The sequence below is a fragment of the Schistocerca americana genome, chromosome 2 (assembly GCF_021461395.2).
Source record: "Schistocerca americana isolate TAMUIC-IGC-003095 chromosome 2, iqSchAmer2.1, whole genome shotgun sequence".
Lineage (NCBI taxonomy): Eukaryota > Metazoa > Arthropoda > Insecta > Orthoptera > Acrididae > Schistocerca > Schistocerca americana.
The window spans coordinates 217,652,532-217,919,153 of NC_060120.1; the positions used below are offsets into that span (position 1 = coordinate 217,652,532).

At 41.7% G+C, this 266,622-nt stretch overlaps 1 protein-coding gene across 1 annotated transcript; it reads left to right on the forward strand.

The window, feature by feature from the left end:
* Nucleotides 1–7,722: 7,722 nt before the first annotated feature.
* On the forward strand, nucleotides 7,723–233,823 carry LOC124595615 (protein 5NUC-like). Its single transcript, XM_047134434.1, has 9 exons — nucleotides 7,723–8,121; nucleotides 177,722–177,925; nucleotides 206,018–206,219; nucleotides 215,413–215,610; nucleotides 220,357–220,520; nucleotides 229,420–229,516; nucleotides 232,054–232,215; nucleotides 233,248–233,448; nucleotides 233,587–233,823. Exons 1-9 carry the CDS (start codon nucleotides 7,747–7,749, stop codon nucleotides 233,766–233,768), a joined length of 1,785 nt encoding a protein of 594 aa, XP_046990390.1. The 5' UTR covers nucleotides 7,723–7,746; the 3' UTR covers nucleotides 233,769–233,823.
* The last annotated feature ends 32,799 nt before the right edge of the window (nucleotides 233,824–266,622 follow it).

Below are 266,622 nucleotides of genomic sequence, written 5' to 3' on the forward strand. Positions count from 1 at the left end.
AAGGGTTCCTACTGATTGGAAAAAAGCAAAGGTCATTCCCGTCTTCAAGAAGGGTCGTCGAACAGACTCACAAAACTATAGGTCTATATCTCTGTCTTCGATCTGTAGTAGAATTTAGGAAAATGTTTTGTTCTCGTGGATTATGACATTTATGGAGACCGAAAATCTCTGTAGGAACCAACATAGGTGCCGAAAACAACGATCGTGTGATACCCAGCTCGATCTGTTCGTCCACGGAACCCAGAATGCAGTAGATACAGGTGCCCAGGCAGATGTGTTCCTTGACTTCTGGAAGGCATTCCGTACAGTTCCGCACCGCCACCTAATGAGCGACGTACGAACGTATGGAGTATCAGAGCAGCTGTGCAGCTGCAGTGACGAGTTTCTAGCAAACAGAAGACAGCATGTCATTCTGAACGGAGAGAAGTCTTCAGGCGTAAAAGTAACTAGGGGTAGGAGGGTAGGAGGAGAGGGGGGGGGGGTGGGAGGGTGACCGAGGCGAGTGTTACAGAATCACTACTTTTCACAGTGTACACTCCTGGAAATTGAAATAAGAACACCGTGAATTCATTGTCCCAGGAAGGGGAAACTTTATTGACACATTCCTGGGGTCAGATACATCACATGATCACACTGACAGAACCACAGGCACATAGACACAGGCAACAGAGCATGCACAATGTCGGCACTAGTACAGTGTATATCCACCTTTCGCAGCAATGCAGGCTGCTATTCTCCCATGGAGACGATCGTAGAGATGCTGGATGTAGTCCTGTGGAACGGCTTGCCATGCCATTTCCACCTGGCGCCTCAGTTGGACCAGCGTTCGTGCTGGACGTGCAGACCCCGTGAGACGACGCTTCATCCAGTCCCAAACATGCTCAATGGGGGACAGATCCGGAGATCTTGCTGGCCAGGGTAGTTGACTTACACCTTCTAGAGCACGTTGGGTGGCACGGGATACATGCGGACGTGCATTGTCCTGTTGGAACAGCAAGTTCCCTTGCCGGTCTAGGAATGGTAGAACGATGGGTTCGATGACGGTTTGGATGTACCGTGCACTATTCAGTGTCCCCTCGACGATCACCAGTGGTGTACGGCCAGTGTAGGAGATCGCTCCCCACACCATGATGCCGGGTGTTGGCCCTGTGTGCCTCGGTCGTATGCAGTCCTGATTGTGGCGCTCACCTGCACGGCGCCAAACACGCATACGACCATCATTGGCACCAAGGCAGATGCGACTCTCATCGCTGAAGACGACACGTCTCCATTCGTCCCTCCATTCACGCCTGTCGCGACACCACTGGAGGCGGGCTGCACGATGTTGGGGCGTGAGCGGAAGACGGCCTAACGGTGTGCGGGACCGTAGCCCAGCTTCATGGAGACGGTTGCGAATGGTCCTCGCCGATACCCCAGGAGCAACAGTGTCCCTAATTTGCTGGGAAGTGGCGGTGCGGTCCCCTACGGCACTGCGTAGGATCCTACGGTCTTGTCGTGCATCCGTGCGTCGCTGCGGTCCGGTCCCAGGTCGACGGGCACGTGCACCTTCCGCCGACCACTGGCGACAACATCGATGTACTGTGGAGACCTCACGCCCCACGTGTTGAGCAATTCGGCGGTACGTCCACCCGGCCTCCCGCATGCCCACTATACGCCCTCGCTCAAAGTCCGTCAACTGCACATACGGTTCACGTCCATGCTGTCGCGGCATGCTACCAGTGTTAAAGACTGCGATGGAGCTCCGTATGCCACGGCAAACTGGCTGACACTGACGGCGGCGGTGCACAAATGCTGCGCAGCTAGCGCCATTCGACGGCCAACACCGCGGTTCCTGGTGTGTCCGCTGTGCCGTGCGTGTGATCATTGCTTGTACAGCCCTCTCGCAGTGTCCGGAGCAAGTATGGTGGGTCTGACACACCGGTGTCAATGTGTTCTTTTTTCCATTTCCAGGAGTGTATATAAACGAGCTAGTAGATTACGTCGGAAGTTGGATAAAGCTTTTCACGGATGACGCTGCTGTATACAGAGAAGCCGCAACGCTAGAAACGTGTAGCGTAAGGCACGAAAACCTGCACAGGATAGGCGATTGGAGCATGGAGCGGCCATTTACTCAAACAAATTAATATATTGCGAATACACAGACCAACAGGTCAAATGGCTCTGAGCACTATGGGACTCAACATCTGAGGTCGTCAGTCCCCTAGAGCTTAGAACTACTTAAACATGACCAACCTAAGGACATCACACACATCCATGCCCGAGGCAGGATTCGAACCTGCGACCGTAACGGTCGCGCGTTTCCAGACTGAGGCGCCTAGAGCCGCTTAGCCACACCGGCCGGCTAATACACAGACAGAGAGAAACTTTATCGTATGATAACAAAATTGCTGAACGATCACTGGAAGCAGTTAGTCCCATTCGGGAGGACGATGGTTCAAACCCACGTCCGTCCATCCAGATTTAAGTTTTCCTTGACTGCTCTAAATCGCTCCAGGCAAATACTGGGATGGTTTCTTTGAAATGGCACGGCCGATTTCCTCCCCCAACCTCGACACGATCCGAGTTTGTAATCCGTGTCTGGTGAACTCGATGTCGACTGGATGTTAAATTCAATATTCCTTCCCTCTTCCTTCCTTCAGGAGACACTTCCATAAAGTATCTAGGATTATGCATAAGGAGCGATTTGGTGTGGAATGATCTCATAAAATTAATCGCGAGTAAGGGACATGCCAGGCAGATTCATTAGAAGAATGCTCAGGAAGTGTAATCTATCAACAAAAGAAGCAGCTTGCATAACATTTGTTCGACCTACATTTGAATATTGCTCGTCGGTATGGGATCCGTACCAAATAAGACTGACAGATGAAATATAGAAGATGAAAAGAAAAAGCAGCACGTTTCGTTACATGTTCATTTAGTAGGAGCAAAAGCGACGTGGATATGCCCATCCAACTCCAGTGGCAGACACTGCAAGAGAGGCATTCAGCATCACATTATGGTCCCCTGTTTTTAAGTCCCGAGAGCGTACATCCCTACAAGACTCAATTAATATATTGGGTAGGAACCACAATGTGCATGCTAATGTGAGACACAGAATTAAAGACTACATGGTATGGTAAGTGTTGAGTGTAACAAATATCAAAAGCTGTAGTTTGGCTCTGAGCACTATGAGACTTAACATCTGAGGACATCAGTCCCCTAGAACTTAGAACTACTTAAACCTAACCAACCTAGGACATCACACACATCCATGCCCGAGGCAGGATTCGAACCTGCGACCGTAGCCGTCGCGCGGTGCCAGACTGAAGCACCTGGAACCGCTCGGCCGCAGCGGCCGACCACTGTAGTTTCTCTAACAGTCTATTTATTATAAGAATATGTGCATATTGCCCTCCCATGACTTTTGTGACGTCAGTGTATTTACTTTCAAGGTCAACTGCTAATCATTGAACCAATAGTGATCCTCTGCAGATCTTGCGTTTGGTGTGCGGACATTTACCACGCCGGACATTTGTACCATTTTACCTGCTCTGAAGGGTTGGGCCCCTTGTCTCCCCCTCCTCCTCATCGCTTACTGAGCCTTTCCGCTGGTTTACTTAACATAGAACCAGAATCTCTTTGGATTTTCCGCCACATTTCTAGAAAGAGTTTCGTTGTGGAAACTATCAAATGCATCTCGCATTGAAATACGCACCAAATTTCGAGCCTCAGTAAAACTTCGCCGACCTTGGAGATTTTGCGTTCGTCTAAATTATACTTGCCTTTTTCGGTGCTCCTGCAGCAGCTACGTTACAAGCATAGCATTCTGTATTACTTCATTTCCTTATTTCTAACATTTTAAAATTGTATGTCAAATTTAGATGACTTGTCAATCATAGATGACATTATCTCTATTTAGTGAACGTATTTTCAGTCATGTTTTGAACATTGTCCCGCTACACTTTATTAACTAATGTTCCGCCGCAAGGGATATCGCATTTTAGAGAGTAAATTAATATGGAGTGTGTCGTTCTTCTTTCCAAACATTCACATACCCATTTCATCTTTCCTTATTGTCTTTTGGGAATGCAGTTGTAGTAATTAAAGTAGGCACAAATGCAGTGATCAAAAAGAAATGATTAGCGTACATTCGCATTCTCTTCACATCGTTCCTTTCTTGTTGCTCCCATGGCGATGGACTGTTTCTATCGCAATCAGTAACCGTGAAAGGAAGCTACCGTAGAGACAGAGGGATCTATTTTTATACTTGGCAGAACTAATTACAGGGTGTTAGAAAAAGGTGCGGCCAAACTTTCAGGAAACATTCCTCACACACATAGAAAGAAAATATGTTATGTGGACATGTGTCCATTTTCCATGTTAGAGCTCATTTTATTACTTCTCTTCAAATCACATTAATCATGGAATGGAAACACACAGCAACAGAACGTACCAGTGAGACTTCAAACACTTTGTTACAGGAAATGTTCAAAATGTTCTCCGTTAGCGAGGATACATGCATCCACCCTCCGTCGTATGGAATCCCTGATGCGCTGATGCAGCCCTGGAGAATGGCGTATTGAATCACAGCCGTCCACAATACGAGCACGAAGAGTCTCTACATTTGGTACCGGGGTTGCGTAGACAAGAGCTTTCAAATGCCCCCGTAAATGAAAGTCAAGAGGGTTGAGGTCAGGAGAGCGTGGAGGCCATGGAATTGGTCCGCCTCTGCCAATCCATCGATCACCGAGTCTGTTGTTGAGAAGCACACGAACACTTTGACTGAAACGTGCAGGAGCTCCATCGTGCATGAACCACATGTTGTGTCGTACTTGTAAAGGCACATGTTCTAGCAGCACAGGTAGAGTATCCCGTATGAAATCATGATAATGTGCTCCACTGAGCGTAGGTGGAAGAACATGGGGCCCAATCAAGACATCACCAACAATGCCTGCCCAAACGTTCACAGAAAATCTGTGTTAATGACGTGATTGCACAATTGCGTGCGGATTCTCGTCAGCCCACACATATTGATTGTGAAAATTTACAATTTGATCACGTTGGAATGAAACCTCACCCGTAAAGAGACTGTTTGCACTGAAATGAGGATTGACACATTGTTGGATGAACCATTCGCAGAAGTGTACCCGTGGAGGCCAATCAGCTGCTGATAGTGCCTGCACACGCTGTGCATGGTACGGAAACAACTGGTTCTCCCGTAGCACTCTCCATAAAGTGACGTGGTCAACGTTAACTTGTACAGCATCAACTTCTCTGACGCTGACATTAGGGTTATCGTCAACTGCACGAAGAATTGCCTCGTCCATTGCAGGTGTCCTCGTTGTTCTAGGTCTTCCCCAGTCGCGAGTCATAGGCTGGAATGTTCCGTGCTCCCTAAGACGCCGATCAATTGCTTCGAACGTCTTCCTGTCGGGACACCTTCGTTCTGGAAATCTGGCTCGATACAAACGTACCGCGCCACGGCTATTGCCCCGTGCTAATCCATACATCAAATGGGCATCTGCCAACTCCGCATTTGTAAACATTGCACTGACTGCAAAACCACGTTCGTGATGAACACTAACCTGTTGATGCTACGTACTGATGTGCTTGATGCTAGTACTGTAGAGCAATGAGTCGCATGTCAACACAAGTACCGAAGTCAACATTACCTTCCCTCAATTGGGCCAACTGGCGGCGAATCGAGGAAGTACAGTACATACTGACGAAACTAAAATGAGATCTAACATGGAAATTAAGCGTTTCCGGACACATGTTCACATAACATCTTTTCTTTATTTGTGTGTGAGGAATGTTTCCTGAAAGTTTGGCCGTTCCTTTTTATAACACCCTGTATATACTGACATAATCGTCGATATTCTTTCGTTTCCCAAAAGTTATAAATATTTCTATTTCGGAAAAGAAGCTCTGTATTTGGCCAAGATGTCGAAGGAGAAGGTCCCTTAGGCATTGGTTGTATCGAGTAAGATGTGGAGACGGCGGTTTGAAAGCGGACAGAAGAAGGGCGTCCCTTACCTGAGGGGTCGCTACCTGGAGAAGGGGCAAGTGTGGCGAATGTCCGGCGTGGCAAATGTCCGGCATTCTTTGCGTTTTGCTACAAAACTATAGACCTATATCTCTGACGTCGATCTGTTGTAGAATTTTAGAACATGTTTTTTGCTCACGTATCATGTCGTTTTTGGAAACCCAGAATCTACTCTGTAGGAATCAACATGGATTCCGGAAACAGCGATCCTGTGAGACCCAACTCGCTTTATTTGTTCATGAGACCCAGAAAATATTAGATACAGGCTCCCAGGTAGAAGCTATTTTCCTTGACTTCCGGAAGGCGTTCGATACAGTTCCGCACTGTCGCCTGATAAACAAAGTAAGAGCCTACGGAATATCAGACCAGCTGTGTGGCTGGATTGAAGAGTTTTTAGCAAACATAACACAGCATGTTGTTATCAATGGAGAGACGCCTACAGACGTTAAAGTAACCTCTGGCGTGCCACAGGGGAGTGTTATGGGACCATTGTTTTTCACAATATATATAAATGACCAAGTAGATAGTGTCGGAAGTTCCATGCGGCTTTTCGCGGATGATGCTGTAGTATACAGAGAAGTTGCAGCATTAGAAAATTGTAGCGAAACGCAGGAAGATCTGCAGCGGATAGGCACTTGGTGCAGGGAGTGGCAACTGACCCTTAACATAGACAAATGTAACGTATTGCGAATACATAGGAAGAAGGATCCTTTATTGTATGATTATATGATAGCGGAACAAACACTGGTAGCAGTTACTTCTGTATAATATATGAGAGTATGCGTGCGGAACGATTTGAAGTGGAATGATCATATAAAATTAATTGTTGGTAAGGCGGGTACCAGGTTGAGATTCATTGGGAGAGTCCTTAGAAAATGTAGTCCATCAACAAAGGAGGTGGCTTACAAAACACTCGTTCGACCTATACTTGAGTATTGCTCATCAGTGTGGGATCCATACCAGATCGGGTTGACGGAGGAGATAGAGAAGATCCAAAGAAGAGCGGCGCGTTTCGTCACAGGGTTATTTGGTAACCGTGATAGCGTTATGGAGATGTTTAGCAAACTCAAGTGGCAGACTCTGCAAGAGAGGCGCTCTGCATCGCGGTGTAGCTTGCTCGCCAGGTTTCGAGAGGGTGCGTTTCTGGATGAGGTATCGAATATATTGCTTCCCCCTACTTATACCTCCGGAGGAGATCACGAATGTAAAATTAGAGAGATTCGAGCGCGCACGGAGGCTTTCAGACAGTCGTTCTTCCCGCGAACCATACGCGACTGGAACAGGAAAGGGAGGTAATGACAGTGGCACGTAAAGTGCCCTCCGCCACACACCGTTGGGTGGCTTGCGGAGTATAAATGTAGATGTAGATGTTGACAGGTGTTTCACTGTTCCTGCAGACAGCCGTGTCCGTCGAGGATGGCCTCACATAGCTGCCTACATAATTCATTGTACTGAAAACGTAAGAGAAACACCGAAATGACACCTGTCGATTGCGCACGGCCTTGACGTAAACCTAGCGGAAAAGAGATACGGAAGGTTCAGCTGCGAATTGTGACCGGTGCGCCCACGTCTGCAGCCGGGCGCTCGCGCTCTGCCAGTGCGGTAGGTCAGAGCAGCGGTGGGGGCAGAAATGAATGGCGCATGCGCAGTGGCGGCCGCGAGTTGCCTTGCGGGCGGCCTAGCGGAACGGGTGGGTCAGCCAGCCGGCAGTACCAGGAGCCATGCGTTCGCCGACAGCCGCCGTGGCCGCCGTCGCTCTGTGGCTGTGTCTGGCGGCTGCTGCTGCCGCCCCGGCCGGCGGCGGGGGCGACGTGTCGCTGACGCTGCTGCACACCAACGACATGCACGCGCGCTTCGAGCAGACGAGCCGGTCGAACGGCAAGTGCCGGCGCGGCGACGAGCGCCACTGCTACGGTGGGTTCGCGCGCGTCGCCCACGTGGTCCGCGGAGCGCGTCGCCGCGCCGCCGAGGACGCGACCGCGCCGCACGTGCTCTTCTTGGTAGCCGGCGACACCTACCAGGGCACCGTCTGGTTCACCGTGCACAAGTGGCGCATCGTCGCCGCCATGCTCAACCTGCTGCATCCCAATGCCTCTGTGAGTAAACGCTACACCGCCACCTCTCACACTTAAAAAAACAAAGAGATGCCAAGTATTGCAAACGATTCTCGGAGGCGGAAGACTGTTGTGATCAGGCAGAAATCAAAAATGTAGACCCACAGGGTTCAATTTTCGTTCCACTTCTAATGATTTAAATGGCACCATCTTAGGACACCTGTCACTCCGCTATAAACTGAAAGTTATCATTCCTCCGTCTACATACGCAGGGTTTTCGGGTATTCCCGTTACAAACTTCTAGGACTTGTGGAGGGGAGTGACTCCACAACGCTTTGAATAGTGATGAATGCTTGCGTTAGATGTTGTTGTTGTTGTTGTGGTCTTCAGTCCTGAGACTGGTTTGATGCAGCTCTCCACGCTACTGTATCCTGTGCAAGCCTCTTTATCTCCCAGTACCTACCGCAACCTACATCCTTCTGAACCTGCTTAGTGTATTCATCTCTTGGTCTCCCTCAACGATTTTTACCCTCCACACTGTCCTCCAGTACCAAATTGGTGATCCCTTGATGCCTCAGAACATGTCCTACCAACCGATCCCTTCTTCTAGTCAAGTTGTGCCAAAGACTTCTCTTACCGAGCGAGGTGGCGCAGTGGTAGCACACTGGACTCGTATTCGGGAGGACGACGGTTCAATCCCGCGTCCGGCCATCCTGATTTAGGTTTTCCGTGATTTCCCTAAATCGCTCCAGGCCAATGCTGGGATGGTTCCTTTCAAAGGGCACGGCCGATTTCCTTCCCCATCCTTCCCTAATCCGATGAGACCGATGACCTCGCTGTTTGGTCTCTTCCCCCAAAACAACCAACCAACCAAAGACTTCTCTTCTCCCCAGTCCTATTCAATGCTTCTTCATTAGTTATGTGATCTACCCATCTTATCTTCAGCATTCTTCTGTAGCACCACATTTCAAAAGCTTCTATTCTCTTCTTATCCAAACTATTTATCGCCCATGTTTCACTTCCATACATGGCTACACTCCATACAAATACTTTCAGAAATGACTTCCTGACATTTAAATCTATACTCGATGTTAACAAACTCCTCTTCTTCAGGAACGCTTTCCTAGCCATTGCCAGTCTACAAAATGGCTCTGAGCACTATGGGACTTAACATCTGAGGTCATCAGTCCCCTAGAACTTAGAACTACTTAAACCTAACTAACCTAAGGACATCACACACATCCATGCCCGAGGCAGGATTCGAACCTGCGACCGTAGCGGTCACGCGGTTCCAGACTGAAGCGCCTAGAACCGCTCGGCCACCAACGGCCGGCGCCAGTCTACATTTTATATCCTCTCTACTTCCACCATCATCAGTTATTTTGCTCCCCAAATAGCAAAACTCCTTTACTACTTTAAGTGTCTCATTTCCTAATCTAATTCCCTCAGCATCACCTGACTTAATTCGACTCCATTCCATTATCCTCGTTTTGCTTTTGTTGATGTTCATCTTACATCCTCCTTTCAAGACACTATCCATTCCGTTCAACTGCTCTTCCAAGTCCTTTGCCGTCTCTGACAGAATTACAATTCTTATTCAATTTATTTCTTCTCCATGGATTTTAATACCTACTCCGAATTTTTCTTCTATTTCCTTCACTGCTTGCTCAATATACAGATTGAATAACATTGGGGAGAGGCTACAGCCCTGTCTCACTCCCTCCCCAACCACTGCGTCCCTTTCATGCCCCTCGATTCTTATAACTGCCATCTGGTTTCTGTACATATTGTAAATAGCCTTTCGCTCTCAGTACTTTGCCCCTGCCACATTCAGAATTTGAAAGAGAGTATTCCAGTCAACATTATCAAAAGCTTTCTCTAGGTCTACAAATGCTAGAAACGTAGGTTTGCCCTTCCTTAATCTAGCTTCTAAGATGAGGCGTAGGGTCAGTATCGCCTCACGTGTTCCAACATTTCTACGGAATCCAAACTGATCTTCCCCGAGGTCGGCTTCTACTAGTTTTCCCATTCTTCTATAAAGAATTCGCGTTAGTATTTTGCAGCTGTGACTTATTAAACTGATAGTTCGGTAATTTTCAATCTGTCAACACCTCCTTTATTTGGGATTGGAAATATTATATTCTTCTTGAAGTCTGAGGGTATTTCGCCTGTTTCATACATCTTGCTCACCAGATGGTAGAGTTTTGTCAGGGCTGGCTCTCCCAAGGCCGTCAGTAGTTCCAATGGGCGTGTGCAATACACGGTTGTATGATCATATCAGTCCTTCACTCCCAGCTAGGTTGGATACGCCCACATAAGGTACGCGATCTCCACACGATGTGCTTACTTCATCGATTTCTTAGTCACTGGTGCCCCCAATACTTATCTTCTCACATTAAACACCTATCATCATTCCACAACCGCAATACCGGATCGGATACGTCTAGCATCTTGGCTGTACCTTTGCATAACACAAAATCTTTCTGCGTGTCCTTCTCCATCTCAGCCACACGACTATGGAACGCCCTCCCCTGTGATCTGCGTCTTATCCAGAACCACTCAACATTCAAGAGGGAACTCAAAACTTACATATTAGGGACGGTATAGCCACCACTGTTGTACCCCTCTCATCTCTTTCTTTCTCCTCTCCATCATAGTTTCAAATTTTATCATTCTATTTCTCTTCCTCTAACCTAGCTACCTCTTCTATATCTCTTTCACCCCATTCTATCGTCTTATGTCTCTGCTCGATGTGAATAACTCACAAGCTGCAAGAACATAATGAGAAAATTCCCAACTAGCAATAGGACTAAGATTCATAAAAGAAAAATATGTTTACTTTCATATATATAGTCATTACTATCATTATTATTATCCTTGATTGTTATAATTATTTTTTGATAGTCTTAATTATCCTTGTATTACTGTTATAATCTCTATTTTTTTCTTTAACATTAATACTGTATAACCTGGTATGTCCATAATGTTCTGTACAAAACGAAATTCGTTCAATCCGAGTATGCCTGGTTAGGTGTAAGAGAGGGTCTGAAGGCCCTAATCTTGCCTGGTAAAATAAATGCATAAATAAATAAATAAAAATATGTCGAGAAACGCCACCCAAGACACAACAGAGTCAAAACTATAGGTGATGGCGCCTGTAAATGTGTAAATATACAGGGCTTTTTCGTGATGATGCTACAAACTTTCGATGACGGAGAAGATTAAGGTGTCAATTTGAAGTAAGAGTCCCTGTACCGAAAACGAACGACTCGAAAGTTGTAATCTAGAGCCGCTCTGGTACCTCTGACAGTGGAATACATGTACCAGCACTGTTGTTGCTAAGATTGTAGGGTATGGAACTTAAAGAGCAAAATGTCTAGTGAACATAGGTTCCAAACTGCATACCTTAAGAAAGTTGAGCACTTGTTCAATAGTGGAGATGCGTCTCACACCAGCGAAGAACAAGTGCTCATAGCTCTTAAGGCATTGCATTTTAGAACCCGTGTTTGCTAGACATTTTTTTATTGTTTTCCTACTCTACGATCTTACCAATAGCAGTACCAGTACATGTATTCCACCGTCAGAGATATCAGAACGATTTCCGATTACAACTTTCGAATTGTTCGTTTGCGGTAGAGGGACCCTTACCTCAAGTTGATACATTGCCCTTCTCCATCATTCTTGAAAGTTTCTAACTCCATCACGAAATCATCCGGTATGTACATACATTTACAGGCCCCGGCGCCCATGTGGCGTCGTTGGATGACGTTTGCGGACTAGTGTTCCTATTCAAAATATTATGTACTCACTCTTCTCTACAATCCCTAGAAGTTTGTAATGGGAATTTCCGAGCACCCTGTATATCCGCCAGCCACTTTACTGTGCGTAGCGGAGGGTAATTCGTACCAATATTAGCGATTCCCTGTCCTGTTCCATGCGCTTACTTACGAGGAAGAAAGATCTGTCTAGATGTGCATCACTGCTCTTCAATTCACATCCAAAGCAGTTCGCAAGGGGTTCGCAGAACTACTTTCAGACTATACCTCGACAGATCCGCTCTCGAAAAGCGCTTGGAACACATTAATACCTAAATCTTTCCGTGCGAGTTCTAATTACTCTTATTTTATTATGATGGTCTGTTCTGCCTAAGTAGATGGGAGTTAACTAAATATTTCCGCATTCGAAGAAAAAAAGATGGTGTCTGAAATTTTGTGAAAAGATCTCGCCACAACGAAAAACGCCGTTCTTTTAATGATTGATACCCCAATTCCCATATCATACCCGTTTCTGTTTCTCGATAGTAGAAACCAGACATGTTCGAGTATTACTCGCACTCTGAGCAATCGGTAAATTATTAGATTTTATTACATTTTAATTAAATGTGTAGGTTATAGTAATAATAATATAGTAATAATAAGTTTGTGTGAAACAATGGTCTGGTTCAAGTCTTTCTTTTGGACTCTAGTTCGCGACTTGCGTGCCCGTAACATACCTCAATTATCCAACTGAGCAAAGGCTATCTACAGCTTAATGTGGAATCCGAACCACGCGTTGGTTCTAGCGACTTCGCACATAGATGAGAGGTGAACACTAGATTAAAACGAAGACCAGTCGGTGATGTGACCGAAACTCGATCCCGCGACCTCTCTGTTTCTAGGCACGCGCTTTACCGCTAGACTACCAGGCCCGGCATATCTACAGATATCTCATCTACAGGTACTGCTGAGTGAGTTAGCGCCGCGCGGAGTGGCCGTTCGGTTTGAAGCGCCATGTCATGGTTTGCGCGGCCCCTCCCGCCAGAGGTTCGAGTCCTCTCTCGGGCATCGGCGTGTGTGTTGTTCTTAGCATAAGTTAGTTTAAGTAGTGTGTAAATCTAGGGACCGATGACCTCCGCAGTATGGTCCCTTAGGAATTCACACACATTTGAACATTTGAGTGAGTTTGCGAGTGTCAAAATATGTGACATATATGGCCATATCATTCGAGTGCATTACTTAGAAGCTTAAATTTTTCACACCGCCAAGGGAACGTAGACCTTAGTATGTGGCGTAAATTTCAGCTTGATACCTCTACTTGTTCCTGAGAAATAGGTGTGTTAACAATCAGACAAAGTGATTCTGTAATTGTTTCGTTTTTACCGACTGAGGTTCGGAACCCTAAAAATACAATATTTCGATGACCCTCGTCAGTCCTATCTGCTAAGAATCTCACACCCCACAGAATTTCTCTCGCAGAGGACGGACAAGCGTAGTGAAGGCAGTCTCTTTAGTGCGTTTGTGGCATCTTCTAAAAAATGGTTCAAATGGCTCTGAGCACTATGGGACTCAACTGCTGTGGTCATAAGTCCCCTAGAACTTAGAACTACTTAAACCTAACTAACGTAAGGACATCACACACATCCATGCCCGAGGCAGGATTCGAACCTGCGACCATAGCGGTCGTGCTGGCATCTTCTGTCCTGCCAATAAAATGCAGTCTTTGGTTCACCTTACCCATAAAACTGTCTATGTGATCGATTCAATTTAAGTTGTTCATAATTGTAACCCCTAGGTATTAAGTTTAGATTTGTGTTATTTATGGTATGACCGAAATTTAACAAATTCCTTTTAGTATTCATGTGTAAGACCTCACACTTTTTATTGCTCAGGATCAACTGCCACTTTCGCACCATACAGTTGTAGTCTCTAAGTCATTTTCTAATTCCTATCGATCTTATAATGATTGCACTGTACGGTAACTGTCAGCATCACCGGCAAACAATCTAAAAGGGCTGTTCAGATTGTCTCTTGAGTCGTTTGTCTTGATTAATAAAAAGCACTCCATCTTCAGGCCACAAGTGGCCCATCGGGACCATCCGACCGCCGTGTCATCCTCAGCTGAGGATGCGGATAGGAGGGGCGTGGGGACAGCACACCGCTCTCCCGGTCGTTACGATGGTTTTCTTTGACCAGTCTTGATTAAGAGAAGAGGGCTTATAACGCTTCCGTGGGAAACACCACATATCACTTCTGTTCCTCTCCATGACGCCCCATCAATTACTACGAACTGTGACAGGATAACACGAATCCAGTCGCACAGCTGAAACGATGCTCCTTAGGCACGGAATTTGACTAGAGGAAAATGAGAAATATAGATTCGATTTGAGATCTCCTGACAACATCACTCATCACTTCCCTCTCCTGAACGCCACGCCCGATGTGCGATAGTGGGACCACGATAGCCACACAGACGTCTTCGAATATAGCCCTTCTAAACTTACCCAACATATTTTCGCGAGAACTACGTCGTCATTCTTTCAAGGATTCCCATTTATGTTCCCCAAGCATGTCTGTTACACCATCATAAGGGCTACAGCGGAGGGACAGAAATATGCAAACACCAAAGGCAAAACACCTTATCATGCCTAATACAGTGTATGAAAACGGCTGGAATTCAAAACAACTTCTAGTTGTCTCAGAATGGATAAATACGAGTCCTGTAGGGTTTTAGAGGAAATCTTAAACCATTCTTTCTGCAAAATAGTGGCAAGTTCACGTGACGATGATGGAGGTGGATTAACGATCACGCGCCGTTCTCTCCAAAGTAGACATCGAAGCAATTGAGAGTCGGGCTGCCCGATTTGTTACTGATAGGTTCGAACAACACATAAGTGTTACGGACAAGCTTTGGGAACGCAGACGGGAATCCCTAGAGAGCAGGAGAAGTTCTTTTCGCGGAACACTACCGAGAAAATTTAGAGAATCGGCATCTGAAGCTGACTGCAGAACTATTCTACTGCCCAATTATTTATTTGTAATTTCTGCTATCAGTCACTTTTATTTGTTTTATGTTTAATCTATTATAATACAACGCGTTTCGAACATGTTCATCATCAGGCGTTTATACATAAAGAGAAATGTTGCTTAAAAATAAATTGTCTTAAACTAAATTAACCTAGAACAAAATTTTCTAGGTTCATTTAGTTTAAGACAATTTATTTTTAAGTACCATTTCTCTGTATGTATGTGTGCATAAACGCCTGATGATGTACAGTAGATGTTCGAAACGCGTTGTATTATGTTAGATTAAACAAAAAACAAATAAAAGTGACTGGTAGCAGAAATTAGAAATAAATAATTATCCCACACAGTCACGGTTCACAAACGTAGCCATTATGACCGAAAATAAATATTCTACTGCTGCCGACACACATTTAGCGTAATGCCTACGAGAAATTAGGGCTCAAATGGAGGAATATAGAAAGTCGTTATTCCCCCGCTCTATTTGCGAGTGGAATAGGAAAAGAAATGACTAGTATTGGTACGGGGTACCGTCCGCCACGCACCGACTGTTGGACTGCGGTGCATCCACGTAGATGTAGACCACAAAGGCTCATTAATATTGAGATCTGATGACTGAGGTGGCCAGGGAAGATGCGACAATTCATTCTCGTGGTCACAAAACCAGTCCTGGACGATTCAACCTGTGTGAACAGGGGCCCTGTCGTTTTGGAATACAGCTTCACCATTGGATGCGATCAACCGAAAATAGTCACACACTCCTTGGCGGTAATACAACCTTGCACAGTAACAATGTGGCCAAAATCATCACCCAGACCCCTGAAATGTTTGACCCTTAGGACGTACACTGGCCCAGATCTTGAAAACTTTGTGAAACAAGTCTCATCCGACCAAATGACTACTTTCGATTGCTCCATGTCCAGGTTTTGCGGTTTTGGCCCCACGTTTTCCTGTTACGAGCGTTTGCATCACTGTTGAGTGGTTTTGGAATTTCAGCTCGCCCTGCTTACAGAACTCCCTCCATGTTTTTTACTTCTTTATTTATTTTTTTGAGCTGTCAGGGTTCTAGAGTGCGACGTCCAGTTCTGCAGTGCTTTTGCAGCTGTCGTCTTCATATTTTTCGTTACTATATTCTCCAATGAACGTCCGTCACGTTTACTCAACATACACACTCCGTGTTGTGACTCAGCGGAAGACTTCTTTCCGCTTTTGTGTGTGCGGTATAACTCTTCGATCGTTGCCTCTTGAAATACCAAACACTTTGGCTAACTTGCTAACGGAAGCACCCGTCCTACAAGCGCCAACAATCTGTCCTCTACTCGAATTCACTGCTTAAGACTTAACGCACTCGCGACTACACAGAACAATGTTCTGAATACGACAGACGCTTATAGCTTATTGAGGACACTGCACAGGTGCCGTTAGCGGTCAAATACAACTGCGCAACCTGCGGCCTTGGCTTGCATCTGTATTTATGAGTTATGATTTTCATGTTTTTGTCCCACCGCTGTATCTTGTCCTATTACAATCATAGCTACGCGCCTTGAATTCATTCTTTGGACAGTCTACCAGAATTGGTCGCACTAGACTCTTGTTCGAATCTTCGTTTACAGATGTTCCGTACTTCCCCAATCAAAGCGATGAAGTCACGTTCCCTTCTATACGTGATCGGCCTATTTCATATCGCTTCTTAGCACGACATGTACAATGTGAGATGCTCAAGAAGTTCATCGCTAATCTTGGAATCATATACTATCAGATTCATCGTCACAAGTATTATCTTGCAGTTATCAACGTTAGAGCTGTCATACGTTACGCGAAGCGCAAAGTTTCTCCAAATCCTTCTTCTTTTTCTTACGATCAGCCAATGACGCTACTTGCCACTAGACATCAGTATCGACAGCGGACATTCTTTTAGTAGTGGGCATTTTTCGTACCGATATTCCATTTTTAGCAGTCCTCAAGACAAAAAAATAGAGGTATGAGAACCTGCATTACCTCGTTGTCTTGCATTTAAGAGAGGCCCCGCGTTTGTCAATGTAGTATACCTGTGTAAAAAGGGGCAGCAAACAAGGTATTACTGAGACAAAACATGAATATAAAAATACCTCTCACAACTTCAGTTTCTTTTGCCTAGAAGGCATGGATTCTACTAAGCGCCTGAAGATGTGAATGACCCACTTAACGTACATCAAGCAGAGTCGGCTCTTTTAACGAATGAAATAAATCCTACAGTTGGTCCCTTTAAAAGGACAACAACACAAGAAATTTTTCAAATGATTTGTGATTCTCTGCCAATGGACCCTCCCTGTTCTCTATGTAGTTGCCTCCAAAAAATAGATACGTATAATTTGCGATTACGTAAAGTACGTACATCCACATGTTCATTACGCAAACCAGGATAAAGTGAAGGGTGGAACGCACTTTGTACCAATATTTCTGCCGTTTTCCACTCACGTATGGACCTAGAGGGACACGATTGTCTCTATGCATCGTCACACACACACACTAATCTCTCTTATCTTACCCTCATAACCCCTAAGCGAGAATTACAATGGACGACGAAGAATAGTTGCACAATCTTCCTTGAATACAGTTTCCCTAAATTTGGTTATCACGGTTCGCCGGCCGCTGTGGCCGAGCAGTTCTAGGCGCTTCAACCCGGAGCCGGGCTGCTACTACGGTCGCAGGTTCGAATCCTGCCTCGGGCATGGATGTATGTAATGTCCTTAGGTTAGTTAGGTTCAAGTAGTTCTGAGTCTAGGGGACTGATGACCTCACAAGTCCCATAGTGCTTAGAGCCATTTGAACCATTTTTTGATCAGAGTTCCACGGAAAGAGTCACCTTTCTTGCAAAGATACCCGTTTATATCCTCCGAGCAACTATATGACACTTTCGTACTGTTCACATGTTTCGAACCTAGCAACTGGTCTCTGAATTCGTGCACGCTGATATGCCAACCTGATGGAGGCTTCGTACAGTGGAACATTACTAGAATTGGTTGCACTAGTGTCTCGCATTTTGGTTTCTTTACAATTGCGCACGTTTACCCAGAACGCTCCCAACAAATTCAAGTCTTCCATTTGTCACCCATATTGCTGACTTAACGGTTTGAGCCAGTTTATATAGCTTCGCAGCATAAATCACATAAAACTAATCGCAGAAAAGGCAAATGCCTCACTGGGAGTCACGGAAAGACTACTCAGGAAGTGTAGTCCACGCACGTAGGAGGTCCCTGACAAAACGCTCGTTCGACCGTGATATGGAATATTGATCGGTATTCTGGGACGTATACCAATTAGTATTGATAGAGGCAACAAAGAAATCCGTACAACAGTAGCACGTTTCGTCACAGGTTCCTTTACTAATAGAGAGAGCGTCATCCAACTCCACTGACAGACACTGTAAGAGAAACATTATGCATTACGATGTGCTTTACCGCTAAAATTCCGGCAGAGTACTTGGTGATTATAATTAAAGTGCAGCTACTCGTGGAGGTTCAGTTTGGGCTGTAATTAACGTCTGGCAGTGAAACTTGGCAGATACGCTAATGCGGAACCGATATAAGCTGGAAAAAAATTAGTTCCAAATTTGGCCACCAGGGGCACGTCTGGCGCTGCATGCTGTTTCAATGACAGTATGACATCCCCGCTGACATTTGACAAAAAATAATGTGAGTGAACAGTATGGCAATCGAGAAGAAAGGGCGTGCGCTGTTAATGAAACTGTTATGCGAACGCCGACAATTATACAGCGTTGCATTGAGAGAGTAGGTCTGAAGAGTAGTCCGATGTCAGTCAATGGTTTAGAGAAGATGATGAAACGCGGGTGAGCTTGGAGTGGCTCCTGGAAGAGGAAGGCGTCCTATCCCACTCGAAGTTACTGACGAGGTTTCTGTTACTGTAACTGACCACGCAGCACGTGTCCCGGGTAATGCTAGTGCTCGTGCAGTGTCACGAGAATTGTCCATCCCGTGGCCATCAGTATGGGAAGTTTTATGGTCTACTTTACAGCGGTACCCATACAAGATCCAGACGGTGGAGCTACTGAATCATCTCCTCGGTGTTCGTCGCAAATCGGAGTCGACGACGTATGGCCGGGCATTTTTATACTACGGGGTGCAGTAAATACACAGTACTGCCGAATTGGGGATACTGTTAAAGAGCGTGTTGTGCACGAAGAGCCACTGCACTCGCCATGTGTAACTGTGTGGTGCGGATTCACAATAACCTTTATTCTCTGTACCGTGACGTCTGCACGTTATCGAGACCATCTTGTACAGCATGTGAATCCTGCTCAGAAAAAGCACAACTCTGTAGGAACCACTGATTTCATGCAAGATGGGGAATCACTTCATGTCGCTCAGCCAGTGACACATTTCATTAATGACACTTTACACAAACTTGTTATATCCAGACGTTTCCCAGATGTACGGCCTGCAAGGTCACTGATCTGAATCCAGATGACTATTGGCTCTGGGGATATCAAAATAACGCGTTTACTAGGGACACGTTCGGTCTCTACCTGTGATGAAGGGCGGTGTACAGGATCACGTTGCTCAGATTCCACCGGAACTGCTGCGAGCAGCTGTTGATCACGTCTTACTTCAGATGTTGGCATCTCGTCGGTGTCCCTGGTCCGCGTGTTGAACAAACTGTGTAAGCGGTGGTTAGCAATAAAATCAGCATTATGCCATACTCACTTCTTTGACCTTTCCTGTCCATCGCCCGTTCCCAGTCCTTTATGCATGGACACATGTCTTGTTCCGGCATAACGACAAACGCCGGCACGAAGATCAAGAATGATACAGCAGAGAGGGCTGTGAGACGGCGTCAGCCAATAGCACGCTGACTAGGACGTCACCAAGACAGGGGCGGCATCTACAAGAAAAGAATAAAAGCGACGCGCCGGCTAGTTACGGCTGGAAAGTAGAAGATGCGCAACAGTAGTAGACCCGGAAAGTAGGAGACACGCACTAGAAGACCCGCAGTGATATTAACGATAGCAGTGGCTTATGAACTTGCGTGATTAGCTTGCATGGAAATTGTATCTAGCAAAGGACGCCTATTATTTGCATGTCGCCAATTGCTTCCGACCCATAATTTAGAAACGAAAGTTAAGTGTTGTCAGTTCAATGACGGCAATGAACTCCATTAATATGTTTTGGTTGATGTTGTGTAGTTATCCGAGAAAACAGCTTCCTAGGCACCCTATAAGAGATGAGTGGGCAGGATTCCACTTGTCTATATGTCTTTGCCGCATTCGCAGCACCAGATTTACACCTGGTGGCCAAAATTGTAACTACTTTTTTTCCAGCGTAAATCGATTCGGCATTAACGCATCAGAATATCTACCAAGTTTCGCTGTCATGCGATAGTTACAGCCCACACTGGACTTCTGTGGTAGCTGAACTTAAATATTTCTAGAAGAGGCTACCTACAGTGCATCCTCCAACGTATACCTCTTGTAGAGACCATGAAGATACAATTGAAGAGTCTAGAGACATGCCAGCTGTCGTTTTTTCACCACCGCACTCGCAACTGGCACAGGAAAGGGAGAAAGTACTTACCTTATCTTCCGAGAATGTGCAAGCTACCTTCTATCAAACCTCTGCAGCTTTAATAGACTTGTCATTGTAAAAAAAATAGGCCTTCCGCTGTAAAAGCAAACTCCGTCCTGGGGTGCAACGAGCAAATGTTCAATCGTCTGAGAAAATTTTATATGCCACCTTGGCGTCAGCGTCATCAGGCTTTTGAGTGGGAGATCCAGGCCATAACACCTGAACAAATTATACTGGGTGTTTCAGTAATAAGTACAGAATTCTTGTTGGATGATAGGTTGGATACAGGTAATGATTTTAAGTATACGAACGTGGGGTCTCCGACTCATACTTAGTGCGCTAGCCAAGAGCAAAGCGCATATGCTTTGCCTGGACGAAACACCACTGTACACACTGTACACTGCGATTACGGCAGTAAATACTCGCCATTGACTTGATGGCGTAACTCAAGCGGTCGAACTACGGAACTGTGGACATTAGGTAATGCAATTACAATGAAATGAATACCCTTAGCTGCATACAGGCGTTGACGTAAGTCAACGGGGACAGTTGAAAATGTGTGTCCCGATCGGGACTCGAGGCCGGGATCTCCTGCTTACATGACAGACGCTCTACCCATCTGAACCACCGAGGACACAGAGGATAGTGCGACTGCAGGGACTTACCTCTGGCACGCCTCCCGTGAGACCCACATTCGCAGCTTATTGTCCTGCACTATATTCATAGTGTCCCTGCCCATTATACTCATTACTCGCGGCTTTACTGCCGATTCCCGTAAGAGTTCGGCACTGTTTGTGCATCCGCACAGAAGAAGAAGATGGTCAAATGGCCGGTGAGTCTTAACTACATACACTCCTGGAAATGGAAAAAAGAACACATTGACACCGGTGTGTCAGACCCACCATACTTGCTCCGGACACTGCGAGAGGGCTGTACAAGCAATGATCACACACACGGCACAGCGGACACACCAGGAACCGCGGTGTTGGCCGTCGAATGGCGCTAGCTGCGCAGCATTTGTGCACCGCCGCCGTCAGTGTCAGCTAGTTTGCCGTGGTATACGCAGCTCCATCGCAGTCTTTAACACTGGTAGCATGCCGCGACAGCGAGGACGTGAACCGTATGTGCAGTTGACAGACTTTGAGCGAGGGCGTATAGTGGGCATGCGGGAGGCCAGGTGGACGTACCGCCGAACTGCTCAACACGTGGGGCGTGAGGTCTCCACAGTACATCGATGTTGTCGCCAGTGGTCGGCGGAAGGTGCACGCGCCCGTCGACCTGGGACCGGACCGCAGCGACGCACGGATGCACGCCAAGACCGTAGGATCCTACGCAGTGCCGTAGGGGACCGCACCGCCACTTCCCAGCAAATTAGGGACACTGTTGCTCCTGGGGTATCGGCGAGGACCATTCGCAACCGTCTCCATGAAGCTGGGCTACGGTCCTGCACACCGTTAGGCCGTCTTCCGCTCACGCCCCAACATCGTGCAGCCCGCCTCCAGTGGTGTCGCGACAGGCGTGAATGGAGGGACGAATGGAGACGTGTCGTCTTCAGCGATGAGAGTCGCTTCTGCCTTGGTGCCAATGATGGTCGTATGCGTGTTTGGCGCCGTGCAGGTGAGAGCCACAATCAGGACTGCGTACGACCGAGGCACACAGGGCCAACACCCGGCATCATGGCGTGGGGAGCGATCTCCTACACTGGCCGTACACCACTGGTGATTGTCGAGGGGACACTGAATAGTGCACGGTACATCCAAACCGTCATCGAACCCATCGTTCTACCATTCCTAGACCGGCAAGGGAACTTGCTGTTCCAACAGGACAATGCACGTCCGCATGTATCCCGTGCCACCCAACGTGCTCTAGAAGGTGTAAGTCAACTACCCTGGCCAGCAAGATCTCCGGATCTGTCCCCCATTGAGCATGTTTGGGACTGGATGAAGCGTCGTCTCACGCGGTCTGCACGTCCAGCACGAACGCTGGTCCAACTGAGGCGCCAGGTGGAAATGGCATGGCAAGCCGTTCCACAGGACTACATCCAGCATCTCTACGATCGTCTCCATGGGAGAATAGCAGCCTGCATTGCTGCGAAAGGTGGATATACACTGTACTAGTGCCGACATTGTGCATGCTCTGTTGCCTGTGTCTATGTGCCTGTGGTTCTGTCAGTGTGATCATGTGATGTATCTGACCCCAGGAATGTGTCAATAAAGTTTCCCCTTCCTGGGACAATGAATTCACGGTGTTCTTATTTCAATTTCCAGGAGTGTATATATGTATATGAAGATGGTACCTGTTCTGTCGTACATACTGGTTTCTGTAACAGACATAAAAGGGGGCGTGGAGTATACATGACTGTAACTTTAAAATTTGGCATATATAGGACATTTTTCATTTGAAACCCTATAATGTATATATCAATGTAATCAGGAAAGACTAGTCTATAGAATTTAATAAAGTCATGAAAAATTTCGATTTTTACACCATTTATAAGTACCCTGTATCCTTAAACCGAAATTGTCCGAAAAAAATGTTGCATTACATACCCAACGCCCCTCGTAAATTAACCATTCTAGAATTTGTTAATGTAGCTCATATTAACCTCAAACATTATCCGAGAGTTTCACTTGACATATAGTCGCGTATGCGAGAAGGGGGCGTGGATGTAAAACGATGTTTTCTGGAAGCGATTAGAGGCTAGTATCAGATCTTGTCAATAACTTTCGGCGTCAAACTAGTCAAGATCTGCTGGTGTCCGGGAATGCAGGCCCATATTAACCAACTGCCGAGCGAACACTGAGAAGGCAACTGCATGCAGTGCACATTTGGAGTCGGGTATATCATAGAAAACATTGCTCATAGCGGACATAAAGCTGCAACAACTTCAGTGAGGAAAAAACGATGCATAAACTGGGAAGAAGCTGACTGGAGCTATGAAGTGCTATCCGATGAGTCATGATTGTGCCGTTATTGAAATGATGCGAGATGTCGAACGTACCTGCAACCTAATGAGGCCTTTAGCACGCAGCGTGCAGATGGTACAGACCAGGCCGGAATGGTTCTGTAATGTTTAGGCAACGTTTTTGGTACCATGACTTGGGCCCACTCATTCAGATTACTGTGAACATGGACCACTTCCTCTGTGACCCTTCTTCTGCATCTTCACAGCGAGTATGCTGCTAACACTCCCGTCCTCCAAGATGACTACAATTGTGTTCAGTGGGCTGCACACATACGTTCTCGATGAGGCGGAGAACACTATCGAGCCTCGACGGGGCAACTGTACCACCTGATCTCAATTCGGAAGAAATATTTCTGGGACTGTTGGAAAAGCAGATAAAAAGAAGCAACCAGCATCACCTCAATTGAAGTTCGACGGAATCTAATTAGTAACGAGTGTCTTCCGTTGTATATGGCGTACCTGAACAAACATTGGAATATATTAATCGACAGACTGAGCGTATTATCAAAGCTACAACTGGTGGTGTGGTATCGTCAAGCGACTGGGGTGCCACACTAAAGTCGGCAGTGCGAATCAATACCACAGGCATTTACGAGGCCTCACTGCAATCCACAACAACCAATGGGAGACACTCCAGAAGACTACGTCCTCCCTCTGAGCATAGCAGTGCCTCACACTGAGGCCAATATAGAGGCAATCTGGGAGGAGAGGCAAGCTGGGAACAGCTCTACCCCAGATCATGAGCTCGTCTGAAGGAGTCAACATCATAGCCTAGGACCAATTAGATGTTGAGGTTACTGAAGAATTTTCTGTGGTATCACATATCGATACCACCCTAACGGCATATCAGTGCTGGTAACGGAATTGCAGGTTTCCTTCTGACGCCAGTAGCAGTTGCGCCAGATCTGGCGGATCCAATGGTGCGCGTCCGCTGAGCCACCCCTGCAGCAGCTCTGTACTATGAGCTCAAAAAAATGGCTCTGAGCACTATGGGACTCAACTGCTGTGGTCATCAGTCCCCAAGAACTTAGAACTACGTAAACCTAACTAACCTAAGGACATCACACACATCCATGCCCGAGGCAGGATTCGAACCTGCGACCGTAGCACTATGAGCTCCCTCTGCCGCCACAATATAGGACGGCCGGCACTTGGCGTGGAGCCACGTCACTACAAAAGGCTGCGCAAATGCCGCCTAGTCGCTGCACCAACATCATCGTTCGTGCTTCACTACAGAGAGACTTTTTGTTATTGACATTGAGAGCTGGACTCTATTTCTTGTTGCTTTATCTGTAACGAGTCTTAGTTCACTTGGAGAAATACAAGTCAAGTAAATCTTCTGTTTGCTGTGTTACTTGTTGACTAATCATTCCTGCTCCTGTCCAGCTTCCTACGACAACAGTTGTTGCACTACTCTATAGACCACCTTTCCTTACTGTTGTGTAGGACGTCGTACTTTACTTTAATTAATGTTGTACATTATAGCTCAAGAGAATACGGTTCCTATGTGCCACCTCACCGAGCAACCAAAGAAACGGCAGTTATTGCCATACGAAAGTAGTGTTCCGCGAAAAGAACGTTGTCGTCCTTCCAAGGATTTCAACTTCAGTTCACGAAACATCTCCTTAATAAGCACATTCTGATCGAACCTCTCGGTAGCAACTCTAGCAGCGCGCCTCTGAATTGCGTCGATGTCTACCTTTAATCCTACCTGGTGTCCATCCCTAAAGCTGGAACAGATCTCGAGCACGGATAGTACTAGTGTTCTGTCCCCTCGTTTGCAGATGAATCACACTTTCCTACAATTCTCCCAATAAACCGGAGTCGACCATTCGCCTTCCATACCACTATTCTCACATGCCCGTTCCATTTCATATCGCTTTGTGTCGTTATGTCACGATACTTGTATTTAATCGACGTGACTGTCCCAAGCAGCACACTGCTAATACTGTATTCGAACATTGTTTTTCATACTCATCTCCATAATTTACATTTTTCTACATTTAGAGCAAGCTATCACCAATCATATGAACTGTACGTTCGGTTAAAGTCAACTTGTATTCTCCTACAGTCATTCAACGACACCTTTCCATGCACCACAGTATCATCAGCAAATAGTTGCAAATTACTGCTCACCCAGGTCGTCAGATCGGTTACGTTTATAGAGAATGAGAAAGGACTATCACACTCCCTTGGGGCACGCTTGTCTCTGATGTCATGTCCTCACATAGTGATTAACTTTTTGTTCGGAGTTCTTATGTAGAAGAAGTTTAGGCTTCTATATAACTCTGGATAGTACTGCATGGCAAAGCACTTGGATCTGTATCTAATCTGGGAGAGGCAATCAGATGCTGTTTATGCGTCATTGCACGTATTCTGATGTCTGCGTATTGTGTTCTTGATGACTAACTGAAGGTGAGAAGAGGAGGGAGAACGGAGAGGAGACGACTCAAGAATTCGCAGTTCAAAAACATCACATACAGTCTGACATTTCTATCAGATCAGCAATAGTCAGTCCAGTGAATAGGTTCTTCCTCGTTCACAATCTGTAGCTCAGCGTTTTCCACTCAACGGGCGAAAGGCGAATATGTTTCCCCACTGCCTCAAGACACCTACTGCCCCACAAGCTTGGAAAAAAAAAAACCACTTGGGTCCTCGCAGCGAATGTAAATCTGAACAGACGCAATCGTGACTAAATTAACAGTTCGATGAAGGCTGTTCTATCTGGGTCATGGACAAAACCCTTACGACATCGTCAGCTGCTAGAAGCTGTAATTTAGATCACCACTTTCAGCTGCAAACGTTATAACAATTCCTATACAAGGACGGGATTTTGGTGAAATATGAAACGTACTTGCCGTAACTACTATGTGTGTAAGTGTGTCACCAATACACATTGAATGTACAGGTAGGAAGGAAAGAAGATAAAGGTTTAACGTCGAAGCACCATCAAGGTCATTATGTAGATACGTCGACCAGAGGGGTTTTGTGCAATAAACATGTGACGCTTACTGACTCCGGATTCGTAACGTTCATAACATTCAACTTCTTTTGGCGAGGAAAGCACTCTTTGGCTGTGCTAGTACGCTTTTTATATCCTTCTTGCTTCATCTATCACGAATTATTTTGCTTCCAAAGTAGCAGAATTACTTGGCTTCAGCTACTCCTTGATCACCAATTGCTATGCTAAGTATATCGCCAATTTCATTTTTGATTCCTTATTACTTTATATCGATAGCATGTGCTCACTAGACTATTGTCCTGAAAATTTCCAACATCTAGCACCATTTTACGTGATCGACAACTTTTTCTAGATCACAAACCCTAAAACTGTGTCTTGATTTTTCTTACGTCTTGCTGCCACGATCGAGCGCAGCGTGAAACTGGTCTCTGGAGCCTTGAGCTGTCCTAAGGCCAGTCCGCCTGCTTAGCTGAGTGGGAACGTGCAGTAGGGCCCGGGTTCTATTCTCGGCCGGGTTGGAGATTTTCTCCGCTCGTGGACTGAGTGTTGTGCTGTAATCATCATCGCTGACGCGCAAAGCGCCCATTGTGGTGTCACCTGAAATAAGACTTGCAAGCGGCGGCCGCACTTTCTCTTGAGGCCTACCGGCCATCAATGCCACACGATCATTTAATTTCCTGAAGCCAAACTGATCGCAGAGTCAAAGTCTCCTTTTCTATGTTGTGTATTATTCGTGTTAACAACTCGATTGCATGAGCTGTTACGCTGTCTGTGCGACAGTTTTCGCACTTGCCTGCTCTTGTTATCTTTAGGATTCTGTGGATGAAATTTTTCCGATATTCTCGTAGACTCGTAGGTTGTACAAACCAGCTTGAATAGACGTCTGGTTGACACTTCACTCAGTGATTTTAGAAATTCTATGTTTATCTATGCCTTCAGCGTCATTTGATCGTATGTCTTCCAAAGCTCTGTTAAATCCTGAGTCTAATACTGGATCTCCCATGTCTTCCATATCGACTCCCATTTCCACTTTTATCACATCGTCAGACATTTCATCCATTTCAATGTACGAACTCTTCCCACTTATCTGCTCTCTTCTGTGGATTTAACAGTGGAATTTTCTTGCATTCTTGATGTTACGCCATTGCTTTTAATTTCACTGAAGATATTTCGCCTTTGCTACCCTGCAGTTCACATTTATTTCATTATTCACTTACATTGCTGTATTCCTGTCCTTCCGTGAACGTTTTTTTACTTCTCAGTTTCTTTGGTCAGTTGAAGTATTTCTCCTGATGCTTAGGGTTTCTTTGCAGATAACTTCCTTGTAGCTAATTTCTCTGTCCAATTCTGTGACAGCATTTTTCAGATATGTCCACTGCTCATCTGAACTGCCTGTTGTGAATTTCCTGATGCCTTCCGGACGATTCTCTTAAACTTCAACCTAATGTTCGCTACTGAATTGTGATCTGTATCTATATCTCCTCTGGGTACATCTTACACCCATCGCTATGTCACCTATCAACTCTAGACGAATCCTACAGACGTTACAACATTTACTGCTGCTGTCGTTATTACTCTGTATTCGTCTGACCTGACTTTCACTTTACTGTCCTTCCCCTCCTCCTGTCTACTATAACTAGACTGATTCTATGATTTTTCCTTTCGTGATTTTGTAGCTAGCTCCCCTACCATATTCACACTTCTGATGTCCCACTCTCCAACTCGTAGAATGGGTTGTTTAGGGGAAGGAGACCAGACAGCGAGGTCATCGGTCTCATCGAATTAGGGAAGGATGGGGAAGGAAGTCGGCTGTGCCCTTTTCAAAGGGACCATCCTGGCATTTGCCTGGAGAGATATAGGGAAATCACGAAAAACCTAAATCAGGATGGGCGGACGCGGGATTGAACCGTCGTCCTCCCGAATGCGAGTCCAGTGTCTAACCACTGCGCCACCTCGCTCGGTCAACTCGTAGAGTGTTACCCTTTTCTTGGTTATTCCATTTTTTTCTCGTGGTCACCGCCCTTGGCAGTCTGCTCTAGAGAGCCGAATGAGGGATTAATCTGGAATCTTTTCCCAGTGGAGAGGTATGATACTTTTTCAATTACAGGCCAGATGCGCATTATGTGTCTTTAATGGAGTGGTTTCCATTACCTTCTGCATCCTAATGTCGTTGATAATTGCTGATTTTTCGCCCTTTTGGGGCAAGAGGGTGCCCCAAACCTATGTCTGATCTTCGACCCTTTTCGATAAGATCATTGCCAGAAGGAGGATGTCTTCTTATGCCCCTACCTTCGGCCGGCATTGCTGATAATCTATATTAAAAGTTTAAACAGTGGAACGGTCGACACTGAGGCCCAGGACGTTTTGATTATTAGTAAGAGGCACTACCCCTGGACCATGGTGTCAGGAGCCTTGAAGACAACAATTATAGACTATTATACGAGATGATTTTTTCCACAATGTGAAAACTCTAGAGACTGATCGAGGAGAGGAAACGGAAATGCCAGCCGAAGTGGCCGTGCGGTTAACGGCGCTGCAGTCTGGAACCGCAAGACCGCTACGGTCGCAGGTTCGAATCCTGCCTCGGGCATGGATGTTTGTGATGTCCTTAGGTTAGTTAGGTTTAACTAGTTCTCAGTTCTAGGGGACTAATGACCTCAGCAGTTGAGTCCCATAGTGCTCAGAGCCATTTGAACCATTTTTGAAACGGAAATGCATGGTTTCCATATTAGAGACCATTTTTTGAATCGTACGTTGTTACAGAGATTGGGGTCCAATACGCGCTGTGTCATGCAGCCACAGTTAGAGTATGTGCTGATAATGATTTCCATGTGCCTCAACGCGCCGTAGCATCTTCCGTCTAACACATCCACGTCGGCCAGACTGTATCGGAACAGTGCCAAAAGCAGCATGAATACGCTGCTCCTGTTTCTCTACATCTGGAAGGGATCTGCATACACGATACTTTTGAGATGCCGCCATAACCAGAAATCGCGCGGGTTGAGATCCAATGAACGAACAGGCCACGCAACTGCACCCTCTCGTCCGATCCACTGACCAGAGAAGACGCGAATGGGATGCGTCCAGACGTTAGCAGCGATGGTGGCTGGAAGACCATTATCTAGCAGCCGTTCCGGCTGCACCGATGTGACGATTCGCTGTCACCATACCATGGGGGTCCTGCACACTATCTCACAGATGACTGTTAAGGAAGCTGAAGATACCACTCTGCGTAGAGGTGGCCCCATCTGTGAGTAGGATGGATGAAGCAAATCCCGGAATCGTGGTTGCCTGGTGAAGAAACAGTGACATAACTGCTCCCGATGTGGAAAGTCTGATGCGGGTAAGCCCCGCACACGATGTAAGTGATACGGGTAGTAACAATTGTTCTGGAGAATGTTCCACACGGTCGTCTGAGTTACCCTGCACTGGAGGGCAAACTGCCTAGTACAGACACGACGCCGGCCGAAGTGGCCGTGCGGTTAAAGGCGCTGCAGTCTGGAACCGCAAGACCGCTACGGCCGCAGGTTCGAATCCTGCCTCGGGCATGGATGTTTGTGGTGTCCTTAGGTTAGTTAGGTTTAACTAGTTCTCAGTTGTAGGGGACTGATGACCTCAGCAGTTGAGTCCCATAGTGCTCAGAGCCATTTTTGAACAGACACGACGGTCGCCTTACACAGTGTTAATCATATTTTCCTCCATGTCTGGTGTCCCAACAGTTCAGGTACGTTCTTCATGATTTCCTGCTTCCTGAAACGACCCTGCCTCAAAAGGCCAAACCCTGTTGCAGACATTGAAAGCAGCGATTGTTGTCGGCGGGGACAGGTCTCCTGATACAACCTTGCTGCCCGTCGTCCATTGCCATTTGCGCTTCCGTAAGTGAACACCATGTTGGCAAGCTCGAATAATACGGAACCATTGTGTACAACTCTGTATCACATCCACTACAGTGTGAATCAGCAAGAGAAATGAATAGGACACGATATTACCAACTACTATGGCGGGAGAGGGCACTAGGGCATGACGTACGAGGAACAGTACCACCTCCTAGGAGGAAACCATACATACTGTAATTGTGGCTGCATAATACAGTGCGTATTACACCGCAGTGTCTATAACAATGTGTGGTTGAATAAATGGTCTCTAGCATGGAAACCATGCATTTCCGGACGTACGTTCGTTAGACCTTTTTTGTTCTGTAACCTCTCATCGATCAATCCCTAAAGTTTGTACATGGTGGGAAAAATCACCCTTTATATGTATGGTGTAAAAAGTATTCCATATTTTATGATGTGTCATGATGTGTCATTGTGGAGCAAAACAAGACAAAACATCTATTAAACATGGGCTTTAAAATGTGTGACTTACGAGCTATAAGCACTTTTATCTTCGCTACTGTGAAACACGTCTCTTCTACTGTACAAGTGTTCGTAACTCAAAAGGCCAAACCCTGTTGCAGACATTGAAAGCATTTTAGAGCCCATGCTTATTAAACTTTTTTTGCTTCGAATGATCATTCCTGTCATATCGTTGAATAATGAACGTAAACGCAGTGTTAACAAACGAATCGTAACCATAGTAACATTGTGTTGACAGGATAAATACATTTTCAAAAGATAGGTCGGTCGGCCGATATATCGAATCGTGTGTGAGGCCCTTAAAATGTCAGCGAGGTATTCAGTGAACGCATTGATTGACAGCAGCAGACGTCGCGTATTTGCTGGCTGGGCGGCATAACGTTGCTAAGCGACGGCAGTGTCAACGATGATTGTTGATGGCGCAGACACGCCAGCGAGCACTCGTCGAGAAAGTTGTTGTTCTCTATTACCACGCGACCGCCGTGGCGATCGGCTGCAGAGCGTAGCTGGGAAACAACTTTAGATGTGGCAGGAAAGTAATTTGCCTTAATGTCGCAAAACGTTCGACGCATACGATAATTGTGAGATATTTTTGGATTCTGATGATGATGATGATAATGATTATAATAATTAAGGTAAAACTTAGTCAGTCATCGGTTTATGAAACCTCGAGCTCTTGAAGAGCTGCCTGGTTACAATGAAGACGCTTTTCACAATCTGCACAACATCATTGAGATGTGTATACAGGTTGACAATTATTGAACTATATGAAATAAAATCGTCATCACTTCTGTACGGTTTGCGTTAGGACGTTCAAACTGCACGGTCGGCCGCGGGGCATGATGGGAATTGGTATGCGCATGCACGGTGTAGTTTCTCGACGAAGCCCACTTTCTTTTGGATGAGTTAGTCAATAAGCAAAATTGGCGCATTTGCAGGACTGACAATCCGCATTTCGCAATCGGGAGGTCTCTTCGCCCTCAACGGGTGACTGTGTGGCGTGCAATGTTCAGTCACGGAATAATGGGTGCGATATTCCTTGGTGGCACAGTGACTACTACTGAACGGTACGTGAAGGTTTTGGAAGACAATTTCATCCCCATTATCCAAAGTGACCCTGACTTTCACAAGATATACTTCGTGCAAAACGGAGCTCGACGCCATCGAAGCAGGAGAGTGTTGTTGCCTTGGAGGATCACGTTGAGGACCGCATTCTGGTTCTGGGGTACTCAGAGGCCACTGGCATGGGCATCGATTTTAGCCACCATTTTCTCTGGATCTGAGCACATGCGACTCCTTGTAGTGGAGCTATATTAAAGACAAGATGTACAGCAACAACCCCAAAACTATTGCTGAGCTGAAAACAGCCATTCACGAGGTCATAGACAGCATCCATGTTCCTACACTTGAGCGGGTCTTGCAGAACTTCGTCTGCGCCTCATCTTCGCCAATGATGGTAGGCGTATCGAACATATCATGACCTAAATCGAATATCCGTAGTGACGTTTACATGTGTGTACGCTTTAGTTTGTAACTAATTTACTTTTTCTCATGTAGTTCAATAACTGTCACCCCGTGCATATGTTTCAGAGTTAGGGCTGTTGAGAAAATATCGATGTAACAATATTTCCCCCAGGAAATATCAATACATATCGGCGATGCTTTCTTCCGATGCCTTATGTCGATATGTCGGCATAAAAATTGCAGTACCTAGACCCTATATTTTTATGTTTTATTCTTTTCGCAATTTTCGGTAAATATTTGAAATCTTAGTTGAACGTAAGTTTACTTTTACTGTGTGAAGGAGTCTTAATACTTTTGAGCTTTCATCACAACCAATGTTTCTCTTTGACTGTGTGAAGCAAGTACAGGTGGCACAAAAGAAAAAGTCCGTTAGCACAGGGGGGAGCGTGGGGGGGCGGGGGGGGGGGGGGGGGGAGAGAGCGCGTTAATGGAATAACAATATTTCCAATGTGAAGAAATAGCACACCAGGGGCGTTAAAAAACTATTTGTAACGCAACTAATGTGCTATTTCTTCACGTCGGCGTTCTTCAAAAACAGTTGATGAAAATGATGAACAAAAATCTAAATGACAAGATTGGTCTTTTTGGCGGTTACAGACGTGTGAGGGGATGCGCTGACGTAATCGGCGATCGGGGCTACCGACAGAAACTGCAACGTTTAGCTTCATGACTCAATATTTCTACATCCACGTGAAAAAAGTTTTATTTCGACATACAGCCAGTGGTAAATTAAGAAAATAAGGTAGGAGAGGTTAACTGGAATGAAATACTAAATGACAGTGCACCACGTACACAGTTGTTAATTAACAACACAACAATCGACTATAAAGTATTTTAATACAAGCTTTTCATCTGCACAAAGTCCCATTATTAACTTAAAATTTTCAAATTAATTGTTTTTTTTTTTTTTCAATTCTTGCTCTAACGGGGATCGGCAGGCTGCTAACTTGATGATGTACAGAATATCAAATAATTAATCAGTACTTAAATATACAACTCTTAAACCGGCATTACATTTATAATGCGTAGCCGACATTTTTATAGATCCATATGGCGATAATTCACCGTGAGATGTATCGATACTCTGGTCGATATTTCGATGGACTATACAACACAGTCTTTTCATATATCGATATATTGGATTCCCGATATTTTCAAAAATAGCAATACGGATACTGTGCGACGCAGTTTGGCACACGCGGCAGCCGGTACCTGACTCGGCAGAAAGGATCTCGCACGGCGGAGGATAACCCGGCGGTCCATTGTTCTGCTTCTGCTGTCGTTCCGACTCTGACAAAGCGAAAGCCTGACCCGCGGGCGTCAGCTGCTACCTGGATTATGGGCAAGGTCACAGCGCGTGAACGTCAACCAAGGCCCACTCAATGAAGTCTGTACGTAAAAGGCGGCGCTAGAGTTACTCAACATTTAATTAACTTATGTAACTTACGTTAGTTTTTAATTATGTGAACAGGGTCAACGTTGTAACGGGACATCCTCCTCTACAATTACTTTTCCTCAACAGCAGTAGTCGATACCACTGTTAGTTTTCGAATTTTGAACAGGTCAGTATTATCTCAGCTGTTTTTCTGGAAAATTTCATATAATTTTATACACAATATGTTACATTTCAAGCTAAAATTTATGAAAAGAAAATACTTTATGTTCGGTGCTACAATCGACAAGTATAGTCTGAATGTACAGTTAAAATCACTTTTTTTAGAAACATTTGAAATTACGAATTATTTGGCACACTTAAAATTTTTATTATTAATTACGCTATCTAGTACTGTTTACTATGTTTAGTTATGGATTCACTTATGAAATAGTAATCGAAATTAATAGAAATTCGTTAGTCAAGAAAAGTTGAAAACCCTTTGGAATAGGGTTATTACCGCGGAGTGAAGTAGTAGTAAGCGTGCCTCTGATGTGATCGGACGTATTTTTGTATTTTGGGCGAACAATGTAATTTCAGTTTTGTTAATGTGAAAATTCAAAAGGCTGTATGATATAGTAAAATGAGACAAATATATCAACGTAACAACAAAAATTCTGCAACGACAATCTTCAAATTTATTTAGATCAATTCAACCATGCGTACCTACAATGTGAGGATTTCACCTTCAAGAATCAGAACCTAGACAAAAAGAACCGGAGCCAACTCTTTACGAAGACGTAAGTAAACTAGGAAGTTTGTTGTAATCTACTCCCCTCTCAAATTTTTCGTAAAAGACTTTGCTTATTGTGGACAATAAATGGAATTAGGAAGGAAGGGGGAGATTACGAAGCCAACCAACAAATTACAGTATACATCATTTCTTTTTATGCTGAAACCGTCCCACTTCTTCCTTAATACACCGTTGAAGTCTATCTGAAGCACTCTGACTCTGCAAACAACCGAAGACGGCTGTTCAGATTGTCTCCCAAATCGTTTATATAGATAAGGAACAGCAAAGGGCCTATAACACTACCTTGGGGAACGCCAGAAATCACTTCTGTTTTACTCGATGACTTTCCGTCAGTTACTACGAACTGAGACCTCTCTGACAGGACATCACAAATCCAGTCACATAACTGAGACGATATTCTATAAGCATGCAATTTCACCACAAGCTTGTGTGGTACAGTGTCAAAAGCCTTCCGGAAATCCAGAAATACGGAATCTATCTGAAATCCGTCGTGAATAGCACTCAGCACTTCATGTGAATAAAGAGCTAGTTGTGTTTCACAGGAACGAAGTTTTCTAAACCCATGTTGACAGTGTGTCAATAGATAGTTTTCTTCGAGGTAATAGTTTTCGATAGTGAAATTTCTTGGGCGGTTTCATTGACGCCCTTCATGCCATCCGCCGCGGATTTTTTGTGCCGATTCTGAGCGGTGGTGAGTCTGGAATGTTTGCCTTGGCCGTTCATCAGAAAACCGCGTGATTTCAACGCTCGGTGTCGCTATTCTGACCACTATCGCAGAGGCGTCAAAAGAGGGCGTGAAAAGTGGGAAAGGGGGAGGGGGGCGGAGGTGTCACAACTTTTCGATGGTGTAACATGTCCGCGGTGCCATTGGACAGCATTTTGGTGAAATATGTCCAAATATATGATCATTAACCCCCCTTACGCACCGCATTAACTTCTGAGCTAAGGTCATTTTTTGGCAAGTGTTAACGCCTTGCTGTTTGAAACGTCGTCTTGCCTGAGGATGACGTCACAGGGCGCCAAGCTTACATACCACTACAGAGGAAAGTTATACGCACCTTCGAGAAAAATTTCAAACTTAAGCGTCGCAATTGGCGAGAATACAGGGTTTCGAAAAAGTGATCTTTTAATTCTGTTGCGCAGTGTATTTTGTGTGATGAGTGTCAGCTTGCTCTAAAAGTAGAAAAATTTAAGTTAATGCTAATGAGTAGAAAAAACAATTCTACAGTGTTCGAGCATTGTATCTGTGGTGTGCTGGTTGATAGTCACATCTATCAGATATGTGGACATAACATTGAAAAGTGATTTGACATGCGACGAGCAATGGTAGTAGGGAAGGCGAATGATCGACTCCGGTTTATTGGGAGAGTTTAAAGAAAGCGTTGCTCGGGTGTAAAGAACACCGCGTATAGAACACTTGTGAGTACTTCTCCAATGTTTGGGATTCCGACCAGATCGGATTGAAGAAAAACATCGAAGCAATTCAGAGGGGTACTGCTGCATTGTTACCGGTAGGTTCAGTCAACACGCGAGTGTTACGAAGATGGTTCGGGAACTCAAATGTGAATCACTGGAGAGAAGGCGACGTTCTTTTCGCGAAACACTGTTGAGAATATTTAGACAATCGGCATTTGCAGGTGACTGCAGGACGTCTGTACTGCTGCCAACGTACGTTTCGCATGAGGACCGCAAAGGTGAGACAAGAGAAATTAAGGCTGATACGGAGGCATGTCGACAGTTGTTTCTCCCTCGCTCCATTTGCGAGTGGAATAGGAAAGGAAATGACGAGGTCTAGCGCTATTTTTAATTCCAAGCCCAAAGAAAGCAGGTGCTGAGGGATGTGAAAATTACCGGACAGTTTAATAAGTCACGGATGCAAAATACTAACGCGAATTCTTTACAGACGTATGGAAAAACTGGTAGAAACCGACCTCGGGGAAGATCAGTTTGGATTCCGTAGAAATATTGGAACACGTCAGGCAATACTGACCCTACGACTTATCTTAGAAGAAAGATTAAGAAAAGGCAAACCTACGTTTCTAGCATTTGTAGACTTAGAGAAAGCTTTTGACAATGTTGACTCGAATACTCTCTTTCAAATTCTAAAGGTGGCAGGGGTAAAATACAGGGAGCGAAAGGCTATTTACAATTTGTACAGAAACCAGTTGGCAGTTATAAGAGTCGAGGGGCATGAAAGGAAAGCAGTGGTTGGGAAGGAAGTGAGACAGGGTTGTAGCCTCTCCCCGATGTTATTCAATCTGTATATTGAGCAAGCAGTAAAGGAAACAAGAGAAAAATTCGGAGAAGGTATTAAAATCCATGGAGAAGAAATAAAAACTTTGAGGTTCGCCGATGACATGCAGTTATATCAGAGACAGCAAAGGACTTGGAACAGCAGTTGAAAGGAATGGACAGTGGTGTCTTGAAAGGACGATATAAGATGAACATCAACAAAAGCAAAACGAGTATAATGGAATGTAGTCGAATTAAGTCTGGTGATGCTGAGGGAATCAGATTAGGAAATGAGACACTTAAAGTAGTAAAGGAGTTTTGCTATTTGGGGAGCAAAATAACTGATGATGGTCAAAGTACAGAAGATATAAAATGTAGACTGGCAATGGCAAGGAAAGCGTTTCTGAATAAGAGAAATTTGTTAACATCGAGTATTGATTGAAGTGTCAGGAAGTCGTTTCTGAAAGTATTTGTATGGAGTGTAGCCATGTATGGAAGTAAAACATGGACGATAAATAGCTTGGACAAGAAGAGAATAGAAGCTTTCGAAATGTGGTGCTACAGAAGAATGCTGAAGGTTATATGGGTAGATCACATAACTAATGAGGAATTATTGAATAGAATTGGGGAGAAGAGGAGGTTGTGGCACAACTTGACAAAAAGAAGGGACCGGTTAGTAGGACATGTTCTGAGGCATCAAGGGATCACAAATTTAGCATTGGAGGGCAGCGTAGAGGGTAAAAATCGTAGAGGGAGACCAAGAGATGAATACACTAAGCAAATTCAGAAGGATGTAGGTTGCAGTAAGTACTGGGAGATGAAGAAGCTTGCACAGGATAGGGTAGCGTGGAGAGCTGCATCAAACCATCTCAGGACTGAAAACCACAACAACACAGCGCTATGCAATGCAGCCTTCAGTGAAAGTCGATTTGTCCTTAAGCAGAACTGAGGAATTGCTATTGTCCAGTCGCTGTTGCCATTGTTCTGCTGCACCTCATTTGTCACTTTTGGGTGTATCTTACGTGTGCGTCAAGTTAGAGATTAGGTGTCAGTACGATGGCATTTGTTTGGAACAGGAAAAGCGAAAAGCGGGAAAAAAAACAATAGCAAGGTGGTTTATGCAAACTTTCCCCATACGACAGGATCACTGGGGACAGGCCACAATTTGGGCAAGGGAAGACAAATGTAGTTAACTGTATCCTTTACGGAGAAACTACGTTACCATCTGCCTTTGCTGGTTTACGGAAACTGCAGAAGTTTGAATTTGGATCGGCGGGTGGAGTATTTGAATGTGAGTGCAGTGGTATTGTGACGCTCGCTACGGCTGAGCCCTGGAACTACGCGATACGTCAAATGTAACGTGTCACAACGAGGAAGCATAGGAATGCGTCTTCTGGATAATCGTGTCTGATGAAAATCTTACCAAGAAAGGAAAGGAGGAAATTTCTGTAGCAATCACCAGGCAGTATTACGCCGAAAAAAAATCATTATAAAAGGTTTATCGATCTTAGTTATACTGTCAACTGAAGAATCATGCTACATTACAAGTAAATAAAAGGCGTACTAAATGTTATCATATGTAACGAATACAAGACACACGTATAGTACAATTACTCAGTGTCTTCGAGTCCATAGTAGTTTGCAGGGTCACCAGTCAGTTTTAGATTCTAAGTGCAGCATCTAAGAGTCACAAAGCTATATAGAATAGTAAATACAGGATTTGAAAGGGGTGGAAGGATACTCATTATGAAGAAATTAGGAATCGGCTCCCCCCGTCAGTGGTCCGAGTCCTCCCTTGTGTGTGTTGTCCTTAGCGTAAGTTAATTTAAATTGGATTAAGTAGTGTGTAAGTCGAGGGGCCGATGATCTCAGCAGTTTCGTCCCATAGGAGCTTACCAACTGCCTACCTTGACAGCTCCCTGTAGTACCATGAAACTTACTCCCTGAATGTCTTAACAGATGCCGTATCATTCTGTCTCTTGTCAATGCTTTCCTCGTATTCATTTCCTCGCAAATTCTGCGAAGAACCTCCCCATTCCTTATCAGTCCACCTAATTTTCAACATTCTTCCGTATCATCACATCTCAAATGCTTCAATTCTCTTCTGTTCCGGTTTTCCCACAGTCCTTGTTTCACTATTTTTAAATGTTGTGCTTCATATGTACACCCGCATAAAATTCTCCATCAAATAAAGACCTATGTTTCATACTAGGAGACTTCTCTTGGCCAGAAATAGAGTTTTTGCCAGTGCTAGTCTGCTTTTTAGGTCCTTCTTACTTCGTCCGTCATGGATTTTTTGCCGCCTACGTCGCAGAATCCCTTAATTTCGGCTACCTGGTGATCATCAGTACTGATCGGCCGGGTATCGAACCCAGGCCGGTCATGTAGTCAATGAACTTACTACAACAGAGTCATGTGGCCCTCTGACAAAACTGATGTTAATTACTAAATTAAAGATGCTCGGAAAATTTTAAGTCGATTTTCTCGAGAATTTTTGATAGTTACTTCCAATTTCTTTTGGTGATTGATTTGTGAGTTTCGAACTTCATGAACTATAGCTATAAAAAATTTCTAAAATTCAATTTCCACGAAGTGTGCTTATGAGAGGAAGCTCATACGGTGGAAAGTGCGCATGCCCCCTGGAGGGATACAAAGACAGCGACGGGTAGAAGGACACGTTTAGAAAAGTTCAGTTATGAGTTTAAAGGCACCAGGTATCGTTACGTCACTTTGATCAAAAATAACTGCACTTTTACGCAGCTGAGACAAAACTGCAGGCAAAGTAACGGGTAGAAATGCATAGAAGAAAGCGAAAACCGGTTCGTCCTTGGCAAAATGAATGGATGCTCCGAAATGACCGCCACCATTGACTACGTGGAAAGGCAAGTGCATGAACGTTATCTGCTGCCATCACCTCCATGATGTGTGACGTAAGAAGCTTGAGTCCCGGGTGTTTACAGTCGCATTTTGGTGCCTCCAAGGATAGCACTTAATGCTAGAACAATGCAAAATACAGCTAGCGCGTGGAACTGTCTTCCAGCGATAAGAAATATCGCAGTGCGTTGAGGCGGATTCATGGCGTTTAAAGCACTGCACCTTGCTTACTTCTCTCTCCTCGAATTGTAATTCGTTTTCCTTGCGACATTTGAGACCCTTCTTAGCTAAGAATGGTATCATAAAGCGGAACACTTTGTTACGTCAGTAAAATTTTTACAAAGGTGGATCGAATCTCTAAAATAAAAAAAAAACAAAAAGTAACCCTTTCATTAAAAAAAAAACATGGATTGGAAAAATTCAGAGTAGACTAGTTTCTTAATTTTTAAATCAATTTTATCAGAAATCAATCGCGCAAATGTAGCTCAAGGAAAAGGTTCTTTGTATCGAGACGTATCGGTTCTCCAGATTAATCTAAAAGCTTACCACTATCTGCATCTTCCACTTTATCGTAGACTGTTTCCGTTGATGGGGGGAGTTCTTTGAGAAGTATTGATTAGTCAGCGATGAGTGTTGCCAAAATCTAATAATTCACACGCCTTGAACCATTTGTTGGTGTTTCTAAATATTTTATTAGCTGCATTCCGAGAAATACTGATAGCATTACTGATTTTTATTGACGCACTTGGATCGTTTGCAAAAACTAAGAAACATACGCCGTCTGATAATAATAGTGCAAGATCGATTATGAATAACAGAAACAAAAGAGTGCGCAAAACAAAACCCTGTGGATCGCCATGCCATACATTGGCAATCTGGCAAGCGTTTTAAATCTGCTACCAATGTCTTCCCTCTGGGGGCTACGGTATTTTCTATACCACAAGGGGCGTTTAATAAACAATGCAACACAATTTTTTTTTCTGAAAGCAGCTTGGTTTTATTTAGAGTTCCAATACACAATTTTATTCCCCACTCTTTTGGCTACAAAATCCTGTTTTTCAACATTATCTCCGTTCGATGCGATGGTCTTAAGCCACCTTACTGCGAGGATCTGTGTGCCCTCATGATGCCACTGCACTGGTCGATGACGACGCGCCCGCAGTTCGTGGTCGTGCGGTAGCGTTCTCGCTTCCCACGCCCGGGTTCCAGGGTTCGATTCCCGGCGGGGTCAGGGATTTTCTCTGCCTCGTGATGGCTGGGTGTTGTGTGATGTCTTTAGGTTAGTTAGGTTTAAGTAGTTCTAAGTTCTAGGGGACTGATGACCATAGATGTTAAGTCCCATAGTGCTCAGAGCCATTTGAACCATTTGATGTCGAAGCCGACGTCTTGCAGCGCCAATAACCTCCCCATCATCCGCGTACTGCTTTCCGCGGGGTGCACCCTTCATTAGGCCAAACAGGTGGAAGTCGGAAGGTGCGAGATCCGCGCTGTAGGCTGGAGATCGTATAGGTTTGCGCGACTTTGTTGCCATGATGACAGAGCCTCGCCCAACGACTCACCGTGCTTTTCTTCACTGCCAGGGTCCGTAGAAATATTCCACGATGTCCCACAATAAATTCCGCATTTTGCAACCAAATTTGGCCGAGAAAAAAATTGTTTCATTACTTATTGAACTCCCCTCGTACATAACCTTCTAGACATATTAACAGTACACTTTGAATGTCGCTTTGAACGAAGCCATTTGCATTTTATGGAAAGTGCCGTATTAATCAGTTTGAGCATGTTCGTGACCTGTATTATTTACCATTTATGTACCCAGAGTACTCAAGTTCTTTTGCCGGTACTTCTTAATTTTCTTTCTTAATTTTTTTTCTGTAGCGTATGATAGTATGGGTCGCTCTACGAATGAAAAAAAAACAGAAAATTATTCATCATATTAAGAAAGACTGACGACCAAGAAAATGAGGGTCTCATATCAGCGAAAGCAGTGACCCAGCCTGGAATTAGCTAGGGTATGAAGAGAAACTAGGACAATATTTGATATCGAAGAGAGGTTGTGGCTTGTAACTAAACATTAGTAATTATCTCGCAAAGGATTCATGTTTACTGCAACGTCTTAACGTCTATTATCGTGCATTTCAGTAGTGTCAGTTTTCGCTGTTAGTCATGAACACATCCTGTGTACCGGGCGCCTCTCCTCAGAGTCGTCAGGTTCATCTTCTTTTTTCGCGTTTCGACAAATATTTGCAGTTTTGTTTTTGTAATGTGTAAACGAAGTCCCACGAAAAAACTGTAATGACATGTGTCGCGCAGCGTCCAGTGTATCGGAAAATGTGGGTTTGTTTCCCATTATAAACATTTTCAAGCTGAATTTTATGTACTCGTGTAATAGAGGCGGCCCCACAATGTTCCATTGCTATACGCTATTTAATGTCTAATAGTAGCGACAGCAAAACACAGAGAATAACCTGTACTCTAGCAGCGACTGAACAGCTCTGCTGCATGCCGCAGCAGACACAGAGCGGAGCTGTGGTTCTTCTTTAGCATTTGCAGGAACTGTACTTAACATTTTATTTTCAGTCATGTCCCTGTTAGGGTACTATTAGCTTTCAGGTCCACAGTTTACGGTATTCGTATGATTTCCTTTTGTACTCAAAGTACATTCCTGCCAAAACTATGCGTCACTCCTCATTGTTTCTGTTCAGCCATTCGACCGTACGTAATCGCACTGCTACATGATAAAAGTTAATTACTCCCCTCCTTACTGTGGGAACTTGCGGCAGCGTCCTCTACCTCCATTTTCTAGAGAAAATACTGCGAGTCGAGGGTCCCCCGTAAAGCCGAGCACGACACTTGACTGCTATATGCGACTTGTATCACACAGTCCGTATCCGCGGATCTCATTGTTTCTTTGTAATTACGTCAACCGCCTTCAGCCCCGTTGTGGCCGGTTTAAAGCCTGCCGGGAAAATTTCAGCTGCGTTACGAGTCGCATCTCAATCTCGAGGGAGGATTATCTGGAACTTTTTTACCTTTATTCTTTCTTTAAATACGCTACTGTTTATAAAAACTGAAACACTGAGAAGTAATGGTCTGCAACAAGCCACGGTAAGAGGACGTGTAGAACACCGAAAACATAATAAGTGATACAAGTGGCAGAGAGGTGACGAGCACATGGGTCCAACAGCGTCCTCCTCTGTGTGACTGGACAGGTCAGTGATATTGCTCAGTCGGTTGAACTGATTGCCCTGCGGAGGACAATATTTATTCATGTGGAATTACGAACCGTGCAATGAATTAAGACTTTTATTATTCTTGAACGACGTATGTAAAAATGTAGATATAAAACATTTATCATTCAACGTAATTGCATTTGAAAACAATATCGATTATTATGTATATTATCCTTTGTTGTATGTTAAAAATATTAATAACTGTGAAACAGTCGAATGACTTTATGTAATTACTTACTCTGGTCTTGATCTTGGATGAAGATAGAAGTGACAGGCATTGTAAGTGTACCTGCGTTCCATTTTGATTGAATTTACGTATTTATTTGCTCTTAAAACCTTTATTTACGTATCTTTAGCATCCCTACATGTTAGGAGACTTACAACTAATTTTTTCAGAATGTGAGAACGCGCAATACAGCGCTAGCTTATGATTGATTGTTGTCTGCCATCTGCAAAGCCGCAGCGTCTTATTTGAATATTGCCAATATTAAACGGCACAGAGCAGCGGCAATAGCTTATAAAGTTTGCATTTTAACTATATTATTTAACTTCAGTGTCATTTTAATTTATTTGAAAAGATTAATATTAGTTTTCGTTAAATTCTTGTGGTTGCCGCGTAACGGCTATCTTTTTTCTCAGCTACGTAAATTCACAGAAATTAACTTACTCCGAAATGATCAGTGATAAATATGCCACACAATAGTATTTCTCTACGCGAACCCAGTACATTAAAGCAGTATTAATTTCAATGAAATTGCAATGCAAAGAGAACCTTAGAAGTTTATTTACGTACGAGCTAGTATGGTGCTTCACACCGCCCTTTAGGTGTTTCATATCGCAGGCATTAATCCTTCACATAATATTTCCATAAAAAAAGGCTATGTAATTTGCCCGTGATAAGTTGTGCTGTCACTTTAGCAAGTGTGGCGTCATTTGATGTTTAACTGCACGTATGTGTGCCATCGCTATTGCTTCGTTACTCTTACACAGTATATAAGTACACAGCAACATAACTGAACAGCATAACTCACATACAGTTAACTACAAAAAAAAGGATAAGTCAAAGACAAACTAGTAGCAATATTATGTTGGCAACACTACAAAACACTATATACGCTTACAAGTATAAAAATAAACAGTAAACAGTGGTACGCGAAAAAATTTGCTGTATAAAACGTAAGAAATGCATAGTTCTGCACAGCAACTAAAAATTAGACTGCAATATCAGTGTCTGATTGAGAAACACACCAAAGATGTGCTAAAAGACGGCATTATCCAATGTAGGCGAGAAACTAAGCAGAAATCACCGTAAGTAAAAACCCACGCACTGTTAATGAAATGTTTTTAGATCATAAAAACAAATCTAATTGTAAATATGTTTAATTACAGAAACACATGATGCTTCACCTCAATAAAACGAAACGCGTCTGGTGAAAGAAAGCACGCATTTTCTTATAGTTGTAACGACAGAACAAAAATACCGTCAGAAACAGTAAAGCAACTACGGACAATATGGCCACGCAAACGAAGAATTAAATGTAGTGGAGTTAGACTTTTGCAGAGTTCATGTGAGTTCGCACTTCCAACTACAAGAACTATGACAGACATGTGTTACCATACTTATTGTTTACTCTTTTATGGCTATAAATACATTTCACATTTTCAGCGTTAAAAAACTGAATGCAAATAAGCAACTAATATCGTACAGTAATTATGATGGAGTTTTTTTTTTTTTTATTTGCGTTTCTGCGTAACTGCCACTCTTACAATGTAAGGGCACAAACTTGGAGAATTGTATTGCAAACTCAAGGTTTCCACTGTATCCGGTCCTGCGTCGTTAACGTGAAGACGAGCGCAGTAGCAGCTCGGCGTGACGTCTCGGCGTCGGTGACGACTATCGGGAGGCACGCCGTTGTCTCTAGCTGGTGTCCGCTCCATCAATCACGCCGTCCGAGCCGGACGGCCGCGTTTAACGCCGTGCACAGTGGGCACCGCCCGTGGCCCTGATGGCCCAGATCCGCTCACAACGAGCAGGCGCGAGCAGTCGCGTCGCGCACGTGAGGCGTTCCGAGCTGCGGAATACTGCACGGAATCTGTGCGCTGTGTGTACAGCGGTGGGGAAGTCTCACCCAGTGGTACACAGGGTTACCATTCTTCAACTATATGAAACAAAATTTTCATAACTTCTGAACAGGACGTTCAAACTGCACGGTTAGTCGCGGGGCGTGATGGGAATTGGTACGGTTTGGTTTAGCGACAAAGCTCACTTTAATTTGGTTGGGTTCGTCAATAAGCAAAATTGTCGCATTTGGGGGACTGAGAATCCGCATTTCGCGGCCGAGAAGTCTCTTCACCCTCAACAGGTGACTGTGTGGTGTACAGTGTCCAGTCACGGAATAATCGGTGCTATATTCCTTGATGGCACATGACTACAGAACGGTTCGTGAAGGTTTTGGAAGATGATTTCGGCCGCGCGGGATTAGCCGAGCGGTTTGAGGCGCTGCAGTCATGGACTGTGCGGCTGGTCCCTCGGGCATGGGTGTGCGTTGCGGCTGGTCCCGGCAGAGGTTCGAGTCCTCCCTCGGGCATAAGCTTAGGGACTGATGACCTTAGCAGTTAAGCCCCATAAGATTTCACACACATTTGAACATTTTGAAGAAGATTTCATCCCTATTATCCAAAGAGACCCTGATTTCTACAAGATGTGGTTCATGCAAGACGGAGCTCGACCCCATCGAATAAGGAGAGCGTTTGATGTCCTGCGGGAGCTACTTGGTGACCCTATTCTGGTTCTGGGGAACCCAGAGGCCACTGGAATGGGACTCGATTGGCCGCCATATCTCCGGATCTGAAAACAAGCGACTCCTTTTTGTGGGGCTATATTAAAGACAAGGTGTACAGCAATAAGCGCAAAACCATTGCTGAGCTAAAACAGCCAATCATCAGGTCACCGACAGCGACGATGTTCCGACACTTCAGCGGGTCATGCAGAATTTCGCTATTCGTCTGCGCCATATCATCGTCAATGATGCAGGCATATCGAACATGTCATAACCTAATTCCGAATTTCTGTAGTGACGTTTACGTGTTGAATAAAGTGTATGCGCGCCGTAGTTCGTAACTAATTTACTATTTTTTCACATAGTTCAATAATTGCCACCCCGTAAGTAGGATAACCTGTTATCAGCGGAAGTGGAGAAGAACTGCACGACATATTAGTAGCACAAATGAGATTAGCGGTAAGCTTAAACTAAAATTCGGGACCAAAAATTACACGAATTTAAGGAATTCTGCTACCTCGAAAGCAAAGTAACGTATGTCGGACGAAGCAAGAGGGATATAAAAAGCTAACAAGTGTAGGTAAGGAGGGCATTCCTGACTGAGAGAAGTTACTAGCGTGAAACATAGGTCTTAAGCTGAGGGAGGAACCTCTGAAAATGTGCGTTTGGAGCACAGCATTGTCTGGAAGTGAATCACTTACGGTTGGGAAAATCGTAACAGAAGATAAGTGAAGCATTTGAGATGTTGTGCCATGGAAGGATGTTCAAAAGTAGGTGGACTGTTAAAAGAACAAATACGAAGTTTCTCCGCAGAATCGGCAAAGAAAGGAACATTTGGAGAACTCAGACAAGAACAAGAGGCAGGACGATAGAACATATGCTAAGCTCGGTGCTATTCGAGACGAGTAGGCTATGTCCCGGCACCGGGTTTCATGTGTCCGGTCTCAACGAACACATACATGACACCACACACCCTACACTTCTAACTTACAGTACGCTTAAACAACACCGAATGCTCACTTTTCGCGAACGGAAGGTGCCTACCGGTGCGAAGGATAGAATATACTTTTCAAAGTCAGGCGTCTGAAACTGCTGTTGGAGGCTTCCTAGCCATTCATGCAATTCGGCTTTACGTTAGGTCTGATGATCGTGGTGGCCATGAAGTTGGACAGCCTCTACCATTCCATTTGTCCGGAAACATTTCCTCCAGGAAGTGGCATACGGATAACCCTCACTGTTGTGGCGCACTATTTTGTTGAAACACTATCCACGACTGAAATTCATGTAGCTGAGGCGTAACGTAAAATTACAGCACAGCAGGTAAACTTTCAGTAATGATAGGCTCAGTGAAAAAGAAGGGTCTAGTAAACTCGTTGTACATTAAGCCACACGACACATTCACTTTCGGGATCTCCTGCATCTGTTGTATGTGGATTCTGTGACCCCAGATGCGAACATTATGCCTGTTTACTTTCCCGGAAATGTGAAAAGCAGCTTCATCGGAGAAACAATGCGCATTGAGATATAGGTTTGTTTACGAAATAACTTTTCTGCCACCATTCACGATTTTCCTTTTATTTATATTTTGCACGACGCGTTTTGGGAATTGATTCTGATTTTCAAGTGCGTTTACTGTATGCTGCGCCATTTATTCGTGATGATTTGTGAGGTTTTACTTTGCTGTGTTGTCTTTATTGTAACGTATGAAAACACTAACAGTTTTAATCAATGTTCGATCTTCATATAGATAGCGCCGAAATTTGGAAAGAACTTCTGTTTACAGTTTTCTTGTGGCCCACTTATACAGAAGCTCACACATGTTAAACATCTCACACAATTTTCTGTGCATAACACATACTAAAATTAGTAATAGTATAGAAACAAAAAGTTACGAAGAGATTTTTACACTTAGTCAACAGAGATGATGCTAAATGTCATCAGCAGAATATTCTCTTTTGACTACATGTAAAAACATCTTTTTAACTGTTTTTTACGTTCAAATATGTGTGAATTTCGAAGGGACCAAACTGTTGAGGTCATTGGTTCCTAGACTTACACACTACTTAAACGAATTTAAACTAATCATACTAAGAACACCACACACACCCATGTCCGAGGGAGGACTCGAACCTCCGGAGGGAGCAACCGCGCAATCCGTGACATGGCGCCTCAAACCGCGCGGCTACTCCGCGCGGTTTTTTATGTACGTTTGATAATTTTAATATGTACTGTGCACAGAGTATTGTGCGCGATGTTTAATATGTGTGAGTTTCTACGCAAGAAGGCCACAATTAGACTGTAAGGAGACATTCTTTCCAAATTTCGTTACTAAATCTGTAAAAAGATCGATCGTTGGTTAAAAACTGCTCGTGTTCTGATACATTACAGAAAAGACGTCAACCAGTGCGGTAAGTCACATATGGAGATCATTACGAATACATGCTATGGCACACAAAAAACCGGACTTGAAAATGGGAATTATTTCCCGAAACACGTTGTGAAAAATTTAAATAAAAGTAAAATCGTGACAGGTAGCAGAAAAGTTATTTCATAAGCAAATGTATTGTTTTTACAGTCACAGGCTTTCAACAATTACTCCTTATGGATCAAATCAATGATTTATTAAGTTAGTCACTATGTAACAAAGCTGCGACATAATTTATTACTCGACAATTTTTTATGCGAGCTTGGTACTTTTACTCTAAGTAGGAAGTTGTTTGATTTCTCGAAAGAAGGGAGCGAGGCTTGATGCACGGCAGTTAGTCGCCCGGTTTGCAGAAGGCATTCACCGTATCTCAAACGCAGGTAACGGCGACCAGTTTCGTGGAAATGCTCTTGTTTCCCGAGCTGTTATTGTGGTCTGTTCCGGGCTCTAATCGGCTTGCCACAGGCGTTGTGCCGCTGGACTTCACAGCATTCCTCTGTGTGTGACTTCTGCCTTTCTGTCTGCACATCAAAACGTGCCGCCTACCGCTACTATCCTGGCGTGAGAAACTTTCCTTCCGAGAATTACAGACTGTCCAATCAAAGGATAGCCCCCGCCACCAGACTTGCGGACATTGTTAACCAGTGGGGATTATTGGAAACCAGTAAGAAGACTTAACTTCGTCCGAACAGGCCTCGTAGGGCCCAACAGTACCGACCGACCGCCGTGTCATCCTCTGCCAGTAGGAGTCATTGGATGAGGATATGGAGGCGCATGTGGTCAGCACACCGCTCTCCTGGCCGTCGTCAGTTTTCGTGACTTCTCAATCAAGTATGAATGGTAATTGAGCTAACAAGAGCTGAGTGCACCCCGCTTGCCAACAGCATTCGGCAGAGCCAGACGGTGACCCATCCAAGTTCTAGCCAAGCCCAAGAGCGCTTAACTTCGGTAATCTGACGGAAGCGTCTTGGAAGCCAGTACCAAGCAAATGAATGGTAATATATTTATCCCTCCGGCTTCAGTGAGAAGTTTTCGTTGCTTTCCCCTGTTCTTGCACAGGCGAAGGCATATTATTGTTCGTCAGACTGGAGGCAGCATTCATTTTCCACCTCCAAGTTGAGCTGGGGAATTGGCCAGTTGTGTTGGAGAGATCTTTGATGCCGGAGCGTTCACCGGCCGGCTCACGTCTCGTCCAGTCTGGGCCCACTTGCTATTCATGGGAGTTGTAAGTTTCGCTCAGGCTGTAGCGTAACCCGCCTTCTGAGCAGCTCGTATTAAATCAGATCTTTTGTGCATCTCGTGCCAACTTGTCATATTTAATACTTGTTTCGTCTATCTTCAGTTTACGAGCTGCCCAGATGGGGAAGTCTTATTCGCTTTCCTTCCTGTAATGTTACACAAGTCCCACAGAAGCCAGTGTCATTTTACTTCAGTTCATTGTATTTTTGTAATAACACGGTTCTTTACTATTATTGTCAGTTATTAACTTGATTAGAAGGAATAAAACATTCTAATCTCAACCATGATTTAAATTTTTTGTGATCGTTAAAATTCCTACAACTTCCCTGTGATTAGGCACCCCTTAAATAAGAAACATAACCGAGTGTATTTCTGGGATATTGCTTCACTGCGACGAGTTTCCGTTGTGTGCAGTGACCAAGCACTAGATTCAATAAAAAAAGAGAGGTGTAGATGTGGTAAAGAGTGCCTAAGCTCACATGTTTTGTAGGAGGTTTGAATTGTGCACGAGTCATTGAAATTAATTTAGACTTCGATCAAGTCTGTTGTTTGCTCTGTTATTCATACGAACTGTGTCGTGCGATTCGGAAACGAAAATTTGCGTACTTTACGTTTGATTTCTGCACACACATAATAGTAAGTAATCCTCTGCTTGTGTTTGAATGGTGATAGTCTCGTATAGCATGCGTCACTTCGTAATAAATGCAGAAAGTTCATTCCGCTGACACACATGCACAAAACAGTTGATTTTCAGTTGTCTACCTCGATTCGTCTTCTAGCATGTTCCTAGCCAGTTCACCACTTTTGGGTCTATCATTTTTCTGCGAACCTTGCGGGACTTGCACTTTGCATACACGGTAATGCAGCAGTTTGTGTAAAATCTTCACCTCAGTGCTCTGGAAACACGACGCGTAGAAATGCTGCACGCACGGTACCAACAGCGTTGTCGCTAACTCCAGCTCTACCGCTTCTTGCCTTGGGACCAACACTGACTGTCTTAACTCGCTTCATCCTTAAACTCTTCCAGCCATCTGTGTTGCGGGCCCACCTTGATGCAAAACACTTTCGTTTCTTATTTACTTATTCCCAAACTAATTTCAGCGACAATATCGCCCTCATTAGTGGGTTCTTTAATTCTTATTTGCTTTACGTCACGACCCGGTTTTTACGTTTGTTGCCGCTGTTCCCGGCATACTATCTGTGTTTTAGTTGCCATTCTTTCGACATGCAACGTGTGATCTGCAAGTTCACTGCGCGGCTTGAAGCTGCTTTTAAACACAGAAAACATAACTTTTGCACTTTGTTAGAAATCCAACTGGATTAAAAACAATTTGCCCAATTTATGTTTCTCTGTGTTCAAAAGCCAATTACAAACAAGTTGCACAATTTATGTTTCTGTGTGTTCAAAAGCAACGAACTTGCTGACACATGCTGCATGCCGAAAAAACGGCAACAAAAACATAGAATGTATGCCAGCAACAGCGGCAAGAAACGTAAAAACCATATTGTGACAAAGCAAATAAGAATTAAACAACCTACCGATGATGGCGATATTGTCGCTGAAACTAGTTTGGGAAAGTGTTTTACATCAAGGCGGAACGACAATCCCATATTGGTGTTATTGACATTCTCTTTACACTGAGGTGACAAAAAGTCACAGGACAGCGGTACGCATACACATAAATGGCGGTATTATCGTGTACACAAGGCAAAAGAGGGCAGTGCATTGGCGCAGTTGTCATTTTTACCTAAGTGATTCGTGTGAAAAGGTTTTCAACGTGATTGTGGCCGCAGGACGAGAATTAACAGCCTTAGAACGCAGAATGGCAGCTGGAGCGAGACGCATGGGACATTCCATTTCAGAAATCGTTAAGGAATTCGATATTCCAAGATCCACAGTGTCAAGAAGGTGCCGAGTATGACAAATATCAGGCATTACCTCTAACCACGGCCAACGCAGTTGCCGGCGGCCTTCACTAAATGACCGAGAGCATCGGCGTTTGCGTAGAATTGTCAGTGCTAAAAGACAAGCAACACTGGGTGAAATAGCTGCAGAAACGAGTGTGGGACGTGCTACGAACGTATCCATTAGGACAGTGCAGCGACTTTGGCGTTAAAGGGTTTTGGCAGCAGACGACCGACGCGAGTGCCTTTATTAACAACTTGACGTTGCCTGCAGGGCTTGAGTTTGATGACTGTATCCCACATACTTAAAAGGCATCCTGACTTCCCTGTTCACCACTCACTTTCAGATGTTATCTGTAGCAGTGCGTGTATTTCGACGAATTCCTGCTTTCTGTTGTTCTGTTTACGACAGCGTTCTTCCCGGTATCTGCCGAGAACGGGACGCACCGTCCCCCTCCCTCCTGCAACATACTGCTTGTTCGTTGCCTCTACACAGCCTGGAGATGCAATCTGTAATGAGACTTTCGGCGCCCAGAGTGGTTCTGCAAAGCACAACCAGTCTGACCGCGCGGGGAGGACCATCGCCCGTGAGCTTGAGGGCCGAATTCGGGCCGAGGCCGGTTTCCCTCGCCGGCTATGACCTACCTCATCCGCACACGCACAGCTATGGGTCCATAGAGACTTCTTGTTTAGACGCATGTGCAGTTCGATACGAAAATTTGATCTACGTTAGTTAATTACTGGCACTGATGCAAATTTCAGTTTTCGGTGAGGATTAATTTTTCCCATTTCATTTGTTTTTTTAATTCAAGTTTTACATCAGTTATGGGACGGCTTCGGGGAACCGGTCGCGTAACAGTAGCAATAGCAAAGAAAATCTTTACAGGAAAAATAATATTACCTGTGAGCCGATGGGTAAACAGCTAAGCAAAACATCGTTTGAATGTTTCCAGTGGAGTGTTGCTTCATATGAACGTTGCGAAAGCACGAAGAGTAGCACTTGGAAGCACCAGGATGAATCCTTCCGCAATTGTTCAGTGTCTAGTTGATGAACCTAGGTTTCCTCGACAACTGCAGCAGCTGCAGACGAAATTCCTACATTTTGTTACAGAAGAAGACGCAAATTGTCAGTGACTACTCTTGCTGGACACTATTCCTGCCCTTAATTAACCTTTGCGGTAGCCAATGCCCAATTCCTGCTACAAAAAGTAGAATGTAGTGCACTTACTGCATACCATTTATGCTGTCAGTCAGTTCTTCCATCAGCGCAGTCTGCATCATCACAAACACGAAGCTAATTCTTGGCTTTTTTTTTTTAGGGGCAGCGTAGCGAGGGGAGGGGGGGGGGGGAGGTGACAAGGGGAGGGGAGCCGTGTATCGCCATAACGTTTGAACCATACAATACGGCGTCTGACTTGGAGGTACCTTGTCAATGTTAACAATTCTCCTTTCCCCGTTCCGCTGCAGTAAGGGAAGAATACTTACACTCGGGTCAGAATTAACTAAAAAGGAAAGAAGATTACAACTGAACGTTCTGCCGATGCCAAGATCGTTAGATAAGGACCATCCTGCACAAGGATAGAGCAGGATATCGGCCGCTGCCTTTTTAAAAGAACAGTTCCTTCATTTGTACGTAGTGGTTATCTGAAAACCGTGGGAAACATAAATTTAAAGTGATGAACGAGGAGAAACGCCACGTTTTCCGAAGCAAGAGCTTCCGGCTGAACAGAATTCTAGATTTGGAATTAGAGCATGGGAATTACAAAACAGAAAGAATATGAAATATTAAACTTGCGGCGCACCTACAACAGCTCCCACACGAGATATGCATGTGTCCCTCGCACAGCGTGGAAAAACGTCGATCATTATCTAGGCTTGAACGAGGACAGCGTAGTTATCGTCATCCAATGTAGTACATAGCACTCGGGACAATAAGAAAGAAGTCGGCTTCTTGCCTTTCATCGGTAACGAAGAACTTCTCGGTAAAATGGCGTAATTAATGATTCCAAAAAGGTTTTACTGTGAATGGAAATAGTAGGTAATTAAGTACGTGTACGTGCTCGAACTTAATAGTTATTCCTGCTATAGAAGCACATAGGACGTGATCGTCTTCCTCATGTGTGTGACCTTTCCAACACCTACAATCAATCAATTCGTTGCACCTCTGATGCAGATGTCCTTGAGATCAAGAACATTATCTGTTACAGATACAGGGTACGTCACATAATGCGCTACTGTCCGTAAACATCTTCTGGTTATGCTTAAGTACTTCAAGTACTTAAGTATTTCAAGACAGGGAAAGAGAGAGAAGAAGAAGTGAGAACAATATCAAAAGAATGTCAGACGTGTACTACAGAGTTCTATGAGCCAAATATGTTGGGTAAAAAAAGTGATAAGGGGAATCGAAATCTGTACTCTGATATGGGAAACGAGATTCTTGAAGTTTTCCTGGCGAATTCCATAAGGTTTCGGGATTGCAACCGAATGGCGTCGATGTGCTGCCAAGATACTGAAACGTATATCCAGGTGAGTGTTTTATGCTGTAGGACACTCGCACCACGAAAAATTTCCCGAGTGTCCTCCAATGTCAGAAGAAGCAAAAATCGAAAGAAACACACCTACTTAACAACAAACACAGAAAGAAAAAAATCACACACCTAGCGGTCGTTCTTTTTCCAGTTGAAACTACCAGCATTTGGCTTGTGACATGTTGCAGTCTCAAAAAATAAAAGAACGGTCACAGCAGGGTGTTTCAGAAATATTTGGTAATTAAAGACCATTAAGTACAGAGCATCTAATGATAATGACACAACTGTGAAACGTGCTTAACTCATACAAATAGCTGAGTTTTGCAAAGGGGAACCTCCGTCGGCGTACTTTCATCCAATAAACGCGGAACGGGGATAAGGAGCTAATTAGTGAAACAGTGAAGGGTTGTGTGGACACTGATATCTCGATAAAGAAGATTCAGATTATTCTACACGTTCACTGAAACATTATACTGTGGGAAAATCGCTGTTCTAGATAAAAACATTGGTATACCTCTTCAGTATGTAACAGTACCATATCTGGAGTGAACGTAAGATACCTGTAGCAAAAAAGAAAAGGAAGCAACGCCCTCCCCTATCCTGTCTGTTGCCACATTATGAACATAAAACGATGGAAGAACACGCAACTTAGCACGCCCAGTAAATCTCGTATGAAACGAAACATTGTATAAGAGACCATCTGCAACCGATTAACCATTTGTACACATAAGCTCGGACAGTGACGTAAGTGATGATGGTGATGATGTGTGACGTACGCGTCGCGAAGCACTTGCTTGGATTCACACACCATACTCTTAGAGTCTGTCTTGAAGTAGAGCCTTCGAAATTCTTTAGTAAGAAACTTGTTAGTATGAACGGCCAGTCCGTCACTTTTTGGTTCCGAAATACCTATTTACGCTGGAAAAAAGTAGTTCCGATCTTTGCCATCAGGTGCAAATCTGGCGCGGCAAATGCAAGAAAGACTTACCGAAATGTTTCCATATGTAATGGATTAGGAAGAGGACGTGGCCAGAAAAGGTCAAAAAGCGTGAAAGGCATAATGTTCATTTTATTATTAACCACCACTTACACAATTTGTTCAATATGAGCGCCGTCGTCATCGATGAGATGCTGTACTGCGTCAGATTTGCACCTAGTGGCCAAAATTGGAACTATTTTTTCCCTGTGTAAACAAATTAGCATATTTACCAAGTTTCGTTGCCATACGGATAATTGCAGCCCAGACTGGACCTCGGTGAGTAACTGCACTTTAATTATAACCACACGGCTCTAACTGGCATTAATCGAACATCTGTACATGTCGTTCAAAAGTTTTAATGACATTAGCTTTACTTCGGTACTGAAGCGTATCAATGGTAACAGGTGAAAATCTGTTCCGGACCGGAACTCGAAGCCGGATTTCCTGTTTTACTTGAGCGGTCACGTTAACCGCCTCGGCCATTCGAACACGCTTGCCTTCCGACCCAAATTTACAGCCTGTTACTCACTACTGACTTCGAGACACATATCCATGAACCCGTAACTCGCAGACACTGATTCCGAAAAGGCTTCGGGCATGATGTGCATCCGAACTGAGAAAAAGAGTGGTTGGTCTTCATCACCTTACTAATGTACGTATGTGTGTGTGTGTGTGTATGTGTGTGTGTGTGTGTGTGTGTGTGTTTGTGTGTTTTACCAATCAACTTTCTCGAGACTAAAAAGCTTGTGTCCACAAATCAGCATGGTTTTAGAAAGCATCGCTCGTGCGAATCTCAGTTTGCCCTTTTCTCACGTGATATACTGAGACCTATGGGTGAAGGTAAACAGGCAGACTCCATAACTCTACATTTCCGGAAAGCATTTGACACGATGGCTCACTACATCGTGTAAACGAAGGTACGAGCAAACGGAATAAGTTCACAGATATGTGAGTAGTGGCTCGAAGACTTCTTAAGTAATAGAATCTAGTATGCTGTCCTCGACAGCGAGTATTCATCAGAGACATGGTTATCGTCAGGAGTGCCCCAAGGAAGTGTGACAGTACCGCTGAAGTTCTGTATATACATACGTGATTAGGTGGAGAGGGTGGGCAGCAATCTGCTGCTGTCTGCTGATGATGCTGTGGTCTAAGGTAAGGTGTTGAAGTTGAGTGACTGCAGATACAAGACGATTTAGACAAAATTTCTAGTTGGAATGGCAGCTAGCTCTAAACGTGGAAAAAAGTAAGTTAATGTGGATGAATAGGAAGAACGAACTTGCAGTGCTCGGATACAGTATTACTAGTGTCCTGCTTGACACGGTCAAGGCGTTTAAATATCTGGGCGTAACGTTGCAAAGCGATATGAAACGGAGCGAGCACTTGAGAAAAGTGACACAGAAGACCAATGGTCGACTTCGGTTTATTGGGATAATTTTAGAAAAGAATGGTTCACCTGAAAAGGAGACCGCATTAGGACGCTGCTGGTGCAATCTATTCGTGAGTACTGCTCGGACTGAAGGAAGACATCGAAGCAATTCAGAGGCTAGTTGCTAGATTTGATACCGGTAGGTTCGAAAACCGTGTAAATGTTACGGAGATGCTTCGGGATCTCAAATGGGAATACCTGGAAGGAAGGCGCCGTTCTTTCCGAGAAACGCTATTGAGAAAATTTAGAGAAACGGCATTTGAAGCTAACTGCGAAACGATTCTACTGCCGCCAACATACATTATTCATAAGGACCACGAAGATAAGATACGAGAAATTAGGGCTCATAGGGAGGCCTATAGATAATCGTTTTACCCTCGCTCTGTTTGCGAGTGGAACAGGAAAGGAAATGACTAGTAGTGATACAGGGTACCCTCCGCCACGGACCATACGGTGGCTTGCAAAGTATCTATGTAGAAGTAGATGTAGAAGGTGCACTTTTTGCAGAGTAATTTTTTTAATTTATTCTTGATATTTTGGATATACTGAAAAATCTTGAATACAAAACGATAGTACTACATAGAATGAAAAAAGAAGGTGATAATTACTCTGCTCCAATTTGTGGCACCAGATAATTCAGATACCGCACTGTGTAACATCATTAAGTGATTACAACTGATGTAACTAATGAAGTTCTAAAGGTCAGTAAAAACCATGGAACCGATACATTTCTGCCGAATGATAGTAGAAACCAACCTGTAACCAACATTTGGGTGTGTTTATACTTCTGCTGTATAAAGTTTCTTGTCTAATGATTTAATTCCGCCCTGCATCATGTAGCACCTCAAAAGTGCCGAAAGCTTTCTCTTAAAAACGTTGAAATTAAATCAACTGATAATACTGTCAGTGAAACGAGAAAAATTAAAGGGATTTAGGGATTTACTTGAAAGTAGGGTATCTTAATTAGTTTACATGCAATTTATACCAGGGCTATTCGGAAAGTAAGGAACGATAGGTCGCGGAGTGGAAACCTCAGTGAAAATCAAAACTGTTAGCTACAACTTCCAGCTATTTATCTCCATACTCGCCGATCCGATTTAGACGTTTGTCGTAGCGTTGTACCAACTTTCCAATACCCTCCTTATAGAAGGCAGCTACCAGTGCTTTCCGCCAATTCTCTACGTTGGCATACAGCTCATTGTTTGTGCCAAAATGTTGTCTTCATAGCCAGCGGTTTATGTGAGTAGAGATGAAACTCAAGAGAGAAAATTACGGAAAGCGTTGTGGGTAATTAAACAGTTCCAATTGAAAACGATGCAGGAGCATTTTCATTGCCCCTGCAGAATGCGGCTGAGATTTGTCTTGAAGAAGAAAACGCACGACAGTTATGTAATGTTGGCTACATAGATTCAGGCGAAATCTGTCACCAGGCCGTCGTACTTGGCGGGAGACACTATTGTTCTATATATCTTTATGTGCTCAGAACTAAAAAGAACGACGTAACGCGATCGACGGGGATACTAGAGACACTGCCCAACACACCTGTGCAAAACTTCATCGGATTTTCACTCTGGTTTCCATTTCGCGACCGATCGTTCCTTACTTTTCGAATAACCCTCGTACTTTATAGCCAGATTCCCCCATTCAATCTTGTTGGATTCAGCAAGGAGAATTGTCAATAACATCCTCATTAGTTGTACGCAAGGCTTCGATTCCACGTTGCTGGTCGTTGATAAATTAATTAATATTGGCAAGATGGCGGCTAATTAGAAGCAACCGTCAGCAGTTCACACTCGGACGCTTAGTTGCGACTTCCCTCCTCCAACTGACAGTCGGTGCCAACTGGAGGGCAACTGATAGGGTCCTTCGTGAGTCTCCTGTTTTCTTGGAACAGAGGTGACAAAACTGAGAGTCCAGCTCGTCTCGGTGTCACTCAGTGCATTCGCTTCGTGTCGTGTAGGTCGTGATGAAGACAAGTCATCATGGGCTGTTAATGCAGTAACCGCTAGTTGAGGACGTCCACCTTGGTTTGTTTGTTGATACATATTGGTGCACAGGTGTAGCAAGTGTTGGTTAGCACTGTAAATCATGCATTCTTCCGCACCCTCACCCACTAATTTGGGAACGTTCGTGTAAAAATTCATGTCACGAATTTATTAGTTGATTCTCCGTCGCTCAAGTCACCACAACTTATGGGGTTGTGCCGTCCGCATTCTGTATTTCGCCGCCAAGCTAGGTAAGGCACTGCGAACGGGAATTCCGTCTCTAGGCTAGCTCTCATCCTTGTCTGGTTACCCTTCTTATCCCAACAACTTCAAGAACTTAGAGCATTTGTGAAAGTAGAACCCTGTGCATCCAAGTCTTTCCTATGATCAATAATAGTAATAATAATAATGTGGTGCGACGACGGCCTCCCACCGGGTAGACCGTTCGCCGGGTGCAAGTCTTTCGATTTGACGGCTCTTCGGCGACTTGCGCGTCGATGGGGATGAAATGATGATGATAAGGACAACACAACACCCAGTCCCTCAGTGGAGAAAATCCCCGGCCCAGCCGGGAATCGAACCCGGGCCCTTAGGAATGACAGTCTGTAGCGCTGACCACTTTTTTTTTTTAATCTCATTCTTCTTCTATGTTGCTCTCTGTATTTGTTCGTGGCGGACGTCCAATGACAGCCGTTCAGTTTCTTTGTTGATCCGTTCACTCAGTTTTTTATTACAGAGGGTAACTAACCCTCTGACCGGACACGCTGAGCTACCGTGCCGGCTACCACTCAGCTACCGGGGGCGAACCATCAAATAATAGTGATCATAGGACTACATTACTTCTAGGAGAGACATACCATAATTTACATTTGTAAATACAATTTTTCTTGCAGTTTATTAGCATGAATTAGTACAATGCAGTAAATGTTTTGCACAGTAAACGGTACTGTACGTGGAGGCATTGGCTTTTTGTATTTTCATACCTTTGTTACTGTAGAATCTATCAGTATTACCTCCATATGTCTGTCTACTTATTCCACTAGTATGTAAAACCTGCTACTTTCATGGGTTGGATAAAGATGTGGAAACACCAAAAACATAGTAAATTACCATACCTAACGGGGAAGGAAACCCTTTAGTATTCGAAACAGTTTCCAGTCATCTCGGACCGGACAAATACATACCTTTTAGGGTTTACGAGGCAACCTTATACCTCTCTTCCTGCAAACTAGTGGCAAGTTCACGTAATGATGACGGAAATTGATAAAAATCACGCTCACTTCTTTTCAAAATAGACCACAAAGGCTCAATAATATTTACGTCAAGTGAATGTGGCGACCAGCGGAGATGCCACAATTCATCCTCGTGCTCATAAAACGAGTCCTGGACGATGCAAGCTGTGTGAGCAGGGACCCTGTCGTCCTGGAATATAGCCTCACCATTGGGTAACAAACATCGTGCCATGAGATGGGCCTGATCAGCCAAAAGGGTCACATAAACATCTGCGGTACTTCATTCTTGCAGAGTAATTATGTGGCCATGGAATACCACGATATGGCTGCCCGTGTCATCACCGAGCCCCCGGTATGTTCCATTCTTGAAATGTAAACTCGGCCATAAGTTGGAAATGGAGTGGTACAAGACTAATCCGACTAAAAGACTTTCTTCCGTTGCTCCCAAGTCCCCGTTTTCCTGCTATGGGCATTTTCATCACTGATGGCTGGTTTTAGATTTCCATCTCTTCCGGCATTCCCTGCTTAGGGGCTACGTTCGTGTTGTTCCCTTGCTGAACGGTTTTGCGAGTGCGAGATTCAGTTCTGCACCGATTTTTCAGCTGTCGTCCTCTTCTTTTTCGCGTCAGTGTTGTTTCAATGACCGTCCGTCACTTTCACTACTGGTCATTAAAATTGCTACCCCAAGAAGAAACGCAGATGATAAACGGGTATTCATTGGACAAATATATTATACTAGAACTGACTTGGATTACATTTTCACGCAATTTGGGTGCAGAGATCCTGAGAAATCAGTACCCAGAACAACCACCTCTGGCCGTAATAACGACCTTGATACGCCTGGACATTCGAGTCAAACAGAGCTTTGATGGCGTGTACAGGTACAGCTGCCCATGCAGCTTCAACACGATACCACAGTTCATCAAGAGTAGTGACTGGCGTATTGTGACGAGCCAGTTGCTCGTCCACCATTGACCAGACGTTTTCAGTTGGTGAGAGATCTGGAGAATGTGCTGGCTAAGGCAGCAGTAGAACATTTTCTGTATCCAGAAAGTCCTGTACAGGACCTGCAACATGCGGTCGTGCATTATCCTGCTGAAATGTAGGGTTTCGCAGGGATCGAATGAACGGTAGAGTCACGGGTCGTAACACATCAGAAATGTAACGTAAACTGTTCAAAGTGCCGTCAGTGCGAACAAGAGATGACCGAGACGTGTAACCAATGGCACCCCATAGCATCACGCAGGGTGGTACGCCAGTATGTCGATGACGAATACACGCTTCCAATGTGCGTTCACCTCGATGCCGCCAAACACGGATGCGACCATCTTGATGCTGTAAACAGAACCTGGATTCATCCGAAAAAATGACGTTTTGCCATTCGTGCTCCCAGGTTCGTCGTTGAGTGCACCATCGCAGGCGCTCCTGTCTGTGATGCACCGTCAAGGGTAACCGCAGCCATGGTCTCGGAGCTGATAGTCCATGCTGCTGCAAACGTCGTCGAACTGTTCGTGCAGATGGCTGTTGTCTTGCAAACGTCCCCATCTGTTGACTCAGGGATCGAGACGTGGCTGCACGATCCGTTACAGCCATGCGGATAAGATGCCTGACATCTCGACTGTTAGTGATACGAGACCGTTGGGATCCAGCACGGCGATCCGTATTACCCTCCTGACCCCAGCGATTCCATATTCTGCTAACAGTCTTTGGGTCTTGACCAAAGAGAGCAACAATGTCGCGATACGATAAACCATAATTGAGATAGGATACAATCCGACCTTTATCAAAGTCGGAAACGTGATGGTACGCATTTCTCCTCCTTACACGAGGCATCACAACAACGTTTCACCAGGCAACGCCGGTCAACTGCTGTTTGTGTATGAGAAATCGATTGGAAACTTTCCTCATGTCAGCATGTTGTAGGTGTCGCCACCGGCGCCAAATTTATGTGAATGCTCTGAAAAGCTAATCATTTGCATATCACAGCATCTTCTTCCTGTCGGTTTAATTTCGCTTCTGTAGCACATCTTCGTGGTGTAGCAATTTTAATACCCAGTAGGTGTACATTGTGACTTTTCCTGTATGCGGTATAAATCTTCTATATGGTGCCTCTTCAAGCACCGAACAATTCGGCTACCTTGGTTACGGAAGCAACCACCAAAGGAGCATCAACAATTGGCACCAGTTGGAATTCACTTAGCTCCTCCATAATGCACTCACAACCGCACAGAACTCTGTTCTGTCCACGACTGGCGCTTGCAGCGTATTGTGGACAACGCGGTAAAACACAGCAGCGTAGCCTGTGACGTTGGCCACCATCTGCATTTATGTTCAAGCATGCATTTCTCTCGGGGTTCATATATTTTTAAATAATTCCTCATGACGTGAAGATTCCAGTTGCTGTTGGAGGGTTCTAGACGGCATCGAGCTCCGAAGATGTAGGGGGCAATGGGGTTTGGTGGTGGGGTGGCGATGGGGGGGGGGGGGGGGGGGGAGTATTGTGCCAGACTGCGATGGTGAAAACGGCCACACGCTGATATTCAATAGCGCCCGGCCCTGGCAGTTGGGGAGGTAAGGCCATTGACCACCACGCCATACATTCGTATTCACGGAGGACATCGTTTTTACGTTCAGTCTGATGTGAAGTTGAACACTGCGAAACCCCTAATGGTATTCCATTACAAATCCGTAAATAAACTACGTCGGTTTATTGATCACTGACGCGTGAGACACGGTTTTGAAGGGAGTCTTGTTTGATTCTGACATCAAAATTCGAGTACTGCTACTTGTTTCAAAGTTTCAGACTCGCTGTTGTCTGAGAGGCGTTCAATAAGTAATGCAACACTTTTTTTCTGGAAGCAGGTTGGTTTTATTGAGGATACAATACGCCATATTACTCCGCAATCTTCTGGCTACAAACACTATTTTTTACCATAATCTCCGTTCAGTGCGACAGCCTTACACCACCTTTCTGGAAGGCCTGTGTGTCTACTGGTCGACGCCAGAGCCAAAGTCATGCTGCATAAATAACCTCCCCATTATCCACATACTGCTTCACACAGAGTGCATCCTTCGTTGTGCCAAACAGGTGGAAATCGAAAGGTGCGAGATCTGGGCTGTAGGATGGATGAGGAAGAACAGTTAAATGAAGTTTTGTGAGCTGTTCTCGGGTGCGCAGGCTTTTTTGACTAGTTGCATTGTCATGGAGGAGGAGAAGTTCGTTTACATGTTTGTGGCGACGAACACGCTGAAGTAATATCCTGAGGGTAGCACAATATACTTCAGAGTTGTTGCGCCACGAGGGAAGACATCAATCAGAATAAACCCTTCAGAGTCTCAAAGACCCCAGTCATGACTCTATCGGCTGACAGTGCGGCTTTGGACCTCTTCTTCGGAGAAGAGGTAGTGTGATTCCAGTTTTGGTATCGGTTCGAAGTGATGAACCCATGGTTCAGCGCGTGTGACGATGTCTGAAAAAAAAGTTGCCATGATCAGCCTCGTAATGCTCAAGCAATGCCGCACAGATGGTCGTTCGGTGCTTCTCTTCTGTTACACAGTGAGGAACGCAGCGGACACACACGTGAGGAACCCAGCGGACACACACCTTTGAAAAATCCAGCTGGTGAACGGGTGTATCACCACTGCCAATTGAGACGTCCAGTTTAGAAGCGAGGTGTTTGATTCTGATCCGCCGATCACCTCAAATGAGTGTGTTCGCGCGTTCCAACATGGCTGTGCTCACAACTGTGTGTGGTCGGCCGGCACGCAGGAGATCAGCGATGACGCCGTATGCCTCGCTCTAGGACTCTCCGTGCTTCACTGTCACGTCTCCCTACACATTCTGCTAGCGCCTATGAATATCTGCGATGCTCTAATTTTCCGCCAAAAGAAACTCAATAACAGCGCTCTGCTTGGAACGCACCTTCGCTACAGAGCCACCTATCGGAATTTCGTGAAACAAAAGGGGCTGAAGCGGGAATATTCCACGATGTCCCACTACAAATTACGCATTTTTTTCAACCGAAATTGGTCGAAAAGAATGTGATCCATGACTTATTGATCATCTCTTGTACACGTCTGGGAAAACCACTTCTTATTTACGCTACTGGCCATTAAAATTGCTACACCACCAAGATGACGTGCTACAGACGCGAAATTTAACCGACAGAAAGAAGATGCTGTGATATGCAAATGATTACCTTTTCAGAGCATTCACACAAGGTTGGCGCCGGTGGTGACGCCTACAACGTGCTGACATGAGGAAAGTTTCCAAACGATTTCTCATACACAGACAGCAATTGAGCGGCGTCGCCTGCTGGAACGTTGTTGTGGTGCCTCGTGTAAGGAGGAGGAATGCGTACCATCACGTTTCCGACTTTGATAAAGGTCGGATTGTAGCCTATCGCGATTGCGGTTTATCGTATCGTGACAATGCTGCTCCCGTTGGTCGAGGTCCAATGACGGTTAGCAGAATATGGAATCAAAAACATGTTCAAATGTGTGTGAAATCTTATGGGACTTAACTGCTAAGGTCATCAGTCCCTAAGCTTACACACTACTTACCCTAAATTAATCTAAGGACAAACACACGCACCCATGCCCGAGAGAGGACTCGAACCTCCGCCGGGATCAGCCGCACAGAATATGAAATCGGTGGGTTCAGGAGGGTAATACGGAACGCCGTGCTGGATCCCAACGGCCTCGTATCACTACCAGTCGAGATGACAGGCATCTTATCCGCATGACTGTAACGGATCGTTCAGCCACGTCTCGATCCCTGAGTCAACAGATGGGGACGTTTGCAAGACAACAACCATCTGCACGAACAGTTCGACGACGTTCGCAGCAGCATGGACTATCAGCTCGGAGACCATGGCTGCGGTTACCCTTGACGCTGCATCACAGACAAGAGCGCCTGCGATGGTGCACTCAACGACGAACCTGGTTGCACGAATGCAAAAACGTCATTTTTTTCGGATGAATCCATGTTCTGTTTACAGCATCATGATGGGCGCATCCGTGTTTGGCGACATCGCGCTGAACGCACATTGGAAGCGTGTATTCGTGATCACCATACCGGCGTATCACCCGGCGTGATGGTATCGGGTGCCATTGGTTACACGTCTCGGTCACCTCTCGTTCTCATTGACGGCACTTTGGACAGTGGACGTTACATTTCAGATGTGTTACGACCCGTGGCTCTACCGTTCATTCGATCCCTGCGAAACCCTACATTTCAGCAGGATAATGCACGACCGCGTGTTGCAGGTCCTGTACGGGCCTTTCTGGATACAGAAAATGTTCGACTGCTGCCCTGGTCAGCACATTCTCCAGATCTCTCATCAACAGAAATGTCTGGTCAATGGTGACCGAGCAACTGGCTCGCCACAATACGCCAGTCACTACTCTTGATGAACTGTGATATCGTGTTGAAGCTGCATGGGCAGCTGTACCTGTACACGCCATCCAAGCTGTGTTTGACTCAATGCCCAGGCGTATCAAGGCCGTTATTACGGCCAGAGGTGGTTGTTCTCGGTACTGATTTCTCAGAATCTATGCACCCAAATTGCGTCAAAATGTAATCACATGTCAGTTCTAGTATAATATATCTGTCCAATGAATTCCCGTTTATCATCTGCATTTCTTCTTGGTGTAGCAATTTTAATGGCCGGTAGTGTATTTTAAAACTCGATTAGGTCGTAACCGAACGCACGTCGTCCTATTACGAGGGTGATCCGCGAAATTGTTTTTATATGCAGACTTTTTAGTCGATTAGTCCCAGGAGCAAAGTACTGCGATACGCCCACCTAACACAAAATCACCATCTTGCGCTACCATCATATATCGAGTGACGTACTGTCTTACCAGAGCAAGGAGGCTACAACTGTGCCGTTAGCAGTCGTCACACAAAGCTCGCGCGTGCGCCGTGCCATCAGAGCTGACAACGGCCTGGAAACAAGGTCGCGCGTGTCATTTTTTCGTCGTCTGCAGTTGTGAGACAGTCGTGAATGAATGTTCGACGTGGACCCTCCGTGACGTAAACAGCGTCTGGAGGTTCGCGCTATAGACTGATCATGTGTCTTTCAGCGGAGCGAGGGCAGACTATACGTGTATCAGGCAACGCACACATCACACTGAAGTGTTCTCCGATTGATAATGTTGGCAATATGAAGATAACGTTTTTGTTTCCCCATATACGTTGGGCACACTATGGCGTAATTAACATGACATTGTTTAACTGAGGTAGCAGGTATATTTCGAAAAATTGTATTTATTGTCATTGACTTCCAACAGTTTACCAACCTCGGCAATCCAAGGTGGGCGTACAACTGTTGGACGATTTACTTTTGTAACAAGAAACCGGTTGATGATGGTTCAAAAGAGCCTAAAATGGTACACTTTTCTATCTCTATCCAATACGACCTTAACATTACTAATAAAAACATATATTCATTACCATTTTCTGAAAATTTGTAGGGCGGTGATGTCGATTCAGGTATTCCATTAGAAAAAGGTTTGGCAGTTTCTTCCACCTTTCCGAAACACAGTTTTTGCACGATTATGGTGATAATAACAGTAACAATAATATGTTATACGATGATCATCAACTAGAATAATGGAATGTAGTCGACTTAAATCAGGTCATGCTGACTGAATTATACAGTATTAGGAAACTCTCTTCGCCTTGGGGTGGGAAACTGCCCTTAAAGGCAGAAGAATCAGCAGTGATCAACGGCATGAGGAATGGAAACCACTGCATTAAAGATCCATCATGTGTATCTACAGCTCATGTGGCCTGTAAATGAAAAAAGTATTATGATGATCTCTCCAATGGCAAAAGATTCCGGAATAGTTCCCGATTCGGATCTCTGGGAGAGGACTGCCATGAGAGAAAGTCTGAATAACCAACGAAAAGACAACGTTCTACGGGTCAGGGCGTGGAATGAGTTTGAACGTGGTAACGAGTTCAGAAACCTGAAAAGGGAGACGCTAAGACTCCCTCTAGATATAGTGGGGCTCAGTGTAGTGAAATAGAAAGAAGAGAAGGGTAAGTAGCATTCGTTATGAATAGGAAGGTAGGGCAGAGTGTGTGTTACTGTGAACAGTTCAGTGATAGAGTTGTTCTCATCAGAATCGGCAGCAAACCAACATCGACAACGATACTTCGGGTATATATGCCGGCGTCGCAAGCAGAAGATGAAGAGACAGAGAAATAATATGAGAAAGACGAACGGGTAATTCAGTACGTAAAGAGAGATGAAAATCTAATAAAATGGCTCTGAGCACTATGGGACTTAACATCTGAGGTCATCAGTCCCCTAGAACTTACAACTACTTAAACCTAACTAACCGAAGGACATCACACACATCCACGCCCGAGGCAGGATTCGAACCTGCGACAGTAGCAGTCGCGTGGTTCCGGACTGAAGCGCCTAGAATCGCTCTGCCACCGCGGCCGGCGAAAATCTAATAGTCATGGGTGACTGGAATGTGGTTGTAGAAGAAGGAGTAAAAGAAAGGGTTACGGGAAAACATGGGCTTGGTGGTAGGAATGAGAGAGGAGAAAGACGAGTTCTGCAATAAATTTCAGCTCGTGGTAGCTAATGCTCTGTTCAAGAATCACAAGAGGAGGAGGTATACTTGGAAATGGCCGGGAAATACGGGAAGATTTCAGTTAGATTACATCGTGGATCGGGAAAAGCCTCCCAGATTTGGATGGAACCGTGGAAATGAAATACCCGGGGCAGGCCAAAACTAGCAACATGGTTGGTGTCTGTAATCGAGAGAAACTGCCAGCCTGAGTGTCTGTATTCTACGTTAGGGGTGGCCTTGAAAATCAGAGAGCCAATCCGTTCTGAAGCAGGCGTGGCGGTTATGCTTCTCACCTTTTAGTCATGGTGTGTGACAGAAAGGTAAAATATTCCACAGTTAAACTAGCCTCACATTCGTATATCCGTGTGGAAGCTTCTTTGGTATCCCAAACTCCTAAGTCTACAAAACAAGAAAACCAAATTTTTCAGTATTCATATATAATTGTTGTTCACTAGTGAGAGACTAAAAATTGACAGAAGTAGAAGAGGAATTGGAAAAAAATAAATGGAGTATTGTTGGCTTAAGTGATGTACGTCGCAAAGGTGAAAACCGCCCGCTCCAGTTAGTGACGACCTCTCAGTCGATATTTTATAGCTGATGGGTGACGAATCTATGAAGCATTTACATACAATATTTTCAAATTATTTACAGTGTAAAATTACAGAGATTGGAATAAAGCCTGATACATAAGAAAGGTAGTACTAAAGATATAAAGAACTATCGCCCAATCAGCCTCCTGTCCATACTGCACAAAGATTTTACTATAATTCTGACCACCAGATTGAGCACTACACTTGACCTGGCCCAACCCATCGAGCAATCTGGGTTTCGTGCAGAGTTTAGTACAACTGATCATATCCTCACTCTACGCAGAACTATTAGTAGAACAAATTAGTACCCTCTACCTCCTTGTTTTGCCTTCGTAGATTTTGAAAAGCCATTCGATTCGATCAGTCACCCAGCTGTTTTTGCGGTTCTAACAGATCAAGGAATAGAACCACAGCGTTTGTGAACGTAGTTGAAGCAACCAATGAATTCCCCATCGAAAAGGACGTAAAACAAGGCAACTCAGTATCTCCAAAACTATTTTCAGCAGTCCTCGAAAAAGCAACGTGTAAATTAGATTGGAAAATAAAGGGAATCCAAATTCCGGGAAAGACATTAAATCGCCTGAGGTTCACTGATGATATTGTGCTACTCGCAAATAGTATTGAAGAACTCTACGTACTGGTCAGTGAACTTGCGTCAGTCTGCTCTGAAATTGGCCTAAAAATAAACTATGATAAAACCAAGATTATGATGAATGACTGGACACCGGAAGGAAATATACCTGTTGGAAGTATGCAACTTTCAAGGGTCACAGAATATGTCTGTGTGGGTCGACTGCTAAATATGAATGGAGATTTAAAATCAGAAATATTTCGAAGTATTAGGCATATGGAAGATACTCCTAAGTTATGAAGTCCAAGATGTCAAACGAGATAAAGGAAACAGTTTGTGACTCTTGTGTACTGCCAGTAATAACTTACGACTGTGGGGCATGAACATTAAGTGAGTTAATTTTCAGGAAACTAATGGTAACCCAAAGAGGAATGGAAAGATCGATCCTGGGCTCCACAATGAAAGACAGAAAGAAAGCGCTTGATATCAGGCACCCAACAAAGCGACGTAATGGAAAGGGTGAGTATCTTAAAAAGGCAGTGAGCTGGTCATGTCACTCGATGAAAAGATGGTGGGTGGTCAAAACAAATACTGGGTTTTTTGGTAAAAATGACCAAGGGCAAAACCACCGGACAGATGGGACAGAGACTTAAAAAAAAAAGACAGGCAGGCATGGAAGAACCTGTTGAGACTCTGTCTTGCACACCGACTCAAATAGATCACATCACCAAATGATCGAATTGGCTAATGATGATGATGATAATGATGATGATGGCATCATGGTCAAGCAGGTAGTTCAAACTCAGGTGCTGGATTTTAAAGCTTAACCAGGAGCAGATATAGACTCAGATCACAGTTGAGTAGTAATGAAGAGTAGGCTGAAGTTTAAGAGGCTAGCCGGAAAGAACCAATACACAAAGGAGTGGGATACAGTGGTACTGTGGAATGAACAAATGGGTTCAAATGTCTCTGAGCACTATGGGACTTAACATCTGAGGTCATCAGTCCCCTAGAACTTAGAACTACTTAAACCTAACTAACCTAAGGACATCACACACATCCATGCCCGAGGCACGATTCGAACCTGCTTCCGTAGCGGTCGCGCGGTTCTAGACTTTAGCGCCTAGAACCGCTCGGCCACACTGGCCGGCATGGAATGAAGAGATATGTTTGCAGCTCTCTAAGGCGATAGATATTGCGATAAGGAATAGCTCAGTAGGCAGTTCAGCTGAAGAGAAATCGACATCTCTAAAACAAGCATTCACAGAAGTTGGTACAAAGAAGGTAACTGAGAAGGAATCATGGGTAACAGAAGAAATACTTCAGTTGATTGCTGAAATGAGGAAATACAAAAATGTTCCGGGAAACTCAGGAATACAGCAAAACAGATCGCTTAGGAATGAAATAAATAGGAAGTACAATGAAGATAAGGCTAAATGGTTACATGAAAAATATGAAGAAATCGGGAAAAAATGATTCTTGGAAGGACTAACTCAGCATGTAGAAAAGTCAGAACAATCTTCTGTGAAATTAAAAGCAAGGGTGGTAACATTAAGAGTGTAACGGGAATTCCACTGTTAAATGCAGAGTAGAGAGCGGATAGGTGGAAAGAGTACAGTGAAGACCTCTATGAGGAGAAGACTTGTCTGACGTGATAGAAGAAGAAACAGGAGTCGATACGAATGAGATAGGGGATACAGTACTAGAATCAGTATTTAAAAGAGCTTAAGATCGAATAAGATAGAAGAATAGATAACATTTCTAAAACCATTGAGAGAAGTAGGAGCAAAACTACTATTCACGTTGGTGTGTAAAATGTATGAGTCTGGCTATATAACATCTGACTTTAAGTACGACAATTATCGCACAGTCAGCTTAACATCTCGTGCATCCAAGTTGCTGACAAGAATAATATACAGAAGAATGGAAAGGAAAATTGAGGATCTGTAGATGACGGTCAGTTTGGATTTAGGAAAAGTAAAGGCACCAAAGAGGCAGTTATGACGTTGTGGTTGATAATGGAAGTAAGACTAAAGCAAAATGAAGACACGGTCATAGGGTCTGTCGATCTGGAAAAAGCGTTCGATATTATCAAATGGTGCAAGATGTCCGAAAATAGGGAGCTCTAGGGAGACACGGGTAATGTACAACATGTACAATAGCCACAAGGAAATAATAAGAATGAAAGATCGAAGTGTTCGAACTACAAAGGTGTAAGACAGATATGTAGTCTTTCGCCCCTACTATTCGATCCATACATCGAAGATGAACAGGCTAACGGGTACAGAATGTGGATTGAGAACAAATCTAAGAAAGATGAAAGTATTGAGAAGTGGCAGAAACGAGAACAGCGAGATACTTAACAGCAAGATAGATGGTGATAAAGCACATGAAGTTAAGGAATTCTGGTACCTAGGCAGCAAAGTAACCTATGACGGACGGAGCATGGAGCACATCAAAAACTTAGGGGCAAAAAGGGCATTCCTGGCCAAGAGAAATCTACTAGTATGAAACATGTGTTTTAATTTGGGAAAGAAATTTCTGAGAATGTATGTCTGGAGCACAGAATTGTATAGTACAGAAACATGGACTGTGGGGAAACAGGAATAGAGACTCGAAGAATTTGAGATGTGGTGCTACAGACGAATGTAGAAAATTGGGTGGACGGTTAACGTAAGCGATGTGGAGGTTCTGTGGAGAATCAGAGAGGTAGGGAATATATGGAAAACACAACAAGAAGGGACAGGATGATGAGATATCTGTTACGACATCAGGTACTAGAGGGAGCAGTAGCGATTAAAAGCGTAGAAGACAGAGATTAGAACACATCCAGCAAATAATTGAGGACGCAGCTTGCAAGTGCTACTCTGAGATGAAAAATATGGCACAGGAGAGGAATTCAGGCCGGCCGCATTAAACCAGTCAGAAGACTGATGACTCAAAGGAAATGAGACACTAAAAGTAATAGATGAGATTTCCTATTTGCGCAGCAAAAATAACGGACGACGAACGAAGTAGAGAGGACTGAAAATACAGACTGGCAATAGCAACAAAAGAATTTCTGAAAGAGAGGAATTTGCTAACGTGTAAAATCAGTTTAAGTGTTAAGATGCTTTTTTGAAGGTATTTGTCTGGAGTGCAGCCTTGTACGGAAATGAAACGTGGACGATAAGTAGTTCAGAAAAGAAGAGAATATAACGTGTTGAAGTGTGGTACTCCAGAAGTAAACTGAGGATTAAAAGGCTAGCTCCAGTAACAAATGAGGCGGTACTGAATCACAGTGGGGAAAAAAGAAAAATATGGCACTTCATAACTACACGAAACGATCAGTTGATAGAAAACTTTCTGAGGCATCAGTGATTTGTAAGTTAGGCGTTGTGGAGAAACTGAGAAGGGAGACCAAGAGACGAATCAGGTTCAAATGGATTGATTTGTAAGTTAGGCGTTGTGGAGAAACTGAGGAGGGAGACCAAGAGACGAATCAGTTTCAAATGGATGTCGGTTGCGGTGGTCATGCAGAGATGAAGAGGCTTGCACAGGATAAATTAGTATGGAGAGCTGCATCAGTCCAGTCTTCGGACTGAAGGCCGCAACAAGAACGAGATTACGTCCACATAGCATGGACAGTCATGACGCAGTGTCCAGATTTGAAAGTTTTAGCCTTATAGAACGTAAAAAGGGCTAGATTCCACATACAGGCTCAATACGTGCTAAAAGGCCTTCCCAGAACTAGTAAGGGCTAAAGTGGACTTTTGCAGCAAAATCTGACTTTTAAGTCGATTTTCTAAATTAATACTAAGGAAAATGAATAATATAAAACTTGCACATTTTAAGAAAAGACAAAACAAATAAATTTATGCACTGCACTGAAATCAAGTATATGTACGACGAAATATCGCGTATCTTGATAACTCGATAATGTGTCAGCAAGCTGCTGCACCGGTGACGCTTGTGTGTTGCAGTTTGGAAGGTACAAGAAATATAGCTCGCAATGAAAACAGGTGTGTCCACACGCCGCTGCCGTGGGACAAACCCAGCCAGCCTTTACTTAAATGCCGTCCGACAATAGACTGCGGTAAATAAATAAATGTCGCGTGATTAGGGCCTCCCGCTGGGTACACCGTTCGCCGGGTGCAAGTCTTTGGATTTGACGCAACTTCGGCGACTTGCGCGTCGATTGGAATGAAATGATGATGATTAGGACAACACAACACCCTGTCCGTGAGCAGAAAAAGCTCCGACCCAACCGGGAATCGAACCCGGACCCGTAGGATTGACGTTGTGTCGCGCTGACCACTCAGTTACCGAGGGCGGACTATAGACTGAGATGACTAAAAAGGGGAGGCCACGACATTTGGAACGCGGATTTACTGTAAACTTCGTACACTCATAGTACTCCGTGAGGACAACAAAATGCGTAAGCAGTAGCGCGCACTTTTCAAGCGTTACTGAGAAAATCGCAAAATAATTTCGGTCGTCGAATATATATCTGTGCGTGGCCTTAACCATGAAGCAACTGCAGCCCACTGGTGACGGCACGGTAGCCCAGCCTGATGCCGGCACGGTAGCTCACCGTGTTCGGTCAGACGGTTAGCTGCCCTCTGTAATAGAAAACTGAGTCAACGGATAAACACTGAACTTGAGCTGGTGTCCTGGGACATCCGAAAGGAATAAAAAAAAAGCGTGTTCGGTCAGAGCGTTAGGTTCCCTTTCCGATAAAGAAACTGAACGAACGGATGAACGATCAAACTGAGAGGGTGTCATCGGGCGTCCGCCCTGACCAAATCCAGCGAACAATATAGAACAAATTAAAAAAAAAAAAAAAGTGGTTGGCGTTCAAGCCGCTGGATCGCTTGATCGAGTTCCGTTTGTCAGTTTTTTTTATTTTCAACACAGTCATTTTCTTTACTATTTATATTACAATTGATGTAATGGGAAAAATGCGTGTAATCGGATGAACTTTTATGAAATTTACCATGTTATTTGGCAGTCTACTAATTTTTATCATCACAAATAATATATTCATAACTACCGACTAGTAAACGACCAAACACGTAAAGTGATGCTGAAAATGTATGCTTGTCCGTGTCTTCAAAACTGTTCGTATTCAATCGAAAGAGAACGAGAAATTGCTTCTCGGAAGGCGCTATTAAAATACACTCGATACTGCATAACCAATTATTAGCGCCGAAGTTGAAGGAAATACTGCGTTATGCATGGTTTACTTGCAAACTATCGTCTGAAAGAGAGGTTTTTGAACATGTTAACAAGGTTCGTTTTTCACAGAAAACGTCATATGATCTTGCGTAGCCCTTATTCAATGGAGCTGGTGCCGTTTAACTTTATGTTTTCCATGTTTTTACGAAAAATACCATCCTGCGTCTTGTACTCGTAATGTCTTAAGCGACGATTAATTGTACATCTTTCGAAAGCCGTCTGTGCTGGTCAACACTTGGAGGTAACAAGACGTTTCGGGCTCCTTCCAGGTATAAGGGATTTCTCAAATCACGGACAAGCATACATTTTCAGTATGACTTTATGCATTTGGTCGCTTACTAGTCGATAGTTACGAATATTACATTATTTGTGATAATAAAAATTAGTAGACTGCCAAATAACATTGTAAATTTAATAAAATTTCATCCGATTACACGTATTTTCCCCATTATATCAATTGTAATATAAATAATAAAGAAAATGACTGTGTTGAAAAAAAAAGCGATGAACGGAACTCGATCCAGCGGCTTGAACGTCAAACGCTTTTTTTTTTTTAATTGTTCTATATTGTTCGTTGAATTTGTTCAGGGCGGACGTCCGAAGACACCCGTTCAGTTTGTTTGATGATCCGTTCGCTCAGTTCTTTTATTATAAAAGATAGATAACGCTCCAAGCGAACACGCTTTTTTTCTTATTTTGTTCTGTATTTTTCTTTGAATTTGATCGGAGCGGACGTCCGATGACAGCCGTTCAGTTTCTTTGTTGATCCGTTCACTCAGTAGCTAACCCTCTGACCGAGCACGCTGATGAGGATGAAATGATGATGAAAGACACACAACACCCAGTCATCTCGAGGCAGAGAAAATCCCTGGCCCTGCCGGGAATCGAACCCGGGACCCTGCGCGCGGGAAGCTAGAGCGCCACCGCAAGACCACGAGCCGCGGACTATATGAGCTACCGCGCCGGCACCACTCGGCTGCAGCCGCTTCATGGTTACAACGGCCACGCACAGATATATATTCGACGACCGAAATTATCTTGCGATTTCTAAGTAACGCTTGAGAAGTACGCGCTACTACTTACACATTTTGTTGTCCTCATGGAGTACTACGTTTGTATGAAGTTTGCAGTAAATCCGCGTTCCAAACGTCATGGCCTCCCCTTGTAAGAGTCATGGGATAGCGATATGCAAATATACGGATGGTGGTAGTATAACGTAAACAAAGCACACGGCAGTGAATTGGCGGAGCTGTCATTTGTACTCAGGGGGATCATGTGAAAAGGTTTCCGATGTGATCATGGCCGCATGACGCAGTTAGCAGACTTTTAACGCGGAATGGTAGTTGGAGCAAGAGTCAAAGGACATTCTGTCTCAGAAATCGTTAGAGAATTCAGTGCTCTGCGATTTACAGTGTCAAGAGTGTGACAAGAATACCACATTTCGGATATTACCTCTCACCGCGGAAACCGCAGTAGCCGAGGGCCTTCACTTAACGACCGAGAGCAGCGGCGTTTGCGTAGAGTTGGCAGTGATAACAGACAATCAACACTGCATGAAATAACGGCAGGAATCAATATGGAACGTAAGACCAACGAATCAGTTAGGCCAGTGCGACGAAATTTGACGTAAATGGCAGCGGACGACAGACGCGAGTGCCTTTACTAACGGCGTGACGTCACCTGCAGCGCCTCTCCTGGACTCGTGCCGTATCGGTTGGACCCTAAATGAGTGGAAAACTGTGGCCTTGTCAGGTGAGTCGCGATTTCAGTTGGTAAGAACTGGTGGTAGGTTTCGAGTGTGGCACAGACCCACGAAGCCGTGGACACAAGGCACTGCGTTTGAAGAAAGTTCTGGACATTTTGAGCGAATGCTTTGGCCACCCAGATTGCCCAACATGAATCCCAACGAATATTTATGAGATATAATCGAGAGATGAGTTCGTGCACAATACCCTGCGCCGGTAACACTTTCGCAAACACGTACGCCTACAAATGCAGCGTAGTTCAATATTTCTGGATGGGCTTCTAACGGACTTTCTGAGTCCATTCCCCGTCGCACTGCTGTATTACGCCGGGCAAAACGAGGTCCGAAACGATATTAGGAGGAATCCCATGACTTCTCACCTCATTGTATTAAGGGAACAAATCGGTCACACGTGAATCTGTTTTTTTTTTTTTTTTTTTTTTTTTTTTTTTTTTTTTTTTTTTTTTTTTTTTGCGACTACAAAATAAAGTTGCGTTGTTGTTGTTGTTGTTGTTGTTGAAGAAGATGGTGATGATTTTGGGTGATGGGCGCTGAACATCATGGTTATCAGCGCCTCGACGAAAAGCGGAATGCCAGTCTCATGGGAGGGGACGAAGGCTGTCCCCATATGCGGAGCAGCTTATAGTGCACTAACAAGGGGAGGCCGCCAATTGTGAAATTCAGATTCGATTCATACTGCGCATAATAAAAGCTCATGGCCAGAGGTGTAATGTGGCAAAGCACCAAGATGCATTTCTCAGCCGTTGTCGAGAAAATCGACAGTTAAAAGAAACCGTTGCGGTGAAATACTCTCTACGATTAGTAATTTTATACAGCGTGGTGGTGCAGCGGTAAGCGCTCGGGTTCGTAATCCGAAGGTCGCCGGATCGAATCTCGCGCCATGCAACATTTTTTTTTAGTATTTGTTTTTTGTAATTCATATATATATATATATATATATATATATATATATATATATATATATATATATATAGTTCCCGGGAATCAGTTGCAACAATTATGCATATAATAAGTTGTTGAAAGTCGTTTGTCGTGGAAAAACTGGCGACTTCGAACATCATTATGTTTTCCGCAAACAAAGTTGTATATCACAAATGTTATTAATTGTCTTCATAATGTTAAGCACGTATAGTTAATGGAAGACGTAGAAACGAATACGTATAGCGTAAGTCAAACGTTCGAATTAGAATAGAGACCCCACGAACACAAACTTGCTGTCGCAGGTATGAAATATAAACTCCGTTACTCGCTCGTTACACTTGAAGGACAGATGTTGAATGGGCCGAAACGAGCCGCCCCATAACAGCGTAGTTGCCAGCTAACTTCGAAAGAAGGTAGATGCGGTCCCTAGCGCAACTTATAACATCGTCGAAAATCAGTGCGGACGGGACAGCTTTGGTACACCCTGTTAAACAAACGGAAAAATGGAGGCGGTACAATTGGAGAGCGATCCGCCTTCACCAACATGCATAAGCAATTCATTAATAGTTTTTATACTTACCACTGCGCTATGACGCTGTAGAAAAATCATTAATCGTAGAGAGTATTTCACCGCAACAGTTTCTTTTAACTGTCGATTTTCTCGACAACGGCTGAGAAGTGCATCTTGGTGCTTTGCCACATTACACCTCTGGCCATGAGCTTTTATTATGCTCACTATGAATCGAATCTGAATTTCACAATTGGCGGCCTCCCCTTGTAAGTCTGCCGCCCTTCCCCACCAGTTTAGGGATGAGGTCTGACAGTTCACAAAATGTCACAAATCTTGTAACATAGGAATCAATATCGGCGAGAATGGTGGGTATATCTCCATCGAGACTGAGAGCTGGTTGCATTGTTGTTCTCTCGCGTTGAGTAGTGTGCTTTAAGTCTGAGTTTGTCATGCATAAACAGAAATCATCAAAAAATGCTCTTTTCGGCATTGGGTTGGGGAAGTACTCAATTTCGCAATACAAGGCCGAGTAATTTTTTGCCAAGCCTGTCAAAAATTAATTGAGTAAACACAAGTTATTTTAATACTCATTTCACCTATCAATCTTCTAGCTAGTTTTATTCCCTCGGATTTTCAAATCGAAATTTAAAATTTGTTTCCTAACAAGCACACGCGAGTCGATGGAAGTTGACATTTTACATTATCATGTTCTTATTTTCTGATTGCTGCTATCCCCTTAGTGTTCGTTTGATTTAATTTTAGATAAGCCATGGTAAAAAGCCACATTTCTTACAACACAAAGATTCCGCGCGTCACTATGAAAAAACCAATAGATTTAGCCATTAATTTCCTCTATGACAAGTAGTGCAGTGGACAGCTTTAATATGGATTTGAGTAAAGCTTTAGCGTCGGCTGATGTGCCATGGAACGTAAGACCGCTAGCAGTTGTGACAGATTTATAGCTAATGTCAAGTGATGACAAAATTATATTGCACGACATCAGGACAACCCCTCCTACTCCCATGTAAAGAATAGTAGATGACTATTCACATTACTGTAGCCTGTACTGTCGGGCACGTCCTACACATCCTATGGGAAGATAAGGATAAGAAATTTTTGCTGTTGGTGAGAGATTGAGATGTCTACATGTTAAAAGCGGGAGCAACACAAAGAATTTTATAGCAATGTGATCCATTGCACCTGCCTTGCTCATGGCCTACACCGTCCAGCAAAGTAAGTCACCAAAATTATTACCCAGGGGTTGACAGTGTCATTTCCTCTTTAACGAAAGTAGACCTTTATCTCAAAGCTCCTACCCGCATTCAGTGCTTTAAGGAAATGGATGTAAACATTACCCTCCCACCTGAAGCTTAGGCGTTTGTGCGCCTGGCTCTTGGCAACTTTATATTATACCGAACACTACCAAAAAGTCAAAGAGGTAGTAGATAGATTCGATTCTACTGAATCAGCTTTTATCGAAAAAGCCAAGACGGCCCTTACGAATAACGAGAACCGACAGTGTAGATGTGACTGGAGGAAATAGCTGGTTCAGTGGTTACAGCATACGTCAGTAAGTTAAGAAATATTCATATCAGGCGTCCGGGACATAAATAAAGTGTCCACCGTTACACAGGGAGAAATGTTCGAAGGTGGATTGTATTTGGGACCACGCATAATTGCGTCGATGAAATATGGACCATTGACCTCTTGCGCTGTAGCGAGATCTTTCTCAGCCTGGAAAAATTTACTACGTCACTAGAGAAAAAGTTTTACTTTAAAAAACTAGGAAATGTGGTTCACTGTATACTGCAATACCAAAATGTAACACAAAATATTTTGTTACTTGTAGCATAACGTCACGGATAATGGTCAGACATAGCTGCACACCTCAAATGTGTCTTTTTATAGCGCAGCATATGAAAAGAACTTTTCGACAATAGAATTTCTATTAGATATTAAAGAAAGGGAAAATAATTTTAACGCAAACAAATATGTCAATTTTTTATGCATTTTTTCGAGTGCCGATACAAAGAACTGCTAATTGTTTATTTTGCACAAAGAACTAAAATAACTGCGTCAAAATTATACTAACATTTTGTTCGTTAAAATTCGTGTGCAAAATGTTTTTCATTAAACACCCTACAGAGGCTAAAACAGTTTGTTAAAACCTAAAAAAGTTTATTAATCCGTTTTATAAAACCTTGAAAATTCGGGACATGTGTTATTACAGATAGCTGTTCTATTGGAGGGACAGCTGTCTGTAACAAACTGCCTCCAGGGTGCATATAATACTACGACTTGTAACGAGCCCAGAATAGTGTCGTCACATTTTCCACCGTCCTTTTTTACCACTGAACTGCTATCCGTTGTCATGATCTCAAACTCCGTAATAAACGTAAAATACGTATTACTTCTTCTGTCTGTCCAAAAAAGCGTGATATTTTACAGCCGTAATTTCTTAGCACTCTCGTGCAATCTCTCGCAGGTGAATAGTTAAGAGAAAGCATTAAAATATAACACAAGTATTTTCCAGGTGATTTGTAACTAGTTTCATAAGCATCCATAATTCGCCACGGTTGGAAAGCGTCAATAGTGACCATCTAGGAAGCGATTGATGGGTAATTGCTCTGCCAACACCAACTTAGTGTAAAATAGAGATGGGTAAACTGAAACACGTAACTGTTCCGAAACAAATGAAACAGTACAATGTAATGTTCTGATACGCTGTTTCGAAACAGTGAAACAGTGTGTTCTGTAATCTAATAAACCTACACATTTTATCATCTTGAATGTCTACTGTATAAGTATGTCCATATAAATACAAACGAGGTGCGAGAGCGCTAATCATGTCGCAGAAAGTATGAAACTATCACTTAGGCGTCTTGGCAGTTTCGTATTTCCTGCAGCAAATGCGCTGCTTTCGTGTAGCGTGACTTTCATACTTTTCAATTGGCTGAGGATAGCCATAGCTGAAGACAGAAGAACCACCACGAACGGAACTGGAGGTGGGAGCAAACTGCAGAAACAACGGATATTCTACTGGGAGTCCCACATTCCGTTAGTATGGGTAATATACCCATCCTGCTAATTTCCATCTACACAAAGGGAATCATTGTGGATAATAGGCACAGTGACTCTAGACTCACAAATAACGCCAAATAATTCGAATAAATAACAAAATATAACAGAAAGATTTTTTGTCTTTCAAGGTGTTTCCAACCGTTACTATAAATTCACCATGCTTCCCAGCCCTTCCCGTACACCATCACACTATCAGTGATTTGTCAAACAGATTGCTTGCAATTATACCTACGTCAAATTTTATTCAAAATATTGTAGGCTTACTTGCGTTTCTTAATATGATTACTGTACATGAACAGAGAAGCGTATGTTATAAAAAAAGTGTAATTTAACTGAATGACTTTCACATATTTATTATTTTGAATGTGAATAGTATGCGTTGTTTTATTGTTTGGTTAGTGTTTATAAAGCAGATGTTACGCCATTTCGAAACAGGACAGGCAGCTAGAAACGAAGCTTTATTTTCGGATATCTTAAGCTTCATGCTATTGCTTGTCAAAAAGATTTCGACACTCTTGAAAGAGTTTCATTAAGTGGTATGTTGTGTTTCAGTACCTGTGCCGAGCCCGAAGCTCGTCCGACACAGAGTGGAATGAAACATCACTGTTTCGATACAATTAGTCCGTTCCAGGCACTGGTGGACTGAAACAGCCTTATATTGAAACAACGATACAGTTTCTGCGTCTGGCTCGAGATGGAATCTGGTCCGAGACAGGGGCGGAATGAAACACCACTGTTTCGAAACAGTGAACCACAACCGCTCCGAAACACTGAAACAGTTCCACGTATCGATACACTGTATCGAAACATAGAAATAGTGGCCAAGTCTAGTGTAAAAAGAAGACGCGTAAGGCAATGAGTTTAACAATTGACAAAACTATCACTGGATAACGATCGCTTCCCTTGCAGCTGTGCCTAACAGCGAACTGCAGAGAGCACATGAAGCAGGCACTCACTAGTAAACGATTGCTTTCCTTGCAATTGTGCCTAACAGTGAACTGCTGAGAGTGAATCAATAATATAACATAGGCAATTTTCTGTGCACGTAATGACAACAGCAACTGCCGTCGTTATCGACATGCGGCACCAGTGACTCCCAAGGCAATAAGCTTAATCTGACAAAACATTCGGTAGTAAACGATCGCTTTCCTTGAAAAAACTGTCACTAGTAAGCGATTACCCTCCCCCGGCCCACCCCAACCTACAGGAGACCAACGACCCACAAGTCAATAAACTGTAACAATTGACAAAACAAATAAACGATCACTTTCCTTGCTCACGTGCCTAAGAGCGAACTGCAGATAGCGAATCAATCATATAACGTATTTCACGCTTTTTCATGATGTCAAGTTTGTTAGAAGTTCACTAGCGTGCATGATGTTTACGACGAGACCCGTCGAAACTAAATTCGGTGTTTGTTGTAGCTTGTATTTCATCTGGATTAAGCGACTTTGCGAAATGTTAAAATTTATTTACAGAAAACATTTTTATTTAAACACTTTTCATCATGCAGTTGCTTGTCGCCTACAGCAAGTTATAGAAATATTTTCCGAAGTATTACATGTACAAATTTAATTGGTGCGTGAAGAGAACTGTGAAGTCATCAAGTCGGCAATTTACAATCCGTTCTAAAATGGCCCCTCTGATACCTCTTGCAACATCCTGTCAGTGGTCATCACAACAGCATCCAGTGTTCTCGGAAGTGTGGGTACGTAAAATAGGTTCCTTTAGGTACTCTCAAAGGAAAAACTCACAAGGCGGTAGGACGTGACCTGAGAGAGGGGGGGGGGGGGGGGGGGCAAGGGAACAGTACCGCATCATCCCCACAACGCCCAACAAAGTGATGCGGGAGTTCGTCGTTTAGGTAGCGACAAATATCGATGCTCCAATGAAGGGGATGCCCGTTCTTGTTGGAAGATGAAATTCTCAGACTAAGCAGTCATTTATGGAAACAACCACAATTGTGTCTACCCGTCACGGCCATCTCACAGGAGAAAAACGGTCCATGTCTGTGACATTGCACTCGTCTTCAGAGAACCTCGTTCACGTGCCAAAATTTCAGCTGAAGGTTCATGCCCCACAGTGTCACATCGTGGCAATTAAACCCTCCAGATAAATGGAAGGTTGCTTCGTCGTTGAATATCAGCTTGGAGGTGCAATTTTTTCTTGAAGTGCTTGTGTATTGCAATACAAAGTTGAAAACGCCGGCCAAAATCTTCTGGCTTTAACTGTTGCACGAGCTGCTTACGGTACTGTTTGAAACGTTACCGCTGTCGCAAAATCGTCCAGACAGTTTGCTATGAGATTCCAAGTTTGTGGCTTCTGCAACCCGTTGATTGGACTGCGTACGAAACTTTCCCTCACACTCTCCACGGTTGCTCTGTCACATTTGGTCGACCGGTGCTTTTCGGCCTATAGAGACAAACAGTGTCCCTAATACTCGATACCAAGGCACGATGCTCTGTTTACATGACGGATCTTTTCCACAATTCCTTCTGAATGCACGTTGCTCTGTTGTAATAAAACGCCAACTGGGGGGAGGGGCACAATGGAAACTTGGTGAATTTACGGCTCTGTTCATGCAACAATGATTTTAGTTTTGTACATGTAATACTGTGGAAAATGCAGAGCTTTGAAAACGAATGCATCATCTGTAGTAGGTCTGCGTCTCTTTGTGTTTCAGTACTATGGTAATTGCAATACAATGACAAATATTGATATTTTTTCTTCTTAATACAGTATTAATAAAAAGGCAAAAAACTCTAAAAATAAGAATATCATATAACTATGCCAGGATATTTAGACAATGCTACCTCTCAAAACTGGCACCCTAGAAGGATAGCAAATTACTAAACTTCAGTTAATGTGCTTATAGCTATATTAGGAAGAACGCACGATTAAATCTGTGGGTGATTTGGGGATATACGAGGCGTGTTTTTTAAGTACGTACCGCTTTGAAATTAAGAAAAGACGTGCTAAGGTATCTCAATAATTTTATTTTTACAGAAAGCCTGTACCTTAATCTACGCACTGACGCCATTACAGTCTGATTCTTCCTCGTTTACGTTGTGTACTGAGTGTTTAAGATGTCTACGACAATCGTGAGTCCCGCCGACTATGAAATACGGGCTGTTATAAGATTTCTTAGTGCTAAAGGCCTAAAAGCGATAGATATTCATCGTGAGATCTGCGCAGTTTACGGAGAAAACATTATGAGTAATGGAATGGTAAGAAAGTGGGTGAGAGCATTTAAAGACGGCTGTGCATAATGAACAACGGGGTGGGCGTCCTTCGGTCGTTAATGAAAGTTTGGTGCAGGAAGTGGACAATAAGGTGAGAGAAAACGGACGCTTTACGATTTCCTCCTTGCAGTATGACTTTCCTAATGTTTCTCATAGTGTTTTGTATGGCATTGTGACCGAGCACTCGAGGTACAGAAAATTGTGCGCGCGTTGGGTACCGAAAATGTTGACGGATGTGCACAAAACCAATCGTTTAGACGGTGCATTGACTTTCCTTGAGCGGTACCACAACGACGGTGATGATTTCTTAAGCCAAATTTTTACGGGCGATGAAATATGGGTGGCCTACGTCACACCAGAATCAAAGTAACAGTCCATGGAAGTTCAGCAAGGGCATCGTTTTGCTGCAAGACAATGCCTATCCGTATGTGGCGAATCAGACCAAAGATCTCATCACATCTTTTCGATGGGATACTCTAGATCGTCCTCCGTACAGCCCCGGTCTTGCGCCTAGTGACTACCATTTGTTCCTGCACTTGAAGAAACACCTGGGCGGTCAGCGTCTTCAGGACGAAGACGAAGTCAAAACAGTGGTAATGCAGTGGTTAACAAGTCAGGCGGCAGTCTTCTATGAGGAGGGAATTCAAAAACTGGTACAACGTTATGACAAGTGTCTCAATATTGACGGAAATTATGTAGAAAAGTAGATTAAGGTACAGGCTATCATGTAAAAATAAAATTATTGAGGTATCTTAGCACGTATTTTTTAAATTTCAAAACGGTACTTACTTAAAAAACACGCCTCGTACATACGGTCGTCCGCAAAGTTTCTTGCAGGTGGCGGAGGGGAGGGCAAAACTCTGAAATTCTTTTCTTTATATAAACGAGTTCGTCAATTTCGAGACGTGTCGTGCCACAAGAACTAATTGTTATAGGTGACCCTGAGAAGTAATGGTTATCCACTCACTATATGAATAACATCTCGCTACTCCAAATTCAAGGTAGCAAGTGCTCCTTCTTGCAGACGCCAATGGGAATACGGATGAGAAACTGGGTACACATACATAGTCCAGTCACATTACTGTGACCACCGGTCAAACCACCTTTTGCAGCGCGGACCGCTATGAGACGTGAATGAAGAGAGTCAGTGAGATTCTGGAAGGTACCGACAGGGATGTGGAGCCCTGCCGACTCCAGTGCCGTGTCCAGCTGCGCTAGAGTCCATGAAGTGAACAGCCCAATCGAGGCGGACCCACAGATTCTCGGTTGGGTTTAAAACCTGCGAGATTCGTGGTCAGGGGAGTTCGGTAAAATAAGCCTGGTGCTCCTCGAAACCACGCAGGTACACTGCGAGTAGCGTCACGCGTTGCATTGGGACAGTGTAACAGAGGAAAAATAAACTGCATGTAGGGGTGGACATGACAGCCAAGTGTGCATGTGTTGACCCAGTGTGCCTTCCAGAATGACGACATCACCCAGGGAATGCCAATAAAACACTCCCCAGACCACAACGCTCCGTCATTCAGCCTCAACCCTTCCGACGATCCAACGGCCACCTGTCCGATGGAGCATAAAATGCGATTCATCCGAAAAGGCCGCCTGTCGCCATTAAGTGGGTGTCCAGTTGTGGTATTGGCGTGCACATTCCAGCCTTCATCGCCGATGAACAGCAGTCAGCATGGATGCATGAACGAGGCACCAGCTGCAAAGGCCGTACACAGCAATGTTCGCTGAAAGGTTGTTGAGGAGACACTGTTGGTAGCCCCGTGGTTCATCTGTTCAACCCTGTAGCCCGTGGTGCAACACAGTTGCCCCGGCGCCTGTTATGGATAGCGCCATTTTGCCGTGCACGGTATAATTTAACCACGTCGGCAAGCGAACAGTTTACAAACTTACCTGCTTCCAAGGTGCTTCCTCCCTTGGCCCGAAAGCCAATAATCACTCCCTTTCGGACGTCAGATAAATCGCTCCGTTTTCCCATTACAACAGCGTCTACACTATTTCCCGCGTTCCCGTACACTTTTATATACCCCTCGACTGCTACTGCTGCCACCTGCCGTCAGTGAGTTGTTATTGGTTCAAATGGTTTAAATGGCTGTGAGCACTATGGGGCTTAACTTCTGAGGTCATCAGTCCCCTAGAACTTAGAACTACTTAAACCTATCTAACCTAAGGACATCACACACATCCATACCCGAGGCAGGATTCGAACCTGCGACCGTAGCGGTCGCGCGGTTCCAGACTGTAGCGCCTAGAACCGCTCGGCCACTCCGGCCGGCAGTTGTTATTGCACACTAACGTTCAACATGGGCGATGGTACATTAATGTAGCGACAACGGCTATGCCCGAATTCATTATCGTAGTTGTTGCCCAGTGGTGGCGTGCCAGTCCATTAGAAACCCACTTGCTGATGTTTTCGAAGGGTGGATGGTCTAGAGAAGCTGTTGTAGTGTCAAAATTGGGTGATCAATTTAAACGTTTCAGTTTCCGCCGAGCACCGATTACGTCAAGATTTCCCCTGACTCGTCTCTGCGCATCACAAAGACAAGTCTCGTCATTTAGATTTTTGTCCTTCATTTTCAGCAACTGTATTTGATGAACGCCGGTGATTGTTGTTTTTAACGCAGCTGGTGGACTGTTTCTTCGTATCGGAAATCTTGATATTTTATTCACACACAGAGCAATTGGGCTTCTCCTTTGTACCACCTATATTTGCTTCATACTGTGAAAGAGAAAAACTGGACGTGATGAAAGCTCAAAAAGTAATAAGACTGACATTTTGAAAAAAAAAAACGGGTCTTCTACCAGATGTTCGCGTCGTTCTCGCACGATATTTCGACGACATAACTCGCTGTCTTCTTCAGGTGCTATCCGAGAATGGTCCTTGAGTTTTTTTTTTTTTTTTTTGCCCACTTCATTCCTTCCTCTTAAGGAAGGGACAGCTCCTGTATTCATCTTACAGCCTGAGGAAAACCTGCAAAGCCTGGCCAGAGATGCTGGTATTAACACCTTTTGCTTCTCATGGCGCTTCGCTGAGGAGTCGCTATGTTTTGTTTTTTGACTTCTCAGTGCTATGGCGTTGTTCCTGCCACCTTGCACTAAGGGGGAGCTTATCTTCGGTGGAAGCGATAGGGCTGGCGATGGCGTCGTTCCTCTTGTTCTAGACTCCTCCTCTCGAGCCCTCTCTGGAATTCGAGTTGTTCAGCCTCCTTCTGCCGCCAGACCTCGAGCCAGTTGCGTTGGTACGCGTCGTCTCGATCCTCCGCCCTCTGGGCTGTCTTCTCTAGCACCTCAGTGTTGACTGAGTTGTCGTGTCAGTTGACAAAATCCCGAGTTTGTACCTCTTGGTCTTCTTGGCTTGCGGCGACACCGTCGCTTGTACGGCACGGTTTGTCATGACTCTCTACTTCTTTGTTGTGGTCTGCGCTTGGAACGAGCAAGTTTCCGTTTGGGGTGCCGCATCGACGCCCGTTTGCGCGGTCATCTGTGACGCGGCTGCTTCCATCTTCGTGTGAAGCACCATCCAGAAGCGGGATACCGCTTCTTCCATGGCGGCTTCGATGTCTTCGCTACGCAGATTCACGGAGTTTCATGCTCCGGTGAGTTGTAGGATGGGGGGGATCACGCCTTTCCTACTTCTCCCTGATGGTGTTTAATGTGGTCTTCTCGTTGGAATTTTCTTCATGGTTGCGTGGCTGTTAGTAGGTCTTCTTTGCTCATGTTGCGGCGTTTCCTTCTTTTTCTCGTGTTCGCGAAATATCAGCTTGCGTTTTCGCAGTTCCATCAAGCTGCTCAGTTTCTTTGACAATGTGTGGTGGAAGTTATGTCTTGTACCCTAACCATGTCCCTCTTTTCCAGTTCTTTTCACGATCGAGACTCTGGAAGAGTCCATGTCGGATAAGCCTAAGCATGACATCTAATCTTTTTCATTTTCACCTCGTATCATTTCGCGATATTTATGAGGGGAGGAAGTAAAAAAAAAGTCGCATGCCATTGTTGGCTGGGTTATCGCGCGCGGCGGGTCAGTCACCTTTCGGAGAGGGTGTTCTTCTTTCACGTATATTGGCCCATTTGCTCGTTGGTATGTTAGAGTTGTGTGGTACATGAATTTGTGGAACGCAGGTGAGTGTAATGGATGCGTCTATGGCGTAGTGCCATGTTTCTGTTGTATAGTGATGATTAGGCAAGATTTAAGGTGAATCTCCAGTTACGGCACATAACCAACTCCTCTCGAACAGCAGCAAGGGAGTCCATGGACGTATCATCAACATCGAGTGCCCTCATTAGACACGGAAGAGGTTTGGAATTTAATCCAGGCCGCTAGCGCAAAGACTGATCATCAGAAACTATACACTACCACCTCCCTTCACTTACCAGTGACATACTGGCAGTGAAAATTTCATCTGCCCCAGGATTCGAAACAGTTTACCTGTGAATCGAGAGACCCCCCTTGGGTGTGTGTTAGCGATCATGGATAACATGTCGGAACGCACACCCTCGGAATTGTAACGGTATTCCTCTCCACGATCCTCAGCGCCACTACTGTAGCCCCTGCTAGGTGTAAGGGCGCTGATAACCTTGCCTTTGAGCGCCCATAAGCTCAAACCACGCACACGCACGGTAACCCCTGCCACTGAAGTTCGCTGCGCACCTCCGTTCGCTCTCGCGATTACTGAACGGACCCACGTCTGAACGGGCCGTTCATCTTTACTTCTTCTCTGTATCCTCTGTTGATCCTACAGATTAGTCTACCAAGATATTTAAAGTTACTGACCTCTGGAATTGTTGCTCACAACCTGTAATTACAGTGCCTTCGCATCCAGTGACGCCTATAGATTGAGGATGACACGCCGGTCGGTTAGTATTGTTGGGCCTTCCGAGGCCCGTAAGGACGGAGTTTAGTTTAGTTTTCAAGCGATATGATTAAAACTACTAGCTGGAGAAAATTTTGAACTGATAATAAAATAAAATGTTATAAAACTGTGTTTAACTTTTAGATTATGAACTTGATATTACGGTTCTTAGGATTTTATAAGTGTGCACACGATAGTCTGTAATGATACTGTGTTCAAAGCTTGGCTCTATATACAAATCTCCGGAAGATTCGCCTGCCGCAGCTTGTGTCATCGTTGCTGAGTAGTGTGATCTTTGGTGTGGCGCGCAGCAGATGTTTGACGATCATTGTGCCAAGCCAAGATGGCGGTTGCGATCTTGTCAATGTGTTCGACGAATCTTGTACGCTTACATCCAAACCATTAGTATTCAGCTATTAGTTATTTTCAGGCTAAGAACCATCCCCCAAATCCACCATCTGCGGAAAACACACGCTCAGAAATACACATACACATAATATTTACAAAGACTGACAGAGATATAGACAAGAGACATAATATTCCCAGTAACGTTCAGAATTTCCGCTGCTTACTTTTTTTATTTCGATTAAGAGCCCTCTTCTGCACGTGACCGCATTGCGCAACCAAGTGCAGTTTCATAAATATGGCAGGGCCTGCCTCTTACGTAAGCGCTGAGTCCTGGTTGTCTCAGCTGACGAAAATTCCGTTTGAGTGTGTCCCTATTACTGCTGCACCGCCGCTCTCATTTCAGCACATTCTTTCACTTTTTGACTCTGTGACGGAGTAGCGGACTCTTTGCGATGGCATCTCGGCGGCAATCAGGCACAAGGTCCCTTTGCAGCCGACAGACAGACCCGAATTACGAGATTTCGCAAGATTAGCGCTGACGGCCACCGTCCTAGATGTTCGGTCTCTCGCCAGTCGCATGAGGCTAGAGACTGTTCACTAGGAGAACATGATCTTGCTTGTCTGCGTCTGCGGTGCTGAAGCACACTGGTGTGCAAAACTTAAGGACGAAGATAACTTTCACATGATGTGTAACTGTCAATCAACATAGATCGATGAAACGTGGACCATAAATAAAAAGAGCTGCTACAGCATAGTACAGGAGGCAACTGAAAGAAATTAGCAATGTGACTAACAGGAACAATACTTTTACGTAATTCCAACATTATGTTGGTATCAGGATCAACAACTCTATATATTTGTAACTTATTAATTAAGGTTTCTGGCAGAGTTGCAAATAACGTTTTTATGAGTGACGATTTTCCAACTTTTCGTTCATTCTCAAACCGTTACCTGTATTACACTACTGGCCATTAAAATTGCTACACCACGGAGATGACGTGCTACAGAAGCGAAATTTAACCGACTGGAAGCAGATGCTGTGATATGCAAATGAATAGCTTTTCAGAACATTCACGCAAGGTTGGCGCCGGTGGCGACACCTACAACGTGCTGACATGAGGAAAGTTTCCAACTGATTTCTCATACACAAACAGCAGTTGACCGGCGTTGCCTGGTGAAACGTTATTATGATGCCTCGTGTAAGGAGGAGAAATGCGTACCATCAGGTTTCTCACTTTGATAAAGGTCGGATTGTAGCCTATCGCGATTGCGGTTTATCGTATCGTGACATTGGTCGAGATTCAATGACTGTTAGCAGAATATGGAATCGGTGGGTTCAGGAGCGTAATACGGAACGCCGTGCTGGATCCCAGCGGCCTCGTATCACTAGCAGTCGAGATGACAGGCATCTTATCCGCATGGCTGTAACGGATCCTGCCTCGGGCATGGATGTGTGTGATGTCCTTAGGTTAGTTACGTTTAAGTAGTTCTAAGTTCTAGGAGACTGATGACCTCAGATGTTAAGTCCCATAGTGCTCAGAGCCATGTGAACCATTTTTCCGGTCTCGATCTCTGAGTCAACAGATGGGGACGTTTGCAAGACAACAACCATCTGCACTAACAGTTCGACGACGTTTGCAGCAGCATGGACTGTCAGCTCGGAGACCATGGCTGCGGTTACCCTTGACGCTGCGTCACAGACAGGAGCGCCTGCGATGGTGTACTCAACAACGAACCTGGGTGCACGAATGGCAAAACGCCATTTTTTCGGATGAATCCAGGTTCTGTTTACAGTATCATGATGGTCGCATCCGTATTTGGCGACATCGCGGTGAACGCACAATGGAAGCGTGTATTCATCATCGACATACTGGCGTATCACCCGGCGTGATGGTATGGGGTGCCATTGGTTACACGTCTCGATCACCTCTTGTTCGCATTGATGGCACTTTGAACAGTGGACGTTACATTTCAGATGTGTTACGACCCGTGGCTCTACCCTTCATTCGATCCCTGCGAAATCCTAAATTTCAGCAGAATAATGCACGACCGCATGTTCCAGGTTCTGTACGGGCCTTTCTGGATACAGAAAATGTTCGACTGCTGCCCTGGCCGCAAATTCTTCAGATCTCTCACCAACTGAAAACGTCTGGTCAATGGTGGACGAGCAACTGGCTCGTCACAATACGCCAGTCACTACTCTTGATGAACTGTGGTATCGTGTTGAAGCTGCATGGGCAGCTGTACCTGTAAACGTCATACAAGCTCTGTCTGACTCAATGCCCAGGCGTATGAAGGGCGTTATTACGGCCAGAGGTGGTTGTTCTGGGTACTGATTTCTCAGGATCTACGCACCCAAATCGCGTGAAAATGTAATCACATGTCAGTTCTAGTGTAATATATTTGTCCAATGAATACCAGTTTATCATCTGCATTTCTTCTTGGTGTAGCAATTTTAATGGCCAGTAGTGTAGAAGATAGAACGTTGCTAACAAAACATGAAATACAGTATTTTCAAACACTTTTATGACATATCTGCATAAGTAATGCTTCACTGTACATAAAACATTCCTTCTATATTAGATCAATACAACAAGTGTTTCTTGACTAAAGCGCAAAAAAAAATAATGTGTTAAAATTCGGACTGATCGTTCGTCAGTTTGTTCGGCTCTTTAATCTTGTGTTTATATATTTCTCGTTTTTCAAGTATGTCTAACTTCCCATGGCACCTAAAGGACTGAAGTTAGATATACTTGAAGAATGGGAAATATATACGACGGTTGGAACTTTAATAGTGGCAACTATTTGTTTACAGCTCGTACAAAATAGATACGTGTTTCAAAGTTTTACTGGCCTTCAAAGTAGTCACCAGCATTGTGTATAAGCCGTCGCTAGCGATGTGGAAGTCGTAAGATACTCTTGGCAGTGCTAGTTATGTTGACAGTTCGAGCGGCGCGGTCTATTGCCCGACGAATTTGTAGCAGTCCTGAAGCGAATGTCGTGAAGTGTTCCCTTCAGTTTAGAAATCGAGTTGAGCTCACGAGGGCTTAAGTCAGTAGGTGGTATAGCACTTAGCAGCCTCATCAGTCAAACAGGTCAGTAACAGCTTGCACTGTACGTGCTTGAGCGTTGTCCTGCAAAATGATGGTCAGGTCCTGTAGAAAGTGTAATCACTTCTGTCTCTAAGCTGGTCGTAGGTTGTGTTCCAAAAATGAACAGCACTTATTGCACTTGCTGTCTTCAGAATTGTGTTAATGATATTTCTCCGAAAATCTGATGGTATGTCTCCACTCTCATAGGTTCTAACCACCAACTTGAATAGTCGTTTGATTGACACTCCTGCAATGATTTTAAAAATTCCGAAGGCATGTTTTGTATCTATTCTGCCTTATTTGTTTGCAGGCTTTCCAAAGCGCTATTAAAGATATCAGTTAATTTTCCAAAAAAAGCCACTGGTGGACTGAACTGACCAGTCACAATCTCACCGTAATCCGGCAGACACGAAACGGCCAGTGTAGACTATCATTCAGTCCATAACTGAGCTTCACGCCTACGCCATGCACTTGCTGTCAGTGGATATTTTTGAATTACGTTAATTACGTTAAAGTTTAAACAGGCGTCAGAAAATGTTTGTGAGGCGGTTTTGGACAAGTATTCTGAATGGCAATGCGTCTGAAACTTGTACGTTTTTCAAGTTTATGTAAGCTGCTCGGCCAGCGCGGCAAATTACTAACAGCAGGGGCCAGTATTCGGCTGCCGGTCGGGTCGGAGATTTTCTCTGCTCTGGGGACTGGGTGTTGTGTTGTCTTTACATTTGCATCGTCATTACTGACAATAATGTCGCCTCAAACACACTGTCATATCATCCTTCCTGTAGTAGCTCCTGAGATCAGCCTTTACATACAAACAGAAAAACTTGGTGTAGTTTTCAATATAGGTGGATATAACAGCAAGAAATGTAATTAAAACTGTTTCCACTATAAGAACTAAAGTAGAAAGCTCCACTTCAATCAGTACTGACAGCTTGAAAAGCGACTTTATACTAAGCCTAAAGTTGATTTGAGAATACATTTCAGGCTGGGAGTGGGAATTCCCTCTGTAGATCGCTTTGTTCGCTAATATTCGCTGTCGAGAGTGTTTAACTGGGATTTGGAAGTGAGTATTTGCCACTACGGGCTAGTTCTACCACTGAGCTATTCGAACACACCTTCAGACAGTTGCGAAGAACGGTTCCTAAATCTTGCCTTCATCAAGTCTGTATCTAGACGGTACTCGGATGCAACAGTCTGCAGAATGGCATCCCTGAGGACAGAGATTATCTATTACTTAATCAGGTATCTGCTGGAGAACCGGAATGGCAGAGTGCTTTCGAGTATAACAAACATGTAGTTTATATCTGTACCCGAGAAGTAGACATGGATGCTTTTGAAAACATCATTAATTAACTCAAGGACATGATCAAAAAATATTATATATACACACTGTGTATGTGTTATTTATTAATGCAAGGTCCAGACTTATTTCAGTATTACTGAATCATCATCAGTATTTCTTTATTTACTTTAACAGGTAAGTTATGTACATGCACACTTAAAATCAGTCATTATTTTTACTGAAAGTTGACAGAAAGTTCCTTGGTTTTGTGTACAGTTCTTTATTGGCGGGTGTGATTTAGTTTGTACAGGCCTACTTCTGGTACAGCTTGTCATCTGAAAATAACACTCTTTTATTTAATCTATCTTGAAAAAGTTATGCTTAAAAATAAAATTACCGGTATGTGATTGTTCTGAGTTTGCACAATTTGTAACATGTTCTATATCTTACTTTATATAAAGCCAAAACCTCGTTCCCTTACTGCACTTTTCAGATATACATTATAGTTCATAACCGAAAATCGTTGACAGGTATGTCCGTGCAGATGAAGGCGCTTTATTGCATTCATTCATTGTGTTGAAAATCCATAACATACGGAAACCCTTTCCCCGACTGGGATTCGCATCCTAACACTTGTATTTCTTTAATTGTTTCTTCTAATTCGGCCAATCACGCTCGCATGATAGGTGCATTCACGACTTCAGACTGCCACCACGTATGTCATTCTTTTCCCTTCGACCTGTGCGTAGGTTTCTAGATCAGCAGAACAGGTAAAGCAGTGATAGCGACCGAGTATAAACATCGGACGTCGTGCTCGATCGAAATCTCTGTTTCCATAGCGGAGCATAGACAAAAGATAAAGTGAACGACGTATAAGATAGTTTAGTCGTCAGCTGTTCACTGTGAGACCAAAACTGGTTTTAGAACCGTGAATGAAAATAACAGCGCTTAAGAAATGTCCGGCTCTGCTGATATGACAAGTAAATCAAAACAAGCTATTCGACATCTTCCGAAGTAAATTCTGCGCAGTGATGCAATGAGCTATTTAGCAGAACACACCAAACGTCTCTAAAACGCTACAAGAGCCACTAAAGTAGGATTTACGCTGACTGCACTGTAACCGTACTAGCGGCACATTAATCTTATTTGGCCATGGACTTTACTCGAGAAGAAAACAAGAGTCTAAGGGTTAAGATGCGACAGAGCTCCACTATTTCAGCAAAGATCGCGGAGACGCGGAGCCAGCTGATAAGAAATACACGCCAAGGTAGTTCCTCACAGCGTTAGAAAATAGAAAATAGATTCTCCTTACGGTACGGTAAATAAAAAAAAAGTTTCAAGACTGGGAGTGAAATACAGAGTGAAAGAATATCAACGACAAGGTTCGCTGATGACTCTCAGTGAAAATGAAGAAGAATTATGGGACGTGCTGAATGGAATAAACAGTGTAATGAGTACAGAATATTGGTTGTGAATATGCCAAAGAAAGACGAAACTAATGTGGAATAGCGGAATTGAACTTGGCGATAAACTTATACATCCAGATTAGGATTCTCGGAATAGACGAAGTTAAAAGCCGGCCGCTGTGGCCGAGCGGCTCTAGGCGCTTCAGTCCGGAACCGCGCTGCTGCTACGGTCGCAGGTCCGAATCCTGCCTCGGGCATTGATGTGTGTGATGTCCTTAGGTTGGTTAGATTTAAGTAGTTCTAAGTCTAGGGGACTGATGACCTCAGATATTAAGTCCCATAGTGCTTAGAGCGATTTGAACCATTTGAACGAAGTTAAGGAATTCTGTTACCTTGGAAGCAAAGTAAGACATGACTGACGAAGCAAGAAGAACACAAGAAACAGATTATCGCAGGCAAAGTCGGCATTCCTGGACAACAGAAGTCTGCTGACATCAAAGATCAGCCTTAATTTGAAGAAGAAATTTCTGATAATGCACGTTTGGAACACAACATTGCTTGGTAGTGAATCGTGAACTACGGGAAAAACGTAAAAGAAGAAAATCGAAGTGTTCGAGATGCGGTGCTGTAGAAGGATTTTGAAAATTGGGTGAGCTAATTACGAATGATGAGGTTCTCTGGCAGAATCTGGGAAGAAAGGAATGTGTATGAAACATATGAAACACTGACAGAAGAGGGGGCGGGATGATAGGACACGATTAAGACGTGAGGGAATAACTTCCGTTGTATCAGAGGGAGCTGTAGATGGTAAAAACTGTAGAGGAAAACAGAGGTTAGAATACTTCCAACGAATAATTGAGGACGTAGGGTGGAAGTTCTACTTTGAGATGAAAAAATTATCAGAGGAAAGGAAGTGGTGACGGACCGCATCGAAACAGCAGGAAGACCGATGCCAACATTTAAAAAAATCGCGGAAGGTCGATTTTGCACGAGGCTCGAGATTGGTAATATCTTTGTCTTCTCCACTGAGTCTGAACGAAACGGTCACTCTCTCACTTCCTGTCGCAGGGAGCCACTATGTTGCAAAATCCTACAAGGACGCGAGCATGTGTCGCCAAATGTGAGCCATACTGCTCCTCTATCATTTCCCTAGCTCACGTCATCGACAGACAAAAAAAAAAAAAAAAAGTCTATCAGACCTCTCTACCTTAACACCGCACGCCCAGATCTGTGATGATGAATCAAAATATTCATATCACTGCAGTTGTGCTAAGCCTCTCTACACGCTTCATCTTTCGCAATCAACTGAAAGTGTGTGTGTGTTTGTGTGTGTGTGTGTTAACGTAAATACAAACCTGGTAATGTGAACTGATAGCCTAAATGTGCTACCGAGTTCAAAGACACATCACTTACATGAAATTGAAAAGAATCCTGTGTGTGTGTGTGTGTGTGTGTGTGTGTGTGTGTGTGTGTGTGTGAAGACACATAAGATTCATAAGCAAATAAATAAGCAAACCAATAATTTCACGCTCAGTAGACTTGGTCAGTGCGAAGTGTTCAAAAAACGTATCTGCATAAGAAACTGTAATGTCCACTTGTATAAGAATGTAACCTGAAACACGACAATTTCTGCACTGACATATGGCCCTGGTAAAGTAAAGGAACTGACAGAACCAACATTGCGCAAAGGAAACGAAACAAAATAAAAAAATACTGCTAAAGACTATAACTACGGTTGTTCCAGGAAAATTAGTTTCATAATCTTGACACAGAATGACAATGAAACACATGACTCAACCTTTAACTTATGAATTTTCAATTAGGAAGGAACTTATCAAAAAGCAATCATGGACTCTAATATGAAAATTCATTTAATCAAATAACTTCCATGATACGGTAAGTTAACTCAGAAAATCAATCAATAGAATAATTATCAAAAACTCTACTGTGGCGTGTGTGAAGTGGATCACCAACGCAAGTCTACAAAAATAAAAATACACTTTTTACCTCATCGAATAATACCTTATTTATTTCAAAATCCTTTTTTATGTCCGTGTGCTATCCAACCATTGTTCTGAGTCGTCGTTCTTCCTCGTAATAAATCTGCAACTCGCGTAGTTCCAAAAGTGTATCCATGCATTACACTGTACACTCAACGAATCTTCGCCTGCTGCACACGGCAGCTGTCCACTACTGACTGTCAAAGATCCTACGACTCCATAGTGCTGCCATTGTAGACACAGATATTGTTGCCTAACAACTGTCTCTGACTACAGTTCTTCGAACATATCATTTTCCTTCACAGATATTAACACATCCAATAACGCCATCAAGAAATAGCCATCTTACAAACCTTTCAACGAAAACAATGGAATCCTTACAGGGCCTTGTTCAGTGTGGAATCCTTACAGGGTCTTGTTCAGTATGCTCTGACTGTCCGTCGCTTTCAGATTTCTTTCATTTTTTTTTTTTTTGTTTGGTTCATGATTTGTGCTTCCTTTTCTTGTGATTCCTTTAACTTTCATCTGGTGCTGAGTACCGTTTCAGCAGACCTGACCATTTAGTATTGGTTCTTTGATGGATTTCGTGTCCAAGTGCCTAGATGTGGTGGTTCTGGTACTGCTGCGCCTTCTCACAAAAAAAAGTGCGATCTCCCTAAAATGCTTCTTTGGAGCGGGTGCGGATGGGCGGAGTTGCGTTGTGTGGAAGTCCCTCGGCTCACCATGATTCTGGACATGCTGCATTAGTTGGATGTGTGAATGCACTGCGTACCTCCACGTTACTGCTGAACAGGTCGGTGCAGCGACACGCTACATCACGCAGCTGAGGTATTCCGATAATGTTGGTGCTTGGTTTGGCAGCGGGTAGGGCAAGTTGTGGCGGCCTACATCAAACCAGTCAGAAGACTGATGACAAAAAGAGAGAGACGCTTGGCGTTACGAATTGCTTTGCCGCGCAGTCCCTATATATGCTGACGGCACATTCAGCAGTCCTCATATGGGACGAGAATTCGTCTGTGGACAAGCTGGTCGGGTTTTGTGACGTCACAGTGGGGTATTTCACGTTCCACAACATTCCGTAGCCTAAAAGACTGAACAAGACAAGTAAGATTTTTGCTTCGTTCAAATGGTTCAAATGGCTCTGAATACTATGGGACTTAATATCTGAGGACACCAGTCCCCTAGAACTTAGAACTACTTAAACCTAACTAACCTAAGGACATCACACACATCCATGCCCGAGGCAGGATTCGAACCTGCGACGTTAACAGTCGCGTGGTTCCGGGCTGAAGCGCCTAGAACCGCTCGGCCACCGCGGCCGGCTTTTTGCTTCGTGAAGAGGAACACGGCCAATGAGATTTAATATTCAGAGTGTCAGCACACTGAGGAAATCTAGAAAACGCGAGGTTACTGGTACGATTTGTTGTAATAAAATTACAGGAAACGTCATATTGATAGTTAAAGAATTTTCCTAGTTGCTTGTTTGCGTAATATAATCTGGCGTGTTACGGAAGTATACCGTTTAAAGACTTATAAAAAAAAAAGCATTGGTTGTGATACGATATGTTATAGTTAAATGTGTGTTGGCAACATATCGGCGAATAAACCCACAGCATATTGTAACATAAAAGGACTGGTCATATGTTATTTAAATCCATCATAGTGTAGTGGAAAGAGTTGTGGAGTGGCAAAGTCATGTGTAGTTGGTTCACGTCCTATCATATCCAAACTTTTTTTTATTGACTTTTGAGTCTTCTAAATGGTTCTGGAATCTTTTCATCAGTATAACTGAAGTATGTTCTGGAAAGTTCGATGTGATGTAAATGTAAGAGCGCTCTCTGTCAACAGTGAATTTGTTTGATTTTGTGAACGTGCCAGGGAACATGGACCAACGAATTTCTTTCTACTTCACTCCATGATTCGACCGCAATTCAGTATTTATCTATTTATCGAAAAAACGTTACACGCACACTCATATAAAGTGCACAAAAAGTAAATAAATGGCTTTTTGGGTTCATCTACAGGAGAGCTTGCACGACTTCCAGTAGGATATTTTGTATTTAAAAAAAAATGGCATTTCAGTCTTTGATCGCTATTTTTTATTTTCAATGACCAGTTTCAGGCCAGCTGCCCATCTTTAAATCTGTTAGACAAAGTTAAAAATATAATTAACAAGAGAGATAATTTACTGATAGAAATAGCTTACAAAAAGAAGAAATTTTGGAATGTATTAAATGCCAACATACCATATACTGCAGTTACAGAGTAAGTTGTCAGTACAGAACTATCGGTTCACTGTCATAACTAAAGTAAATTTTAATCTGTTAAAAGCTTATATCGCAAGTTTTGGAGAAACCTGATTGGAAACAGTAAAAACTGCCCTCTACCTATAAGAACTGTGCATATGTTATTTTTTCACCGTACATATTAATGGCGAATATACTTTTTAATAAAACAATTTTTTTATTGAGTGGGCCATGAACCGAAATAATTTACACTAATGTATAATTTTTTTATAAAGAAACTTAAGAATATAATTAAAATGTAGAAATTCTTTCGAAAATGTGCGTTTCCTCTTCTTTGTATTGATTGGTGGTGGAGAGGGTTTCCCTGCGTCAGAATGTATACAACGCCACGCCAAGTCCTCTTCCGTCGTGCCCAATTCACCTCGCCGCCAGTACCCTGAGGACCATTCCGCTGCAGCTGGTTCTTACTGGAGGGTGCTGTTGCATTCAAGAGTAAGCCTAAACCATCTCTTTAAAAATCTCATAATAACTCCTGTGCATAAAATCACTTTGCTCATAAAGTAGTAGATCTGAGTTTTTTCTTTGATTAGCGTATATTTCAATCTCTTCGCGCACGGTAAGATAGAGACTTTTTGAAGCTTTATATAGCACCTCCATTTGTTCATTTATATTACTCACTTCATGTTTACTATCTTTTACATGCGCTCCAAATGCTGTCCGATTGCTATGACTGCAATGTTCCCTGTATCGAATTTCAAAATTCCGTCCTGTCTGTCCTATACAATAACTGTCACATTCAGCACATTTGATCTTATAAACTCCGGAATTGTTGTATTTCATTTATTTTGTCGTTGCTGGTTTATGTCTTAGTCTATGTGCCATTTGCCCTTCATTCTGGAATGCCACAGCGATGTTTTTTGGAAAGCATTCAGCAATTCTTTCCGACACACGCCCTTTGTATGTCATGGTGACAAACTTCTTCTTAACTTTAATTTTCCTAGAATCGTTATTGATATCCGCGAATTTGTTTTTGACCTTGTTAAGCATACGTGTAACATCTTGTGTCCTGTATCCATTAGCTGCTGCAACTTGCTTAATAATACCTAGTTCTTTCTGCAACTCATCTCCCTTTAGTGGCAATCTCAGGGCTCTGTTGCACATTGCATGAAAGTAGGCCCTTTTATGCTAAGATATTTCTATCAGTAAATGTATCTCTCTTGTTAATTATATTTTTAACTTTGTCGAACAGATCTGGAGATGGGCAGCTAGCCTGAAACCAGCCATTGAAAATAAAAAAATAGCGATCAAAGACTGAAATGCCATATTTTTGTTTAAAGAACGATCGCGGAAATCCCATTAAGACAATCATGTCTAGTTTTGATATTTTGTAAAGTCTTGTATTTGACGTCTTCTAAAACTCTGCTACTGAGCAGACTTTGTATTGTATTGTATTGTATGGAACTGTGGACCTAGAAACGACGGAGAGGCTTCGTCCCCGCTGTAGCCCTCAGTGGTTCACAACCCCACAACAGGGCACAACAGTCCACTCACCCCACCGCCGCCCAATACCTAACTCAAGGTTATTGTGCGATTCGACCCCCAGTGGACCGCCCTGGGAACGTCTCATACCAGACGAGTGGTAGAGTAATTATGGTGGACGCGTATGGGAGACATTGTTTGTGCAGCAATCGCCGACATAGTGTAACTGAGGCGGAATAAGGGGAACCAGCCCGCATTCGCCGAGGCAGATGGAAAACCGCCTTAAAAACCATCCACAGACTGGCCGGCACACCGGACCTCGACACTAATCCGCCGGGCGGATTCGTGCCGGGGACCGGCACGCCCTCCCGCCCGGAAAGCAGTGAGTTAGACCGCACGGCTAACCGGGCGGGCAAGCATGAGCTTAGGGTGAGAATGATGAAATAATTTTTATCTTACGTTAATATTGTAAATTTTTAGAACACTGTTTGTAATCGAACTTATATAATCCGATGTTCTTGCTGATTGCATTGGGTGCAGAACTTATATTTTTACCTTGGCACACTTTCTTCTTTTTCTTTTGCCTTTGTCTCACCTCAGCGCAGGGTAGGCGTGGTTACTACTTGGTTAAATTAAGGAGCAGCCAGACGTCCTTGCTGTCACCATCCCGCTCCCTCCGGGAAGGAATGTGTATACACCAACTGTCTGCATATAGCGTTACCCATGCGAAAGTGTGCGGAAGTTTCCTAAGTATTTGCGAATAGTGTGACGGAGGCGGGACTCGGTTACCAGCTCTGTGTTCACCTACTCGGACGTGGGAAAGCACATCAAGGCTGGCCGGCAAACCGGCCCTTGTTGTTAATCTGCTGGGAGGTTTCGATATTCGATTCACGGCAGGTGCTCCTGGCCCAATCCCGACGTTAACACTCTTTTTCTATATAAAAAAAAGATAAGGTAGAACGGGCATGGCCGCATTGTCTGCGTAATCGTTCCGCACGGCACTGTCTCGACTATTTCATTTTTATTTTCTACGAAGGTTGAAGTGTCAAGGGTACCTAGCAAAAAGGAACACAAAACAGGACTAACCCTACTGGGCACAGCGAAACCCTATCAAACAAAGATAAACTGTTCCCTGTTCAGGCGTTGCCATCCTAATTACACGTAAACCTCCTCCCTCCCTCCCCCGACATAAGGAAACTAACTAAAAGAGACAATGGCTTGAACGCCAATCTTTAAGGGCGAAAGGAGTGAGGGATAGGACATCCAAATAACGACGAAACAACGATTTTTTTTCCTATTACAGTAGAACCCCTCTAATCCGACCTTGGATGGTCCGTCACTCCGGTTAGTCCGACCATGCTCAGGCTCGCGAGCCTGTGCCGACTTGTCACTGACTGGACGCATGTCGGGCCATTGTTGCGGTGTCTGTCGCTGTGCATGTTGTTATACTGTACGTTATCGTGCAGTTTTATCCTTTGCTGGGATTAAAAAACGTCGTTGTTTGCTTTATTCCGTGTTCTCTACAGTAATTATTACTGTACAGTAATTACTCTACAGTAATTATTACTGTAGATTCATTGTGTGTACAGTTGTCTGTTCTTCAACATGTCTGGATTCAAACGTAAACACGTAACTCTTTCACTAAATGAAAAATTAGCAGGGCTACAAAGACTGGACGAAGGAGAATCGCTCTAAAAAATTACAAAGGAACTGAATGTAGGTGTTACGACAATTAAGGATTGGAGGATGAATCGTAAAGACATTGAATCCTATACAGTTTCGATTGATGGTGAAAACATTCTGAAGAATCGTAACACATTAAAAAAGCCTGAACTTAAACTGCTTGATATCGCATTGTGGATGTGATTTTGTCAAGAAAGAAGGAAAGGAAATCCAATATCCGGGCCAATTCTCAAAGAAAAAGCGATAGTTTTGCACAAAAACTGGAAGCCGAAAGTAAATATGCTGCTAGTGAAGGCTGGATTGATGGTTGTAAAACTCGTCAAGGTATCCGATTTGTTTCTATTTCCTGTAAAAAACTGCCGATGGCGCAGCTGCTACGAAGTTTTCTGTTAAGATTCAAGAAATTGTAGAAGAAAATGAACTGTTACCCTGCCAATTGTATAACATCGACGAGACAGGGCTGAACTTTAAAATGTTGCCACCAAAACGCTCGCAGCTTCAAATGACTCCGTGGTAGGAACGAAACTTATAAAAGATAGAATAACAGTCATTCCTTGTAGCAACGCAGATGGTACCCACAAGCTCCCCTTGTTCGCCATTGGCATATCTAAGAAGCCAAGGGCATTCAGAAATATAAACTTATCTTCCTTGCCGGTTTATTACCGCAATCAAAAATCTGCTTGGATGGACTACAAACTTTTTAAATCCTGGGTTTTCGACGAGGTTTTGCCATCGGTCGAAAAAGACTTGAAGCAAAAAAATCTGCCTGTTCGTGTTCTACTGCTGTTGGATAACGCACCATCACATTCATCCGTGGAAGACTTGGTGAAAGGGGACATAAAAGGTCTCTTCCTGCCTCCTAATGTGACCTCACTCATCCAACCAATGTATCATGGCGCTATAGAATGGTTAAAAAGGCGATATCGCAGAAAGTATACCAGCTCAGTCTTGGAAAAATTTGAAGGAGGTCATAACTTATTCGAAGCAATAAAATCCCTGAACATCAAAGATGCTATCTACACAATCGCTGCAGCATGGGATGAACTGAAACCTGACACACTGCGGAAATCGTGGCATAAGCTTTGGCCATAAGTTATGACTGAAAATGAGCACACCGAATATGAGCAAAACAACGACGCACTGGAAATCCTTAAAGATCTACAAACTCTGGAGCCGAACGTCCCTGCCAATGAAGTTGAAAAGTGGATCAACGAATGTGACAAAGACTGTGACACTTTTTAAGAGCTCAATGACGACCATATTGTTGCCGCTGTTAGCCAGGAAACTGTGAATGAGGACTCGGACGCCGAAGACGAACCCCCACCCGGATTTCACACAACGATGCAAAAAACGCTTTTGACAGCGCCCTTCAATACATCGAGCAGAATCCAATTTCAAGTCGAATGGACGTTTTGCGGATAAAAAAATGGAGGGACCCTGCAGCTAAATGTAGAATAACATCTGCTAAACAAAAATGTATCACTGACTTTTTTTCCAAGTAATTTGTTTTCGTTTTTACGGTAAAAACAATGCATACAGTAGTTTATTTCTTTGTAAAAAATTTCTTTTTCATATACAGTGCTAAAATCCTTTTTTAGTTTACAGTATATAACGTTTATACGTTATTAAGTACAGTACAGACTGTAATTTGTTTGTCGTTTTTCCTTTTTGAAACCAATACTTACTTTAGTGTGTGTAGACGTTTTTTAGTTAATATATTGTTTAACACTGTGCAAAAAACATATTTTTATATTACTGTGGACTTACTTTAGTTCTTATATCGTTTAATTTTTTTGTACTAAATGTCTCTTTATATTTTTTGCATTAAATATTAGATTTTTCGGATAATCCGACCTTTTTCTCGTTCCGACCATGGTCCCGGCTCCGAAGGTGACGGATTAGAGGGGTTCTATTGTATATCCGTTCTTTGACCTGTACGTCTCGGTCTACTGTAATGTGGAAGATGGTCACCGTTGTGTCAAGAAATGGGGAGACTGGGCACTCTACAACTGTGGTGCGCGTAAGAAAGACGCTGTGGACATATCCTGCCAAGGTTCGTCGGTAATGAGACAGGCCGGTGACATACTATGCGAGATCACAACCCGATATCAGAAGTGGACTGTTGTGAAAGAGGTACTCTGAAGCCTGTACTCGACACCAGATGAGTGTGTGGTGTTTTGCAAAGGGGTAGTGAAAAATCTGGAGCAACAGCAGGATAATCGACGTTGTCAGGGCGTGGAGGTAACAGCCCTCGATACATTGGATGAGGAGCCAAATGTGCCGTTTCTGGGGGTACTCAAGACGATGCTTGTCGATGTCGTCGAGTTGGCAGTCAAGTCGATGATTGCCCGGGAATTTGCCGTTTACAACGACATACTAAAGTGCTGAGACGTTCGATGGTAAGGAGGATGCGTGGACGCCTCCCCAAGCCGTCCGCCAGTTAACGTCTGGGTGGTGTGCCTTAATGGCGTTGCGAGAGGTGGACGATGTAAACAAAGGATATGAGTCCTTCGCACGGGGAGGACGGGTGTCCAGGAGATCGTTCCAAACGTAGCTTAGTTCGACGAAATGAATAATGACATAGTACAATAACGGGGAGATGTATGCTATATCGATCGGTCTTGGAGAGAAGCTGGTCGGAAGATAACCAAGAGATTGCGTGTTAAAGATAGGGAGCCCCCCCCCCTCCCCCCGCCACCCACACGGCTATGCTGGAGGTGGATTTACTTATTTAGTTTTTTACCTTATAACATGTTCAGTGCTATAGACAGAACAATATGGCTAGCATATGGACAAGGGAGGAGAGAGGTAACGTATGAATTTTACTATGTTCCATTTTCGTAAACAAACGTTCTGTTTCGCGAGCCAGATATCGCCGACTGGCGCTGGAGAGTGCTGCAGTTGAAAATCATGATGGCGAGCACGTTCTACCTGATGCACCTGCACATTTCTAAGCGTCTGGCGCGCTTAACGATGAGAAACATGTCTTGTGTGAAGACGGCTTGCCGCTCTGTCCACGAATGTGGACAGACTTAGGTTGTGTTCCGCCAGCTGATGGTAATGACTTGGCTTTTATCCAAGAAAGATGAAAGCGTGGCATCACTCAGGGTCCGTTTGATTATGCAATCAATAGCGTTTTGGAGATGTCAGGTGGGATGTTGTGCTTTCATGCTCCGTGCGAAGACCGCCGAGAAGCAACGCTTAGGCCGGCTGGTGTGGCCGAGCGGTTCTAGTCGCTACAGTCTGGAATCGCGCGACCACTACGGTCGCAGGTTCGACTCCTGCCTCGGGCATGGATGTGTGTGATGTCCTTAGGTTAGTTAGGTTTAAGTAGTTCTAAGTTCTAGGGGACTGATGACCTCAGAAGTTAAGTCCCATAGTGCTCAGAGCCATTTGAACCATTTGAATCAAGAAACGCTCAAGCCGACTAAATTCTCTATCCTTCTAGAAATGACTCTGTGTCCGGCCACCAAAGAGACAGGATGTTTAACTCTATATTCCGTCCTTCTTTTGTATTTGCAAATGTGAAGGTGACTTCATACGCTGTTGTAAACGTAATTTTGAAACTTCCATATGCACTTCAACTGAAGAAGGGTGCGTCAAGTATGGATGCAGCTGAGAGGCAAGGGTATCGTCAGGAGTGGAAAGCAGACCACGGACAGAACACTTGTGCAGCCATTTATTGAGTACAATAAAGCTTTCTCTGTGCAGCGGAGTGTACGCTGATACGAAACTTCCAGGCAGATCAAAACTGTGTGCCGAATTGAGACTCGAACCGAAGACCTTTGCCTTTCACGAGCTAGCACTCTCTAACCGAACTACCCAAGCAAGACTCACGACCCATCCTCACAGCTTTGCTTCCGCCAGTACCCCGTACTACCTTCCAAACTTTACAGAAGTTCTGCCCCAAAACTTGAGGAACTAGCACTCGGGGAAGAAAGGATATTGCGGAGATATGGCTTAGCCACTGTCTGGGGGCTGTTTCCAGAATAAAAGTTTCACTCTTCAGCGGGGTCTCCCACATTCTGGAAACATCCCCAGGCCTGTGACTACGCTACTTCGCCGCAATATCCTTTCTTCCAGCAGTGCTAGTCCCTCAAGTTTTGCGGCAGAACATCTGTGAAGTTTTGAAGTTAGGAGACACGAGGTAGTGGCGAACGGGTCGCGGGCCTTGCTGCGGTAGCTCAATTGGTGAGTACTTGCCCGCGAAAGGCCAAGGTCTCGAGTTCGAGTCACGGTCCGGCACACAATATTAACCTGAAAGGAAGTTTCATTTATTGAGTACAGCTGCAGAGTTTCGGATCCTCACCAGATGGGATTAAAGGATGGCATCGAAGCAATTCAAGGACGTTCTGGTAGATTTGTTGCCGGTAGTTTCGATCAACTATGCAAGTAGCACAGAAGCGCTACGTGAACTGCTTGTGTTGCACACGTGCTACGTGAGCTGCACTGGGAATCCCTGGAGGGAAGACAACGTTCTTTTCGCGAAAGACTATTGAGAAAGTTTAGAGAACTGGCATTTGTGACAGACTGCATGACTGAATAATACTAGTACTATAAAGTACCCTCCATCGTGCACCGTACGGTAAATATAGTTGATAGCTGTTCTGAACGATAAAGGAAATTATATCACGGACCTCTCCACTGGGGCCGGCCGAAGTGGCCGTGCGGTTAAAGGCGCTGCAGTCTGGAACCGCAAGACCGCTACGGTCGCAGGTTCGAATCCTGCCTCGGGCATGGATGTTTGTGATGTCCTTAGGTTAGTTAGGTTTAACTAGTTCTAAGTTCTAGGGGACTAATGACCTCAGCAGTTGAGTCCCATAGTGCTCAGAGCCATTTTTGAACCTCTCCACTGGCGATTCTCCTTCAATCAAAACAGTTACGAGACCTGTGGAGAAACCATGCTAGTGTGTCTGGGACTTCTCATAATCACTAAAGGAATTGGAGGAAGGGCACTCAGCTCACCTATGCCTCAAATGCTTTAGAAAATCACGTTGGCTTGATAGGGTGTCGATTCCTGTTTCTCCTACTTACTGCTCCTTGCTTCACCTCTACAGACAATCTAAATCTGGATAGAGCCTTTCTTAATGTATAAAACAATTAGATGTACGAACTTGAAAAGTTTTGAATTGTTGTTTAAATCAAATTCACCTTTTTTAGCAGTGGCAACGCTAGTTTAGTGCAGCTAAAATCTCTGAGAAAGAAGATCGGATAGTAACAATTTTACTGCTCATCTCTTTCTTGTGGCTCCTCGACGAATCCGAGGATCGCTGAAAGAATTGTTTGCATCTCAGTAGCATGATCCAGGTACTGATTTTCAGAAACGGACACTGTGTGGTTAAAATGCATTCATTTCTTGATTTCACATACTGAATTTTAATGTTTCCACATTTTCTATAAATTTAGAGCTTTTCATTATCGTCAGTCGCAAGGTTCCACAAATCAAAAATTATACTCCCTCTTCAAAACAAGACAAACGGAAGATTTGATTAGATGCAATTTTCGTTCCAATTGATCAATAATGAGGGGATGCACCAGATGTAGACCATGTCAAATGTACAACAATACATCAACGCGTAATAACAGTCTCAATTTTCTTCGTACAGAATCATTTGATTTAATTTCCAAGGATAACATCATGAAACTGTGAATGTTAAACGCGGCAGTATGTGCCAACAACTACATCTCACTCCCGCCATTATGTACGACTTTCAACTATTAACCAAGATGGACAAAGATTGTATATATATCAAAGAAATACTTTTACGCAACAAATGATTTACTTTCCTTTGAAGTAATTTCAAAAATTTAAAAATTTTTAATGTTGATGATTTCAGATTAAAATAACAAATATAGAAATAAATCCAGTATATGAAAAATAATTAAGTTATTTGAAAAATAATGAAACTCATATTATTCATGTTATTAAAACTACAACATGTGAAATACTAATAATTATTAATTTCTTTGTGTCGTATAATAAATTTATAAAGCGTATCGGGTAGTCCTTTCCTTAACCGTATTGAAAGGCACTATGTATAGCGAAAGGTGAGCGCTTGATCAGTCCATTACAGGCCAGACGTTCATTTTCAGTCTGTCCCAATCATACTGAAGTGTACAGATTGCTGAGCTGACGATGTGACAAATGGTTCAAATGGCTCTAAGCACTGTGAGACTTAACATCTGAGGCCATCAGTCCCCAAGAACTTAGAACTACTTAAACCTAACTAACCTAAGGACATCACACACATCCATGCCCGAGGCAGGATTCGAACCTGCGACCGCAGCGGTCGCGCGGTTCCAGACTGAAGCGCCTAGAACCGCTCGGCCACACCGGCCGGCGACGATGTAACAGACCACGTAGTTACATGATTTGCGAGGAATTTTCTGACTACTGGTCACGCGCCTTAGATCTATCATTTCTGCTTCCTGTTTGCGTCGCAGTGTTCCAGACGTCAAGAACGCCGTTCAGTGTCGTTGATAAAGCATGTCGGCACTATCGGCGCATAACTGTGACGCTTCGATGGTGATATCTGTGTTGACAGACCGATATATTTACTAATTTTGCTGGTAAACGTACGCAATTAGAGGTTATCTGTGTTTTTTTAGACAACTGGTGTCAGTTTAAACCAATTTGTTCCCCTAATCTGACCCGTCCACAGCGTGTGTGTAATTGACCTATGGCTTTCACTTCGTCCTGTCCCAATGTCAAATTCAGGTCCCAGTTATGTCGCACAGTGAGTCTCATTTTTATTAGCACAGTTCTTCGAAATCTTTTTCGCATAAGTTTCGATACAATATTTCAATACAACATTTCTATTACACTCTGTTTTCGCATTTGTCTTAATGACAGTTACAAGTTTCGTTCAAATTTCTGACATCTTCGTATCGACTGTAGTTGCAAAAGAACTCCTCAGTCCCAAGCGCTATGCGCATCTCCTATAATTCAATGTAGATTTTTTTTTCTTGTTGTTGTATACGTACCGTTTTATAGAATAGTACATGAGGCAGAACTGGGAATATGGAAAATATCATTCCGTTTGTTATAGTAATGGAGAATAGTTAATAAAGGGTTTTTAACAGTCAGCCTCCCACTTAGAATTTATTGAACTCGTTTCTTAATTTTTTTAAATAGTTGAGTTTCGAAGAATAAGCCTAACGACTGGCGTTCGTTGACATACCCATGATAGTAAGTATACATTCTTTAATTTTTATGACACAAGTATGTCGCAGATAATCTCAGAGTAATTCGTGGAACATACACAGGGAAAGAAGATGTATATGAATTTGCTTGTTCATAATACTGTTTGTTGTGTAGAATTATGAGATGTTCTCTCATTCTATTGTTCCGTCTTGAAGTTTTCCCTGTGTCGCTGTCTTCCTATTTCGTCATTGTTGTCACCTATTTGGTAACAGCGAACGTACAATGTGCTCCATTTCTGCAATCACTTGCTGAAACCACATGTATGGAGGCTAACGTTTCTACCATATGAAATGCTGAAGCGCACTGTCAACTTTTGAATATTTGAGGATGATACACTGCACTGCAAAACTTAAAAACAAGCTAAATACCGAGCGAGGTGGTGCAGTGGTTAGCACACTGGACTCGCATTCGGGAGGACGACAGTCCAAACTCAGGCCCTGCCAAGCTGATTTAGATTTTCCGTGATTTCCCTAAAATCGTTTCTGGCAAATGCCCGAATGGTTCCTTTGAAAGAGCACAGCCGACTTCCTTCCCCATCCTTTCCGAATCCGATTGGCCCGATGACCTCGTCGTTTGGTCCCCTCCCCCCCCCATATCAACCAACCAACCAAGCTACGTAAAGTAACATAATATATTACTAGGTAAAAACGAACGAAGGTGCGGGATGATGTTGTCCGAGGTCTCCCAGTCGTACACAGAAGTCTGGACGTCACATGACGTGAGGGCACGCGATAATAGAGCCAAATGGGACTGGCCCCGCAACACGAGGCAGCTGGAGGAACGGGAAAAGACAGTGCGTGTCAATCAGCGAGCAGCTTTTTTTGCAGTATGGTGGTGTTCATCAGTACAAAATGGCCCAGAGACAACATGTGGATGACTTCACATGGAGAAGAACGATCGGCGAACTGGAAGGAAACGTGTGACGAGCGTAGTCCAGCTGTTTGGTATTGCTCACAGCATTTTTTTGACGTGCATGGGGAGCGTCCTGAGCAGCACGCACTGCTGCCCGAACTAGAGGAGGTGGTCGATCAGAGTCAACTGCAGCAACGGATGACCGCTGCATTGTGCAACAGGCAAGAAGGAACCAATGTCAGACAACAGGTGCAATTGCAACCACATTCAACAGCACTGCAAGACACGCAGTCTCACGTTTCACAGTGGCACGGAGACTACATGGGCCGTGGTTCAAAACGGCTCTGAGCACTATGAGACTTAACATCTGAGGTCAAAAAAATGGTTCAAATGGCTCTGAGCACATGGGACTTAACGTCTGAGGTCATCAGTCCCCTAGAACTTAGAACTACTTAAACCTAACTAACCTAAGGACATCACACACATCCATGCCCGAGGCATGATTTGAACCTGCGACCGTAGCGGTCTCGCGCTTCCAGACTGAAGCGTCTAGAACCGCTCTGTCACACCGGCCGGCCGTGGGGCGTGGCCTCTTTCCTAGACGATCAGTGCGTTGTGTTCCGTTGGCACAAGCACATCGGTGACACCGTTAAGATGGTGCCAAGAACATGGTCACCGGACCAACGAGGAGGGCGGTCGCGTGGTCTTCTCGGAAGAGAGCAAAAAAATGGTTCAAATGGCTCTGAGCACTACGGGACTTAAAATCGATGGTCATCAGTCCCCTAGAACTTAGAACTACTTAAACCTAACTAACCTAAGGACATCACACAACACCCAGTCATCAGGAGGCAGAGAAAATCACTGACCCCGCTGGGAATCGAACCCGGGAACCCGGGCGTGGGAAGCGAGAACGCTAGCGCACGACCACGAGCTGCGGACGGAAGAGAGCAGATTCAGTCTGAATAGTGATTCTGGACTTACCGACATATGGCGAGAGGTGCGAACACGTAATGCACCCAGGGAAATTGTCGAACATGATCGTTTTGGTGGTCCATTGTTATGATGCGGCGAGGCATAATGGTGCATGGGCGTACTGATCTTCGAATCTTTGAACATGGTACGAATTGAGTCGGTAGTAAATAAGTAATAAATTAAAACGTCACGTCCGTTGCTGAAGTTTTATAAACGTTTCCTCTCCCATCATTTTGTAGAGATGTAAGCGAGAAAAAGTTTCGTAAAGATTTGACATTATATGTGAAGTTTGTTCAAAGTCCCTAACTGTTCTAATTCACAAGTACTGGATGAATAAAGTCCGGGTATTTGTGCGCCGTCAGTTACGCTGCCTAAAGACACGGTTTTTCACTGTAATACTTGTCTTATTGAGCCAACGGGCTTACCGCAGTGGTAACGCCGGTTCCCGTCAGATCACCAAAGTTAAGCGCTGTCGGTTTGGGCTAGCAATTGGAAGGGTGACCAATCGGTCTGCCGAGCACTGTTGACAAGCGGGGTGCACTCAGCCCTTGGGAGGCAAACGGAGGAGCTACTTGATTGAGAAGTAGCGGCTCCAGTCTCTTAAACTGACATACGGCCGGAAGAGCGGTGTGCTGACCACATTCCTTCCATATCCGCATCAGTGACACCTGGGGCACTGAGGATGACACGATGGCCGGTCGATACCGTTGGGCCTTCATGGCCTGTTCGGGCGGAGTTTAGTTTCACTTGTCTTATTGTGTTAAACTTTTAACATAAGATTATACCTCTTAACTATTACGTTGTGACACACCTTTAAAATTTTATATTCAATCAATACCCACGCGAAATAAAAACTCAAATTTTGGTTTCCCCTAGCTGCCATTAGACAGGCAAGGTGCAACTGGTACTTGGTTCCGCGATACCAATTTATAATATACGAAGGCTGTGAGAATGTCCCGCCCGAGTAATAACTGTGAATGTTAACCTACTACAGCGGTATGTTCGTGTTCTAAAGAACAAAGCTTCCACTGTTGTTTTCTTAAACAGGCAAAGATGGATAACTCAGGGCATAATCTGAGATGAAAATAATCTTGAAAAGATAGTAAGATAAGCGTGTGAGAAATAGTCATTTTAAAAATTGTGTGAAATCTTATGGCACTTAACTGCTAAGGTCATCAGTCCCTGAGCTTACACACTACTTAACCTAAATTATCCTAAGGACAAACACACACACCCATGCCCGAGGGAGGACTCGAACCTCTGCCGGGACCAGCCGCACAGTCCATGACTTCAGCGCCCTAGACAGCTCGGCTAATCCCGCGCGTCTAGAAAGAGCCAGTTCCGAGAGGTACATTAGCTGATAGACTTTAAGCTTTACGGAAAAAGAAAGAGAGGGTAATCAGAACTGTTATAGGAAATACTAAGTTTTTTGTTTTCGAAACCATTCAGTGACGAACAACAAACAATATTTTAATATCACGTTAAAAATTTAGATAGCCGTCGTATGCCTTTGAATAAAGATGAGTTCTTAAATGTAGAGCACAAATATGTAGGGCAGCTGGAAATAAAGCATCGATCAAGTAACAGAAAACTGAAACCGGGCGAAGACTTTTTCTATAGTTCTATGAAACATGAATGATTAAGGCTACGAGTCTGCAGCGAGTAGCAGGTTTCAGAAAGTAAGCTGATGGACAAGTTCAAGTTTATAACCATTTACAATAAATTAAAACCTATTTGCAACAAAAACGTCTTTTTAAAAATATTAACAGTTTCACGTCCGGTACAACCCTCCAAAAATGACCAAAATGCAAAGAGTGAAAAAAATTTTAAAAAGAAACGAATCTATATTCTTCTGATTTCGAGTTTTACAATTATATTTAGCATTTTTAATAGTTATTTAGTGTGAAGAATGTTCCAATACAATCTTCCAAAAAACATAATTTCTGAAACGGTCACGTGTCCAAGTGTACCTGACTCTTTCCTGTTACGCACAGGAACCTTGAGAATAAGGCAGGTTTTTTTTATATTTTTTGTCTTGTCGTTTTCTGTATGTGCCATGCAGTCAGTACGATATTACAAAAATATTATACCTGGCAATTGAAACGAATTTATGTAGGTACATACAGAACAAATAGTAGCTCATAACAGACCGTAATCGTATATCAAGGCAAGGCGCAACAGTTACAATTATTTTAGGCAAGTGAGCGTATCAGACGTTAAACACAGAAATTCGCTAATACTGGTACGAGGTATCAATGCAGACAATAGATGTAGATGTATAGGTAGCTGCAGAGAAAGCGAATGACAAAAAAAACTCCTTTTGACCTTCCCATCGGTATTACGGTAGCAACAATAACTTTTTCACTGTCAGTGTCCCTTTAGTGTTTACAGGATTGAAGAGCTTAGCAATGCTTGCCAATTAGAGCGTGTTAGAAAACCTGGAAAAAGATTTATAATTTATGAAATATATCTTATCAATCGTCATGTGAGTAATTTATGCTATGAAATTTTTGAACTGCATAACATTAACGTCAGGCTATTAGCAGTAAATAATTGTAAGTACCACGTGATCTTGGAGTTTGGCATTTTCTCATGTTTCTGTTCTTTCATTTATGGTAATTGGCGAACTTTTTCATCTTCTTTAAGCAAAAGGAGAACAGGGTTACTTAGGGAATTTTGAAGTAGTCGTCTCAATCATATCAGTAACAAATAGATACAATAGCAATATGTTCCGAAAGAACTATATATTTCTGACGTTACTGACATTGTAGTCTCTGTAAGGGAAAGGAGATTCTATGAAGTGAACTACTTAACACCACGTTAAATGAGGAACAATGGAGTGACAGCCTTGAACATAACTGGGATAACGAATTGGCGCAGTGGTAAAGACAGTGGAATCACACTCGGGTTGGAACGATGTTCAAATTCGCACATGTCTAGTACGATACATTTTCGTGAAATTACTGAGAATTCTGGGATGGTTCCGTTCAAAAGGACACGGAGCGTTTCCTTCCCCAATTTCTCCTTTCCGAGCTTGACCTCCGTTTCTAACGATCTCGTCACCGGTGGGCCTTTAAACTCTGTTTCCTTTCTACAAAACACAATTTATTATTTTCTACTATGATGTAGATAAGTATCAGTGATGTTACATCATCATGTTTGTATATCTTTTCCAATTTTAATGAGTAAGTTATTGCCGAAACATTCACTATCCACGTTTGAGTTATTATTCTTGCATATCACGATACTCAATGTCAGGGAATAGTTCGTTGTACAGTGGAAGTTCTATCCCGGAATCAGCCTTAGGGTTCGTGCGACGTAACTTTTCGAACTATCATTTCTTCGAGTGGATTCAGCCCTCCGAGAGTGTGGAGGACCTAACTGTAGAACTGCGGGACGAATGAAGCTGGTGCAGTATTCCTTCATCAGTTTTGTCACACATCCGTAGCAATTATCCATTGAAGAGAACTGTTGTATTTACTAGGCAGTAGATTCGGGTGGTTTAGCGGGGTTCTTTGCCATGAAAGAATCGCTAGGATATTTAAAAAAATTACAAACCAAAACGGAAGACACTCCGACTCCACGAACAGACGCGCGCAAAGCGCGACCTCGCTGCTGAGGCATTTCGACATACCAGCCTGGAAAAAGGAGAACAACGTGGCGAAACACCGTAGCGCCGAGTAAACACCGGTGCTTTTTTGCATTCGGTGCAGCAGTTTGTCAACACCACAAGCGGCAGCAAAAAAATAAGTTGAACAAAAAACTAATAAAGGATCTCGTACTTACAAATTTCGAAGTATTATGTTTGTTATGTCTAAATAATATTTTTTAAGTGCATGCATGCGGCGGTTTGATTGTCTCTTGTTATAACTACCGTGTACGGATTACACCATCATCGCGGCATTTGTATACATCAAAGCAAGGCATGAAACAACTAAAATCAGTTATACGTAGGTGGTATAAATTAATACAAAAGCTCAAATTCTAATGACGTGTCATAACATCATATCTATATGGTAATCTATACAGTTACTGCACTACCTGAACGGGATACCTATAAAACCAAACATGTATCCTTGGACAAGAAGTAGTGTGTAGAACTGATCGTGAGCTGAATGTAAGCTTATCAAAGAATATCTGGACATAAATATTTGTTATGAAGATTAAGCCGAAGCACAGATATAACTGATGCTGCTTCATGCATACAGTGTTAAAAGACTTTAAATACATGTCTCATAAAACGTATGATACAAGGACGGAGTAATATTTTTCTATAAAATTACAAGTCAGTTGTGCAAGAGTATAGTGAAAAAGCGGAATAGCAAAGTCTCAGAACCAAGAGTGTAAATACGCAAAATATAAAAATAGTACAGAAAAGCATTAAGGTGTAGACAATAAATGAGGAAGATGTGAGGACTAGCATCAAATAAAAGAAAAGATTATACCTAATTCATATAACAAGAGATGCACTTTTTCCAGAATGTATAGGTAACGTACAACATGGTTTTTTTGTCAAGTATTATGACGTAACAGCAAATGGTCTTGCAGCAGTGGTAACACCACTTTCCGCCAGATCATCGAAACTAAGCGATGTCAGGCTGGGATCGGACTTGAATGGCTGACCATCAAGTCTGCCGAGTGCTGTTGGCAAGTGGGTTGCACTCAGCCCGTGGAGGCAAACTGAGGAGCTACTTGACTCAGAAGTAGCGGCTCCGGTTTCGTAAATCGACGCGGTGTGCTTGCCACATGCTCCTACATATCCGCACCCAGTGGGCTGAGGAGGACACGGCGGCCAGTTGTTACCGATGGGCCTCCATAGCCTGTTGGGGCGGAGTTTAGTTTTTTATAGTACCGTAATACAGCTTTTGATATACTGAGGAGGGACAAAAATACAGAAACAAAAAAAAATACATTTCCATGCGTAATACGGTGTAGGAAACCCGTTAACATTCAAAACGGCTTCCAGTCGTCTCGGAATGGATAAATACAGGTCCTGTATGGTTTTCAATTCAATCTTATACCATATACCATCACTACATTTCACTCTTCAGATGTAAACTTGGCAAGAAGCTAGAAACAGTGTGAAAGAAAACTCATTCGACCAAATGACTTTTTTCCATTGCTCCATAGTCCAGGTTTCATGGCGCCGTGTGTTCCTGTTAAAAGCATTTGCATCACTAATGAGCTGTTTTTTAAACTGCAGCTCGCCCTGTAATTCCCCGCTGGCCGTAGTGGCCGAGCGGTTCGAGGCGCTACAGTCTGGAACCGCGAGACCGCTACGGTTGCAGGTTCGAATCCTGCCTCGGGCGTGGATGTGTGTGATGTCCTTAGGTTAGTTAGGTTTAATTAGTTCTAAGTTCTAGGGGACTGATGACCTCAGAAGTTAAGTCCCATAGTGCTCAGAGCCATTTGAACCATTTTTTTTGTAATTCCCTGCTTCTGTAGCTTCTGTCGAGTTGTTTTGGAGCTGACAGTGTTCGCAAGTGCGACATGTAGTTCTGCAGCGGCTTTTTCAGCTGTCGTTCTCGTATTTCTACGGACAATCCTTTTGAACTACCGTGTGTCACGCCCACTCCACACAACTTTCGTCCGCTTAGCGATTTAGCGGATGATATTTTTCCGCTTTTCCTGTTTGCGGTATAAATCTTCGATATGATGCCTCCTGAAACACCCAACACTTCGGCTAGCTTGGTTACAGAAGCATCCAGCATACAAACACAAACAATTGGCACAAGTTCGATTGCACTTAGCTCCGACACAATGCACTCACAACTACACAGAACACTGATCCCGCAATGACTGACACTTGCAACATATTGAAGACACTGACCAGGTGCCTTTCGTGGTCAAATACAACAGCGGTGCCTGTGGGCTTGACTGGCATCTGAATTTATGTTGAAGAACGCATTTCTCGTGGTGTTGTCATATTTCTGTCCAACCCCTGCAGATATGCAAACATTAGATTCACGTACATTTAAAAAAATGTCGTTTATACACACAGGTGACAGAAAAAGGGACCAGACATCTGTGGCATCACATCTGATGTTCTCTGGGGTAAACTCACGAGATACCCCCTAACATCGCGTTGCCTGACGTAGTCTAACAGCTCGACGTGGCAGGGACTCAGCAAGTCCGCTGCAGAAATAAGGAGCCATGCTGCCTCTATAACCGTACATAATTACGAAAATGTGGCCGCTGTAGGATTTTGTGCACGAACTGATCTGTCGATTATGTTTCACAAATGTTCGATGGGATTCGTGTGGGGCGATCTGGATGTCCAAATCATTCGCTCGAACTGTCCAAAATGTTCTTCACACCAAATCGCAAACAGCTATGGCTCGGTGACATGGCACATTGCCATCTACACTACTGCCTAGTAAAATTGCTACGCCACGAAGATGGCGTGCTACAGACGCGAAATTTAACCGGCAGGAAGAAGATGCTGTAATATGCAAATGATTAGCTTTTCAGAGCATTCACACAAGGTTGGCGCCGGTGGCGACACCTACAACGTGCTCACATGACGAAAGTTTCCAACCGATTTCTCATACACAAACAGCAGTTGACCGGCGTTGCCTGGTAAAATGTTGTTGTGATGCCTCGCGTAAGGAGGATAAATGCCTACCATCACGTTTCCGACTTTGATAAAGGTCGGCTTGTAGCCTATCACGATTGCGGTTTATCGTATCGCGACATTGCTGCTCGCGTTGGTCGAGATCCAATCAGTGTTAGCAGAATATGGTATCGGTGGGTTCAGGAGGGTAATACGGAACGCCGTGATGGATCCCAACGGCCTCGTATCACTAGCAGTCTAGAAGACAGGCATCTTATCTGCATGGCTGTAACGGATCGTGCAGCCACGTCTCGATCCCTGAGTCAACAGATGGCGACGTTTGCAACAGAACATCCATCTGCACGAACAGTTAGACGACGTTTGCAGCAGCGTGGACTATCAGCTCGGAGACCATGACTGCGGTTATCCTTTAAGCTGCGTCACAGACAGGAGCGCCTGCGATGGTGTACTCAACGACGAACCTGGGTGCACGAATGGCAAAACGTCATTTTTTCGGATGAATCCAGGTTCTGTTTACAGCATCATGATGGTCGCATCCGTGTTTGGTGACATTGCGGTGAACACACATTGGCAGCATGTATTCGTCATCGCGATACTGGCTTATCACCCGGTGTGATGGTATGGGGTGCCATTGGTTACACGTCTCGATCACCTCTTGTTCGCATTGATGGCACTTTGAACGGTGGACGTTACATTTCAGATGTGTTACGACCCGTGGCTCTACCCTTCATTCGATCCCTGCGAAACCCTACAATTCAGCAGGATAATGCACGACCGCATGTTGCAGGTCCTGTACGGGCCTTTCTGGATACAGAAAATGTTCGACTGCTGCCCTGGCCAGCACATTCTCCAGATCTCTCACCAATTGAAAACGTCTGGTCAATGGTGGCCGAGCAACTGGCTCGTCACAATACGCCAGTCACTACTCTTGATGAACTGTGGTATCGTGTTGAAGCTGCATGGGCAGCTGTACCTGTACACGCCATCCACTCTGTCTGACTCAATGCCCAGGCGTATCAAGGCCGTTATTACGGCCAGAGGTGGTTGTTCTGGGTACTGATTTCTCAGGATCTATGCACTCAGATTGCGTGAAAATGTAATCAGATCTCAGTTCTAGTATAATATATTTGTCCAATGAATACCCGTTTATCATCTGCATGTCTTCTCGGTGTAGCAATTTTAATGGCCAGTAGTGTACATTATGTACGCGATACTATCGCTATTTGTATATGTCCTTATCGCTGTCCCATAACTTTTGGCGCCTCAATGCTCAGGTATCTTATCTGACGTAGAAAGTGTCGTTGCTAGCACAGTGCTGGGTAGGAAGTATAATGTGCATGCTAATGTGAGATATAGAATTAACGACTACGTGATGTGGTAAGTGTTGAGTGTAACAACAGTGTAGTGTCCTTTAATAGTCTATTGTTTACTCGTACGCATATAAACATGACTGTTTACGGCCTGTGGAAACGACAGCTGTTGCCTACCTGAGAAGGCAAGGGCATCCGGCTGTAGGCCCGTGGCCAATGAAGCTACGGATGTTGGTCAAGGATCTTGGCGCTTATCGGCTGTCGCGTCCCACTAGCCTCGTGTGTTGCACAGATCACGCAATCCCCCGTACATGCTTGGCTGGTGCAACAGCAGAGCAGGCGGCTTTATAGTTCTGTTGTGAGTGACGCAGCACGAGATATGGCCCACTGTTCATCCTGAGCAGTGCGACAACATCCACGAGGCAGCCGCCAGCATGACGAGGTCAAACACTCGTGCCACTATCGCGAAAGCTGAATACTAGCCATTTCCACGTGCTTCGAACCTGCAAATTTAGCGCCTTTACAATAAACAGCTAGAGTCGTGTTCAAGAAACTTGATGGAAGCAGTAACTAAGGACTTTTCAGGAAGAGCGTAGCTGCATGAGGCAGAACCCTAACAGAGGCCTTTTACAAGTCATCTGGGTACACAATACACAAGCCTGGAAGGGGTTACTTACACCAATGAGACCAAGGAGAAATCTCCCAGTTCACAGAGACCAAAGCGTTACTGTTAATAAAGAGGGCCCTGTTGAGAAGATTTTCCAACATGGACCACACTTCCACAGTTGGCTTCAAGCATGCGATAAACATGGAGTGCAGTGCAGGCGAGGAGGAAAGTAAGAGGATCACCACAGGATTTGTAATTTGCAGTTTTATATACCCTACCTTATCCTCTCTAGCAATCTGAGGCAGGTTGTAGATATTCCGAGGCTATCGTGAGAGTGTGAGCTACAAATGGAGCCCTGAGATCAGCAGGTTTTCCTGTAGGTTCCCTTCTCATCTCAAAATGCAGTTATTGAACTATATGAAATAACTTCATCATAACTTCTGGACTTTGCGTTAGGACGTTCAATTGAACTGTACGAAATAACTTCATCATAACTTCTGAACTTTGCGTTTGGACGTTCAATTGAACTATATGAAATAACTTCATAATAACTTCTGCGCGAGGACGTTCAAACTGCACTGCACTGTTGGCTGCGAGGCATGATGGGAATTAGTATTGGTTTAGCGATGAATCCCACTTTCATTTGGATGGGTTCGTCAATAAGGAAAATTGGCGCATTTGGGGGACTGAGAATCCGCATTTTGCGATCGATAAGTCTCGTCACCTCCGACAGGTGACTGTGTGGTGTGCAATGTCCACTCACGGAATAATCGATGCGATATTCCTTGATGGCATGGTGACTATCGAACGGTACTTGAAGACTTTGGAAAATGATTTCGCCCCTGTTATTCAAAGTGAACCTGATTTCGACAAGATGTGGTTCATGCAAGACGGAGCTCGACGCCATCGAAGCAGGAGTGTGTTTGATGTCCTGGAGGAGCACTTTGAGGACCGCATTCTGTCTCTGGAGTACCCACTGGCATAGGCCTCGATTGGCCATATTCTTCGGATCTGAACTCTTGTGATTCCTTTTTTTGAGTCTATATTAAAAAGAAGATGTACAGCAATAGCCTCAAAACCATTGCTGAGCTGAAAACAGCCATTCAGGAGGTCATCGACAGCATCGATGTCCCGACACTTCAGCGGGTCATGCAGAATGTCGCTATTCGTCTGCGCCACATCGCCAATGACGGCACGCATATCGAACACGTCATCACCTAAATCCAAATATCTGTAGTGACGTTTACATGTTGAATAAAGTGTGTGCACCTCGTAGTTTGTAACTAATTAATTTTTTCATATAGTTCAATAACTGTCACCCTGTAAGCTCAAGATGAGGATTTAGGGGGAAGCTTCTGAAGCAAATAGTGTATTCACTCAAGATAATGAGTAATCAATAGCTAGCCAATTGGATGCTTAAGACAGCTGAATATTAATGGGTGAAATCTCATTGTTGCACCGCATAATACGAGTTGTATTATCTGACCTGCGGCGTGTACAGGCTCCCTATTACCTGAACTTTTCTACCCTTTTTTCGTTTCTTGTTAGTGAAGAAGGTAAAGTACATCACATAACGTATCGCAGTTTTCTCGAGCGCACTGTACACACTATATGATCAGAAATATCTGGATACCGTACCATTATTCATTGTGGAACTGACCGCTAGATATCTGGACACCGTACCATTATTCATTGTGGAACTGACCGCTAGATATCACGAAGGGAGAACTCGCCATTATAAAAGGAGGCGGAGAGTACGAATATTGTGTTTTCAATAGAGAAGCAGTGACAGCAGGCTGCGTCGGCCCAGAGAGCTTAGTGCCTTCGAACGTTGCTTAATCATTGCATGTCACCTAAGAAACAAATCCAAAGCTGCCCAAGTCGAAGCGAAGGAACAACAACAGCTAAACCAAGACGAGAAAGACCTCATGTACTGGCGGATAGGAACCATCGAGCATTGCGGACGTTTGTTCTCAAAAATTGCGTGAATTCGGTGGAAGGAATTACTTGTGAGTTACCAAGTGCTACCAGCAGACAAGTTAGCACATAGACTGTGCATAGGGAGGTAAAAAGAATAGTCTACAATGCTCGAGGAGCTCCACACAGCGTCCAAGACAGCCATTTTTTTTTTTTTTTTTTTTTTTTTTTTAATCTTGAATAGCCAAGATCGCACATAGGAAATTTTATAACTTGTTTCAACCGTTAGCGGTCATCTTCAGATCAAAATACTGACAGCAGTGCCTAAGATAAGAGGGCACTTTGACAATTGACTGTCAACGTAAGTGAATGTTATTAACAGCCAGTTGATAGAGTATCTCTTATCTTAGACACCACTGTGTATATTTCAATCTGGAGATGATTGATAACTGTCGGGACTAATTATCAGACTTCCTATATACAGACTTAGCCAGTAAAGATATTACCAAAAAAAATTCAACATTAATTCGATTTCAAGTAATACATCGCGTCTCTTAACACTGACAATCCCAGGTAGCTATGGTACTGCCTTTTCTGGTTGTGGCTCTTGAAGAATGGGGTGCCATTCCTCCATAGACGTTCGGATACTTCATTGAAAATGTCCCCAGCTGATTTCAAGACTTCATAATCCACACTAATGGTCACTAAAAACTTTTGATCACATACTTTATCTCACGGGACCTGCTCGGGGAACTTAATTGGGAATTATAATAATAAATTCTGTCAACTGGATTTATAACTTCTCTGTTATGCCGAACTAAATTTCAGAGTAACAACTTCGTGAGCAGGGCTTTCTACTGTTATCTAAGGACGCTCATAGCAATGTCAGCGCGCCAGACAAGTGTCCTTACATAATAACAGAAAGCCCTGAAGATGCAGCGCTTACTTCGAAAACCTATAACTATTCCACTTATTTCACTGTCTCAGTTTACTAAGAATTGGCACTATGCCTACCATGAAACTTGATAAACGGGAATCTTTGGAAGAATGGCAACGTAGTTCTCGCGGTTGAATTTATTGAGAACCTGTATTCGATGAAGATTGTGGGGGGCCTATAGAAATTTTCGACTCGCTCAGCAAGCTAACGGATGACGAAAGAAAATCGACAATAGTGGTACAACTGTTCGATATACGCATCGAAAAGCTATGACAGAATTCAGGAGTGGAATTGAAATTTAGGGCGAAAGGATATAAATGATAAGATTCGCTGATGGCATTGCTATCCTCAATGAAAGTGAGCAAGAGTTACGTGATCTGCAGAAGGGAATGAACAGCTCACTGAGGCCACAGCTCACTGAGGCCGAGCGGTCTGAGGCGCTGCGTCATGGACTGTGCAGCTGGTGTCGGCGGAGGTTCGAGTCCTCCTTCGGGCATGGGTGTATGTGTTTGTCCTCAGGATAATTTAGGTTAAGTAGTGTGCAAGATTAGGGACTGATGACCTTAGCAGTTAAGTCCCATAAGATTTCACACATTTTTTTTTTAATTCACTGAGTACAGAACATGGATAGACGGGAATCCCACGAAAACCGAAAGTAATGATGAGTAGCAGAAATAAAATTACCGGTAAACTTCAAAACTGGGAACCACAAAGTAGGTGAAGCTATGGAATTTACCAACGTGAAAGCAAAATAAAACATGGTGAAGGAAGCAAGGCGGACGTAAAAAGCAGGCTAGTGCAGGCAAAGAGAGCAATTGTCGCCAAAAGAAGTCTACTAGTATCAAACATCGGCCTTAACTCCAGGAAGAACTTCCTGAGAATTTTCTTTGGTGCACAGCATTGTATGATAGTCAAGGACTGTGGAAAAACCAGAGAAGAAGAGACTCGATTCGTTTGATATGTGGTCCCAACAGGGTTATTCCATGCTGACGTTATAAACTTTCAGGAACGATGTAGAAGGGTACATGTATCAGTTTGAGGTAAGGGATCCTGATACCTCTGTCAATACGTGTACTGATACTGTTATTGGTAATATTGTAGGGTACGCAATTCACAGGTGGTAGGCTAATAAGGACCAAAACAAGAAAGAAATGTCTAGTAAACAAGGGCTCTGAAAGGCATATCTTAACAACAATGAGGACTTGTTCATCTTCGATACTGAAAAACACATCTCTTCTACAGCAAGCTCTTTGGTTTCCATATTTTTGGAGGTTGTAGTACGGACCAAAACAAGAAAAAATTGTCCAGTAAATATGGCCTCTGAAATGTATACCTGAAGAGTTATGGGCACATGTTGGGCAGAAGAGGAGTGTCTCACATTAGCGAAGAAGAAATCCATTGTTTACTTATCATTTTCTTCTTGTTTTGGCCCATAACACCGCCTTCAATGAACCAAAGAGCTTGTAGTAGAAGAGACGTGTGTCACAGTATCGAAGATGAACTGGTGCTCATAGCTCTTCAGGTAGGCATTTTAGAGGCCATGTTTACTAGACAGTATTTGTTCTTCTTTTGGCACATACTTACTTCCGGAAGTTGGGTATCCTACAATTCAAGGCTACTGTAGAGAGGAATAACTGTAGAGGAATGCAGAGATCGAAATATATCCTACAAATAATTGAGGACTTTGGGTTCAAATGCTACTCTGAGATGAAGACTTTGGCACAGAATTCGTGGCGGACTGCACTGAACAAGCCTGAATATGGATGATTTTTTTTTTTTAAGTTTTAATACCCTGTCGAAGACGGTGGCATTAGCGACGGAGTGCTAGTTCGAGTTGGTGCAGGATGCGGAAGGAAATCGGCCCTGCTCCTTTAAGTGAAACGTCCCAGCATTCGCGGTACGCGGTATGGGGAAATCACAAGAAACGCAAATCTCGATTTCCAGGCGGGTACTGGAATCACTGTTCTCCTGCGTATGTTTCCTGTGTCATAACAACTCCACCACATCACTGGGCAGTAACTCGACTGAATTAGCAAATGATTCTGCGACACCATCTCATACACTAGAACAGTTGCAAGCTTTAGAAGAATGCGTTTGACTAATAAGGTCGTACTATTAATCTTCGTAACTAACGTATTAGCACAATCTGCGCCAACTACAATCCTCACAGATTTCTAAATCTGTGTATTAGTTTTCTTGCCCTGGCGTCCCCAATGAGTGTAATATTATGTTGGTAATAGGCATGTTATATCCGTCTATGTGAAACCAAATGAAACCAATTCTTTCTTGCTATATGCATTTAGCATTTAGTTTTTGAATATCGCCACCAGTGGACTGAAATATATACCTATTTACGACTCTACAATTTTATTTTACGTACTAGATACTGTACTGAGAGCTTAGAAACAGTTCTAGCACGTTCTGACTTCTTATAACGTAATGATAGTCCAATTTTTTACTTACTACACCACACAGAAAGAAAGCATATGGTATACTATGACTTACGCACGGACATTAACACACAGAGTGACGAACATACTAAAGAAACAGTGCAAACTCTTCAAAGTCAAACCAACCAACAATCAAGAGATACAGATTCCTGGGAGCAGCAATATACAAACTTGAATGTCAAATCTTTGATGCAATGTATACATGAATGTTATAGAGGAATTTTAAAACACGATACAAAGAGCACATCTGTCACTGAAATGTGAAGCAAACCATTCCACATCCACAGGGCACTTAAAGCACTACGGTCGTCATCACACCAACATAGAACAAGACAATAAAATCATCAGGATAAATAACCAAATTAAATACCATATACCAACGCAGGGAAATTGCCACATCCAGAGAGCTACTGCAAAAACGGATACGTGATAACGTCATAAAAATATAAATAATAAAGAATAGTGATAAAAAATACAGGTATACACATACACATGGCACAACACAAAAACATATACCAACCCACACACACACGCAGACACACACACACCACCACCACCACCACCACAACACAGATATCAACATGCACACATTCGGCAGTTGACAATAGCATACAATAGCTCGCAAAAACATTGAAAACAAAATTTGAGGGAAACGTATGGTCATGTACTCAGTGCTGTGCCAGTGAGAATTCGAAAATCTGGGAGCACAAGCTTTAAAACCAGCAAAACGAGCTCTCTTGTAAGGCAGCAGTTTCAAACCTTGTAACTACAACTATGAGCTATTATTACTTAAAAGTAAGTCAAAAAGTGCCAAAATTGTTTCCAATATGAAAATACAACATCTAGTATGTAAAACAAAATAGTATACATGGAAATATGTATATATTACGGGCCATTGATGATGCCTTTCAGAACGCAAAAGCCGAAACGCGATTGGCCTGATAAAACTGGTTTTTTCAGGTGCACATAGCCGCACATAATGTGACAATTATCAGCATAACCAATACTTCGGAGTCCTCACTGGAGCACGTACGCAATTTTCCATTCCTGGCAACCTTTCAGCATGAGGTGACTATAAGTGTCCCTGTATTACTTGCAGTCTCCGGAAATCTAACACATCTAACCTTCAGGTATAAAGATCTCACTGTTCAAATGGCTCTGAGCACTATGGGACTTAACTACTGAGGTCATCAGTCCCCTAGAACTTAGAACTACTTAAACCTAACTAACCTAAGGACATCACACACATCCATGCCCGAGGCAGGATTCGAACCTGCGACCGTAGCAGTCGCACGGTTCCGGACTGCGCGCCTAGAACCGCGAGACCACCGCGGCCGGCAATCTCACACTGTGCGGTCATAACTCATGGAGTATGCGCTGCCTTATACGCAAAAAGCTAGTATCGTCGACAAATCATAAGACGTGAGCGCTTCTGTGCAAGGAGCCCACGACAGACTTAAATCCCTAAAACTAGTGAACGGCAGCTCCCGTGGTCACCTCCACTCCACCACCATTCATACGACAGCCCTATTCGACCTTCTGTTATGTTTCCCAACTTAGAATAGATTTCCGTTCCTCTTGAATTCCATGACTACACGCAAGCTCTTGGTTGTCGTTTCCTCTGTCTGGCCTCCTTCCTCCAACTAGCATCCTATACTTCTTAATTAACTTCCCATTCCATTTCTAAATTCTTAAAACATTTCTGGATATTTTACATAACCTGAAAGTTGACCAGCAAATTACCACTATGTAGCGCCTCCACCAATACATACCTCCCCTTCGCCTCCACATATCGTCCAGCCAGTTCCAAGGTAACTGTAACAAGTCCTTACTTCCGCATCTAGAAAGTTGTTCACAATTTAATTTTCCTCTCCATAAGATCCGTTATCGTTACCTCTCACGTTGTGGGAGTCAGTCATCCTAAAACTAACATAACTCCAATTATTATCCTTCCACAGTTACTGACAGCTACATTTCCACGCAAGTACTCATTCTCCTTTAGCTGGACTAGCAAATCATCAGCATAACACATCCCCATTTCATTGCAGTCATCATCAGCATCTACATCAGCGCATTTTGACTGCTGACAATTTGGACGAATGAGACGATAAACAACGAGAAAGAACTGTGTTGTGTGTAACATCATAAATTTTTGCGCAACTGGACAGTCGGCCAAGGACTTTTCCCGAGTCGAACAGTCGAACGCATTCTGTCAAAGCTATTTAGTTAATACTGTAGCACAGGCGCCTGTTGTTCGAGCAAAAACATAACGAAATATAGATGGGTGAAATATTTACTCTCTGCAGGTTAATCGGGCCCCTAGCGGATGTGAAGTCCAGTGTGAATCATGTTTCACGCTCTGTTTATCGGTCGGATCGCGGACCATCTGTTTCTTCCCGTGTGCCTCTCCGCTGTCAGAAAAAAGAAGTGTCAGAAAGAAGTGTCGAATAACAACAGACGTTGCAGAGACAGCCAGTTATATGGAGTTCTAAAAAAGTAATTGGCTACTGTCCATAGGCCTCGAAATGGTGCGAGGTTTCAGCACCGGAAGGAATCATGTCGCGACCTGACCTCTGTTTATTCAGTAGCACGATAACTTGCGTACACCAGTTTCTAACGAGAAATTGCTACCCATTCCAGTTTCTACAGTAGAAGTACACCTTATTTAGCCATACCCGGAACGGTGACGTGTGAAGAAACACAAAGAAATACTGAAGCCTAGGAAATTCTAGGAGGATGTTGACATTCCTTTTGGAGGAAAATGTGGAAACACTTTAGGGATGTTCGTGCAAACTTAAAAAAGGAGAAAGAGAACTGAGTGTGTAGGAACGACAGACTGGTGTAGATACTATTTGTTTAAAAGTAATCTTTAAAAAATTCTTGGTGTGTATTAGATAAGAATTATTTTTACTCCTGGATTCGTTTGAATTCATTTCTCCTCGAAACGGGAATACGGTGTATCCTCCGGATGTGAGACTTGCTTGCTTACGTATGCGAAAAAACAGGATTTCCGAAACAGAATAACTTCTTTTGTTGTAGTACGCACATACACACATATAAGGCTGTGCGTTTAATTCATCAAGAGATTTTATGAAATTAATATTGACAATATTGACTAAACATGTAGCATGGGGGTTATATGCTTATCAGGATAATGTAAATGCGTTACTACTGGCTAGGGAAGATTTAGACAAACATATGCGTCTGAGCAGCGCTAGTGAAGGGAATGGAGACTCCAGTGTTCCGTAAGTGGCATGGAAATGAGCAGCACTATGCGACATTTTAGACAGTCAGCATTTTAAGCTGTATTAAATCTGGCAGCTTCCATGAATTGAATGTTGGTATTCCAAACTTAACTGCCCACTGAAGTTAGTATTCAATACAATAAATCATTGCAGTCATAAAAAAAGTATTAAAAACGGCACTTCGTGTTTCGAGCGCAATATACCAATTTTCACGAATATGATCATTAATCACGTAATTTCAAGCTGAAGGAAGTGCGGTTGCAAGCACTTAAAACGTGACTACGTCCCGAAATCAAGCTTGCGTAAGTAATGGTAGGAAAGATCAACGACGAAGCAGTTTTCTAAGTGCACGTTTTTAACAGACGCGCAACTATCTTGTTAATGGATAATTAAATGGAGGCAACTGCAGCATTTGCAATTCGGAGTATCAATTTCATCCTAGGTTAGTGATGTGGATTAATCTAAGTTATAAAGGCTTTGTAGGATAATTTATACGTGCATAAAAATCATCACGAGTCCCATTTTTATAGACTGTAACTGTTGGCTTTCCTAGAAATTAAGAAAGAATACAATCAGGTTTTTGGCTTACAGTGTGTGGCACCACTACATTTCAGCCTCGAAGTCGGGTTTCCCCAACAGTGGATGAATAGGTTTGTGCGTGGCTACTTCGAGGATAAAATGTGACATCCCTGTTTTCAATGGGGCTCTTTAAAAACATTGTTTACTATTTTTAGCCGTATGCTTTGAATCACTTATGTGAAGGGACATCGAAAGCTGCTGCTGCGGTCGCGCTAGACATTATAGAGCGAATGTAGATATAAAGAGGTTACTTTTCAGGTGCACGTCGAGCTACGAATAATGCCCAACGAAGTTTATTAACGAACGCAAGGAAGTTTACGCGTAGTACGCAATGTCTGTACAAAAATAAAGATTCGCTATATGAACGACAATAAATTATTACTGCGTCATACTGAACAGACTTCAACTGGCGCATGCGTATAAATATTTTGTACAGAAGCGAGTCCTAAGTGTTGCTGTATCACTGTTCGATAAATATTGTTGTCACAGAGATATGCCACAAAATTCTTGTCTCTAGGATGTCTATTAATATCACAACAACGTGAACAGCGAGTCATTAGCGTAAGGCAGGAAGTGAGCACTTGTCGAATGATGGCCGACGTGACAGTTTCCGCTGGCTGAGAATGAGAGATGCGAAATTTCCGCTTCTCCGGAGCGGATATGCTTGCCACGTCATTTGAAGTGTGCGAAACTCTCACAAGGTGCAGGATATGACGAACAACCCAACAGCGTATAACCAGTGACGTCACCTCTTAATGACCATTAGTTTCCTTTCTATCCCGCCAGTAACTGCAATTTACTCTGAATACCTTTGTGCAGGATGGTTTTTCATATGTTTAAGCATGAGTAGATAGGCTTCTTTGACGATCTTGCTATAGAATACTGTACCTATTACATCCGTTAAAGCGAGCATTATACGGGTGAGCATGAGAATAACAAATTTTGGGGGCGAGTTTCTCAAGACAAAACAAGAAAAATTTGACCCACGGATTTTGAGGCTTCTTGTTTCTTTATTATTACTGAAATGACCTATTATGTGATGTCACATAAAAAAGCCAATCTGCTGATGAAGTTTTCCAATCCTTTTACACAATGTGACCCTACCAATAAGAATACCATTATGATCACTACATGATTTTGCTTTTCGTGTCATTCCCTGTTCAGTTTGGTAGGGTGGGCTATTTTGAATCTAATCTGTTGTTGAGTTCGAGTGAAATCGCGTCCGGGTGGGTGCGTGACAAACGGGGTACCCAACCGGCCATCGTTAAGAGGTGATTTCCAGTTGCTTTTTCCGCATAGCTCACAAAATTATACCGGAAACCTTGGTCTGAAACGAGGGATTTTGAACTACTTTTAATTTGATGCTAGTGCAATACAGCTACCAACAAAAATATGTACGCCTAGTATCTGCGTGTGCAGCTAATTTGTTTCTCTCTCTCTCTCTCTCTCTCTCTCTCTCTGTGTGTGTGTGTGTGTGTGTGTGTGTGTCTGTGGGTGCGTCAAGATGTGAAGCGGATGGCCTGCCTGACATGTGCTGAGGTGCACCAGTCCTGTTGATGTGTCTTGTGTTCAAATGGCTCTGAGCACTATGGGACTTAACATCTGAGGTCATCAGTCCCCTAGAACGTAGAACTACTTAAACCTAACTAACCTAAGGACATCACACACATCCATGCCCGAGGCATGGCACTCCGGCCGGCGATGTGTCTTGTGTTGTCATGATGCACTGCAACACTTTCTATTCATACTGTTTGACATGCACTTGCTAGGGATACAGTTTCTGTGACCTCGTGCATTTTGCTAGGTTCTTTCCACTACATTATGTGCGAGCTGCCGTCCTAGTTCAGGCTACCACCTACTGTGAGCCTTCTGGAGACATTTCTTCCACTACATATTTATAACAAATTCAGTGGTGGTAGTAAAGATCTTGTTAATAAGACAGGAAAAACAATCTGATTATTTTGTCTCTTCATTAGTAAAATTTCATTAGAGGAAGGAACGCACTCCTAGCTTGCCTGACGTAGGTTGTGGCATCTATACTGTACATCTGTGATGTAACATCGGCAATGCTTTACATCATGTACATATCGAAAAGTCCGTTAACATTTGAAAGTACACTGATTCACGGGATAATGTGGGCAGATAGGTAAGCAGTGCCAGATATGCCTGATATGACATGGTTTTATTGAAAACAAAAACGAGTGCAAAAACCGGCCCACACATGGCGCTGGTCAGCAACACGTGTGACGTCGAAATGAGAATCGTGTATAAAATGAGCTGTAGCGACAAGGGGGGTCAGAGTATCCTGATGGAAGGTACGACGTTTATGCATCATGCACTCCATATTGCTACACGTATGAACTAGGGCTACTGATAAAATATCGATATATCGATATTTCACCCAAAAATTATTGATGCTTATCGGCGACATTCCTCCGAGATATCGCAATGGCAGTGTTAGTGCCGGTACTTTTATTTTATATTACATTTTTTCGCAATTTTCGGTAAATTTTTGAAATCGTTCTTATGAAATTATGGTGGAACATAATCTTACTTTCACTGTTTGAAAGAGTCTTTTTCCTTTTTGATCTTTCATCACATCCAGTCTTTCTCTTTGACTGTGTGAAGCAAGTATACGAGGCACAAAAGAAGTCCGACTGCACTGGGGATGGCGGTGTGAATGAAACAAGATTTCCGATGCGACGAAACAGCACACCAATTGCTTTAAAAACAATTTTTTACGCATCTAATGTGCTATTTCTTCACATTGGCATTCTTCAAAAACAGTTGCTGAAAATGATGAACAAAAATATAAATGACAAGATTGGTCTTTGCGTTGGGCAGAGACGTGTGAGGGGAAATGCTGAAGTAATTGGCGTTCGGCGTTACCAACATATAAACTGCATCGTATAACTTCATCACGCGATTTTGACACTACAATTGCTTAGGTCGCTTGTGTTTGCAGAAATGAAAAGGCAGGGAAGCAGACGACGATGGTGATGATATTTGGTTTGTAGGGCGCTCAACTGTGTGGTTACCAGCGCTCGTACAAATTCCCAATCTTCACACTGTCCTGTCTCGCCACTTACCCGAATGATGGCGAAATGATGAGGTAACACAAACACCTAGTCCCCACCGGGAGGAGAAAATCCCCGCCCCTGCCTGGAGTCTAACCCGGTATCCAGAGATCCAGAGGTAACAGAGAAGTCGACATGAAGTGTTCCGATCAAATATGATACGTGACGAAACCGAACGATGGACCCATCGAACGCCTTTTATTGTGCCACTTACATGCAGCTGCCATTGTTAGCAATGTGGTTACCCCCAAGCGTGAACGTCCATCGTTTTCCTTACAGTTCTTGCTCTAAGGGAGATAAGCAGGCTGCTAGCTTGTTGATATACATAATATCTAATAATAAATCAATATATAAATATACAGCTCTAAAACAGTCAGTATATTTACAACGTGCAGTCGATATTTTATAGGCCGTAAGTCGATATTATTTCTTTTGATATACCGGTAATTACTATCACTGTGTCGACGCCATATAACGACATTTTTTTAGATATCGATGTATCAGATTCCGATATTTTTAAAAATATCCGTAGTCCTAGTTTGAACGCGTCCTGCGCGCACTGTTTGGTGAGGATCGCGTGCTGAGCCGCTACGTCCGTCATGCTAGGTGTCCCACGTTTACGGACCTCAATCCGTGTGATTATTGGTTGTGGGGTTACCTGAAGTCGCAAGTCTACCAATCGCCCGACCTCATTAAAGATGCTAAAGGACAACATCCGCCGGCCATTTCTCACCAAACGTACTGATGTTCTGTACAGTGCTGTTCACAACATTCTCCATCGACTACATGTATTGTTGACGAATGGCGGCCGGCATGTTGAGCTTTTGCTGTAAAGAAAAACGTCCTTACTAAAAATCAGCTTTTATGCTAATTATTGCTTTCAAATCATGTGAAAAACCATCTGTTGGTCATTTTGTGCACTTCCTTTTGGTTTCAATAAAACCTCATGTCACTTCAAGCACGTGTGTCAATTTTTACCTCTCTACGTGCATTATTCCGTGAAGTATTGAATGTTCACCCTGTATTTTATTGGTTTCTTAATTTTGTATATTATCACGTTTGCATATTTTTACTGATTGTTATTACGAAGCCAATGTTCACTTGTTTATTAAATGAATTAAACTGCTTCTTACGCAGGCCTTTTAGAATTGTAGATGACAGGAAAAGGTGGAGGGAAGACGCCCCCTTCCCCTACGTGTGGTAGATGAATCCGCCAACTGAAAAGGTGAGACAGCGCGAACCTTGCGGGGACAACGAAGACAGTCTGACATCACACAGTAAATTGGAAGCAACTGCAGGGAAGAGCGGGGCAAAATTATGGGTTAACTGGCAAAGTAGCAACTAGCTGTTTGCTCTGATAGATGTGATATTATGATTGAACCAGTTTTGATTGATGTGTTCTCAGTATAACTGTTTACTGAAATTACGTGTGTTAGGTATGAAGGGGATGGGGAAAAAATTTGAAAACACCACGCCTAATACGATGTAGAAAAACTGTAGGCAATCAAAATAGCATCTTGTCGTCTCGGAATGGGTAAATACAGTATCTGTTTCCAGGGGTATCTTAAACAATTCTTCCGACAAAACATTGGCAAGTTCAAATGCCAATGACAGATGTGAGTAGCGATTACTCATTGTGATCTTCAAAGCAGACCTCAAAAGCTCAGTAACTTTGAGATCTGTTGTGTTGGCCAAGAGAGATGCGACAATTCATCCTCGTGCTCACAGAACTTGTCCCAGACGATGCAAGATGTGTCTTGGCGTCGTTACCTGTCTGTCGTCTTGAAGCGCAGCATCACGATTGGGGAACAGACGTTGTACCATGAAAGTCATGTGACTGTGCAGAGGAAGCATGAGGCCCGTGGAATTCCACAATATGGCTACCCAAATCATGACCGTATCCCCCGCCATGAACTCGATCAGAAGTTGCAAACATTGTACAACAAGACTCATCCGACCAAATGAATTTATTCCATTGTTCCATAGTCCAGGTTTTATAGCTTCGACACCACGTTTCCTGTTTTGACATTTGCATCACAGATGCGTGGTTCGCTCTGCAATTCCCTGCTTATGGAGCTCCTTCGTGTTGCTTTAGGGCGATCTCAGTTCTGCTGTGAATTTTGTAGCTCTTACTAGGTGCACCGGTATGAAATGAGCGTTTTTTTGTGAAAATGAAACACTAATTTTGAATTGAAAAGTGAAAACATTTTATTCAAAGTACCGACCATTGCTTTCTATACATTTTGACCACCTTTCTGACAATTTGTGGACACCACGCCAATAGAAATGTTCGTCTTTTGAAGCAAACCAATCAGACACCCGATTTCCGACTTCTTCGTAGGAATCGAAGTGTTCCTCAGCCAATGCGTGTCCCATTGATGAAAACAAATGGTAATCGGAAGGGCCCAAGTCTGGTGAAAACGGAGGGTGGTGTGGCAGCTCCCAGCCAAGTGTTTTGAATGTATCCTGAACCAGTTTTGCTTTGTGTGCAAGTGCATTGTCGTGTAAAAAAATTACTTTGCCATGTCTTCTGGCCCATTCTGGTCTTTTTTCGATCAATGCATAGTTCAAATTGATCATTTGTTGTCTGTAGCGATTAGTATTCACAGTTTCACCGGGTTTTAGAAGCTCATGATACACCACACCTTTCTGACCCCACCAAACACAGAGCATTGTCTTCTTGCCGATTCGATTTGGTTTTGCAGTCGATGTTGATGGTTGTCCCGGATTAACCCATGATTTTTCCCGTTTAGCATTCTTAACATAAATCTGTTTTTCATCGCCAGTAACAATTCGCTGCAAAATTTATTTTCTTTCATTTCTTTGAAGCAAAATTTGACAAATGGTTTTTCGGTTTTCCATCTGTCTTTCATTCAATTCATGTGGCACCAATTTTCCACACTTTTGGATCTTTCCCATAGCTTTCAAACGGTCAGAAATTGTTTGTTGTGCAACATTTAGCATTGCTGCCATTTGCTTCTGACTCAAAGTATCATCTTCATCCAATACTGCTTGCAATTCGGCGTCTTCTTACATCAAAATCATTACTTCTGAACCGTTGAAACCATCTTTTGCATGTTGCTTCTGATGGAGCATGATCACCATATGCCTCGACAAGCATTCGATGCTACTCTGCAGCGCTTTTTTTCAAATGAAAACAAAAAATTAATGCTTTCCGCAAATCATCACCTTCTGGTACAAAATTCGACATTGTTAACACATTGAAAACATATGATGTTGTTTGTTCAATGGCTTGATGTATACTAAATATCTTTGACAGATGTCATACCAACCAAACAAAAAAAAATTAAGACTCGTTCACAACAAATGTTTCCTATCGACACATTTGTATCTTACGCTCATTTCATACCGGTACACCTGGTATTTTTCATCACCATCCTTTTCAATGACCGTCTGTCACGATCACTCAACGCACACTTTCGTCTACGTTGTGACTTTGCAGAAAACTTCTCCGCTTTCCCTGTATGCGGTATAAATCTTAGATATGATGCCTCTCGAAGCGCGCCAAACACTTCGGCTACCTTGGCTACGGAAGGACCACCATACGAGCACCAACAATTTCCTAATTCAATTAGCTCCGACATAATTCACCAACAATCACAAAGAACAATGTTCTGACCACGGCTGGCACTTGCGACTTACTTAGAACATTGCACAGACGCCGTTCGTGGTCAGATACGACAGCGCAACTTGGTTAGCATCTGTACTTAAGATCAAGTATTCCTTCCTCCCGGTGTTCCCATATTTCTGTCCAACCCCTGCACGTCTTTGACCTGTAGCACTTAGGACGCTATTCCTAATTCACAAGTAGCTCCAAGCGTTTATCAAAGAGACTAAGTTCAATTAATAGCAGTTATATTTGCTTAATTTTGCTTAAAGAGTGTATTTTTATTTACTAAGCACTTCTGGACTTGAATCTAAAAATGGGTTGTCGACCATACCATTTTAATTTCCTCAGTTATGTCCCATATATTATGCAAGTTTATAATCGGTGAAATTTATTGAAAACAGTAGTCCATATTTTACAAGTTGATCTACAATAAAAGTATCTGCTATAAAGCGGCCTTGATACGCCTGGGCATTGAGTCAGACAGAGAGTGGATGGCGTGTACAGGTACAGCTGCCCATGCAGCTTCAACACGATACCACAGTTCATCAAGAGTAGTGACTGGCGTATTGTGACCAGCCAGTTGCTCGGCCACCATTGACCAGACGTTTTCAATTGGTGAGAGATATGGAGAATGTCCTGGCCAGGGCAGCAGTCGAACATTTTCTGTCTCCAGAAAGGCCCGTACAGGACCTGCAACATGCGGTCGTGCATTATCCTGCTGAAATGTAGGGTTTCGCAGGGATCGAAGGGTAGAGCCACTGGTCGTAACACATCTGAAATGAAACGTCCACTGTTCAAAGTGCCATCAATGCGAACAAGCGGTGACCGAGACGTGTAACCAATGGCACCCCATACCACCACTCCGGGTGATACGCCAGTATGGCGATGACGAATACACGCTTCCAATGTGCGTTCACCGCGATGTCGCCAAACATGGATGCGACCATCATGATGCTGTAAACAGAACCTGGATTCATCCGAAAAAATGACGTTATGCCATTCGTGCACCCAGGTTCGCCGTTGAGTACACCATCGTAGGCGCTCCTGTCTGTGATGCAGCGTCAAGGGTAACCGCAGCCATGGTCTCCGAGCTGATAGTCCATGCTGCTGCAAACGTCGTCTAACTGTTCGTGCACTTGGTTGTTGTCTTGCAAACGTCCCCATCTGTTGACTTAGGGATCGAGACGTGGCTCCACGATCCGTTACAGCCATGCGGATAAGATGCCTGTCATCTCGACCGCTAGTGATACGAGGCCGTTGGGATCCAGCACGGCGTTCCGTATTACCCTCCTGACCCCACCGATTCCATATTCTTCTAACAGTCATTGCATATCGAACAACGCGAGCAGCAATGTCGCGATACGATAAACCGTAATCGCGATAGGCTACAATCCGACCTTTATCAAAGTCGGAAACGTGATGGTACGCATTTCTCCTCCTTACACGAGGCATCACAACAACGTTTCACCAGGCCGGTCAACTGCTGTTTGTGTATGAGAAATCGGTTGGAAACTTTCCTCATGTCAGCACGTTGTAGGTGTCGCCAGCAGCGCCAACCTTGTGTGAATGCTCTGAAAAGATAATTATTTGCATATCACAGCATCTTCTTCCTGTCGGTTAAATTTCGCGTGTGTAGCACGTCATCTTCTTGGTGTAGTAATTTTAATGGCCATTACTGGAAATTAAAGAATATCTTGATGAAACTTTATGCGTTTGAACACAGTGAAAGTTTGACTAAGTCCGTTTAAAATTACTTTATAGTTGACGTCTGTCACATGCCGCTTCAGTGTTGCCACACAAGCCACCGGCAATCGCTCTGTTATAGGTAACGCACGAACTTGGTAAATCATTTCACTAGTGCTGTTAATGTGTTGTTGTTGTTGTTGTGGTCTTCAGTCCTGAGACTGGTTTGATGCAGTTCTCCATGCTACTCTATCCTGTGCAAGCTTCTTCATCTCCCAGTACCTACTGCAGCCTACATCCTTCTGAATCTGCTAAGTGTATTCATCTCTTGGTCTCCCTCTACGACTTTTACCTTCCACGCTGCCCTCCAGTACTAAATTGGTGATCCCTCTATGTCTCAGAAGATGTCCTACCAACCGATCTCTTCTTCTAGTCAAGTTGTGCCACAAGCTCCTCTTCTCCCCGATTCTATTCAATACCTCCTCATTAGCTATGTGATCTACCCATCTAATCTTCAGCATTCTTCTGTAGCACCACATTTCGAAAGCTTCCATTCTCTTCTTGTCTAAACTATTTATCGTCCACGTTTCGCTTTCATACATGGCTACACTCCATACAAATACTTTCAGGAACGACTTCCTGACATTTAAATCTATACTCGATGTTAACAAATTTTTCTTCTTCAGAAACGCTTTCCTTGTCATTGCCAATCTACATTTTATATCCTCTTTACTTCGACCATCATCAGTTATTTTGCTCCCCAAATAGCAGAACTCCTTTACTACTTTAAGTGTCTCATTTCCTAAACTTTTCCTTTGTTTCCTTTATTGCTTGCTCAATATACAGATTGAATAACATCGGGGATAGGCTACAACCCTGTCTCACTCCCTTCCCAACCACTGCTTCCCTTTCATGGCCCTCTACTCTTATAACTGCCATCTGGTTTCTGTACAAACTGTAAATAGCCTTTCGATCCCCGTATTTTATCCCTGCCACCTTCAGAATTTGAAAGAGTGTATTCCAATCAACATCGTCAAAAGCTTTCTCTAAGTCTACAAATGCTAGAAACGTAGGTTTGCCTTTCCTAAATCTTTCTTCTAAGATAAGTCGTAGGGTCAGTATTGCCTCACGTGTTCCAACATTTCTACGGAATCCAAACTGATCTTCCCCGAGATCGGCTTCTACCAGTTGTTCCATTCGTCTGTAAAGAATTCGCGTTAGTATTTTGCAGCAGTGACTTATTAAACTGATAGTTCGGTAATTTTCACATCTGTCAACATCTGTTTTCTTTGGGATTGGAATTATTATATTCTTCTTAAAGTCAGGGTATTTCGCCTGTCTCATACATCTTGCTCACCAGATGGTAGAGTTTTGCCAGGACTGGCTCTTCCAAGGCTGCATTAGTCCTAATGGAATGTTGTCTACTCCGGGGGCCTTGTTTCGACTCAGGTCTTTCAGTGCTTTGTCAAACTCTTCACGCAATATCATATCTCCCATTTCATCTTCATCTACATCCTCTTCCATTTGCATAATATTGTCCTCAAGTACATCGCCCTTGTATAGACTCTCTATATACTCCTTCCATCTTTCTGCTTTCCCTTCTTTGCTTAGAGCTGTTAATGTGTAACGTGAAGCAATGTTGCACGTGGCCGCCGCGAGGTATGTCGGAAATGCGAGATGCTCTGTGGACAGCTGATTTTTAAGTGACCAATGACGGAACTGCGGCAGGAGACACTGTCTGTAGCCCGGAATTTAAACTCACGTCAGAAGTTAGCAACAACCTCGTGGTGTACACTGTACCCAAGAACAGTCGGCGGCAGAACTAAACAGTGATCGCTTTGTTCACGGCTATGAAAGCAAACTCAAGACAGAAGAAGTTCAGTTTCAGAGCTAAAAGCAAACTATAATGTCTCACGATCATTGTTTACCTGAAACTATCGTCTCACTGGCAACCCGAACTGCCGCTTTACCAAGTGGTGAGCTGTCCTGGTTGACACTCGGCTCCAGATTATACGCGACGCAGCCACATTCCAGACGAAAAAAGAGCGATAGATACAAAAAGAAGAGCAAATAAAAAAGCTAATACGATTATTAAAATGACATGGCAATGAATTAGAAATTAAAAAAATACTTTTAAACCAATTAACAGAATAAAAATGATAAACTCTTTTGGTTAGATTCAGAAACTAAAAAAAAAAAAATCGTGACATTGCACCCTACGACTTTCCACGCTAACTACTGTGCTATAGTACAATACTGAGTCAAGTTGTCATATTTTTAACTGTGATCACTGAGTCGTAACGATGAATTGCAGCCTTGAAAAGCTCTATTTTATGCAGTGTTGGGCGAAGCTTATCTAATGTAAGCCGATTTCTGTGATCATGATAACCGTATGTGTGACGCTGAGTGGCATCCTATTCGGGAATATCTAGCAGTGTTCAGTTAGTGCAGTGTATGAAACGAGTGTGTTTCATTAGTATCGACACGTGTGTGTGTGTGTGTGTGTGTGTGTGTGTGTGTGTGTGTGTTGTTTTTGGTGTGTTTATCGTGTATAATGAAATGAGAAATAAAAGTGCCAGACCCAAGATTCGGGACACAAACAGAAAGAACGAAAGCCAGAAAAGCAATTGGAAGTGGACTGATCAATTGTTGTGATAGTTTGGCAACGGCGAGCGGTTCAGAGGGTGGGGGGGGGGGGGGGGGAGGTTACGTTGAGCGCTCCCATTGGAGGAAACCAGCTGCAACACCTGAAGTGTCAGCTATCAAGTAATTTTAATCAGACTATAGAAGTGCATTTTTGTATCAAAACATTTCTGGGGTCGCCATCTATTAGCTACTGTATGGTTCAAAAAATCAGTTAAGATTCATATAATAGTGCTTTCGTTACAGTCTACGTGTTTCTGTATGATATTTCGTCGAAAGTGCGGTGGAGCACCATAACAGATTCTTCTTTCCCGTATGCTAAAACGGTGCTGCTCGTTGATCAGTTGATGTCTACTAAAGAATATAAAGGTTACATAGGTTGTTGGATAGTACACTTTACTATGAAAAACGTTATTGTTTTATTTTTACTTGTCAATAGGTTAATGCAAAGCGATAGTAAATAATTGATCCTGCTAGTGTGTTGTCGTCTGAATCTATTTTTGTTTTGCATTTTGGAAGCATTTTTAAAGCTTAGTTTTCATTCTTGAAGTGTTAAAGTTATTAATATTTGTTTTGAAATTATTTGCTCGATGTGAGCTGACGACTATTTGTGTTTGCATAACCATGTGCAGTTACTGCAGCCTGAGGTATATTGGTTCGAATCCATTATTGCTTCCGTTCATCCCTTTTAATAAGAGGCTACATTAGGAAAAGAAATTCGTAGTTCCATTGCTTAATCCATAAGACGCCTGTTCACAGTGAACTAAAATCTTAGAAAAGGGTCAATGTTACTGGGCAAACCCAATATTACGACAACGTAAGCCACAGCACTGCAAGTATAATACGTTAGTGCTATAGGTTGATCACTCATTCTTAACGCCTGTTACCAGACTGAAGCTACAGAACTCTTGAGCAACAGCTCTACTGCAGTCTTCTTTAAAGATCACACACCTTTGGTCACTTCGTCAGAAATGCCCGTCACATAATTGTTTCACCAAAAAAATGTGGTGACATTATGCACATCAAGGACTAGCTTAGCGACCGCTGCTTCATTTCGCATTGACTGTAAGGTCTGCAGAGACTTTTTTTTTTAATCAAATTGTTACGTTGTTCACAAATTGCAACACCTTATAATCATTTCATGCTAATTAAGGCGACTGAAGCATAATCTTATCCGAGTTTACTTGTAATCAGAGAGCGATTCTCGTAGCTGGACTCCAAGGTTTTTGTTAATCATGCCTTTTGGGTTCTTGTGGTGATATTTCTATAGACACTTTCATCCCTTAACACGGCAAGAAGTGAAATACCAGTTTTCATAGATTTAGCAAATTTTTTTTTAATATAACGAAATATTTTCTTAAAAATTTTCATCCCCTACTTCATCCCCTTTGGCGCTGAATTGCCAAAAACAATGAAACACTTATTTTTTTAAAATTCTAACAGAGAAGTCAAATACAAAGTTCCATAGATTTAGCTTAGTAAACGCTTTCATAACGAAATAATTTCATAAAACTTTTCATCCCCTATTTCACTCCCTTAGGGAGTCGAATTTACAAAAACACTGAAACACGCATTTATTTATTTCTAACCGAGAAGTCAAATATCAGTTTCCATAGATATAGCTTTAAAAATGTTTTAGCAGTTCTTTAGCAATGACTTATCTTCCAAAATACTTTCAAACCCTTAGTGGTTCAATTTCCAAAAATGCTGAAACACGTATTTTTTAAATTTCTGGCTGAAATTCTGGCTGCCTATTTCTGTAGTTCTAGCTTCCAAACTACCTTAATAGTGACATATTTTCAAAAAGCCTTTCATCCTCTTACGAGTGGAATTTCGAACAATCCCTTCTTAAACGATGCCTACAGTAGAAAATCCACACCCTCTCCAAATTTTAGGTTTCTATCTTAGCGATTTGGGGCGGGCGATGGTGAGTAAGAGATTCAGTCTGGCCCTATTTCACACACTGGGGGATCGAATTTCCAAAAAACCGTGAAACATTTAGTTTTTCGTTTCTAACCGAGAATTAAACACCTATTTTCATAGACTTATCTTTAAAAATGCTTTCACAGTGAAATATTTTCGTAAGACATGAAATGCGTATTCATTTTATTGTTAACAGAGAAGCTTCATATATTTAGCTTCAAAAATGCTTGCATAATGAAATATCTCCATAAAAATTTTCATCTCATATTTCACCCCCACAGCAAATGAATTTCCAAAAACAGTGAAACACGTAATTTTTTGATTTCTGATCGAGAAACCAAATTCAAATTTTCATAGATTTAACTTAAAAAATTCTTTCATAATGAAATATTTTATAAAACATTCCATTCCCTATTTCTCCTCCTAGTGGCTGAATTTACAAGAACAAAGTAACACGTATTTTTTATATCCAACCGACAAGTTAAATACCGGTTTTCATAGATGTACCCTAAAAAATACTTTAGTGGTTCTTTAATAATTATTTATTTTTAAAAAATCACACATTATTTCACCCCCATAGGGGTTAAATTTCCAAAAATACTGAAACACATATTTCTGTATTCTTGGTTGAGAAATCAAATACCAATCTCGATAGCTCTAGATTCCAAATTGCCTTAATAGCGACACATTTTCAAAAATATCTTCATCCTGTATTCTACCCCCTTGGGGATGGAGTTTCGAAAAATTCTTTCTTAAACGATACCTACAGTATAAAATCAACATCATCCTTCCCAAATTTTAAGTTTCTATCCTTAGACGTTTCGGGTGGGCGATGATTAATTAGTGAGTCAGGACAATGCCTTTTATATTAGTGCTTTCACATGAGGATTTGCATGTGAATTACTATAAATTACTCTGAAGAGCACTTGAACTGGAGATAGCTGTTATGCTGCGAAGAGAGAGAGAGAGAGAGAGAGAGAGAGAGAGAGAGAGAGAGCTCGTGTAGCCACGGTGCTAGCGATAGTTCTGCGTGTTACGTGACTGGGATCACATCAGACCTTGTACCGAGCGCCGCCGGGGTACTCTGGCAAATGGTGGGCAACACGTGCGGTACCTGCGCATCTGATCACAGCCAGATCATGGGTGCCTCATATCTGGAGTACTCCAATCCCAGATACTGCAGACACTGGCCTTTCCACGTGACGCTTTTGAAGGGTGTACCGTAAATACCTACGTCGAGGAATATCTGGCATTGGTAGAATCAAATTAATGAATTACATTCTCACAAGTCTTTACAAAAGACAAGAAAAGTAGATGCATTATTGAGTTAGACGTTACTCCTAAACAGAAAACAATATGCATAACGCAATGGAAAATCTCACTACAGAACTTGCTAACAAGATAGAGGCTATGTGATCAAAAGTACCCGGACATCTATTAGTGGACATTGATATGGGGTGTGTCCACCGGCTGATCCCGGCGGAGGTTCGAGTCCTCCCTCGGGCATGAGTGTGCGTGTTCGTCCTTAGGATAATTTAGGTTAAGTAGTGTGTAAGCTTAGGCACTGATGACCTTAGCAGTTAAGTCCCATAAGATTTCATACACATTTGAACATTTTTGGTGTGTCCACTCTTCGGCTTTATGATGGCGAGGACTCTGCTGGGGACATTTTCAATGAGGTATCTGAATGCCTCGAGGAATAGCTGCCCTTTTTTCGTCAAGAGCGGAAACCAGAGGAGGACGCTGGGGTCTGGAGCGGTCTACGTTCCAGCTCATCCCAAAGGTTGATCCATTAGGTTCAGGTCGGGACTCTGGGCAGGCTAGTCCATTTCAGGAATATTATTCTTCCGCATTTAGTGATTTCTTAAGTGTAGTAAGGGGCCACACCCTAACAATGAAAAACAGTCCCATGCTGTAGCACCATCTGATGGCAGGTGCCACTCTCCACGCATTCGCTAAACCCAAACCTTCCATCGGATTGCCACGAGGCATATAGTGATTCATAACTCCAAATCACTGGTCTCCAGTCATCGTCGCTCTTTACACCTCCTCGAGTGTCGCTTAGCTTTGACTGCAGAAATGTGAAGGTACCCTTTCTCGAAGCCGTTGCGTAATTGTGATGGAAAGGGTATGCGATGGAGTATGACGTTGTCGAGAACGATCTTGGTAAAAGGGAGGTGCAGCTCTTCCGTTATCGTGAGCTTCCCCATTGAGAAGGATTATGTCGGTGTGTTCTCCAAACGTGTATTCAACCGTCACTCTAACAAATGGTTCAAATGGTTCTGAGCACTATGCGACTTAACTTCTGAGGTCATCAGTCGCCTAGAACTTAGAACTACTTAAACCTAACTAACCTAAGGACATCACACACATCCATGCCAGAGGCAGGACTCGAACCTGCGACCGTAGCGGTCGCTCGGTTCCAGACTGTAGCGCCTAGAACCGCACGGCCACACCGGCCGACGTCACTCTAACGCCCACAGATACATGAATGAGGCTCGAACCAGTTCAGAGAGGTAGGACAGACGTCAAATGACGTTACCTCCCACTGCGACTACCCCTTTGCATGCCTACCTAACAAATATGCTTTCAAACGGCTGTAGCACGGAAACCGTACGTTTCCGGACTTGGGTTCCTGTTCAAAATATTATGCACTCACTCTCCTGTACAAGTCCCAGAATTTTTAACGAGAATTTCCGAACACCCTGTACGTTATTGCATACGGTTCTTCCTAAATGTAAGTAAAATAAGAATGCAGGTGATAAAGTAATTAATCAATTTACTGCGCTAAATTTTTAACGTATACACTTGAGGATGGAATCAACGTATTGCTTGGCTTGTGTTAAAAGGCATTTTAATTGCGACAGAAATAGTGTAATGTAATGTTGTCATCAACCGGGAATTTGGTTTGAACATGATAGTGTTGGCCCAGACGTCGCTCTGTTGGAAGTGGTATGACCTCGCTTTTCTCCCACATAATTATAAACTGACTTACCCAGCCAGTACTACCGCTTAATGTAGACTCCGAACTATGGAGCAACTATGACCTTTTTTACATGATCATTGACAGAAATGGAATAAACCGTAGGTCACAGGTAAAAAAAAAAGTCCCAGAAACGACAGACGCCCGAACTCCTGACCTCTGGCATTTCAGAAGTTGGTGTATTAATATCGCATTATAAATACAAGAAGATGTTATCGTGGCACCTTCACCCTCAGCATGAACAAAATAAAATCAGCAATGTTGCAGCAAATAGCATGTTTGCTGTACCCCTGTCCGATCGAATCTTTAGTTGTTGATACGGACACGGTGTCATTCTAACAATATGGCTTTTGTGAAACCTATATACAAACTCTGCTGGAAAATCATTGCCAGTGGCGTTTGTCTTGCTCCTGCCGTTCATTTATGTTTCCAATTCCAAATTTTCGATTTGTTTTGGCCCCACTGCGCCGTTGCAATTGATACTTTCGCCGTATTATAATTTCTTACTAGTTTTGTGCACTTAACTTTAACGAGTGGGGTGAGCAACTGAAAAGAGGTCATCATAGTTCTTAAACTTGATAGCAGTCTTTCTTAACACCGAATGTCTGCTACCAACCTTAACGATGATGCTGCAAGACGCAAGTCAACCGACACTCCATGTAATTTTGTTTTTACGGCCACCTGTACCTCATTGGAAACGCTACACATTGCTGTTCCTGAAAACTTGTGACGTGGAGTGTGATAAGGAAGAACTTTGCGACATTCGTCTGGCACACTGAGATTTCCAGAGGAGTGCTGTGACGTCGTTTTTTACTCTATTGCTCTGTGGCAACCTCCAAATTGTGTAAATTCGCCTCACCAAAAAAAATTAAAGCAATAATTAATGACTTACTCTGCCTTTAGGGCCAATTCTTGAATCGGTTCGTGCCTTCTCGCAGCTAAAAAAGTTAATTACTGGTATATACTCTGACCTGTTCAACGCGATATGTGTGTGACGGAGTTCAACTGCAAACTGTACTGGGAGGTAGTTGATGTAGTCTTTAATTTATTCGTGCTGTAGTTGAACTGCAGAGTGTATTGATTACAGTCCCTCAGGGTCCACGGAGCTAGTTGATGCAGGCTTTAATTTATTCGTGCTGTAGCGTGCTAATATGTTGCTGAATTATATCTACGAACGAGGTCAAAGCTATTAAGGACTAAATCTGTTTACGAAGTCATTTCTTGAATCGCTTTATGCCTTGTCGCAACTGAGCGATGAATTACAAACAGGCATTTGCCCCCTTACAACTTCATGTGTTTCAAAAATTCGATATTTTGACAGTCACAGTCGCCTGGTATACTGGGATTACCAGGGGAGTGCGCTGATGTTTCGAACTAGATAGTGCAGCAGTGACCTCTAAATTGCAGAAATTCAGCACACCTAGTGCTACACAACATGTCTATCGAGAGATAAAGCAGTCATTGAAAAATTTTAACTGAAATTATTCATTACACTCACACGAATTAATTTAATGTTGTGTAAAGTACGTGAAAAACTATGTACATGTATTTGTTTTTCAAACTAATTGTCCAAGTTTAATTTTCGCAATAGCATAAGAACGCAATATGTCGTGTCTCAGTATATGTTATTTACTATACATGTAAACCAACGCAAAAATATTTTATGCTTAATTATATATTTTAGCTGAAATTCAAATGTTAACATATCAAACCAATTTTCACACTGAATACTAAAACAAATTCCACTGAAGATAGCACAAAAATTGCTGGAACATGTTTGGGCAAAGAAAAATGAAACAAACGGTGTCTTGCGTTAGGCGTGATATCTCTCCAACTAGTCACAGTCGCGATTTATTACAACTGATTGACGGTCTCTCTCTAGAGAGTACCTGAGACATTTAGGAAATGCCGTTAAGGTCCTGGACACGGTGTAGGAAAACACCTAATCTACCTACCTCTCCATGGTAGGGAAGGGAAAACATGGCTTGATGTGACGATTAACATCGACAGGGGCCTAATAGTGATGGGGATGAGTCACTACATCAGCGTTTATTGGCAGAGCACTCTCTTATCCTGGTACTGAAGAACCATTTCCGGTGGTGCAAGAACAGATCCGTGGGTATCCCGAGCATCAGCAGTAAACCATGCCAGTACCTTCCGTAAAATTTTCCAGAGGTGAACTAGTCCCCCACACGGATTTCCGGGTGCTGAATGCAAAATACACAGACGAAGTGAAGAAAAAAAGAATCTAAATTTGAAAATCGATGTCCTTGGCATACCAAAGACGAGATGGGCTCAATCAGGAGAGTTCTGTCCCAAAGAATACAGAGTCATTCACACCGAAACTGATCAAGACAAACCACGAGTGTACCGTTGCAGAGAATTCAAGGAAACATACTCCCGGGCTGTTACGCTGTGCTCCAACGAATTTCTTGTTGAAACCCAACGTTGGTTCCCATTAGTGAAGGACATCTTCTATATGGGTTGTAGGTTTTTCAAAGGTCCGATGCTCACCCTGGCTCGCTGCTGACAAGTAAAACTCTCTTTCCACGTGCTCACGCGCAATGGCGTGGCGTCACATGTTTTGCAAACTGCAGCACAACTGGCTGTTGTCAGTTGCTGTCGTCCGCTATTGCTAACACTCTCTTATGGAAGGCTGGTACACGTCTTCATCAGCACCGGAATCTATATACCGTTGTTCCACACCCTCCTGCTACTGATTAAAATTATTAGGAGCTGTAGTATCTCTCTATAGCCTTTCATAGCATCCGCTTGGGACTGCCAGTACCTGAGTCTTAACAAATCGAAACCAGTGATCTGGCTGCAAAGCATGCTGTGCAAAAGCGATCTGTCTGTTTCTCCCCTTCTACAGTTGTGTTTTTCTAGTCGTTCCTGCCCTTGAGTGTTTCTTGTCGTTTTTCGACCATTCTTTTAGTAGTATCCATGTTCATGTCTTCTTATCTGCACCGTATCCTGTAAATTCCTTTTTCCAGCGGTTTCCGAACACCCTCAGCCAACTTTAGCTTTCTTTCATCTTTCGGATGGGTTTATAGATTACAGCAATATTCTGTATCGTCAGTACCTTTCCTAGTGGACAGTAACGTCTTTAATGAAGAGCAGAACAGTTTTGGATTTCGGACACACCTGTACATCGATATGATTTTACTGTGGCTCTTTTTATCTCAGCGGACGAACATCCTTTCTTCAGCAACGCTTTGATGAGATTTTGCAATTCTGCATCAAGCACCTCTAGTTCACAGATGTTCCTTGCTTGATCTGCCAATGTTTATATGACACGTAACTTTTCACGTGGATGGTGAATTCGATTCAGGGGTAGGTAGATCAGAGTAATGTAATCTACCATCTATCTTCTCCTCCACAGTGATTTGAATCTTCGAATTAATATAATTGAGATGTTCCTTACTTCCATATCTCCACATAACATAAGGATATTTTCCATTTTCTGCTGGCAGTTCTTAATGTCCGTTTTTGAATTTTTCTATGAAGAAATTTCCCACCTCCAGGTTTTAGTGGCTCCCCATACCCCTAGGTCCACATGTTGTCATAATAGTGTTATCAAGGACTTGACCACCGAATAGGTGGACATATCAATGACGCTTTCTGTAGGTCTTAGTGGAACATTTTGTTTCTGAATTTTCGGCAGCCCATAAGGTCTCGGTGGTAGTGCAACTGAATTGAACAGACATATCTGTGAGTTTCGTCCAGCTGAGCAGTTTTTATCAACAGTGGAACAGCTGTAAGAACTTAGTCATTCGGATTCTTACACTGCTTCATATATGTTGGGTAGAACCGTACTTGAAAATTTCCTCCACAACTAGAAACGAAACTTCGGGTGTCACCAAGAAATTCATCCTACCATGGCATAATAGCCCGGAATATTTTAATATGTTTGTGATTTCCGACAGTAGAAGTTTACATTTTGCCATTTATAATGTTTCAAAACTATGTTTCGCTAGTCATTACGACGGTTCGAGTTTTTCTTGCCCTTCAGTGTAGATAACTTGGGCCTGCTTACAACACTCAGTTAGCCTGTAGTTCCCGGCGCAGAGCATCAGAAAAATACGTAGATTAAACAACAGCGGATGTCACTTTAGAATGACCTTGTTTTCCAGACTGCTAACCACGAAAACCTCTACTACACTACACACCCTGTCACTGGGAAGCAGAGTTACAAGTCGTGTGGCGCAGCCATGCGGCGTGGGATATCCGTTGAGAAAGTAGTTGTCTTCTTTGTCTCTGACGTTCTCAAACGTCACGTGAGTACGGCAGCAATTTGTCAAGGTGTGCGGGATAATGTCACCCACACAGGTTTTTATCTCTTTCGCCTGACAACAGCGTGCCGAATAGGAAGCTCGAAGGTCACCTCGGCGACAGCACAAAGCGAAAACACTTTGCTAGCAGGACGCTTTCCGCTCTATTTTCTCAGCTGCCTTCGCGGGATTATTTGTAAGCGACCGAAGTTCTAACCGGAACTAGACCTGCTGGCCTCCACCCACTGTTTTCGCGCATTGACAGTGCAAGCAGCTTGCGATATTGCTCCGCTGTCGATGCCTGCAACGGAGCACCACTTCTTGCAATCACTACAGGTGGCGCCATATTGAAAATACTAGAACGATCAGCAACAAGTTTACTGCGGGAGGAAGGATTGCGCACGTCAACAAGAACACTCATAAATGCGAAATGAACAACGTTGTATATCTTTTCTTAGAGAGCCTTCTTGCTCCGACTGTCGTATATGGTTCCAGCATTAAGGGGACCACACCGTGCCTATCTAACCGATGTTAATTTAGGCAAGTATTTGACCCATTTCTGAAAAAAACTAATTGATGCAGGACCTTAATAATTTTGCTGTACCGAACATGATGCTAATAGAGTCAACTGTACTAAAATCTAGTTTATCCATTTTATAGTTTTTAAGAAATACTTTTTTAAATTTATTGACAAAAAAGTATTAACTTTTTCCTGCAGGAAATGTTTTTTTGTGAACTTTCTAATGGGGGAATATTAATGAATGTAGTACCAGAGGTGGCTTTTTATGTTATGCAGAGTCTCTGAAAATTTCATTCATTTATCTGTAATAGTATCTGATATAATGGGGCGTATGCACTGAAAATTTTAGTTTGTGGGGAATTGACTTTAAAGAAAAAACTTTTGAAATTTGTTACTTACAGTTAATTAAAACTGTCCTGCTGCATATGATGGCCCTTCTTTGGCCTCTAGCAGGTCATCCAGCTTCTTTTTCACCTTCCTGGATGTTTGGCTTGCTTTCTTGGCCATAGTAGAAGCAGACCTGTCTGCATCGGCTATCCTCATTTGATCGCAATGTTGCAGCCCAGTATCATATATTCACCAGAATTAATTCCCAGCTTTTTCAGTACCCAACACTTTCCAGTATTACCACAATTGGATGTAATAACAGCACCATGAACACCTAGTTTCATTGTATGCATGCCTACAAATACAGTTTTAGGAAGGCGATTCCAAATTATGCTGTTGAAACATTAATTTGGGTTCCTTAGAAGGTTAGAATGAGCCAAGTCTCTGAAAATAGGCTTAATTGCTGTAACAACAGCAGCACGAAGAGAATGCTGGTGAGAATAAGATTCTCCAATTGCCTGACCCCTACTGTATTTGCACCACGAATTTTCTCCTGATGGACACAATCCATGACATGGCTTATCATTAGTAGAGGACTTACGGAAGAATATGAAACGAACATCTCTCTTCATTGCCTCCAGATTTTCTTTATTTCTCCTAAATGCCTGCCCATAGTATACCTACAAGTTTTCTATTTCAGTTTTAGTTAACCGCCGGCCGCGGTGGTCTAGCGGTTCTAAGCGCGCAGTCCGGAACCGCGCGACTGCTACGGTCGCAGGTTCGAATCCTGCCTCGGGCATGGATGTGTGTGATGTCCTTAGGTTGGTTAGGTTTAAGTAGTTCTAAGTTCTAGGGGACTGATGACCACAGATGTTAAGTCCCATAGTGCTCAGAGCCATTTGAACCATTTTTTAGTTAACCGACCCTGACCGGTCAACTATTTTCCATCTTCTAATTTTTTTCCCTCTCATATCAACAGTTAGTTTTCTCAGCCTTGTTCCCAATCGTTTTTGAACATGGAATTCTCATTCTATTTTGCTAATAATTGCATCTCCATATGGCTTACAGTTGACAGTGGGTGGGATGACAGTGGGTGACAGAAAAGTGGGCGTGGCACATAAACACACGTGGTAGGAAAATGCTCGTTAAATGCTATAAAAAAATTTTTTCAGCAAAATCCTTTTCAGAGTACCTAAACAAAACCTTAATCTATTGAAGTATGATGAACACCGAAAATCGATTTTTTTCGACCTGAGCAAGGTGGCATCCCCTTAAGAACATTCAGAACTTCTCTGAAGCTAAGAACAATAAAACTTGGTTCTTCATAAGTTGTTGCACCAAAACAAGTAATCAGATAGACCTAGAATTCCGTATACTTCACTTTAATCCCTAAGAGTTCTTCGCTGCCTACAGTGCTTTTGACTTAGCGGAATATTCCGTTTCAGTCTTATGGAGTATTAGATGAATCATGATGTCATAACTTCATTAGTATGAAGTGTGTTAAGAGAAGAACCAGGGTGATTCATCTGCCCCTACCAATATCTTTTTATGCAACTCGCAATTTTACATCTGGCCTTCGAAAACCATGTGTGAGATTTTCGTATTATCTCGCTCGCTACGCGCAAACTATTAGTCCCACAGAAAATATGAGCAGGAACTTTTTGTAAGAAATTCGATGTAGTTAGATTTTGTACTGTAGTACGTTTTCGCTAGGTCGTAGTTTTCTAGTTATTCAAGAAAAACTTATAAAAGTGACCTTCAAACGCACCCCCATTCCCACACGCAGCCTTCACTGTTCAGTTTCTAGTATGTTGTTCATAGCACTCTCTCCTACCAATGTACAATGTATTGCCCACAATCGACTTGTTTTGGCTATCTTTGGCTGGCGGTATTACGACACCGGCTTAGCCAAGCACTTATAAACTGAAAAACTGACGTTTGTGTAAATTATACCTAATGATTTTGTGAACTTTAGCATCATAAAATCATCAATTACATAGTTGTATTCGTCAGGCCGTCTGACGATCAAACTACTAGGTTTGTAAGGGTTAAGTCTGGATCGAAGTTTCAGCATAATTAGTTTAGCGTAATGTTTACAAAAGTCGTTTTTACGAGGGGAAGTAAAATGAAAACCTTAAATTTGTAATAACAAATGGAAATTTCGCGCCGTTATCCTGTAAGTTGGTAAGCGTGCTACAAACAGCATGCAGAATAGCCTGTAGGTGACAGCATAGTGCAGATGCACACATACCGTCTCAGTATCAGTATAAAGCTGTCCGCCCCACTTGCGACTTGCACCAGGGAAGAACAGCGTTCCGTTATTCGGTTTTTGCGTAGTGAAGGTATGAAACCTATTGAAATTCATTGACGAATGTAGGTTCAGTACGGTGATGCATGTTTGTCACAGCAGCAAGTCTACGAATGGAGTAGCAAGTTCGCAAATGGTGTGACTTCAGTGGAAGATGCTCCTCGTCCAAGTGAGGCACAACGAGTTGTGACTCCACAGAACATTGCAGAAGTTGAAGCCATAGTGAAGGAAAACCGCCGAGTGACACTGAATGACATTGCAGCATGTTTACAGATTAGGATGGGTCAGCACACCACATTGTGCATTTAGTGCTCCAGTTTCAGAAAGTGTCTGCAAGATAGGTGCCACGGCAGCTGACTCCTGAAATGAGAGAACGACGTGATGATGCTTGTGAAGAACTTCTTCGGCGCTTTGAACGTGAAGGTGATGGCTTCCTTGCAAGAATCGTTACTGGGGACGAAACCTGGGTTCACTTCCACCAACCGGAAACGAAGAGAGCGAGCAAGGAACGGCGCCATTCCTCATCACCAAAACCAAAGAAGTTTCGAACAGAACCATCAGCAGGGAAGGTTATGCTGACTCTCTTTTGGGACGAAAAGGCGTCATTTTTAAGCATTACATGCCTAGAGGGACCACTGTCACCAGCGCATCATACACAGATCTCCTAAAAAATCATCTGCGGCCTGCAGTCAAATCAAAGCGACTTGGATTGCTGTCAGCAGGTGTCCTTTTGCAACATGACAATGCGAGGCCCCACACTGCCCGTACAACAGTTGCAACAATCACAGACCTGCATTTTGAGTGTCTTCCTCATCCACCATACTCACCAGACCTTGCCCCAAGTGATTTCCGTATGTTTGGACCACTCAAAGACGCAATGGGAGGAAAGAAGTTCCGTTCTGATGAAGAAGTAAGCCACGCGGTGCATGAGTGGTTGCGTGGACTACCAAAAGAATTTTTTTCTAAAGGAATTTATGCACTTTGTAAGCGCTGAAGGACTTGCATTGAGCGTGGGGGAGATTATGTTGAAAAGTGATACAGCTTTGTGCCACTTCTGCACAATAAATAATATTTAAAAAAATATTTAAGGCTTTCATTTGACTCACCCTCGTATTTCATTACCCTCCTGTGCACCTTCAAATTAATAATATTAACGAAACAACTGACTATTCTGGTGGCATAATTGCCCAATCAATAGAGACCAAAAAGGTGAATATCGGCAACAGCTGGCGTAGTCCGATACATTTGTACAGTGGTAGGAGGTAATGCCACGAACAACGTACTAGAAATCCTGACTGGTGAGCGATGAGTGTGTGGTTGGATCTGCATTTGAAGATCACTTTTCCACATTTTTTTCGAATAACTCTAAAATCGAGGTCTCCAGCGAAGACGTATCCCCCTACGAAATTTAACTATATTAAATTTCCTACAAAAATGTCCGGTTAAAATTTTCGGTAGGACTAATAGTTCACGTGTTGAGAGATCATAAAATTCTCGCCCGTGGTTTTAAAAGTTAGATATAGACTTGCTGGTTGCATAAAACGACATCAGCAGGGACAGCTGAATTACCCCGTATTTCTTTGCATAAAGAGGAGTGCGCAGTAAGGCTTGAAAGGCCGCGTGTAGTATTTGTTTATTTATTCCTTGTTACGTGGCTAACAGCCCAGTTACGCAGTCAATTACACTGTTATGTTTATTTAATATAACTGTATAAATATAATTGTTTGATGTTTACAGCGGGGTTTCCATACATTGCTGTCATAGTTCTTAACTGAATATTGTCACTTAATTACTTACCTGCAAACCCCCGATTCTTTAAACAGTCGAACTCCCATGTACAAAACAGCTTCAAACGTATGATTACTTTATAAATGAGTTAACGTGCTAAATATTTGACGTTAAGCGTGTTAACGAGAAAAAGTTTGGAAAAGGTTTGAAATTATGTTTAAAGTTTGGTGGAAATCGCTAAGTGCTCTCATTTCAAACACTGTATGAGCATAGTCTAGCTTATTTGCGCTACGATTCAAGAAAAAGCTAGTTTTTCGAGTTTTTCGCGCATCTCAATGTTTAAGACATCATGTCTCCAGTATTACAATGATATACTTTTGTTGGTACATTCAGTGGTATATGTGGATACTATCTGCAGAATGTGTTGCGAACACGGAGTTAGTAGTAAACAAGAAAAAATTGAAACATCATGCCTGATGCAGACGTTTTACTGCACGAACATGGAAAATTTAAGCGATAAACTTATGTCCTTTCTTCATTTTGATGGATAGTGTCAGCGGGAGAAAATTTCGTAAGGCTTTGGAATTTTGTTGGAAGTCGCTAAGTGCTCACATTCTTAAATACTGGATGAATATAGTCTGGGTAATTTGAGCACCATGAGTTACGCTGCCTCGGGATGTATATAAAGTTTGTAACCTTAATATCTATCTTACTGTGTTAAACCTGTAATATACACTGAGGTGACAAAGCTCGTGGGATACCTCCTAATACCACGTCGGACTTCCTTATGCCGGCGTAGTGCAGCAACTCGACGTGGCATGGACTCAACAAGTCGTTGGAAATCTCCTGCAGAAATACTGAGCCATGTTGCTTCTGCAGCCATCCATAACTGCGAAAGTATGTAGACTGGCAATGGCAAGGAAAGAGTTTCTGAAGAAGAAAAATTTGTTAAGATCGAGTATTTTAAGTATCAGGAAGTCGTTCCTGAAAGTATTTGTATGGAGTGTAGCCATGTATGGAAGTGAAACATGGACGATAAATAGCTTCGAAAAGAAGAGAATAGAAGCTTTCGACATGTCGTGCTACAGAAGAATGCTGAAGTTTAGATGGGTAGATCACATAACTAATGAGGAGGTATTGAATAGAATTGGGGAGAAGAGGAGTTTGTGGCACAGCTTGACAAGACGAAGGGACCGGTTGGTAGGACATGTTCTGAGGCATCAATGGGTCACAAATTTAGCATTGGAGGGCAGCGTGGAGGGTAAAAGTCGTATAGGGAGACCCAGAGATGAATACACTAAGCAGATTCAGAAGGATGTCGGTTGCAGTAAGTACTGGGAGATGAAGAAGCTTGCACAGGATAGAGTAGCATGGAGAGCTGCATCAAACCAGTCTCAGGACTGAAGACCACAACAACAACAACAAACTGCGAAAGTGTTGCCAGTGCAGCATTTTGAACACGAACCGTCCTCTCGAGTACATCCCATAAATGTTCGATGAAATTTAACCTCGGACGGTCTAGTTGGCCAAACCGTTCGCTCGAATTGTCAAAAACGTTCTCCAAACCAGTCGCTAACAATTGTGGTTTGGTAACATGCCGCATTGTCATCCATAAAAGTTCCATCGTTATTTGGGAACAGAAGATCTATGAATGGCTGAAAATGGTTTCCAAGTAGCCGAACATAACTATTGTCGGTCAATGATCGGTTCAGTTGGACCAAATGACTCAGTCCATTCCGTGTAAACACAGCCTACACTAATACGGAGCTAGCCCTAACTCGCACAGCACCTTGGTGACGACGTGGTCCTCGGCTTCGCGGGGTCTGTGCCACACTCGAACCCTGCCATCAGCTCTTACCAGCTGAAACCAGGACTCCTCTGATCACGCCACGGTTTTCCAGTTGTCTAGAGTACAACCAATAATGTCACGAGCCCAGGAGACGCGCTGCAGGCGATGTCGTGCTGTTAGCAAAGGCACTCACATCGGTCGTCTGCTGCCATAGTCCATTAAACGCCAAATTTCGCCGTACTATCCTAACGGATACGTTCGTCGTTCGTCCCACACTGATTTCTGCGGTTAATTCAAGCAGCGTTGCATGTCAATCACCCAAATAACTTTAAAAAAAACTTTTAATTTAGGGAGCAGAGAGGGTTTCGAGTGTTACATCTCTTGAACTTTGGCTGTCGGCCGTCGTTAGTGGTAATGCCAAAAATTTGGTATTCTCGGCGCCGTCTTGATACTGTGGATCTCGGAATATGGAATTCCCTAACGATTTGCGAAATCTAATGTCCCATTCGTCTAGCTCCAACTAACATTCCGTGTTCAATACTCGTAAGGCAGTCCCCAAGCGTGTCGTCTACCCACAAGCGTCACGAACCTTGTTCGACAGCCAAACATTTATGTCTCCATCACAATATATTTTCAAGAAACGGACGATCAACTCTAAACTCCAACAAGGGTTATTATTCGACTGATTCCAAGACAGGTACATTACACGAGTAATTACCGTCGTGCGGCCATAATTACGTCGGAAACATTTTCACATGAATCACCTGAGTAAAAATGACAGCTCCACCAATGCACTGCCCTTTTATACCTCGTGTACGCGGTACTACCGCCATCTGTATACGTACACATCGCTGTCCCATGAATTTTTTTCACCTCAGTATAAGATTATACATCTTGCGAGTAAATTATCAGATTAAATTCGTTCAGTAATTGTATGAAATACTGATGATAAAATTTTCGATATCGCTGGAAGCCGTTAGATAAGCAACATGCAACTGTGACCGTCAATCATGAACCACGAACCGTAAACCAGGTTACCCATTTAGTAATAGAGATATTCCTTCCTTATTTTTTTCTTTAGCAAGTTGTAAAACAGTCTCGTGATGAGGATATTAATAATTATTGGCTCTCGTGAAAGTTTTATTGTGTTCATGATTAGAGGTAAATACTAACATGGACTCGTGAAGGATTGTGAACAAATAACCAGTTACTGAATAAATGAGAACAGAGGGTGTCTTCTGTTGATGTTAGTTGACCAAAATGTACCTGTCTTGGAATCAGTCGAATAATAACCCTTGTTGGAGTTTAGAGTTGATCGTCCGTTTCTTGAAAATATATTGTGATGGTGACATAAATGTTTGGCTGTCGAACAAGGTTCGTGACGCTTGTGGGTAGACGACACGCTTGCAGACTGCCTTACGAGTATTGAAATATTCCCCTACTTGACAAGAAAGCCACAAGCATCGGCCTCAAAATATTCCGTCTGTCAGTAGCGAAATCCTCGTCTGTGACCATCTCCCGTACCCGACAAATCTACAAATCCCAATCAGCGCTGGAAACGCGTTTCAGTGTGCTTGATATTGATATATAGAGTAGTTCTCACAGCCAAAGTTCAAGAGATAAATAAAGCGAAGGAGATAAGGAAAAGAGATAAGGAAAGGACAGAACACACTTTATTGTCTATAATAAATCATACAATCGCCGTTGATCTTTATTTTACAATTGCCAATGCCGACTTTCGCCCATATAAAGAGGTACTCATCAGCATTTAACTTCTTCTTCCTTCTCGTAGTCAAAACAAATGGCATGCTTGGAACGAGAGTACCATAAGGCTGTTTAGCCAAGAGTCCTGTAGTCTCAGCTATACTCCATGTCTTCCAAGCCAAAATGTTAGCATCTGGAAATGCTTCAAGGCCACCATAATCTGCATGATTGCCCCATACAACTGCTAGTGTCAACCAGGTACTACCTCCAAACACTGCTTGTACATCACACGTAAAGTTCAGATGGAGTCCTCGATAAACATTTGGACCTCCAATCTATTGCTGTTTATTAAACTGCCCAGCCAAGTCAATATCAATCGCCTTCAAACTGCGATACACAGGTACGCTGCGCCGCCAGCGACGACGGTAACCACGTCGCAGAGGCATTGCTGTGGCACGATAACACAAGTGAACGTAGCAAGCCAACGCCCAGCGAGACACCCAGAGCTATGGTCAGTTTAATAAATAGCAATTGATTGGGGGTCCAAATGTTTTTCGAGGACTCCATCTGAACTTTACGTGTGATGTACAAGCAATGTTTGGAGGTAGTACCTGGTTGACACTTGCAGTTGTATGGGGCAATCATGCAGATTATGGTGGCCTTGAAGCATTTCCAGATGCAAACATTTTGGCTTGGAAGACATGGAGTATAGCTGAGACTACAGGACTCTCGGCTTCATTCGCTCTGCGAACGTCGAGGAGTGCGGACGCATAGCTCTGGGTGTCTCGCTGGGAGTTAGCTTGCTACGTTCACTTCTGTTCTGCTCTCTAAATTAAAAGGTTTTTCATTATTTATTCGTATAATTGATGTGCTCGTTCGGGTCTTTATAGCTTAAGCTAGTTAAACAGCTTGAGCGTCAGATTTGTTTCGTGTAAGCGACAGTGATGAATGAGTGGACCGTTGTTGTTGTTGTTCATTAAGATGAGAGAAGGGAAAGGCTAAAACCTGGTGCCGGCATATACCATACTCCTCTCGATAACTTAAAGAGGTCCGTCGATTACAGCGTTCCCATTCCTGTGTACGAGTTGCCATCAACAGCTTCGATTAGGAATTTTTGCGCCGCCAATTCCCTCCGTTTCCCGCCCAAATATTGATGTGCTTCCACCGCGAAGATTCGAACCTTCCACCTCCGAGTCGAAAGCCATCGTTAAAGGGTGCCTTAGTGAACTCAGCTCCACCAAGACTGATAAACAATGTTGCATGTCTACTTGCATGGTGCAAAACATTCACTGGACGCCGCATCGACTACTTGTGTCTCAGTTTTGCTTGAATCATACGAAACTACATGGTTTCAGAGCCTTTTTCATGCCTCAGACATCTTTGATTTACATACGCTGATTGAAGCGATGAATGAAAATGCACTATGTGATCAAAAGTATCCGGACACCCCCAAAAACATACGTTTTTCATGTTAGGTGAATTGTGCTGCCACCTGCTGCCAGCTACTCCATATCAGCGAGCTCAGTAGTCATTAGACATCGTGAGAGAGCAGAATGGGGCACTCCGCGGAACTCACGGACTTCGAACGTGGTCAGGTGATTGGGTGTCACTTGTGTCATACGTCTGTACGCGAGATTTCCACACTCCTAAACTGCCATAGGTCCACTGTTTCCGATGTGATAGTGAAGTGGAAACGTGAAGGGACACGTGCAGCACAAAAGCGTACAGGCCGACCTCGTCTGTTGACTGACAGAGGCCGCCGACAGTTGAAGAGGGTCGTAATGTGTAACAGGCAGACATCTATCCAGACCATCACACAGGAATTCCAAACTGCATCAGGATCCACTGCAAGTACTATGACAGTTAGGCGAGAGGTGAGAAAATTTGGATTTCATGGTCGAGCGGATACTTATAAGGCACACATCACGCCGATAAATGCCAAACGACACCTCGTTTGGTGTAAGGAGCGTAAACATTGGACGATTGAACAGTGGCAAAACGTTGTGTGGAGTGACGAATCACGGTACACAATGTGGCGATCCGATGCCAGGATATGGGTATGGTGAATGCCTGGTGAACGTCATCTGCCAGCGTGCGTAGTGCCAACAGTAAAATTCGGAGGCGGTAGTTTTACGGTGTGGTAGTGTTTTTTATGGAGGGGGCTTGCACCCCTTGTTGTTTTGCGTGGCACTATCACAGCACAGGCCTACATTGATGTTTCAAGCACCTTCTTGCTTCCCACTGTTGAAGACCAAATCGGGGATGGCGATTGCATCTTTAAACACGATCGAGCACCTTTCCATAATGCTCAACAGTAAAATCCCTGTAATAGACCGCCCTGCACAGAGTCCTGACCTGAATCCAGTAGAACACCTTTGGGATGTTTTGGAACGCCGATTCGTGCCAGGCCTCACCGACCGACATCGATACCTCTCCTCAGTGCAGCACTCCTTGAAGAATGGGCTGCCATTCCCCAAGAAACCTTCCAGCACCTGATTGAACGTATGCCTGCGAAAGTGGGATCTGTCTTCAAGGCTAAGGGTGGGCCAACATCATATTGAATCCAGCATTACCGATGGAGAGCGCTAAAAACTTGTAAGTCATTTTCAGCCAGGTGTCCGGATACTTTTGATCACAGAGTATATGTAACAATGCCGGAAATCGAATCCAAGTCTCCTGTAGGCTGAAGAAACTTTATGGTCCCAATGATCTTCGAATTTAGGCCGAATACCAAGCGGACTGAGGCAGGAATGGGAATTTGGATTGAGGAGAGAGATGTACTAGGATATAGGATAGTCCGTGCCGTTGTGCAGAGCCACTGTGCCAGGATAGCGTAACGGTTAGCGCATCTGCCTAGTGAGCAGGAAACCGGGTTCGAATTCCAGCCGTGGTACAGATTTTCATTCGTCTCTTCACCTATCGCTCCGTTACACAATGGTAGCAGTGCATGTCCATCTCTCAATATTATGATTTTATTTGCATCTGTTGATCCTTTATCGTGCCCTTTAACGGTACGACCAATGTCATGAACATATTCTTATGATTCTCACGTGTTTGGTCACCACTTGCGTGTTTTATAAACTTTCGAGTCATCTCCTGTGCCGCTGAAATTTGCGATGTGTTTACGTCAGACTTTCATCCCCCCCCCTTTCCCCCTCTCCAAAGCACGATCAGTAGCGACTTCTCCGCAGCTTACCCACTGGCACTGACCGCTTGTCAGCGCTTCTGTTGCTTGGACTAGTCAGTGTACCCAACAGTAGCATGAGAGCATTAAATTTACTCTCGTGTGCATTTTCTGTGTAGAGTGGAGAAAGAAATTTGCAGGGCATGATATTTACTGCAAGCAGTCTACACTAGTTATGAAACCTTGAGCTGTAACTGAACCCAGATTTGTTTTCATGATGAATCTTCGAACAACATGGGTAACTGGATTAAGAGAAAAGCTGTTACAGATAGTATCTGTGTTACGCTCTGTAAAATCAGCTGACAAGCTAAGGAAGGGGTTTAGTATGACATCGACTTAGAGATCCTATAGACGGAGCACTCTTAGCTCAGACGGTCAGTGACAGGACAGAAGGTCAGCTTTGTTTCCTCCAAAGTCATGCCAGCTTTCGCCTGGCGTTATTTCGAGGGGTATGAAGTACTTAAATCACGGCGACCGTTGAACAGTAGGCCTTAGTCTATGGCATGATGAACACGTAACTTACTGGAATATTTTATCCTGTGACTCCTGTTGCAATTTTATGTGGACAAGAGCCTCTACCTGTAGGAATTTACTAACGAGCATTTATTCTGAAGTTAAGTAAATGTAATCTGACTGCTATCTAAAGCCATGGGTTGGGATAATTCTTGTTTTGTCAATTTTGTATATGACAAGAATCGCTCTGCCTCATCTAATCTAATGCACCATCATGTGATGTTACAAGACCCACTCCTTCTGAGGAGGATATTTTTAGAAACATCGAAACCTAGATCAAGGGCTGATAAATCTTTGTTTTGCAACTGGTTGGCTAATCTTTCAACCTCTTCTCCGTAGTCTGACTGGTTGGAACTGACAGGTTGGATGCAACCCGACACAAATTCTTCTCCTGTGCCAACCTCATCATCTCGGAGTCGCCCTTGCAGTCTACATCCACAAGTATTTGCTAGATGCATTCCAATGTCTGTCTTTCTCTACACTTTTTACCCACTGCAGCTCCGTCTTGTACCGTGGAAGCTATTCTCTGATGTCTTAAGAGATCTCCTATCATCTCCGTCTTGTACCGTGGAAGATCTCTGATGTCTTAAGAGATCTCCTATCACCCTGTCCTGTCTTCTTGCCAGTGTTTTCCATATATTCATTTCCTCGTCGATCCTGCGGAGAACCTCCTCATTCCACCTCAGTCCACCTAATTTTCAATTTTCTTTTGTAGCATCTCAGATGCTTCGATTCTCTTATGTTCCGGTTTTCCCAAAGTCCATGGTTCACCAAACGCATGGTCTTAGAAATTTCTTCGTCCAATTATGGCTTGTGTTTGATACTAGCTGACATCTCTTGGCCAGAAACGCCGTTTTTTATGTCCTTCTTGCTCCATCCATCATGGATTATTCTGCTGCCTAAATAACAGAATTCCCCAATTTCATCTACGTGGTGGATACCAATGTTGGTGTTAATTTTCTCACTGTTCTCATTTCTGCTACTTCTCGTCACATTCATCTTTCTTCGATTTACCCTCAGTTCATATTCTGTACTCATTAGACTATTCATTCCATTCAACAAATACTGTAATTCTTCTTCATTTTCACTGAGAATATCAATGTCATCAGCGAAACTTATCATTCGTATCCTTTCATCTTGAAATTCACTCCCAAGCTTGAACCTTTCTTTTATTTCTGTCATTGCTTCTTCGATGTATAGATTGAACAGTATGGGAGAAAGACTACATCCATGTCTCACACCCTTTTTAAATCGGCGGTGGTCACGAACCATCCAGACATTTACGTGGAGAGAATCTTGGAAAGCTAACACAGGATGCATGGACGGAGATGCGAACTATGCTGCAGCAGAAAACCATGACACTGCCTTGAATCAACTCTCCGCGTGTCTCCGTAAACGCATCGCATCTTTCGGAAGGAAACGAAAGCAAGCACTATCTGAGAAAAAAAAAAACTATGTCAAATTTTCAGCATTTCAACTCTACACAAAAGCAAAACGCTCAGGGTCTAAGTTACTATTTACATAGGTTACGACCAAATTGGCGCAATTTGGGATAGAGGTCTAAAAATGGCTCCGTTACGTGTTTGTGACGGCCTACGCTGCAACTCTTTGTTAAGTCCTGAGCTAAGAGGAAGCTAATATGAATTTCATAAAACCTGGGACATTATCGCAGAGTTAAATATTCATAGCATCTACCCGCTTTTAAGGAATTTACGTGGTTTCACGGAAGAGGTCGCCCTGCTTATTAATAAGCGGGTTACAAGGGAGCTATTATAAGGGAGAGAGGCCAGACGCTATTGTTCTTTTTTTTATCTCTTATGACTCCAACGTCTCTTCTGAGAGAGGGACTCTTTCGAGACAAAATATTACATCAGTTTCGACAAGGAAACGGCAGAAATCGCACGGAGGATGCATGAAATAATAGAAACACCTTGTTCCTCTTTGAACGTTTTATCTTCCAGATGGTGCTAGTGAAAGACTACCGATTTATGCGATCACTATGTTTTCGAACACAGTGCACTAAATTCCATGCTGTCCATTTTATTCTAGCAACTTCTCCCATATCATTTATCTCCAGTATCCAGAGGGGTAACGTTTAAAGATATGAGGGCCGTCTTCACTTACGTTTTTACAAAAAGCAATGAAGGAAATACATTTTGTGGTACAAATCATTCATTGTTGTTCAAAATATTGCCTTTAAAATTCATGCACTTTTCTGTGCTTTCGAAAAAATCTGAAACATTTTTTCCACTCCGATGTTGGTACTTCAAAAACATGGTTTTGCGAGGATTCAACAGCTCCGTGGGGTGATGAAAATCGCTATCTGCAAATTTTTCTTTGGTGCAAGGGAGCAGAAATAAATCAGGTAATACGGATAATGAGACATTAGTTCTTTGATTCATTCCGTGAAATAATAACACTGCACAACAAACTTTCATCCTGTGCGTGAAAATAGGTGAGTATAATTAATTTTCGTATGCTGAATTCAGATTTGATTTTGGTTTTTCTCCGTCACATTCTGTTCCTTCTGGATATCAATTTTTTCTACCTTAGGGAAATACGCTTTAATTAAACTGAAGTAAGTTTCAGTTCACACGCAGAAAGGAAACTTTCTTCCCGGTGTGTATTTTGATCTCTATGTTTGACCATCTAGTGTTAACTGTTTTAAACGGAAGTTACAATTCTGCCTTGTGCTACCACCTAGAGAGTTTTCAAACAATTTAGAAGAATGAGTGCTGGTACAACACTGTAATGGATGTTACTACTGCACTGTGTCTTGTGCTTACGTGAAGTTTGTGATGTTCTACTATAGTCTGTCAGAAAATTCAGTAAAAAATATCTAGACAACGTATAAATACAGTATATCTTGTTATGACGTGGGGAATATACAGTGAAAAGCCAAAGACATAATCTTACTCTTGTAGTTCAGAAGGTTGTTGTATTTTGTTGTATGTTGTTGTATTTTGGCTGCAGAGTTGAACCATGATTGGGCTTTTGCTTCTTCTCTTTGTTGTGACACATATGCAGGTAACTTATGTTAAATGGCTGCAGGATTCTTGAGCATCAGTGAAATTTGTGGTGCCAATGGTGTGGCGCGAACGGAAGGATCATGCCACTGATTGTAATTTTTCTTGACCAAAAGGTATTCTATAAAATTAAAATATGCTATTCAACATCTAAATTTGCCCTCAGCCATGTGGCCAGTTCCTGATGATACTTCTCCACCTCCTAAGCAACTAAGGGACTCGACCGTTTACGAGCAACGTATAGAGGTGCTATCCGACATCAGTGGAAATGGGCGTTTGGAGTCATTGGCCGGGAGGCCCCTTACGGGGCAGGTCCGGCCGCCTTGGTGCAGAACTTATTAAATTCGACGCCACATTGGGCGACCCGCAGCGGATGGGGATGAAATGATGATGAAGACAACACAACACCCAGTCCCTGAGCGGAGAAAACCCCGACCCAGCCGGGAATCGAACCCGGGCCCCTTAGGACGGCAGTCCGTCACGCTGACCACTCAGCTATCGGGGCACAGTGGGAACGAAGGAGCGACAGCAACCACCAGAGCATGTGTTGGTCCGGATCCGGAGTATTTGCCACAAAAATCGACATCATCTCATCGCCTTCCGCAGGGAGAACTTAAATGACCTCTGTATGGATTTGAATCTGTTACAGGCACAATCTGCTTTGGTGTCATCGTGATTGCAAGGATGGTGTTAAAGTGGCTTCATGTAGGAGTCACCAGAGTGAGTTAGAAACCTTTCCTTTTTCTCCAACGAATTTGTAAACTCTAATGACAACAATGGTTTGTTTGGAGCATTGCGCCATGTTCACGACTCTGACGAATGGAGACTAGGTTTTGCTTTCTCAAAATCAAGTTTAAAGGCAGTCCCCCTTCATGAAATTATAAATATTCCTCAGTTCCAGGCGGATACCCCGTTAACAAGGAAGTGGCAAATGTCAGAGAAATTACATTTTCTGGACTGCCATCTTGACTTTTTCCCTCAGAACTTGAGGGGTACAAGTAGTGAACACGGGGAACGTTTTCACCAGGACATTGTAGTCATGGAAAATGATTTGTGGGGCGGTGGAACTGCAGCATGTTGGCAGAATATTGTTGGCCTTAAGGGCACTGCAGAACATGAATACAAAAGAAAACGAACAAAAACGTCCTAAACTTATTCGTGGTTGAAATATTTATCTTTATAAGATTTCAAAATTCTGTATTTTTATGAATAATAAACCTCTACTTTTGGAAAACGGTATTTTTATATCCTTGTACCCCATAGCCATGACAAATGTAAAACCATACCATTGTTCAGAAGGCAGACGAAAAGTTGAAATGTGTTGTACAATCTAATCAGCGTGATCGTGTGCTATGCGACAGTTGCTATTATTATGAAGAAGAATAATGCGTCGTTTCTGGCTTGTTGTACAACATTCAAGATTAACTGTTCATCGATCTTATAAGTAGGGCTGGGCAGATGATACTCACGATCGAACGGACTCTATGTTTCCCAAATCACCGTGGTGGTATCCGAGGTTGCTCGAACAATCCTCGTATGGTGCTAGTACAAGCGATACACGAACTCGCGACAACAAGAAGCTATAGCTCTGTTTAAAATATATTTTCGTGAAACGCAGGAGAACATTGCGTTGGATCCTATCATCGTACAAAAACTTGTATTTTAACGAATTTTCAACAGAAATTCTCGTTAAGTAGGCTAGACCAGTGGCCTAGGCGTGCTGGCACGGTAGCTCAGCGTGTTCGGGCAGAGAGCTGGTTGGCCTCTGTAATAACAAAAACTGAGTGGAAGGATCAACAAACGAACTTGACTGGATATCATGTGACGTCCGCAACGACCAAACACAACGATCGACAACCAACAAAATGCAAAAAAAGAAAAGGGGTAGCGTCTTCAATTGGTAATCAAAACGTATTCGGTCCCGCGTTCGAATCCCGTCGGTGCTTAAATTTTGATTAATAATCGGCATTGGCGGTCGAAGACTTCCAGCATAAGAATTCACTCTCATTCTGCCAATGGCCTTGTCAAAGAGGGCGGAGGATCGGACAGAGGTTCAGGGCACTCTCTTGTCCTAGGGGTGGGAAATTGCCCCAAAAGGCGGAAGAATCAGCAATGAACAACGGCATGAGGATGCAGAAGACAATGGAAACCACTGCATTAAAGATACGTAACGTCTATCCACAGGACATGTGGCCTGTAATTGAAGAAGTGTCATGATGATCTCTCCAATGGCAAAAGATTCCGAAATAGTCGCCCATTCGGCTCTCTGGGAGGGGACTGCCAAGAGGGAGGTTACCATGAGAAGAAGATTGAATAATCAACAAAAGGATAACGTTCTACGAGTCGGGGAGTGGAATGTCAGAAGCTTGAACGTGGTGGGGAAACTAGAAACTCTGAAAAGGGAAATGCAAAGGCTCAATCTAGATATAGTTGGAGTCAGTGAAGTGAAGTGGAAAGAAGACAAGGATTTCTGGTCAGATGAGCATAGAATAATACCAACAGCAGCAGAAAATGGTATAACGGGAGTAGGATTCGTTATGAATAGGAAGGCAGGGCAGAGAGTATGTTACTGTGAACAGTTCAGTGATAGGGTTGTTCTTATCAGAATCGACAGCAAACCAACACCGACAACGATTGTTCAGTTATACATGCCGACGTCGCAAGGTGAAGATGAAGAGATAGAGAACGTGTATGGGGATATTGAAAGGGTAATATAGTATGTAAAGGGGGATGAAAATCTAATAGTCATGGGGGACTGGAATGCAGTTGTAGGGGCCGGCCGCGGTGGTCTAGCGGTTCAGGCGGTCAGTCCGGAACCGCGCGACTACTACGGTCGCAGGTTCGAATCCTGCCTCGGGCATGGATGTGTGTGATGTCCTTAGGTTGGTTAGGTTTAAGTAGTTCTAAGTTCTAGGGGACTGATGACCACAGATGTTAAGTCCCATAGTGCTCAGAGCCATTTGAACCATTTTTTTTTGCAGTTGTAGGGGAAAGAGTAGAAGAAAAGGTTACAGGAGAATATGGGCTGGGGACAAGGAGTGAGAGAGGAGAAAGACTAATTGAGTTCTTTAATAGGTTTCAGCTAGTAATAGCGAACACTCTGTTCAAGAATCACAAGAGGAGGAGGTATACTTGGAAAAGGCCGGGTGATACGGGAATATTTCAGTTAGATTACGTCATGGTCAGACAGAGATTCCGAAATCAGACACGGGATTGTAAGGCGTACCCAGGAGCAGATATAGACTCAGATCACAGTACAGTAGTGATGAAGAGTAGGCTGAAGTTTAAGAGATTAGTCAGGAAGAACCAATACACAAAGAAGTGGGAAACGGAAGTACTAAGTAATGACGAGATACAGCAATAAGGAATAGCTTAGTAGGCAGTACAGTTGAAGAGGAATGCACATCTCTAAAACGGGCCAACACAGAAGTTGGGAAATAAAACATAGGTACAAAGAGGGTAACTGCGAATAAACTATGGGTAGCAGAAGAAGTACTTCAATTGATCGATGAAAGGAGGAAGTACAAAAATGTTCCGGTAAACTCAGGAAAACAGAAATGCAAGTCGTTGAGGAATGAAATAAATAGGAAGCGCAGGGAAGCTAAGAAGAAATGGCTGCTGGAAAAATGTGAAGGTATCGAAAAAGACATGATTGTCGGAAGGATAGATTCAGCATGCAGGAAAGTCGAAACAAACTTCGGTGACATTAAAAGCAAGGGTGATAACATTAAAAGAGCAACAGGAATTCCACTGTTAAATGCAGAGGAGAGAGCGAATAGGTGGAAAGAATACATTGAAATCTTCTATGAGGGAGAAGATTTGTCTGATGTGATAGAAGAAGAAACAGGAGTCAATTTAGAAGAGATATTAGAATCAGAATTTAAAAGAGCTTTGGAGAACTTACGATCAAATAAGGCAGAAGGGATAGACAACATTCCATTAGAATTTCTAAAATCATTGGGGAAAGTGGCAAAATATCGACTATTCACGTTGGTGTGTAGAATGTATGAGTCTGGGGACATACCATCTGACTTTCGAAAAACCATTATTCACACAATTCCGAAGACCGCAAGAGCTGATAAGTGCGAGAATTATCGCACAATCAGTTTAACAACTCATGCATCCAAGTTGCTTACAAGAATAATATACAGCAGAATGTAAAAGAAAATTGAGGATGCGCTAGACGACCATCAGTTAGGCTTTCGGAAAGGTAAAGGCACGAGAGGGGCAATTCTGACGTTGCAGTCAGTAATGGAACCAAGACTAAAGAAAAATCAAGACACGTTCATATGATTTGTCGACCTGGAAAAAGCGTTCGACAACGTAAAATGGTGCCAGATGTTCGAAATTCTGAAAAAAGTAGGGGTAAGCTGTAGGGAGAGACGGGTCATAAACAATATGTACAACAGACAAGAGGGAATAATGAGAGTGGACGACCAAGAACGAAGTGCTCGTATTAAAAAAGGTGTAAGACAAGGATGTAGCCTTTCGCCCCTACTGCTCAATCTGTACATCGGGGAAGCAATATTAGAAATAAAAGAAAGGTTCAGGAGTGGAATGAAAATTCAGGGTGAAAGGATATCAATGATACGATTCGCTGATGACATTGCTATCCTGAGTGAAAGTGAAGAAGAATTACATGATCTGCTGAAAGGAATGAACAGTCTAATGACATGGTCACGAAGTTGATGAAGTTAAGGAATTCTGCTACCTAGGCATTAAAATAACCAATGACGGACGGAGCAAGGAGGACATCAAAAGCAGACTAGCACTGGCAAAAAGGGCATTCCTGACCTCTTGGTCTACTAATATAAAATATCGGCCTTAATTTGAGGAAGAAATTTCTGAGAATGTACGTCTGGAGTACATGGACTGTGGGATAACCGGAACAGAAGAGAATCGAAGCATTTGAGATGTGGTGCAACACACTAATGTTGAAAATTAGGTGGACTGATAAGGTAAGGAATGGGGAGGTTCTGCCCAGAATCGGAGAGGAAAGGAGTACGTGGTAAACACTGATAAGGAGAAGGGACAGGATGATAGGACATCTGTTAAGACATGGAGGAATGACTTCCATGGCACTAGAGGGAGCTGTAGAGGGCAAAAACTGTAGAGGAAGACAGAGATTGGAATACATACAGCAAATAATTGAGGACGTAGTTTGCAAGTGCTACTCTGAGATGAAGAGGTTAGCACAGGAGAGGAATTCGTGGCGGGCCGCATCAAACCAGTCAGAAGACTAATGACAAAAAAAGTACAGATGTCGATTTTTAAGTAAACCCAACAACGACAACAAGTCTTGTCGTTCAGACACATTGCATGAGTCTGAACCCGGTACAGTGTTTTATTTCTTTATTAGAACCTGCAAATATTTACAAAATGGGTAGCAAATGAGAATTTCCAGCCTTGTTCACATATTAGATTAAGGAGTAAAAAGTTATAAGCTTTCAATCACAGTGAAAACAAGATGGAAACAATCAGATGCAATAAGGAAGAAAACTGAACAAGAACTACATGACAAACTAACTCGAATTGCGATAGCGAAAATACATTACAAATACATTACGGCGGTAAGACCCATCGCGCGGATAACCACACACGTCACCATAAGTCGCGGGACGAGCGAAAGCTCGAGAATTGGACTGAATCGTGACTGTGATCTTTCATTTATTTATTAGTTGTTGTTTTGTTTCAAATGATCTGCACTCTAGAAGATATTTCAGTCCGTGTTTCACATTTATTTTTATTGTTATTAAAATCTGTGTATGTTAATAACGCTAAAACACATCGCCATACCGCAGGGCGATCGAAAGATCGAGTAGAAACCGAAATTCCTCGGGCTGTGACATAAACTTCTCGAGCCGTTCGAGCCGTGCTCAAGCACAACATTACCTCAAAGGCAAAGGTTACGACACGTCCAGTATAACGAAAGAAACAAGCGACATTTTCGTGAAAATGATTCGCGAGCGAACGACTTTTGCTGGTGTCGGTTCACCCAAACCCTTAACTGCTGCCTAGTTTGAAACGCGTATGAATGTACCCAATCTTCGTCTCCTTTTACAATGTTGTAACTAGGTTCCGCATCTCCTCAGTCGAATTCTGTGAACATTTCCTTGCGGCAATTGACAAGATTCTGTTACTGAGCTGCGGCCTAGTTGGTGGGGAATCCATCGGCAACAGACCTTTCCACAGCAAATTGTTTATCTAAAATGGAATGCAGTACAGTCTTCGACGTACTTACGGTACAGGGTTAAGAAAGATGCCATTCTCTTGTTATGCACGGCATCGAGGTTTTTCGGAACAACCACCGATTTTGTCCGACGTTCACGAAGTTCATCGCAGGACCACGAGAAAATTCTGGAAGTCAGATTGTAAACAGTAAGTTCCTTAATAAATGAGATCGATCATGAAAAGGTGAACAAATCCATTAGAGGCATCATTGCTGAGCCAGACCTTTACCAAAATCGCAAAAAAGAAATCACCCAATGAAAGCTTTCGCGTGAACTGTACATTTTTTTACAAAACTGTTCCTTTAAACGTTCGCTGTGAACAAACTATTCTATTAGTATCTGAGCTGCCATTGTTTTAACAATACGAATGACAAATTTTGAGCCGGCCGACGTGGCCGTGCGGTTAAAGGCGCTGCAGTCTGGAACCGCAAGACCGCTACGGTCGCAGGTTCGAATCCTGCCTCGGGCATGGATGTTTGTGATGTCCTTAGGTTAGTTAGGTTTAACTAGTTCTAAGTTCTAGGGGACTAATGACCTCAGCAGTTGAGTCCCACAGTGCTCAGAGCCATTTGAACCATTTTGAATAAATTTTGAAATAATATTAATGTCATATCTCAATAAAGCCATATTTTGGTTAAAATTTTAAAGGTTACTCTTATATGTCGGTAGAAGTAGACATAGCATCAGCTAATGGAGGCAATCAGTTCCCTTAACTCACAAGGTATGTTGTTTCAGACCGGGCGTAAATTATCTAAATCGCTGTCGAAAACCAGTTGTGGCGTAATGCTTCTATGACCTCCTACCCTCCTAAAAATGCCACACCTACCATGTTTCGTTGTTGGTTGCGTTATCGCCTTCTTGGTTTGTTTCTGACACTTGGTGTTAGGGCTTCTTGTCCGCGCCTCGTGAACTACGTACCGGTTTTCTTCACAACGGTACCGTTTAGTATCAAATATGTTCGTAGGAACGTGTCAGTTTTAACTTTTCCGAGTTTATAAAATAGTTAGATAATGGGCGGAGGAAGTAGTCAGTGATATAAAACAAGAAACAAGCCAAAAAGACGGCGATTTTACAATAGCCAGTGATCACAGTTCTGCTATCGAACAAGAGCATCTTTAAGAGGAAGAACTTCAGTGAAATTGTGATGAGAATCTGTCTGTTTCGGTAATAAAATACTTACAGTGTTAGTTAAAATCAAATGTGTTATGAGTGGCGATGAGAAAAATGTATACCAGAACTGAATGTCAGTTTTGCAGAGTTTCTTTTCGTACCAATGGGGTTGGATTTTTACGTGCAAATTTAAACCGTGGAATGTAGTTGTGTGTAGAAATTTACTTGCTATAGAGATAGTATAATTTTTCAGAATGTGGAATTCAGTTTTCAACCAATCCATTTATTTGCACTACTTAAAAAATGACGCGGAAGTATGTGATTTTGTGGAGGCATTCTGTAGTACAATAAAATAAAGAACGAGCACCTAAACAACACTTAACTCATAGTAGAAATAAATATTATATAACGTAAGTAAAAATTTCAAATGATTTGCGCCTTAAATCTTGATTTAAACGTAACGATGCCAGAGACCCCACCTAGTAGTATACATTACAGAAACGTCACCTCATGAGTTAAGGGTTAAGTGAGCAGCAATGCCTGAGTTTTCCAAATAGCTATTGATCTCAAATAATATCTGTAAGAAATGTCGAAAATTGCTGCCTGTCCCCTGATATTAGCGCTGACTTGCTCTTTTTTCACTACTTGCAAAGATTATTTCGGTGCTTGACATTATATCGGAGAAAACACACTGATACTGGTGGTTTCGCTCAACCCTGTTTCGACGCCAATTTCAGCAACCCAGTGAGTTTTTGTTTAATCCTACTAGTGGGCATTGCCAGTGACGTAATTTGCTCAACAAATATATTTTTGTATCTCTAGAGTTGAAAACACTTCTTATTACAAATCTGTAGCTGTTTAATTGTTGAGTATTGCTCTTTTCTCTGGAATACGTGTGAAGTTGGACTAACAAAAGGTACAGAGAAGATTCAGAGAATAAAGACGTCATTCGTCGCGGACTTTAATTTAGTCAGCGCGAAAGCGTCACACATGTATGTTCAACAGTTTTCAGTATGAGATGCTACACGAGAGGAGTTGTTCATTACGGAACGTGTTACTTTTAAAATTATAACTATTGTCCCAATATGAATTCATTACATGCTTCAGCCAACATGTTACGTAAGTCCTAGACGGTAAAAGTCCAGACGGTAAACGTTATCGTACAAGAGAAAACGTTCAACAAAAGGGGCATTGTAGACAAATCTGGGGGGTCTAGTTGAGACCTGGCGCTAATGCCCTCTTTGTTTTTCGGGTTAATGGAAACACGCGTCCGTCCGAAAGCTCTCTCGCACAGTAAAGGGTGTGGCCACCAAACAACCACACCCTGCTGTAGACCATGACGTAATAACCCTGTTCGCCGTCGCTGAGCGCTGTGTAACTCACAGAGGCTGACGTACTACGCCTATCTGATGGCTAACAGGGCGGGTCTGGTTTACACCACTCCGCACATATTTATAGCTGACCAGCGTCCGAGGCCGCATGTCGAACACGACTACTATGCGAGGGTGGTTTGATAAGTCTGGTAAATTTCCATGAAGGAATGGAAAAGTTTTGTAGTGCCTTCATGGTTAGAGGCTTCATTATTCTAAGGATCGTACAAAGAATTTCAACAATGTACAGCAACCAGTTCATTGTTGACAGGCGTCTGAACTGGTCTGTGTGTCGACTGCGACTGAAGAGCGGTTGGACTGCCGCACAGATCAAAACACAATTGGATGAAGTTCACGCGGACCGTCATTGAAGACCATTTACTTTTGAATTAATGAACTTAAACGTGGTTGGACAGGCACGGAATACGCTCCGGCCATCCAATTGAGGTCAACCCAAAGGAAACCATTGACAAACACCGAACAAAAATTCGTGTGACTGCTGAGACTGTAGGCATCTCAACTGAGCGAGCTTGACAATGAAGAAGCTGTTGTTCGAGGTGGGTTCCGCGATTTCTCACAGTCGGCCAAAAGCTCATCCAACACAACTTTTCAACACAATGTCTAGTGATGGTTAATTGCAATCCGCCTAACTTTTGCGCAGATATGTGACTGTTCATGAAACCTAGATCCATCATTACACACTAGAGTCAAAACGCCAACCAAAACAATGGGCAAAGGCTGGTGAAAGTGCACTGGAAAAAGCAAACATTTTGTCAGCTGGTAAGGTGATGGCCACTGTTTTTTGGGCACGGTCGCAGGTTCGAATCCTGCCTCGGGCAAGGGTGTGTGTGAAGTCCTTACGTTAGTTAGGTTTAAGTAGTTCTAAGTTCTAGGGGACTGATGACCCCAGAAGTTAAGTCCCATAGTGCTCAGAGCCATTGGAACCAGGACAGACATTGTCCACTTGGCTCTGCAGCTCACTTTGGTTGGGATCCTACGACTGTGATCCATATACGAAATTGTTGTTTCCAGAAGGGTCATACTCAACTCCATGCAGGATTTCAACGGCTCCAAGCGATTAGCGCCAAAGAGGACAGGCACTGTCCACTCGGTCATGGAGGATCATACAGCCACGTAATGTGACTAGAGTCAGGATGTGGAATCTACAAAGACAATGCGACAGCCCCTGAATCACCGCAGACTATCAGCACGGCAGCAAAGTAGGCGTCTCGACATTGGAGCACCCAGTAAAATTAAGTTGTATGGCACAAATGGCTGGAAGACCCCAAAGGGCAGGTTCAGCCACCTGAATTGAAAAGGTGTTTTCCATCCTCTGCATCCCTCACCTTTCCTTTGTTAAGTATAAGTGTTATGTGTTGTCTTAAGTGTGACAGTTAAGTGTAGATGATTGCAGTGGATATGTGTGTAGCGTGGTGTCACTTATGATTTGGATGATGATGTTGAGAGAAGGGAGAGGCTGAAATTTGATGGCTGTTTTTCTCAAATAGCACTAAGGTGGCCACTGAGCTTAACATCCCCTCCGGCGGATACATCACCGTTAGCAGTGTTGCGTGCCCTTGTTTCATCAGACTGTGGAGGGATTTGGAATTCAATCCAGGACATTGGCTTCAACACTGGTGATCAGGGACTTGACGATACCACCACTCCTGTCCCCTCTGGCGTGATAGCAAAGGGAAAATTGTCAACGTCGCGTGGCGTACACGGACTGTCATCCATCCAAGCACTAGCCATGTCCAACTGTGCTTGGCGTTGGTGAACTGGGAAGAACTGGTATACCCATTGTGACAAGGCCGTTTACGGTGCATCGTAGAAATGGGCCAAATGGTTATTTCGGTGTATTAGTTGTCACGGTTGTGTTTTTTTATACCAGATACTTTTTCAGTTACTTATTGACGCCAGTTATTTTTACTGCCGAATTTCCCAGACGAGGGTACCATTAAATCTGAGCGCTCGCGAAACGCAAGCTGGTAGATTGCTCTCAGCTTGTATACATGGCAACTTGGATTAATTTATCTCCAATGTATTTCTTATGGGGATGGCTTCACTTTCGTCGTTTGATCTCCAATTAAAGCCTGTTCTTTAAAGGTAGCCAACTAGCTGTGCCTCATCGGGCGCCAACCAAGTTGCGTGACGTCACAGTCCATTTTAAAACATTTTTGTTAATTATCGTCTTTCATTTTTGTTTTATTTGGTCCTATAGTTAAATCTGTGACCCGTACGTTGAGATATTTAACTTTCTTTAATTTGATTTGGTAGCTGAGTATGTTGATTCTGGGGCGCGGTTCCTTGCTATTAGCTAATGCGTATAGGCTAATGTCAGCTGCATGTATGGCGGTATGTGGATCACGTTAAGGGCAATAACAAACTAGTTGTTTGTAAACTCTGCCAAACCCCCTGACAGCCGGGAGTTATTTCCGTAGAAGTTTGAAAATACTTGTCTCACTGGGATATATGTCCTCTCTAAAAAATATCATCATCTGCTACAACCTACTGGAACAGGACACAGTTCAACCAACTCATAGAGAACAATAACCGTGCCTGAATAATATAACTGCCACAGAAAAACAGTTACACTCATCTACTGGCGATTATTTCCATAAATGCGCGAACTCCTTATGGTCAGTCTGAACAGTCAGACAGCAATTCTATAAATAGGTGGTGTGCAGTCTCACAGATATTTCCATGAGCTATAGAATGGCTTGGAGGAGGATCCACTCCACTGCTCTGTTCATTTAGCCGTGGTCAGATCTCAGATGACATAACAGCGTAGTACACATTGCAGTAAACATATGGCGTCACCTGCTGTAACTGTTACGTCAGTAAGTGGTACCTACTATTTCATAATGTTGTGCAATACGTTGCCAGGCCAGTGTGTGTGTGTGTGATATATATATATATATATATATATATATATATATATATATATATATATAGAGAGAGAGAGAGAGAGAGAGAGAGAGAGAGAGAGAGAGACAAAATTTCCACGGCGTTTATTGCCCACAAAACACGGAAGCAGTTCCCTACTCGGTGTCATATGGGCTGGACGGGCAGTGAGGTGAAGGAGGCCCTCAGGAGCAGTCGTGTGTCGCTCGTATGTCCCACTCATTACGTTAATCATACCATTTCTAATTAAAGATAGAATCATTATCGGTGGTCTCCAAAATCAACATGTAGAAAGTGGTTTCTCAGTGATTATGCTTACTGTTTACATGGTAAATTCGCGCTCCATGAGTGTAAGATTGTGGATGTAAAGTGATCTCTTGGTATTCTGCCTACAAGCAGACTGGATGTAACTGTGTATAGTGCAGTGTATGTGACGGCACCACTGGATAAATGGAATTATATGACAACCCCTTTTAAATTGTGTATGCTCTTTGCTGACCAACCAGCATCAGAGAATTCCTTTTACAATTCACCACTGCAGCTATACCTCAGCACAAAGATCCAGTGAATCCACGACAAGCACTTCCACTGCGGTCAAAGGGACATCATCTCAAAGAAGTAGCTTAGTGGATTTCAGACCAACAGCCGCGAGATGCGATGGACTTACGTATCCCCAACGCCGACCTCGCTGAGTACAGTTGTTCTAGTACAAACAGAGCTTGATACTGGTCCTGCCAACCCAATGGGAGGATTGTGCCACTATTGGAAGTTATTAAAACAACTGCTAGTGACAAATGAGCGATTAATTCAGTAACTGCTACTTTTCTGTAATCGATTATTTCTATCAGTTAAACTATTTTTTGCCGCCTCTAATGCGCCCAGCGACAACACAGGATGTTGCAGAGACACCACATCTTTGCTGGCCAGTCCTGAAATTATGTATAGCATCGAGATGCACATATCCATGTGTAGGTGCTCCAAGGAGAACTCTGTTCTTCTTTACCTCCTCTACACTGCCCATTCATCCAAACTACCCACACCAGTCCACCTCCCTCAGTTCGCTAATGATACTGCCCTCCTTGCTCCCTGTCCCACACTACAGAAATCCAAACGTTCCCTCCAAATCCACCAATGGCTCCTCGAGATCAACCCTTCCAAAACCCAGGGACTAATTATCGGATGCACCACCTGTACCTTTCATCTCTGTGACTTCTACCTTATGATCTTTAGCGGTTCTAGCCAGCTAACTAATACACTAAAATATCTTGGACTAGCTATCGACCGGCAACTAATGTGGAAACCTCACCTACTAATCATCCAAAAGAAAGACCACGATAGATTAAAACTACTAAAACTATTAACCAGCCAAACTTGGGGTTGCACCCCTCCACTGTCCTCCACACCTACAAAACCTTGATCTGACCTGTTCTTTGCTATGTGACTGTTGCATGGATCTCCCCCCCCCCCCCCCCCTCGTAATTTCTATATGCCGCTCCAGGCACCAGAACGCCGTGCACTCTGCCTCACTTTTTGCAAACTTAGTTCGAATAATCATATAGTTTCCCCTCCACTTTCCAATCCCCGTATGCTGCTGCACCTCTACCACCACATCCAACTGCCCCTACACCTTGACACCTTCCACATACTTTCCCCAAGAAATTTCAACCGTCTCTCCCTTCCACATCATGAACTCTGGCCCAAAATTTACTCATTCTACCAACTTTAAAGCCACCCCATACATTCCATCTCATCAGGGATCCCTCTCCGTCTGCTCCCCATATTTCCCTAACCCCTTTTCTCCTTCCCCTCTCCATATTTCCCTAACCTCCCTTTTCCCCTTCAAATTTTGGCCTCACTAATACCTTCATCCCCCCTCCCCTATTCTTGTTTCCTAACAGCCCCTCAAACCCCATCAATACCATGCACCAGTCCTCCGTCCTTACCTCTTTCTCGCCAAACTGCCAAACCTTATTCCCTTCATCATAGGCTCCCAATCCCTTCCAGTTTTAGTGACAGTGAAGTGCTTCTTTCTTAAGTGTTTTTTAAACCATATTTTAAAACAAACAGTCCTGTTGGAAGAACATCTGCAACTGAACATTATAGCAGAGATTGAAAATATCGCTTCAGTTGTAAATTTCTTTATTTCCACGCGACCGGTTTCGGAGTGTTATAAGCACATCCACAGGTGTCGTAGCTGTGCTGTGGTCCCCGAGCGCCGCGTGTACCAGGAGCGGTGTGCTGCCTATGAGCTCATAGGCAGTCCGCTTAAAAAAGTCCGCGTGTGCGGTTACGACGTCAGTGCTTTATAAATTGTGCCGAGTAAGGAGCTATAAATTTCCGAATATGCCGAACTCTGCGGATTTTGATTCCTGCTTTCGTGTCTTCTGAATATTCGTCGTGTTGTTTGCTTTGTTTTCGTGACACATTGAAAAGGTTGCATAAGGCGCTGGTATTTATGCTATTAGTGTTCTCCTGCAAGAGAGTCAAAACGTCTGAAAATCAAAAAGTATTTACGGCTTACAGAGAAGAAACGTTCACTATGCACAAATAGGAACGTAATGCAAATGATTCCAACAGTGAAAAAGACAGAATTATTTGACAAGAGAAATAATTTGCGATGTTGTTTGGCACTTGGCAAGAAAACAAGACGCAAACGGGAGTTATTTGCTCCGTTCCTGGAAATCCGAATAGGGAGCTAGTATGGAATCTTTTGCCAATGGAGAGATCATCATGACGAAAAGACACCGATAATTTCAAACTATCTTATGCTGTAGCCGAATCTGTCTGTTACATCGCATCAGAAACAACTTTTATAACGTGAAAATTTGTGTTACGATTAACACAGAGCCTTCTGAATGAAACAATTGATTAGATGTGGATCGAGGTCTGAAATCGACTTTAGCCTGACAAAGAAAAAGAAAAAAAAATTACCAAATTATACCAAATAGTGATGTGCAGAATGTTGGTACTGATGTAGGAAGCGGGCAGCCTGAGTAAGATTGTGTTTGAATGTTGCAGTCCCTGGGAAACCACGAGTTCGACAACGGCGTGGCGGGGCTGGTGCCCTTCCTGGAGAACACCAGCTTCCCCGTGGTCGCTGCCAACCTGGACACCAGCGAGGAGCCAGCGCTGGCCGCTTCCCCCCTCGTCAAGTCGGTCGTCCTCCACCTGCCAGGCGGTCCCGACGTCGGCATCATCGGCTACCTCACACCAGAGACCAAGGTACTACTCTCGTGGCATGTTCATCAACTCTTTGATCGACACGGAATGCATGATGACGTGCTAAAATGAATTACGCCAGCTGTACCTGGAAATTGTGGCACTTATGCAGTTTAGCGGGTCCATCGCTCATCACGAAAAATCAATTAACTGTCTGCTTTCACCAACTTATTCGCCGCGCGGGATTAGCCGAGCGATCTAGGCGCTTAAGTCATGGACTGTGCTGCTGGTCCCGGCGGAGGTTCGAATCCTCCCTCTGGCATGGGTGTGTGTGTTAGTCCTTAGGATAATTTAGATTAAGTAGTGTGTAGGCTTAGGTATTGATGACCTTAGCAGTTAAGTCCCATAAGATTTCACACACATTTGAACAATTTGAACCAACTTATTCATGTTGCTATGCCAATATGCTGCAGACACTTTAATGTATTTCTTCACAGAGTTCTTTACCCATAGGTAATGCTTACAGTTTCATACATCCTAACCATGATAGCTACTGTTGGCTTTGCATATTGTTGCGTATGGTATATGTCCCTGTCGCTCACAGTTATGTATCTTGATCAGTGCGCCCAACAACCTATATTTTCCTGTTGAGGCTGTCTGTTTTGAAGTATCGTATATTACTGTGTGTGCCAAAACGGCGAGAAATTTTCGAGATTTGAGTGACTTTGTAATGGAAGATTTATACCATGTTACGGAGAACACCCAAAGCTCTATACAATGGGCTAGGCAACAAGGTCTTTTGAAGAACGATATGATGTGTCTGAAAATGGGAATTGTGTTGGATACAACGAGATGAAACTGGAGAAAACTACAGGGAAAGATGGCGAAATTTGGCGCTGCTCCGTTGGCAGGGGCTGTAGAAAGAAATGTTCAATCAGGAAAATGTCATTTTTTGCTGGCAGTCATTTAGACATTTCTAAAATTTTGCGACTGTCTTACATGTGGGCTTTAGAACTCAATAAGCAAAAGTTTTTAATGAGGGAGCTCAAAATTGGCAGTGGGCACACTGTGGTCGATTGGTGCCAATTTTGTAGTGATATCTGCCATGAATATTTCTTGATTGATCCAATAGTTTTGGGCGGCCCTGGCCATACTGTTGAAATAGACGAGAGCTGCTTCGTCAGGAGAAAGTACCATCGAAGTCATATGGTGCGGGAGCAATGGGTCTTTGGTGGTTATGACGTTGAGACAAAGCAAAGCTTTAAGGTTGCTGTGCCACGACGTGATGCTACCCATTTGCTGCCAATTTTGCAACTGTATGTTTTGCCTGGAACCACAGTAGTTTCTCATTTGTGGCAAGCTTACAACACATAGGTAACTTGGGCTACAATCATCTGACGGTTAATCATTCGCTTTATTTTGTCGATCCCTTTACAAACGCTACCACAAATCACACGGAGTCAGTCTGGCAAAAAGCTAAAGAAAAAGATAAAAGGCGTTTCGGAACTCACCGTGCTATGCTGAGTAACTACCTGGCGGAATTTCTCTGGCGTCAACGCTTTGGGGGAAATCTATTTCACAATTTCATTCAGTATGCCGGCCGGTGTGACCGAGCGGTTCTTGGCGCTTCAGTCTGGAACCGCGCGCCCGTACGGTCGCAGGTTCGAACCCTGCCTCGGGCTTGATGTGTGTGATGTCCTTAGGTTAGTTAGGTTTAAGTAATTCTAAGTTCTAGGGTACTGATGACCTCAGATGTTAAGTCCCATAGTGCTCAGAGCCATTTGAATTTCATTGAGTATGTTCGAAAAATTTATCCTAATGCTGCAAATTAACTTGAGGTAGCTGTTTTTATCTAATCTGTGATTCAAGCTTTAGTGTATACCTGTGCAAAATAAACAAATATGATTTTTAGAGAAAATTTTGTTATTAATTCCATCTTTTTTGCAAAAAAAAAAAAAAATGTTTTTGAAATTCCGTGCATACATATGCAATACATCATTTTTGATAATTTTTTTTTAGACAGTTAATTGATCTTCTTTTTGCATCCATATGAAAATAAGTATTTTTTTGGTGACGAGCGCATCAGATATGACTGTAACACACAATTTTTGAAATAAAAAATTTTTATATCTTCAGAAATACGCGTTTCCTTCAAATATAGGTACTTTTCTCGTGATCAGCGTATGTACCCCGTAAACTGCGTAAGTGCCAAAATTGTTATAATCAGAACCAGATGTTTAGGCATTGTAAATGATTAAAGCAGGCAAGCAAAAAGCCATTATAAATATCTGCAATAGGCAGTAAAAGGCAATACAGAAACACCTTACATTATGCCTATTTATTTAGTTCATTGCACAATTCAGACAGTCGCACAATCGACATATTTATGTTAAAATAAGGTATTATACACCGGGCGTTCATTAAGTAAAGCAACACATTTTTTTCTCGGGCAATTTAGGTTGAAAAATGCGGAATTTTTTGCGGGATATCATGGAATGTTATCGCTTCAGCCCCTACAGTTTCATGAAGTTCTGACAGATGGCGGCCTACACATAGCCTTCATAATGGTCTCTGTAATGGACGTGTGTTCCGAGCAGAGAGCTGTCACTGAGTTTATTTTGACGGAAAACGAGAGCGTCACAGATATTCGTAGGCACTTGCAGAATGTCTGCAGAGACCTGCCAGCGAACAAAAGGACAAGTCTTTAGGCGAGACCACCAGTGGGGGTGCTCAAAGGTGTGCCCAATGGGTTCCTTGTCACCTCACAGAAGACTTCCATCTGTTCCAATAAACTCTGCAGGAAGCAGTACATGGTGATGGGCAGTTTATTGGTGCAGCAAGACGTTGGCTCCGATATAAACCACTAGAGTGGTACCATGCAGGCATATAGGCCCTCCGAGTAAGGTGGTGTAAGGCTGTCACATTGAACGGAGATTATTTTGAAAAATAGGGTTTAGTAGCCAAAAGAGTGGGGAATAATGTTGTGTACTGGAATCCTGAATAAACCAACCTGTTTTCAGGGAAAAAAGTGTTGCGTTATGTATTAAATGACCCTTGAAAATATCTAAAATAGGCCTTGCCTTTTACAGGCAACACAAAAAAACCTTACATTATGCCTATTTATTTACAACATTGCACTATTCAAACAATAGCACAATCAACATATTATATTTTTAAATTAACTTAAAATTTTTTAATAAAATGTTAATTGTACTTGACAAAAAAATGAAAATGTTTCTTGAAAGCCTAGAGGACAAGGTATAAATAAGGAAATCAACTTTTGTTTTTCACTTGAAAGATATTTTCTTTTGGAAAAATTCTTAATTGTTGATCTTCATTAATGACTGGGACTGAATGATACCAGGCAAAACAATGCTTAACATCAGTTATTTCTATCCAAAAAAAGAAGACTGACAAAAAGCTTGTAAAATGGGGTGCAAATATGGGCACTCCCCAAAAAAATCACAAAAAATCTTTTAAAATGTTTTAATGTAGATGGATGATACAAAATGGTTGACTAGCCTACAACAAGCAACCTATCTGTTTAAGCATTTTCAGGAATTGCAAATGTAAATGCTCATTCAGCCCCAGCATTAACCAAGACCACCCGCGTTTGGCACATAACTCACTTAACCCACAATTCTTCTCAGATGGCTTCAGAGAATTTCTCATCACAAAAGATTTATTTATTTATTTATTTTACTTTATTTTATGGATTGAAAACCCATGAAGTCAACATCACACATGAAATCTTGTTTATTTGGGTGGGTCACAATCTAGCCATCTTCAGATCACAGAACATTCTCGATTAGTGTTGGAGTCATTACAGCTTCACAGATCATTAAAATCTGTTTTAAACTGACAACATTCATTCTTGATTAGTGTTGGAGGTATTACAAGTTCGCAGATCATTAAAATCTTTCTTCAACTGACAACATTCATACATGATATAGTTAAAAATAGCTTTTCATTACTCATGGCCAATGTAATTGAATGATGATTGTAAAACACAGGCATTATGCTGTTATAACTTACTAACTGACACAGTCAGTAATTACATCATTTTGTAACAGAGATCATCATATGTGTGTTACTGTAGTGTTTCATCACTGTAAAATAATATAGGATTTGTCTTACAAAACCTTACATAGATAATAGGACATGAAAGATTTACAGTTATATGTTGGCTAATAAAATATCCATGTCTGTCACATGAAATCATACACAGAACAACAATCATAATATACTAAATTAGAATAACAAATGAAAACAATTTATTTTCAAGATGAGTACTTCAGATCATTATGATAAATAAAATAAGCTGCTCCATTTTCAGTGCTGATGATCTAAGTATTCCTTGATACCATAAAAACTCTTCCTAATTAGAATTTTTGATCTCAGATATGTGAAACTTATATATTCTTTTAATTTCCTTTGGTAGTTGACTAAACAGGATGTTAGACTGAAAAGGAGCAGTTTTTGTAGTTGTGGACTTGGCTGTTTAACACTGAATGTTCCTGGTGTGCCTTCAGAAAATATATACTTTCATAAATAATATGGATATAATAGAATAAGACATTCCACATGGGAAAAATATATCTAAAAACAAAGATGATATAACTTACCAAACGAAAGCGTTGGCATGTTGACAGACACAGAAACAAACACGAACACACACAAAATTCAAGCTTTTGCAACCCACGGTTGCCTCATCAGGAAAGAGGGAAGGAGAGGGAAAGACCATAGATACGTGGTAGGGTCATGATTTTTAGTTTCTTGAAACAAATTTGCATGATTCTTTATGTGTCACCCCTTTTATTATTCTTATTGCTGTCTTTTGAAGCATAAATGTGTGTTCCACTAGATTGGTATTTCCCCAAAATATGATGCCATATCTTAATGTGCTATGTATGAGTGCAAAGTATGGACATAACACTGCATCAGTACTACAGGAATTTTTTAGCATTCTAAGAATATAAGAATACTAGCTTAAAACTGTAGTATGGGGATTTGCTCTAGCTGTGTTGTCCAAAATCTACTGTTGGATTTGTTTCTGGTTTATTTGTTACATGTCTGAAGTTCATCCAAATTGTTTTTTGTTATTCACAGTTAATTTGTTATCCATAAACCACATACTTGCTTCTTCTTCAGCTACTGTGACTCTCTCGTGTAGGTCAGCTTCATTCATAGCTTTAACAAACAGACTGTTGTCATGAGCAAACGTACTGTATGTGCTGCTGATATATGGATTGGCAGTCCTTTATGAATATTAGGAACAGCAATGGTCCCAGTATGGGGCCCAGTGGCACTCCATACCTGTCTCATTGGTATGCTGATGTTTCTCTTTGGTATGTTGTTGAGTAAACTTTTCCTGTATGTTGCATCTCTACAATTTGGTACTTGATAGAAAGACAGAATTTGAACCAGTCGTATGCTATTCCAAGAATCTCATGACAATACACATTGAAATGCAAATGAAACTGGTATGGGCATGGGTATTCAAATACAGAGATATGTGAACAGGCAGAATATGGTGCTGCGGTCAGCAATGCCTATATAAGACAACAAGTGTCTGGTGCAGTTGGTAGATCAGTTACTGCTGTTACAATGGCAGCTCATCAAGATTTAAGTGAGTTTGAACATGGTGTTATAGTTGGCACACAAGTAATGGGGCACAGCATCTTCGAGGTAGCAATGAAGTGGGAATTTTCCTGTATGACCATTTCATGAGTGTACTATGAATATCAGGAATCTGGTAAAATATGAGATCTCTGACATTGCTGCAACTGGAAAAAGATCATGCAAGAACGGGACCAATGATGACTAAAGAGATTCATTCAATGTGACAGAAGTGCTACCCTTCCACAAATTGCTGCAGGTTCCAGTGCTGGGCCATCAACAATTGTCAGTATGCAAACCATTCAATGAAACATAATTGATATGGACTTTCATAGCCAAAGGCCCACTTGTGTATCCTTGATGACTGCATGACACAAAGCATTTTGCCTCGCCTGGGCCCTTCAACACCGACACTGGGCTGTTGATGACTGGAAACATGTTGCCTGGTCAGACAAGTCTCATTTCAAATTGTATTGAACGGATGGACTTGTACAGGTATGAAGACCACATCATGAATCCATGGACCCTGCATGTCAGCAGGGGACTGTTCAAGCTTGTGGAGGCTGTGTAATAGCGTGGGGCGTGTGCAGTTGAGTGGTATGGGGCCCCTGATACATATAGATATGCCTCTGACAGGTGACACGTATGTAAGCAGCCTGTCTGATCACCTGCGTCCATTCATGTCCATTGAGCATACCGACAGACTTTGGCAATTCCAGCAGGACAATGCAACACCCCCGCACATCCAGAATTTCTACAGAGTGGCTCCAGGAACACTGTTCTGAGTTTAAACATTTCCACTGGCCATCAAACTCCCCAAATATGAACATTATTGAGCTCTGGGATGCCTTGCAATGTGCTGAAGAAATCTCCACCCCATCTTACGGATTTATGGACAGCCCTGCAGGAGTCATGGTGTCAGTTTCCTCCAGCAGTACTCAGCCATTAGTTGAGTCCATTCCCCATTGTATTGCGGCACTTCTGTATGCTCGTGGGGACCTTACATGATATTAGGCAGGTGTACCAGTTTCTTTGGCTATTCGGTGTAGTTTCTTGAGCAATAAATTGTGACCAATGACATCAAATGCCTAGATCCAAAAACTGTCCACAATTCACTTCTGACTATGGAATTTATGATCTGATTTCAAATGTTATAGACCGTGCTGTGACAGCTGACCTATTTTTCCTAAAACAGTTTTTCCATTAACTAATATTTGATTTTTAGTATGTGAATGAGACAGTCTTTCATGCATTACTCTCTCAGTTATGTTTAAAAATCCAGATAACAGTGATATAGGATGGTAATTGATAGCTCAGACTGGTCACCCTTCTTGTAAATTGGCTTTACAATTAAATATTTTAGCTTTTCTGGGAAGACTCCTGTGCTAAATGATACATTAATGATGTCAGCAAGTTGGCAATTTATATATGTATTGCACTGTGCTTTATTACTTTGTCTGGAATATACATAGTGTACACATGTTGAAGCATAGTTATATTTTCCTGTGGTAGTTTGTCATCAGCAGTTGCACCTCAGTGCTGATGATCTAAGTATTCCTTGATACCATAAAAACTCTTCCTAATTAGAATTTTTGATCTCAGATATGTGAAACTTATATATTCTTTTAATTTCCTTTGGTAGTTGACTAAACAGGATGTTAGACTGATAAGGAGCAGTTTTTGTAGTTGTGGACTTGGCTGTTTAACACTGAATGTTCCTGGTGTGCCTTCAGAAAATATATACTTTCATAAATAATATGGATATAATAGAATAAGACATTCCACATGGGAAAAATATATCTAAAAACAAAGATGATGTAACTTACCAAACGAAAGCGTTGGCATGTTGACAGACACAGAAACAAACACGAACACACACAAAATTCAAGCTTTTGCAACCCACGGTTGCCTCATCAGGAAAGAGGGAAGGAGAGGGAAAGACCATAGATACGTGGTAGGGTCATGATTTTTAGTTTCTTGAAACAAATTTGCATGATTCTTTATGTGTCACCCCTTTTATTATTCTTATTGCTGTCTTTTGAAGCATAAATGTGTGTTCCACTAGATTGGTATTTCCCCAAAATATGATGCCATATCTTAATGTGCTATGTATGAGTGCAAAGTATGGACATAACACTGCATCAGTACTACAGGAATTTTTTAGCATTCTAAGAATATAAGAATACTAGCTTAAAACTGTAGTATGGGGATTTGCTCTAGCTGTGTTGTCCAAAATCTACTGTTGGATTTGTTTCTGGTTTATTTGTTACATGTCTGAAGTTCATCCAAATTGTTTTTTGTTATTCACAGTTAATTTGTTATCCATAAACCACATACTTGCTTCTTCTTCAGCTACTGTGACTCTCTCGTGTAGGTCAGCTTCATTCATAGCTTTAACAAACAGACTGTTGTCATGAGCAAACGTACTGTATGTGCTGCTGATATATGGATTGGCAGTCCTTTATGAATATTAGGAACAGCAATGGTCCCAGTATGGGGCCCAGTGGCACTCCATACCTGTCTCATTGGTATGCTGATGTTTCTCTTTGGTATGTTGTTGAGTAAACTTTTCCTGTATGTTGCATCTCTACAATTTGGTACTTGATAGAAAGACAGAATTTGAACCAGTCGTATGCTATTCCAAGAATCTCATGACAATACACATTGAAATGCAAATGAAACTGGTATGGGCATGGGTATTCAAATACAGAGATATGTGAACAGGCAGAATATGGTGCTGCGGTCAGCAATGCCTATATAAGACAACAAGTGTCTGGTGCAGTTGGTAGATCAGTTACTGCTGTTACAATGGCAGCTCATCAAGATTTAAGTGAGTTTGAACATGGTGTTATAGTTGGCACACAAGTAATGGGGCACAGCATCTTCGAGGTAGCAATGAAGTGGGAATTTTCCTGTATGACCATTTCATGAGTGTACTATGAATATCAGGAATCTGGTAAAATATGAGATCTCTGACATTGCTGCAACTGGAAAAAGATCATGCAAGAACGGGACCAATGATGACTAAAGAGATTCATTCAATGTGACAGAAGTGCTACCCTTCCACAAATTGCTGCAGGTTCCAGTGCTGGGCCATCAACAATTGTCAGTATGCAAACCATTCAATGAAACATAATTGATATGGACTTTCATAGCCAAAGGCCCACTTGTGTATCCTTGATGACTGCATGACACAAAGCATTTTGCCTCGCCTGGGCCCTTCAACACCGACACTGGGCTGTTGATGACTGGAAACATGTTGCCTGGTCAGACAAGTCTCATTTCAAATTGTATTGAACGGATGGACTTGTACAGGTATGAAGACCACATCATGAATCCATGGACCCTGCATGTCAGCAGGGGACTGTTCAAGCTTGTGGAGGCTGTGTAATAGCGTGGGGCGTGTGCAGTTGAGTGGTATGGGGCCCCTGATACATATAGATATGCCTCTGACAGGTGACACGTATGTAAGCAGCCTGTCTGATCACCTGCGTCCATTCATGTCCATTGAGCATACCGACAGACTTTGGCAATTCCAGCAGGACAATGCAACACCCCCGCACATCCAGAATTTCTACAGAGTGGCTCCAGGAACACTGTTCTGAGTTTAAACATTTCCACTGGCCATCAAACTCCCCAAATATGAACATTATTGAGCTCTGGGATGCCTTGCAATGTGCTGAAGAAATCTCCACCCCATCTTACGGATTTATGGACAGCCCTGCAGGAGTCATGGTGTCAGTTTCCTCCAGCAGTACTCAGCCATTAGTTGAGTCCATTCCCCATTGTATTGCGGCACTTCTGTATGCTCGTGGGGACCTTACATGATATTAGGCAGGTGTACCAGTTTCTTTGGCTATTCGGTGTAGTTTCTTGAGCAATAAATTGTGACCAATGACATCAAATGCCTAGATCCAAAAACTGTCCACAATTCACTTCTGACTATGGAATTTATGATCTGATTTCAAATGTTATAGACCGTGCTGTGACAGCTGACCTATTTTTCCTAAAACAGTTTTTCCATTAACTAATATTTGATTTTTAGTATGTGAATGAGACAGTCTTTCATGCATTACTCTCTCAGTTATGTTTAAAAATCCAGATAACAGTGATATAGGATGGTAATTGATAGCTCAGACTGGTCACCCTTCTTGTAAATTGGCTTTACAATTAAATATTTTAGCTTTTCTGGGAAGACTCCTGTGCTAAATGATACATTAATGATGTCAGCAAGTTGGCAATTTATATATGTATTGCACTGTGCTTTATTACTTTGTCTGGAATATACATAGTGTACACATGTTGAAGCATAGTTATATTTTCCTGTGGTAGTTTGTCATCAGCAGTTGCACCTCAGTGCTGATGATCTAAGTATTCCTTGATACCATAAAAACTCTTCCTAATTAGAATTTTTGATCTCAGATATGTGAAACTTATATATTCTTTTAATTTCCTTTGGTAGTTGACTAAACAGGATGTTAGACTGATAAGGAGCAGTTTTTGTAGTTGTGGACTTGGCTGTTTAACACTGAATGTTCCTGGTGTGCCTTCAGAAAATATATACTTTCATAAATAATATGGATATAATAGAATAAGACATTCCACATGGGAAAAATATATCTAAAAACAAAGATGATGTAACTTACCAAACGAAAGCGTTGGCATGTTGACAGACACAGAAACAAACACGAACACACACAAAATTCAAGCTTTTGCAACCCACGGTTGCCTCATCAGGAAAGAGGGAAGGAGAGGGAAAGACCATAGATACGTGGTAGGGTCATGATTTTTAGTTTCTTGAAACAAATTTGCATGATTCTTTATGTGTCACCCCTTTTATTATTCTTATTGCTGTCTTTTGAAGCATAAATGTGTGTTCCACTAGATTGGTATTTCCCCAAAATATGATGCCATATCTTAATGTGCTATGTATGAGTGCAAAGTATGGACATAACACTGCATCAGTACTACAGGAATTTTTTAGCATTCTAAGAATATAAGAATACTAGCTTAAAACTGTAGTATGGGGATTTGCTCTAGCTGTGTTGTCCAAAATCTACTGTTGGATTTGTTTCTGGTTTATTTGTTACATGTCTGAAGTTCATCCAAATTGTTTTTTGTTATTCACAGTTAATTTGTTATCCATAAACCACATACTTGCTTCTTCTTCAGCTACTGTGACTCTCTCGTGTAGGTCAGCTTCATTCATAGCTTTAACAAACAGACTGTTGTCATGAGCAAACGTACTGTATGTGCTGCTGATATATGGATTGGCAGTCCTTTATGAATATTAGGAACAGCAATGGTCCCAGTATGGGGCCCAGTGGCACTCCATACCTGTCTCATTGGTATGCTGATGTTTCTCTTTGGTATGTTGTTGAGTAAACTTTTCCTGTATGTTGCATCTCTACAATTTGGTACTTGATAGAAAGACAGAATTTGAACCAGTCGTATGCTATTCCAAGAATCTCATGACAATACACATTGAAATGCAAATGAAACTGGTATGGGCATGGGTATTCAAATACAGAGATATGTGAACAGGCAGAATATGGTGCTGCGGTCAGCAATGCCTATATAAGACAACAAGTGTCTGGTGCAGTTGGTAGATCAGTTACTGCTGTTACAATGGCAGCTCATCAAGATTTAAGTGAGTTTGAACATGGTGTTATAGTTGGCACACAAGTAATGGGGCACAGCATCTTCGAGGTAGCAATGAAGTGGGAATTTTCCTGTATGACCATTTCATGAGTGTACTATGAATATCAGGAATCTGGTAAAATATGAGATCTCTGACATTGCTGCAACTGGAAAAAGATCATGCAAGAACGGGACCAATGATGACTAAAGAGATCATTCAATGTGACAGAAGTGCTACCCTTCCACAAATTGCTGCAGGTTCCAGTGCTGGGCCATCAACAATTGTCAGTATGCAAACCATTCAATGAAACATAATTGATATGGACTTTCATAGCCAAAGGCCCACTTGTGTATCCTTGATGACTGCATGACACAAAGCATTTTGCCTCGCCTGGGCCCTTCAACACCGACACTGGGCTGTTGATGACTGGAAACATGTTGCCTGGTCAGACAAGTCTCATTTCAAATTGTATTGAACGGATGGACTTGTACAGGTATGAAGACCACATCATGAATCCATGGACCCTGCATGTCAGCAGGGGACTGTTCAAGCTTGTGGAGGCTGTGTAATAGCGTGGGGCGTGTGCAGTTGAGTGGTATGGGGCCCCTGATACATATAGATATGCCTCTGACAGGTGACACGTATGTAAGCAGCCTGTCTGATCACCTGCGTCCATTCATGTCCATTGAGCATACCGACAGACTTTGGCAATTCCAGCAGGACAATGCAACACCCCCGCACATCCAGAATTTCTACAGAGTGGCTCCAGGAACACTGTTCTGAGTTTAAACATTTCCACTGGCCATCAAACTCCCCAAATATGAACATTATTGAGCTCTGGGATGCCTTGCAATGTGCTGAAGAAATCTCCACCCCATCTTACGGATTTATGGACAGCCCTGCAGGAGTCATGGTGTCAGTTTCCTCCAGCAGTACTCAGCCATTAGTTGAGTCCATTCCCCATTGTATTGCGGCACTTCTGTATGCTCGTGGGGACCTTACATGATATTAGGCAGGTGTACCAGTTTCTTTGGCTATTCGGTGTAGTTTCTTGAGCAATAAATTGTGACCAATGACATCAAATGCCTAGATCCAAAAACTGTCCACAATTCACTTCTGACTATGGAATTTATGATCTGATTTCAAACGTTATAGACCGTGCTGTGACAGCTGACCTATTTTTCCTAAAACAGTTTTTCCATTAACTAATATTTGATTTTTAGTATGTGAATGAGACAGTCTTTCATGCATTACTCTCTCAGTTATGTTTAAAAATCCAGATAACAGTGATATAGGATGGTAATTGATAGCTCAGACTGGTCACCCTTCTTGTAAATTGGCTTTACAATTAAATATTTTAGCTTTTCTGGGAAGACTCCTGTGCTAAATGATACATTAATGATGTCAGCAAGTTGGCAATTTATATATGTATTGCACTGTGCTTTATTACTTTGTCTGGAATATACATAGTGTACACATGTTGAAGCATAGTTATATTTTCCTGTGGTAGTTTGTCATCAGCAGTTGCACCTCAGTGCTGATGATCTAAGTATTCCTTGATACCATAAAAACTCTTCCTAATTAGAATTTTTGATCTCAGATATGTGAAACTTATATATTCTTTTAATTTCCTTTGGTAGTTGACTAAACAGGATGTTAGACTGAAAAGGAGCAGTTTTTGTAGTTGTGGACTTGGCTGTTTAACACTGAATGTTCCTGGTGTGCCTTCAGAAAATATATACTTTCATAAATAATATGGATATAATAGAATAAGACATTCCACATGGGAAAAATATATCTAAAAACAAAGATGATGTAACTTACCAAACGAAAGCGTTGGCATGTTGACAGACACAGAAACAAACACGAACACACACAAAATTCAAGCTTTTGCAACCCACGGTTGCCTCATCAGGAAAGAGGGAAGGAGAGGGAAAGACCATAGATACGTGGTAGGGTCATGATTTTTAGTTTCTTGAAACAAATTTGCATGATTCTTTATGTGTCACCCCTTTTATTATTCTTATTGCTGTCTTTTGAAGCATAAATGTGTGTTCCACTAGATTGGTATTTCCCCAAAATATGATGCCATATCTTAATGTGCTATGTATGAGTGCAAAGTATGGACATAACACTGCATCAGTACTACAGGAATTTTTTAGCATTCTAAGAATATAAGAATACTAGCTTAAAACTGTAGTATGGGGATTTGCTCTAGCTGTGTTGTCCAAAATCTACTGTTGGATTTGTTTCTGGTTTATTTGTTACATGTCTGAAGTTCATCCAAATTGTTTTTTGTTATTCACAGTTAATTTGTTATCCATAAACCACATACTTGCTTCTTCTTCAGCTACTGTGACTCTCTCGTGTAGGTCAGCTTCATTCATAGCTTTAACAAACAGACTGTTGTCATGAGCAAACGTACTGTATGTGCTGCTGATATATGGATTGGCAGTCCTTTATGAATATTAGGAACAGCAATGGTCCCAGTATGGGGCCCAGTGGCACTCCATACCTGTCTCATTGGTATGCTGATGTTTCTCTTTGGTATGTTGTTGAGTAAACTTTTCCTGTATGTTGCATCTCTACAATTTGGTACTTGATAGAAAGACAGAATTTGAACCAGTCGTATGCTATTCCAAGAATCTCATGACAATACACATTGAAATGCAAATGAAACTGGTATGGGCATGGGTATTCAAATACAGAGATATGTGAACAGGCAGAATATGGTGCTGCGGTCAGCAATGCCTATATAAGACAACAAGTGTCTGGTGCAGTTGGTAGATCAGTTACTGCTGTTACAATGGCAGCTCATCAAGATTTAAGTGAGTTTGAACATGGTGTTATAGTTGGCACACAAGTAATGGGGCACAGCATCTTCGAGGTAGCAATGAAGTGGGAATTTTCCTGTATGACCATTTCATGAGTGTACTATGAATATCAGGAATCTGGTAAAATATGAGATCTCTGACATTGCTGCAACTGGAAAAAGATCATGCAAGAACGGGACCAATGATGACTAAAGAGATTCATTCAATGTGACAGAAGTGCTACCCTTCCACAAATTGCTGCAGGTTCCAGTGCTGGGCCATCAACAATTGTCAGTATGCAAACCATTCAATGAAACATAATTGATATGGACTTTCATAGCCAAAGGCCCACTTGTGTATCCTTGATGACTGCATGACACAAAGCATTTTGCCTCGCCTGGGCCCTTCAACACCGACACTGGGCTGTTGATGACTGGAAACATGTTGCCTGGTCAGACAAGTCTCATTTCAAATTGTATTGAACGGATGGACTTGTACAGGTATGAAGACCACATCATGAATCCATGGACCCTGCATGTCAGCAGGGGACTGTTCAAGCTTGTTGAGGCTGTGTAATAGCGTGGGGCGTGTGCAGTTGAGTGGTATGGGGCCCCTGATACATATAGATATGCCTCTGACAGGTGACACGTATGTAAGCAGCCTGTCTGATCACCTGCGTCCATTCATGTCCATTGAGCATACCGACAGACTTTGGCAATTCCAGCAGGACAATGCAACACCCCCGCACATCCAGAATTTCTACAGAGTGGCTCCAGGAACACTGTTCTGAGTTTAAACATTTCCACTGGCCATCAAACTCCCCAAATATGAACATTATTGAGCTCTGGGATGCCTTGCAATGTGCTGAAGAAATCTCCACCCCATCTTACGGATTTATGGACAGCCCTGCAGGAGTCATGGTGTCAGTTTCCTCCAGCAGTACTCAGCCATTAGTTGAGTCCATTCCCCATTGTATTGCGGCACTTCTGTATGCTCGTGGGGACCTTACATGATATTAGGCAGGTGTACCAGTTTCTTTGGCTATTCGGTGTAGTTTCTTGAGCAATAAATTGTGACCAATGACATCAAATGCCTAGATCCAAAAACTGTCCACAATTCACTTCTGACTATGGAATTTATGATCTGATTTCAAACGTTATAGACCGTGCTGTGACAGCTGACCTATTTTTCCTAAAACAGTTTTTCCATTAACTAATATTTGATTTTTAGTATGTGAATGAGACAGTCTTTCATGCATTACTCTCTCAGTTATGTTTAAAAATCCAGATAACAGTGATATAGGATGGTAATTGATAGCTCAGACTGGTCACCCTTCTTGTAAATTGGCTTTACAATTAAATATTTTAGCTTTTCTGGGAAGACTCCTGTGCTAAATGATACATTAATGATGTCAGCAAGTTGGCAATTTATATATGTATTGCACTGTGCTTTATTACTTTGTCTGGAATATACATAGTGTACACATGTTGAAGCATAGTTATATTTTCCTGTGGTAGTTTGTCATCAGCAGTTGCACCTCAGTCAAATCTGGCTGAAAAGTGGTTGTCTGAAGTAGGCTATTTTCAGTAATTGTTCCAAACAAATTTTACACCTTAAAAACTTTAATTACACTCTAGTGTCAGATGACCTAATGTTTATGGCCAGATTATGTCTCATCTATTATAATTAAGGCACAGATAAACAGCTAGTCACGTAGTACACACATTCTGTTGATATCCTACATCGAGATTGTTCGAGTGCAGTAGCCGAACACTGAAGTGACCAAAAAGTTCTCACGTAGCATGTGAATCATCAACATGTTTTTTAATTACACTGTGCTTCCAATTATATAATCATATCAAAACAAACACAGCTGCACAGCAAGCATAATTCGGAAATAACATGGTTCATAGTTCTTTACTATTGTCACAGTTCACAGAGTGTGTCATTGAAGATTAACACAGTTCTTGAGGTTAATTGCAAGTCAATCATTGAAAACAGTCTCAATTTATAGAAAGATCTCCAGGATGTGAAATTTAGATAAAACTAGGCACATTGTATGAATTGTAATTTGTAGCAGTTTGTCTGCAGTATGTTCACTATAATTAACATGATTCTCAGCTATTGTTGTCCACTGTCTTTTACAAGTTACAATTAAACATATATGATCTTGATTAACTTAATAGTGTAGAGAGATTCTTCTAGTTGTGAAATTTTAGGTACAACAGTTACTATTGGACTGTGCTGTCTAATTTCCCAAAATATGGGATTCTACTTCAGTAACAATGTTTTAGATGAGAATGCTAATTACTCTGCAACTAAATGAGTGCAAAAGTTAATACTATGTTTCCAACATTAGCTGTAAAAATGCTATAATTATTCATCTGTCTTTAACCTCTACTCCATCCAAATATTAGTATATGGACATATGTTTACATGTGAATGGTGATAATGAAGTTTTATGTTATTGGTATTGTGCAGTTAGCATGGGTTTTTAGGTAAACTAATCACACTTATGAATTCCCGTTATTCAAAAGAATGTAATGGCTAATAAAGTTGGCTAAGCCCTGAGTTAGTATTCAAGACTGTTGGTACTCTGGACACGCCATAATATAAGTGATATTCTGGAAGATATTTGCAAAGAATAATTTTTTTTTAGGGTAAGGGGGAGGGGGGGGGGGGGAGAGAAAAACATAACAGGGGAAAAAATACATCTGCTCTGTTACTATGTGAGGCTAGTATTGTCGTGAAATGGAGACTCGCATTTCACTACAGTACTGGCCACACATATGTATGGCCCTGAAGAGGCTTCTGCATTGTGTTTGGTTATCAACTTTAGACAATATTCTTACTGCACTCTTCTGTAGAATACCTTTATGACAATAGCAGTACTGCACCAGAAGATATGACATAGGTAAGGATTCTGTGAGGTTATATGAAGTTATGTTAATGTCCTTTTTGCAGGCTGACACAATAACAGTGATTCATAAGTGCCAAGTAGGTATTAATGAGAATATACTACAGCAGTTAAACATCTGGTGCTTAGTGGAAAAGATAAAAGGTTACAAAAATTAGTGGTGGAACCATATACAGTACATGTCCAGTGAAACAATATCTAAAATTAATCTCCACTAACACCCAGCAGCTTGAAGATATATTGGAAGACGGAAGAGCAGATGAATCCAACAGATGCAGACCTGAAGCCTTGATACACCATAAGGTCAATTTCTTGATGGATAAAGAAGGAAATGATGTTCAGTAAAAGTCACTCAGGACACCGCCGTTATAAAAACACAGCGGGGAAAAACAGGAGGCCATTCTTTCTACAAATTATCTGGATTCAGAGACTGAAAATTTATGTTAACTGGTTGACAAGTGGCACTGTTTGTTGCAAAGCTGTGTGACAAGTATTAACATACTATAAACATGACTCAGTATTTACAGATGTAAGAATATTTTCTTTAAATAATATCACTGTAACCAAGTAAATATTAAGCAAGTGCTGTATAAGACATACTTTACATCCATACTGACATATGCTTCAGAGGCTTGGACAGTGACAAAAAGAGAGGAGAGTAGAATCCAAGCCTGTTAAATGAAATTCCTAAGAAGTATGTTAGAGAAAACGAGGAGAGACAGAGTGCGAAATGAAGTTGTAGGGAATGAAAATGGAGTAGAAAATCTGTATGGGAGAACTGAGAAGAACAGATTAAATTGGTTTGGACATGTAAATAGAATGGAAGATGAAAGAATACCAAAATGAATGATGGAGGCCAGTCTGAGGGCAAAAATGAGACCTAGAGCAAGATGAATTGACTCGACAAAGGTAAGTTTAAGAAGAAGGAATCTTGAGTGGAAAAAAAAACAGTTAGAGAAGAAGAATGTTCAAAAGACAGAGGAAAATGGAGAAGTACCATAAATTCCCAATGTTGCCTGATGCTGGATAAAGGAGAAATGAAGATGACAGTATTGGCCAGATAAACAGCAGCCCTATAATAAAACTGAGAAGGCAGCAATTCTTTTTTTTGCAAACTGGCAGTTTTTATAGGGCATAAGCCTGATAGGTATTAAGCATTATAGTGTCAATTTAGTACACACATTAAGTTTCATGGCATCTTCATCTCAAGTTAATTCATTACACTTCTTGGTGGCATCTACAGAACATTATGAATGAAGAAATGAGAGAATGAGCAGACATTGAGGATATACTGGCAACAAAAGATGTTTGGAAGCCTGGAAAGGAAATTGGCTAAGAATACTGCCACAGACTATTAATATTGGCCATTAAAATTGTAACATCATGAGAATAATAAAAGCAAAAAATGTCAGATTGGCATTACTTACATGTTTCAATATGCAAATACACTTTAAGACAAAAAAGATGGTGCACCATGAAGGAATTATCCAGAAGGGATGGGAATCACTAGATGTGATGTATGTGCACAGGCAAGCAAATGATTACAATGAAAAAAAAATATTTACTCAAGAAAGAGAGCCCTTGCAAATTGAACTAGTCAGTAACACATTGGTCCATCTCTAGCCCTTGTGCAAGCATTTATTCAGCTTGCCATTGATTGACAGAGTTGTTAGATGCTCTCTTGAGGGATATCGTGCCAAATTTTGTCTAATTGGTGTGTTAGATCATCAAAATCCCAAGCTAGTTGAAGGGATCTGTCCATAACACTCTAAACATTCTCAATTTGGGAGAAATCTGGCAACCTTGCTGGACAAAGTAGGATTTGGCAAGCATGAAAACAAGCAGTAGAAACTCTCACTGTGGATGGGTGGACATTACCTTGCCGAAATATAAACCCAGGATTGCATGCCGTGAAGGGCAACAAAACGGGGCATAGAATATCATTGACATATTGCTGTGCTGTAAAGATGTCACAGGTGACAGCCAAATGGGCTCTGCTATGAAATGAAATGGCACTCCTGGTTGTCATACCATATTGTGGGTGACAGTCAGGTTGGCATCCCACCGCTGTCTGGGGTGTCTCAACACGTCTTTGCTGGTCATTGGGGCTCAGTTCAAAGCAGAAATTATCACTGAAGATAATTCTACTCCAGTCAATGAGATTGCAGGCCTCGACGACTAGCAGAGCCATGTCTGGGGATGCCCTGGACAGTGGTGGGGTATCAACCTGACTGTTGCCCACCATATGGCCTGAAGCCAGGAGTGATGATCTGGGGTGCCATTTCATTTCATACAATAACCTCTTTGGTTTTAATCCACAGCATCCTTACAGCACAGTGGTATGTCGACGATGTTCTATGCCCCATTTTGTTGCCCTTCATGGCAAGCCATTCGGGGCATACTTTTCAACAAGACAATGCCAACCGGCATATGGTGAGAGTTTGTACAACGTTTCTTTGTGTTTCCAAACGCTATCTTGGCCAGCAAGGTCAATCTCTCCGCAATTGAGAACATTTGGAGCATTGGCAGGGGTGGGGGGGGGGGGGGGGGGGGGCGCCTCTTACCAGCTTGGGATATCGATGATCTAACGCACTAGTTGGACAAAATTTGGCATGTTTTCTCTTAGCATGACAACCAACAATTCTATTAATCAATGCCAAGGTGAATAACTACTTACATAGGGGCCAATGATGGACCAGTAAGTACCGACTTGCTCAGTTTGTGAGCTCTTTCTCTTGAATAAATCATCCATTTTTCTGAAGCTGTATTTTTTTTTTTTTTTTTTCTGTACATGTACATCGTATTACATCTACTGATTTCCGTCCCATTTGGATAATTCCTCTACGGTGCCTCTTTTCTTTCCCCATTAGAGATTTCAGTTCAACTGCAAGAAGTAAGCACAAATAACACCATCTACAATCTGTATATAAAGAAAGATGTTTGTATAGGATAAAAAGTGGTACCAGACCCTAAATAATGAAAAGTGTGAGGACATCCACATGAGTACTAAAAGGAATCCATTAAATATTGGTTACGTGATAAATCACACAAATCCAAAGACTGTGAATTCAACTAAATGCCTAGGAATTACTAAATACCTTTGAAATACAATTACAATCAACTTAAACTGGAACATAATGTTGCAGGGAAGGCAAACAAAAGGCAGCATTTTATTGCCAGAACACTTTGCTGATGTAACAGATCTACTAAAGAGACTGCCTACACTAGTGTCAGGGTTATCTTCAACACTCTCCTCCAAATGCAAACATATTTTGGGCATGAATAAATTACCACTGTAATAAAATAAGAGAAACCAGAGCTCACAAGGAAAGATTTAAGTGTTTGTTTTTCCTGGGTGCTGTTAGAGTGTAGAATGGCAGAGAAGTAATGTGAAAGTTGTTTGACGAACCCTCTACCAGGCACTTAAGTGTGAGTTGCAGAGTAGCCAAGTAGATATAGATACAGAAATATTGCACAGTGGGTTTCTAATTTCAGTGTTGTTGTATGTGAGAATATCATGTTATGCCTCATATAAGAAAGAGAAACATCTACGAATACTTGTTGATATTTGAAAACAGCAGGGCTATGCTCTATTGAGACTGAAATTTATTATTTTGTTGCTTGTGTTGGTCAGGATCCCATGACTGTTGCAAAACTGTGGAATCAGTGATACTCAGTACCATTTAGGGTCTCAGTGGAAATCTGTGACCAGTGGCTGAGAGGATAGACATATTGTTTGCTCAGCTGTGCAGGATAATACATTTACATCACATACCTCGTGTCAGGAGATGAATATGTTTGCAACAAGACAGGTATTCACATGGACAGTGAAATAATGTCTGGGGCACTGTGGACTGCCAGCATGGCTACCACTGTTGTAGCTTCCCTTAGTACAGCAGCAGAGAGAGGCAAGCTGTTGTGGTGCACCAAACGACAACACTGGGAACATATGTCAAACCGCATCAGCTTTTCAAGCAAGTCTCAGTTTTGCAGACAGGCTCACAATGGGAATATCAATGTGTAGAGGCTTCAAGTAGAATGAACTTGGCCAGACTGCATTCACCATCATCATCATAAGAGGCCAGCACCTGGTGTGCTGTTGGTTACACAACATAGTCCCTCCTGTTTGACACAGTTTGTAATTTAGACAGTAGACACCATATTTCTGACGTGCCATGTACCTTTGATGTCTTGATGGCATGCATTATCTTTCAAGAAGATAATTCAAAACTATGTTGCCCATGATGTCCTAGCCTATCTCAGTTCAGGGGGTGCTCAGCTGTTACCCTGGCCAGACTATTCTCAAGATCCCTCACCCACTGCAAATATCTGTTCATATATAGCTAAGAGCCTGGCATGCCACCAGGTTGAAGCCATTGTTGCTTCCAATGGCAACAGCCCAATGCTACATTTCATGCCATATATACTCCCAAATCACTTGCAAAATCATTGTTTTTCCTACTATACTGTGTATTTACAATAAACAAAATTGGAAAGGGTAGAGTGCTACTTACCATATAGAGGAGATGTTGAGTCACACATAGGTGCAATGAGAAGACTACTATATGTTTGAGCTTTCAGGCAAAAGGCCTTCTTCTGAAGCAGAAAACACACATACATTTACGCAAACACAACTCACACACGTGACCACTGTCACTGTCCAGTGAGAATGAAAGTAACAGGAAGGGCAAATCTACATCTACATAGGTACTCCACTAGATGTCATGTGGAGCATGGCGGAGGATACCCTGTACCACTACAAGTCATTTCCTTTCCTGTTCCACTTGCAAATAGAGTGAAGGAAAAAAACTGTCTATATGCCTCCACATGAGCCCTAATTTCTCGTATCTTATCCTCATGGTCCTTACACATAATGTATGTTGGCAGCAGTAGAATTACTCTGCAGTCAGCTTCAAATGCTGGTTCTCTAAAGTTGCTCAGTAGTGTTCTTTGAAAAGAACTTGATCTTCTGTCTATGGATTCCCAGTTGAGTTTCTTAAGCATCTCTGTAACACTTGTGTGCTATTTGAATCTAGTGGTAACAAATCTGGCAGCCTGCCTCTTAATCACTTTCCTTCTCATCCCGTACGGTAAGTCTCCCCTGACCTGTGGTTATGGGTGACTTCCCCAAATTCTATCCCTTTTCCTAGACATCTCCAGTTCCTTTCCTTCACCCTTCTTCCTTCTCCTTCAACCCTTCTGATGGAAGAAGGACCCACTGGCTCTGAAAGCTTGCCAATCACAACAGTCTTTTATGTGTGTGTTCTGCTGCTGCTTTGTGAGTAGAATTTCTTACCTATCCAGTTAAATAATTTCAATAATATAAAATGTTTGACAGGTACCAAAACAAATTTTAATCCTAACTTTTTCTCCTGGACATCTCTTTCTATTCCATTGATGGATTTGCACTTCAAAAATTGCTAGGAAAAAAAAACTTGTTTTTAAGTGTAGTTGCATGAGTAGGACTAAAATAATAATGTATTCATTAATGTTAACACTAATCATATGTACATATCCTGTAAACTGACTCTACCACATCATTTTGATAAAGAATCATTCAAATGATCTATGGAACTTGTAACTGTGTAACTAACTAACAACCTATTGGTTTACATGCACATTGCAGCTTAGTTATTATTGCTGCTGAAACAAAAATATCATGTCCCAAAGCAACATTCTATGCTAAGCCCTGAAAGAGTTTAGTGTTTTCTGTGAGAAAGATTCATTGCAACCTGGACTTATAGCAAACATGTAATTGCACTGTCTGCTGTTTCCAAAAAAATATAAATATCTCAGGCTGCAGTGGTAACATGAACTCTATTATTAGTGTGCATAGTTGCAAAATATGGTTTCATGTGAGTCCTACTTCAACCACCCTAACAGTGTTGGCGACATACATATTAGATGCTATCAGGACTACGACAATTTGAAATTCTGTTTCGTAGAATGGCATAGCGGGTGAATGTCAGGTGTGATATTTTGGGATACCAGAGTGCAACACCTACGTAATGAGGGAAATCTAAAAAATAACTGCTACTTCAGGGAGGTTTTAGAGACTGAGAACTGTCTCCTCCAATGAAACTCTACATGACATGTGGCACCATATTCAGTCAGAGGGGTAGGAAACGTACAAACTTTTTTCAGAGATCAGTAAGTAACACTGCTTCCCAGACCTCCATGTTTGCTTGCAATGTGATCATTAAGGATGTCTGAGTGGCAGTTGGTCGTTAACGCTTTCATTACTGTCCTGTATCAATTTATGTTGGTGCTTTGATGATATAGATATGAACTGCGTGGAGAGAGATAGCACGGCAACATAGCCAGGGCTTGCTCAGTTCTGTTACATGTTCTGACTTATCACACAAACACTGAATTCTCCAAATTGCAGATCATTTGCAGTCATGCAATATAATTAATCATGAACTGTCATGTACCTAATTGGTAGCAAAGTGTTCATTTCAGTCAGTTGTTTCCTTTTCTGTGTTGCAATTTTCACAGTCATTAGTGTATGTGGAGGAATCGTTAATTCCTAATCTAATGAAGACACTGGAAACAATGACTTGACACACTTGTTTTCTTTTATTATTTTCATTTAATTTCAAAGAGACTGATGAAATATGTGTTCCATATTTAAAAACATAGTTCAAAGTAAGTGTTAAACAATTTATAATACTAAACAACTAAACTGGTTTGCATTCTATCAGTCCCAGTTGCAGGCTGAACTAATGACTTACGGGTGTAACAAAATTTGATTTTCAGTATTTCATATAATTATTGAGTGAAATTAAAAATTAAAAATGCTGTCATAATCTACTCATTAAAAGGTATAATCTTCTATTAAAGATTCAACACACTAACACACAGTTTGTAACTACAATATTTGTCTCCATCATGAGGCAGCATAAATCATTCTGAAGCTGTGAGGACAGGGTGTGAGTCAGGCTTGGGTAGCTCAGTTGATAGAGCACTCGCCCGCGAAAGGCAAAGGTCCCAAGTTCAAGTCTTGGTCCGGCACACGGTTTTAATCTGTAAGTTAATATCAAATGTTTGAGTGCAGACTCAGAAAATCAGTTTGGCTTCCAAAAAGGTAAAAGTACAATTTATGCAGTCAATGAATTCGTGAATAAAGTTAATTCCACTTTAGACAAATCACAAGAAGCTGCAGAAATCTTCTGTCACTTATTCAAAACATTTGAATGTGTGAACCAGTCCTTACTATTATATAAAATGATTTAAATATACAATGATGAGTAGTGTCTTACAGTGGCGTAAGTCATACTTGATAGGGGAAAAGCAAAGGGTTATCGTAACATCATGTGAAGGAAAATACTCCTCGAAGTCGAGAACTATTTCACAATGGGTACCACAAGGCTTAGTGCTAGGCTCAGTTCTTTTTGTTTTTTACATAAATGACTTACCCATAAATACAAATTATTATTCAGTTTTATTTGCTCTTGATGTATGAGTGCTGACAGAAAATGAAAATGCAGAAGAAATTCCTCAAAATGTCATAAAAACTCTAGAAAACCAACATATGTGGTTCCATATAAATGGCATAAAACTAAATATTTCAAAAATGGAACTGATGCAGTTTAAGACAAAACAGTCGAAAATAAATGATATTCACACTATGCACAGCAGTTTGAAACTAAATGGAGCAGGATATGTTAAAGTCTTAGTAATGCAATTGGGAAGAAACCTGCCATGCTCCACACACACAGACTATTTATAAAATAAATTAGATAGCCTGACATTTGCTATGTCAGTTTTAGCCAATGTCACTAGTATAGACACAAAAAAGTGTACCATAATTACTTTGAGGCAATGGTGAGATACAGTATTGTCTCCTGTGGAAATGCTAGCAACTTGATGAAGATATTAACTTTGTAAAATATATAAGAAATATGTGCAGTGCAAAGCAGAGAGGATCTTGTCAGCCACTATTAAGAGACATATGTTTTTGGATAGGGTCCACCTTTAGTAAAACACAATTTTGTTTTTTAACCCAAACATGTTTCACTGCAGTTGCAGCATTTTCAGTGGGCTTTTATTTTTCATCCGTTAAAGATAAAGAATGTTCTTTACTGTTTTATATATGTAACTATTAGTTTTTAAATCGTAATTACAGCTACTTGAAAAAAACACATAAATTATGAATTCATACCTTTTTACCACATGGTGTGGGTTTCTGATGTGCTGTGTTTCTACAGTGACTGTTTTGTTCCACAGTTCGTCATCTGCAACCACTTACACGTTAAAGTAGATAAATTGTTCAAGACAAAATTATGATTTGAAAATTGTTATTTCTGTGCCTGAAATTATTTAATTCTGTGTGCCCACAAACCACTTAGCCAGAGAAATGTGCACATACTTACAGAAACATCACATATACACAAATAACAGAAGCATACACAACACTGAAGAGCTGATACAACAAATAAAAGACATCAACATACCCACAACAGTCACACTCACATCATTTGACAACACATCCATGTACACCAATATCCCCACCACAGAAACCATCAATATCATCAAACAACAATTAGAAGAACAAGCCAAAATTCCCAAACCCTACATAAAAGAAATAGCTAGCATCCTAAAACTAATCACAGAGCAAAACTATTTCTCATTTGACAATCAGTTCTACTCACAAGAAGACGGGCTTCCAATGGGGTCACCAGTCAGTGGACTCCTAGCCAACATTTTTCTCAATCACTCTGAGAATAAAATATTTGATACAAAAGTAAGACCCAAACAATACCAGATAATATATTGGTACTGTTATGTAGGTGACATCATATGCCTTGTAGATGAAACACCAAATCACATCCAACAAATCCACAGTGATATAAACAAAGTATACCAAAAAATAAAATTCACCATAGAAACAGAACACGACTAAAGGTTAAACTTCCTTGACCTCATAATATACAGACACAACATCCAACACCAATTCTCTATATTCAGAAAACTGACCACCACCAGCACAGCCATTCACAAGGATTCTAATCATCCGATTACACACAAACTAGCCGTCTTCCAATATATGCTATACAGACTGAACAAAAACCCACTCACTGAAAAGAACTACAAGAATGAATTGCAGACAATCAGACAAATAGCAGTAGATAATGGATATGACAGAAACACTATATATAAACTGAACCACAAAATTAAAAAGGACACCCAACACACAGAAACAAAAGCCTTCTCACCAACTTACAAACACACAGAACCCACACATGAGCACACTTGAACAAGAAACACCCACAGTGACAAACAGGTGGTTCAGTCTCACCTACTACAACAAAGCAGTCCACAGAATAGGCAACATACACAAAAAAGGGGGTAAAAATAGCCTGCAGGACAGACAACTCAACACAGAGAAAACTAAGGACAACCAACACAATCACAGACAAAGACAAATTGTCTGGTATTTACCAACTAACGTGCCAGGACTGCAAAGCAGTTTATATATAGGGCAGACAAGCAGAAACTTCAATACCAGATACACAGGACACAGAAGAACATTAAAAAGTAACAGCTGTCATTCCGTATTTGCTGAACACCTCATGGACAAGAAACATAACCCAACAAACATCAATACTGATTTGAAAATTCTCAAATGCAGCAATAGCCCCCCACTAAAACTAATAATTGAAGAAAATTATCAGGTACAAAAAGCCATAGTGGAAGGCAAACAACTGATAATACACAGCTCTCTGCAGTGGAACTCTGTTCTTTGTCCTGAAAGAATTATTAGACAAGATCAACCTATAGAGCCCCCCCCCCCTCCACACACACACACACAAACACACACACACACACACACACACACACACACACACAAATAAAACAAAATTTTAAGAAAATTCACAGACACCTCTGAAAGATTCAGAACAACGGTCAGGAACACCTTCAACTGTTCCACTGTCAGCCATATTGTTTTTACACCTTCAACTGTTCCACTGCCTGTCATATTTGTTGTTACAGTTGGTAAACAGTGTAACAGTGACAGTGACTGTGACAGTGATAGTGGCAACTTAGTATATAGTGTTTGACAGTGATGAAGATGAGGAAAAAGAAAATGTAAGTGAAACATTATGTAAATAGACACACACACACACACACACACACACACACACTCAGAATTAATTAATTTCAGGCACAGAAATAACAATTTTCAAATCATAATTTTGGCTTAAACAATTTATCTACTTTAAGGTGTAAGTGGTTGCAGATGACAAATTGTGGAACAAAACAGCCACAGTGGAAACACAACACATCAGAGAAACCACACCATGTGGTAAAAAGGTATGAATTCATAATTTATGTGTTTTTTCAAATAGCTGTAATTACGATCTAAAAACTAATAGTTACATGTATACAAACAATAAAGAACTTTCTTTATCTTTAACAGATGAAAAATAAAAGCCCACTGAAGATGCTGCAACTGCAGTGAAACATGTTTGGGTTAAAAAACAAAATTGTGTTTTGCTAAAGGTGGACCTATCCAAAAATGTATGTATTGATAAAGCAAACACAGAAAAAAAGAGCTTCAACCCCAAGATGACTATTAAGAGACCTAACATACTAAATTTTCTCTCGTTATATTTATGTGAAATAATTCTTTTTGCAAATAATAATCGTGAAATGTTTGTTCCAAATAATTTCCAGCACAGGTATGAAACTAGAAACAATATTAAGTTTCATACTTCCTACTACACAGACTCGGTCTTTTTGCACAGTCTGCACAATATATGGGAATGAAAATATGCAATATTCAGAAGGATGAAACTGAGTCAATAAAAAGAATATTATATAGCACTCTGGCACAGAATGCTATTATTCTGTTGATAATCTTTTAATGGTGATCTGACCATTTGTGCAGGATCAAATTATTTCACTCATATCAATAGTACCTTCCCACAATCACACTTGCAAATTTGCCATTTGTATTTTATGTATAGCTTTTTTTCTCATAATGAAACAAATGACTGAATTTTCCAGATTTAAAGATCCAGTGTCCCTACACCAATGTATGTGTACTTATCCCCACAGCTGTTCTTGTTGGTGTATGCTTGTGTTCATTAAATTGAATAATTATACTAATTTTGGATTTTTAGGTATTTAACTTATAATGAATAATATTAATTTTCTAGATCATAGCCTTCACTGGAAAAGTCAAATTTTTGGATGAAGTAGCAAGTATTAAAGAAGAAGCAGAGAGACTGAAACGTGAAGGAATCAATATTCTGATTGCATTGGGCCATTCAGGTTACAAAACAGATCAGAGAATTGCTTCTGAAGTTCCTGATATTGATGTTGTCATTGGTGGACATACCAATACCTTCTTATATACCGGTAAGTGCGTGTGTAGTTGTCAGTTTTTTTTCATGTATATAGTACTCCCTGCCAACTGTCTAACAACTGTGTGTGCAGTTGTTCAGATTAAAACTTCAATCTACAAGAACGTAAGAAGATATACACGAAGTACCCTCAACTGTCCTCTCCCTAACCTAAACATCCCCCCACCTCCAAATAGACACACCATGGTAAGGTATATGCAATTGAAGTCCCACCCCTGCACACATACACAGTTCTTAAGTTTTACAGCTTCCACCTCGAAAAAGTCTTCTTGATTCAATATATGAAGTATGAAAGCTACAAACATGGAAACTTGAGGATAAAAATCTAGCTGAATACATTCTTTTTTCTTTTTGTCATTGGTCTTGCAATAGGTTTCATGCAGTTGTTGATCTTTACTTATCTTTGCTATTCTTTTCATCCATATGTAGTTTTTACATGACATTATCTGTAATATGTTTTGCACATTCTAGTCATTGTTTGCCACTACAATTTCTCCCCTCTACTGCTCCTTCCAGCCACAGGTTAACTATGCCTTGATGCCTTACCAGATGTCCCCTGAAACTATTCACTTTTCTGGTGAGGGTTTTCCATAGTAGATTTACCTTTTTCCTCATATTTTTCCCTTAGTACCCCTTTATTTTGCACTTTTTCTGTCTCCTTAATGTGTGTGTCACAGTACTTTAGCCACAATTTTCTAACAATAGTGGAGAACTTGTTCAATCTTCCTTTTTTTAAGGCTACTTATATGGGAGGAAGGGTTGGTGAAGCATGACTGAGAGTTGTGATGGATAGGGGCAACAAGCACACGAGAAAGAGGTGCAGGAAGCAGAGGAAGAGGGGAAGCAGGTCCATGGGATAGAAATGTGAGACAGGCACTGACACTGGTACTGTGGCTTCATGCGGGGCCAAGTGATGGTGATGTGGCAGGGAAGTTGAGGACTAGATTAGGAGGGTACAACAGAACAGGAGAAGGGCAAACTGTGGGGAAGAGCGTGTGGTCGCAAGGTGAATGACGTTAGGGTACTGGGCAGTGTGGAGGAGGGAGTGTGGCAGGAGGCTAGCAGAGATAGAGGGCAGGAGAATTACAGAAATGGAAGATGTGTTGCAAGGACAACTCTCATATGTAGTTCAAGAAACTGGTGTTAAGAGAAAATCCAGATGGCGTGAGTTGGCACAGCCACTGGAATCAGAATGTTCTGCTTGGGAGCATGTTGCACCACTGGGTGGCCAACTCTGTTCTTGGCCACAATTTGACAATGGCCTTTCATTTGGAGAGACAGTTGATTGGTGGCCATCCCCATGTAAAATGCTGTGCAGAGTTTGCAGCAGGGCTGGTATATGACATGACTGCTGTCAGAGGTGGCCCTGCCCTGCCTCTGGTGGGGACCAGAGTAGGATGTGCTGGGTGGGTGTATCGTGCAGGCCTTGCACCAAGTCTTTCACAAGGACATGTTGCAAAGGGTAGGAAGTGGGTGTGGAATAAGAGTAAACTAGGAGAATGCACAGACTGGATGGGCGGCAGATTACCGCCTCAGGAGGAGGGGTGATGATTGTGAGTCAGATATTTCTCATTTCCAGGCATGATGATAAATAGTCAAACCCCTGGGGAAGATATCGTTCACATGTTCCAGTCTGGTATGATACTGGGTGATGATGGGAGGTGTTTCTTTGCAGCCTGTTCTTTGAGGTGGTAGAAGGATTAGAGGTGTTTTGAGGATATGGTGTGGAAATCTAACTGCAGACAAGTTTTGGGAGATAGTGCCTGTCTGTGAAGGCCTTAGTTAGACCCAAGCGTACTGGACAAGGGAATTGATTGCCTTATTGAGAACTTCAGCATACTAAACAAGGGAACTGAATGCATTTTCCATGGTTAGCCAGTCTTTATGGGAGTGCCTTTTTTGTTTTGAAAGGACGACAGCTGTGAAAATACAGCTAATATTTATGGTTAGTGGACTTGACTTGGGCAGAAGTATAGGTGGAGCCATCAGAGACGTGAAGTTCAATGTCAAAGCTGAGCTGAGCTGAGGATGACTATGTGAAGTGAATGGGTGAAAAGGTGTTGAGGCTGTGGAGTAATGAGAATAGGATGTCTTGATCCTGGGACAGATCATGAAGATATCATCAACACACTGGAAGCAGACAAGTTTTGGGAGCCTAGGAAGGTTTCATCTAGATGGCCCACAGCAGGTTCACTTAACAGGGGGCCATAATGCAGATTTGTTTGTATTTAAGAGTGAAGATGTAATTTGTTAGATGTGTAAGGAATGAGATGGTGAGATAGGAGTTGGAAGGACATTGGGACACGTAGTGTTTGATACTGGCAACCTCTTGGACATGTGGGATGTTAATTGATAAAGATATGGCATCAGTAGTGTTGCGTAGGGATCCAGGTGGTAATGAGCTAAGGATAGTTGAGAGTCAGTGAAAGAAAGAGTTTGTATCTTTGAATGAGAGGCTAGACTACGGGCAACTGCTGTTGGTCAATGAGAACGGAGATTCTTTTCAGAGAAGCACAGTATCGAGCTACTACGAGGTGTCTAGAGTTGTTGGTTTTGTGGATTTCGGAATGACTGTGAAAGGTGGGTGTGCAGTGTCTCATTGGGGGTGAGAAGGAAGATGAATTCATGGAGAGACCCTGGGATGGGCCTAAGGATTCGAGCAGGGATTGTAGGTTATGCTGGATGAGCTCATTATGGCAGGACTTATAAGTAGAGGGGTCAGACAGTTGACAGTTGCCTTCTGTCTGATAATCATTGTGATTCATCATGTCCGTTGTGGAGTCTTTATCTGCAGGGAAGATGATTAAATCAGTGCCTGTTTGGAGATTATGGATGACTCTTCTTTTTTCCATTGAGAAGTTTGTGTTCTGGGGAAGGGACCTTGGGAAGGAAAGTAGGATCAAGTTGGAAGTAAGGAATTCCTGGACGGTAACCAGGGAGGTGGTTAGGTGGGAGTGGGGGAGGGTCATGGTTGGATGGTGGTATGAACTGGGAAAGATGAGATTCAGTACTGGAATTAGGTTGGCTATGGTTGGGGAGACTGATAGAAAAAAACATGTTTCCACTATAAGGACTGAGAGAAGCAGAGCACTGGTAGATTTTTGATGAGTCCAGTGTGACTGAACTTGGGAGTGGGGTTGAAAGTTGGATTCTGTGGGATGATGGAACAGAGTTTTGTGGGATGTGGCAGAGGAAAAAGGTCAGCAAGACAAGGGCTTCATGCTGAAGGGGTTGATAAGGGGTTCACTGGGGTAGAATAGTTGTTGGGTAGTGGTGCTCTGAAGTGGGTCTAAGATGTAAATAAATTCGAGACTTTTGGAGCTGGTGTTTGGAGTGCTCTTCCAGGTATCAGAGAGCAAGGCTATACATTTGAGAATATGATGTAAGTACTCATAGTAAAGGTTGCACAGTAACAGTGAGAGGGAGCAGAGTTGCTTTACAGTTGTCTGTGTTTCTGCATTATCGCATTAGTAGGGGATAGGGATTTATGGAATCTGAAAATTTGATGGTCATAGTGAAAAAAGGGATGGCATTCAGAGATATTAATTTTTATGGTTATTCCATTTGGGAGGGGAGGGGATTTACATGGCTTAGGCAGCTTTTAAGGAACAGGGCGTGCGACTGGGCTTCAGCTGGGGAAAAGGATAGGAGGTACCATCCAAAATTTTTGAAACTGGTGCTGCCATCTGTTGAAAACCTTACCTTTGGACTAATGGTCACCATCACCCTTGAAGTAGTTCCCATCCACATGTACACACCAGTCCCAGCACTTCTGCCACTGGTCAAACATTTTCTGTAAGTCCTGTTCTTTGAGGGTGGTTATCACCACCAGCGATGCTTCTTGAATCCTCACTAGAGTGTCGAACTGACGGCCTTTCAACTTGAGTTTCAGTTTTGGGAATAGCGTGAAGTCTCAAGGTGCCAAATCTGGTGAGTACAGTGGGTGAGGTACAACTGCCATGTTGTTTTTTTGCCAAGAAGGTCCTGGTGGGCAAGGACGTACGCCAGGGCACATTGTCATGATGCAGCAGCCAGTTCCCTTGATGCCAAAGTTTGGGCTGTCATCACCACATGTTTTCACAGAGCCATCACAAAACATCACAGTATTATGCGGAATTCACTGTTTGGTTGGGTGGGATGAATACATTGTGCACAATTCCCTTGGTATCAAAGAAAACGATGATCATCCTCTTCACCTGTCTCACTTTTTTGGGTCTTGGAGAGCCGGGCTCTCCCACTGGAACGATTGTTGCTTTGTCTCTGGGTCATAACTGCAAATCCAGCTCTTGTCGCTGGTGATACCCCGTGACAAGAAGGTTGGATCATCAGCTGTGGTCTGATGAAGGTCTGCTGTTCTGTTCATGGATCCATCGCAAAATTGCCACACACCAAACACAGAGTATTACGGAAATCATTGTGGACATGCAACATGTCCTCCCAGCTGAATGCCACTCCACACACTGACTCATCAGATATGCAGCTCTCGCCACTTAGGGGTGGAAAGATCTACCACTCCTACTCTCCAGATGGCAGTGCCATCCCAAAAATTTTGGATTCCACCTCGTACTTTTCTGAACTGACTTAGATATTACTACCCTTTATTAACATGGCTGTCATTCACCTGCCTTGGCTGGATAAACAGAATCAAAAATTACAAAACTTATATATTACAATACAAATAATGTATCTAAAAACAAAGATGATGTGACTTACCAAACGAAAGTGCTGGCACGTCGATAGACACACAAACAAACACAAATATACACACAAAATTCTAGCTTTCACAACCAACAGTTGCTTTGTCAGGAATGAGGGAAGGAGAGGGAAAGACGAAAGGATGTGGGTTTTAAAGGAGAGGGTAAGGAGTCATTCCAATCCCGGGAGCGGAAAGACTTACCTTAGGAGGAAAAAAGGACAGGTATACACTCGCACACACACACATATCTATCCACACATATACAGACACAAGCAGACATATTAAAAGGCAAAGAGTTTGGGCAGAGATGTCAGTCGAGGCGGAAGTGTAGAGGCAAAGATGTTGTTGAATGACAGGTGAGGTATAAGCGTTTCCGGGCACATATCCACATAATATCTTTTCTTTATTTGTGTGTGAGGAATGTTTCCTGAAAGTTTGGCCGTACCTTTTTGTAACACCCTGTATATACTCAGTAATAAGTAACCCACTTCCAAACCATAACCAAAAAAAATTTTTTCCGCTTTCAACACTACCGCTGCTATAAAATCCACCGTTTCTAGTTCACAAACAGTTCCTTTCACCTATTAAACAACCATTTCGGCTAGTTCTAATAACTTTCGCTTTATTTCCATTTCCGTTTTTCCTACATCACCGATAATTTTTAGCCGCTTCCCACAGGTTTTAACATCATTATTTCTTCGTCAGACAATTGTTAGCCTCATTTTCAAAATCTGCCACCATAAAACCACTCCTTTTAATACATTTACACGCAGTTTTTTCGAATTTTTCCCGAATTTCTCTACCCTTTAACGTGTTTTGGTGGCAACACAACCACCTGACCTTTGTACACATCGTTGTCTACCAACCCAAGTTCACCACAGCATCAACATAGCCCAGCTTTAACCAATAATTTTTCGCCTTTTTTCACACCAGATCTCCAGTTACTTTCTAGTTCACCTTTATCTCTCCCCATATACTTTTATTTTCATTTTCATTTCAGCCTCATGTTACACTTTCCACCTTCTAATACCATGCCACCCTCACAACACCCCCACAACGACCCCATTAAGTTTTATTTACATTCCCTCCGCAAACATGCCTTTGCCCTAGCCAGATCACGCTCCCATATTTTATTTTCTCAGGCTTGTCTGACATTTGGCATTACCCCCAAAGGCCTCACACTTAAAGTTCCCATCTCTGGCTGCAACCCTTCTTTCCATCAGTACCTATACCAGTTCCAAACTGAACAATCCATTGCCCTCACCCACCTAATCCTTCACCTACACATCAACTCAGCCAATGAACACCCCCGTCAACTCCTATCCTTAATAAAAGTCCTCAATCTTTTCTCTCCCACATTCACACCGGCTGTTCAGAGCATCCTCCTACAGGCCAACCGCAAATTAGAACAGCATGCCACCCTCCACCTCAAAAAACTATCCAATCTCCTGGTTTCCCACCTCCAGAAAGGCAACTCACTCACCCTTCACAACCTTTCCAGCAAACCTCAACCTCCTCTCATTGCACACAAACCCAGTCTCTCCCATCTATTCAATCTCCCACTTCCAGCTCCACTCCCTCCAAAACCTCAAAATTCCAATCAACACCCTAATTCAGTAGTTAACCTTTCCTCCAAACCTCTCTCCCAATCCGAAACCCCTGTTCTATCCAAAGGCCTCACCTTCAGCCCCACTCCCAGATTCAACCAAACAGCCCTTGTCAAATATTTACTGTCCTACACTCGTACTCTCTGCTGGAAATATCACTTTGCCACGAAGAAAAATGATCCTAATCCTACTCTAATGATCCAGCTTCCCAAGACACTATCCAAATTGAACCCTGCCTGGAACAGTTCCGTCCTCCATCACAGTGGGACCCACCTCCTCTTCCTCAAAATCACCCTCTCCAAACCTTCCAGGAATTTCTGACTTCCAGCCTTGCCTCTCAATCTTTCTTAAAAAACCTTAATCCTACTCCCAACATCACCACTGCTGAAGCCCAGGCTATCCGTGATCTGAAGGCTGACCAATCCATCGTCATTCTTCCGGCGGACAAGGGTTCCAATACCGTGGTACTTGATCGTCGGGAGTATGTGGCTGAGGGACTGCGTCAGCTTTCAGACAACACCACATACAAAGTTTGCCAAGGTAATCCCATTCCTGCTTCAAGGAATCCTCAGAACCTTAGGCCCCCTACAAAACCATTCACCTGACTCCATCAACCTCCTGACCCCGCCGACACCCCGCACCCCTACCTTCTACCTTCTTTCTAAAATTCACAAACCCAGTCATCCCGGCCGCCCCATTGTAGCTGGTTACCAAGCCCCCACAGAACGTATCTCTGCCTACGTAGATCAACACCTTCAACCCATTACATGCAGTCTCCCATCCTTCATCAAAGACACCAACCACTTTCTCGAAAGCCTAGAATCCTTACCCAATCTGTTACCCCTGGAAACCATCCTTCTAACCATTGATGCCACTTCCTTATACACAAATATTCTGCACGTCCAGGGCCTCGCTGTGATTGAGCACTTACTTTCACGCCAATCACCTGCCACCCTACCTAAAACCTCTTTCCTCGTTACCTTAGCCAGGCTTCATCCTGACCCACAACTTCTTCACTTTTGAAGGCCAGACATACCAACAATTAAAGGGAACAGCCATGGGTGCCAGGATGGCTCCCTCATACGCCAACCTATTCATGGGTCGCTTAGAGGAAGCCTTCTTGGTTACCCAGGCCTGCCAACCCAAAGTTTGGTACAGATTTATTGATGACATCTTCATGATCTGGACTCACAGTGAAGAAGAACTCCAGAATTTCCTCTCCAACCTCAACTCCTTTGGTTCCATCAGATTCACCTGGTCCTACTCCAAATCCCATGCCACTTTCCTTGGCGTTGACCTCCATCTGTCCAATGGCCAGCTTCACATGTACATCCACATCAAACCCACCAACAAGCAACAGTACCTCCATTATAACAGCTGCCACCCATTCCACATCAAACGGTCCCTTCCCTACAGCCTAGGTCTTCGTGGCAAACGAATCTGCTCCAGTCTGGAATCCCTGAACCATTATACCGACAACCTGATAACAGCTTTCGCATCCCGCAACTACCCTCCCGACCTGGTACAGAAGCAAATAACCAGAGGCACTTCCTCATCCCTTCAAACCCACAACCTCCCACAGAAGAACCACAAAAGTGCCCCATTTGTGACAGGATACTTTCTGGGACTGGATCAGACTATGAATGTGGCTCTCCAGCAGGGATACGACTTCCTCAAATCCTGCCCTGAAATGAGATCCATCCTTCATGAATTCCTCCCCACTCCACCAACAGTGTCTTTCCGCCGTCCACCTAACCTTCGTAACCTCTTAGTTCATCCCAATGAAATCCGCAAACCACCTTCCCTACCCTCTGGCTCCTACCCTTGTAACTGCCCCCGGTGTAAAACCTGTCCCATGCACCCTCCCACCACCACCTACTCCAATCCTGTAACCCGGAAGGTGTACACGATCAAAGGCAGAGCCACGTGTGAAAGCACCCACGTGATTTACCAACTGACCTGCCTACACTGTGACGCATTCTATGTGGGAATGACCAGCAACAAACTGTCCATTTGCATGAATGGACACAGGCAGACAGTGTTTGTTGGTAATGAGGATCACCCTGTGGCTAAACATGCCTTGGTGCACGGCCAGCACATCTTGGCACAGTGTTACACCGTCCGGGTTATCAGGATACTTCCCACTAACACCAACCTATCCGAACTCCGGAGATGGGAACTTGCCCTTCAATATATCCTCTCTTCCCGTTATCCACCAGGCCTCAATCTCCGCTAATTTCAAGTTGCCGCCACTCATACCTCACCTGTCATTCAACAACATCTTTGCCTCTGCACTTCCGCTTCGACTGACATCTCTGCCCAAACTCTTTGCCTTTGAATATGTCTACTTGTGTCTGTATATGTGTGGATGGATTTGTGTGTGTGTGTGTGAGTGTATACCCGTCCTTTTTTCCCCCTAAGGTAAGTCTTTCCGCTCCTGGGATTGGAATGACTCCTTACCCTCTCCCTTAAAACCCAAATCCTTTCGTCTTTCCCTCTCCTTCCCTCTTTCCTGACGAGGCAACCGTTGGTTGCGAAAGCTAGAATTTTGTGTGTATGTTTGTGTTTGTTTGTACTACAATTCAATTCAACTGCAGAAGAAACTGTGAAAAATATTTTATGGGGTAGTCCCAAGGAAGATGGATACTTTTTCTCCTTAACTCTTTTTTACTCCTCATCTACAAACACTGCAAACACAGATGCTATTGTGTCCTAAGCATGAAACTGAACTACTTCTAGTAACTACATACGCAAGATGAACTTCAATTTAAGTGGAGCACCAATATTTTATTAGCTCTTCTGTTACTTTTGATAGCAATTTTTAAACTTTCTGCACTTGTATGTAATAAATAAATAACATTAATTCTTCAATATATTTTCCATAGGTGATGCTCCAGATAGTGAAGTTCCTGTGGATTTGTATCCTAAAATAATCACTCAGCCATCTGGGAAAAAAGTTCCTGTTGTCCAAGCCTATGCATATACTAAATACCTGGGAAATTTAACAGTGGTATTTGATCAGAATGGAGAACTGAAATCATTTACGGGGAATCCGGTGCTACTTAATTCATCAGTGGAAGAAGGTGAGTACGCATCCCTTCCTTCTCCAATTTCTTTCTTTCTATTTGTGTGTATGCAGGCACAAAGATGCATTTTCAGCTAAGGTGGTACTTATTACATGTTTACTGTATTAATTAAGAAATATCATTTTAGACAAAAAAAGCTGTAATGAGATCTGTGAGCCTATTGGCACTAAATGATATAATGCTTGCTTTGATCACAAAAATAATTTTATTTATCTTATAGTTCATTCTGGGAGAACCCTGTCATCAGAGCTGTGGCGAGAAGCATAGGATATAAGGCAGGATATTGAAAGCAGTACATTATAACAACATAGTAACAGTGGAGAACATACTTATTACAGTCAATACAAAGTACTTGGTCACATATTACTCTGTAACACCATCAGTAACTAACATACTGAGCTTGATGTTGTACAAGAAAGACAATTTCACCAGTATGTAGTGTCACTGAAAGTAAAATCAACAATAGAAAATGCACATAGGAATATCATAATGTAGGAAAAGATAGATTGCTGCTTAGCATAAAGAAGGCACGTAAGTTGCAGACAGGCATCATTAAAAGACATTTCCATAAAGCATTTGGCCATAGCCTTCATCAGAAAAACACACCATTGTGTGTGTGTTGTGGAACAGGGAGATGGGGAAAAGAAAATTATAAATATAAAGATTTTTAGTCAATTCAGTATCATTAAACTTTTAAAAAATTAACTGTAAGTGGTTAAATACCTGCAAGAGGTTTCCACCCAACATACTGTATCTGATCAAAAATATCTGGACAAATATTAGTGGACATTAATATGGGGTGCATCAACCCTTCAATGCGTCAACCCTTCAACTTTGTGATAGCTTGAACACTGTTGAAGGTACTTTCAATAATATGTGTGAATGTCTGTAGAGGAATGGCAGCTCATTCTTCCTCAAGAGCCAAAAAAAGAGTAGGTAGTAATGTTGGATGGTTTGCGTCTAGAGTGAAGTCAGTGTTCTGACTCATCTCAAAAGTGTTCTATGTTATTGCCTACAAACAATTGCCTTAGAGATGCTGCTTTATGACAGGATTCATTGTCATGCTGATTTAAGCAATCATCATATCTGAACTGTTCCTCTGCTGTATGAAGTACACAGTGCAGTAAGATAAAAGAACCACAACATAACCACAAAAAAACATTCCCATACGATAACACCTCCTCCACACTTCAGCGTTGGCACTACACACAATGGCAGGTAACACTCTCTGGGCGTTTGCCAAACCCAAATGCTTCCATCAGATTGCTACAAGGTGTAACATGATTCATTACTCCAAATCACTCACTTCCAATCATCCACTGCCCGGTGGCATTGCTCTTTACACCACTTCACGTTTTGCTTACAGAAATGTATGGCTTATGAGGAGCTGCTAGATCATTCCACCTCATTCTTTTTAGCTCCTCACACACAGTGATTGTGCTAGCTGGACAATTGGTAGCACTTTGGAATTCATGATTGGTTCCTTCCACTGATTTCATCTGACTTTTTATGATTGTCCTCATCAGTGCTGTATGGTCCCTATCCATCAGTACATGACATCTGTCTGGGCTTGGTTTGGCTGTCGTTGTTCCTTCACATTTCCACTTCACAATCACGTCACAGACAGTTGACTTGGGGACCTTTTGAAGGGTTGAAATGTCCGGGATGGATTTGTTACTCAGGTGACATCAAATGGCAAGTCCACATTCCAAGTCACTGGGCTCTCTTGACTAACCCACTCTGCTGTTGCTGCTTCTCTGGCAACAACATACAGCTCCCTGCCTCCCTCTGCAATGGTGGGTCTGCCTCTCATGACATAGTGTTGTCTGGATACATTTGATCAGATGGCATGTGTGCAAGATGAGGACATACAGATGGGAGAGGTTGACAGTGTTAAATTCTTGGGGTTAAAACTATGTTGAGAGGAGTTTACAACAGAACTGCTGAAATACCTAAATCAATTTGTGTTGGCAGTGTGAATGTTATCAGGAGTGAAATAAGCAACATAAAACTCTTTGACATACTACCCACATAAATAAAATGTCTTACAGGTAGCAGGAATGTTGTCAATTGTAGACTAGGGAGAAGCTTCCTAGCAGATTAAAACTGTGTCCCAGACTGAGACTCAAGCCTGGGATCTTTGCCTTTTGTGGGCGAGTGCTTTACCGGCTGAAATACCAAGCATGCCTCACAAGCACAAGCATAATGGGTCAAATGCCAAAAGTAATTTTGAGAGTGGCCAAACTTTAACTATGAATATTATTTAAGTTAGTTAGTTTCTGAGAAAACAAATTTAGTTGTTGGAAAGAATGAAATCAGGTTTCTAATGAGTAGTTTCAGTCCTCTCGAAAATACTGATTAGCTCACACCAATTTTCATATAGCACATTGTTGTAACAACTTTGATCACCAATTTCTCTTAATTAATGAGATTTACATTAAATATACCATTATAATCAGCAGACTGTAGACTATCACATGTGGGATATTGTAGGGTAGCATTTTGACAGTTTTAGATATATACTGCTTACTATACACTGTGTGTATAGCCATCAACCTACTTAGCTGAGTGGTAACATGTTTGCCTACTATGCAGCGGTCCCAGGTTCAGTTACTGGCTTGATTAGACATTTCATCATCACCAACACACAAGTCACACAATGTGGTGTTACCTGAAATAAGACTTGCAGCTTGGTGACCGAACTTCCTTGGATGGGGCCTCTGGCCTATCAATGCCATGCAATCATTTCAGTTTTTATTTTAACTCTGTGTATAACAAGATTTGGATGAAAGACAAGAAAACAAATAGTTGTTTAGGATGAGCATTTTAAAACACACACAGCTCATAAGTTTCTCGAGCTCTAGTCCACATACAATACAGGTAGCCCACATACAATAGGAACCATCTTTTGTAACTGACTTCCATCTGATCTCAAGACAGCTAATTTAAACACTTTAAAGAATAAACTGAAGCATTTATTAATGGACAAAAGCTATTATTCAGTAGAAGATTTCAAGTTGTAATATCTCTTTGTAAAACAGTTGTATAGCATAAGTTTGTTTTTTCAACACAAAAATGATAATTTTTTATCTTCACACACTGTGTCAATGTATGCAGATATATTTTAAGTTGTAAAGTCTCTTTGAAAAACAGCATATATAGCAAAGTTTGTTTTTGCAACAAAAAATGATAATTTCTGATCTTCACTGTTTGTAACAGTGTGTGCACTTATGTATGTTAACTAAACCTTTGTGTATGTGAACTAAAATCTATGACAATGTCTGAAAACTGATTTTTATATGGACAGCAAACAAATGAACAAATAAATCTTAATCAAGAATAGTGACCAAAAGACCCTTACAACTTCTCTGCTTGCTCGCTCACATGAACTATTAACTGAGTCAAAAGAGTGACTGTACCTGACTACAATTCCACGCATACAAGCCTATACAGGTTTTTAATATTCTAAATATGTACAACAAATAAGTTTGAACAATTACAGTTCAATATCATATCTTTTTAGTTGCACAATGTCAAATTAGTGACATTAAATTATATTTTATACATTGCACACGCTAGAATTATGACTGCTAACAGCTGAGCACAATTATTCATTTTGCTAATTCCTCACTACATGGTTCAAATGGATGTTTTATAAATGTAGATTCACAAATTTCTTATTATATAAACAATTAGCCTCAGTATTATAAATCTTTCATGCAGACGATAATTTTGTGATGTAACTGTAGAGAACTCTGTTTTGCCACTCACTAGTAGTAATATAATATTTTATTTAAAACAGATTATTTGTCTGCTTTAGTATGTTTAATTTGGTCATTATGTATCTGACTTCATGCATTTAATATGGCATACAGTACATATATGTAGTTTCTTTGTGCTTTTTACTTTTTATAAAAAATTTTACACTTAAATCAAACAGTGGATCCAGGATGAAATGTAACAATATTATGAAAAGGAAAGTTGCTACTGACCATATAGCAGAGTGTGTCTGTCGTCTATTGTTGACAAAGGCCTTACTGACCCAAGCGTTATTTTTGATAGTCCTTTTATTGTGCCTATCTGCAACTCAGCCTGTCTGCTATATGATGAGTAGCAACTTACCTTTTCATAATAATTTTACACTTAAAGATTAATAACACTGCACAAGGGTGGTGATAATTTCATTGGAATTGTTTCTTTATTATCAATTCAAAGCAGAGTTTAATATATTGTGGCTTGTCTGGAAACAATTATAGTGTTTTTGGCAAATGTGTGAGACCTCATATGTTGGCACAGTCAGATTCTCGCCACATTACCAAGTTGCTTTTAAGTGAATGACAGTGCAGAGCACTTAACAATATGGGAATCAGGAAGACCATAAACACAGCCATCCACCACTATCACATCCAGTCACATGGGTCACAGCAGCACCTCACCTACCTGGTATAGCCACTTCATTGCTATTAGCCATCAACATGATACTCAGCTCAACCTTCCCATTTATTATTAATTCATATATGTGACCTATTGCTTTTAACCTCAAAGCGCAACACAAACTTAAGAAAAATGAACATTGTGAAAAGCTGCAAGTCATCCTTTCAATATACTCTTCTAACTCTGAAAAATTCCATAATCATGTGTACAAAATCCAAAAGTTCCAAGGAATGAAAACAGCAGGAAGTATGCAACTGGAACAAATTATCGTACTGCAAGAATAACACTTATATTTTATTTTCCTTTCAGACAGTGAAATCCTAAAAGCATTGGAAGAGTGGAGAGCAGAAGTTGACAACAGTACAAAAGAGATTATAGGAAAAACACGGGTGCTCCTTGACGGTGCTGCAGAACATTGTCGCTTATTTGAATGCAACCTTGGCAATCTAGTGACAGATGCCATGGTTTACACTGTAAGTTTCATTTTTTTTAACACTTGACAAATTTGAAATATAAACTGAATTGAATACACTGCATGAATGATGACTGAAGACAACCACTCATCAAACAGAGAAAAAGTTTGATTGTCTCAGCCTACACAGATCTTCTGATTGGTTTCATAAATCCCACCACAACTGCACATCTTATGCCAATCTGTTCCCTTAGAATATCTCCTGCACCCATAGTTCTCAGTTATTTGTTGTATATATTCTACTCTCTGCCTTCCCCTACAATTGCTGTTCCTCTGTGGCTCCATCTGGTGTCTTGGAAATTGTTCCCTGTCTGAATGCTTGCATTCTTCTAGGTAGTGTTTTACATAGATATACTTTTCCTTGATAATTCTGTGAAGTCTTCCTCATTTCCTATCTTATCAGACAATTTCATTTCCACTATCCTTATCACATCAACTCAAACCTGTGAATGCTCTTCATTTCAAGTTTTATTGCAGTCTGATTCTTTTCCATGCAATGCTGTTCTCCAGATGTCCATTCTTGGACATTTCTGTTTCAAGTTAAGGCTCTCTCTGACACACTTAGACTTTTTTTGGCAAGGAATGTTCTCATTGGCTATGCTAATTTGCTTATCTCATCATCTTAAGAGGTTTCTGTTTCTTTATGGTGGTGAGGTATGTACAATGAACGGTTAGATGGTTCATCTAATTAACTGACTCCAAAACAAATTAACTCAGTAAAAAGATTCTTATTTTCTCACTAATGAGAGTCTGATTATAAGCTGAAAAATAAAAATAATTATCTGTAGAATTTTTTGCAGGTTTTCTAATGCATTGAACTGTAAAATATCAGAGTTGCTTGTTCAGGTGCAGGGTAGAGGGGCAGGGGCATTACGGAAGGTAGGGATGTGGTTATTTGAAGGGAGTTACTTTGGTGAAAAAGTGGATTAAAATTAAACTCAATATATTCTTCAAATCAAACAATGGAAAATGCAGGATGGAATGTAACAATATTAGAGAAGGAAAGTTGCTACTCACCATACAGCAGAGATGCTGAGTCACAGACAGGCATAACAAAAAGATTCTCACAATTATAGCTATAATTGTGAGAATCTTTTTGTTGAGCCTATCTGTGACTCAGCATTTCCAATATATTATTTAGATACAATACCAATGGGTACATCCAGGTTGGCCAGTGGGGCTGCGAGCCATTCTATATGGGCAATAAAAGATGTTACTTTTTATGTCCAGACAAAGTCTGAGAAATAATAGAAAGTAGCAGATGGATCATATTATTGCTAACTGAAAACTTGCACCAGGAGGAGGTTCCTATCTGGATCCAATGCTCTATGTGACAGCCAGCTGCCAACATTTGAATTCTCTCCCACACTCCCTACTGGGTAAACATAGTGGTGCATAGTGGCTTGTTTGTCAGTGTGTTCCACAGGAACAAACAACTTGTGCTGAGATGAGGTCCTACTCCACATATAAGCCACAACAAAATGCATGAGAATATTCAAGTAAAAAATTAGAAATAACATAAAAATTTGAAATACCAATGAGACATGTTGGGTGATCTGCACAATTCCTCCCCCATCAGTGGCCAAATGGTGCTCTGGTGGTCACTGGGCACTAGAGATAATAAACAGAGTGAGTTAGAGTATAATGTCATGGGTTGCACACATTAGAAATCAATCTACTGCTATTATGTCAGTGCTATCTGGTTTCATTTTTTCTTACTGTAGCTCCATGAGTATGACAAGTCTGTGAATGATAGAACTGTGGTTCTTCCCTACTCATCATCTCGTTCTCCCTTACTGAAATGTGCAGGACTGTAATGTTACTTGTGACACAGTAGGGAACTTCAGTGTATGATATTGATATCATGAAATAGCATTGACAGGGTGAAAATGACCAATTGTCAGACTCAGAATGCCTCTATCAAAGCTGTGTTTTTCCGAAGCTCTCTGGAGGACAAAAATTAAGTGATGTGTACATTTGAAAATGTGCTCCATAAGAGGAATAGTGATATCTGCAAGAAGTCTGATGCTATAGTCCATGCTTCAGACAAAAAACTTCCAGACTTTGTCCAAAGCAAACAAAATGGTTTTATCTTCATTCTCTGAGCAAACTATGTGCTCCATGAGCATGGACCAGTGTCACTGTCATGTTCTTGTGACCAAAACATGCTCTATTCATGTATTCTTTTGATCAAGGCAACTTGTGTTTTTGTCCTAATAGTGAGCTGTGTATCTTATCATTCATTCCTGTAATTTTTTCAAAGACTACTGTAAATTTGTTTTATTAATCATCCTCCATTTAGTGAACACACTTCATCCTCGTGTCCTGTTTCCTTGTATTGTCATCGTAGACTTGGTAACATGTCAAAACTGTGTGTATGTCAACATAACCATTAGATTTAATATTAAAGTAAATTTATTCATTGAGTATTGGTATATAATAATTTTGATGATGAACAGTAGCATATGTAGCAGCAATTCTGCAAGTCCACACCTTTCTACACTGTTGTAGCCCAGTTCCACTTAACAACAGACTCAAGTAAAGAGTTTTTCTGTTAAATTGGCCATGGTGGAGGCTGAGTTTATTGAGACAGAAATTCAGAGATGATGTCAAAGGACCTGTTGGCAAGTTAGAAGTGAATATACAGAGTTCATTTGTGATCTCTCTGAGGTGATGGTATTGGCACTCGATAGCAGTTGAGTAGCATAAGCAGCATGTACAATTAGTCATGTACAACATTCATATGATTGATGTTAGAGGCATCCTTGGGTAAAATGTTACAAATTAATATGGCGTTTAGATACTGGGGCTAAACTTTACAAGCAATACTTAATATGTGTGGGGTCTGTTCTTTCAGACAAGTCATACACATATCAGTACAGTCACCTTGACAGCAATTAATTATCATTCAGTGCAAATGCACCCTTTGTCTTAACTCTTGTGAGAATCAGGGTGAGGCTGTGAACAATGAGCGTACACTATGCCTGTAGTGTGAAATGAGTTCTGAATTTCCAGATAGCTGAAGTGGCTAAGGCAGCCACTTGCATTAAGTGGGATATCTGGGTTCGAGTCCTAGTCTGGCACAAATTTTCACTTGTCACCAGTGAATTTATTGCAATGCCTGATTGTATGTGGCTAAGGTTAGAATTTCAGTTTCATTAAGCAATATTTTGTTTTACTTCCATCAGTTAATGTTAATCAGAATGCAAGTAGTAAAGGTAACCCAAAACTGAATTGAAATGTAAATATCAATGCCTTCCAACATGAATTCATCCAAAATTATAATGTTGTTAGGAATAGGTTGAATTTTCAAGATTACTTGCTCAAAGTTAAATCCATAATACTTTTACAAAAAAATCAATAATTCTCAGTAAAACTGCAGTAACATTGCAACATATATCTCAGCATCATTCTAGTTCCTATAACATAGCATTACATTAACAAACTCCATGAAAATCCAAAAAAGAACACGATAAATAATCTATTTTCTCACAGCTTTAACAGAAAATAGAGAACTCAGACCTACTGTGGTTGGTTTTTAAAAATTAATTACTTTAGAAACCAACACTCAAAATGACATTAGTAGAACTATTATGCAACAATTCCATAGAAATGATTCTCATTATACAAAAATTCGATTTGGAACAGCAAATAACAAGATGATAAACTTCCCACAGGTAAATTACCCATCTAACTTGAGTGGCAAAATCTGACAGCAATGATTTAAATCTCCCATTAAGTTGGTTAAACTTGAATTATAGAAAACAGCAAATTGAGCCAAGCAAATTCTGAGAGTTATAACACAATAGGAATTCAGTTCCCTAAAGCACAAAAATAATTTCTGTGATAATCACTCATAATAAGTGAAATTGAGAAAATTATTTAGATAAGAGCAAGGAAAAGCCACGGCTATTCTCATAATGACATTACATAAAGCATAAGCATTATGATTCACCTGGGAACAGAGTCAAAATTAAGGTTTTGTAAGGCTAAACTTAAGTACACTGAGGAAATGGAAGTTGAAGAATATATAAAACACAAAAAAATGCATATAATAAGGATCAGGACTCGTAATTTCTTTGTATAAAGTACGAAAATTACATGTAAGCATAAATATTGTTACTCCTCTAAGAATTGCAGTTATTTGCAGCTGTACACTTAAGAGAAACCATTCCATGAAAGTAAGTGAAGCTGGTTCAGTGACAATTAAGCAAAATTCAGCTTATGTGTGACACACAGCATATTGTCTTTTTCTAAGAAAATACAAAAATTACACATAGCAACAGGATGGCTACAATGCAGTCATAGCTGGTAGTGACCTTCATATGGTTATGAGATGTATCATACATGCATTACAATTGTGTAGTTGATGAAAGGAGTAATGATCACCTTGCATTATTGGAAACATGTTCACTAAAAGCTGCACATCTAACTTCTAATTTTACCATTTAGAAACATGATATTTAATGTTGTTGTGTGGCCTTCAGTTCGAAAATTGATTTAATGCGGCTATCCTGTGATAGCCTCTTCATCACTCCATAAATACTGTAACCTACATGCATTTGTACCTGCATACTGTATCCCTGCCTAGGTTCCCTTCTACAATCCCTCCCACTTCCCTCCATTATTGAATTGACTATTCATGTATGCCTCTGCAATTGTACCATGTTTCTTCTTCAATTCAGTTTAGTACATCTTCAATAGTTATTTGATCTTCCAGGCAAAGCAAGTAAGCATTCTTCTAAAGCACCACATTTCAAAAGTTTCTGTTGTCTTCTTGTCTGCACAGGTTATCACCCACATTGCACTTTGGTACAAATCTATGCTCCAGACAAATGTCTTCAGAAAAAACTTCCTAACAGTTAATTTAATTTTAAAAAAACTCATTTGTCAGTTGCACAGATATTTTTATTTCAATTTATTGGTTTCAACAAATTAATTTGTCATCTGCTAAACCAATACTAACTAAGTTTCTATAATACACTTCTTGTATTTTACATCAAGGTATGGCCAAGGTCTTATGATTTATAATATTCCTAATTTTTTAGGGTTCTGAAGATGACAAATTAATCTCTCAAAACTGGTAAAACAAAATAAAAATATTTGTGCAACTGAAGAATGAATATTTTTCTAAAATACAGACTACAGTTGTGAAAAATAACAGCTATGCCTAAAGTAACTTAAATTTATATTAGATGTTAATGAATTTGACTTTTATAGAAAATATTTTCTTGCTATATCCACCCTACACTTGATATCATCTGTTATTTTGTTGACAACATAGCAAAAGTCACTGACTACTTTTAGTGTTTCAATTCCTAATGTAATTGCCTAAGCATCAACTGATTTAATTCGACTACCATTTTCTTTTTACCATTGTTGATATTCAACTCTTAGTCTCTTGTCAAGATGCTATCCATAGAGGAATTTTTAGATATAAATTAAGAAAAAAAAATATTAAAAAAATTAAAAATAAATAAAAATAAAAAAACACAAAAAAATAAAGTAGTTATATTAACTTAAGTATGTTGTTAAATTAACCTAATTATGTCATGTATTGGAAAATTCGGCTCGTTCCACATCATTACGAAATATCGTATTCATGATCCATGGAACTAGTATTAATCTAATCTAATCTAATCTAATCTAATCTAATCTATCCATTCTGTCCAACTGCTCATCTGAGTCCTTTGCCATCTCTGATTGAATTACAACCTTATCAGCAAATCTCAAAGTTTTTATTTCTTCCCCCTGAACTTTAATTCCCTTTTGCAAATTTCTCACTGGTTTCCTTTATGTATGTGATCCTTTGCTGCCCTCAATGTTTCATTTTCAAAGCTACCCATTGGTCTTCTATTGTATTCCTTTCCCTTATTTCAATCCAACATTGCCTAATACCCATGCTGGAACTCTCAACCACCTCTGGTTGATTCAATTTATCTGAGTCCCATCTCCTTAAATACCTACCTTTTTTGCATTGTGTTCAACTTTAATCTGTTCATAACAACTAAATTGTGGTCGAAGTCCACAGCTGTCCCTGGAAATAACTTACATTTTAAAATCTGGCTTCATAATCTCAGTCTTACCATTGCACAATCAATCTGAAATCTTCCAGTGTTCCCAGGTCTCTTCCATATGTACAACATTTTTTGTAGTTCTTAAATCAAGTGTTAGCATGGAGTAAATTATGTGCTATGCAAAATTTTACCAAGCAGCTTCCTCTTTCATTCCCTTCTCCCTTAGTTGAAGTTTTCCTATTTTTTCTTCTCTTTCTTTTCCTACTGTAGAATTCCAGTTACCCATCACAATTCAGTTTTCATGTTCTGTAGCTTCCTCTTCTTACATATTGGTAATATGAAGAAGCCAGAGTCTGCTGTACTCAAGATTTGGCAATTTAATTTTATTGAATTCTGTTGCCACATGCCCTTAATGTCACCACAGTTGCTAGTTACCCAAGGGAAGCAAGCTGTGGAGGCCCCCTGTCTGTAATTTGTGGAAACTTTGTTCTATGTGTGATCATACATTAGCAGTTTGTGTATCATCTTTTCTGAGGTGGAAATTAGGGATGAACATGGGAAACAGCATAAAAACCATGCCAGCTGGTGCACCAGCCACAATCAACAATCTGCCACATGAATTCGATCCAAGTTGGGCTCACTTTTCTGCCTTCCTAGCTAGTGCACTACAAATTATGCTACATGAGCAAGTTTTTCCTAGTTCTGTTATCTCATCGTACATTCTTTCAATCTCTTCGACATCAGCAGAACAAGTTGGCATATAAACTTGTATTGCTGTAGTGTGTGTTGACCTAATTTCTACCTTTTCAGTGATAATGCATTCTCTATGCTGTTTATAGTAGCTTACACACACATTCCTATTTTCTGCTTCATTGTTAGATCTACTCCTTAATCACCCCTAACTGATTTTATGTTACTAACCCTTTACTGACCTGATCATAAGTCCTTTTCTACCTGCCATCACACTTTCTAATTCCCAAGACATATAACTTTAGCCAAAGCATTCCCCTTTAAAATTCTCTAAACTACCTATGTGACTGAGGGATCTAACATTCCATGTTCTGATGTGAAGAGTGTTGATCTTGTTTTTCCTGATGACATCTTCCTGGAGTAGTCCCGCCCATAGATCAAAATGAGGGAAAATTTTACCTCCAGAGTATTTTACCCAAGATGCCATCATTATTAACCAATACAGTGGAGTTATGTGCCATTGGGGAAAATAATGACAGCTGTAGTTTCCCCTTGTGTTAATCCACTTGAAGTACCAATACAGCAAGGTCATATTACACGACCAGATCAGTCAACTATCAAGACTGTTAACCTTGCAACTATTGAAAATTCTGCTGACCCTCTTCAGGATCCATGGATTACTCTGGCCTCTCCACAGATACCTCGCCATTGTGGTTGCACCTTTGTAAGACCATCTGTATCGCTGAGGGAGGGAAGCCTCCCCATATTGGCAATGTCTGTGGTTCATGAGGGTGGAGAAAATGGTAGGAAAACAAGAATATTGTTGTACTGCACTCTAATTGCTAGTTTTACCTAAATTATATGAAGCAGAGTATCATTTTGACAGAAGTCATGAGAGAAATGAAACAAAAACTGGTGAAAGGAAATATAAAATAAGGCTTCCTACAATACTAAAGTATTTATTTGATACTATCAATGAAGTACATAACTTATACAATAATACCATCAAGTATCTTGCAAGAATTATAATGTTTGCTGGTTAAAGACCTTGTTGTGTAGAACCCAAAAAGAAACAGAGTGATGACTGAATTGACGTACAAATGATTTGCGTATAAATAAGTTAGCTCTTAGTTCCACAGTGACTGTACTTGTGAAATTTTGGATAAACTTAGAGAAGGAAGTTTCAAAGAAGCACAAGTCTGAAAGCTCAGCCACAAGTGCAATTTCTTGTTTATGTGTCTGTTCTCCACTCAGTGCCTCCTGTACTTACTGTGTGGTTGTCTGTATCGATTGCTTATATTTCTCACAAAAGCAAATGTCAACTCAGCTGCTGCTTCTCTCTTTCTTTATAGTTCAGTCTTGTTGTTCATCATAAGGTAGATGCTAAACATCACATACAATGTGGTACAATAATGTTTCATTTTCTATGTTTATTTTATATAAAAACAAAGATGAGGTGACTTACCGAACGAAAGCGCTGGCAGGTCGATAGACACACAAACAAACACAAACATACACACAAAATTCAAGCTTTTGCAACAAACTGTTGCCTCATCAGGAAAGAGGGAAGGAGAGGGAAAGACGAAAGGAAGTGGGTTTTAAGGGAGAGGGTAAGGAGTCATTCCAATCCCGGGAGCGGAAAGACTTACCTTAGGGGGAAAAAAGGACAGGTATACACTCACACACACACATATCCATCCACACATACAGACACAAGCAGACATATTCAGTGTCTGCTTGTGTCTGTATGTGTGGATGGATATGTGTGTGTGTGTGCGAGTGTATACCTGTCCTTTTTTCCCCCTAAGGTAAGTCTTTCCGCTCCCGGGATTGGAATGACTCCTTACCCTCTCCCTTAAAACCCACTTCCTTTCGTCTTTCCCTCTCCTTCCCTCTTTCCTGATGAGGCAACAGTTTGTTGCGAAAGCTTGAATTTTGTGTGTATGTTTGTGTTTGTTTGTGTGTCTGTCGACCTGCCAGCGCTTTCGTTCGGTAAGTCACCTCATCTTTGTTTTTATATATAATTTTTCCCACGTGGAATGTTTCCCTCTATTATATTAATATCTATGTTTATTTTGTTAGATTTAAATAGAATTAATATCTGTTTCATAAGTATTTTTAATTTGATACAAAAAATCAATATTGTAATATATTGGGGCATTAGGAGACTCATTATTTAAATCTTCATTACAGAATGCTAAAAGCTACCATGGTAATGGGTGGACCAATGCACCAATTGCATTATTCAATGGTGGTGGAATCCGATCATCTATAGATACATCATCTGATGGTAATAAATTGAATTCATTAATAATAATAATATATTATTAACATCTCAGAATGAATCAGATAACTGATAAATCCACACAGAGAGATCTAAGCTGACCAGTACTTTCCTTTAAAATTTGCAACTTTGAGTACAAGTGACAAACACATAAAAACCTCAGTCCTCATTCCTCAGACAGCTGGCTCCCACTTTTCTGTCAGAGTCTCTTGAAGAGGAAAGTATTCACCTATCTTGTACTCAGACAGGAGCATTTTTCTGTTGATTCCCTTTTTCTCTCTGCTAAAGCAGGGTGTGCAGCTTATATATAACAAATTGTGTAATTCAGAAAGTTTATGTACTTTGACACATTAATTGACTTTGCCACATATAAACAACAAATAAATATGCATATAATATAAGGTTAACACAAAATTGTTTGCTTTGTTTTTTCTGATTACTTAGCTCATTGATTGCAGTTAACTGAAAATGCCCAGCTTATGATTTAAATCTTAAAAGAATAAAAATGGTATTAGAAATATATTTGCAGTCTTTCTAGTTTTATGCAGTTTTTTGTGCTCATTTTAAGCTCTTTTCAGGCACGTTAAGACCCTTTTCGGCCCATTTCTTGTCACTGCAGTATGACACTAGACAAATTTGTGTAGGTGTGAAGTACACATTATACAGAGATAGTGCCACATAAAGTTTTGTTGGTGAAAAAATGCTCACTAAAAACCTAGTTTGCCGACTTCAGAACCCCTTTCCATTTGTTCACTACATCATTAAAACTACATTTATGTCCCAGACCAGATTTTATGCGTATAAGTATGGTAACTTTGAACCTGTGTATCTTGGTAATGGATAATGATACTGAATGGCTGCCATGAAGAGAAATTATAGAAGTGGTCATCCCCACAATACTTTCCAAGCCCAAAACGTGTTCTTTTTGGGTTTTCTCAGGAACTCCATACAAACACATGGTGCTTTTATAAGCTGCCTAAGGTCCACTCTAGACCACAACTGATTTGACCAGTTTGCCTGGGCTGAAGAAGTGTGTAGTGTTTAAATTTTGATGCTGCACTGTAGGATAGTTACATTATTCTTATTCTTCCAATAGGTATACAAATAGTCACTAGGCTAAGGGCTACCCAAAACACTTGACCCCTTATCTCTGTGATCAATAGAACCCAAGATTGGATACCCCGAGAAAAAAAGAAAAAAAAAACCACTTTTTTGTGTGCAGATTTTTGGGAAAATAATTTTATGGGTAGAGTTTACATGTGAAAGAAATTGGGGGTTGGGCGTGGGGGGCCGTGACACACTAAATGCAGGCTGCAAGCAACCCACCCGGTCAACCTGTATGAGGAGAAAAGTCAAAGATAGTATTTTAATTTGCTCAGAGCCAGATTCAGTTCAGAGAAGAGAGAAATAGAATGTGGTGTAAAAACAGAAAGAGGAAACTGGAGATTAGAGAGAGGATGGAAAAAGTGAAAAGCAGAAGCACCAATTGGAGAAAAGCATAAGAATTAAAGACAGACTTTCATAAATAGATAAAAAACTAGCAGAATCATGCACAAGGTAAAGGGAACCCTAACAAGTTCATGCAAGTGCCTCCACAAAAGTCCTTTCTTTTACTGAGCCAAGCATCCCTACTTTCTACACACCACCTAAAATCTGCTACCATGCAGACTGTCACACTGTGAGTGGTTTCAGAGTGCCAGCCAAGTGAATCTTAGTGCTTGTAGACTTTCTTCATTTCTTTAGCTTTCTTTCTTCCTTCAGCTTCCCTCTTTCCTTCAGCTTCCTTCCTTCAGTTAGCTTCTTTGCTTCCTCCCTTAGGCTTCTTATACCATCAGGTTCCACTTCCTCTGTCCCCCCCCCCCCCCCCCCCCCCTCTCTCTCTCTCTCTCTAATTATTTACCTCCTATATCATATTCTCTTTATCTCTGTCATCCAGTTTGGAATATTCTTTCCAATAGCTATGATTTGTTTTTCATTTAATACATGTTTATTTCTCTCTCTATTCCTCTCTTCTAAGAAACTGGCCCAGTACACATTAAAGCACTTTCTTTGACCTCCTACTCTTTCTTCACTTTCACCTTTCTTCCTCTTCATACAAGGTGGGTCTTATTTAGTCTGGCATTTGAGTCCATCCACCCAGTATAATTTATTTGTTCTCTGTGAAGAGAGACTCCATGGTTCTGAAGGCTAGAATTGCTGTTATATATTTTTTCTTTGCTGAATGGAAGTTACGCCAGCTGGAGTTAGGTATTGGTCAGCCATTTAATTTATTTGTGATATTCACAATTTGACCAAACAATGTTAGCCATTCCCCCCTCCTTCTTTCCCAGTGAGGTAACAGTAATAAATTTTAAGGTGTAAAGAAAAGCTAATTCCTTTCATTACAATTATAGTTACCTACAATGAAAAATATGACCCCCTTTTTTTACAGTTATATTTACATATAATGAAAAATGGATGTGAAAGTCTTCTTTTCTTATCACAGCTCATTCAGCACAATATGGGATTTTATTTTTAACCACAATATTTATGATTTGTTGTAGGCAATGTGACCAAAGAAGATATATTAACAACGTTGCCTTTTCAAAACACTTTATTCTTAGAAAAAATAAATGGATCACAGTTGTTGGCTGCTTTGGAAAATGGAGTTTATTATTATGAAGAAGTTACAACAAGGGGAATTGGAAGTTTTCCACAACTATCAGGTACATTTCTGAAATAATTACACACTCAAAGTTTAGTTTTTGTATCATCAATGCAATTCATATGGTTTCTAAAATTGTGAAATCTTTTTAATATTTGTATGTTAATAGTGATAAGTAGCAGGAGATATGTTCACTAATGACAAAATATAAACTTTTTCTTGCGTAGGTACATGAAAACCTTGTACCAGATCAGTAGGAATTGGAATACTTTGAGCTGCTAGCATTCTGTCTTCCATTCTGTCTTCCCTCACAATTAATTAGTGATCAAGCAGTACTGTTTGCAGTACTACATAATAGTCATTGTTCTATACAGTTTTTCATTTTGCTGTGCAGTGTTCAGGTGTTTGTGCTAGATTTAGTGATGAAGCATTTCCTGGTCCATCTTAGGCACTACTTAAACAATGGAAAACCCAGGATGGAACCTAACAATATTATGAAAAGGATAGTTGCTATTCACCATATAGAGGAGATGCTGAATCACAGAGACCTCAGCAGCCAGAGACTGTGGTCATGTATGCGTTAGCTCCTCTGTGTGTGTGTGTGTGTGTGTGTGAGAGAGAGAGAGAGAGAGAGAGAGAGAGAGAGAGAGAGAGAGAGAGAGAGAGATCTATTTCCGATGAAGGCCTAGTTGGCTGAAAGCTCACTTTCTGACAGGTTTTTTGTGGTGCCGATCTGCAACTCATCATATAGGGTGAGTAGCAACTATCCTTTTCATAATATTGTTAGGCACTACTTATTAACTCTTACTCAGGAAAGAGAGCTCACTATCTACAATGAGGGGTGGGTGCTTAGTATGAGACACAAAGCACTGGTATAATGGTTGCATTGTAAGAGAAAGGTAGGTCTTGATTCCTCTACAAGGGTTGTAGGCTCTTTTATAAGAAAGACAATAAGATAGGTGTAAATAATTATTGTTCAGTTTCCCAGCTTACTTGAGATACTGACAGACGTTGTATGTATATGAAGTTAGATATCATTTTAAACATAAGATAGACAGTCAATTTGCATAGTTTTATTTCTCTCTCTCCACAGGACTGAAGGTCACTTACAACATCAAAAAGCCAGCGGGTGCCAGAGTACAAGAAGTGCTTGTGCTCTGTGAAGAGTGCAGGGTGCCCACCTATTCTCCCTTGATAGAAAGTGATATATATGGTGTCATCATCCCAGCTTTTATGAAACAGGGAGGTGATAATTACACAGTTTTTGAAAACAGTATTGAATCATCTTCATTAGGTAAGTAGTGTGATAGAACAGCACTAAACATAGTATGTAAATTTTCCTTCATCTGTGTAATATTCATGAAAACACCACTTGTAAATGAAGCTTGTTAGTGTGAGATTGTTTAAGATGTTCACTTATATGATTTTACAGATTATATTGACAGTGATATTGTTGCTGACTACATAAAGCAGAAGAGTCCTGTGTACCCAGCCATAGAAGACAGGATATCATTTGAAACGGACACACATTCACATGCAATAAGAACTAGGAGTACAATACTCCTGCATTACATGCTTACCGCAATCAGTATTTACTGTTCAGTTTTAATGTAAATTACTTTTAACTTTATTATGAAATATACAAATAAAAGTTATTGTTGTTGAGTTACATTTCTTCTTTTATTATGATTGTACAGCCACACACAGTTCATTTCTATAGAAGGAACAGATGCTTGTTCCACTTTTCCTTATTGCTCATATAAAGTACAATTAAGGAAATGTATAGAGAGAATGTTTTACACTAGTAAACTAGTAGAGTCTCTGAAAGAAGGGAGAAAATTAACTATTTGTTTAGAAAAAGTAAATTTCCCAAGTAACTGATAATACATGTACTTGTGTACTCACTCACTCACTCACTCTCTCTCTCTCTCTCTCTCTCTCTCTCTCTCTCTCTCTCTCTCTCTCACTCACTTATTCTTAGTCAGTGATATAGGTGGACTTACCCCGACATAAGTTGTTGCCTTTATAAGAATATCAAACTCCAGGAAGAAATTTTTGTGTGATAATTAGTTGGCAGCTTCACTTTCTTTGTTTGGCCTAGTAGAGCTTCAGCAATTTTTTTAGTTTATGATTTTTCATCCATCCAATGCTATCATGTTGCTCTCATCCCCTCCCTCCTCCCCATCCCTACAAAAGAAACCTATGAAACATAGATTTTCCCATGCCTTTCTTGTGCACTGTAGACAAAGGACAACATAAGAAACACAGTGGAAAAATTTGTTGTGGTGTATGGAGACTCAAAGATATTCATGTTGCCTTCATTAAAATGAATATTTCAACTCAGCAAGTTGAGAGAATATAAAATACTGTGTCAAACTTCTTTCCTGATAATCTCTTGTATCATTTAAATAAACTGTGTGTCATTTAGCTTGTTTTTCTTGATTCTTTTATTCCTAAAAGCAGAACTTAAGCAGAGGGCAACTACTAACTTTGTTTACATTGTATAGGTTCTGTCAGCTCTGAGATCATGATGGTATTCACATTTATATCTTATCTTACTGTAACATGGCCTAACAGCATACACTTCACTCACTCACTCATCTACTGTGATGATCATCTCTTAATCAATTCAAAAGAACAATGCTGCATAGAGCTTCATATAATTCCTTTAAAGGTGTATGTGATTCCATATCAAATTATCTGTAGCAAAGTCTCAGGAATCTACAGGGAGCTCATCAAGCAACTTGGCTATCTAACTGAAAACAAACTATCTCCTGATGATCGCATACAGAACCCTGATCTGCCACATTAGAATGATGAATAAAAGTGTGATAGTAAATGGAGTACTGAAAATTTGTCAAACAGGGATTCTGTCAATGAAGGTGATCTGCTGTACAGTCTGCCAATTTTGCATTATGTCCAAAAAGTGCAAGAGAAGTTTATTGCCAGTGATAGGATGAACTACTCTACCACGCAAAAAATGCAAAATTTGTGGACACCAGAGATGATGGCCAATGCTTCCTTTTTTAACTGTGATAATGTTCTTGAGCTGGAGTAAGTGTTTCTGACAAAAATGTGGCTGGCCTCTCTGCATCAAACTCTTAACTTATGAGAGAGGACAGCCCCAATGCCTTGTGGGGATGCATCCGTTGCAACCACCTACAGGAAGTGTGACTGGTAAATCTCAAGGCAGGACGGTGATAGGGTGACTGATTTTAACTTCAGAAAAGAGAGATGACACTCCACTGACTACTGAAATAGATTCCCTTTCAACGAGTATGATTTGGTGTGTGAGCTATGGGGGCTGCCTGGGAAATGAATCATCCATAGTAATTCATTTTTCCTAGAAACACTTGAAAGTCCATTGAGCATAGGCATGTTTTGAACTGCCTCTAAAATTCCTTTGGTGGGCTGAAGGCACTCACCACTGAGAATATTACCTAAATAAGTGACCAGTGGTTGAAAGACAGCATATTTGGAAAAGTGCATTTCTGCGCAAGAACCACAAAATTCAGAATGTGCAAATGTTTTTCTGTCATGCGACCAGTGTCCAGAATATCATCAAGGTAGTTCACACAATACAGAATCCCTACAATAGCGTGTTCAAGAAGCCTTTGGAAGATGATGGGGACAGCAGCCAGCCCAAATGCAATCTGCTACCTTCATACAGTCCGAATTGTGTTTTCTTCCTTGAGTCTTTGTCAAGAGGTGACTGAAAATATGCCTCTACTAAATCAATTTTAGAAAAAGAGTTTTCCTTCTGAAAGTTTAGAAAAAGGATGAGGGAAGGCTTAAGCAATAATTTCAGCTTGTGCATTAATGATTTGCGTAAAGTCTCCACACAACCAAAAAGGACACTCAGGCTTTCTAGCCACCACCAACAGTGAAAATCCACTGACTGTATGAGGCAAGGGTAAACTTGTTGTTCTACTCTGCCTAGTTGAATTTTAAACTCATCCTTATTGGCCATTGGAATCAAGTGAGTTTTGTAAAATCTCGGATTTGCTGTCGGATTTAAGATAATGTGGGCCAGAAAGCCAACTACCTTCCTCAAACCAGTTACAAACTGCATACAAAGTGTGTCAGTGGCAACACAGGGTACTAATGAACTGTTGGAGCACGCTTCATGATGTAATGGAATCCCAAAAGCGTGCTATGCATTGAAGCCAAAAATGTTCTCCAGTGTCAGATCTGCCACAACCAAAACAGACAATGTTAGAGACACCTCATTATAAGTGACTGTCAGTTAGATATGACATAAGAGTGGTACCTCATAGTGGCCATTCATTCAGAAACTTGCACTTCATTGAGTGAGAAAGTGCCCACTATAAAGTGAAATCAAACAATGGAAAATCCAGGACAGAACGTAACAATATTATGAAAAAGATAGTTGTTACCATATAGTGGAGATGCTCAGTCACAGATAGACACAACAAAAAGAGTGACAGAAAGTGAGCTTTCCGGGAGGGGGTCTGCCAAGGGGAAAGTGACCATGAGAAAAAGTTTGAATAACCAGTGAAAGGGTTACATAGGACACATTGGTGCATGGAATGTCAGAAGTTTGAATGTGGCAAGGAAGCTAGAAAATCGGAAAAGACAAATGCTATCATTCAGTCTAGATATAGTGGGGATCAGTGAAGAGAAATGGAAAGAAGACAAGGATTTCTGGTCAGACAACAATAGTATGATATCAACAGCAGCAGAAAATGGTATAATGGGAGGAGGATTCATTATGAATAGGAATAGACAACACATATGCCCGCAAACGTAACTCGCACATGCTTGATCACAGTCTCTGGCTGCTGAGGCCAGACTATATAGTGAACGGGATAGATGGGTGAACTGCACATCTTGTGATGTCACATGGTTAGAAAAACTGCAACAACTTAGAAAAATGTCCTGAACCTTGTGATGTCACTTGATTTGAAAGCAGTTTTATTCCTATCATTTAAGCTGACATGTGCAGAATGAAAAGTTTTCGTTGTTACTCAGCATAACCTATCTTCGTAAGATGGTGTGACAAAATCATTCATATACAGGTTTACTTCATACTAAGGAAGGAAATCATTACAATCTACCATGTGATCAACATTTAACTGATAGTGTTCCGAGTGCTGCAGTGTGGGCTATATACGTAACAGGATGCTAAAACATTGCAGTATGTTCATTAATCAGTGTGCTCATGGAGTACGCTGAAAAAAATAACAATTCTGCTTTCTGCAATCAGATGAAAATATGGCACTGTAAGCAGTCAGAATGTGATATGGGTGCTGGAAACGGGAGGAATGATCAAACACAAGATACTGGTGGTTCTAGCACATTTATTACAATGTGGTCACAAGATACAAGTGTTCAATATGGTCTCCTGACTCAGCACTTTGCTGCATCCATAACTAGGTGTGGCTGACATTTGCTCACAATGTATCCAGTGTAATCAGAGCGATACGTCATCATATGCTATCCTTCATATCAGGAAGAGTTAAGATACATCCGTGATAGACACGACCTTTTAGATATCTCCACAACCGGAAGTCACATGGATTTGGTTTGCTGCATCCAGAAGGCTAGACATCTTGAAACTGCCTAGAGATGTTGCAGCCATTACTGAAGGCTTCTCAAGGCAAATCTCTCTCCTGGAAAGCTACATGTGTCATCCCATCTTGCACAAAAATAGTGTCATGGGCACAGTTCCTTTCATGCAAAGCTGGAATCACATGTTTCACAAGGAGGTCTCTATAACATGTAGATGTCACTGTGCATCTAACAGGCCCACAAGGTGCCATCTCCTTGAAGAAAAACTGCCAGAGACAGAAGGAGCTTGTGAAACCACAACACAGTCACATAAGCGGAGTGCAGAACATGTTCCTGCACAACATGTGGCAGAGCAGAACCCCATATACAATAGATTTATGCATTCAGGGCACTGTGAAGAGTAAAATGTTGCTTGTTTGTCCATAGAATGTCTCTCGGCCACAAGTCATCCATTTCTATGCATGCTAAAAAGTGAAGGACAAAGTCATGGAGTTATAACCTATCTTGGGGCTTCATTTTGTACGCATTCTGAAACTCGAAGGGATTCCAGTCTAAAATGCACTATAAAATCTTCTGAACTGTTAGCCTGGGAAGAGAGAATTTCTATGACACAGTTCAGACACTGGTTGCAGAACTGAAGCAGGTGCTGCACAGTCAGCTATAGTTACAGCAACTTTTTCAACAACTGCCACAGGAATGGGCCACCTCCCCTCTCCCGGCTGCACCTAATTCACCTGTTTCTTGAAATTTCTTGATCATATTCTTCAGCCCACTTACTGACATGGGACCTCTTCATGGTTGTTTCTTCTGTTGGTGATATTACAGTCACACAGCACTGCTATTGCCGCCGTTCTGATAAAACAACTTTACCAGCAGTGCTTGGTCTTTCTTCTCAGTAGCCATTGTGTTTTGTAAGGAAAACTTTAACCTTCTTAACTACTTACATCAAGTCACTTCAAAAAAGAAATAAACATGTGTCGCCAAGTGACAAACAGCATACTGCATCAAAACATGGAACATTTCACATTCTGAGAGCTTACTGAGCCGTATTTTCACCTGGTGGCAGAATGTGGAATTATTATTATTTTTTTTTTTTTTTACAGTGTATGCCGTGAGGGCACTGAGTAATGAACATACTTACAATGCTTTTGCATCTTGCAGTGTATACAGACCACACTGCAGCTCCCAGAACACCATCAGTTTATTTTTACCTCCCATTATAAAACATTTTAGTAGCATATGATTAGTGAAATCCAAACAGTACTTTCTCTGATTATTTAAAAAATTAAGTTGTAAAATGGTCATTTCCATAATTTTTTAGTCACTTCCTATAACTCCGCAATTAAGGTGATAAGCAGTGGTGGCCGAAGACTTTAGGCATAATTAGTCTACCCTCATTCAGTCAACAGGCAGTGGAGTGGACCAATGTTCAGGACACTTTCTTGCCCTTGGTGTGGGAAACTTTGCATAAAAGACAGAAGAATCAGTAATATTCAATGGCATTAGGATGCAGAAGGCAATGGAAACCAGTGCATTAAATTTGCACAATGTGTATCCATTGTAATTGAAGAAGTGTCGTGACAATATCTCTATTGGCAAAAGATTGTGGACTACACCCCATTCAGATCTCCGGGAGCGGTCTACCAAGGGGAAAGTGGCCATGAGAAAAAGTTTGAATAACCAGTGAAAAGGTTACATAGGACATATTGGTGTATGGAATGTCAGAAGTTTGAATGTGGCAGGGAAGCTAGAAAATCTAAAGACAAATGCTATGGTTCAGTTTAGATATAGTGGGGGTCAGTGAAGTGAAATGGAAAGAAGGCAAGGATTTCTGGTCAGACAAAAATAGGATGATATCAACAGCAGCAGAAAATGGTGTAATGGGAGTAGGATTTGTTATGAATAGGAAGGTAGGACAGACAAAGAGGTACTGTGAATATATCAATGACAGGGTTGTTCTCATCAGAATCAAGAAAGAACCACCACTGACAACATTGTTCATTGTAAATAAGTATTACAGTAGTTGTATTACATGTTTCTTACCTTATAAATAAATATAAAACTTTTTTATTTTAAATTCAGTGCAATAGTATTTGTAAAATGACTCTTAGTGTTCATTAAAAAATGACGATCATTCCACTTGGGACCTGTGGAATGGTACATTAGCTTATTTGTTTTAGTTTAAATATTTGTCATGTATTGTTGTTTTTCTGACATGTTCCACATCCTGGAGGACCTCCTCACTACGGATCAATTGGAATGAAAGTAAATCTAATCTAATCTAATCAATAGTTCAGGTATACATGCTATCATTGCAAGCAGAGGGTGAATATATAGGGAAAGTCTATGAGGATATTGAAAGGATAATTCAGTATGTAAAGGGAGAAGAAAATCTAAGTCATGGGAGATTGGAATGGGGCTTTTCACGTTTTTTATTATCGCATATACGAAAAGAGCCGCGAAATATCTGTTAATAATGCTGTGCTTTGCTTTTCTGTATCGTCATTACCTTTTAGCGGAATAAAATAGATATATGGAAGCCTTATTGTTCTGTATCTGGCCTACAATTTAAGGAACGATTTTTCATAACTGCAACTCATGCTAAGAATCAATATATCTTCCCTACTTCATAGTGATTAAAAGTTGAAATTACTTTGTTATGAACACTGATGTTACAGTTCGTGTGATCGTTCAAAAACACAAGTTCGCAGTGGATTTTATTTCTCGTTAAAATGCTATTTCATACCACGACTAGCCCAAGAACATGAGACTCTCATTAAAAAATACGTTGTCACTATAAAGTTTGCCAGATCAGAATGGAGCACAGCAAGATTCCTATCAGATTCTGAAGGTACATTAAATTATTTGCACTGTAAATTATATCCTATCAGCAGCCCGCGTCAATCTGCAACACATCATAAAATCTGCTGATCTTCACTGCCAGTCTGGGAGCTAAAAGAAATAATATTATTTTTACTATTATTTTACCGCTTCCTTGCGGTATGCTTGACTATATTGTAAGTCGTTTAAATACGCCGCGGCAGCGGCTCTTCGTTCTCCACGCAGCTCAGCACCACAGATAATATTTATATAACTGAAAAATGTCTCAACAGGATGGGATAATATGCAAGCAAGCTTAACAATAAATAATACAAGTTTTCATTTAAAAACTCTATTAAAACCTTTAAATATCTCAGTGATTACAGACCTTTTTGAATTCACACGTAATGGCGTACATTGCTTAGTCTCGACAAAAGAATGCTACATTGGCGTTCTCTACGACAACAACAGGAGATCTTACTCGCACAACTTCCAAATTAAGACGACAAAGACATTCATATTCAACACGTATTATATACTAGTTCCTTTTTTAATCTCTGTTTAACATTTATCTTCTGTGTCGGTTTTATTACTCGCCGACGCAGACGTTTTCAGAAATAAATAATAAAAAAAAAATACATAATTTTATACAATGACACAATATGATACATCTAATTCTCTATTTACTACATAATATATTGTTTTTGTTTCTCTAGACGTTACAATGCCCCCTGGCAGCAATTGACTAACGTTGGAAATGTTCGGCAATATGCTGCCACTAACGTCTGTTTGGTTATTGTCTGTTACCTTGGTTGGATCATTCACTTTACACTTTTTAGTTCTTTTACACTGTAGGTTTAATTACACTTTTTATACTGTTCTTTCACTTTGCGAGGTGACCGTCAACCTAGTCCCAGGGTCATTACATTTATTTGGCTCCCCCATTCGGGCTACGTGCGATCAGAAAACCTGGGAAAACTGCGCCGGAGCCATGGTCATCTCGTCTGGTTTGTTTTAATACCCAGTTTGATCACAAAAAGTTCAGATTCTATCCAATGTTCACATATAACAAAGGCTATTTGTGAGAGCATGTTAAACCTTTAGTCTCTTGGTTACCCATATAATATTTGTGTTTTGGATTGTAATGAAAGTCACTTGTTACACATTTTTACAGTAGTATCATGAATCGTCCTTGCATTTACTCGCGACAATTGGTTTAAAATGTCCAGCATTCATGCGAGTATACTTCATTAACATGACGAAAACATATTATATCTATATATCACTGAACCAATGAATACTTTGAGTCCGTATTGAATAACTCAAGAAAAAACAAATGTTTGTCACGTCATTTCGTGTTCACTAAACCCTATTCATGTTAGTGCATTAAACACATCTTTGATAGTTCATTTGAATGACAACAATGTTGTACGGAGCTGGCGGCGCGAAGCAATTGTTGAGTAGCGTCGTCTGGAACGCCGCGTGCCGACGGCCGCTGGGTTCGACGACCGGCTCTCAGTAACAGCGACGTTGTGCTGACGTGGCGCCCAAGCAGTCGCGCACCGCGGCGAACCATTCGCCGATGCCGGCGAGTGGCAGTGGTTTACCGCGACCGGCTGGCTGGCGGCACGGCACTCGTCTCGGCTTCTCCGCATGGCTCCCCGTTGTAGCGCATGAAACAAACATTCCACAACGGTGTACTGTCTTTAAGGACACAGATTACTAGCTGTGGAAGAAGATGCAACTTGTTAAAAGCGTTTATTGTTCAGTAAGCCGTCGCTTCACTGGTATGCACAGGATGGTTTGGCGTGATAACAGGTTTCTTGTGGCATTGTGACGCTGGTATTCAAGGTTCGTCACACGCACATTGTACTACACATTTTCACTCACTCCACGGTTGGTACACTGCCAGAGCGTCTTTCAACACGTGAAAATGTTTCGTAACACACATACTAAATGTCCCCGTCGATCGATGTTCGTTTAACTCGACTCCGAACGAATCAATAACTACTGTTTTTATACACTGTCTATTGTTCGTTGAGCACTGCACTAGGACAGTCTGTCACTCAACACTAGACTTATCGACTTATATATTGGTGCAGATACAACAGTCATTTTCTGTCCCTGCTACACACAATATTCCGTCCTTTCCTCCATTGTTTATGCACACAGTTTATTTTTTAATACCTTTTAACTGTTCTTCGCATACTCACTCTCATCTACATGGCGTCTATTTGTTTTTACCTTATCACAACACACTTTTCATATTGTTACTAGGCGTATACAGCCCTTTTGTAAAAATTTTTTAATTTTCTTATCAGTGTAGCTTGCCTGGTTATCACCCATCTATCAAACAGATTTTACCATGTGCATGACAGCTTGACTTGGGCATATTGATCAATAAATACTTCATTTGGCACTAGCATTATTTTTAATAATTTTTCCTATATGACCACAGTGTAGGTTCCACATTGGTTGACTTAATTCGCGTATCGCGTAATGAATATTCAAGGGCGTGTACCAAGTACACAGGCTTCAATTGAAGCATTGTTATATACAAAGCGGATTTTCCACGGAACGGGCTTGTTTTTTGATTAGCTTATGCTCCAGTGTCGTTCTCATATCACTACTGGCAGCAAACATCACATAATTGTTGCATATTACAGAGTCCATGTTTGGCTAGTCAAGACTCTCTCTCTCAGGGTTCCTTATCCTAATACAATTGCAACAGTTACCTTACTATATTAGATTGCATCATTAATTGCACTTACATACTACACATAGAAAATGGTTCAAGAAATTAATCCTTTGTATAATGATTCGAGAAATTAATCCTCACTTTATCAACAAGAAGATTGTTCGTTGCAAAATGAGCCTATAATTTTTAAATGGCTCTAATTGTCTGTAAACAAAATCTTTCCCGTGTAAGCTATTGCCTACTTTCTGAATCCACTTCCTCCAAGTTTCATTACACACAAATTTCTTTCTTAATACTAACATACTTATATTCTAAAACACAATTAAAATCTTCTTACAACTATTACTCTTTATATGTGATATGTCACTGAATAAATAACTTCACATCTTTACGTGGATACAATCCTTTGATCTTCCCCGTATGGGGATGTGCTAACAAATAGCTACATTCGTGTGGCACGCTTATTACTTCAAAAGGCCCTGAATATAGCAATTGCCACTTACTATTCTGTTTTAAGGTGGCTGAGGATTTAGCGTGGTTACGAATAAGTACTAGATCCCCTACATTATATTTCTGTTCGTTAGTTACACCTCGGTCGTACTTCCTTTTCCTCTTTGCCGCACAGCTGGTTAGTCTGTTCCATATCTTTTTCATCTTTTCCTCCCTTGTTTCTGCCTTGACTGGTAGTCTCGGCAAAGGCATGAGCCATTCATTCGGTGTCTCACTAAATCCCTTCAATATCTCTACCGGTGGATAGCCTGTACTTGAATGGGGTGTTAAATTGTGTATTTCTACAAATTTCGGTATTAGCCCTGGCCATTTTGTATGTTGGTTCCCTATGTAGATTCTAAGGAACTTATTCAATTCTCTGAATATTCTTTCAACTAGACTGGCTTCGGGATGGAATCGGGATACCAGAATATGCTGTATATTTTGTTCCCGTAGGTAATTTTTCCAAGTTCAATCCGTGAAATAAGAAGCATTATCAGTCGTTATGGCTTCGGGTTTTCCCACTTGAGGCAAGTATTCTTGACTGATCCGCCTGACCATGGTTTTGGCAGTAGCTGATTTTATGCAATAAATTGCCAAGTATTTGGAAAAAATATCGTACATGGCCAGTATATATTTCATACCTCCTCTGGCCATGGGATAAGGACCGGCTACATCCACAGATACTATTTGAAGCGGCCTGAGTGGAACTATGGGATGTAGCTCAAACTTAGTGGATCTATTATAATGTTTTGCTTTTTGACATATCACGCAAGTTCTAACTTTTGCCTGAATCTGGTGTTTCATACGGGGAAAGTAGCAGTATCTCGCCAGGATCTCTGCACACTTTCCAATCCCTGCATGGCCCCATGCCAAGTGCGTGTGCCATATCATAACTTTTACCGACTGGTTAGGTATACATACCGCCCAGCAGTCTTCTTTCGTACTAAGTTTATGATACAAAATATGGTTCACTATTTTAAAACCTTGCTCATCTCTATTGTTAACACCCTCTTCAATATTATTAATGATTTTTTTCCACATCGGATCTGCCCTTTGTAATTCGCACATGTTTTTACATATATATAAAAAATCCTTCATGTAAGTATTGTCACGCACTACCAGCACTTTATACTCCGCGGATTGCTCTAACATTTCTGCTAAATCCGGTAATCCTACCGGCAGTCGCGACAGAGCATCCGCTATTACGTTATCTTGGCCTTTTATGTACATAATCTTTATCCGGTATTCTTGTAAGAGAAGCATCCATCTCCTCAGTCTGGTATGGAATAGTTTGCATGACATCAAAAAACTTAACGCCTGGTGATCACTATACACTTTAATCTCCTTCCCTTGTAAATAATAATTAAACTTTTTCACAGCCCAGACTACTGCAAGTGCTTCCAGTTCGGTTGCCGAGTAGGCTCTCTCGCAGCTAGTTAAAGTCCTACTGGCGAAGCCGATAATCTTTATTGTTGTCGGGTCGTTTCCTTCCTCCCACTGAAATAAGCACGCTCCCAGGCCATAGGAACATGAATCGGTCGCAAGACAAAAATCTTTTGACAGATCTGGGTGCTGCAAAATATTTGCATTCAGTAGGGCGGTTTTAATCGCTTCAAAAGCTTGTTGACATTTGTCAGTCCAAACCCACTGCACACTTTTTCGTAGCAGATTTAGTAGCGACGCGTCATTTAACAACTGATTGGGCATGAACCTTCTGAAAAAAGACGTGAGCCCAAGAAACGCTTTCCATTGCCTCTTAGTGCGGGGGCTTGGAAATTCTCGGATCGCCTCTAGTTTTTTGTTGTCTGGGCGTATACCAAGTGGTGTAATAAGATGGCCTAAAAATTTAATTTTATTTCGTCCAAATTTTGACTTTTCTAGGTTTGCTGTCACACCTGCTTGCTTAAATCTCTCTAGTACTCTACGCAACAATTCCATATGTTCGTCCCAAGTAGCAGTAGCGATTACCAGATCATCAACATATACAGTGATTTTTTCTAATAAGTCTGGACCCAGTACCGTATCTAGTGCAGTAATAAACACTCCAGCACTCACATTCAATCCGAAGGGAAGTACCTTGAATTGGTAACTCCGCCCTCCGAATATGAAAGCTGTGTACTTCCTGGATTCCGGTGTAAGGGGAATTTGCCAATATGAACTTTTCAGATCGACCGATGTCAAGTACTATGCTCCATGAAATCGTTGTATCTGCTCATCTAAATTCTCAGGGCGAGTCCGGATAGGTATGATAATTTTGTTAATGTCCCTCGCATCTAACACTAGCCTGATTTTTCCATTGGCTTTCGCCACTGCTACAAGAGGACTACTGTATGGAGAGAAGGAGGGCTCAATGATATCCCAATCTAACATCTTCCGAATCTCTTTAGCTACTAATTCCCTCCTCGACCAAGGGATGGAGTAAGTTGCGCGACAGTATGTTTTGTGGGGCATCACCTCTATGTGATAGTGGTACCCTTTGACTATTCCTGGTCGGTCGGTAAATGCCATAGTGTATTCCGATAGCAGCTGCGTCAACTGTTGCTTTTGTTTACCGCTTAAACCTTCAGATTCCTGCACTTTGGTTTGAAATGCCTCAACATTTGTTTCAAAATTTCGATCCTCTAAATTCGGGTAATAGAGGTCTGCTGCATGTGACAAATCATCAAGGTGTAGTACCCAAGGGTTCCTACCCTTGATATTGATTCGATTACAACACGGCACAAGTACCTCCTTCGATTTCATCATAGATAACTCAATCCTCCTACCCCTATTAACTATGCTTAATTTCCCCAAGGAGAGGTCGACCAATGCATCCCTCTCACGGAGAAAATTTACTCCCAGAATGCAGGCCACCTTCAATCCTTTAACAACGAGGAACGAGCTCACTATGGCTTCGCCCTCCTTACAAATCTCCACCTGCACCTGGTACTTAACTGATTGGCTCTGTGCACCAATGGCTCCAGACACCTTACAATTATTAACCGGGAAAGTCGGAATGCTATGTCCTTTTCCCAGTGCCTTAAATAACTCCATACTCATTACACTTACTGAGGCACCTGTGTCGATGATTATATTCACTGCAACATCATTGATTTTCGCTTCGATAATAGCTTGCACATTTTCGTTATTATCTTTCTTACATTCGTGTGGTTCGTTCAGTAGATCTTTATCCATACTGACACCATCGTTGTATCGCAGCATACGTATCCCAGGTATATTATTATCACTCGTGTTGCTCTCACTCCATCCCTCGGCCATCGATGGAGAGCATATCGAGGCCGATTCTAGTTTGTTGAATTAGTTACTTGTGAAGTACTTGGAAGTCTATTGCCCGCGACCTCCACTATATGTACACTCTGATTTGTCGGCCGCCACGGCTGCGCAATAGGCGCGTTTTGCGGCGGTGGTCTATTGTTGTCATACCGGTCATTACCCTGTCGCTCTGGGCTTCTTCGCTGATTTTGCTGCCAATTTCGATTACTATCACTATAATTGCTCTGCCACTGACCTCGCGCATTTTTCCAGCGGTTGGTTCCTGACATTCCAGATTCGTACCGGTCGTCAAATCGACGCCTTTTGTTATAAGTTGTTTGTCCATACCCGTTCTGGCCTCTACCATTACTACCATTTTGCGAATGTTCTTGCCGCTTGTTACCACCCCCACCATTTCCATGGTTGTGGTTTTGTGCACTACTATTTCTGTCATGTTTACATCCTGACCCATTATTCCGCAAGTGATCACACGCTGATTTTGCGTCTTCCTGTATCAAGTCTATAGAATCTAGAACAGACAGGAAGTTTTCCATATCGCTTTCTGGTATGTGTATTAATTTCTCTTTGATATGAATGGGTAAATGTGATTTTAGTAGTCTTATTATGTCTCTTGGTGATATAGGCTCGTCCCAGTAGCGTGTTTTGTTTATATATTTTTCAAAATACCGTCTCAAATTCCCCAGACGAAGTGAGTACGGTTCGGGATTATATACTTCTTTTCTTAGCCGCTCTTGTATACAAGGCGACCAATATTTCGATAGAAATGCCCTTTCGAACTGTTCATATGTCATGCAGCTGTCTGCTACTTCTGTAGCCCACAACGCTGCATCACCTTGAATGTACGACATTACATATTGAATTTTCTGTGTTTCGTTCCACACACTGGGCAAGATATTTTTAAAGCTTTTTATGAATACTACTGGGTGTACTGATTTCCGTTCAGTAGTAAACGTTTGAAATTGTCTATTTTTGATTAAACTTTCTTCCACTAATATTTTTGAACTACATGGTTTTGCTCCTTGGACATATGCTGTGTGCTCCGAACCGAAGCTACAGCTCTTCGCATTATCGACTACAGATTCCCCATTGTTGTATCGCGTATAAGTTTGTGCGTTGCCAAAACCATGGGCTGTTGGCGACAGAGGTTCCTGTTCCAAATGTTTTCTGCTTTGTGCTAAACCCTTCTCCAGGTCGGATATCGGTTTGTTCATATTCACTTGCCACTGCGGAATATCCTCACTGAGTATTTGTTTGATGGTTTGCACGTCGTTCTGTACCTGACTATTCACTGCGGTACTGAACGATTCGGATCCTCTATTTGCTATGGCTGCTTGTACTTTGGAATTAATGTTCTTGTCAATCTCACACTCCTTCACTTCTAGCCATGAGTTGAATTCTGTTTCAATTTTAGTTGCTTGTTCGTTCCACTTCTGCTCTACAAGCTGCGTGGAATCTGTTTCTAGCTTTTCTACTCGATTGGCTAATACACCTATTTCGTCTACCCTGTTAGTGTTTGCTACTTGCAGGTTGTTGACCTGTTCAGTCAGCTCCTGCACGGCCTTAGGTATCGACTCATAATTCTGTTTCATATCTGCAATCTCTTTTTTCATGTTTTCTAACGATTGCACAAGTTGCTGGTCCCGCTCAGCTTGCCGGCGATCTCGCTCAGCTTGCTGGGCAAGGAAACTTTCTGTTAACTGGCGATCTCGCTCAGCTTGCTGGGCAAGTAAATTTTCTGCTAGCCTACGATCTCGCTCAGCTTGCTGGCGGTCTCGCTCGACTTGCTGTTGCACAAATTCTGCCTGGTAATTCAGCACGCGCTCTAATATAGCCTGAAGCGAATACCCACCAGGCAGATTACCACTCTCTGGTTCCTGCTTTTCTGGTGGTGGTACAACTTCTTTCTCTACATCCCCTTGAGGACTAATGGGCGGTGGCACCACTTCCTGTGCCCCTGCCCCCACATTCTCACATGTTATATCCTCAAAGAGAGTACTAGTACTACTTGAGGTACCCGGTTCCACATTTCCTGCACTAACTAATTGTTGTTCCTCAGTATCCATATTGCTCGGACGTTGACTACGCAACTTAACCATATTCATAAATTGCTTACTAAACCACAAAGTCTGACAGTTTTGCCCCTTGCACACAAAATACGTTAATTTATCTACACTAACTGCACACTAAAATTTACTATCTACCATCAACTTTGTCCTGTCACAAACACTAACATCAAACTATATGCACACCACTAGCGAAATGAGATCACTTCACTGGAGCTCGACTTCTACGAACAGGACAACTACACTGTAGTCTTACCTTTAGTTTATCTTATCTCGGGGTTCGGCTGCCCCCGGATTACGTAGTCGTTACAGCTTCTCAGTACTATCAGGATCGTCTTCTCAGACTCGTTTGCAGTAGTACGGTTTGTCATGAAAGAGTATTTACACATTCATTAAAACATAGCATTGATCATGATATACGTACATACATTTATCACTAAATACATATATATCTACACATACATAACAATCAACACTGAAAGAAAAATACATAAAATTTTATATTTGTGGCCACTGCAAATTCGGGCCCCGCATTTTTGGGCGACAGTTTCACGTCCAACTCTCTCGCGGATTGTAAAATTGTTGCTCTTTGGTTTATTTATTCTCTTTGTAACAACACATTTACGAAAAGAGTTACGTGAAATACTTTTAGCAATGCTGTGCTTTGCTTTTCTTTATCGTCATTACCTTTTAGCGGAATAAAATGTATATATGGAAGCCTTATTGTTCTGTATCTGGCCTACAATTTAAGGAACGATTTTTCATAACTGCAAGTCATGCTAAGAATCAATATATCTTCCCTACTTCATAGTGATTAAAAGTTGAAATTACTTTGTTATGAACACTGATGTTACAGTTCGTGTGATCGTTCAAAAACACAAGTTCGCAGTGGATTTTATTTCTCGTTAAAATGCTATTTCATACCACGACTAGCCCAAGAACATGAGACTCTCATTAAAAAATACGTTGTCACTATAAAGTTTGCCAGATCAGAATGGAGCACAGCAAGATTCCTATCAGATTCTGAAGGTACATTAAATTATTTGCACTGTAAATTATATCCTATCAGCAGCCCGCGTCAATCTGCAACACATCATAAAATCTGCTGATCTTCACTGCCAGTCTGGGAGCTAAAAGAAATAATATTATTTTTACTATTATTTTACCGCTTCCTTGCGGTATGCTTGACTATATTGTAAGTCGTTTAAATACGCCGCGGCAGCGGCTCTTCGTTCTCCACGCAGCTCAGCACCACAGATAATATTTATATAACTGAAAAATGTCTCAACAGGATGGGATAATATGCAAGCAAGCTTAACAATAAATAATACAAGTTTTCATTTAAAAACTCTATTAAAACCTTTAAATATCTCAGTGATTACAGACCTTTTTGAATTCACATGTAATGGCGTACATTGCTTAGTCTCGACAAAAGAATGCTACATTGGCGTTCTCTACGACAACAACAGGAGATCTTACTCGCACAACTTCCAAATTAAGACGACAAAGACATTCATATTCAACACGTATTATATACTAGTTCCTTTTTTAATCTCTGTTTAACATTTATCTTCTGTGTCGGTTTTATTACTCGCCGACGCAGACGTTTTCAGAAATAAATAATAAAAAAAAATACATAATTTTATACAATGACACAATATGATACATCTAATTCTCTATTTACTACATAACATATTGTTTTTGTTTCTCTAGACGTTACAGGCTGCAGGCTTAGGAGTAGAAGAATTGGTTATGGGAGAATATGGGCTTGGTAGTAGGAACGAGAGAGGATGAACACTAATTGAGTTCTGCAATAAAATTCATCTTATAATAGTGAATACTCTGTTCAAAAATCACAAAAGGCAAAGGTGTACTTGCAAAAGGCCAGGAGATCTGGGAATATTCCAGCTGTATTACATCATAGTCAGACAGAGCTTCTGAAATCAGATAATGAACTGTAAGGCATACCCAGGAAGAGATATAGACTCAGATCACAATTTACAAATGATGAAGACTAGACTTAAGCTTAAGAGACTAGTCAGGAAGTATCAGTGCATGAAGAAGTGAGATATGGAAGTACTAAGGAATGAAGAATATGTTTGAAGGTCTTTGAGGCTATAGATGCAGCGATAACAAACAGCTCAGTAGACAGTTCAGTAGAAGAGGAATAAGAATCTCTAAAAAGAGCAACCATGGAAATTGGAAAGAAAAATGTATGTACAAGGAAGGTAATTATGAAGAAATCCTGGGTAACAGATGCAGAAATACTGCATCTGACCAACAAAAGAAGGAAGTACAAAAATGTTCAGGGAAGTTCAGGAATGCAGAAATGTAAGGTACTTACCAATGAAATAAACAGAAAATGCAGGCATGCTAAGGAAAATGACTGCACGAAAAATGTGAAGAAATCAAAAAAGAAATGAATGTTGGAATGACAGACTCAGCATGCATCAAGAAAACTTTGGTGAAATTGAAACTAAGGGCATTAACATTAAGAGTGCAATGGAAATTTCACTGTTAAATGCACAGGAGATAACAGATAGGCCGAAAGAGTACATTTAACGCCTCTATGAGGTGGAGGATTTGTCTGATGACGTGATGGAAGAAGAAACAGGAGTTGACAGGGAAGAGATTGGGGATCCAATATTAGAATCAGAATTTAAAACAGTACCGGAAAACTTGAGATCAAATAAGCCAGAAGGGATAGATGACATTTCATCAGAACTTCTAAAATGATTGGGGAAGTGGGGACAAAACAACTATTCACATTAATGTGTAGAATGTATGATACTGGTGATATATCATAAGGCTTTCAGAAAAATATCATTCACACAATTCTGAAGATAGCAAGAGTCAACAAGTGCAAGAATTATTGAACAATCAGCTTAACAGTTCATGCATCCAAATTGCTGACAAGAATAATATACAGATGAATGGAAAAAGAAATTGACGATCTGCTACATGATGATCAGTCTCGCTTTAGGAAAGGTAAAGACACCAGAGAGGCAGTTCTTAAAAGGTAATGACACCAGAGAGGCAGTTCTCACATTGTGGCTCATAACAGAAGCAAGACGGAAGAAAAATCAAGACACATTCATAGGATATGTTAAAGCAGGACGGAAGAAAAATCAAGACACATTCATAGGATATGTTGACCTGGCAAAAACCTTTGACAATGTACAATGGAGCAAGATGTTCAAAATTCTGAGAAAAATAGGGGTAAGATGGGTAATATACAACACGTACAAGAACTAACAAAGAACAATAAGCTTAGTAGACTAAGGACGAAGTGCTTTGATTAAAAAATGTGTAACAAGAATGTCATCTTTTGCCCCTCTTGTTCAGTTTATACATTGAAGAGGCAATGACAGAAATAAAAGAAAGGTTCAAGTGCATTCGTGAAATTCAAGACAAAAGGATATCAATGACAAGATTCACTGATCAAATTGCCATCCTTGGTGAAAGTGAAGAATTACAGGATCTTTTGAATGGAATAAAAGTGTAATAAGTACAGAATATGGATTGGGACTAAATCAAAGAAAGACAAAAGTAATGAGAACTAGCACAATTGAGAACAGTAAGAAACTTAACATCAGAATTATGGATCATGAAGTAGTCAATGTTAAGGATATCTCTCTGCCTAGGTAGCAAAATAACTCATAATGAACAGAGCAAGGAGGACATAAAAAGCAGACTAGCACTGGCAAAAAAAGGCAGCCATGGCCAGAGAAGTCTATTAGTATCAACATAGGCCTTAATGAGAGGAAGAAATTTCTGAGAATGTATGTTTGGAGCATAGCATTTTATGGTACTGAAACATGGAAAACTAGAGAAGAGGACAGAATCATTTGAAATGTGGTGCTAAAGACACATGTTGAAAATTAGGTGCACTGGTAAATTAAGCAATGAGGTGGTTCTCCATAAATCAGTGAGGAAAGGAATATATGGAAAAAACTGACAAGAAGAAGGGACAGGATGACAGGATATCTGTTAAGACATCAGAGAATAACTTCATGGTGCTTGAGCGAGCTGTAGAGGGTAAAAACTGTTGATAAAGAGAGAGACTGGAATGCACCCAGCGAATAATTGAGGACATAGGTTGCAGTTACTACTCTGAGATTAAAACACTGGCACAGGAGAAGAATTTGCGATGGACCACATCAAATCAATCAGAAGTTGATGGCTTGTTGGAATGTCAATAATATTAGGAAAAGTATAGATTGCTACTTACTGTAAAGATGACACATTGAGTTGCAGACAGGCACAACAAAGAGACTGTGACACATTTAGCTTTTGATCAGAGCCTTCTTCAGGAAACAAAACTCACACCCATTCATACGAGCCAGCACACGTTATGTACCGTATTTACTCGAATCTAAGCCGCACTTTTTTTCCACTTTTTGTAATCCAAAAAACCGCCTGCGGCTTAGAATTGAGTGCAAAGCAAGCGGAAGTTCTGAAAAATGTTGGTAGGTGCTGCCAAAACTAACTTCTGCCGTCGAATATATGTAGCGCTACACAGGCATGCTTTGTAGGCACAAAGATAAATACTGGCACCAAAACCTCTGCGTTAGTAAATAAATTTAAAAAAAGGTGGAAGACTAGATTTTTTTCTCCGCCCCGAGCTTCGACCACTGCATATTCATACATTATCCAACGAAGTAAATACAAATTCTGTATTGTTCATCTTCGAATGTAGCAGAATTTCAATGTAGTACGAAAATCCGACTGGCAAGACTGTTTGGGATATTTGTCAATGTGGCAAACTCTACGTTCTGAATTTTTTCCTACCTGTGAGAAGAGATGGTTGCTAATAGGAACCTGATGAAATGTGAATCACATGCAGTATTCTCTTCACCATAAGAATAATACGAATATAAACATTTTGCCATGTATTCTTTCATGTTTGCTGCTATCTCATTTAAATCCTGTATACCTAATAAACTACGAAACTAGAGTGAGACACCAGCAAATGCGGAAGAATATACATATCGTGTCATGTTTATATTCGTATTCTTCTTATGCCTAATAGTGATACAGTCAGAAATGAAGCACGGCAACTGACTAGATTTTTAAATCTAAGATGACTCTAATTTCTGTGCAGAATTTGATGTACTAAAGAAGCGGCCGCAAAGATTTTCAAATGGAGAAAAATTTTCACCTAACTCTCTTTCAGAACATGTTCTATCATACGCAGTCTATTATTTGGTTCTTGTTGATCATTATCAAAGAAAGCAGCTGTGTAAGTATCAACAAATAGCAGTCTATTGCCATTGCTTCGCTAATGAGACGATTCCTCTCTCTTTTTTTTTTCTTTTTAATTTTAAGCGGTGGTAGCGCGCACAAAAGCAAGCCATGCCGCGAGCGGCGACAGGCCGTAAACACGACTATCAGAATGCGACGAACAATGCATGATGCAGTACAGTAATGCATTTTCAGCTTAGAGTGACGTAAACACCTACAACAAAGAAAACGGCACTAATCAGATCAAAGCAAAATAAGCAATCGATTCAAACCAGGCGAAGCACGTGAAAAAGGAATAGTACCCATATAAATACGGACGGAGCGCCTGGCGCATAGCAATGGCTACCTGGTAAAGATTAACTGCTAAGCTTACGACTCCAACCAAACTACTGTAGCGGTATCGTCATTCATTCGACCTAAATTGTGTCTCATATTACAATGGACCAACTTTGTTTCGATTTGGAGGTGCGGCCTAAAACTTTTCTCTCCCCTTGAATTTCGAGTCTCAAATTTCAGGTGCGGCTTAGATTCGGGAAATTTTTTTTTCCTTTATTTCGTGTCTCATTTTTCAGGTGCGGCTTAGATTCGAGTGCGGCTTAGATTCGAGTAAATACATGACTGTCATCTCTGGCAGTTCAGGCTGGAATTCAACCGTAATGTTGAACAAAAATTGCATTTTGGAGTTGGGTTGGGAAAAAATTCCAGGTTACAGATGGGGGGAGAGCATGCCTTCTCAGGGCTTCGACTGCCAATAGGCGCAATGTTGAGAGCCTGTGTGGCAAGAAGGCATTGGTTGGGGGGGGGGGGGGGGTAGAGGAAGCAAAAAAGGAGAGGAGTGGGGAAAGGGAAACACAAGGGTGGTAAGGGGGCAAGAATACGGAGAAGGTGTAAATTGAGGCTGGAATAATTTTGGGAGCAGAGACTATGTTGTAATGATAAGTCCCATCAGTGGAGTTCAGAAAAGATGGTGGTGGAGGGGAGGATCCAGATGGCTTGGGTTGGGTGTTATGTTCAGCTGCATGTTGCACCATAGGGAGGTTCACTTAGCTCTTGGCCACAGTTTGTTGGTGGCACAAAATGCATTCAAATACTCATGAGACAAAAGTATGGTTCTTTATCCCAATGAATAAACCTGAACTAGTAAAAATAATACTCAGATTAAAAACAAATAATACTCAGAGATGAGGTGGTATAGCCACTAGATTAATTAAATGCTGCCAGCAGTGGATGGTAAAGCCTCTGACTTTTCTTATAAACTTTGCTGCAGCAGAAGGGATATTTTCAACATGCTTAAAAAAAAAAAAAAGAGTAAAATGATTCTTATTTACAAAGGAGGCAGCAAAGACTGAATGGTAAATTTTATAGGAAAATACAATACTTTGAATGATGCACAACACGGGTAGATCCACCAGAACAGCAATCCACAAATTTTTAGCATTTGTAACTATGGCACTACATGAACAGAAGGAAGTTTGTGATATGTTTCTTGACAGTTCAAAAACCTTCGATTGTGTTTGCCATGACATATTAGAAAAGCTTCAATGTCACAAGCAGCTGATATGAAATCATTCATGGAAAATAAAGTAGAAATGACACATAAAGAGAACAATACTATCACAAACGCCTGTTTGAATCCTGAATATGTTAAATGTGGTGTGCCTCAATGATCAGTGCTTGGGCCACTACTTTTCATTTCATATGTAAGTGATATGCCCAAAATATTAGGTGGAAATGCTGTCATGTACAGTTGATACTTCATTTCTTGTAAGTAGTGTTTTAACAGATGACTTACAAAAGCAAAAGAAAAATAGTTCAAATGGCTCTGAGCACTATGGGACTTAACTGCTGAGGTCATCAGTCCCCTAGAACGTAGAACTACTTAAATCTAACTAACCTAGGGACATCACACACATCCATGCCCCAGGCAGGATTCGAACCTGCGACTGTAACGGTCGCGCGGTTCCAGACTGAAGCGCCTAGAACCGCTCGGCCACCCCGGCCGGCAAAAGGAAAATAGTAACAAGATGCTTTTATAAATGTTAAAAAGAGACATGTGCAAACAAAATATGTAACCCGATACTAAGGAACATGCACATGATGTCAGAAATCAATAATTCTGACATCAGACTGCAGGATGTATGGAATGTGGTGAAACATGAAACTGGACAGCCAATTACAGAACAGGACATCATCACTATTTAACTGAATGGAAGGGCTATAAATAATGAGCCACAGGTAGCAAATATATTTAATAATCACTTCTTACTTATAGCAGGAAGCATAGGGACAAACAGTTCAAGAGAAAAATCACAGCAGTATGTTGAAAAAGTAATTATCATTAATTCAGTCATATGGATGTATAACAAACTTTTCCTCCTGAAATTAAAAAAAATTCTCTCAAAAGTAAAAGTTCATCTGGTTTTGATAGTGTTCCCAATGAAGTACTAAATATTAGTTCCCATATAATAAGCCCAGTCTTATCTGAGATAGGTATCGCATCACTAACTCAGGACAGTTTTCCTAAGAGACTGAAATATTATGTTGTTAAACCCCTCTTTAAGAAGGGAGATACGAGAGATGTCAATAACTACTTGAGCCATTTCACTGCTGACATCATTTTCCAAAATTTTTGAGATGATGATGTATCTAGAATAATATCTCATGTTGTTGTTGTTGTTGTTGTGGTCTTCAGTCCTGAGACTGGTTTGATGCAGCTCTCCAAGCTACTCTATCCTGTGCAAGATTCTTCATCTCCCAGTACCTACTGCAACCTACATCCTTCTGAATCTGCTTGGTGTATTCATCTCTTGGTCTCCCTCTACGATTTTTACCCTCCACACTGCCCTCCAATACTAAATTCGTGATCCCTTGATGCCTCAGAACATGTCCTACCAATTGATCCCTTCTTCTAGTCAAGTTGTGCCACAAACTTCTCTTCTCCCCAATCCTATTCAATACCTCCTCATTAGTTATGTGATCTACCCATCTAATCTTCAGCATTCTTCTGTAGCACGACATTTCGAAAGCTTCTATTCTCTTCTTGTCTAAACTATTTATCGTCCATGTTTCACTTCCATACATGGCTACACTCCATACAAATACTTTCAGAAACGACTTCCTGACACTTAAATCTATACTCGATGTTAACAAATTTCTCTTCTTCAGAAGCGCTTTCCTTGCCATTGCCAGTCTACATTTGATATCCTCTCTACTTCAACCATCATCAGTTATTTTGCTCCCCAAATAGCAAAACTCCTTTACTACTTTAAGTGTCTCATTTCCTAATCTAATTCCCTCAGCATCACCCGACTTAATTCGACTACATTCCATTATCCTCATTTTGCTTTTGTTGATGTTCATTTTATATCCTCCCTTCAAGACACTATCCATTCCGTTCAACTGCTCTTCCAAGTCCATTGCTGTCTCTGACAGAATTCCAATGTCACCGGCGAACCTCAAATTTTTTTATTTCTCCTCCATGGATTTTAATTCCTACTCTGAATTTTTCTTTTGTTTCCTTCACTACTTGCTCAATATACAGATTGAATAACATTGGGGAGAAGCTACAACCCTGTCTCACTCCCTTCTCAACCACTGCTTCCCCTTCATGTCGCTTGACTCTTATAACTGCCATCTGGTTTCTGTACAAATTGTAAATAGCCTTTCGCTCCCTGTATTTTACCCCTGCCACCTTCAGAATTTGAAAGAAAATATTCCAGTCAACATTGTCAAAAGCTTTCTCTGAGTCTACAAAAGCTAGAAATGTAGGTTTGCCTTTCCTTAATCTAGCTTCTAAGATAAGTAGTAGGGTCAGTATTGCCTCACGTGTTCCTATATTTTTACGGAATCCAAACTGAGCTTCCCCGAGGTCCGCTTCTACCAGCTTTTCCATTCGTCTGTAAGAGATTTGTGTTAGTATTTTGCAGCTGTGACTTGTTAAACTGATAGTTTGGTAATTGTCACATCTGTCAACACCTGCTTTCTTTGGGATTGGAATTATTATATTCTTCTTGAAGTCTGAGGGAATTTCGCCTGCCTCATACATTTTGCTCACCAGATGGTAGAGTTTTGTCATGACTGGCTCTCCCAAGGCCGTCTGTAGTTCTAAGGGAATGTTGTCTACTCCCGGGGCTTTGTTTCGACTCAGGTCTTTTAGTGCTCTCTCAAACTCTTCACGCAGAATCATATCTCCCATTTCATCTTCATCAACATCCTCTTCCATTTCCACAATATTGTCCTCGAGTACATTGCCCTTGTATAGACTCTCTATATACTCCTTCCACCTTTCTGCTTTCACTTCTTTGCTTAGAACTGGGTTTCCATCTGAGCTCTTGATATTCATACAAGTGGTTCTCTTTTCTATGAAGGTCTCTTTAATTTTCCTGTAGGCAGTATCTATCTTATCCCCAGTCAGATCAGCCTCTACATCCTTACATTTGTCCTCTAGCCATCCCTGCTTAGCCGTTTTGCACTTCCTGTCAGTCTCATTTTTGAGACGTTTGTATTCCTTTTTGCCTGCTTCATTTACAGCATTTTTATATTTTCTCCTTTCATCAATTAAATTCAATATTTCTTCTGTTATCCGAGGATTTCTACTAGCCCTTGTCTTTTTACCTACTTGATCGTCTGCTGACTTCACTACTTCATCCCTCAAAGCTACCCATTCTTCTTCTACTGTATTTCTTTCCCCCATTCCTGTCAATTGTTCTCTTATGCTCTCCCTGAAACTCTATACAACCTCTGGTTTAGTCAGTTTATCCAGGTCCCATCTCCTTAAAATCCCACCTTTTTTGCAGTTTCTTCAGTTTTAATCTACAGTTCATAACTAATAGATTGTGGTAAGGGTCCACATTTGCTCTGGAAATGTCTTACAATTTAAAACCTGGTTCCTGAATCTCTGTCTTACCATTATATAATCTATCTGAAACCTGTCACCTGTCAGTATCTCTAGGCTTCTTCCACGTATACAACCTTCTTTTATGATTCTTGAACCAAGTGTTAGCTATGATTAAGTTGTGCTCCGTGCAAAATTCTACCGGGCGGCTTCCTCTTTCATTTCTTACCCCCAATCCATAGTCACCTACTATGTTTCCTTCTCTCCCTTTTCCTACTACCGAACTCCAATCACCCATGACTATTAAATTTTTTCATCTCCCTTCACTATCTGAATAATTTCTTTTATTTCATCATACATTTCAACAATTTCTTCGTCATCTGCAGAACTAGTTGGCATATAAACTTGTACTACTGTAGTAGGCGTGGGCTTCATGTCTATCTTGGCCACAATAATGTGCTCACTATGCTGTTTGTAGTAGCTTACCCACACTCCAATTTTTTTTATTCATTATTAAACCAACTCCTCTGTTACCCCTATTTGATCTTGTATTTATAACCCTATATACACCTGACCAAAAGTCTTGTTCCTCCCGCCACCGAACTTCGCTAATTCCCACTATATATAACTTTAACCTATCCAATTCCCTTTTTAAATTTTCTAAGCTACCTGCCCGATTAAGGGATCTGACATTCCGCACTCCGATCTGTAGAAGGCCAGTTTTCTTTCTCCTGATAATGACGTCCTCTTGAGTAGTCCCTGCCCGGAGATCCAAATGGGGGACTATTTTACCTCTGGAATATTTTACCCAAGAGGATGCCATCATCATTTAACCATACAGTAAAGCTTCATGTCCCTGGGAAAAATTACGGCTGTAGTTTCCCCTTGCTTTCAACCACCCGTAGTACCAGAACAGCAAGGCCGTTTTGGGTAGTGTTACAAGGCCAGATCAGTCAGTCATCCAGATTGTTGCCCCTGCAACTACTGAAAAGGCTGCTGTCCCTCTTCAGGAACCACGCGTTTGTCTGGCCTCTCAACAGATACCCCTCCATTGTGGTTGCACCTATGGTACGGCTATCTGTATCGCTGAGGCACGCAAGCCTCCCCACCAACGGCAAGGTCCATGGTTCATAGCAATAATAATATCCTCAGCAAATCACAGTTTGGATTTCAGAAGAGTTGCTCCAAATGAGAATGCCATTTACATGTTCACCCACCAAATTTTACAAGAAGTAAGTGATAAAATAGTGCCACTTGGTATTTCTATAACCTATCAATGGAATTTGTGCAAATCATAGTGTTTTTCCTAAATTAACTTACATTTCATGGGATTGATGATACAGCCAACCATTTGATGTCATATCTAACCAAAAGAATGCAGACAATTGTGTTTAGTCATTCAGCCAATATAGCCCATGGATGTAATTCTGAGTGGGCAGAAATCATGTCTGTGGTTCCCCAAGGCTCAATCTTAGGTCCACTATTGTTCTTCATATATGTAAATGATCTTCCATCTAATGTTAACAGGAACAGTTAGTTTGTTTTGCAGATGTCACTAGTATTGTAACCAATGAAACCATACATACAGAAACAGAGAAAATGGTAAACAGTGTTCTTAAAAGAAACATCAACTGGCTTTCTGTGATTGGTTCCATCCTCAATTTTAAAAAGATACAACTCATGCAGTTCTGCACATCTAGGGGTATTACACCAATGATAAGTGTAACACTTGAGAGAAAATAACAAACAGGGTATAAACTTCAAAATTCTTAGGTGTCCATACTGACAGAAATTTAAACTGCAAACAGCACATTTTGGAGCTCCTAAAACAACTCAGTTCAGTCACATTTGCATTTTGAACATTGCAAATCTTGGGGAGAGACAAATCAGTAAGTTGACATATTTTGCACATTTTCATATAATAATTCCATGTCGAATAATATCCTGTAGTAATCCATCTTTAAGAACTAAAGTGTTCATTGATCAAAAATGTTCTGTAAGAATAATGTGCAGTGCTCACCCATGATCATCTGATAGACATCTGTTGAAAGAGTTGGGAATCCTGACTACTGATTCACAGTATAATTATTTGCACAAGGAGTTTGTTGTAAGTAATTCACCACAGTTCAAAAGAAACAATGATGTACATAATTCCAACATGAGAAGGGAAATTGACATTCATTATTCCACATTAACATAGTCTTTAGCACAAAAAGGGTGCACAGTGCTGCAAAAAAAAAATTTGATCACTTACACAGTGATATAAAATGTCTGACAGAGAGCAAAGTAAAATGTGTAAACAAACAGAAAAAGCTTCTCTTTGCCAACTTCTTCTGTTCCTTAGAGGAATTCTATTACAGAAATGCATAAAATGTGTTCAGAAGTAATTACTAACTCACATCCGTATATATATTTAAAAAAAGAAAGAAAAAAGCCTAGAAATGCTCAGCATGTGACCATATTTACAATTTAATTCACCATGTGAATATACATCCATATACATATTTAAAAAAAAGAAAGAAAAAAGCCTAGAAATGTTCAGCATGTGACCATATTTACAATTTAATTCACCATGTGAATGTGAAACGACTCATCCCACATCACGGTGATTTATCATGCAAAATGCACCCTAGAACATGAAGCTAAACAATTAACTTGAAAAATATTACTGTCAGGCTCGGGAATCTGGATCTAAAAGAGATAGAAAGTTACAATTCTTATGTGTGATGATGAATAGGTACTCGACTTGGGAGAATGACAAAAATTATATGTGTCATAAAGCGTGTTCAACTATATTTCTGACCAGAAACATGTCAAGGACAATAAACAAGCAAAAACTGCAAACAGTGAACTAGAGATAGTCCATTCACAGGTATCATGTGGTATTCTGGGCTGAGGGTATGCCATAAATGTGCACATACAAAGAGTGCTAAAGCTAAATAAGAAATTATCTCAGAGAACTAAATGCATTAACAGTATCATCACTATTCAGATAGAAAACAATTAATTATATCAAAATTAACTATGCTGCATCATTAAACTGAGATATCCAGAATTATAACACAATAGATAAAAATTATTATCACACTGAATGAAAACAGCTCAAATTAACTACTGAAGGGTCTATAAAAGTAGGTAATTACTATACAACAGTTTGCCAAACAATATAAGGCTGATAGAAAAAATAGTTTGTTTTCAAAAGTAAATTAGATAGTCACTCACTTAAAAATTTTCCATACATTGTTGAAGAATATGTTGAAGCTAAAAATTAAAATACTGTAATGTGTTCACATGTAAATGCGCAAATACGGAATTTTTTAAAACAGCTTAAATGGCTTTAATCTATGATCATTACATCTGTAAGTACTCATGTTTATAAGTAGTTTTAAGACGAATAAGCAGGTTCTCTATGGATATACATCTGAGTACTCCAAGTAACTTCCTTTAAAAAATCTGTAGGTGTATCAGTGTTTTCCTGATGCTTATATTAAGATAATGATTCATTTTACCTGATATACTCCTGTACCTGTGTTATTTTCAAACTCCATGTAAACAAGGCGTTCAGTACCACTGTACAGAATGGTCCATGAAAAAATAAAACTGCTAATATGTGGTAATTTTATGGCAAGATGACATCAAAGACAATTTTGTTACAAGAAGAACATAACTATTTCATCTACAATTGCAGACATAATCTGCAAACTACTATGAAGTCCACAGCAGAGAGTACTTTCTACCGTACCGGTAATTAGGGCTGCTTCTTGCTCCAATTATGTATGGTGTTCTGGAAGAATGATTGTTTAAATGTCTCTGTGAGTGCAGTAATTAGTCTAATCTTGTCCTCCATTATTTAATGCTGTCCTTGAAACCTTGTAAGTAGATTTCCCTGGCATACATGTTCAGTTCTCCCACGAGTCCACATCTACATAACACACATACTCTATAAGCCACCACACGACGCATTTTGGAGAGTACCTTGTACCACTACTAGTCACTTTCATTCCTGTCCTAACTACAAACAGGGCGAGGGCAAAACGACTGTCTGTCTGCCTGTGTATGGGCCCTAATTTCTTTTTCTCTTTGTCGTTAGATGAAATGTATGTTGGCAGCGGTAGGATCATTCTGCTGTCAGTTTCAAATGGCTGTTCTCTAAATTTTCTCAATAGCATTCCACAAAAAGAACATCGTCTTCCATCCAGGGTTTCCCATTTGAGTTCACAAAGCATTTCTGTAGCACTTGTATGTTAATTGTACCTAAGGGTAACAAATCTCTGAATTCCTTCAATGTCTTCTTTTAATCCTGCCTGTCACCGTTTGTACATTCTTTTTTTAACCAAGAGTGCAACAGTCTCTGGTTCCTCAGCAGATTCTGAATTTTGATATTAAACCACAGTGAATCTTCTCTGACCTTAATCAACTCACTCAAAACATACTTCTCCAGAGCATGATTTACAATCTGTTTAAATTTTGGCAAGGGTTCCTCTACGTCCATTATACTGTAACTAAATGATGTGCATTATTGTCTAAATGGGATGCTAACAAATAATTCTCTGCTCTTTCTAGCAAAAATTCTTTCCTACCCTTCATGTGACTTTATTAACTTAAGTAACCTTGTGGCTATAATGATATCATGATCACTATTCTCTGTTTCTATACTGAGACCATCAAAAAGACCAGGACTATTTGAAGCTACGCTATCTAAAATATATCCACTGCATGCGGGCTGTGAATATAGTTAGTCTCAGAGGGAGACTACCGATCTACAAGAATGTAGATACATTTGATCTTAAACCTAAGCAGACTGCTCAACAGTTTTCAGAAAACATATTCAGAAGTACTTCACAAGACTGCCTGTCCATAGGCAAACTTACAATTATTTATTCTAGCCTTCTCTGTATACATTCAAAATCGTCAAAGTCCTATTAGTATCCAACATTTGAGTAATATTCTAGAATGTATGTAGATAAATTCCGCATGTGTTTTGTAAGGAATCGCCTTTGTAGACTGATTGCATTGCCCTACTGTCTGTCGATAAACCAAAGTCTGCCATCTGCTTTATGTGTGACTACAGTGGAAGTGCACAATTTTATATTTCTGAACTTTTAAAATGAGTTGAAATGAGTTGCCAATCTTGCAATCTTGGCACCACTTCTAAATCGTATCAGATCCAACTGAATAATTGTGCAGCCTTTTAGACAGTGCTTCATAACATGTAAGTGTGTCATCTGTGAAAGGCTGAGGTTACTATTAATACTGTCTGCACATTCATTAATATAAAACATAAAGAGCAAATGCCACAATGCATTTCCCTCTGGGACACCTGGAGTTACTTCTAACATCTGTCAACGATTCTCCACCCAAGATAACAAGCTGCAATCTACCTACAAGAAATCCTCAATCTAATCACAAAATTTGCTTGATACTGTGTACGATAGTACTTTCAATAATAAGCACAGGTATGATACAAAGTCAAATGCTTTTCGGAAAACTAGATATACCACATCTACCTGATTGTCTTCATTCATGGCGTTCAGAATATCATGTGAGAAAAGTAAAAGTATGGTTTTGCATGACTGATGTTTTCGGAATCCATTATAGTTTACATGGAAGAGATGATTCTGTCTGAGATACCTCCTTATGTTTGAACTCATAATATGTTCTAAGATTTCACAACAAATGGATGTCAAGGATTATTGGATGGTAGTTTTGTGGCTCACTTTCTGCTACTCTTCTTGAACACAGGTGTAATCTGTGACTTCTTCATTCTAATAGACAGTGTGTTTTGTTCAAGGTATACAGTGGATTATTTTGAAAAGAGGTGTAACTCAACCACAAATTGGTGTATAATCTGATATGGATTCCATCCAGCTCTGGTGTTCAGTTTTGGCTTTGCAGTATTGTGAAAATTAAGTTGGGGCAATACTCCAGGATTTTCCTTTGTAAAGGAACATTTGAAAATGTGGTTCAGCATTTCTGCTTTTGCTTTACTAATCTCAGTTTCAGTGCCTGTTTTGTCCATAAGCATCAAGACACTGAATTTTGTATAACTAATAGCTTCTATGTATGACCAGAATTTCTTTGTACTTTGTGAGAGGTCTTTCAATATGGTCTTATGTGGTCGTCAAGAGAGCAATGTGGTATGTCTCACCACATTGCTCTCTTGATGGCCAAACATCTTTCATTCATCTTACTATATATATGGTCTTACACTTTGTTTTCAACCTACTATGCAGTAATTTTTGTGTCTTTGGTAGTTTGTTTACAGTGATTATAAATTAAATGTGACACACCAATTGCCTCTATCATAGAGCCTCTGTGTTTCTTCTTTACATTGATGATGTATTAATTACCTTGAAGCAATAAAAAAGGAACAAATTTTATTTGAATATGACACTACAACTTCTATTACAGCTGCAGGTAGACTACAGTAGATTCCTCAGTGTCTCTGATTACTAGCTGCTTCCAGCAAGATGGTATCAGAATAAATCAAGAAAACTGTTTATGAATTTCCACTCCTCCACATTTCTGCAGGATATTAGTGCAATTACTGTGTCTTGACAATGAGTTACAGAGGTCAGTCAGTGAACCTGGAGCTCTAGGAATATGGCTACAAACTTATGCAAAACGACACAGTAAGTGAAACCTCTTGAAACAAAGTTTTCAAAAGATTGTCACTAAATGCACTAAACCAGAGTAGAAGCAGATCAACAATGATTCAGACACATTATGTATACTTCACCATTATTTACCTTATGGGAAAACTCAGATCCCAGCAAAAGAAGAAGCGAATATACAGAATAGGCTGCCAGTCCTATTTATATCTTGGAGGATTAGGATCTTGTTAACAACACTTCATTCATTTAAATTCAATAATTCTAATGAGCCTACAGATTTATGAGTCCATCCTGTTGGCAATACAATCTTTTAAACAGGACTGAAGAACTGTGACAAAATAAATGTGACCATAGCCGCACCATGAGAAGCTACTGCAATATATACATGATGCAGCCCAGAACAGCAATTTTGTATCAGAATAGTGTTTTACATGTAATAGTTAAATTACTTAGTAGTCTACCTACTCATTGTTTTTGAAACAGAAAACGCTACTCATATAAAACACCAGCTAGATAAAAAACTTTAAACAGTTGTTAGACTATAGCTTCTATTCAGTACAAAACTTTTTGGTTATAAAACATAGTATTAATAAAGTTAAAATCAAACTACTGGAAATTTTTACTATTTAAACTCGTGTTTATTGGATGTGACTCATGACTTTAATTTCTAAATTGGAATTAAATACATTGAAAATTTGTTATTTGCACTGTGTTCTCTCACTCTGTGTCTTTCTCAAAATTTAGGAAGGGCCATAACAGACCAATACATCTACATCTACATTTATACTCTGCAAGCCACCCAACGGTGTGTGGCGGAGGGCACTTTACGTCCCACTATCATTACCTCCCTTTCCTGTTCCAGTCGCGTACGGTTCGTGGGAAGAACGACTGTCTGAAA

Bases quoted from the DNA above. Each gene is read 5' to 3' on its own strand.
- LOC124595615 (XM_047134434.1), top strand. From the start codon at position 7,747: ATGCGTTCGCCGACAGCCGCCGTGGCCGCCGTCGCTCTGTGGCTGTGT. The intron at 220,521-229,419 runs GTAAGTTTCATT...TCTTCATTACAG, and splicing joins CAGATGCCATGGTTTACACT to AATGCTAAAAGCTACCATGG. The intron at 233,449-233,586 runs GTAAGTAGTGTG...ATGATTTTACAG, and splicing joins TATTGAATCATCTTCATTAG to ATTATATTGACAGTGATATT.